The sequence below is a fragment of the Canis lupus genome, chromosome 1 (assembly GCF_048164855.1).
Source record: "Canis lupus baileyi chromosome 1, mCanLup2.hap1, whole genome shotgun sequence".
In the NCBI taxonomy this organism is placed as follows: Eukaryota; Metazoa; Chordata; class Mammalia; order Carnivora; family Canidae; genus Canis; species Canis lupus.
The window spans coordinates 3946244-4234601 of NC_132838.1; the positions used below are offsets into that span (position 1 = coordinate 3946244).

The 288358-nt window shown below is 46.5% G+C and overlaps 1 protein-coding gene and 3 long non-coding RNA genes across 16 annotated transcripts; 3 read left to right on the forward strand and 1 right to left on the reverse strand.

Annotated features, from left to right (window-relative positions):
- The first annotated feature begins 1777 nt into the window (after nucleotides 1-1777).
- Nucleotides 1778-126168, forward strand: ZNF516 (zinc finger protein 516). 10 transcript variants are annotated; one of them, XM_072819510.1, is made up of 7 exons: nucleotides 1793-1923; nucleotides 35269-35453; nucleotides 49679-49781; nucleotides 51315-53247; nucleotides 99702-101159; nucleotides 106461-106565; nucleotides 114259-118551. In XM_072819510.1, the coding sequence occupies exons 4-7, from the start codon at nucleotides 51489-51491 to the stop codon at nucleotides 114273-114275; spliced, it is 3339 nt and encodes a 1112-aa protein (XP_072675611.1). In that variant the 5' UTR covers nucleotides 1793-1923; nucleotides 35269-35453; nucleotides 49679-49781; nucleotides 51315-51488; the 3' UTR covers nucleotides 114276-118551. The 10 variants fall into 10 exon arrangements, with proteins under 10 accessions (XP_072675616.1, XP_072675631.1, XP_072675611.1 ...); XM_072819530.1 differs by lacking the exons at nucleotides 49679-49781; nucleotides 106461-106565; nucleotides 114259-118551 and adding exons at nucleotides 125557-125634; nucleotides 125728-126168 and having other exon boundaries at nucleotides 1792-1923; XM_072819494.1 differs by lacking the exon at nucleotides 49679-49781.
- On the reverse strand, nucleotides 124278-132515 carry LOC140630038 (uncharacterized). Its single transcript, XR_012027843.1, has 3 exons — nucleotides 131984-132515; nucleotides 129834-130058; nucleotides 124278-127566 (listed from the first exon to the last, which is right to left on the reverse strand). It is a non-coding gene; the product is annotated as an uncharacterized lncRNA (long non-coding RNA).
- Nucleotides 132516-134512: 1997 nt separating this feature from the next.
- LOC140610682 (uncharacterized) lies at nucleotides 134513-139919 on the forward strand. 3 transcript variants are annotated; one of them, XR_012012269.1, is made up of 4 exons: nucleotides 134513-135017; nucleotides 137405-137498; nucleotides 138179-138252; nucleotides 138517-139919. It is a non-coding gene; the product is annotated as an uncharacterized lncRNA (long non-coding RNA). The 3 variants fall into 3 exon arrangements; XR_012012253.1 differs by having other exon boundaries at nucleotides 139542-139919; XR_012012282.1 differs by lacking the exon at nucleotides 137405-137498 and having other exon boundaries at nucleotides 139542-139919.
- A 58695-nt stretch (nucleotides 139920-198614) lies between these two features.
- On the forward strand, nucleotides 198615-243928 carry LOC140630042 (uncharacterized). 2 transcript variants are annotated; one of them, XR_012027850.1, is made up of 5 exons: nucleotides 198615-199850; nucleotides 216303-216392; nucleotides 220176-220238; nucleotides 240429-240522; nucleotides 243758-243928. It is a non-coding gene; the product is annotated as an uncharacterized lncRNA (long non-coding RNA). The 2 variants fall into 2 exon arrangements; XR_012027848.1 differs by having other exon boundaries at nucleotides 216322-216392.
- The last annotated feature ends 44430 nt before the right edge of the window (nucleotides 243929-288358 follow it).

The following is a 288358-nucleotide window of genomic DNA, read 5'->3' on the forward strand; positions in this document are numbered from 1 at the left end:
TTAAATAGACCCAAGAATGCAGATAATTATAGATTTTTAGCATTGACTCAAATCCTGTCCAAAATATGACAAAAACTACTATTAAAATTCCAAGTATGCATAGTTTAATCTCTGTGGGTGCACAAACATTAATATGCCACTATTTATCTACGTCTGTATATGCCATGCCATTCATATCTGTGTCATTAGTTCAATTGGGGGCATATTTTCATTTGTGTATTTTTACCGGGTACTGTCAGGCATTTCGGGCAGTCCAATACTTTTCTGTGAATCAGACTTAAATTTGGTGAGGAATACATCCCATTTAAGCATTCATACCCAAACCTGCAACAATTGTCAACGACTTTTTACCATGCCTTGCTATCCAAATTAGTGCAGACCATTAATCCCGAGAAGCTTACATTTTAGTGTTCAAGGATCCTTCCTGCAAAGGTTCTCCGCCCTCTAGCTGCCCCCTTCCTCCACCAACACACACACACACACACACACACACACCCCACACGTGCAGAATGGCCTCTGTGTCTGAGAGGCCAGCTCGCAGGCACAAGCTCCTCCCTTTGGAGCTCTTCCCTAGTAGTTTCTGTTGTAAATGCCCTAAGTTGGAGGGCCCGAGCTGCCTCGGCAGGGAGTGTTAGCGAGCCTGGGGCACCCGGAGAAATCGCCGGGGCGGAAGGTAGCGCGGGCCTGCGGCGCTGATGGCGAAGCCGAACTACGTCGGTGTCTTGGACAGAATCCATCTCCACTGCGGAGTTATCACGAGGAGAGCAGAACAATATGGCCAGGAGCCTGGTGGGAGAAGACAGTGCCCCCCTCCGCAGGCCAGCTCCCTCGGCCTGCGTCATCGCTGATTCAGGGGCGCGCCCCTTCTCTTTCTCCTTCCCTCCTCCTCCCCGCCCCTCCCCGCCGCACCCCCTCCCCCCGCCCCGTGGACCGTGGTTGTTTCTTGGAGTCACAGTGGGATTTCTATTCCCAGACTTAACTTGCTGCCACTAACTACGGCCCCGCGGAGAGCAGCTGGGGGTGTGTGTGTGTGGGGGGGAGACATGGTTGGAAACAGAAAAATTAGAGTTGAATTTCCCAAGGATAAAAATAAAAATAAAAGCCCACAGTCCTTTTTAAATTGCCACAGAGCAGAATCCTCCTTCTGAGGTCTCTCCAGACTTTGATCTTGAGTCGGGACTTCATCTACCGAGGATCCTCAACACGTTTTACCAGGAAGTTCGGGGACACGCAGCCGTGAGGCGGGTGCAGTGCACACGCGTCTGGGACCACCCGCAGGATACCCACGCGGAGACGTGGCCTCGCGGCTCGTGCTCAGGTGCCCGAGCCGGCCGCAAACGCATCCCAGCACGTCTGCACGTATGGATGCGTGCGTGTGTGTCCGTGTGCGCGCGTGAACAGCTTCCCGGCACTGGGTCTGCGGCAGCCGGAGCCCCGGCGAGGAAGGGGCGACCACTAGCCGCTGGGGCCGTGATTCAGTGCTATTAGGGGAAGAATTATCTGTGTCTGAGTCATCGCGAGCCTCCAGACTTTGCCCGCAGTGTGGTAGAACTTTGTGCTGATGAGACAATAGTGGAGCGTGTGCGTTTCCTACAGGGCAGACCATTCCGTGGCTGGGGGAAGCCTCGGGCCTGCGCCCGGCCGCGGGGGCCCGGCCCCCTCCCCCCGCCGCGCAGCCCCCAGAGCCCGGACGGCGCCGGGGTCCCCGCGGGGCGGGCGCGTCCCGGGCGAGCCCGGGCGGCGCGGGGAGGGGGCCGGGCGCGTGGCGGGCCCCGCGCGCCCTCGCGCGTCCCCCGCGCCCGGGCGCAGCTGGCGCGGTCGGTCTAGTGCAGCGCTCGGCTCCGCGCCTCGGGCGCTAGGCTTCACCTTCAGAGGCGCGGGGCGTGCGCGTCCTCCTTCCCGGGCCCGCCGCCTCCCGCCAAGGTAGGGGCCGGGAGGGTGGGGGGGGGGCGCCGCGGGGCCCGCAGGGGGCGCGGGCGCGGGGCCCCTGGCCTGGCAGTGCGGAAGGGGGGACCCCGGGGTGCGCCGCGGGGGCGGGGGGCGGGGAGGGGCCCCGGGGCGCCGGGAGGGCGGCTCGGCTGCCCTGTGGGTAGTTGCTCGGCTCGGCAATTCCAGGAGAGGGAAGATGCAACTTCGGGCGGCGAGGCGAGCGCCGGGAGGTGGTTTTTACCGCAGTGGAGGGGCGGGGTGGGGGCCGGGTGGGAGCGCGGAAGAGGCTCAGGCTTTGTACACTTCGTCAAAGGCGACGCGGGAGGAGGGGAGCTCGGATGCGCTCTCCATCCATTAGGAGACAAAGAGCAAATTGCCTTACTTTAAAGTAAAACGCTCCAGCTAATGAAGGTGGGTGATGGGGCTGCGGGCCCCGAGGAGCCGCTTCAATTATTAAGGGTTTGGCTGATGGGATCGATGCCCGTGGGCACGGAGCGCTGCTGCCCCGGGTACGTGTCGGCGTGTGTGTGTGTGTGTGTGTGTGGGGGGGGGTGTTGGGCCTCCCCCTCCCCTGGCCGCATGCCCATTAGCTGGGAGCGTCTAAGTGACCCTAACATTACAGAAGTGAGTGCGCCCGGGAGGGAAGTTAGAGCCGGGTGGGGGCAGGGGGCGATGGTCCCCTCTGTGACCGGGAGGGGTGGGGAGAGGGGTCGGGGTGGCAGGGACTCCTCGCAGACGCACCCAGCCTGGCGGGGGTCGGAGTGGGGGTGAGGGGGGGAGGGCTCCATCGCGGTACACACCCGGGTGTCTACGAGAAAGGAAGAATGCTGTGGGGCGTGTGTGATGGGGAGGGGGGGTTGGAAATGCGCCTGGTCTGCCATTTCCAGGGAGAACTAACAGACGGAATAGTTACCATCAGTATTTAGAATAAACCGCCTCGTCAAGTTTTAAAGAAACTTTGTATGAATAAGTTCGTTAAACGCCAGCCGAGTTGGGTATTTAAAACAGCGGTTTATGCAGGAGGTTGGTGTGCGGTGACAATCGGTGGTGGTGGGCAGGGAAGCCAGTGGAGGCTTGCCATTAGGGACCAGGGAGACCCAGCCTTTTACCCGAAAATGTGGGTCTGTAAGTCAGCCTCATTTATTATCCGCCTTAATAAGCTCCCCGCAGCAGACCGGGATCAGACCAGGAGCTTCAGGGGTTTATGTGTCTGCATCTTACTCATGCTGCTGGCTGACTGATAAAGAATTACTTGGTCTCCGGGTGTGCAAAGATCAACTTGCTCAGCCCTCTTTTTAAATATATTCATTCTGTGCCTCATTTAATCCAGATGCACAAAAAGCCATTTGCTGCTTCATTGTTGGTTTACATTTTTTGAAAAGGCGACTGGTGTAACCTGTGGAATTTGAAATGCAAATAGAAGCCTGTGGGAGTTGAGGCAGAACAAATCAGCATTTATAAAGTGAAAAAGATTTAATGTCTTTGAAATCATTGCAGAGGAAAAAAACTGGAGGGGGGGGTGATTTTTCAGGGAGTGAATTGTGACGTCAGGTCTTTTTGGAAAAGATGTTATTTTTAAGGTCTGAATCCCGGGTATGTAAAGTGCTTACAGGAAAAACAGATTACAAGATTAACATCTGTTAACATGATCGTTTATCTCCAGCCAAAAATAGGTCAGTTCTTTCTTAAGGAAACACAATTGCTGGCGCATGCTTAAATAAAAAAATTAAAATCATGAGTTCATAAATGAGGACCAGCGTTTGTTATAATCTGATCCGTGAAAAACATTTTTTAATTTCGAGATCAATAAAGGTCAAAGTCTTTTTTGGGCGTTGAGAACAACTCTTCCCACTGCGTCCACCCCTCCGGATGACCCCCTCCTCCTCACCCCTCGCTCCCTCTCCGCCCCCACCAGGGATTGCTAATTTCCCTTTTCATCCATTGTGGAAGTACAAAATATATTTAAATGGATATTGTCTGACGCCCCCGTCGTTAAAGAAAGCAAACTCTCCGCGCAGATGGCTAACTTTCAGGGCTCTGCTGTTGTTTTACCATTAAATGAAACAGTAGGGAGGGAAGGAGGAAAAAAAAAAAAAAAAAAAAAAAAAAAAAAAAAAAAAAAAAGGAAACAGCCTCGCAAAGTCTCCCTGCCCCTGGGCGTGAGTGATGGCTCTGCCGGCCAATCCGCAGCGGCTTTCTCCATCCCGGAGGTAATTTGGAGCGTGAGTGTGCGCGCGCGCGTGCACGCGCCCATGTGTGTGCACACTGTTGAGTGCGACCAGCCCCGCGCATCCGCGGGGTTCCTGATGTGCACAGCTCTGCGCCCCAGACGCGGGCAAGCGGTTCCCTGCGTCTGGGCAGCTAGAGGGGTGCTCGGCAGTCCCCATGGAGATCCTGCCTCCCCCGAGTGTTCTCCTGCAAAGATTGGGCGCTTGGAGGTGCTTTCGGATTCAAGTCGAAACCTGCAGAAGGGGAAGAAAAGAGGAGTGATATGATTATGCTTCTCAGCAGCCGGGGAATCGAAACGTGCAGTTCCCTCCGTGTCTTTCCCACGCGACAGGCGCGCCCTCTCGCGCGTGGGGTCCGGGTGGCGGGGAGCCCACCCGCCAGGCGCACAGCGTACAAAGAACGGGGACTGCTGAAATGGGCGTGAATTCCGCAGAAAAGTGAAGGACAGCACGAACCTTACAACTTCGTATTTTATTGTCTCGCCGAAAGTTCATACTTAGTCCATGGCAAATTCTAGAATGTGAGCCGCTCAGGGTCAGTGGAAGTTCTGGGCCGCCCGAGCCCGGAGTGCGGAGCGCCTGCCTGGTGTCCACCGCACAATGGGCGCATTCAGGGGCGGAGGCGCCACGGGCCGCCCCGCGGCTCGCCCCGGCCTCCTCCGGCCCCCGCTTCCCCGGGAATCCCGGTAGAGCTGTGTGGACGCGTGGGGACCGGACCTGGCCCCGGAGCATCTCCCTTGCGGTGTCGTAGATGCCGGGATGGATGCTGCCGCCGCCCCGGACGGGTTAAGAACCCACGTGGGACGGCCCCTTCCCCGCAGAACCCTCCGGGGAGACCCCTGGGAGGGACGCCGCGCCCCGCCCTAGTCCACGCGGCGTGTGTCCGGGCGCCCCGGGGTCACGCCGAGGGTCCGTGGGCGACCCCCCGTCGTACCCCTGCAAGAACCTCGCTCAGTCACGAAGTAGCGCCCGAACCCGGTCGTCCCGCTGCGGCCGTGTTCGGCCCCCAGCCCGGAGTTCGACCGGGTTCTGCGCCCCCCGCCCCCACCTCCGTGGACTCGCGGATTGAGGATGGGCAGCAGGGGGGTGTCGCGGATTAAATCATTCCTATTTCCGTACCTCGGAGAGGGCGGCGCGGGGCCCCGGGCGCCGCGGGGGGCGGGGCGGGGGCGGGGGCGGGGGCGGGGGGATTTACCTGCCCGCCCCGGGGCGGGGGCGGGGGCGGGGGCCGCGGGCTGCCGGGCTGCCGGGGGGCGGGCCGTGGGCGGGGCGGGCAGGGCCGGCGGTGGGGGAGGGCCCGGCCCGCCCCCCGCCCCCCGCCCCCCGCCCCCCGCCCCCGTCATGTGGAGCGGACGTCACTCGCCTGCACTGTAACCCAAGAAGTGAAAGAGACGGGGACCCACGGCCCAACTTCGCACCGTAACAAAGGCGGGGGTCCGTGCGGGCCGGGGGACTGGCCGCAGAGGGGGCGGGCGGGGTGGGGGGGCCGGGCCGGGGCGGGGGTCTGCGCGGGGCGGGGGCGGGGAGGGGGGGCCTGGCCCGGGCGGGGGTCTCGGCGGGGCGGGGGCGGGGAGGGGGCGCCTGGCCTGGGTGTGTGTGTGTGGGGGGGGGGTCTGGGGGGTCTGGCCGGGGCGGGGGTCTCCGCGGGGCGGGGGGCGGGGGGCGGGGGCTCGGGCGCGGGCCGCGCTCCGGGGGCCGAGGCGCGGCGGCGGCCAGGTAATTGGTTTCTATTTTAAACTTCACTTTGTTCTGGCGGAGGTGGGGCGGTGGGAAAGGCGTGGCCCACGAGGACGATTACATAAGTATTCGCACCTGATCCGGCCCCGGCCGGGCCCCGCGCGGCGGCGGGTGGGTGGCGCTGGGCGCCCTGGGGCGGTCCCCGCGAGGGGCTGCCGCGCGTGGGTGTGGCGCCCTGCCTGCGTGGCCTCTTTCCGTGCCGGCGGCTAGCGGCCCGCGTGGACGCGGGGGCCGGTCCTGGGAGCCCAGAGGTGCCCGAGGGCGTGGGGCCCGGCCTGCCGGCGGGGTCCACCACGCAACAAAGGGCGGGGGCAGCGGGACCCAAGGCAAGCCACAAAAGGAACTTTAGACGGGGGTCTTAATTAAACACGCCTCGGAAACGCATTTGCCTCCTGAACCTGCCACGGAGCCTGCAGTCCTGGGTACAGATGGTTTAGAAACCGGTGGCCCTCCGTCCTGTGCCCGAGCGCTGAGATGCCTTGGGAGTACTAACCCGAGTGGAAGCGAGGCTGGATGTTCCCCCAGCAGGATCCTCTCCAGATTATTTTTTAAGCCTCCCTATTAATATGATTGGAGTATTTTGGTTTAGGAATGTAAGTGCTACTTTAAGGAGCCAGGCATGCCTGCTATTTGATAGGATACTTTCTGCTGCCGCGTAGAAAAGCTCACTTTATCATTTGTTTGTTCCTCCTTCAATTTCTCTTACATTCTTCGATTGTGGCGTCAAAATAGCTGTGCTATTTATGTTGACACAGACCCGCTAGAATTAAATATACCGCATGCCTCTGCTGTGCATGATTGGGAGCTTGCTTCCCCCTCTTGGTGAAATTGGGGAGCCCTAGTGGAGCTCGCTGGCCTGCATCCTGGGTCTGAGAGCTGGTTATCCGAGCCGGACGTCTTTGGTTTCAGCGGGCTCCCAAGCCATCTTGGACGGGCCCAGCGAGCTGCAGCCCTGAGCAAGCCTCAAGGACTTTGCTCATGAAATGAGAATTTTCATGGGCTCAGACACAAGCGAATCAGTCTCGTATTTTTCTTAGTTCATTAGTAGGACCTTGTTTTCTTCAATTAGCTCATTTGAATATACTGAAACATGGAGGGCACATTAACATTCTAAAAAAAATAACAGTCCCAAGGGATGTGTAATAAAACTAACCCAGAGGAGTGGGAATGCCTCTCTAAAATGAAACAAAGCGGCAAAGCAGGGCATTTGGTAGGTACAGTATTCAGCAGTGGGGGGGTGGGGGGAGAGAAGCTTTGCTTATTTTTATTTCTGAAAGCTTTTGTTGGTCAGAATCGTCTTTCTAAATACCAAGACACACCAGATGAAGAACTTTTAACTTTGTTGTGTAACTGGTGTTAATCACCGGTGAGTATAGCTTACATGATTGGTGTTAATCCCATTGTCATTGGTAAACAACCTTTAAAGGTGACTGGCCAATTTAGAGATTAAAGTTTTCCTGGGACTTTGAAGTCCTACCTGTCTAACTTTGTAAAATGTTGTCCCAGAGACCCTCATGGAGGGAGGAGAGTAAGAGCCAGTCCATGGGAAAAGCCTATTGTTTCCATTTCTGTAGATCAAACGTCACCTTCATTTACTTTAGTTGCTTCTCTGTGGAGATATTTGAGTTTTATAGGTGACACATTCGATGTGGATGTTGTGCAGCGAAAGTCATGTGAAGAAGGAAAGAGACTTCTTTAGAGAATACTTTAGAATGAGGTATGCTCTCCCAGACGGTTTCAGTCTTACCAAATAGGGAAAAGTGGTAATGTGACCTAGGAAGTTGAATAGAGTTTTAGTCATGGGCTGTTCTTGAAAAACCAGCACTCAGTTTAATGGGTTGTTGTGGATTTTTATGTATTCGTTTTCCAGGGTAACTATTGGTCCTCTTTGTAATTTACCAGAAGGAATCTTTTAAACAGGCGTTATGTGGGAGTGGCTTTAAGTCTGGCTGGAGATGGTGTGTAGAGTTTCAAGTGCATTATACCTTAATGTCCTAGGAATAGGACACTGGGGTAGAGTACTGCTTTCCTTGAGCTCGAAGGAGCTTTGTCCAAATGCCTGCGTTTTCTTTTTATAATCTGTGTGTTTTCAGTGTTCAACACATGACATTATTTTATTCTTTTTTCAACCTTGGAGAAGAGGGCAAGTGTTAATTATATCATTAAAAGTGGTGTTTTGCTTGCAACCAGATTTCTAACTGAATAAAGCATCTGTATGAAAGGTGAAGGAAACCGAACTTTTTCTTCGGTGTTTGAAGGCCAGATTTAGCTGGAGACATCCAGACTTTCTCAAGGGCATGGACTGAGGCTGAAGTAAGAGAAATAATGTAAGAAAGCAAAAGAAAGTTACATTCATTTGATTACATATCTGCATTATAAATATTTGAATATAGACGTAACATTCCTCCCTCAAAAGCAGACATCTCACTTGCTGTAAATGTTTATGTGTTTTAGAGCTTGGATGGAGCTCTTCTGACAAGATCAAGTAGTTCTTTCAGAAATGCATCTCTTTGCTGCCCTACCCCCTCCCCCTCAAAAGTTCTAGAGGCTGTGGGAAAAGTTTAATTAGCTCTTCTCTTAGTGGCTGTGGTCCAGAGAAAGCTAGGGGTGTGTGCCACCCTCGCTGAGCTGAGTGCTCGACCCCCCAGTGGACTGTTTTGTACTTGAACTGACTGCTGAACTGGCACCTGGGACTTAGACCTTCTGTGGGTTGCTTACCACTTGGCACCTTTGACCCTTGCTTCCCGAGTCACTGATGTCCAAACGTGCAGGGTGATTGTGTTACTGTCTTTGGCTCCCAGACCGTGACTCTCTGCATGGGGAACTATGTGCCTTTTGGGTTTGTGTTTTCAGCTGAAGTGCACAGTTGGGATGTGGGTGGTTCTCAGGTCTGATCAGGTGGTGGTTGGACGGCATCTCCACGTGTGTTACAGGGATCGATAGCAGGGTGGAGCGTCTACAAAGGTGTGGGTGTAAAGCAGGTGTCAGTGTAGACCACCGATAGGCATCCATGGGCTGCCATTCAGTTTGCCCAGGAGTTTGGATACTAGCGATTATTCAGCTCTTGCTCTGTGTTTGGCTTGGCTCTAACTGGTGGTAGGGGCCAACCGGTGTGACTGTGACCCTCTTCTTCCTCCTATCCTAGCCTCCCTCTGGGGCTGTCACCACCAACCTTTCTACCCGATGGACAACAGCCAACAGTGTATTGGCAGCGGCCTGTTATGGGTCTGAGTGTGTCTCAGGGCCACGAGGGTGACAACATTTTTCTGATTCAAGCTTTGTTCTCACTTCTCACTGGTCCCTAGAAACAAGTGAGTTTGGGGTGGTGGTGGTGGGGGGACCTTCCCTTGCCTTTCTCACTAGAGCAGTGAGAGTGAGCTATGAGCAAGGGGGGTAGGGGTGATACCCTCTTTATCATCAGACTCTAGCTGGGACTATCTTAGAGTTTTCAGGAATATTGGTGACGTGTCACAAACCCATTTTAAGAAAGGACTCATATCAAATGTTTATTTATAGAAAATTTATTAATAAGATTAACCATATGAGAAGAATAAAGAAAAACTTTCACCATGGATTTAAAATGTCTCCTCTAGTTCTTTAAAATGCATGTTTATTTTAAAGCTAATTTTCTTTGACAGGGGACTATTTTAGGGGTATGACTTTAATAGCTACGGGAGAGTGCGTATACAGGCCCTATGAATGCATGGCTTGTATTTAAAATGTGTACCCCCCACTAAGGTATATCAAGTATATTTTAGATGGACTGGTAAAAATTAGCAGTTGCAACTGTCTGTTTTGTGTATTTCTTATCCCTTGCATCTGGCTACGTGTGATTTGAACAGCTGAAGCTTTTCTTTCCAAAGCTGGAACTGGCTGTCATATTTATGTCCAGAATGAGATGTTTTCCAGTGGCATACATTCGAATTGTAAAGAAGTGTAATTTTGTGGCTCTCAACATTCCTTAAAAGTAGTTTTCCAAGAAGATCTGGCATTTATTCTTCAATTCCACTGGTACTGAAAAATCACAAAGCAGGAGTAATTAGAAATGCAACTACTCTGAGAACGTAAACATGTAAATATATGTAAAGTAAGGAATAAAATCCCACACAGGAGAGTAAAAAAAATAAATCCTTTAGAAACTCTATTGGGTTTAGATACATTTTACTGTTTATTTCAAATATGAGTTCATTCTGGTAGATTTTTTTCTTTGTGTGTGTGTGCGTGTATTTGGTCAAGAATTTAATCAAGTTGTTTAATCGAAATTTCAGGCGTAGGTATTCTATGTGATTATGAATTTCAGACAGTTCCTCAGTGGAGTGCTGAACACAGGTTAGATTTTTAATATATTTTATTTTAAGACAAAATTAATCTGGCGTGTTATTCCTCCAGAAGCAGGTAGGCTGGTCTCTGGCGGATCTGGCACCCCGGGGAGTTGCTGATGTCAGCTCAGACTTTGGATACAGCTGTCCTGTTATTTTCTTGCTCATTTAGGGGATGGTGAGCTTAGGCTAACATGTGGTGTTAGCTTTTAGGACGTAGTTAAAGAGAGACTATGAAAAATTGAGGTTCTCTGTTAAAATTCTATAGTTTTTCCCCAACGGCTAAGAATTAAAGTAGGATTTTCAGCATTATTTAGGAACACTTGGAAACCCCTGTCTTCAGCTTTTCCTGTATTAAAGATAAAGGATATTTGTTTAGGAATTTTTTTCTTTGTTTCAGGAAAGGGCAACATGTGTCTGTCTTTGCCATATGGCACTATTTAACCTATATTACTTGAGCTGACTTGGCACGGTGTTAGGCATTGATTGATTTCAGCATTCGAGAACGTTCTTTGAAATTTGGTACAGTGAAGGCTGCATCCAGAGTGGTGCAGAGAGACTGCTCGTGGCTTAAGCAGCTTCCTGTTCGATTGATGAGTAGGGGTAGTGAGCAAGTGTCACTTGTTTCTTTCTGAAATCGTTTTTGTGGGAAATAGTTTGATGTTAAATGTTGACTGTGTTAATTCAGGGAAATCCAGAGCCCAGGGGGAGTAGTTAAAACTTCTGTGGGTTGCAAAAGGTCTGCTACTCCCTGTTTAGTTCCTGATTATTTCAGTGATTTTAAGCTAGACCTAAAAAATGTCCCCCCCCCCTTTTTTTTTTTTTTTTTTTTTTTTTAGTGGATGGTCTAATCAATGAACAGATGGACAATCTGGTTTCACAGTTTAAACTTTTGTGGTGCTATTCTGGAATTATCCAGAGGCAGAGCGGGATGCTTTCACTTAGTGATTTGTTTTGTTTACAGATACTGCTTTTGAATTTTTGGAGAGTCTTGTGTTTAATTCACCAGAGTGGCTGCTAAGGCGACATCCCGGGAATTTATGAAGAGGGAACAGCATGGAAGATTATGCTTCCATTGTTAACATCCTGTACGGCTGTGGCCTTGCCACCAGAGCTCACGCGTCTTTCGGTGCCCTTCTCGTTCAATCTGTCTCATTAGCTTTAATCAGACTGTTTTTCCTGTTTTAAGGGAAGAAGTAAACACATTTATACTCATTCGTGTGTGTGTGTGTGTGTGTGTGTGTGCCTTCAGAGCAGGGCATCTGTGGATAGGAAGGTGGGCCTGGGTGTCGCTTCATAGCATGTCAGCGGCGTGCACGAACGCTGCTTTTGGTGATGCATAATTTATATTGACATTATCAGTGACATGGAGAGAACATTTTTATGCCAGTTTGAGAAAATATCATCATTCACATTTGATAATCATATTCCCACCAGATTGAGATTCATCACACCAAAGCTTTTCATGTCTTTAGCGTGACCATTAGCATAATGACGATAATTTGTCCCTTTGAGTAACACCATGCGTAATTTACATTAGTGTTATTGTGATGAGTACAGCGCAGCCCAGGTGTTCGAGGGGTGTCCTTATTCCAAAAATGGCTTTTTACTTTTTAAAGTAAGAGGCGAGGAAGATGATCTTATTCCTAGAGCCAACTTAAAAAACATGACTGGTGGTAAATAAGTGAATTCCTCATGTAAAAGTACTTGCCATAGCAACGTAAACTTGGGGACTGTAGAGTCATGGGATTAGTGGTTTAGTGGCAGGATTAAAATTGGCCTCAGTAAATTACCCTGGTGACAGAAAAGCAGAATCTGTTAATGGTTTCACAGAAAGATTGGCTTCTCAGTTGTGTTCTAGATTGATGACAGATCACATGGGCTGCTTGGATTCTGAACTTTAGGAGGGAAGGTTAATTTTTATAATAGCTGCGCATATTTAAGTATCTGTAGGAATTGATTAAAAACGGAAGTGACTGCAGTTAGGATTTGGGATTCTGTTTGCCCACGGGAGATGATTTACAGTCCGTGTGTGGTGTTTGGCTGCAAACGGTAGAGGGGCAGTTGTCAGCGTGCATTTGAAGCAGTCATTACATGAGGTCTCCAACTGTCCGTGGGAGTAATAGACCATTTTGGAGAGTGTGTCAGCTCTTCTGAGCCACAAGGGCAGCTTTTAGAAGCGAGCAGGGCGGTGGTTTCCGAAGCTGGACCTTCCTGGCTGGGGCAGAGCCGGTGTGGCTTGTTACTCCAGGGTATGAGTTTCCTATCAGTGAAGAGCGTTAAATCAGTTCCATAGAATGACCGTGAAGGACAACATTTATTTTTGTGACAATTTGCCTTTCTTTGTAAATATATGTTATTTTTCTTTGAACTTGGTTTTAGAAGGTTCATGTTGAGGGTTCTCTTTGTGTTATAGCTGGTAGGAAACTTAGAGATGGTTTGGGGTGAATCCTGACGGTTTACAGGACCTGAAACACAGATGGATTTAGTGATTCAGCCAGGGCCACGGCTACAGAGCAGAGCTCAAACAGGTTTCTGGATTCCCAGTCTCGACACATGCCGGAGGCTACCCAGCGAGGGGAGGTGGGTGAAAGCCCACCGTCAAGGTGACTTTGTCGGCGGTTCATTTAGCACTGCAGAGTGTAGACCTGGCAAGTGACGGGGTGTTTAGGACTGTGGGTAGTATAATGCTCCACTTTAGTTTTACCTTCTGATGCTCAGCACGAGCTCCAGAGAGAAGAAAAAAATGTGGGCTAAATGTTTGCCTCTCTCAGTGGGGATATCGTGTTAGTGTGAGAACCGGACGGGTCATCCCATTCCAAGGTCCCTGCAGCATTGCGGAGCTCAGACAAGGAGGGAAGCCCAGATCACCAAACACCTAGCAGCTGTTTGCACAGATTTCCAGCTCAGCACGGGGCCAGGATATAGATTTTCTTGGGAAACCCAATGGTAGCACCAATAATAACATCCCTTTTTAATCAGATAGTAACCATAGAAAGTAAATGACTAGCACGAGATAGAAAACCCATAAAAGAAAAAAAAAGCCACCAAAAATTTCAGGGAAAGGGATCAGAGAAGATGAATGGTAATTGTGGCTTCTTGTGGGCATGTGGTCCTAAACGGCAGTGGACGATGGTGTGTAAGGGTGTTGATGGAGAATATGCTAGGTGCTCTGAGAGGTAGGACAGAGGAGGACCCAGACCCAGGAAGGGAGCTGTTGGCTGGAACAGGGTAGGGGGTGGTGGGCACCTTTCCTGCAGCGGCATCCTTGGTGCATGTGGACAGCATGGCAGCTGAGAGGAAGGAAGGTGGGCACAGGAGCGAGCCAAGCACAGGGACACATTCGTTCCCCTGTTCTTTCTCCCATGGCACTGAGGCGTGAGGCCACAGAGCAGCCCATTGCACTGGCTGGTTGCTGGAGGGACTCTGGCAGCCTGACCAGTATGTGAACAGGGCTCCAGCCCTCTGCCTGCCTTGGTTAAATTGGGAGCCGGGCCAGAACACAATGAATTTTGCTTCATTATGCAAGAGCTGCTCAGAAAGCCTACCCCCTTTTGCATCCTCCAGGTGAGCAAAAAGGGCTGACATTCTAGGTTTTCACTTCAGAGGGAAAAAAAAAAAAATCAGTAAATTGAGACCTCAGTTTAGAATCTGTTTTTCCTTTTCTGAAGAAGATAATACTGAGTACTTTTTCATTGGTTATCAAAAACTATATACATCCTAGGTAGTTTGCTGCCTTTCTAGAAATAAAAACAAAAACAAAAACAAAAAACTATATTATGTCCAGCATAAACTCAGAATTGCATAGATTTGTTTGATCAGTGTTCTACCTTATCGACAATCCTCCATAAAGAGAATATAGGCTCATTTGAGTATCTGGTAATTGAAGTTTTGTTATTTGTATGTTAGTAGTAAGAGTTTGCTGGTTTGTACCCATCTCATTCCATAAATAGGATGAGGTGTACCTGAGGTCACACGTTAAATATATAGTGAAACATTAATAGAAATCAAGAACAAGGAAATGAAATAATAGACTGTGTGACAAGGAGAAAATAGGATTATATATCCAGATCACAGTGGTCATTTCCAGTGGGTATACTTCAACCAAAATTTAGAATTGGAGCTTTTTTGGTAGCTCTTTAAAACAAAGAGTGAAACATACCATTGATTTGTTGAATTGATGACAGGGGCAAAACTCACCAGTTCTGTGGAAGGAAAGCCTCTTTTAGTGTTGACACTAAAGGAAACTTTTTACATAGATTCTCATATTGGCTGTTTTTATACAGATAACTTTTTTTTAAAGGTAGGCAGTGCCTTCATTGATATTCTTATGGCCAATGCATAGTGACTTTGGAAAGGTTATTCTCATAGTGACCATTTTACAAAGAACCAATGGCCTAATAACAAAGTCCAAAGCACCGAGAGCTGGGTTTTGAATCACCATGAGAATATATCCAAAAAAAAAAAAAAAAAAAAGAAAAGAAGAAAATATGATCCAAGTTACTGAGCATTACAGTTTCCCATTATATTAGAGAAGTTTAATTTTTATTACTAATGTCTTCTTAGAGACTTGAATCAAATTTGGTGAATGCCTAAATAGGCAGCCCCCAAATAAATAGCTCATAAGTGCTCTGTTAAGGCTCATTTCCTTTCTACAAACATTGATCACATGACCACGATGAGCAAGGTGGTGGCCCACGTTCCTTATGGGTATCATTTGGTATTTGTAGCAGGAGCTAAGGAGTCCTTTTGGCTCCCCGTTCCCCCAGGAGCATTCTGAGATCCACACAGATGACTTGGTCCAAGCCCATAGCTGGACTATCATCTTGGTGTATCATCTTGAGTTTATGACTTTCCTCATGCTTGCTAAAGGGTATGTTATTTATTTGAGAGTTGATCTGAGCCATCTGGAGTTGTATCAGTGTGGAGATCACCTTATGGAGGACCCATCCCTCCACCCTCCAAGCTCCTTCACCTTCAGGATGGCAGGGCTTACCCAGGAACCCCTGGAGAGGAGCGGGGAGCCAGTGTGTAGGCCCCATGAGAGGGAACCAGCTGCCTGAGCCCTTGGGGACTCAGAACGTGGTGGACTCAATATGTGGTCCTATCTGCTCTGGACAAAGATTTTGAGTAATCTGTCAGGGAACAGAGATTTAGAGGGTGGTCAGAGGATTTGAAGCAGGGAAGCTCCTGCATCAGCCCCCAGTGGTTCCAGTCAGTCTTTGCCCATTCTCCAGGTAGACTGAGGAAGGCGAGGTGCTGCCAAAGACCACCTGTGGGGGCTTGAGCTTTGGAAACTAGGGGTCTGTATTTATAAGACTCCAGGGCAGGGGGGTTGGTGGGCTTTTTCGGTAAAGGGCCAGATATTAAATATTTTGGGCTTTGTAGGCCAGCCCTTCTGTGTTGCAGCTGCTGTGCCTTGGAGCGCAGAAGCAGCCATAGACGGCAAGTCAGCAAATAAAGAAGCTTTATTTATGGACACTGAAACTTGAAATTCATATGATTTTATGTGTCACAAAATGTTATTCTTCTTTTGGTTTTTTCCCAACCACTTAAGAATGTAAAACACATTCTTAGCTCAGAAGCCGGACAAAACAGGTGGTGGGCAGGACAGGACTTGGCCTAGAGGCCGCAGTGTGCTGACATGGCCAGGACGGTGCTGCCTCATAGAATTCTGATGCATCTGTCATTTTAGAGTTTCTCGTAACCACATGGAAAAGGTTAGAGAAACAGATAAATAATGTTAATACGTCTTACACAACCCAAGAGAGGCAAAATGTTAGTTGAATATTTAAATGACATAAAAATTATTACTGAGATTTTTTTTTTGTTCTGTTTTTACACTAAGTCTTCGAAATCTGGCATGTACTTAACACTTAGGGCTTATCCCAATTTGGACTAGCCCCATTTGGCTGCTGTATAGGATGGTGCAGCTGTAGGGGGTGAGATGACACGCCCCGCCCTCCGCCACGGCCAGTCGCTGAGGTGAGTCAGAGATCTTCACTCTGAAAGCTCAGCTGTTTTTCCACAAGGACACATCGCGGGGAGATGCTTTGGGAATGTCTGTTGAATCCTAGCAGTTTAATTAAAAGGAAGAAAGCTTGTTTGTCATCCCTCTCAAGACCTGTGCCAGGAGCTGGCAGTGGCGGGGTGCTGGGGGGTCGGGAGGCTGGGGGGGCCAAGTGGCCGGGGCCTGACCCTCGGAGCATCCCTGTGTCTTTCCCTGGCGTCTGCCCAGGTGGGCTTCTGGGAGGATGACCTCCTATGTGGCTTGTCTCCCTGCTCCTGTGGCGAGGCCCCTGGCTGGGACCCAGCATGTCAAGGGGCAGGTCAGTCCTGGACCTGCCCCTGAGCAGCAGGGACCATAGACTGGGGCCCCGTGGTCTCCAGCCCAGCATCCATGGTGACTTGGGGCTGGTGTGCCCTCACTTCTTCATCTGGGGGGTGGGACGGGATGGTGGCCTTTCCTGAGGGCCGGCGAGGGAGGGCGTGTGGTGCTTGGCAGGTGTGACAGAAAGGGAGCTGGCTCCCCGTGCATCGAACTAGTTACAGGGTCGGCTGACTAGCAGGTGAAGCCTGCCGGCCCTGAGACTGGCAGCAAATGGAAGGAGAATCGGATGCTAGGAGTTCATTTTCTGTCTCATCTTGTGATAATTTTATATCCAGCATATAAACCCCGTGAGTGACTTGGTTATTCTTCCTTTTTGTACATTAAAAAATATCTTTTTTTTTTTTTTTTAAGAAAAGAGGTAAGAATTGTTTTATTCAGTTAGGTAGATAGTGTTTATATTGCCTAGTAAGACTTAAACCTGTTTTATTAGAATCTGAGTTTTGCTAACCACACGGGATGAAATGCAGATGGACAAAACGTGGGGTGGATTCACTGCTAGGGCTCAGGGTATATCTGGAGTGGAAACCCGGGCAGAGCTGATTCATTGTTTTGTGGGATTTTTTTTTGGGCATCACCGTAGCCGTGGCTTAGTGACGAAATGCTCTTTCTGTTGAGGGCCAGAATGGTGCACTAAGATGCTGGTTCTGCATACCGTCCCCTGTTGTTGGAGGAGGAGCTCATGGCCCCCGCCCCCCCTCATGGAAGAGCTCACGGGTTTCCCCAGGGTCCCCCCTCCTCCAGTTGGAGTAGGGGTCACTCTACGTGCTGCCTTGAGAAAATGCTGATGCTGTGCTTTTCTCGTATTAGGAGACCTCTTGGAAAGGCTACACTCTTTCTTCAGAATGGATCTGGAACAAGTATATGTGATTAGTCCTTTTTTCAGTAGGTCATTTCAATATAATAATGTTAGTAATCATGAAAATGCATATTTCCCACTCCCCCAAATGGGTAGCCAGAATGGTTCAGAAAAGCTGTTTTTCAGAAGGAAGAGCAAAGTCCTTCACTCAGAAGCGAAAGCGAAGTAATCTCCTTTAAGAGGATGCTTCTTTTTAAGGGGGTAAGGGGAAGACATCCCTCATTCCAGCAGTGTGTGGTATGATGGGTGCTTCCCAGGTGCCAGCAGGAGCTCTGTGAGTGCAGAGAGGGCTGTGAGGTCCCAGCCCCCAGGGACTTCAGAGCAGGCCATTCTGTGAGGGTTGGCGGGTGTTTTTTTTTTGGGGGGGGGCAGCAGGGGCACAGGTAGAGGCTGGCAGGTGTAAAGGTGCAGGGGGAGCCCACTGTGTTGGTGAACTGGCGATGGGCCGCACACAGACACAGAACCCGGCCTTGTTTTCAGGAGGCAGGACTAGGCTGCAGTTGATCCCAGGTGTCCTAACACGGCTGTTCCTTTGCTTATTCAGTTTTGTCACATTTTCAAGGTGAGGCACAGTTAAATTGCTTCGTCATTGTGGGGCTGGGCCTGTTTTTTTGTGGCTTCCCTATTATCCCCGCCTGTAAATCCAGACATTCAGGTCAGCAAGTTTATTATTTTGACTGAGGGTCAAGTTCCATTTCTTGTCCTATCAATCACAGAAGTGCTTCTTTTGAGAGTTAAATGCTGTTGAGACACACTGGGGTTCTATTTACTGTCTCGTGTGTGAGTAGCAGTATCAGTGTTAAGAAAACTCAATACTTAAAAAAAAAAAATTAAGATCGACTAGCATTCAGGTGGAATAACACAGCCCGAGTCTGCTTTGTTCCGCTGTGATAAAAAGTGCTATTTATCTGTTTCTGTTTCAGCATAAGGGTGCTTTGGGCGGGTGCACCTTCAGGTGAAGGGGCATTTCTGCCTAACAGAGAAACGTTAGCCTTCACTGTTAGGATTGCCAGGTGCTGGTGTGCTGACCTAAAATTCTTGGAGATCTTTTGCAAATCCGCATGCATCTCATTGAGTTAGATTTCATCAGTGGGCCCTTATCTCGAAAATGATTAAAGCCTCCATAGCTGGTCACCCCCTCTTGGCTGTGCCTCTGGGGTCTCAGGAGCTTAGACCATTTCTACCCAGGCCTGTGAACCAAGATCTGCTGGTTGATGGGACTTCAGTATCACGATAAAGCCTTCTGATTAAAATACCCTTTCTTGGCTAGATTTGGGGGTTAGTGGAGAACAGAAACAGAACTGCAGGCTTACGTTAATCTCGAGGGCATAGTTTCTTTTATATTTATGTGAAAGTCAGTTTGTTTAATTCACTTTAAAGTCTGAGATTGGACTAAGAATATGGACGAGATCCTACATTTCAGGTGTCAGGAATGGTGGCGGCTGGAAGCAGGCATGCTTCCTTTCCCAGAACCCTGCGGTGTTGATTTTGTTTCTTCCGCAGAAGTCCCCTTGTTGGCAGTGCCTTGATCTAAATGTCATTATTCCAGGGAATTAATATGAAGCTACATGTGTTAATTATTTAATTACACAGAATTAAATTTTGACAACTGGTACCCAGTATCTTACACTGTCTCTTTGTCTCGCGTTAGGGGAGGAAGGGAGACATGAGCACTTTGCTTTTAAGATAGATACAGAGATTTGAAAAAATAAGTTACTCAGAAGTCCACAAAGTGGTAGAAAGAGGCATACTTTTGCGTTAGTACCGTGGAGGGGGCGTGGGGTGGGTGGTGTGCGATTCACAGCAGGTAACACATTACTTGATTTCCCAGCAACGTATTTGAGCAATTTAGTTAGAGCCAAATATGTAGGGTAGTGTTCTCCTTGCCCAAATTAAACTGTGTCTTTGAGGATAATTATACAAAATGCCTAGTTTGGAGACTATGAAGTTTTCATCATTTTTGCCTAGAGGATATTTACAACTTAAAGAGGAAATTGCATTTTGAGAAAAAAAGAACATGTTAGACATTTCACAATGCAGATACCATTTTACTGTATGCCTGTTACTATTTGTTGAGCGCCTTCTGTATGTCCATCGCTGTCTTTGGCGTTGAAATACGTAAGCTTAATAAACGTATTAAGATTTTTAATGTATAAACTTTAATTCAGAACATTACAATGGGGCCACATGTGAGTTTTTCTGCAACTCATTTTTTTTTAAGATTTATTTATTTATTTTAGAGAGAGTGTGTGCACAAGTGTGCCCATGAGCAGAGGGGGAGAGAGAGAGAATCCTCAAGCGTATTCTCTGCTGAGCACAGAGCCCGACCTGGGGCTCCATCCCAAGACCCTGAGATTATGACCTGAGCTGAAATCAAAAGAGTATGGTATTTAACCAACTGAACCCCCCCCCCCCCAGCACCTCTGCAACTCATTTTTTAAATATATACAATTATAATAATAATTGTTCTCTTCAAGAGGTGTGTAGAGTGCAGCTTTTTGCACACATTGCACTGATTTCCAAATGCCCAATGCTCAGTGTGGCCCAGCTCTCCCCCATCTGAGCAACCAGTAGAGGCAGCCAGCACCCACCCTCCAGCGGGACGTCTGCCCCTCCTCTCTCCTCTGCCCTGTGTTTGCGCTGCTCCCCTTCCTTCATAGGATGCAGCAAACCTCTCTGATACATAGGTCTTTGTGCTTGTGGGAGTATTTTTTTAGGATGAGTTCCCTGGAGTGGAATTTTGGTCAAGAAGGAACCTTTCATTTTACTTATTTATTTTAAGTAAGGTCTATGCGATTAAGGAAGGCATGTGACATGATGAGCACCGGGTGTTGTACTATATGTTGGCAAATTGAATTTAAATATTAAAAAAAAAATAGGATAAATAAGGTCTCTGCCCAACATGGGGCTTGAACTCATGACCCCAGGATCAAGGGTTGCATGTTCTACTGAATGAGCCCAGCAGGTGCCCCAAGAAGGGGCATTTTAATTGTTGAGGTATTGTCAGATATCTCAACAAAGATACTGATATGCTATGTTACATCCAGGGGAGTGATGGCTTTCTCTCTGTCGGCACTCCGTGTCATCCTTTAGGTCTTGGCCTTGTTGATCAGGTAAATATCTCGTTGTGTTAAAAATTTAAATATGTTGAGCATTTCCTTAATATTTCTAGATCATTTGGTTTCTGGTATGAATCGCCTGCTTATTTTCTTGGTCAGTTTTCCACCCAGTTATCCAGACTTTGTTGTTTTCTTAGGACAGTGGTCCTTGTGCTTTGTGCTCCAAGTGTCTGCTTATCTCTTTCATCTCTTACACTCTGAAAATTCCTTCTGCTGCAGCAGCATCAAAATAACCTGTGTCTTCCATGTTTCTCAAAAGATGTGTGAATTTGACCAGTTTCTTTCGCATGTGAGTCCTAGAGGAATCTAACATCTTTTGATTTCTTACATGATTGTTGGTCTGGTTACTTTTTCTGTCGATTGCTGAGTAAATGTTGATCACTTATATTTTACTAAAAAATCAATCATTTCTTTCGTTCATCTCATCAATATCTTCACCCAGAGTTTTGAAAACATTGTATTATTTCAGTTTTATTCTTTTGTTGGTCATTACACCTAATACCCTCCCCTATCCTGACTTTTTAAAAGTATTCAAATTAGCGGCACCCGGGTGGCTCAGTGGTCAAGCATCTGCCTTCAGCGCAGGCATGACCCCTGGGTCCTGGGATCGAGTCCCGCATCGGACTCCCTACAGGGAGCCTGCTTCTCCCTCTGCCTGTGTCTCTGCCTCTCTCTCTGTGTGTCTCTCATGAATAAATACATAAAATCTTTTTTTTTTTTTTAAAGGAAGTGTTTAAATTAGGCTGGCTAGTCCTTTAACTCCTTTGCTAGAGTTACCAAAGGGATAGTTACTGATTTATCAGTTTGACTGTTTTTTTTCTTATGTATTGCTACTTTTTATTTATTTATTTATTTATTTTATTTTTATTTTTGGAGAGTGAACCATGTATTGCTACTTTTTAAAATTCAAATTTAAGACGTTTGTTTCGTTGTTACTTTTTGAATTGAGGGTTTCATTTATATGTCTTCCTTATTTTTTAATCTCTGTAGCTAAAGGTTTAGCTTTCTTTGTGTCCCAGTGGGTTTGGACCTGGGTTGGTTGCAGGAGAGGTTTTGGGTGTGAGCTCTGCCCTGGGAGTTGTCGCGGAGAATTTCAGATTTTCCAAGTGGCTGAAGTGTTGTTAGTTTTGGTCTTGCTCTTACTTGCTCCTGTTGGTGCCGTCGTACCGGGTCGTCGCAGGCTCCTGAGCAGCGGAGCCCGGAGGGGCCTTGTCCGTCTTGGCGGTGGGGTTGCCGCTCGTCTGGCACGTGTGGAGGAGGCTGAGCCTGTGGGTCCTGCATGCCTTCCCCTTTGCTGCAAGCAAGTCCTTTATTATTTTTCCTTTTTAATCTTTGTTTTGGAGAGTTTCGTCATTTCTCCCAGATCTATTTTCTCTTGTTGGTCTTTCCATATACTCACTGGGATTTATGTATTTTATTCTGTTATTCGACTTACAGCTTTAAGGACAACTATATTCTTGTGATTTTTTTTTTCCCCTTTAGTAGATGTGACTTCTGTGCAGTGAGTGCCTTTTTATACTGTGAATTAAACTTTTAATGGTATTTTCATTTTCACTGTTGCTCTTGTTTTTTTCTTTTTCTGGTGTATTTCGTCTCTGGGCCCAACTTTTGTGTGTTCCTTAGTTTTCTGTGTCTCTTGGAGAGAGCACATAGTTAGATTTTTGTTTTTCCCCAATCATGGAGTCTTCCTTAATAAATTTGTTCCGTTTATAATTTTATTGAAACAGATGTCCTCTTTCCTAAGTAAAAAAAAAAAAATAGTCTTCTCTATGCTTTCTTCCTTTTTTCCTTTATTTTCTAAAAGTCTGTTGGTCTGTGGATTATATTTCTTCTTTAATTCTTGAAGTCAGAAGGAAGCCTGCAGAAAGTCTGATGTTTTTAGTTATGCTGGTAGTTATATTTATAACTTTTGCTTAAACCTGTGTTTCTCAATTTATCAAGTTCAGTAACCATATAATTTGACTTCCTCTTTGGGAAAGATGAAGAAATGGGCTACTTCGGTTACCTTCTGCTCTTTCTCCATCTCCTCCCCCTCCACACATCGCTCTTGCAATTCCTTTTCAGGGGATTGAGTCTACTGTTGTCAATTTATGATTTTTTACCTTACATTTTAGTTCAGGAAACATAATTACGTGTTTATTTTCTGTGTAGATCAGTTATTTAGACTCGATTATATTTATGCTGCTGTGCTTACTGGATGTAGTGATAATGATCAGATGTCTTTCATTTTCATTTTTTCTGAGTTCTTTGAGTCATCCTTTATTAGGCGTTGTTACCTTTATAAGTAGATTGTAAAGGACGTGCTGGTGAGGACGCTAGATCCCTGCTTAGGGAGGGGTGCCAGAGCCTTGAGTGGGGTGTGTGTGTAAGCATATGTGATGCATGGCAGGTAGCCGGTGATGTTGGAGAGGTCATTGCAGGCAGAATCATGGCTCTGGATCATCGGGAGGACTTGGGGCTCCGTCCAAGAGGCTGTTGTCGCCAGCGGCAGGGTTTGTTCTGCATGACTCCTTGGTGGCCTGCTGCAGGGCGCTCCCCAGTGGGAAGGTGAAGAAGGGGTGTGTTCTGGGCAGATGATCCAAGGAAGATGGTGCTTGGGGCTAGTCTAGAGCCCGTGAGGCCAGGGAAGGGGAGCCGGGAGTGAGTGGTTCCCATTGGAAGGTGAAGTCCTGGTGAGCTGGCAATGTACCTGCTATCGTGAGGGCGGGGGAGGCCCAGTGGACCCCAGTGGACCCCAGGTGCCAGCGGCGCCTGGCGTGCGCCCCCACGGAACCAGCTGTCCAGCTGGAAGAGCCTTACACCCTGCGGGTTACCAGCTCTCACTCTCCTGTGGGAATAGGAGGAGCCACAGATTCAGATGACAAGGCCAAGGACACACATCCATCCTGGGATGTGGGCGTAAGGCCCGGGGAGAGCTCCCGCTGTGGGGTCGCCTCTGTCTCTTGCCAGGTGCCAGACGTGGCCGGAGACGCACAGCTCAGCCCTGCCGTGTGTCCCGATGGTGGCAGAGGATGCCTTCCTTGCGAGTTCTCAGGGTAGAGGGTTTGGTGACCGTAATAGTATCTGGGCTGATGATACGTCATGTGTTCTGCTAAATTTTTCTTTAGTAAGAGTTTTTTTTTTTTTTTTTTTCTTTTTTTTTTTAAGATTTTATTTATTCTTGAGAGAGACCAGGAGAGAGGCAGAGACTTAGGCAGTGAGAGAAGCAGGCTCCCTGTGGGCAGCCCGAAGCGGGACTGGATCCCAGGACAACAGGATCACAACCTGAGCCAAAGGCAGATGCTCACCCACTGAGCCACCCAGGTGCCCCTTTAATAAGAGTTTTTAATAGTATCTTTTTCCTGTTTCTTATTTCTTTTGGCCAATAGATTGATGAGGAATAATGTAAATCATCATCTTTGATGTGGGTAGGATGCAGCTTCAGAAATGTGTCTTTTAATCAGTCAGCTTACAAAAATACTTTTAAAGAAGAACACTGCTCAGAAAAGTAAGGGAAATAGAAGGAATTTCTGAAATCAGGTTTATTGAGCTTTGTGGAAACATTTTCCAGGGCAGGATGGGCCTCACAGTACATAAGGTTTATCGAAAATCATAGGTAAGACCTTCTTAATGTGAATTAAGTCAGAACTTGAGCACTTTTGGCCAAGGCTGCCTGTGAAATATTTGTAACAAAAAATGAAATGGATTAAAATTCTCAGAATAAACCAGAGAGCACAGAATAGGATTCGTATGGAATTTCCAGGCAGGAAGAAGTGGGACATTCCAAAGCTGATTTTTCCTCAGATCCAGAAGCCACAGTGTCAGTTAAATAAATGCTGGATCTAAAGTAATTTGAACTTGGGGTTTCTCAAGCAGCGAGTGCAGAGAGTGGCTGTGGGAAGGCGTGTCGACGTGGGATGGAGATGCACCCTCTGTGGAACTCTTCTTCATGTTCTTTATGTATATGACTTACAGTTTGTGTCCTGAAACTTTCGACATGTTCCTGAGCTCAGTGAAAAGTTGAGGGAGGGAAAAAAAAATGCTTTTTTAAAGTTTGTTGGCACAGAGAACTCCCAGCAGAGCATGCAAAGTGCAGCAGGGTGATCCTCAGACAGACCGTTCCAAATCTGGCGCGTGAAAATTGGCGGCCTTGTCTAGGGAGGAAAAAAAACCAAAACCCAACACTTTTTTAAACAGTTTGTGGATTCTGGTGATGAACTCGGACATCTACAAATCTCATCATCATTTGGGACAGTGCTGTTTCAAGATTAGCATGTTGTCCATAAGTGGGACAATAGTTTAGATGCCTAAAAATGGCATTTATATTTTGTGTTATGATTTTTTTTCTGGGAATAGAATACGAAGGCATTTTAAGTGACTTCGAGCATTTATAATCTCTACTTTTTAATTTAGCATTTTGTATTGTGGCAAAGTAGATGTAATGTAAAAATTGGCATTTCATGATTACTGAGTATACAATTCAGTGCCCACATTGGTTTTTTATAATTAATGAATATCAGTTGAAAGGAACCTAAGTCAACCATGTCTGGTTTTCTGAGGACAGCGGGACTTAACCTGTCAGACTCCAGAGCTTTCTAGGATAAAAATAGGAACTGAAGTTTCTGTGTCATCCCAACATTAAATTATGTTTTTAAAAATATTAAAGTTTCTGGTCAGAGGACTCCCATCACCACCATTCCTTTTATCTAAAGAGTGAATGTCTTCCCTTGGCTCAACCCAGTAATTTTATTTAATTTCTTGTTACACTGAAAGAAAACACTTTTACCCTAAATGCAGTAGTGGAAAGTATTACTAGGTCTTTGGTTATTTCAATGTAGAAGGGAAAATATGTAACTAAAATCATGAGTACTTTCTTGTAACTGTCCCCCGGGTACAATACATACATTCATAGATCTTTGCTGAAACTTATTTTTAGAGAGCCCTCTAAATATAAAGGTATGATGAGGGTCGCTTTTTTGGTAATATAAAAAAAACAGGACAGCAAATCCCTCATAATAATAAGTTTGGGTGTAATTTTGGGCTGGTGACCTCACTGCTCTGCACGCTTTGCTCATTTTATGTTGTGCTGGGAGGAGGCTTTCCCCCAGTTGGGGCCACTGAGGCGCTGCCCATTCTGAGCACAGAGCTGAACGTGGGAGTGTTGGAGGGGGGACCTGCAGCGCCTTTCCTCACGTCCTGGGCAGTGGGGGGTCCTGGTGGGGACCTCGGGCCTGTTATGGCTGCAGAGGCCCCGATCGTGTGGCGGGGCGCTTGACACAGTCCGGACGCCCAGGGCTGCCCTTTGAGGACTCGTCCCCCACCCCCCCTCCGATTCGGAGCCCCTGCTGTACCCGCAGCTCATGAGACAGCTTTCTGAGCCACTGTGGGCCACCCCACATCACACACGTCGAAGGCCATCGCCGATCTTAATTTTGGTGTCTTTCATTTCAGATAAACTAAACATATTTCTGTGGCAGCTGAAGAAGAGCTTCTGCTTTCTATCCCGTCGGGGTGGGCTCCAGCCAGCCTTGTGGTCCTATGGCCCCAGGGGTCCCCAGACGTGGAGCCCGCCCTGTGGGGCCCAGTGCGGGTCTCACAGGCCCCCCGAGGGGCAGTCTGTCTAGGCCAAAGTTTGGGATACGCTGCCCGCCCCCTCTCGGGAGGGCGGTCCAGGGCCAGGGGGTGCTTGGGGATCCGTGGGCCGCCTCGGGAGGCTGGGATGCGTGTGGTTACTTTCTATGTGGAAATGAATTCTTTTGGTGACAGAAAAATCAGGAATTGAATGTACTTACGGTTTGAACGTGTCTGCCAGTGCAGGAAGTTACCAAACTTCTGCTTCAAACCTGAGGCCGCCCAGGCGCATTGCAAAAGTGGGCATCGGACTCTCTCAATGGATTCGATGAGGCATGTCTGGGGGGGTCACGGCGAGAGCACCCCTGGACGGGGCTGCGGCGCGCTGCCGGCAGGCGTGCTCTGAGTTCTGAGTCGTGTTGTCACCTGCGGCCGCCGGGGAGACCTGGCTCTTTCTGCCCCCAGGTACTTGCCATCTGGGGGGGCCAGGGAGGCCGGCCAAGGCGGGTGCCCCGCCACTTGTTCTCTGAGGCCAGCGGAGTGGCCAACCATTCTCCATCGGTCCCGGCCCCCAGCTTCTAGGAGCGGGTCATCCCCAGGCCCGACCCACGTCCCAGGGCCCTGTTCCCTGTCTGCCCGTCACCCTCTGGCGGGCCCCACACGTAGCCTCTGCCCTCACCATCCCCTGGTGTCTGTGGCCCCTCCTCTCTGGGGACAAGCTCTCCAGCTCTTTGTCACCTACTCGTGCCAGGACTTGGATGGCTTCCTGTGGCCTTTGAGTCTGATGTGAGGTGGTCTGGAGGGCGAGGGCCTTCCTCACGCTCAATTGCTTCACTGCCTGTCCCCTGGCCTGTCTCCCTGGCCCTTCACGACCCCTGTCCTCGCCGCCTGCTGGGGTGGGGGCTGTTGTGTGTCCCTCCAGGGACGTCTTCACGGCACCATCCCCCCGATTCAGAGTCCCCTCTGCCCTCTGCATGCTCTCCCTCTAGGCCAGCCCCTCCCTGACCCTGGATCTCTCGCACCCCTCTCCTGCTGGATGGACCTGGACCTCTGCCTGGTGTCTGTGGCTCCCACATTGGTGCTCCCAGGGTCCTGGGTGTCGGTGTCTGGCCCTCTGAACTGTCCCACACTGGCTTCTCCCCCTGGATGCCAGGCAGGGCCTTGTTGAACACCTCCTGTGCAGAGGAAACGGCCTGCAGTGCAGACCCCAGAGTCACAGAGGGCAGCCCGGCCGGTGCGTGGTGCCGACACGGGGTGCATGGCCCCTTGAGGAGCTCACCGGAGCCCCAGGGGGACAAAAGGCTCTGGCCACAGCATCTCCGTCCTGTGCTTCTACAGCCTCCTAGGGTAGTCGCGGGGCAGCAGGGCCGGCGGTGGGTGGTGGTGGGTGGAGGGCCCTTGGGGTGGAGCCAGGGCCGCCTCACAGGGTTCTGGGAGAGAGACAGGTGATCCTGGTGGTGGACGCCCTAAATGAGATACCTCACAGGAGCTTGGGTTGGTATTTGCACCCACAGGACCCTGGGAGTTTCATGAGGGACCTGGAAAGTCAGAAGGGGCGTCGGTGGTTGGCGTGGCCCAGGAGCGCGGCTGGTGTTTCGTGGAGTTAGTGCCTGTGCTCCTCCAGGGTGGGAGCTGAGGGATGTGGACAGCCTCTCTTCTTCCCCCATCAGGACTCTGTTTCTGGCTCTAGAAGTTTCTGCCCTTGGGTCCTCCGGCAGTCTTTGCCTGCTGCCCACTCCGTTCCAGCCGCTGTTGTGCAAGGTGGCATCTTGGCCGTGCAGGTGTGGAGCTGTGCTCTGCTGCTCCCCCGGACCAAGGACGCACCCACAAGCCACCCAAACCTCCCATGACTGCCAGAGGGGTCCAGCACTGAAACTCCCTGTCCGGCTACCTCCGCGCCATGTGGCATTCAGCAGCGTGCTTACCCTCTCTGGGTTCAGGTTTCCTTGTCCATTATGGGGAGAGCGTGGCCATGGTTACCGCACAGGGCCTGGTGGACAGGCACCGATGTGTTTGGCATAGCACCTGGCACGCGGGAGGCGCTGTTACCTGTGCATCTGAGCAGTGGCTTGCACGGGGCCTCAGGTGAGTGCATGGAGATTCCGGAGGATGCCACGAGGGCCCGCGGTCCCTGGACCAGGGGGCAGCTTTGTCTCCTGGGTTGGCCGGATGGCTCCACAGCATCGTGCACCTTCCCTTGCTTGGGGATTGGTGTCCGCCCCTCACAGATTGGTTTTGTTTTTTTCTGTTATTTTGTTTTATTGATGTATTCCTAACAGGCAAAGGATACTTTATTTAAATAGGGCAACAGCCTTTTTTTTTTTTTTTTTTTTTTTTTATAGAACACAAAAGTGATTTTTAATTAGGAAAAAAATGCCCTATTTTAACACAAGCTCACTATGTATGAGAACACATACTAAAAGAACAGTAACAAACTGGTCTTAGGAAAAAAACAGTGTGATGACAGAAAACTTGATATACTACATCTCCGAAGTGCCTGCAAGCAGGCCCACTGGAAATAAACACACAACTCCCATCACCCCCACACACAAATCTGCACAGGTTCTATCTGCAAACATTTAGAAAACACATTGGAAGATAAGGATGAACTCACCCCCCATATGTACATCCACATGTGTATATGTGTGCATGATTTTCCAGATGCTCACGTTTTATTATTTTGAATGACCATTTTGAATGACGTGATGTGTGTTGGCCCAGCGTACAGGGCAGTGCCGTTTCACCACCATTTCACAGTAATTCTGGGTGGACGGAGTTGTCTGGCGTTCCTGACGTCCCTGCGCTGACACCTGCTGTAACTACAGTGTGTGTGTGCGCCCCGGGCCTTGTCGGCGTCCTTCCTCGTCTCCTGCCAGGGCCTCTCCTGCCCTCCCGGGACCCCGGGCTGCCTCTGGCTGTGTGCCCCGCCAACGTCCCTGCACCTGGACATGTGGAGGCCTCAGGGCAGCTGATCTGTGGACTGTTGTCCATCCAGTGGGGAGGCCACGGACCCGCCAAGTGTGCCTTGCAGGTTGTCTTCTGACCTCCTTGTATCTGCTGGTCATTCCAGCACCACTTCCTCTATCTGTGCTGGCTGTGCTGGTCTGAGCAAGGAGGCTGTACCTGAGTCTGTGTCCTCCTCCTGCACATCACAGTTGATTCTGGAGCTTTCCTCCTTTGTGCCGTCTGCAAAGGGGCAGCATCCACGCGTTTCTGGGATGTGCATGGACTCCTTGGCCCCTGGGAGATGATGGGTCGAGTTTTTAAAAGACTCCTTCCTCTGAGTTTCTTGGACTAAAGTATTCCTGCCCGAGAATAAAGGCTTTCATGTTCCTTCCTCCTTAGTGCATCCGAAGTGTCCAGGGACGGCACATGGTCTCTCAGCACTCGTAGCTCTGAAATGCTTGTTCTAGTCAGGGACATAGTCGGAAAAAAGCCAGTGCTTTGGTCAAAGGACCCACACATAGAAGAGCCACCACCCAACGTGTGGTCTATGAGATTGCCCACTGCATGTGTCGGGCTCCAGCGTCTGGCACAGGGCCTTTGGGTGCCCAGAGAACTTGGGGGCCTGTCCTGTCCTGAGGTAGCCAGCACATGTGGGGGTGGCTGTTGCCTTCCTGGGACGCAGCTGGGGTTACATCCCCCTCACATTTCCCCCTCTGTCACTGGGATGCTGGGCCCACCCACACCTGGCCCTGCCTGTGTCCCAAGGGAGCCATGATGAATCTCAGGTCTCAAAAGACATGTCATTAAATCATTTTTTTAAAATGGGAAAAATAAATGGAAACCTGTGAACTTCTTTGTAAGTGAAGTGACCAAGCATGGGGAGCAGAAGAGGCCTTGCCAGGCTCTGGAGGCTGGCACATCTCCTTCCCCACCCTGTATCCCACATTGCCACTGAGGCTTTGCACTCCTGCCCCTGGTGACCTGGCACCTGTCAGCAGGCCTCCCGAGGTCCCCAGCTACCAGCCTGAGACACGGCCAGAGGCTCCAGGAACGCTCCGCGACCCTGCCATGAATTCTGGTTCCTGAGCCTGGACACGAGGACACGTTGCATAATCACAGAAAGATGGAGTGCATGAGATCTGATTTAGGAGGATCTCTACCTGTCTTCCTGTTTTTAGAAAAGTATGTGCAACTTCAGGTTGCGAGGAAAGACTTCCATGCGCTGCTTATGGTTCATACAGCAGAAATATTTTCTTTTAGATGGTAAGAGATGTTTGCAAGTGTCTTTTTTTTTTTTTTTGAAGATTTTATCTATTTATTCATGAGAGACACACAGGAAGAGGCAGAGACATAGGCAGAGGGACAAGCAGGCTCCCTGCAGGGAGTCCAATGTGGGACTTGATCCCAGGACCCTGGGATCATGCCCTGAGCCAAAGGCAGATGCTCCACCACTGAGCCACCCAGGCGCCCTGCAAGTGTCCATCTTAAAGCTCATTGTCAAGTATACATGGAATGCTTTTCCAGTTGGGTGAGAGCAGTGGCATGCACTGTAACACTTGCAAACCAAGCAAACTGAGATGTCAATGAAATGCTTCTTTTGATTGGCACAGCAGCTTAGTGGATAGGTCAGCATTGGTAGGCACACTCAGCCCTGATCTGAGGGTCGGCTTTGTAAATGCAGGCAGTGTGGGATGAGGTGCAGGGCTGCCCTTCAGATCCATGGTCCAGCAAAGACCAAGCCACCCACGGGGCATGGCATCTCTGGTGGCCAGAGGCATGACCTGTGTGTGGAGCATAGCACGCCAGGAGAAAACCACCACAGCTGTTTTCAGTGGTGATGAGTTGGTGGCCAGTCTAGGCGATCACAGCAGAGGCAGTTAGACACTCTGACCTGCTGTTCCCACTGGCCACTGTGCATAGAGGGGGCAAGAAGCCTCCTGTCTGCAGCGGCGGCTCCTGCCATGTTCTACAGGCCTCTGCTCGAGAGTGCTTGCATGTCTCCTGAAAACATCCATGTCTGTGCATTTACAGTAGTTCATTTTTTTCTTAAAAGCAGTAGCAGGGGCACCTGGTGGCCTAGTCGGTTAAGCAGCTGCCTTTGGCTCAGGTCATGATCCTGGGGTCCTGGGATGGAGCTCAGTGGTAAGTCTGCTTCTCCCTCTTCTCCCCCTGCTTGTGTTCTCTTTCTCTGTCAAATGGATAAATCTTTTTAAAAAATAGCAAACTTTTCTTAAAAGTATAGTCCCTTAATAGAGGAAAAAAAAACAAAAATAAATTGGGAAGAAACTAAAAATATATAACATCTCAAAAAAAAAAAAGTATTATCACTTGAAAAATGAAGTTGGGACGAGCTCAGGCTGTCGGAGAGGTCCAGGGGTGGAGGCGTTTCAGCTCCTTTCCTGAGAGCAGCAGCCTTGGTCAGGGTGCATCAGGACAGTTTTGTTACTCTCTTGACTTGGTCACAGGAAAGTCAAATTTGGGTTGATTAGGGTGCCTTCCTGTTTAATCTGTTGGATGTGTGTTTTGCAGACCTGGGACTGAGAGTATTTAAGCTAAGACAATAGTTTTCACTTTGACCTTGGCGTGGGGTCACTTTTCCTGACATGGCAGGAAAAATGTTAGAAGGAGTTTGGTGGGAAATGGGGAAATAGCTCGACAAGACCACCTGCCTGAAGCTTACAGGAGCGTCCTGTTTATCAGCTCATGGGGATCAGAGTAGAGTGGACCAAAAGCTCAAGAATTTTTCCTGAGCGCCAGTCATGTGAGCAAATCCTCAAGCCCGGTGTTCGTGTGTGTGTGTGTGTGTGTGTGTGTGTGTGTGTGTTGAGGCAGTTTCATTTTGTTATCTGGGCAAGTGTGGCCTGAGGGACATTGTTTACATGGGAGCAGCACGTTTGCACAGCGTCTGCTGCGGGGTGTGCGGGGCAGAGAGCATGGGGACGGCTGGCAGCTGCCCGTCCCTCCTGGGAGGCGTCCCCTTGTGTGGACCCATTAATGCTGAACTCCTGGATGTCAGTCCTTCCATCGCTTGTGGAGGGACTGTCCATTGGTGTCCATGGGGGGAGAGGTTTTGTGTTCACTGGGCGGGTCTGTACCCAGCAGATCCCAGTCTTTGCCTGCCTGCCTGCTGTGTGCTGGGATGTGCATGGGCTCAGGCCCCCATGCTGTGTTTCACCTAAAGGGACATTCTAGAAGCTGAAGTGCGGTAAGCTTGCATTCCTTATAAGGAGATGTACTGGAGCACCAACTCTTCTTTCTTTTTTTCTGGTAATTGTGTGTGTTGTTGTCCTTTGGTGAAAGTGGTGCCATGGTGTGATTCAAATTTGCTGGAAGGAGTCTCCCAAATTTGGAGAACTGAAGCCCCACATGGAGTCCCCTCCAGCGGGGACCCCAGGCTTACCACTGATCCCTGGAGAGCACTTTGGGAGCGAAAACACTTTGAGAATAAGTTTACGAGCCCAAAGGAGAACACTAATGAGTTTGATTTTAATCTAAAAGATATTTTGATGTCAAATAGGGTGGAAAGGAGAGCTCATAGGTTTTATCTCTGTACTTGGGGGGTAATCATTTGGCTATAGTGCCAGAGGAGGAGAGAGAGGGAGTTTTCTTAGCATCTCCACCTGGACAGATGAGCCTAGGACCTTCCCTCTGCAGGTGTGGATGCCCAGATGTGCTCACACCAGGTGTGAGCAGCACCTGGTGGCTGCCCCGGCCTGCGGTGGGCACTCCGGGTATCTGTTGACCCCAAGTAAGCAGACCTAGGATGCGGGCCTCGGGACTCCCGTAGCAGGAGCTGCTCCTGTGTGGGGTGGTGAGCGGGTACTGGGTCCCAGGTGCTTCTGTGTGATCATTCACACTGCTACTGAACCTCGGAATTGGGGCCTCAGGGGAGGGGCACCTCCCCTTGCCAAGTGCCCCTTATGGCCCGGGCACTGTTCTAAGGACTTTATGTACATTTTCTTACTCTACGTTTGGAATACAAGTCTGCAAACGTCCTTTGAGTACATTTCTGGCAACTGTGGGACCGTATGTGGCGAATGACTCCACCTAAATCTCCTTTAAATGCCGTAAGACATAGGGTGGTCTCAAACAGTTGGTTCCCAGGCACCCTGGGTCCCCTGGCTGGTGAGGAGGCCGCAGGTGGCTTTGTGCACACGTTGCCGCATGCCGGACCAGCGCTCCTGTTTCTGGTTTGCGGCGGCACAGAGAGCTGGACATGCCACGGCCGATCCCCGGAGGATGCCGGCAGTTACCTGCTGCATAGAAAGACGGGGCCTGCTGTGGTGGGGACAGCTACCTCTTAGAAGAGCTGTCTCTCCCTGGTTCTGTGGCCGCTGTGAACCATCGCTGGCCACTGGAGTCCAGTGGGCCTGAAAAATCCTTTCTGCCCCTTCCAGAAAAACCAAGCAAGAGAACCGGTGTCCTCTGCAGGCGTCGGGCAGGAACTGCTCATGTGCGCCCAGCCACCCCCTCGGTGTGCTCAGGCCCCTCCTCGGGGTGCCCCTCTGTGACAAGAGGCGTGCGTGGGGTGAGGGTCTGTGCCCGGTGGGTGGGTGTGCTGCCAGTGCGCGTGCTGCCAAGAAAACCGGGAACCTCTAGAACAATGCGACTGAGATTCTGTTCTGGAGGCTTCTCTGTAGGAGCGTGGCCCCTGCAGAGACAGGGCCACACATCCAGCTTGGCCAAAGTGAGTTATTGCTACTGTGTGCATCCTGAGGAAGCCAGTGTGGGCACACAGGCGGCCGCGGAGCTCGCAGCACGCTGGCTAGGCGTTTCCTAGGCGCAGATTTCATTTCAAACAAGCTGTGAGGCCCGTAGAGGCTTGACAGCAGGTGAGCGGCTCCCCCCCTGCAAAGCAGAGTGCTATTTTCCATGTGTTTCCTAGGGAAGCTGTGCTTTCAGAGTGTGACCCTGGTGGGAATTACTCCATTAGAAGGCAAGACTGGATCGGCATCTCCCGAAAGGAGCAGATCTGTGTTTGAAATCAAGGAAAAAGTTTGCTTTTTCCAGAACCTTCTACCCTCGGCTCTACATCAGAGCCTGCGGATCTCCCCTGAAAGCAGAGTTTGACTCTTGTCCTAATGTGGAAAGGTCCCCTGATGCTTATGCAGGGCCTCTCTTTAGTACAGTTTCCCTTGGGAGACTTTAGCATGCCCGGAGAAGGTGGTCATTACCCAAGAGAGCACGTGTTGTGTGTTCACGTAAAACACCAGGAGGTTCCGCCTGAGAAGCAGCTTGACGATCCCGGACGGGTCCTGCAGCCACTTTCCGAGAGCCTACGAAGAAGGAGGTGGACATGCGAGGATCTTAGGCAGATGTTTGTTCTTTGCCACATGTACGTGGTTGGACGTGTGCGCGCCTATAAATGTGTGAGAGTCTGTGTCTCTTTGCTGTGTGTGGTGTCCTACCGGCCGGGCTGGGGGGCCTTCCCATGAGCCCTGTCAGCTTCCCTGGGTGGCACGACGCGTCGAGTGCGCCTGGTGCTCCTCTCCCTTTCCGTGGCTTGCACTGTTGCACAATTAACAGCCAGCACCGTGCGCCTGACCCGCCAAGCCTCCGGTGCTCCGTGCCCAGGCACGGTGAGCGCAACAGACTGATTTCAGGAAAAAAAAAAAATCAAGAAACAGAACTTGGTGTAAGTTAGACATGGAAGGTGATTTGCAGTGTACGTGTATGTGAACGGCCCGTCCTGATGTTAAGGGAAGAGCCGAGAAATTTGTATTTCCGTATTTGTCATCCACCCCCCCCCCCCACCCCACCCGTGAATCAGTGGATGGAGCCTGTGCATTGCATCAAATGGGTAAAAATATGCGGTGGCGCCATTTAAACCAGGTCTGGAGCCCTGAGGGTCAGCTTTGATGGCTTGCGGAGGCGAGGTGCTGCCTGCTCACTCTGGGGCGGGGTGGGGGCCTGGCCGCGGGCGGTGACCCGAACTGTGATGTGTGCTGCCCACGGGGTGAGAGGCCGGAGGCCGTGGGGCGGGGGCGGTGCTGCCCACGGAGGCTCCAGGGGCCGACCTGCCCGGAGCTCACGCCTGGGTGTGGACGCAGCCCCAGGAGTGGGGTTTGGTTCTGTGCATGACCCGGTTGCTCTTCGTTATTTATGAGTCAGAGAGGGACAATTTTTTGAGGGGGGCCCTTAGTCGAGGAAGGTCTCAGCTATACTTAGCTCTTTGCCTGCATTTCTCAAACAGTAATCCACACTTCCCCTAAGAGGCACGGGTGCCCGGGACCCCTCCGGAAAGGTGGGAGAAGTGGCGCGTGGACGGGGTCAGCACCCCGGGAGTCTGGCGAGGAGCAGAGCCAACGTGAGCCTCTCTTGTCCCCGTGAGAGGAGGGAGGAGTCACCCTGTCCTTACCTGCCTTGACAGCATCTCAGGTGGGTGGGCCCTGCCCTTCCCCCCCGGGGCAGGAGGCCGTTGTTGTGGGGGAGCTGGGCACCGGAAGGGGCTCCGCTCCTTCATCGTGACTGTGAAGTAACGGAAAGGAGTTCATTCAGATAATTGAGTTGGAAACACACTTTAAAGCAATTCTATTTTATTTTTCCAGTACTTGGCTATTTGGCGGGTGAACTGCACACCTTCCACTGTTTGCTCTCCCCCTTGGGGAGGTCTTGCTCACGAGGGATCCGCTCCTGCAGCACAGGTGTGCTGTGACGTGGCATCTCCGTGCCACCGACTCCTGTTGACGTGTGTGTCGCGTGTGTCGTGTGTGTCATGTGCATCGTGCGTGTCGAAACAGGATGTTTACGAGGAGCTGCCCCTTCCACCAAGTTGGCATTTCCAGAGTTTGTCTCCATAAACTTGAATTCTGGAGTCATTTTCAGGAGCCAGGGTCCCCAGTGTGGATGGCACTGTCCCTAGACGCAGGAGCAGGGCCCCCGGCCCCGTCCCGGGTCCACACCCAGCTGTGCGCTCGGCTCCCTCGCTGGGCCCGCACACCCCTAGAACCTTGGTCTGTCCCTTGGCAGTGCCTGCCGTCCCCCCGAGGCACTGGACCCCTGGCTGGGGGACCTGGTGCGTGCCGTGCTGCTGGGTGTTGGAGTGGTGGAGTGGCGGGGTGGGGGCCGAAGGGACAGAGAAGGAGGACCCTGCTGCAGTGAGCCACAGAGACACTACTGTGCCCCTTAAATAAAGCACTGCGCTCTATCCCCTGATGGTCCTGCCCGGGGCCCAGGGCAGAGATGCCTGCGGCCACCCCGAATCTCCCTCCCCAGGGGGCCCCCGGGCTCTGAGATCCGAAAGCGAGCTGGGTTGTATCTTTATCTACCTTCACTTTTCCCCCAAAGCTGTTGGTGGATAAGATGTTCTGGCTTCGAAAGCATCCCGCCCCCATTTCTTGGAGTTCCTCCACGATCGCTTCACACATGGCCTTTCCTTCAATTCTGTAGCCGAATAACACAATACCATTCTTATGGGGAGTTAACGTGGTATTTTGCGTGTTTATCCTTTTTTTTTTTTGTTCCTTGCAAGAAAGGTAGACATGGTCTGAAGATATCAGAAGTTAGAACTTGCAGGGATGTGTCATTAAGTGTGCTTGAAAATATATTTTTAGACAAGCGATGCAGGATAAATCCTAGGGCGATGTGACATCATGTTCTTGTCAAGAATTGCTCTTTGTAAACATTCTCTGACAGATCGCTCTCCTTAAGAGGCTGAAATATCCAGCTGCTCTCAAAGGTGCGTTGTGTGTTGGAGATAAACTAGGTCATGTTACAGTAGTTATTGGCAGTAATGGATCTGGAAAATTTAAGCTGGTTACCCTGTATGTGCTTTAGATTCTAACGCATTTGGGGAAGATCTGTCCGTTTCTAATTTTGATCCTCCTAAAGTATCGATTGGTGTCCGCACAAGGGCAAACAGGGTCTTAAATAATTTCTTGCGCGGGCGGCATGCCTTTCTGCCGTCCTACCAAAAGCAGCTCAGTCCAGGGTATCTTTACAGAAAACGTTTGGTGTGCTGTTGCTTAGAATTCAGTAAAATTGATCACGGAATGTTTATTTCTCAGTGTGTGCTCTTAAAGAAGGGATTTTTTTGGTGGGCTGGCTTCTCTGCTAAACAGCACTACCTCGGAAGGTAATGTTTAACAGAATGTTTTATGGTTTACTGCACATAATTATCTCTCTTTGTATTCTTGGGCACAGTTCTTTATTTGACGGCTGTTCACAAAAAGCAGAGAGGAAGGCGATAATGTTCGATAGGTATTCATTGCAGACTGTGTTCTTAGGCTGGGAGAAAAATGTTGGTTTTAGGTAAAAGTCTGGAAAAATAGGTCAATGTGAATGTGTTGGGGGGCAAGTACTGTCTTTTGTTCTTGGTTTCCATGGAGTAAAATACAGTTCATTTATAGGAACTTACTTCTGTTAAAATATGGTTTACAGTCCACTGACACAGATTTCAGAAAGCTACGTCCAGTAGACCAGGAAGTGTCACCTACTGAGAAAACATGGCAAGTTTCTACACGGGATTATTTTATTTTCACAGTTGACAATTTCTGTTAAAAAAAATTTCTGCCAGGCACTGACTAGGTTATCGTTTCTACACTTTGGGGTTTACGCTCAGTAAAAACTTATCCTCTGCTTGTAAATGGGATATATTTTTTTTCCCTTGCAGTTTACTAAAGCCTTCTTGTCTTCCAGGTTTGTTTTAAAACCAGAAATTTATGAGTCTTGATTTTTCTCTGGTATCCCCCATGTTTTCAGCACTTCTGAATTGATCAGAACTTAGGCTTTCATCCCCTTGATGCAGCATGGAAAAAAAGTCAACATAAAAACTTGACGGCTTTTGTGGTTCATGTAGTGAAGCGAATGATTTACTCTCTATTTTTGTAAAATGCTGAGCAGCCTCTGGTGGCTGCAGACTTCACCCGCGCGCCCAGTTTGGGGGATGTGAGCTCTTGATGGAAAGGTTGACTGGATCAGTAGCTGTACTGGCAGTGGCTGTGGGGTTCCAGGACTGCATGTGCCCTCAGGGCCCCGATATTCGCGGCCAGCCAGGGGTCCAGCCGGACATTGATCAGAACCTTACAGAGCAAGCTCTGGCTCCTGTTATTTTTCATTTTTTTCCTCCTTTTTCTTTCCTTTTTCCTTTTTTTTGTTTTTCCAGTTTAGAGAAGTTCACTTTTTTAGGGACAAATAGATTGATAAAGTCACTACATCCTATGAGACTTGGACATAGTAAATAGCCAGCGACAGGGATGTGTTGATTTTGGAGAGCAAAGGAAAAAGAACTAGGAAAAGCATGCTTCTTTCTTTTTGGTATTAAAACATCCAGCCCCTGCTTATTTTCACATGGATGCCTCTTATTAAAGTCTCCATGACTACTTTGGATTTTTCTGGATATGTTATTAATGACTGGGGAGGGAAGACCCCCATATCCTCCCCCATCTATTCTTGGGCTTTCCTGCATGTAATCAATAATTAGATTGTGTTCATCTGCTTTTTTCATCCCCCCATAAGGTAAGATTTGACTGCCGGTCTTTCTAGTTTAGTAAAAGGACCTATGGGCAGCGTTTATACTGATGTTAACTCATATTTTCTTTTGGAACTTTCTGGGCATACCGTTGTGAACGGTGTGCTTCTATTTCCACCTTCTCTTGGGAGGTGATGATGGAATCTCTCTTTTCAGGACCAGGAGTTTATTTGGGTGTTTGACAGATTGTGGTAAACAACTTCATAAAAGGGAGCCTCCTCGCAGTCACAGTGAGGTGGGAGCAGTCGTTTGTGCTGTGCATGGAGCCGGTGGCTGCAGCCTGGGCCTGAGCTACAGGGTTGCAGTGAGTCTGGCCACAAGGCCTCGGAGTTTGCGTAGTAAAGCCTTATCAGAGACAGTTAACTACATTTGGGGACTACCGAGTATGTGGGCTCTTGCTTGCTGTGTTGGGTGCTAGAGAATTCACAGGAAACCTTTGTTTGTTTGAGAAAATGGGATTTCGTCCTCGTGGCCCTGAGGGTCTGGTCTCCTGCCTTCCGTGCTGAACAAAGCATGTTTGAGACTCACCTTGAAAACAAGGGCCTTTGGCAGAAACGTCCGGCACATTGTTCTTGGGACACAGACTTGCCGTACCCGTGGGCGGTTGTGTGTTCCTTAGGCCCCAGGATAGTGGGTTTGTGTCCTCCTTCCCCTTGTGGGGGAGGTGGGGTGGGGCTCCTTGTGAATGCCGCTGATTCTGGTGGCCCTTTATTCATTTCTTCTTATTAGAGTGGAAATGTAGTTTGCTCATAATGGATTATTGATTGGCCTGAGCCAGGCAGCCTCAAGGCCTTGTCAGCGACGGTCCTTACTCGGAGCAGTGAATGCATCACTTCATGCAGTGGCTCGGACTGGGCTGCGGACTATAAGCCTGGGATTGTTCATGTGGGCCAGATTGGTGTATGCAGAGAGGAACTCCTCATTGTTGTGGGACTTCACCCCATTTGTTCAAAGAATGGGCGTTTTGTCTCTGCAGTAGATAAGCCTGTGCACGATGTTAATGATGTATTTGAATTCCTGCCCATAATACTACAGTGTAAGGAGTAGAGCCCCTGTCATTGTCTTCGGGCGAACAGACGGGCAGTGTACCGAGCCAAGGGGCCCAGCACCCACTGGGGCCCATGTGCTGGGCTTGCCCTGCAGCGAGTCCTGCCCGCCAGGGGCCTCGCCTTCAGACGTGCACCGCCAGGCCAGGCCAGGCCGGAGACTCATTCTTTTTATTTTATGACTTGCCTCTTGGAGCCATAATACTCCCGTAAATATCCTGAGCTGTGTGCTGAGAACTGTTTTCTTTGTAAGGGCATCCTCCCGGCCTCCCTGAGACTTTTCAGATTTCACCAACTCTTCCCTTACCCAGGCCAATCCTGCCTCCCTCCCCGGAACCCAGCCCCCACCCTGAAGGTGACCAGGGAGGCAAGACGAGTGACCCCTGGGTGCCCAGGAGAGCAGACCTACTTCTTACTAGCATGATACGGTTAACTGATGAACCAGAACTGAACAAGTACCCAACTGGAGACTTCTTTGAAAAACAGGACAGGCTTCAGGTTCTGCTTCCCTAAACTGAAAACTCTCAGCTCAGAGTAGGAGAGGCCTCTTCCAGTTCTCCAGGAGCCCCTTGGACCCTCTGTATGCCTCCTGTCCAGCTTGGGTGGGTTTAAAGAAACTTGCAGAGTTGTTTTGTTATGCAAATTACTCAAAATATTAGACGTTACTTGAAAATCAGCCTTTGGGTTGTTTGTGCTGCATAAGATGTTGATAGAATTATCTGTGATAGTTTTAGGGAAATCAGTTAAGTACAGAATCCATTGGTGGATTTATTTCACAGAGCAGAATGGCAAGATTTCCTGTAGAGTTAGAGCTGTGCTTACTGTTTAAAAATACAGGGAATTTTACCTTTTTCCCCTGGCGATGCCATATTTAACTGGTTAGAAAATGATTGGTTAAAATGTGGGAAAGAAAACTCAGCTGTATGACTGTTTTTTTTTTTTTTTTTGCCCTGGGAAGCGGTGGAAAGGGTCACTGTGAGTCCCAGGAACCAGCTGGGGTTAGTTCATGTGGCTGGAAAGCCACTGTGCTGTCTGCAGGAAGGCTGTGACCCAGCTTGGCGTGGATTCCTGAGTGTCTCTGGGCAAGCCTCTGAAGCATCAGCAAGCAGTCTCTTAAAATACTACTTTTCATCCAAACAGTTTACTACTCAGATGATCGATCTTTTCTTCTTTCTTTCTTCCTTTCCTTTCCTTTCCTTTCCTTTCCTTTCCTTTCCTTTCCTTTCCTTTCCTTTCCTTTCCTTTCCTTTCTTCCTTTCTTCCTTTCTTCCTTTCTTCCTTTCTCTCTCTCTTTTCTCCTTCCTTCCTTCCTTCCTTCCTTCCTTCCTTCCTTCCTTCCTTCCTTCCTTCCTTCCTTCTTTTTCTTTCTTCCTTTCTTCCTTTCTTCCTTTCTCCCTTCCCTTCCCTTCCCTTCCCTTCCCTTCCCTTCCCTTCCCTTCCCTTCCCTTCCCTTCCCTTCCCTTCCCTTCCCTTCCCTTCCCTTCCCTTCCCTTCCCTTCCCTTCCTTTCCTTTTTTCTTTTCTTTTCTTTTCTTTTCTTTTTTCTTTTCTTTTCTTTTCTTTTCTTTTCTTTTCTTTTCTTTTCTTTTCTTTTTTCTTTTCTTTTTTCTTTTTTTTCTTTTCTTTTCTTTTCTTTTTTTTCTTTTTCTCTTTCAATTCTAGAATCAACAAAAGGTAGTGTTCTCAAACTGTATTCCTCAGAGCTCTCTGATCTTCCTCCAGGACCTGAATGGGGGGAGGAGTGCGGGGGAGGGGAGGGAAAGAAAAGGCAGGAGGGGGAAGGCCCACCAGGCTTCCCCAGAGCCACTCTTTGAATTGTGTTCTTTACTGGGGTTGCAAGTGGGAGTAAATCTTTTTAAACTTCTTTTGTGAAAAACTTCCAAAAACCCATGAAAACAGGAAGACAAAGAAACATACATAGAGTCTCCAGCAATTAACAGTAAAAAACAAAATGATGTAGAGGTGCTTCATTTACATTTGTTTACTTTTGACTGAATAATATTCCAACATTCTGTTTTTTTATGAGGTGCGATTGGGATATAACACGATGCACACATAAGGTGTACAACATTATAATTTGACATCTGCGTACACTGCACTGTGATTGCTACCAAAAGACGAGTCGCCATCTGTCCGCGCACAGTGACCCCCATTTCGCTCACCCTGGAGTCACTACTGATCTCTTCTCTGTATCTATGAGTTTGTTTTAATACTGTCTTATTTTTTTCAGATTCTGTATGTGAGTGGAATCCTATGGTATTTGTCTTTGTTCGCCTGACTTACTTCACTTGGCCTCATCTCTGAAGGTCCACCTGTGTTAGTGCATGCGGCGAGATTCCATCCTTCACGGCCGAGTTGTATTCCATTGTGTGTGTGTATATGCACCACACATCCTCTTGACCCATTCATCCCTCGATGGGTGCTGAGGTTGCTTCCAAATGTTGGTTACTGTCAATAGTGCTGCGTGAACATGGAGGGGGCGGTGCACGTATCTTTTTGAATTAGTTTTTTTGTTTTCTTCATGTAGGGTAGACACCTAGCAATGGAATAGCTGGATCATATCATAGTTCTAATTTTTTTCAGAACTCTCCATATGGTTTGACATTCCCACTGACAGTGTACAAGGGTTCCCTTTTCTCCAACACTTGTTATTTCTTGTCTTTTTGATAATTGCCATTCTAACAGGTATGAGGTGATATCTCGTTGTGGTTTTGATTTGTAATTTTCTAATAATTAGTGATGTTGAACACCGTTTCCTGTGCCTGTTGACCATCTGTGTATGTCTTTGGAAAAATGCCTCTTCAGCTCTTCTTCCCATTTTTTCCTTTTTTTTTTTTTCCTTATTCTTCTTATTTTTCTTCTTCCCATTTTTAAATCAGGTTGTTTTTTAAATTGTTGAGTTGTAGGAATTCTTTATATATTTTGAATATTAACCCCTTGTTGGATATATGATTTGCAAATATCTTTTCTTAATAGGTTGCCTTTTTGTTTCGGTGATTGTTTCCTTCTCTGTGCAGAAGCTTCTTCATTCATTGTGCTCCCACATGTTTATTTTTGCTTTTATTTCCCTTGCCTTTGGAGTCAGATTCACAAGCACACTGCTAACACCAATGTCATGGAGCTTTCTATGTTTTCTTCTAGGAGTTTCATGGTTTCAAGTCTTACATTCAAGTCTTTAATCCGTTTTGAGTTAATCTTTGTGTATGGTAAGATAGCGGACTAGTTGCATTCTCTTGCGTGTGGCTTCCCACTCTTCCCGACACCATTTATTGAAGACACTGCTTTCACCATTGTATGTCCTTGGCGCCTTTGTTGTAAATTAATGGTCTGTATACATGTGGGCTTATTTCTGGGTTCTCAAGTCTGTTCCTTTGGTCGGTGTATCTGTTTTTATGCCAATACCATATTGTTTTGATTATTATAGCTTTGTAGTATAGGGAGAATGATGCCACCAGCTTTATTCTTTCTCAGGATTGCTTTGGCTATTTGGGGTCTTTTGGATTCCATACAAATTTTAGAGTTATTTGTTCTAGTTCTTTGAAAAATGCCATTGGAATTTTGATAGGGATTACATTGAATGTGTAGATTGCTATGGGTGATATTGATGCTTTAGCAATATTCTTGTGATCAATGAGTATAGGATATTTTTAAATTTGTATCTAACCATTTGTAATTTTCAGTGTACATGTCTTTATTCCTAGGTATTTTACTCTTTTTGATGCAATTGTAAATGGGATTGCTTTCTTCTTCTTCTTTTAAAGATTTATTTATTTATTTATTTTAAAGATTCATTTATTTGAAAGAGAGAGAGTGTGTGCACGCATGCATGAATTGGGGGAGGGACAGAGGGAGGGAATCTTAAAGAGATTGCACTGAGTGTGGAACCTGACATGGGGCTAGATCTCACGACTCTTGAGATCATGACCTGAGTCGAAACCAAGAGTCGGCCGTCCAACCAACCAAGCTACCCAGGCGCCCCTGGGATTTCTTAATTTATCTTTCTGATAGTTTGTAATTAACATATAGAGATGCCACAGATTTCTGTATATTGGTTTTGTATCCTTTAACTCTAATGCGTTCGTTTAAGAGTTTTTTGATGAGTCTTTAGAGTTTTCTGTATTTATATCATGTCATCTACAAATAGTGACAGTTTTGTTTCTTCCTTTCTGATTCGGATGCCTTTTATTCCTTTTTATTGCCTTACTGCTCTAGCTAGGACTTTCAATACTAGGTTGAATAATGGTGGAGAGAGTGGAAATCTTTGTCTTGTTCTTGATCTTAGAAGAAAAGCTCTTAGCTTTTCCCCATTGATTATGATGTTGATTGTGGGTTTGTCATATATGGCCTTTATTATGTTGAAATCTGTTCTCTCTATACCTGCTTTGTTGAATTTTTATTATAAATGGATGCTGAATTTTGTCAAGTGCTTTTTCTACGTGTATTGAGATGATCATGTGATTTTTATCCTTCATTTTGTCAATGCAGTATATGTATCACATTGACTTATTTGTGGATGTGGAACCATCCTTATATCCCTGGAATAAATCCTACTTGATCATGGTGAATGAACCTTTTAAAGTATTGTTGAATTCCATTTGCTAATATTTTGATGAGGACTTTTGGATCTCTGTTCATCAAGGATATTGGTTGATAATTTTCATTTTTTTTGTGGTGTTTTTGTCTGGTTTTAGTATCAGACAAATAAAAATACCCACACTTACTATCTAGATCCAGCAGTTGTTAACATTTTGATGTATTAGCCTTTCTCTTTTTTTGTAAACCACTTCTAAAATATTTAATAATGTTTCCAAAAAAAACCTAAGAATTTATTAGTTTATTAGAATTAGAATATTATCTATATTACCAACCTAACAAAATAGTAATCCTCAAATCTTACTTAATATTTAGTCTTTATTGAAGTTTAGTTTTTATAAAGAGTTTGGGAGCTAGAATGTGTTTGAGCATGTCTGCTGTGGGTAGTTATAGCTGGTGGAAGTCTTTAGAGTTGTGTTGAGTAACCTTTTGTAGTGGACCCATCAGACCCCACTGAACACATAGGGGTCACTAGTGATTTCTAACTCAGTTTCCTAAGCTTCTATTATTTTGTCCTTTTGAATTTATTAAACTGAATATTGTCACTGTCAGTGAGTAGGTATCTTTGGGTCCCGCACTGACATTTCATTTACTTATCTAACAGTTATTAATAATAATATGTAACATGTTAGCCATTTACCATGTGTTAAATATTGTACCTAGAATGCATCAATTTAAAGCTCACAAAATTACTATTATATAGTTTATCATTACCATCATTTACATTTAAAAAGTGAAGTGGACTGAGGATCAGAGAGATTAAGACAGGGGTCATACGGCTCATCTGAGTGAGTGGCATAACTGAGTTTGGAGCTTGGGTAGTCTGATCTGAAACTCACGGGCTACAGCACCTCGGTGACCAGGGTGTGCTTGGCTCTGTGCTTGCACGGGGCATTCCGTGGGGGGAAAACTTGTCCTCTAACATACAGGTGACCAATCGAAGAAGCAGTAACAGTAACACGTACAGATGTGGGCTAGGGTAGTGCTGGGGCCATGCAGAGACCTCGGGGAGGGTCCTGATGGAGTCGCATGGGTACCAGGGGTCAGGTGAGATGTCACGTGGGTAGGTGGGCTGAGAACCATGGTAGGCCCAGAGGTGAGAGGGAGTGTGCATCTGCCTGGGCATGTAGGAGCTCACGGTCATTGAGGGGGTCTGGGGGACACACACCCAGCAGCACAGGGGCTCAGGCCCTTGTAAGTCCCGTCGGGGAGTTGGGGCCTCATCTTCAGGGCATGAGTGCTGTGAAGGGCAGATGTGTCAGGCCGGCCCAGGTCTGCACCTGGAATGTCTTTAGGCTTGAGATGCAGGGTGCGTGGATTCAGCAGTGCATTGAATGGCCTGCCAGCAGGCCGTCGACGGTGTTTACTGGGTGTTGGTGGGAAGGAGGAGAGAGGCAAGGTCACATGGGACCATCGGGATTCTTGGTTGGGTCCCTGCCTCGGGAGAGTTGGTCTCTCCGCTCAGTTCTGCTGCATTCCGCATTCTGGAAGGAGCCTCAACTTCTCTGAAATACCGAGCCAACTCTGTCAATTCAGGTCATCATGTCCCTCCCTGCCCTCCTGGAAACATCTACCTGTCCTGCTGGTGCTTGGGCAGTACTGCCAGTACATTGTTTTCTGCGTGTTGACATGTTTCCCTTTCTGACTTCGGATTTTCTCGAGCTGAAGGTGGTTTCTTACCTTTGAACTGTTAAGTTCCTGTAAGTGGCCCGGGGCCCTGTAGGCTCTCAGGAACTGGGATGAAACTTTTGTTAAACAGGCCCTGCTGCTGACCTGTGGGGCTGACCATGAGGCGCTCACCCAGGAGGGGGCTTGGGCCGTTAGCAGAGACAGCAGGGGTGCACATGGGTTCTTTCTAGGTCCTTCGGCTGTCCGGCTGTCCCTGTCTGTCCGGGATGTTAGGTGTGCAGGGCTTGCTCGTGCAGGCATCCCTGGAGGGCAGGGGGCTGGGGCCCTGCCTGGGGCCAGGATCCTCACTCAGAGAAGTGATTTACTAGTTGGAACATTTACCCACAGAGTAAATTGATCCCAAATCCAGTGAGTGCAAACAGTCTTGAGAAAGTCCCTTCATTTCAGTTGTGCTCTGCAGGCCTGTGGAGAGAGGATCTGTGGAAGGTGTGACAGCGACCTTGCGTCTGTGGATTTAGACCTAGTAACTTATTTATGTGTTCACACAATTGCTCGGTAAAGTTTAGCTGCATGTCTTACTTTCACAGCTTTTCCATATTGCCTCTTAACACCTGTCTCCATCTCCACTGGATTGCTTTTTTTTATGTTATGAATACATAATTTTATTTTCTTAAAAACTTTACCTATTTTTTTTAATAAATGTGATGAAATTACGTTTTATAAAATGACATTTCAAAAACTGTAGAAGATATTTTTAAAGAGTGGCTTCAGACCATTCTCAGTAGAGAAGCACACACAGGGAGTGATCCATTGGAAATCTATTTTAAAACCCTAATCAGCAAGCCATTTTTATGCATAAACAATTAAATTATAGTCTTGCCTGGCAAGTTTCCAATTACAGCCCCGGAAAAAGTTTGTAATACGCGACGACAAGACTGGTTCATTATGAGCAAGCAGTGTGTTCCGATGGGGTTGTGTGGTTTGTGTATGTGTGTGGGTGCTGTGTTGTCCTGTGTCAGCTAAAATGCGTACGTGTTTGCTCCTCCCCTCCTTGTATTCATGCCTCTGGAAGATGGATCACTCTGGTTCTGCATCAAGAGCTCACATTTATTCATACATTTTATAATACAAGTTATCTTTAGGTTAATGTGTTATTGTGGGAGAAGTTGGAACGGTAAATCCTGTTTGGTATGTGCTTGTCCATCTGGGAGAGTCAAAGACAGGCGGCTCCATACGGCCATGTACCTGACTTGGACGGAGCAGGATGACACTGCCTCTCGTGGAGGTGTTGGGACATGACCCGCACCCCACCAGGGAACCAGATGAGCGTGGAGAGACCATCTGAGACCCCATAGGCCCAGCCCACAGCCATGGCCGGGGTGGTGTTTTCCAAAGGCCGGCAGAGCAGAGCCAGCAGCCCTGGAGGGCTGGTTGCCTCCCCGTGAGCCTCCTAACTGGGGCGGCTGCCTGGGGTGCATTTTTAAGTTGAGAGCTCTGATGCCAGCATTCTTGTTCTTTTTTGGAAAAGAAGCGATGACCCTGTCTTAAATAGCAGTTTTTGCTTGTAGCTAAAAAGAATATCAAAGATCTGTTGATTTGGCCGCTGATGAAGGAGGGCCAGTTGCTGGGAAATCACTTTCTGACTGTTGCTCTAAAGGTTCTCAAGGAACTTTGTTAGTGGACTGTGGGTGTCAGGAAGGGGGCCATTTAGGGACCTTTTTCAAGAGGAGCTAGTTTTGTTGATGTTACAATTTCCTTAAGATAGTGGCGTTTGGGGCTTAAGTTATTACTTCTGTTACAGTGTTTTTTTTTCCCCCCATTTCCACATTGATATATTTTCACCTTGGTAATATCTCTTAGTTCTTTCACACTGTGCCCGAGCAGCTCTCCCAGGGATTTATAGTGAAGCTTAGTTTTGAAAGGTGGGGGTGGGTGAGAAGAGGAAAACAAAAGAAAGAAGAGCTTGTTTTGCTGATGGCAGGGGCACTGCTCATGTCCTTCCTTGAGGATCCTCCTGGAACTCACAGGCCCCGTTGGCTTGGGGCTAACGCTTCTCAGCTGGTCTTGGAGGGCGCCCATGAGAACCGACCCTCTGCCGTGTTTGGGCCCCGAGGGAGGGTACCCAGGCCTGGGCGGATCAGGCTGTTGGGAATCAGACACCTCAGGAGGCCAGGCCTGGGGAGGAACCGGCCCTGTCAGGCAGCGAAGATGGCAGCCGTGTGTGGACAGCGGGGGACGAGGACCCCCCTGGGAGGGAAGGGAAGTGCAGTCACTTCCCTTGGACTGGCAGCCCAGCTGCCCAGGCTCTTGGGGGCCTGAGACCACCTGGCAGGTCCTGCGCCTGCGCCCTGGTGGCCTGGTGCACACACCCCTGCGCCTCCCCTCTGCGGCTCACAGGGCCTGGGGAGGCAGGGCATCAGGGTGGCCGGATGCATGTATCCCTGTGCCTCCCCTGTGTGGTTCACCAGGGCCTGGGGCGGCTACGCAGGATGCCGTCAGATGTCCCATGGGAGGTCTGGCCCCAGTAGGTGCTTGCTGCCTACGGATGGGTGCAGGGATCTGGGGGGCGTCCTGAGGAGGGGCTCCCTGGGGCTTCCCTCTCAGCCTGGGCTGTGAGGGCTGCCCCCCAAGAGCCAGCCGGCTGGTTAATGGGGGGCCAGGGCCCCTGGGTCTGCTCTGCCGCACTCCATGCTGGTGCTGGGACTCCCGGCCTGCCGCACCCCATCCCTGGAGCTGCCCGGCAGCCTGGGGAGCCTTTCCCGGTCACAGCCCCTGGGCTCCTGAACTTGGGGTGGCAAAGAAGGCAGGAAATCAGCCCACCACAGAGCATCGGCATTTGTGATGATTGGAACATGTCTTCTTGCTAGAAAAATACAATTTTATTTCCAGGTGCGTTTGTGAGTTGAGCACAGCACTCCGTGAACCTTGTCTTTGTGGCTGGTGTTTGGCTGTTTGATCCCCTTGAATTGAGACCTGTCTGCCTCTGATAGTCGGTCAACCAGCGAGAGGTCCAGTGAGGTCTGTAGGATCATTTCAGAGCCACCAGTTTCCAGTGGTGTTTTCCTCTGTATAATTATTTCTGTGTACTTCTTTAAACTCCGAAATCTTTATGCCCAGATTAGATCATTGAGCTAAGTGTGAATAGTGTGTTTCTTCGTTCATATATTAGTATATCACAGTCAGCATCTCGAGGGGATGAAATAAATCTTGGGGTAGGATGCAGGAGGATCATTTGCCATGTAACCCATACATAACACACAACCATCCAGAACTGGTGCCAGGACCAAAACAGCTTGAAAAAAGTACTTAAGTTTGCTGAAATTATCACTGAGAGGTGTTCTCTTTAACCTCATTTGTCCAATTTTATGGGGAATTTTTCTTTATTTCTCTTATTGGAGTTGTTGATTTCGGGGAGGCTCTCTCTTGGCTGCAGGAACTCCATGCACCTGTTAGCGTAAGGAGTAAGCCTTACTCCTCTCTTGTGTGCCTCTCTGCTTCCCACCTCTTCCCACACTTTGCTGCTCTGGCTGCACTGGTTTCCTTAGGTGCCTGGGAAACCCGCGCATGGCGCTTTGTCAAGACCTGTCTTAGAGTACATAATTTAAAATTTAAAATTTTAATAATTAGAAATTTAGGTTTTAAATTTAATTTAGAAATTTAAGTTTCTACTAAATAAGATTTCTTCTAAGGGTCTCTGGGAGGCGGGGTTTGAAGGAAGCAGGAGGGGTGTGGTCTGTTGGGGGGGGGGGCGTCTGCCAGCTGTGGCAGCTGCACCCTCGTGGCCAAGTGGACAGGAGGTGTCGTGCGCTCAGATCCCTGCTGGTGGGCAGGTTCCCCATACTCATCATTTCCCTGCTCTACTCTCAGGATTCTTTCCTGCATCTACTCTGCAGAAGACAGGTCAGGCTGGACAACCCAGAGCAGACAAGGAGTCGCCACCCAGGGTCTTCTGGGACAGAACCTTTCCTTTGTGAGCAAAAAAATGTGTATTAGTACATTGGTTTAAAACGAGAAACCTTTAACTTCTTCATGCTTTGTAAATTTTACAGAAGAGTTCTTAGTGTGTATGAGGTTGTGAGTTTATACAAAACATGACTTCCTTTTTATATATGTCATGGCTAGTTTTAAAGAAAATCTGCCCATCTGGGTGCCTCTCTGCAAGTCTAGGGTCCCACCCCTGCCCCCATAGGGAGACCCTATGAGAATCCTCTCATTTCTGCTTAGAGGTAAGAAGGATAAACAGACCACGTCCCAGGGGAGCTGTGGTGTAGCTCTGCCTCTCTTTCTAACCCCTCAGAATACTATTCGGAAAGATGCCCTGTCTCTCTCCCATCCTTTCTAATTGGCTCACTGTTTTGTTTATTCTACTGATCACACATCAGATGGAAGTTCTCTTTTACTGCAGATAATTGCTTTTTTGGTGTGTACTGTCTTGGGTCCATTTGGCAGCTTACAGGCACTCAGGTTGGCTTTCCTGCGGCGTGGGTGGTTGCCCGCTGTGTGCCAGGCACGGCACTCGGCCACCTCCCTTGTCTGCTTTGTCTCTGCTTGTGCACAGGGTGCTAGAAACACCTAGACACCTGGAGGAGTGGCCCCTCATTCTCTGGAAGGTGGGATGGGCATGCACATGACAGTGATGGCACAGTGTGACTCCTGCTGTGTCCAGGGAGAGGCATACCCTGCTTCCCTGGGAAGGTACTATGGGAACCTATGCAGAAATTGGGGGTTCGGGGGGGTGACTGCAAGACTCCTGGGGTCCAGAGGGTGTTCTGTGCTGGGGCCCACACTTAGCCCTACAGCAAGAGCCTAGGGTGCCTTTGGGGGACTGGGGTGGTGGTGCAGGATAAAAAGAATAGGATGGGAATGGGAAGGGCCCACAGGTTGGGGCTTTAGGAGGCCATAGCGGTTTCATGGCCATAGGCAGCTAGAGTGGTGTCAGTTGTGGCCTCCGTGCCGAGCAGCCGCTTCCAGGTGGAGACCTTGCATGAGCTCAGGGTAAATCACTTGTGCTCTCAGCTGAAGTCTTGTTTCCCTGACGTCTAAACACAGCAGTAGGTTTGTGAACTGCCTTTGCGGCTCACTTGTCCTGGCCACGAGCTGTGCCTCTGTGTCCTTGGCCGCCCTTCTCCCTGGTCCTGTCTCCTTGGTTCTTATCCCCACACTCTCTCCTTGGTCAGTGGCCTGTGTTTCTCACCCTCTCCCTGCCAATGTTACTCATTCTGTCTCTCCTTAAAGACTTGATATCTTTTTTCAGAAATACTATTTTAGGGTGCAATCATGTACAATTATTTAATGATTTAGCGCACACTTATCAATAACTGTTTAATTATTGATCTTGTAGAGGAAAGCAGCTGCGTGCACATCTATTTGAATTTGTGTTGATGTCTTCTTTGGACTGGATCGCTATCTTTCAGGAGCCCCCATCACTCCCTGTGGATGTTACTGGGTCCCTGTTTCGGGGGGAAACCTTGTTCCTAAGATCTCTGTGTCTTTTCTGTTTTAGGTGCTCTCTGCTGCTTGCCATGCTTTCAAGGTAGGATACACGGGCTGTCCTGGCAGGTGCGTCTCTGCAGCTGGGAAGCAGGAGCCTCATCTGAAGATGGAGAGATAAGACGTTGTCTGGCAGGCTCGCGTGACAGAAAGTGCCCACCCCGGCCGGGGAGCCCGTGTCCTGGAGATGGATCGCAACCGAGAGGCCGAGGTGGAGCTGAGAAGGGGCCCGAGCCCCAGCAGGGCCAGCAGGAGCCCCGAGGTGGACGGAGACAAGGCCATGAGCCACAGCTGCTGCATCTGTGGCAAGAGCTTCCCCTTCCAGAGCTCTCTGTCTCAGCACATGCGCAAGCACACCGGGGAAAAGCCCTACAAGTGTCCCTACTGCGACCACAGGGCTTCCCAGAAGGGCAACCTGAAGATCCATATCCGCAGCCACCGCACGGGCACTCTGATCCAGGGCCACGAGCCAGAGGCTGGTGAGATGCGCGTGTCTGAGGGCCTGGACGGCTGCACCAGCCCTACCAAGAGCAGTTCAGCCTGCAACAAGATCCTGAACGGGGCCACCCAGCTGGATGACAGCAAGATCCTGCTGAGGAGCAGCAAGAAGGAGGCTGAGGGGGCTGTCTGTGTCCCAGAGGAGGGCAAGGTGGCAGCCCAGTGCTCCTTCTGCAAGTGCAAGTTTGAGCGGAAGAAGGACCTGGAGCAGCACGTGCACCAGGCTCACAAGCCATTCAGGTGCAGGCTGTGCAGCTACATGACCCTGAGGGAGGAGTCCCTGCTGAGCCACATCGACAGGGACCACATCACAGCGCAGGGGCCCAGCGGCACTGAGGCCTACGTGGAGAACGGCAAGCCCGAGCTCACCCCCGGCGAGTTTCCTTGTGAGGTGTGTGGCCAGGCCTTCAGCCAGACCTGGTTCCTCAAGGCCCACATGAAGAAGCACAGAGGCTCCTTCGACCATGGCTGCCACATCTGTGGCCGGAGATTCAAAGAGCCGTGGTTCCTCAAGAACCACATGAAGGCACACGGCCCCAAGACAGGCAGCAAGAACAAGCCCAAGAGCGAGCTGGACCCCATAGCCACCATCAACAACGTGGTGCAGGAAGAGATGATTGTGGCCGGCCTGTCCCTTTACGAAGTCTGCACCAAGTGTGGGAACCTGTTTACAAACCTGGACAGCTTGAACGCGCACAACGCCATCCACCGCCGGGTGGAGGCCGGCCGGATGCGGGCCCCGGCCGGGGAGGGCGCGGCCCAGGGTGGCCCCCCGGACTCCCAGCAGCTGTTCCTCCAGTGCCTGAACCTGCGGCCCGCCGTGGCCAGTGTGCCTGCCCGCGGGCAGGCGGGGCGGCGTGTGGCCGAGCTGGACCCAGTCAACAGCTACCAGGCCTGGCAGCTGGCCACGCGGGGCAAGGTGGCCGAGCCGGCCGAGTACCTCAAGTACGGGGCGTGGGACGAGGCGTTGGCCGGGGACGTGGCCTTCGACAAGGAGCGGCGCGAGTACATCTTGGTGAGCCAGGAGAAGCGCAAGCGCGAGCCCGAGCCTGGCGCACCGGGGCCCCCGCGCAAGCGAGCGGGTGCGCCCGGGGACCCCACGCCTGGGCCCCTGGACCCCAGGCCTGCCGCGCGCCCCAGCCGCCGCGCCGCCGCCCCCGCAGGCCACGGCAAGTCGTCCGAGTGCTTCGAGTGCGGCAAGATCTTCCGCACCTACCACCAGATGGTGCTGCACTCCCGGGTGCACCGGCGCGCGCGCCGAGACCGCGATGGCCCTGGGGACCGCGCACCCCGTGCGCGCTGCGGCTCGCTCAGCGAGGGCGACTCGGCCTCGCAGCCCAGCAGCCCGGGCTCGGCCTGTGGTGCTGCCGCCGACTCCCCGGGCTCGGGCCTGGCCGACGAGGCTGCGGATGAGAGCGGAGAGGAGGGTGCAGCCGACCCCGCACCAGGTGAGCGTGGGCGCCTGGGTGGCTGGCTGGGTTCAGGGAGCTCTGCACCCAGGCGACCCCATGTCGGGATGGCCCAGAGCCCGGGCATCCCAGGCCCAGGAGCCCGGCATTCAGGCAGCACAGGTCCAGGGAGCCCTGTGCCCTGGTCCCCCTTCCCAAAGTGTCCCCAAACCCAGGGAGGTCAGGTGCCCAGGTAACACGTGCCTAAGTTATGCAGGCTCGGTGGCTCTCTGACCCGGTAGTCCTGGCACTCGCATAACCCAGGCCCAGGTAGTGGGGGCTCAGTCCTGCACCCTCGGGGCCTGGTTTCCCATAGCAGTCTCATATCTGGGTAGACTCTGCACCCAGGTAACGCTGTGCTTGGATAACCCTTGCCTGGGTTTCCCAGGCCCAGGTGGCCCCACAACCCAGCCATTACGTAGCTAGTGTATTCTTAGAGTTAGGCTGGTGGGTACAGACACAGGTGCCTGTCAGCTCCACTTCAGGCTCCTTTCTTGCTAATTTGCCCGTATGTGTTCACATTAATTAGCACCTTTGGCCTGTTGAATTAATGGTTTCTCTGGGGCATCAGCCATTTCTGAGCAAAGAACAGGTGATGGGACACCTCCATGCATAGTCCAGAGCCTGCTCCCTCACCATGTGGCATGTGCATGCATGTACACATACACACTTTGCTCTTCTCTTTTGCACCAGACAGCTGAGTAAAAGAGTAACTTCAGATTGGTGTGCAGTTATAATTAATCTCCTTGGATTCAACTAGCCCTGTGGGTTTAGAGATGGCTCATTGGAACAGATGACTTTCCAAAGAGTAGCTATGTAAATATTTAAAGATGCTTGGCTGACTTTGTTTTCATCATTTTCCTAGTTTTTATAAATCTTAAGCGTTTTGATATTTTATTCATTATTTTTTAGGAGAAGGTGATGTTCCAGTTAGAGAACTTAGACCTTTCTCTGCATAACTGAGACTGTTCCTCTCTTCTCCCTGGAAACTGGTTCATGGATGTTGCTTTTACCTGAAAGGCCAGGGATGTAGAAAGTCAAGTGCTTCAGAAGGGCTATTTTATATTCTCTAGTGAGGAACATGACCCTAGTGCATTTCTCCAAGACAAAACACAAATCTGCGTCATTTTTTCCTTATTAGATTTAGCCATTTTTCTGGAACAGAGTTTACTGTGGGTTTATACAGTGTATTATGTGAGAGTCTATTACACTCAAATTATATTGAGTCAATAAAAGTGTACAAGAAAGTTGTTTGTCTAATCCCGTAGAGAAGCCTCTGCTGAACCCGCACCTCCATCTTATCAGCATCCGTATAGATAACTGAACAGTAACACATTATGCCCTGACCCTTGTTTCCCATTTCCTTTCTTACTCATTAACCGTGGGAAGGAGCAGGAGAATACACTACTCTCTGAAAATGCAGTGCTCATTCTGTGATTCTTGGAACAGTTTGTCACGTAAAGTCTGGCAAACCCAATCGCGACCTTTCGTTCGCATTTTTGAAGAGTAATTCTTGGTTTTTCTCTTTAAAAATTTTGATAATGATAGATTTTACTGATGATATTCCAATAATACTATGTTTTTTTGGAGCACACTAAACCTTTTTTTTTCCCGGAAGATAAATATTTTTAATATTTGGAAAAGCTCTTGAGCCTTTCCCTCATCTGTCATGGTGGTGGTCAAATAATTAATAATCTGATTCCGTAGTGCTTTGAAAATCATGATGCTGGAAAGATCAAATGATTTTCTTTCACTCTACGTTGGAATTTACTTTTTTTCATTTCAGCTTCATTGAGATAATCATTTACCTCTTAACGAGATTGTATGTCTTTTCTCTGTGTGATCTGCTTTTTGAGAAACTTGATACATCACGTTTCTGTAATAAGTGCCTGTATCCTAGTGGAGTTCAACAAGTTGACAGTAGAATCAGCAGACTACTGTAGATCATCCAGCGGCTAGAGAAGGAAGTTTATGTCATGACAATGGCGTAAAGTGTTGAAGAACATGTGAGTCCACATTGGGTACCTTTCGTGACTCTGAAGGATAGAATCTTACTGTCTAAAACCACCGACTTTCCAAGCTCAGCAGGCCCTTAACTGGTCTAGCGTGGGCATTAACCGCTGCTTCCTAGACGTTTTTAAGGAGAGAGATGCACTTTGCATGTATGTAACACCCCACAGACACTCCCATTTGCAGGGTTTGGCTAAGGACTTTGGGAAAGTAAATGAGTATTTTGAATCCTCTGTTGCAATCTGCGGCGTGCCTTTGCTATTACTAAACGATGCCTTAGATCTTTACACATGGAGGCAAAACTTAAAATTCTTAGGGAATTTTGATGGGATAGCTAGTGAAAACTGGTAGATGAAATACGTGGAAGTTGAGAACAAAACACCACTCATTCCCATAAGAATCATCAGGCTTCTGGGGGAAGCAAGGTTGACATTAGAATTCTATCTTTGTGACCCTTTTTAGCAATTCCCCATCATGCCCTAATTTTACCCAAAGGTTTCATGACATCTAGGAATGGATTCAAATGCTGCTTTTGGCTCTAGAGAAGCTTTGCATTATCAGATTAATTAAAGATACCTTTTTTTTTTTTTTTCCATGAAACATTCTTTGTCGAGTATTACCGTGTGCTTGTTTGGAAAGCTCCAATTGTTACATGCTTTTATTTCCACAGAAAACCGGGTCCCAGCAGCCCCCTTTACGGACCAAAAATGGTAGAAGAACAAACTTATGAATAAAATTACATCAGATATAAAATTATTGAGTTAGATTTCAATCCTCCACCAAGAAAGTGACGTGGCACTGATGGAAAGGACACTTTTTGGAGCTCATGAAAAAAATAAAACCTTTCAATTAGGGAAGAAGAGCTTTAGAAGGGTGTGTAATTCTGTGTAATTCAAGTTTATAAAAATGAACATTTCCAAACACAAAACAGAGTCAGGGTGCTTTGAGGTCATCATGAGGACCAGGAGTGTTACTTTATAAGTAAATAAGCCACAGCAGAATTCTGCTCAGGAAGCAGGTGGGTAACTTAGGAATGATGGACTCTTGTGGGCTTGTCAAGAGGTCGGTTCACCACCTGTGCCATCGTAAGAAGCACCTTTGCGTGGCCTGGCTAGTCTCGGCCATCACAGGTGTTTCAACCTGCCTTTGGGCAAAATGCTGAGGACTTCTTTCCTATCGTCTATCTGCATATTGTTTCTACAAAAGTCACTTATGGGACTACCCAGGTTTTGCCCATTTCTTGTTATTCTGAACTCTGCTATCACATCAAATCCATGTTCTGTTGCGCCTGCTTACTACATTTTTGGATGCTCAGGGCAACATAATCGATAGTAAAACCACAAGTTTTAGATAAAGTCCTATGAAAGCGCAAATACTTGTTTCTGACCCATAAAAATGTCAAGCCCTGCTCAGCCTGATAGAGCAACAAGTTCTTAGAGCAAGTGCCACAATGTTATATGCAGTTTGAAGAATTAGGGAGAGAGTTTCCAGAATGAAGCCACATCATCAGGGAATGGAAAGACAGAGGAAGAAATGGATTTGCTTCAGAAAGCCCCCATCTGCCTGGCTTTCTCTGCTTGTTGCCCCCTCAGGCCAACAGCCTTGTATGTCAGGGCTCATCTTCTTCCCATCCCACAATTGAAGGAAGACCGCCATCTTTTAACCATGAAATAGTAGTTAAGTACAGGCCTTGAGACTGACTAGTGGTCCAAGGAGTGCCCAGCACGATTATGCAGCTGGTACACAGGGTAACAACCATCCTGCTATTCAGAGCAAGAGCAGTCATTAGAACAGCTCAGGGAGAGAGTGTTCCCATCCTGTTCATCCATCAGAGCAGGATTTAGGGTGAATCTCGCTAACAGAGGCCGACATGGATATGGGGTGTGCCAGTGAGGGGTGTCTGTGCATGGCCACGGGGTCTGCTGACCTGGGAAGTGTTCATTAATACCTACTCTTTGAGTTTGCTTCAGTGTCGAGCAGAAGGAGCTCTGCAGGATGCTCTGTCCCCACTGTGCTTCTGGCCAGTGCACCTTGGATGTGTGTCCTGAGTGGCAGAGTCAGCCCTGCGTGGCGGCTCCATGCAGAGGGGGTGAGTGCGTGGGCCCCTCACAGAGGCTAACCATGGTACAGTAAGTCCAGGGCTTGTGGAGGGAGGGGACAAAGCCAGTGGGGTGGGATGGGGCAGCCCCAGGTGCAGGCAGGAGGCCACAGGTTGTGGTTGACCTGGGGAAGGAGAGCATGCACATTGGGGGACAGGTCCAGCCACGCACCAAAGCGCTGCTGGACGGGGCGATGGCAGGTGGTACTTCTGATGAGGGGCCTGGGTGGTTGGGCGCATTGGTTACAGATGAGCTCGTGGAACTGGGAGCAGCAAACCTCTAAGGGCCAGCTCTCCAGTTACCAGGCGGGTCACCTAGCCTCCCTTTGTCCAGTGTCTCCCTTGTGCTGGCCACATGGAGGCCATTGCCTGCAACATCTGATAAATGTCCCCCCCACAGACTGCTGACGGCTCAGGAAGTGCCCTCGTGGCACGCTGTGACACTGGCGGCAGGTGCCAGACTGTCATGTGCAAGGTGCTCTCCGCTGTGTGGCTCGAGCCAGGCCTGCCGCGGCTCCTCCTGAGGCCTTGTTCCCCACCCCCCCACAGTGCCATGTAAGCTAGAGAGCAGCACCACAGTGGGGTCTGCTGAGAGTTGATTCCAGTGTCCTGGGAGCCGGAGGTGACAGATAAGCAGGTCTGGTCCCAGTTACAGGAGAGCCGTGCAAGGAAGCAGTTCTTATCAGTTTTAGGCCATCATGAACACTGAGTTGGAAACCCTCATATTAATGTCTTATTTAGTATAAAAATGCAGTGAAGGGCTTTAAGAAAGCTGTTCAGATGTACATGGCAGTGGGAAGCAGAAGGCCTTGTGGTTTTAGCCTGTGTCTTAGCAACCAGAAACCACTGTGTGTCTGCGCTGCATGCGTGTACCTGTGAGGGTAATTGTTCACATGGCACCCAGCACCCTGGCTCGCTTTCTGAGTTATCGGAGGATGATTGAATTACAATGAGAATAGTGTCTTTTGAGTATGTTTTCTTCTGTTTTGATTCATCTTCAGACATTGGTATCTATGCATGGCATGCATGCTAATATTTGCTGGAGCAGAATGCTGCATTCCCTGACCTTCCAGAATGAATTTATTATAGTGTGAAAGGCATCAGACTCTAGAGATTATACTCTGGGGTTTTCTTCCTATCGCTGAGAGACAGCGTAACTGGATAGACATACCCGGTATCATGAAACAAACACCGCACAAACATTTGGATTTGCTAGCATAATTCAAACACTTGACTCTCTCTCTCTCTCTTACTTTTTGACACAAGACAGATTACAGGATTTTAGAGCTGAAAGGGAACAAGAGGTGTTTCGTCTGTCCCCATTTTATCAGGGTGGGAACTGAGCTACAAGGCAGTACCCTGATTTGCCGGGAGCTGTGAGGTGTCGTTGCAGAAGACAGCACGGTGGCAGATGCCGGGTAGGAATTCACCGTTTGCACAGAGGAGTGGTGTGCGGTCGTGGTCTGCTCTTGAGCATCCAATCTCCTGGCAGTGGTGTGGGGTGTGTGGTCCAGCCCCCCGCCCTTGGGCTGTCCCTGCCATGTCCTCTGCTGCCTGGCTTGTTGTGGGCATCCTGTGGACACATCTCATGTTGGGACTTGAGTCAGACCAGAGTCAGGGGCCACAGCACCAGCTTCCAGCCTGGGAAGTCCCTGTCCTGCTCGTTTGTTGCTGAGGCATGGGAGGGCTTGGACCCCGTGCAGGCCCCAGATCTCCAGTCTACACTGAGGCTGGCTCGGATCCCTGTGTGGGGCTTTGGATCCCAGTCTACACTGAGGCTGGCTCAGACCTTGTGCATATATGGATCCCCAGTCTACACTGAGGCTGGCTCAGACCCCCTGCAGTTCTGGATCTCCAGTCTCCACTGGGGCGGGACATGGTGGAGGCTGCCGTGCTGCATTGTGCGGAAGCCGAGCTGCTTGGAGGCAGGGAGCTGGTTCCATCTGTCCCCTGGGAGCCTGCCGGCGCCCTGCGTGGGTGTCCTCTAAGGGCACAATGAACGATGTTCCCATGTTCTGGTGAAAACACATGCCATGTCTACAGAGAGTCTCATTTGACATGTGACCACTTTCCAGCCTTTGCGCCTCTGCTTCTGTCCTCTGTTGTGTGATCCTTGCCCTACCAGGTGTAGCTTCTCTCATTTTGCCGTGGGGACGATGCTGGCTCTGGTTTTCGGCTCCGTCCGGGTTCTAGTGTCACTGGTGCCGTTTTGTCACCAAGAGGAGCTGTTGGTCTTTTCCGGTTCACACTTGAGATATCAGAGCTCCTGTTTGTGGGTCTTATCCAGCAGCAGGTTGGTTCTTCTGCCCTGGTCCTGGGAGATGCAGTGGGGCATGCGAAGGCATGGATTGCACCCGGTCTGGAGGTGTCTGCAGAATAGGTTCCATTGATTCGGCTTCTGGAAAATCAGCCTTTGCTAGTTGGGGTGGGGGTGATTCCTGGTCAGCTCTGCAGGAGGGTGGCCCGTTCACCAGGTGGGGGGAGGGCACAGCACCTGCTGAAGATGTGGCCTGTCTCAGCGCTGTCCTAGACACGGCCAGGCCTTCCTGTGTCTGCACACCTGCTGTGTGTGCGATGATGGCAGTTCCCCTGCAGCAGTGATGTGGCACCTGTACCTGTGTCCACTTCTTCACACTGCTACCAGGTACTTGCTGGAAGCACAGGTGAGGTGGAAGACTCCGCTCCTTACGCGGCCCTTCTGGGACCACAGCCATAGCCTTGACTAGCTGCCACTGTTGCATCTTTGCTGCACCCCGAATGCCTTGTCCAGAACCCCCCACCTGCCCTGTGCGGCCTGAGCATGCCCTGGATCTGGAAACCCATCCCTGCCACGTTGGCCAGTCCCAAGGTCCCTGCTGGATCACCTTGTTGCTGCACGCATCATTTCCGGCAGGGTGACTGCTCCCGCTCTGTCCCTAGAACTTCTGTTTCAGTTCCACGGGTGTTTGTCCTGTGCCACACAGTGTCCTCGTGTCCCGTGTCTGTCATTGAGTGGTGATCTCACAGAGGACAAAGCTTCACCTTGTTGGCCCTGCCAGCCCCGTGTGGCTTGTGCTGTGGCTGGCGCTGCACTGGGACAGCTTGTCTTTGGTTTGCATCGAGCCACGCTGAGACACGTCTCCCTCAGGGAGAGTTTGCGTGGGAGCAGTGCGCTCACTGGCTTCTAGGTGCCACAGGGTCACTGATAGCGGCTGGACTGCCGACTGGAAGGCTCAGGTGAGAGCAAATATTCACACGAATGAGTATGTGCCTCCAAGATTTTTAGCTGTGTGGATGTGGACTGGCAGTGTGGCCTCTTGGGGTGGCAGGAGCGCGCTACGTCTGGCCTTTCCCGCCAGCATCAGACTTGGGGTCGGGACTTGGGAATTTGCCTGCCTCAGAGCTCTGGCCCTCCTGTCCCAGGTGGTGGCTGGTGTCCGGGGCATCGCTGCTGCGCTCGGGGAGCAGAAGCGGGCAGGGCCTGTCCGGTCCCTAGCACCCGAGGACACACAGCCTGTGCTCCCCCAGTCCTGGCACAGCTCGTGGCTGGTGTGTCGGGAAGCAGTGACCAAGGTCACTGTGCGGTCCCCACCTCCCTGCCTTGAGTCCCCAGCGGTTGCTACTCAGCACAGGTGGAGGGCATGGCGCCCTTGGCCTCGCCCCTCCCAGAGCCATGCTGCGTGTGCAGGTGGCAGGCGGTCAGAATGTCATTCAGGTGGATGGCCCGGGACCAGCAGGACCCTCCTGATCTGGACGGCCCAGAGCACCCCACCCTGGTGGTGGCCCTCCCTGTGGGCCACATTCCTCCCCACCCCGCAGCGGCGGCTTGGTGGGCCTTCTCCTCGGCGGGCCTGTGCGTGGCGGGCACACTGAATTATTCAGTGAGTTTAGACTCTTTTTTTCAAGCATTTAGCCTTTATTTGGTCAGTGTTTTTGCTGTGTGCCCATCTCTGGCGCAGATTCTTAATGTTTCATTTATAAGTTTTTTTTTTTTCTTTTTGACGTTTCTTAATGTGCATGTGCTAGACCTAATCCTAATCTGAGGCCAGTTCTTGGTGAAACCTTCATAGGCTGCTGATAGGATCAGTATTTGCATACACGATTTGCATAAGCCTTTGCGTGTTCAGACAGATTGTGGTTTTAGATCTGTATTTTACTAGAATTGAAAGGTGAGGCGTGGTCTTCTCCAGAGAAAGGTTAGAAGGTCACAGTTTCCTTTTCTTTTTAGAGTCTTGCCTGATTCTGTGAGAGGCCAGTGCAGCCCTCTCCCATTTTGCAGGATGTCTCACCTTCTGTTTTATTTACAAAGGCAGACGTTGATTTGAGACAAGTATTTTCACAGATTCGTAAAGACATTTGGGCTGATTGCAAGCTGCCAAATACATTCTTGTAAAAGTGTGCCAGAGCGGAGTCTTACTCCGAGTCTTCCTTCTGACTACAGAATAATTACTTTCAGCACCGTGAGTAACCTGTTCCAAATTTACCATGATTGTCGTTATCATTGGTGACCTCACAGGTTATTGAGATCTCTCCTCTAAAATGATCACTGAGCGGTCCCCTCTGGTTTGGCAGCTGTCCCGTAGAGAATCTGCTGTGTGCTCAGATGTGGCTCTTGACACCTGCCGAAGGGCATCAGCATCCTTCCAGGTAGTCAAATCGTGTTGTTCCTGTGCATGAGCATCCTGCAGTAGATTCCTGGGTGAGCATCATTGGAATAGTTCGTTAATTGGGTTGGACACCTGGAGGACGTTGTTTGTGATGTTGAAATGATGATCATTTCTAGTTTTCACTTTTAGTTACCGTAGTTCGTTGATATGAGACTCATCTATAATATTGCTGGTTTTTAACACGATGACTGCACGACTTATGGGATATAATCTACTACAAGCGGGTTTGGTATCAGATTAGAAATTGGTAGTAGTGGGGTGGATGGAACATCTCCATTTTAAAGAAATATCAGGTACTGTGTTTTCGAAAATGACAAAGTATGGTTGAAGAGATCCATGAGGTTGAAAAGGAGGCATAACCTTTTATCATAAACCTCCTGTATTGGTGGGGAGGATTCGATGAGAATCTCAGAAAGCAGTTCAATGTGTCACCAAAATATGACTTGCCAAATTCCTGCTTTTTAAGCGTTAAAGGCATTGCAAAGTTCTGACAGGAGATTTTTGGGATATATGAACATGAAGGTTCTGGACAGGTTGTATGCACAGTGTCTGCAGTTTCCATGGTGATAAGCCTACACACCACTTAGAAACAAATTCTTGATATTGTTTTGAAACCCAGTTACAAAAGGGCATCGTGCTTGCAAGTTAGTTGTGAATAGATAAAATTGCTTCCGCAGAACTGCCTTGCAAGCTGGACAGCACTTGGCAGACATTAGAGTCTTGTACCTTCTAAATCGCCCCTGTTCTGAATATATCTTTCCATTCTAGATCAGAATTCCTTCCTGCCTTCCTGCCTTCCTTCATCTCTCTCTTCCTCTTTCTCTCTCCTTTTTCTCTTTTCATTTATTTTCTCCTCACATTTTGAGTTAAAGATCTTTACCTTTGAATTTTAAGATCTAATGAGGGGGGTTTCTGTGGATATTCATAAGAGTTTTCAGAGCTATGCCATGCCTGGGAGCTGGGTGGAGATGAGGCCCTGGTGGTGACTTCCTGTCACCCCCTGGTCCAGCACCACCCACCCACCTCACAGCTGGCCCCTGGTCACTGTCTCCCCTTCCCGTTCAGCCTCTGTGCCCCTCCTTTCCCTCCTCTTCCATTCAGAATGATCAAAGGCAGTGTGGAAACAGGGCATCATGTAACAGCAAATGCCTAGCACACATGGTAGGTTATGATGTTGGGGAGCAGTAGGTCTGATCTCGGAGGACACCCGTGCTTGCCTTCTTTGTTCTGCCCTGAGGCCAGACACAGAATCCCAGATGGTGGTCATCCTAGGAAAACCAGGAATGGAGCGCCCTGTGAGCCTCCTCCTGGGAAAGCCCAGTCCCTCTATACCGGCTGCAGCGTGAACCTGTCGTATCTCAGCTCCTGCTGCTGCCTTGGTGCGGACAGGGCAAGGCTAGGGGCCCTGGACCTGGTTTTCTTGCCTTAGGACTGCACACCCCCCTGCTGCCCAGGCTGCCTCCCTGGGACAGTGCTGGGAGGTGGAGGAGAAGGAGCCAGGCCGTACTGGGCCCATGCTGCTGATTTGAGTTCTGTTCCTTCTTCAGGAAACCGACAGGTTTGTTGGTTGCAAATAACCCACGTTGTCTGGGAGTGCACAGATGAGACATCCTCCTCCTCCACTGCTCCCCCTCACCTTCCAGAGAGACTTGGGTTTTGCCCTCTCTTGTCTTTCTAAATGTGCTTAAGTGTGTTAGTATATATGTGTATGTAGATTTTTCTTGTTTTGATACCTAAGAAGATTATCCTGTGTGTTTCATTCTAAAGCTTGCTCTTTCTGCATAGTCATGACTTGGAAATCATTCATGTCCATAAAGGTGTCTGCTTCACTTTTGAACTGCCTAAAAGTGGACCATGGTCATAATCTGTTTGCCTTTTGGTGGACATTCAAGTTCTTGCATTACACATAGTCCTGCAGTAAACCTGCTGGCAATGTGGATCCTTGAGCACGCTTAGGAGTTTCTCGAGACCGATTTCTTCATGAAATTGCTGGTTTGGGGGTTTTCATATTTTATATTTCAGTAGCTCCTGCCAGCTAGGTCATAGTAATCCTCACATCCACCAGCAGCTCACGAGCCTGGCCATTGTCCCCACCTTCCATAATGCCAGGTATTATAGATTTTCTACAGCTCCCTCTGTGAAAGATGGAAAATGTTAATTATTTTTTTATTGCTTTAATTTCCATCTTTCTGGCTTCTGGGGGGAGAGAGCGTGTTTTCATGTTTGCTGGCCATTTGCATTTCTTGTGTGATTTACCTGTTCATGCACTTTGTCCATTTTTATAATGTGATGTTTGCCCTTGTCTTATTAACAGGAACTCTGTACATCATGGAAATGAATCTTTCATTGTTAGCTTTACTTTCTGCTTACCTTGTTTGACTATATGAAGTCTTCTATCGTACAAGTTCTCAAAAGTCAGAACTGTTCATTTTTTCCTTGATGGTTTTTACACATGACTAGAAAGACATTCCCTGGCCTACTGTTAAAATATTTTCACTGAATAAAGTGAGTTTGCTTGATTCTATGTGCTTATTGCACATCACATGGATCCATGTGGAACTTTTGGTTGGTCCTGGGAGGCGTTTTAATTTTTTCCCTTATTGCTATTCTGTGTTTCCAATATAATTTATTCAGTCATCAGTCTTTATTTCTACTGATTTGAAATAGCGGCCTTAGCCTATGCAGATGTCCATGGGCCAGCAGCTTCACCCAAGCATTTGAAGGCTTGGTAAACCCAGCAGGTATAGGTGCTCGTCTTAAGATATGGATGCAGTAGCTGAGGTGTAGAGGTTCAGAGAGACTTTCTTAAGGTTGTACCAATAATACTCTTGAGGCCAGCCTGCAAGTCCCAGGTTGGTGCTCTGGCAGTGAGGGAAGGCGGGGAAGGGGTTTCCAGGAGGAGAGGATGGAGACATGTCCTGTGCGTCCTTGAGCTCTTCCTGGCCTGTCTTCGGCTCCTGGGCAGTCCCGACTTGTCCTGACCTTCGTCTTATAGCCATGCTCTCCTCCAGAGCCACCCAGCTGCAGCTGGGCCTTAAGCAGGGCCCAGGGGTGACATCTCAGCAGCCTGCTCAAGGAAGACGCAGGAGGGCCGCCGGGTCCTGCAGGTGGACCCTTGCACGTGCATACGGGACCTTCAGAGTCGCAGGGCATCCCAGAGGCCCCATTGCACTACAGCCTGTCACTGAGCACCTGTGGGTTGGGGCTCTGAAAGGTAATGGTCTCTCCTCCATTACCTGCGAATAGACTATTCTTATCAGTGAGAGAATGAGACTGTTCATAAATGACAAGTAATGTTTCTCTTCGTATGCAATGCTCAGATGTTTCCGTCAGCATTTACACATTTTGGACCGTGTGTCTTAACTCACACTGCGCTTCCTTGGAAGTAATTCATTCAGATGACATGTTTCCAATAAGAACAAGTCGGAGTTGCCAGGTTTAGTAGTAAACATAGAGGACACCTGTTAAATATGGGTTTGAGATAAGCAGCGAATGTTATTTTTTCAGTTTATGTGTGTCCCATGGAATATTTGAGACCTGCTTGTGCTAAAAATGACTCGTGTATCTGATATTCAGGCTACTTGGCTGGCCTGTGTTTCTTCTGCAGAGTGTCTCTGTGAGCCATCTCTTCTTCAGGCAGGATGCTATTTTCATGCATACAGGAAATGTCTAGTCTTGTTGCCCGGCCTACTTGTTGGTTGGTTCAAGCTTGTTGAGCAGCTCTCTGTTTGTTTACTACTAGACAGGGATGCTGGTTGCCACACACCAGTCAGTGTTCCAGGAATAATTAGCTGAGGAGAAGGAGAGGACCCCGTGGTAGGGCTTGCTCTCTTTCAGCAGTTTACACTTGTTGATGAATTAAGCACACGTTAGCGCTTGGGAGGGTCAGAACAGTGCTTGAAGAAATAAGGGATTCAGGAGCAAATAAAAATGAACCTCAGTCCATTGGCTTGATTCAGAAAAAAAAAAAGACAAACACGGTTGTGTCAAGTTTCTGGAATCAGGATGATCTGCCGTAGTTGAGTATGTGGTGTGGCGGGAAGGAGCATGGATGGCTGGAGTTTCCTCCTGGTGGCCAATGCCCTGAGGGATCATGCTGCAGGTGCCACTTCTCTGGTACAGGTGTCTGTCATCAGACTGGAAAGTTCTGTCGTGTTCGGAGTTTTGTAGGTGAGGTTTCGGTGCTGAGGCCCTGCTGGCACCCTCGTGTGGGTGCTGTTCATGGGCATGTCAGGGTCCCCGGGGTTGCCCAGGGGCTGTAGCCTTTCCCTGATTGTGGGAGGGTGTGTGTGTGTTGGCCAAGCTGCTGAAGGTCACAGGTGTTAACAAAAGACCCGAGCCCTCAACACAGAAACTCAGGGCCTCTCTCACTAATTCAAAATAAAGAGAGATCCTGAATCCTTTGTGTAGAGCATACTTGAGATGTGGAGGGATGCTTTGTGATCATGCTGGTACACGATCTCTGGGCTGTGACTTTCAGAAGAAATAGCTAGCGAGTGGTCCCAGATGGACTCTCTCCTCCACAGAAGAAGAGGCAGTCCGTGTGCTGTGGTTTATTGGGCACATCTCTCTTCTGGTTCTAAATGGATTTTGTCTGCATATGTATGATCTATTTCTTTTTTTCTTTTAAAGATTTTTATTTATTTATTCATGGAAGACAGAGAGAGAGAGAGAGAGAGAGAGAGGCAGAGACATAGGCAGAGGGAGAAGCAGGCTCCATGCAGAGAGCCCGATGCGGGACTCGATCCCGGGTTTCCAGGATCATGCCCCGGGCTGCAGGCGGCGCTAAACCGCTGCGCCACCGGGGCTGCCCTGTATGATCTATTTCTATTTAGCTTTGGTTTAAACAAATACTAAGTAAATATGCATGGAAAAACAAATCCACGGCAAGCCAGTCTCCCCTCGGGATTTCTTTGTTCCGTGTCCAGCCGTGGAGAGTCACTGACCTATTAGCCGTAGATTCCACGGCACAGATGATGACATTGCAAAAACCATAGGCTTCCTTTGTTCCTCTGGCCTCACAGAATATGCAGAGATCTTAGGTTCGTTTTAAAAGACGGGTCTGGGGATCCCTGGGTGGCGCAGCAGTTTGGCGCCTGCCTTTGGCCCAGGGCGCGATCCTGGAGACCCTGGATCGAGTCCCACGTCGGGCTCCTGGTGCATGGAGCCTGCTTCTCCCTCTGCCTGTGTCTCTGCCTCTCTCGCTCTCTCTCTCTCTCTGTGACTATCATAAATAAATAAAATTAAAAAAAATAAAATAAAAGACGGGTCTGTAATTGAGATAGAAGGTGCGGGAACCTGGTGTTCCTTGGAGATGAGGCCTCACCTGAGTGCTGTCCAGGTGCCCTGTTGCCTGGACAGGTGTCCATGGTGGGGAGTGCCTGGCACTGTGTTCCCTCCCAGCCCTTGGTCCAGGAGCCTTTTCCCTTGGAACTTGTCAGGAAGCTCCCTGCGGTGGTTTCCTGGGGACTCATATGCCTCTCCTCTCATGGGAAGACGGTGTGGAGATGCTGTCGTGGGGTTGTGCTGCGAGCCACTGGTGTGAGGGCCCACTGTCCCTGAGCCTCCCTGGGGTCCTCTTGGGCATGTGGATGGCATGATAGTCGGAGAAGTCAGCAGGGTCTTGAGAGGTCATCTGGTCTACTCCATGAACCAATCCCAGAAATGAATTATCTGCACTATTTTTTTTTTTTTAAGACTCATGCAGAAGAGCATCGCTCTAGTTGGTGGTTCTTCTCTGTTCTAGTTCATCACTTGTCATGTGTCACAGGCTAGGATTTCCTTCTCGTCTTTACTGCCTGCAGTGGGACCTGTTGTGGCCGGTCCCTTCAGTGGCAGAACTGGGAACAGGTGTCCCGCCTGCACCCCTGAGGTTGTCCCGCTTGTCCTTCTCGGCCCCCTGATCCTGCACCTTCTGCATCTCTGGTCTATCTGCCAAGTGTCCCCGGTCCCGTGTCTTTGCAATGCTCGGTGGCCTGTGCTCTTGCAGCCTCAGAACTGCCCCCACCTTAGTTATTTTAATTCGAGCTTGTGGGTGGTGTCACCATTGCCTTGACCAACATTTCTGAATCCCAGGCGACCAAGCAGAGCTGCTCCAGTCACGTGCTCTCAGGTTGGGCCCGCTTCTGTGTGTCCCCCACAGTCTGATGGCATGGACGGATAGTAGGGTCCTTCGGGCTGAGCCAGGTGGAGCCCCCCAGGCAGACAACACTGTCAAGGTGGTGGGGACGGGCTGTCTCCTGCTTCCCTTGGGGGACAGCACCGCCCCTGCCTTGGTGCGGGCACACTCTCCGTGTCTGCACCTGATGCTAAGTTAGCCTCCCCAAGTTCTAGGCAATGCCACCCAAAGCCGATTGGGCTTTATTAGCATCTATGGTAACTTGGCAGAGATTTGCCGGGGTTTACTTTAAATTGCTCACGTCCTCTTAGCTTGACTTAAAACGACCATAGTAATCATTAGTAGTCTGGTGTATTAATTGATTTTCAAGATTAAAAAGAAAAACCTTTGTCTTAAAATGGCCAACGTTCTGCAGTTTGGTGCACGCCTGGCACAGAGAAGCCTGTGGTGAGTTGGACGCTAGGCCCTTTGTGTAACTAAGATCTATGGAAATGTCTTCCCTGTGGAAAACTCTTCTTTTCTTTGAAACTATAACTTCTGTGGCACCATATATGCATTTTTAGTGTGAGTAAAATCACAGATATGTGAAGTGTTGCCAAAGTATAAACAATACCTGGTGCAACTTCAAGTACTTTCCATACCAGTGAGCAAGTGTCCTTGTTCCCGACGGTCCTGCACCATCTGGCTTGGCTGCTTCCAAGATACCAGCAGTTAGTGGTGTGGACCTGTGTGTCCCTGAGCCAGCTCTCGAGCAGTCCAGCAGGTTCTTCCTCTGGCATAGAGAGGGAACTCAGCCGGGGCACAGCTGGATCTGGTGGCCTGGAGTATGTTCAGGAACACACATCTGCTTCTTACACCCCCAAAGCCCTGACCCAGGATAGGCCGGCTTCGTGTCCACCACCCGCAGGTGCCTCTGACTTCCTGCTTGGACATGGGGACAGGTTGTCTGCATGGGGTGGCCAGGAGGGCAGCAACTGGATCTGGGGCCCCTCCTGTGTCTTTCAGTCTTGAGGATGACCTGAATGTCACCTGAAGCTGTGACTCCAGCTTCCTTTCCTGAACATTTTTTTTTTTTTTAAGATTTATTTATTTATGACAGACATAGAGGCAGAGACACAGGGAGAGGGAGAAGCAGGCTCTCTACAGGGAGCTGGATGTGGGACTCGCTCCTGGGATCTGGGATCACTCCCTGAGCCAAAGGCAGGTGCTCAACCACTGAGCCACCCAGGGGTCCCAGATTGTGTTTAATTTTAGAGTGTGAGAGCAGATATGCAGAGGGAGGAGCAGAGGGGCAGGGAGAGAGAGGAGTAGGAAGGAATCTCCAGCAGACTCCTCAACGAGTGTGGAGCCCGACACAGGGCTCCATCCCATGACCCCAAGACCTTAACCTGAGCTGAGACCATGACCTGAGTAAAACCAAGAGCCAGATGTTGGACGGACTAGGCCACCCAGGCACTCGTTTCTGGAACTCCTTCCCAGTTGTCTTTCCTAAGACATTTCTGAGTCTTGGGCGGCCGTGCACGTGGTGGTGTTCGTGAGCAGAGCGTGGCTGACACGTGCTGTGCTGTGAGTGGGGAGCTGAGACCTCGTCCCTGTGAAAGGGGCTTTGGGCTGCCACGGGTGTCCACAGAATCCCGCCCTCTGTTCTCTGCTCTGTATCTCCCCTTGGGAATCACCTGAATTCAGGACTGTGTTTTGACTGTTAGTCATGTTTTCAAAGTGTTTCCAGGCTGTGGAAGCTCCCTTAATCTTTGGTGCTCTTGTGGCGTGAGAACCTGTCTACAGCTTCGTTGGGAACTTAACTACGAGATATAACATTTTCTGATAAAGAACCACATTTTTGGTTTTGGGTAACTAGCTTATAAATGCTTTCTTAAGAAAACAACGTAACACGTTCAGGAGGGGTAGCCACCCAGACATCTGAAGGCACAGTAAGGCACAGGAAGCTCAGACTTTAGGCACCAAAATGGACTCTGTGGCTGAGTTCTTTTGAGCATCTGTCAGGTTTAGAATACTTTTGTGGGTATCCCCAGTTTTCTGTGAGCTAACAGGACCCTCGTGTCCTGCCTGCCGTCAGTGAGGTCGCACAACAGTGTGTCTGCACTTAAACTGGGAAACATGCCCGACCATGACTTTGCAGGGGCTCTCCCTCCTGTGTCTGGCACATTCCCGCTGTTGGCAGCCCCGCTGGCCACCGTCCTGGACTCAGGTGTGTGGCTTATGCCCTGCAGTGGCGGGCGGGCCGTGGCAGGAGGCCCCCGGGGAGCACCGTGGCTGGGTGGGGTGTCCCTGCCACGAGCATGCAGCCCCAGCTTGCTTGCATCAGCCTCAGCCCACTGAGGGGGAAGGACTGGGAGCCGACATGAGCGCCTGCTGGGAAGGGGAGCTGAGAAAGGCAGAGGTTGAACAGATGCCAGAAAGACCCTTGCAGCCCCCGGAGCTGTGTTGTGCCCCTGCATCCCTGGCTGGGTTGACTTTCACTGACGACTCGCTTGTGCACTGGGCCTTGCACACAGTAGCAGTGTCCTGGCATCAGGTAAGGAACGGGGGTGGACAGGTCACGGTTTATGAGATGATTGATTGGTATTCTTATTGTGCATGTTCTCATGGGTATTACGTATAAGTTAGTCGTTGTGGAAGATGCAGATAAGGAAGGAAGGAAGGGATCCCGTACTCAGAGATGATTGGGTGGGATGTTTTGGTCTAGCTGTTCCTTTCTAGGCATATCCTTTGTGTTCTTCACGTACATTTAGCAGGTACGTATCTTGTGTGTAGTGTGTGTACACAAACACTGGCGTGCATCTGGAGAAGAGTTGTTTTACCAACTTTTTTTTTAAGATTTTATTTATTCGTGAGACACACACAGAGAGGGGCAGAGACGTAGGCAGAAGGAGAAGGAGGCTCCCTGCAGGGAGCCTGATGTGGGACTTGATCCCAGGACTCTGAGATCATGACCTAAGCCGAAGGCAGATGCTCAATTACTGAGCCACCCAGGTGCCCCTTTACTGACTTTTTAAAAACTTACCCCATTTGGAACTTCTGTGTCCAGTCTCAAGGGCAGTTCTGGACACTTGACACCCACAGGGTCTCAGAAAGCCAAGACCTAGTTCATCTCTGGCAGTCGGAGGGTGAGGTTTTCGGGGTCGGACGGTTGTGACTTAGTGGCAACTTCTCCCAGAAGATGGGCTTTATTGGTGGGGCTATGTGGGTGCTGGCTCCAGTGGGACTTCATCATGGGCTGGGGCACCGGGTCCCCTTGGTACCCCCCCTCCCCGCCTCAGTAGCACCCATGTGCTTCCAGCATGCATTTCCGTGTTCATCTCTAGAAGGAAGCATTTCTGTCCTCACTTACTGGCAAACTGGGTCTACCATTATTTTTTCAATTTTCGCTTCACAGGTCAATTCTGTATATACTGTAAAGCAATTGTTCATTTTTCTCTTGCATAGTGTTGCATTCTGTTTCCAATAGGAAAGGAGAAAGTAGAGATCGATTACGTTTCAAATGAAGCTATTGATAAAAGATTTTTGTTTCTACCTTAATTTCTTTTTTCACATGTAGAGTAAATCCAGGAAAGACAGTCTTCCTTTTTCTATTTTTCTTTTCCTATCTTAGTTTGTTTTAATCCACAATCTGAGTGAGTCACTGTTATTGAAAGATGCCATGCCCAGTGGTGAAACATTGGGGACAAACCCCCAAAAGCACTGTGAAAGAGAAATTTAAAAATCCCCGTACCTTACACATTTATTTTGCCAACAAATTATTTATAATTTGATGTTAAGAATTCACAGTCATTTTTGATTTACAGCTTGATAATTAGCTGAACTGTAGGATTTCATGCTTATGGGTGACCAGGCTTTTGTCTTTTGTATATTTATAGATCACTCCTCAGAGGTTGAGATGATGTCAATTCTGATCATGGAATTTCTGACACCTCTGCAGAAAATCAGTGACGTCAGTAATTCCATAAAAGGAACTGTGAATTTTTTTTGGAATAATAAGATGTTTAATGTGGGATTCTAATTGAAGGCTACCAAGTTAATATAATTGATGACATCAAAATAGGAAGAAAAAAAATCCTTTCCAGTTTTATCGCTTCGTGGCTGTGAGTGGCAAAGAAATACTAAGAGATAACTCTTGAGATGACAGGATGCAGGATGACTTAAGGTGACAGCTGAAGATAATGAAATTGTGGTCGGGTTATGCACGTATTTAAATATTTTAACAAAACACGTGCTAGAGAAACTGATGCATTTGGCTTGCAGATACACTTGGGAGAGACAAAAAGTCACCGATGTTTTCAAATCGGGTGAAGACAGAAGAGTTTTCGGATCTTAAAAATTTCTTGAGGTTCTTGGCGTCGTCTGTATGGCTCTGGTGTCCACATTGTCACGGGTTAGTAAAATGTTGAAAGAACTGGGAGGTTTTGGGCCAAAATTGCGCCCCTGGATGGGTGCCCCTTGCGGGGACGAGGGAGAGCCCGCTCTTTGAAGTCGGGAACGGGGACCAGACGAACCACTCAGTGTTTGTTCCAGGGTGGAAGCACTCGGAGTTCAAAGGCGCCTCGCGGAGGGCCTTTGCCAAGTCCCATCGAATGGCTGCAAGCTGAGGAGTGTCGTGAAAATCTGTTTATTTCTCCGTATCACAGACCGTCCTGACCTTGTATTCTTTGAGTTATTTATGGAGGTCTTTCAGGCTGTGTTTGCCAAGCCTGGGAACGGCTCAAGATTTCCTTTTCCTCTTTGAGTGCTGATTCACAGCAGCGGTAATTGGAGATGAAAGCCCCCCTCCTCCCCCCAATTTAATTTGGAGGAGGGAGAGTGGAGAAATGAAATATGTATATATTTGTCTGGAATCCACCCAGGAAAGAGGCCGTATTTAAGAAAAGGAGGGAAATGTGTATTTTCAGAGATTCATGTATCTACTTCTGCCAGGGATAAGGTTTGAGTTTGTACGAGACTTTAAACCCTAGTCTCTGTTAGAGGAGAGGTCGGGCGTGTGGTTATTGCCTGTTGAAGATGGCCTTCCGTTTACTCTTCAGATATTGAGATGTTTCAGGTGACGTCTGAGTAGTAGATATTCGGGAACTCTTGGTTTGTGTTTCATGAGGTCTGCGGGAAAATCTAAATTGTGGTGTTCTAAACTGGCGTTTGGGCTTGGGTTGTTTTAGGATTTGAAACGGGATTAAATATTTGACTAAAAACCAAAAATCCCCAAACAGTAAGTTTGGGCAACTTACACGTCTTGTCCATGGTCATCATCAGGGAAATCTGTGGCCCCTGACATTGTGCAAAGCCCACACGCCATTCCATGTTGTCTGTGCCCATGGGCAGACACATGGAGACGTGACCATGGATCTGGGGAGCCTCACCAGCTTTGCCCAAACGGAGAGAGACTGCTGTGGTTCTTTCCTAGTGTGTGATGCCTGAAAACACATTATTCCTATGGAATTGGCCGCTTCCGGGACGGCTCAAGTGTGACTTCCAACTCTGACGTTCCTAGTACTTCCATAAAATGTCTTCCTGCAGAGTGCATTTCATCCCTGAGTTAGCAGTTGTGTTTTTTGGAAGTCTCTCCTTCCCTTTCTATAAGATACAGCAATTCTGTATGCGATGCCGGGTGACCTTTTATTCAAAATAATGCCTCATTTAATGTGGAAGGCTGTAATGTTGGAAACAGTTTATTCTGTTCCTGTTTATCAGTGAACTTAATTTCTAGTCCCTGAAGGAGGTTGCTACCATTATATATAACTCATTTGCAAACAGACCTGGTTGGTAGTTGGAACTGAAGCACTTAAAACCATACCCTTTTCAGTCATTGGGATGCTAGCTTTCCTAGAAGTGCTTTGGGGAAAGGATTTGGGTTTCATTGACAGGCATGGATGCTGAGCCCAGAGAGTCTGTGCTGAGTCAGAGACTCGAAAGTGAACTTGGTCTTTAGGACGTAGAACTGACGTTCCTGATGCTCTTTAAGCCAGTTTCTCTGTGCAGTTGAAATGAGAGAAATAGACTTTCTGATAAGCTATACAGAAGCAGTCTTTCCTGGGCAGGTGGAGGTCTGGCCGTTGGTTCCAAGGGCCCAACAGACTCTGTTCCTATCATAGTGACTTTTCTTGAAAAAGCCCACTCCTGTCCTGGAAGCCCTCGTCTGAGTCTGAACCATCAGGCATGGCCTCTGCAGGAGCCACCGCCCAGAAACCACAGGGCCTGTGCCTCTGGAGATGTGGCCTCTGCCTGGCACACCACCCCCCCCCGCCCCCGGGACATCGGCTGCACCCTCTCTGTGGTCCTTGCCACTGCAGCACCGGTTCGGAGAGCTGCTCTTGGCGGTGAGGACCCTGACACTGAGTGGTGTTAGCTAGGTGTCCCAGCAGGGCGGGTTTGTTCTGTCGTCAAGAGAAGTGGTGAGCACAGGGATAGGTCGGCTATGTCCTTGCATCTCCAAGTCCTGCCTTCATGTTTCTGGATCAGTTTTCAGTTTTGTAGTGTCAGAGTTCCACTTTGCCAGCTCCAGAGGATGTGGTCTTAGTAGGTCACAAAGTTGACCCACCACAGTGAAGCGTTTCACTTAAGAGTTTGTGTGTGGGAGTACGTGTGTACCTGTGTGCTGGGTGTGAGCCTGTGTGGGTCTGTGGGGTGTTAATACGACTGTGATTATTTGTGTGTGTACATGTAGGTGTGTGTCATTTCTTTTGAAAAATAGATCAAGAGCCAGATTCACTGTGGGTTTCAATACAGAATGTGTAGTGGGAACATGAATAGTAGTATATATGCTTCATTAGCATCCTTCTCATGACATGTCATTGAAGAAAAATTAACACTGTGATTTAAGAACAGAAGTAGAATTTACCAACTCACTTTACCTTTCTCTTAATTCAGTTATTCTAAGTAGGCCAATTTGGCAAGATGGACGTCCTTAGAAAAGCTCCAGTGCTGTGAAGTAAGTAACCCGTTTTAGGTGAAGAAAAATCTAAGAAACCCTAAAAAGAGGGTTTTGGTGGGCGGTTCTACTACATCAATTTTGGCAGTAGGTTGTGGCTTCAACATTGAGCTCTTTTGAGGGTCACCAGATCCACGAAGGCTGGCTTTTTGTGTATGTTCCCGTCCCTCCGCCATCTGGTGGTGTATACGGCAGAGACTATTTGTCCTGTGATCAGCTAACTTTTAAAACCTTACTTAAACTTTCGAAAAAATTCCACAAATGAGGAAAATCATCGCTAGCTAGTATGCCAACCTCAAATAAGATCATTTTTCAGTGAAATCTCACTTAAGTACGTGCTAGTCTGCTTCTCCAGAAAACACGATGACTTGTTTCAGAATAAATAGGATTTTGCACAGCAGGATTGTAAGCAATCAATTAATAATGCTGGAAGCCAAACAATGAAGAATGATCTAGTTTATTTAACTTAAATATAGAGCAATATGTGTTATATATACACACAAGTCTTTAAAACCCTGTGAGAAATGACTTGACAGTGAATTTGTTCAGAGCAAGGGCAAGAGATAATGTGATTTTTGAAGGTGTTGGAGTTTCTAAAAAAAAAAAAAAAAAAAAAAAAAACCCTCTCTGCTTCAATGTTTCATTTTTTAGAAATAAAATTTATATGAAATCCTTTAAGCAATTTGGTAGTTCTATAAACTTATATATTGTATCAATTTGAGAAACCATGTAATGAGACCTTATATAAATAGGCTGATTTCACTCGTTCCAAAGACATCATGATTGTGTTGGAACAGTTTTGTTCCCAGAGATTCATGAAGAGTTTTTACTTGTTCACTAATATTATGTGCTTATGTCATTCTTTAAAGACCTGCTTCGGTTTTAGTTTTATCCGGTCATCGTTAACTTATGCCAGAAGTGGGTTTAGATTAAGGAAGCGTTTTCTGTCTTGGCATAAAATTGGTTTCTGGGGGCGGCAGGGTGGGGATGTGAGAGGGTGGAGTACTTGAGAGGATAAAAACCTGACCCAAGTCTCATTTTTATGGATAAATAACTCAAGAATGCCTCAAAAATGTTAGGAAATATTAGGAAACAGGCAAGTAGAAATCCTAGTCATCCTGCATTTTTTTTTTTTTTTTTTTTTTTTAGAAACTTGCTCTTTATCTTGTCCACGCAATCCTGACAAGTGATTTTAGTTCACTGGTGTGCATGTGGTTGTATAGAGAACATGGGTTTTTTTTTTCCCTCCGTTCATCCTAGGATGTGCCTATCCATCAATCGATTGGTTCAGCAGCCCCTCATTGGCCTTCGTGCTGCAGGGAATCAGAGGCAAATGAGGTTCCATGTGGATGTTAAGGAGGTTTTGAGGAGAATTGAGGGGTGTGTCAATATTTATCCACAAATTATCTGCCTCTCTCACACAGATGTAAATACATGGTTATGTTCTATGTGTGTGTATGTGTATAGAACTTTAAAGTCATATAGTAGCAAGATTTAGTTACTTAATTCTACTTCAAAGAGTTAAGAAACAACTTTTTAATTTTGGGGGGCAAGGTTGCGATTGTGATGGGGGAGCTGAAGGGAAACCCTGTGCATCTCGAATCTTTGGGCCGTGTAAACAGCATGCCATGTTTCTACAGCATCATGCTTTCTCAGTCCTTCTCGGAGGACCTGGGTTTCAACACGCTTGTCTTCTAGATGTGGTCAGAGGACCACAGTCCTCCGTGGGCCTCTGTGTAGGGGGCACGTTGGGGCCGCAGGTGTGCCTGACCCCTGCTTGACCACCGTGTCACTGTTGGGGACTGAAACACAGGGCTGTGTGCAGTGCAGATAAGGGAGATGTTGGACTCCATTGTGGCTTTTCACCACAACCAAGCTGAGTTCTTAGGGACACAAGTGATCTGAATGCAGCCCAGGCCTTTGTGGCCACCCAGAAATTGTGTCCAGAAGGGTCAAGTTGCCCACAGTGTCCTGGTGCCCTGGTTGCTGTGTCACTAGAGCCACACTTGCACTGCAGGCCTGGCCTCCCGCCTTTTCCAGCCACAGGCCTCCTTGTCTCCGTCTGCTGTCCTCTTTCTTCCCCAGTTAATCCAGTGTTCTGCAGCCCCTTGGAGCAAGACGGCTGTAACATCTGTAGCCAGTGTCTCCCCAGGGCTGACCCACCAGTCACCAAGCCAGTTCGTCTGGTGTGTGCAGACCTGTTCTGGTTCCCCTGCAGCTGGAGGTGGTGTGCGGGGCGTGACAGGGGCAGTCCGGGAACATAGATGTGGGCTGGGTGGGGGTGTCCCTGGGGGTTCCCTGCCCCCCCCCATCCCAGCAGGGAGCTCAGCCTCCCCACCCTGGAAGCTCTAGGAGCAGTGGGCAGGATGATGTCTGCGGCCAATGACACGGCTGCTGCCGTGCCTCTCTTTACCTCTGTGTGTGGTGGCCTCTGGGCTGCTGGCACATTCTGTCCCCTCAGAAACTCTTAGGTTTGATGGCCTCAGGTTCAGACATTTTCAATTTAAGCTTATTGGTTTTTTTTAAGACTTTATTTATCCATCACCAACATCTCACTTCTCCTATTCTTTCCTTTCTGTGAATTGACAGCCCATGATCATGATTTTGTAATTTTTTTGTAATTTTGCTTTACCTCCTTCCTTCCCCTGCTGCTTCCCAGTGTCAGGGAACACTGTCTTGTACGTGAACTCTGATATCTGTGGTCCCAAATGAGGAGCGCGAGCTTACAGTTACCCTTTGGGTTAACATGTATTTAACTAAAGCAACACCCTGCTTGCTTAATCGTTGGGAAGTTTCCTTGTCTCACCTATGGGGTGTTGGGGACGTCTGTTAATATTTGTATTTTGGAAGATGCTTACTAGAATCAGGAGGAAGAGAAATCCTGTCCATAGCTGATGCACTGGCAGATGTTTATCTTGGGGGCATTAGAAGGTGGTAGAGCAGGTGTGTTTGTCCAGGACGACATGCATGACACCTAAGGCCGCTCTGTCCCCTGCACTGGTCCTCAGCCACTTGAGGTCACGGTTTGGACCAGGGAGATGACAGGGCCTGTCCGTCACTGGGGCACATTTACCAGATGGTGCTGACCATGGATGGCTTCAAGGTGCTTGTTGAGCATCTCAAGAACACAGCTTCTCCGACTATGATGTGTCCCAGAGGAGAAGCTGTTGTAGGATTCCAGTTGTTCTTCCCTTTCTTTTGGCACCTGCAAGTTGGTGTTCCATGTAGGACACACTCGTTCCTCTGGTTGAGGAACAGAGAGGGACTGGAGGATGTGCTGTGCATGTGCTGGAGTGCGGGCAGGTGTTCACGCTGTACAGTATTTAGTTGCCTGGACCTGAAACCTTAAAAAAAATTCTCGTGGGAGACTTCTTGCTGGCTGGGTGTGAGTCATGCAGGGTGCCTGCCCGATGGACTTTGGGGAGTGAGCAAGCCTGTCCCAGGGGACAGGAGCCACCCGGGGATCCTGAGTGGAGCCCCCCCCCCTTTCCCGACCCACGCAGCACCATCGGATGTTTGATCCAGCAGCAAATGGAGGGCAGGAGAGAAGTTTCTGTTCCAGCTGAATAATTTGAGGTTTTCAGTGGCATTGGGCTGCTTCTCCCTTGCAGGGGCAAGGCAGTGTTACCTGTCGGGGCTCAGTGCAGGCGACAGGAACCGCTGTCTGTGTCCTCAAGCAGAGGCACATGTAGGACAGGGCTTTACAGAATCGTGGGGCGGGCTGAGAGGGCCTGGCGTGGGCTGGGCCTCCCGGGGTGGCTCCTGGAACATTCCAGAATTGTCTCCCTGCTGAAATAAAGAAGCCACTGTTCACAGTCTTAAAACTGCTTTGGAAACCCAGGGCTCAGGAGAATGGATGCCTAGATCTGGGACCCAGAGTGGGAGGCTCTGTCCAGCTGCCATTGTGGCCACTCCTGGGACAGCCTGTGGGGGGTATGGGGCCCACGGGTCCCCTATGCTCCACATCCTCCTTCCCAAGCCTGCCTGCAGTGCCAGCTGCACCCCACCCCTGCAGGGCGGTGCAAAGCCTGTGGCCCGAGGACGAGGGGCTCACAGTGGGCCCGCCTCATGACAGCTCGGGGGTGGCTCTCTTTTGGCTCTGGGAGGCCACCAACTCCACAGAGGCGGTGGGAGGCTGGCCCATGCACCCTGTGCCCCTGTACCCCACATCCCTGCACCCCTGTGCCCCTGTACCCCACATTGCTGTATCCCCATGCCCCTGTACCCCTGCACCCCATGGCCCTGTACCTCACATTGCTGTATCTCTATGCCCTACTGTACTCCTGCACCCCATACCCCTGTACCCCACATTGCTATATCCCTATACCCCTGCACCCTGTGCCCCTGTACCCCACATTGCTGTATCCCCATGCCTCTGTACCCCTTGCACCCTGTACCCCACATTGCTGTACTCCCATGCCCCTGTACCCCATGCCCCTGCACCCCTGTGCCCCTGTACCCCACATTGTAGTACCCCATGTCCCTGCACCCCTGTGCCCTTCTACCCCCATGCCCCTGTACCCCACATCCTTGCACCCATGCCCCTGTACCCTGCATCCCTGTGCACCTGCATCACTGTACCCCGTGTCCCTGCACTGTGTATCCCTGTACCAGCATCCTGCACACAGACACCAGCAAGTGTCTCAGGCTGGCTGGGGAACAGAGTTTTGTCATCTTGTCCATATAGTTAATTTTGGTGCATGAATGCTTGGTGTTCCCACTGGCACAGTGACCTCTCCTGAGGTGAAATTCAAGTGCCTAGTTTTTTGTTTTATTTTTCAAAATTAAGTTTTACTGTTAACTTCAAGATAATCTTCATAGTTTTTCTCTTTTAAATTTCATTTGGCAGAAGTATTGTGCGGGTGGTAGGATTTCCTGTCGTCTTGTGGCATGAGGTGAAGGCCGTAGGATTTGATTAATTTTTGTAATGAAACTTTCATCGTAAAATTTGACAGTGGAACATGGGTCATCCAAGAGTTTTTCTCTGGGTCCCCGATCTTACAGAAATAGGGTTTTCATTGATTTATGGTACGAACCCCCGCAGGGGAATGAATGCTATAAGGGCGGTGTTAACTTAGTTCTCGGGGCCCCCTCTGCTGGCTTGGGGTTTGTGTGTCTGCGAATGTTGGGGGGTACGTGTGTATGGGTTCTACTCAGGCCCCGGCTGTGAACGCGTCTGGAATGATCACTGCTGTGAGCTTCGTGTTCCACAGCCCTCCTTCGTCCCTGAAGGTGAGTGGATCCGGTTAATGTTCCCGTGTTGGGCTCTGGGTGCCGACTGCGCCACGGGGCCTCCGCTTAGGGAGCTTTGTTCGGTGTCGGTGTCTGCACCCGCCGTGGGGCTTGAGCTCGTGACCCCGAGGTGGAGTCACCCGCCCGCCCGCGGAGCCAGCCGGCTGCCCCTCGAGGCCCAGGGCTGCCCTGGCCGTGCTTCCCAGGGTCGGGGCTGCCCGTGACCACGCTGGCCCGAACCTCCCCAGGAAACCTGTGCCTGGAGCTGGGCCTCCCTGGACACGGGACAGCTCCGTGCAGGTGGGTTCCGGCGAGGAGTGAGAACACGCGCAGGTTTCCCAGTTTCGAGCCCCCCGGCCCCTGGCCCCGCTGCCTCGGTCCCCGGTCCCCTGCCGGCGGGCACGTCCCTCCCCGAGCCTGGCTGCTGCCTGTTCCTAGTGGCCATTGCGAACGTGTCAGAATTCCCACGTGTGAGTGATGCCAGAGCCCTTGGCTATCTCCAGTGGCTGGTGGCGCGCAGAGCGGACGGGTCCCGGGAAGTGTGTGGTTGGGGGGCCCGAGGGGACACGACTTGGCTCCTGGGCTGGCCAGCCCTGTCAGTAGCAGCTCAGCATTGTGACAGTGGTGCGGGGCTGTTGCCAAGGACTGAACTGCGTCTGTTTCGAGGGTGTGTCCTGCTCGGGCCGCTTCTGTGCCCCGAAGGGCCACGTCCCCCTCTCCCTCCAGTCACAGCAGCCCCATCTTCCTCCATGCTCACCCAGAAACCCATGGGAAAAGGCATCCAGGCCTTTCTAAAACAGTGAGGCCATCCTGCCAGACACGTGCTGTGGCGTGTGGGTGACCCTGATAGGCAGGCCAGCTCAGAGGTGACAGGGGAGTGTCCTGCATCAGGTAGGCTTGAACAAGCCAGGACTCCGACCAGGTTCTTCTCAAGGGACGCAGCCTGGAAGCAGATTTCAGTGTGCCTCTTGTGTGGTGCTTTGTGGGGACAGAAGTGACAGTGGCGTCACTTACTGGGTCAGTGCACAGTGTGTCCAGGTGGAGTGGAAGCCGCTCGTCCAGATGGATCTCCAGCCCATCAGACTGGACACGGCCGCCACGTGCCTGTCCCCCACTGGGATTACGGGGTGGGGGAGCCCAGAGCACAAGCCGTTGTCTTCTGACCCCAGTTGAGTCAGGGAGGACCGGCCGTCGCCCCTGCATGTGTGGCACAACACCTGCACGCGTCATGTGCTTTACACCTGAGTCACAAACTAACATGGGATGTTTTGTAAAAACACAAAAGGGTTTATGACTGGTTGTTGTCTGTGGAACTGGTGAATCCTTCATTGTGCTTTTCACGTGAACTGTGAGCAGACCTGCTGCTGGATCACAGACACTGGAGTGTCTGGAAGATAAAGGGGGGGGAGAGACTCTACGGAGCCCTCCCCTCGCGTTTGGACACCTCCGTGGGGGCCCTCTGTCAGTCCGGTGCCAGCCTCCTGGTCTGCACACCCCCTCCCTACTGGTCTGCCGCCATCCCCCCAGCCATCTGACTGTTTTGAGTGTGCCTCCTCACTCTTGGAGGCCTCAGGGTCCCCCCATCACCAGGCAGCCTGCTGGTACTGCTTGAGCCCTTGCAGGGGTTCCTGTCCTGCCCATAGTGCCAGGGCTGTCCCGGCGGGGGGCAGGGGCATACCTGGGAAATCTGGGCCCTAGCCTGGGGCTTCTCCTCCTCGTGCTGCTGACTTTCGAGCTGGTGGCTTTGTGGTGGGGGCTGTCCTGGGCTCCAAGGGGTGTCTCACAGCGTCTCTAGTTTCCAGCCCTCGGTGCCAGCAGCCCCCAACACCAGAAACAACCCAGGCGGTCTGCAGACTTTGCCAGGATGCCACCAAGACCCACCGTGTTAAGTGTGTGTGTATGATAGCTCAGGACGGATGGAGTAGGTGGGGTGTGGCAGAGGGGGTGCTCACGTTTGCCAGGTGTGTCACTTCTAGGGGCAGAGTTGGGCCGATTCTGGCATTGAGAGGGTTCATCCTGGCAGGGCCTGGTCGCACCGTGAGGCCACACTGTGAGCGTCTGATGCATGCCCAGAGTCCTGTATGCAGCTGGCTGAATTGTGTCCCCTGCTTGATGTGGCAGCGGGTGCAGGGGGCCCTGGCTCGGGGCCCCAGAGAGGACACTGATGCAGGCCTGACCCCAGGCCTTTGCTCTTGTGTTCTGGCTGCAGGTGCATGGGGCAGAGGGCAGGGCCCAGGCAGCTCTCAAGTCCTACCTGGGAGGGGCTGAGGGGCCGCCCCCACCCTAGATGGAGAGCGGACTCAGCCGTTCTGCCCCCATAGCCAACGTTCTGGCGGGGGCACAGTGGTGAGTCCTGTCCGTGGCTTCCATCTGTTCAGAAACTGTGTGCTTTGTTCACTTGGAAGGTATTTCATTTGCCATTTTGTAGACTTCCTGAGCATGTTTTAGTTTCTACCCAAATCCGAAAGTTTGTACAAAGATTAGGTAACACACGCACTCCTTGAATGGTAGTCAGCCTCCTTTCACAGTTAAACTATGCTGAGACCCTGTTGGAATGTGCTGGAAGTGTGTCTGGCAAGGGGGGTCGGGCGTAGAGGTGTCTTTTGACCCGTGGTGCTTTGCGGACCCTGTTCTGGGGGACCCGTGTCCCCTGTGAGCTGCTGGGTGGTGCCATTGCCTTGGTTTCAAGGGGGGATGCTGCTTCATCAGGCACTTTTCAAGGAAAGATCTGTCGATCCTGTTTCCTGCCCTGCACGCCTAAGCCATGGGTTTGGAGTCTTTTTTTTTTTTTTTTTTTAATTTAAATTTTTTTATTTATTTATGATAGTCACAGAGAGAGAGAGAGAGAGAGAGAGAGAGAGAGGCAGAGACACAGGCAGAGGGAGAAGCAGGCTCCATGCACCGGGAGCCCAACGTGGGATTCGATCCCGGGTCTCCAGGATCGCGCCCTGGGCCAAAGGCAGGCGCCAAACCGCTGCGCCACCCAGGGATCCCAGGGTTTGGAGTCTTTACAGATCTTTTCATTGGTACATTTGCTTAGCTGCTTTCCTGTAACCTCCAGTACCTATAATTGGTTCCCGCCCACTAGGTGCTTTGCAGGAGGCCCTGGGGAGGAGCGGAAGGCCAAGGTCCTCGTTCTTGCACCTGACCAGTAGAGTGGACGTGTCGTGATTTCTGTCCCAGGGCTGGCGAGCTGCAGGTGCTTTCAGACACTGCTGCATGGGAGTGGGTGAGCCTGTGGCACATCAGCCCACGTGGCATGGGAACTCTCTGGGGGTGGAGAGAGCTGCCTGTGACCCATCTGGATGCGGGGTGGTCAGAGCTGTGGTTATGAAGACATTAGGACTGTTGCATGTGACTAATAGGGGTTTTAACCAGATTCTAAAAATAACACGCATTTCATTGTTTGCATTATGTGTTTTAGTTTTGGTGTGGGAATGTCGTGTGAATCACCAAGTGGACGGAGGTCTGTGAATGGAGGCAGGAAGATGGGGCCTCGGATTTTGGCCCCTTAGCTCCTGGTGGCACTGAAGATCCTACTCTAGAGGCTCTTTTTCTTTTTTCTTTTCTTTTCTTTTCTTTTCTTTTCTTTTCTTTTCTTTTCTTTTCTTTTCTTTTCTTTTCTTTTCTTTTCTTTTCTTTTCTTTTCTTTTTTTTAAAGATTTTATTTATTTATTCACAAGAGGTATTATGCCCTGAGCCAAAGGCAGATGCTCAACTGCTGGGCCACCCAGGTGCCCCTCTCTTGAGTATGGATTGATGCTCTCAGTTTTTTTTTTTTTTTTTTTTTTTTTACGAATAGCTTCAACACACAGTTTCTCCTTGGAAAGAATGGTCTGCTTATCGGGATTTTAAATTTCGGACTTTGTAATCATCTGGCTGTGGGAAAAGGAGCAAGTTCTCAGGACTTGGTCCTGTGTGTAATGACCTGGTTGGATCCCTGTGGTCTGCCCCACCCCAACACACCATGGTTCTCTTGTGGGAGATTGTGTGTGCACGTGGTCACATGTGGTGGGCCATCGCGCACACCGTGAGTGCACACGTGTGGCATGAGTGCCCCTGTGACCATGTGTGCTAGGTGTGCAGGGTGGAGACAGGCAGACTCAGACACACGGTAGAGAGTGCCGTAATCTGGCCTCGAGCCTGGTGATTTCCAGGGCGGTGATAGGATGACTCAGCAGCACTGTAGATAATTAACATACATGAACACAGTCTGTTTTTCAATGTGGTTTATGGCTCTCAACCCCATGGCTTCAGCTCTGTCACCAGGACCAGTACACCTTGGTGGCCCTGTATGAAACTGTGAGCTGCCCACTTTCTGACAGATAAGGAGGTTATACGTTGGGGGCAGTAGGAACGTAGTAGCCAGACGAAGTTTTTTTTTTTTTTTTAAGATTTTTATTTATTTATTCATGGAAGACAGAGAGAGAGAGAGAGAGAGAGGCAGAGACATAGGCAGAGGGAGAAGCAGGCTCCATGCAGGGAGCCCGATGTGGGACTCAATCCTGGGTCTCCAGGATCACATCCTGAGCTGAAGACGGTGCTAAACTGCTGAGCCACCTAGGCTGTTACGAAGGTGTTTTGAGGTCAGAGGGAAGATGTAGTATGAGATGCAGAGCCAGTGAGGCCACCGCTGTTCTCCAGTGACTTTAGGTGACGGGATTTGGACACCGGGATTGGTCCTGTTCTGCAGCCACCAGTCACACTCACTGCCTGAGCACCGCTCACCGAGCCCTTGGGGAGGGTTGGCTTCTGCTGCGTTTCTAGCGCCTGTGGGGGCCTTGGGGGAGAGGGTACAGAGGGAGAAGGCGGATCACACAAGGCCCCCAGAACAGCTCACAGACTTAGTACAACAGGTAAGGCCCCAGGAGCTAGCAGAACCTTCCGGGCCTCTGGCACGCAGCTCAGGGAGGCCACGGGCCGATTCGGGGCAGTACTGCTTCCACGCTGGTGGAAGTACTGGTTCACGTTTGTTCCTGGTTATCCGATAGCTCCTGCCTTCCATGTAGGTAGGTGAGCTTTGTTCGTATGGTGGTGTGTACTCGGCTCACTTGTGAATGAACGAGAGGAACTGGCGACTCCTGAGGTTCTTATAAGGGCAAATAGTATTGACTTCAGTGACACCTCTAGCAAATCGGAAGCTCAAGGCTAAGGTGTGACTTGTGCACGCAAAGTATGTTCTCGGAGCCCTCCCACGTGCACACATGCACACATGTGCAGCAGCATCGCTATCTGGAAATAGCCTGCACAGAGTCCATGTTCAGAAATGCTGGCTTCCTGGGTCACCCTGCAGAGCTGACCATGTTCCTATGAGTGGGAGAAACACAGTAGAGGTGTGAGTCACTGGCCGGGAAGCCGGGGGCAGTTCTGTTTCTTGGCCTATTGGCTGTTCACCTTTGCCCCAGGTAGCTGGTGACCGTGGTGGGCCGAGGTCCGGGCTGGGCCCCGGTGTGATCTCCGTGCAGGGGGATGCGGGGGGTGGGGGGGTGGGGGGGGCAGACAGGCAGAGCCACGGGGCCCTTCCTTTTGGGTTCAGCTAACAGAATTTGATGGAAACACTTCCCTTAGTGGTAAAGTTTCAATTCATAGATGCAGGCCTCTGGCTCAGTCATGCAGCTCCTGGTAAACAATCTCAGAAATCCTATTTTGCAACTCCTTCTCAAAATAGCATTATGACTGAAATGATTGAGAAAATAAATGAAGTAATCGGGGCTTTTCCAAGGTCCTCTGAGGAGCATTGTTCCATCAGGCTTGTGATTCTCTCCGTCTTGACTTTCTAAAAACTGGGTAGGCTGACGTGAGCCGTCATTCAGGAGCAAAGCTGAAAGTCCACAGGCAGGGGAGCATAGTTACTGCCTGTTTATCAAAAGAGGAGGAAAAATGAAAAGTAAGGGATGGAGAAGTTCACGAAGGAGGAACGTACATGAGCTCCTTTCTCCTTTTGCGTTTTAACGAAGAATGTTCTAATTACAACCCATGGCCACAACTCCTACTAATGTGGTTTAGGGCAGCCTGCCTGAGATTCCAGAAAAAATTCAGTGATGTGATTCAGGAAGAGTTGTTTAAATTATTAAGTGAAATATAAAACAGTTTTTTCCACTAAGTATCTCTGGTGGAGTGGAACTGTTGAGACTTAATAGTTCTATCATGGTTGAAACTCTTTGTATGAGATAGAAAGTCTACGTGTTTTATACTCATTTATTCATTTATAGCCATAAAAGGCTGTACAGTCACCGGCTCAGTGTCCCGGTGGATGAGACCACCCGCTACACAGACTCTGGCCAGCTTAGTTAATGTCTCTGCCACCGCTTCTCTGCTCATGGCTTTGAGGTTCATGCTACATCCTAAGCCAGGACCATCCCTGTCTGGAATCTGCTAGAGCCATGGGGGAAGGAACACTTGATGTTTATTTTATATATTTAGTTTCATGAGTAGTTTTAACTTTGTGGACACTTAGATGGCGAATCTTGGTGGGTGCTCAGAAAAATCGGTCCCCAGAACTAATCAGTGCATCTCGTCAGAAGATACACAGGACACAACCCAAAGAATGGAAGTGATTTTAATTTTGACAGATGCAAGTTTCTGTTTGTGGAAGGATGTAGAAAACCAGGCCACACCGTGCATGCAGTGGGCCATGCTCCCCTCTGAGGCAGTCTGTCTTGGGGCAGTTGCCCATGGCGGCTGTCTGCCATCCCCCACCCCTGCACCCCCAGCAGGGCCAGTCCCCCGAACCCGGCCTTGCATGCAGCTGCCCTACGCGGCCCTGGGTGGGTGAGCCCTCCTGCTGTTCTAGAGTAAGTGTGCATGGGGAAGGGCCTGTCCACACTGAGCACACTCATGATTCTCCTGGGGTGCTCAGTGGTCTGTCACCTGGGTAAGTGCAGCAGGGCCCCATCCGGGGGACCAGCTACACTGAAGAGCCAGCTGTAGAGACGTTTTCAGGTTATCACCTCCATCCTGCATACAGTCTTCAATTACTCCTGTTCCTGGTTTTCCAGCTCAAAGCCCAGAGGGCTGGTAACTCATCCATTGCAGGGCGGAATGTGAGACACAGGCCAGATGTGCAGACCTTACTTGTTGAATGAGGTGCCATTACCCAAGCTGGGTTATCCTGGGTGAGGGGCTTCCCACATTAGACATTGGTGGCCCTGCAACTAGAACTTGGGCCTTCAAACTTGAGTTGGAGGAAACAAGGCCAACAGACCCACCATCCTAGGCCGGCTACGGCGCTTGCACCCCTAGAACGTGCCTCTGTCTTAACCTTGAAAGGAACTGCTTTGAAGCCACAGTAGAAATACCTGCTGATAAAACTTTTCAAGGCATTTAGTGAATTGCTAGAGTCTTTCAGATCAATCCCTAGATTACTAAGTTAAGTTTCAGCACGTTGGACACTCGTGGGTACTGGCTGGGATCCCCGAAGGCTTGTCTTCTAACCTCATGTTTGCCATGAGATTCAAGGGCTTCATTGGTTTAAAGCCTTCTGCCTTTTACCCCTCTAAAAGTATCGATGAGCAAACACACACAAATGTTAGGTGCTTGGAGACCTTTTGATGGACGACCTGATGAGGCCTTTTCAGAAGAAAAGTGCAGGATTATGTTGACCAGTGTTTAAGGCATGTTCCTGGTGTGCATCTGTTGCTAATAAATCGTGTTTAAAAGTAGATACTTCTCTACTCCCATTTCTGAGCTCCAGGGACCACACAGGTAGCCGAGTGGGAGTGTTGGGGTTTTAGATTGTGAGCAGCTGCCATCTAGTGGTCGGTGGCCCGCACGGCGCGGCGCCTGGCAGCCCGAAGCTGCTGCTGCTGCGGGGAAAGCCGGTCTTCCCCGCCACCGTCCCTGGGAGCGCACGCCCTGACCTGGAAGTCAGACACATGTCCTGATTTTAGATCTGAAAACTATTCCAATAAATAACTTGAGTTTTTTTTAAAGATTATAATTTCTTCGCAAATACTCAGAATTAGGTGTTTGTTTTGTTTTTGTTTTTTTTGGATAATGAGCAGCAAAGAAGTTTTAAACCCCGTAAATGCTAGCTTGCGTGTATGAGTCTTATTCTTCTTGTGTTAGAGATTCACAGTGCTACTTCTCGTCTCAAATCTTACCCATTCCCGATCTCTGAAAAACACTTCTTGTGAAACAGAAAGCAGGCGGTTTTAGTTATGTGTTTTTCACCTGAAAGCAGCTCGAGGCTCTGTCCTGTGAGCAGGGAGGGCCCTGGAGGGTGAGGGGAAGAGGCGTCGAGCTGAGCTGTCCCACACTTTTCCTTTCTCTGTGCTAACGTGGTGACGTTTTAGAATCCAAAAGTCGTAGAAGTGCTTTCTTTCCAGCAGTTCCTTTGGCCGTTCTTGGAGGTTTGATTTTCTTTCCTTCTGTTTGTGTCAAATGGAGATGTTTGTTCTGTCCAGAGCCTGGAGCCTGGTTTGTCTAGTTTTATTTCATGATTTCTTTTTGCTTTTGTCTGCATTTTTTTCAGACGAGTTGTAGTTGGCGGCTGGATTTTGAGGGTGAAGGAGGGCATGTAGAGGATGGAAGCTATGAAAATAGACTTGAATTCTGTTCACTTTAGCAAGGATAGGATTTAAAAAAACAAAAACCAAAAAACACAGCAACCACCCCAGTGATGGGTTTTCACAGTTGAGTCAGGAAGCAGTTAGTGAGTTCTAGATTTCTAGGATATGACTGTGCTGATGGTGGGATGGACTGCTGGTTCATAGCTGAAGCTCCGTGGAGACTCTAGGTGTCTTTTTGACCTTTAAAACCTCGTTTTGTACGTAATGGATAGTAAAGTTTTTGAAAAAGTTCTCTTCCAGATTTTTTAAAAATTTATTTATTCATGAGAGACACACACACACACAGAGGCAGAGACACAGGCAGAGGGAGAAGCAGGCTCCATGCAGGGAGCGCGATGTGGGACTTGATCCTGGGTCTCCAGGATCACACCGTGCGCTGAAGGCAGGTGCTAAACCATGATCCACCCAGGCTTCCATATCTTCCATATTTTAAGCTTGAGACTTTCTTGTGTAACCTGGTGAATTTGTTCAGACAGAAATCCTGTATTTGACTTGTAATAACCCTTTTTTCTTCAGCAATCAAAATATGGTTTCCAAAGTGCAAAGATGCTTCCTCTTTTTCTATTAATGCAAACAAGTTACCATTTTGCAAGTTGTTCTTGTTATTGCATTGATTCTTTAACATGAAAACTTGGACACTGTGCTCACCAGAAAAGTAGCAGGTGCATGTCAGGATAAATACATGTTCATTTATATAAGGACTTGAAAATATCATTATTTAGCTGTCACCCCATTATTTTAGTTACTGGCACTTTCCTTATCTTCCAGGCTTTCTTCTTCTTTTTGACATTCATGTGGTGTGCACGCATGATGATGTAAAAGAGCTTTAACAAACGTAGGAGAAATTTTCCTGGCTGTGGCACGGACCAGCCCTTGATGGGCACCGGCCCGTCCGAGCCACTGTGTGTTGTCGTTATCGGTGGACGAGGGCTTGTCGCTGTGCTACTGCTCCGCTCTCGGCGCTTCTAATCTCATGGCAAACATGAGGTTAGAAGACAGCTCCTGGCCTGTCCCGGAGGGGGGGGGGGTTGCATTCTCTGTGCTGTGGCCCCTCCTTGGTCATGCAGCCTCTGGCATGTGCTCTGCTCACCTGCTTTCCTGGCTCCCTCCGTTCCTGCTCTGACTTTGGCTCTTGGTTATTTTTCCTCCTTTTCCCAGAAGGAGAATTTCAGGGTTAAACCAGCCTGTGGCAGTGTTTTTCTGTGTTTCCTTTGCTTCACTTGCACGGAACGCCTGAGTTATGTTTTTTAATTGAAAGGCCCTGTGGTTTTTACCACTAAAACGTTTCATAAGCATTTTCTACATCATACCCCAAACATCTTATGGTGATAATGCTCCACATCTCCTTTCATGCCGAGTGCTAGATCTTCATCACATTTCATTGAAAATCGGTGTTCCTGTTACTGAGATTTTTCTCACTGAAGGATCTTTCCAGGGGCTCTTTTTTTAAATTTATTTTTTATTTTTTTATTTTTTAAATGTAGACATGTGTGCTGTTCTCTCTTTGCTAACATGTTGCATGTCGATCATCTGAGTAACTCCAGGCTTCAGTTAAACCTTGATGCCTTATTGCTCCCCAGACATCTTACCTTGACTCTGGCCTGTATTTGGTTACTGGTTATCCCTTTGTCAGGCAGGTGCAACAGTTATAAGAGAAGAATCTGCTGAGAAACATTCAAAAACTGTAATGTTCTTGCTGTCACATCAAGGTGTTTGTAACTGGTAATATAATAAAAGTTACTAGAAAGTCACAAATATTAACTGTGGAAATATGAGACTTATTTTTTTCCCCTCTTCTGCTTCTGGCAAAGCCTGGTGCACCCCTGGGAGGTGCTGGGGAGGCGCTGGCTGTTGCGGGGCATCAGCAGGAGGAAGTAGCCCTGTCTCTTCAGCTTTTGGACCCCGGGAGGTGGGCCGGGTGGTCCTCACCATTTGCTGCTGCTGCCCAGGGTAGACCAGTCGCTGGTGATGGGCTTTAACGTGCAGTCTTTTTTTTTTTTTTTTTTTAAAGATTGTATTTATTTATTCATGAGAGACACAGAGAGAGACGCAGAGACATAGGCAGAGGGAGAAGCAGGCTCCATGTGGGAGACTGAGGCAGGATTTGATCCCAGAACTCCAGGATCATGACCTGAGTCAAAGGCAGACACTCAACTGCTTGAGAGCCACCCAGGCATCTCATGTCATTTTAAATTTTACTCATCACTGTGTACTCCCGCTTCCTATCTTGGACAGAAAGTCCTCTTCTAGACTTGCATGACTTGAGGCCATTTGGGTTCCATGTGGACAGTTCTGGAAATTGGCTGCTTCTGTGAGGCCCAACGCTTTACCCTAAGTGCACCCAATCTAAATATAGTCATGTCCCAGGAGAAGCCGAACCGAGCCTTGCTGCCATGGCATCGGATTCTCCCCCAGCAGGTGCTCAGTGCCACACAGCCAGGAGGCGGCTGGCTGACACCCTTCCGAGGTAGAGCTTATCAGACCTTTCCCCTCTGAGATCGCTTCCATCCTGTGGGTCATTCTGCAGGGCTGTATATCGGCACAGTGCTCCTGTCTTAACTGGGAAATTTTTTAAAAAGTCATTTTTTTTGTCCTTTGCATATTTCGCTCACATTCATCACAAAAATCCTATTTATTTTTCAAGAGGAGAGGATGCAGTCTTTGGGAACAAAGGTGGAGCCGTGGGTTGGTTCAGGTGTTAGCCCTCACAGCCAGAGTACTGATGGATTGGCCCCCACGGGGCTGGCTCGCAGCCTGATCGATGACACTGGCGGAGCTCATGGGGGATCAGAGCTGGAGTTAGGTCATGGCCGGTGATGAAAACCGAAGTTCTGTTCTCAGGTCTGTGGGAACTTGGCGGTGGAAAGACGGTCTTAATAATAGGAAGTCCTTATGTTTTAGTGAGAGCAAGACAAAGGTTATTGCCCCGGCCAGACCATTGTGCGTAATGTCCGAGCAGGTGTCTCATTTCATTGGTGGACCAAGGAATTCCAGAGGGTGGGGTCACTTTAGGACTTTCCAGTTCTGAGCAGTGCGGGGATCCAGTCGCCACAAACCACAAAAACCGCCATGCGTGCCCCTGTTCCCGTAATGGGGTTGTCATATTTCTAGGACATGCACCCCAATGCATGCATTAGGTTGGTAACTAGGTTAGTGGTTTTGCGGCATGTTGCTAGGACCCCAAGGCCTCGCGACTACCCATGCCCGCTTTACTTTTCATCTCTGCAAGCTCTTGAGAAATATTTACTGCATTAACTCATTCATATTCCACTTCATACTTTTCAGGGTGCTTTCCTGCGCACAGGAATCAAGTACGTTAAATGGTTTGTTTTATTCACTCATTAATTCAGTGTGCATTTGTGGAACATCTACTCCCAACCAGGTGCACTAGATGCTGGCAATCAGTGTTTGAGTAACACGGGGTTTGTGTTTTTGGAGCTCAGATCCTTTTGGGGAGAGGTGGAGAGGACACACACACGTACAACACTGAGGAAGACAATGCCAGGGAAACAGAACAAGTGGTGGGAGTGGGTGTGCTGGGGGGTGTGATTTTAGGTAGGGGGTCTGGGAGATGCTCCTCAGGGAGGAAGCAGAGTCTGGTGCAGTCCTGGGGCCTCAGTGGTGGCTGTTGGCTGTGGGAGGCCCCCTGCACTCTTAGCAGACATCCTGGATTAGGTGAGAACGCCTTTCTCAAACGTTCTCTCCTTGTGGCCTAAGGAGGCATTCTGCAGACCACGGCCGTGACTTTGTTCTGTACCTTAAAGAACATCCCTGCTGTGCCTTTTGTGACCAGACACTCATCCCCGTGTTTCTCTGAAGCGGCAGGGTGTGAAAGAAACCTTGAGACACACAGAACCTGGCTAGAGCCTCGGTTCCCACCACTTGTCCGTAGCTGCATTAGGGGGACAGCGTGGCACTTGGACCTGATCTGGCGTGGGCGAGCCCTTCCTCCTGGCGCCGGGGCTCCCTGCCCTGGAGCCTTCGCCCCCCTCTCCCCCCGCCGTTCCGTCCCCATGACCCCCTAGGGGAACTTTATTATCCTGTTTTCCCCGGAGCCCGTTTTTAACCTGGTGAACGCGGGCGGTGTGGCCGCCGAGAGCCTGGTTGACCCAGGGATTCCAAACCTGTTCCTGGGCCTGTGGTTCCGGCGCCTCTGGCCCCTAGCGCGCCTTCCCCTCCGCTTCTCAGTCCAGCTGCTCACATTTGTGGGGACAGAGAGCAGAGAGTCCAGTGCACGCTGGGCGCCAGGTGCGTGGCTGTAGAAGTGTCCTCTCTGGTCATCAGCTGGTGCTGTGTCCGGGTCGGATTCCTTCTGGGGACAGATGGGCTGCGCGGTCACTGCCGCAGGACAGTGAGTGGCAGGAGGGGACCCTGTGCTGCTTATTTGCACAGTCACCACCCTTTTGCATTTCTGTCGGGCCTCACTGGACTTTGGCCTCATGCTCCTGTGATGTTGGTGTGTGTGGCTGTCTGGCTGTCCGCCTCCTCCCTCTGGCCTGTCCCGCGAATCCGGCTGCGGACCCAGCCCAGCACCTACCCCAGGGCCGAGGCCAAGCAGATGTGGTGACACCTGAGCACCCAGCCACCTACGGAAATCTTGCTCTGTTTCTCATCTTTCATCTTGGGGGCTGTGGGCTGCATCCCACCGCAGTCAAGTTTCCCTAGGGGTCCTGGTGGGAGATGTGTGGCCTTCAGTCCCCAGAACCTGCTGTGGGGGCTAGAGGAGGCGACTGTGAGCCATGGAGAGCAGCCAGGAGCCCTGGCAGCCGTGCCTCCAGCTCCTTTCCTGAGATGTGGGGTCGGCTCCCCCACAGGCAGCCCTTGTATCGCATGGACCCAGTGCCCTGCCTGTGGCCAGGGGTCCGTGACTCCCCCGGGTTTGTCCTGTGTCACCCCACAGCTCTCAGTCTTGGCCACGGTGTGAATCACCTCGAGGTTTTTGTAGGAAAGGCAGGTGGCATGGCTCCCTTCCACCCCCGGGTCTGGGCTTGGGTGTTTCCCACCTGAATACTTCATGTTTTTCTGGATGGTTCCAGCATGCAGACAGATTGCTGCCCTGGACAAATCATTCCTTCGTTCATCCCACACCGAGTGAGCGTCAGGTTGAAGCAGTGCAACCGCCAGCCCCATTTTCTAGGTGGGAGCATCTGAGACCTCACAAGCCTTGTCCCTCTTGCTCAGTTTCCAGAAACCTCCCCCGAGGAGGCCTTCTCTGGACATGCTCCCATCCATCCCGTGCTGAGGTGGCTCAGCACCAGGGCTGGGCTCCTCCAGAGCGATGTCAGCCTGCGGAGGCTTTCCTGATCACACACGCTGGGCTTGTGGTCGTCTAGGGCCCTGGAGTCTTTTTCACAGCACAACTCTTAAGCCAGACCTTTTGCTTCTTGTGCTTTCTTTTTTTTCCTATGAGCTTTCGTGTTCTTTTCCAGCCTTTATTCCATCTTGTTGAAAACTTTCAAGTCTTTCTTCTGTTGCTGAAGCTTTTGGCTGCCTCTCCCAGTGGAGTGTCAGTCTCAGATATGATAAACTTGTCTAGTCCCACTTCTTCATCGAGGTCACTGGTAATAATGATGTCATGAGCACAGACACTATAGCATCCATCAGAGTCCTTCACCCAGCCTCCCTTCGCCTAGTCCCCACACCATCAGGAGAGGCCAGGCCCAAACCCCACGCTATCCCCCGAATGACTGGCATGGTATGTCTCCCTACAGGGGATCGTGCCATACAGTCCACGGGCTTTTACGGTGCTGGGTGTCTTATTGCCAAACCCAGGATAAAATATTTTGAAACTCATCCTATTTTATAAACGAAAACACCAAGGCATGCAGAATTGACCTACTCTTGCTCAGCAGGTCAGTTTCAAAGTATGTTTTGATGGTGTCACCGTTCCACAAGGTGCCTCCGGTGCTGTTCCCTGGGATTCAGGTCCCGCGGGTGTGTATGGGGCAGCGCAGAGGTATTCAGAGTCATCATGCAGGTGTGCTGCAGGACCTGATGCGCCTGCCTGCCTCTGTGGCCTGTCCTCGCAGGGCAGGGCTGCGGAAACATGGGTTTATTTAGATGTGGCTGAGCTGAGTGCATGGCGTGGAGGTGAAGGCCCTGTGGTATGTGCTCCTTGCTGCATAGCCCGCCTGGGAGCACAGCTGCACCTGCGCAGGCGCTGCTTCCCTCACAGGAACCAGGCCGTGTAGGCAGGGGCTGTGTCCTCATGGAGGATGAGTCCGCTCCTGGCACATGGCCCAGAAGGGATGGGAGGGAGCCCTGTGGCACGGGACGACCATGGGTGATGCGCTCGGGCTCCTGGAAGGCTGTGAGCAGCCGTAAAGGTGTTCGGCTGTGAAGATAAGATGTTACATGTGGACAATGGCATCTGTTTGTAGGGACCCACAGTGGGAGATATGAAGAAGTCAAACTTCTCATTTATCTGTTGAGAAAAGAAATCATAGTGATCAAGGGCTGGAAAGAACTAGATTAAGTCCTTATGAGAGACTGTAGTACGGTTGTCAAAGGAGCCCTTGTTGGCCGTTCCTGTAAAGCCGTTTTGGGTTTGGGTAAAGACAGTTGTTTCCAAGACTCCTTAGAACTAGGGCAGTGTCACCAGCTTTTTTTTTTTTTTTTTTTAAAGCATCCCAGCAATGGGGCTCAGACTTTGTTCCTTGTGTAATTTTAATAGCTTTGAAGTTTTACCCTTTCTTAACCTTGAAGGCAGCCCCCCTCATTTTCCTTGTCAGCTGGAAGCATGGTGAGGCCAACTTTGTATGTGGCCCTGGCAGTCGCCCGTGTCATCATCCATGTCCTGCTCCATTGCCGCGGGGAGCCCGGCATGAGAGATGGTGGATGTGGCCGCTCATGGGTCTCCTGGCAGCCCTGCAGACTTGAGCACTGGGAGGCTGGGCAACAAGAGAAGCCGTGATGTGTATGGAGTCATGGACATCATAGTTGTCACAGAGATCAGCGAGGACCGTGATGCAGCCAAGTGCAGGGGGAGGTGGGTGCATCCCCTGCAAAGCACCTCTGAGCAGGCAGCTCAGAAACGCAGCTCGCTCGGGGAGGGCGGGCAACCCACGTGGGAGTCTTTCTTAGGGGAAGGGGGAGCCCGCGGGCGGACAGGGAGTGTGCGGTGGCCTGTGTGTCCCCTGCCCTGGTGAGGACCCACCTGGCCCCGCCCCGCGGCCCTGCTGCTGTCGGCGCAGTGAGGACACACTTGCCGGCTCCATGCTGTGGGTCTGTGCCTAAGGGGGGAAGAAAGGAGGCAGCTACAGCCACTCAGAAGTAAGTGCCTTAACATGGGTGTGAAAACAAAAACAGGCCGTGCAGTGAAACCCAGGTCAGTCACAGAGGTGAGAGGGGACGCAGAGGAGGGTTAAATGGAGGATTTTTTGTTACACAGGTCTCACTGCAATAAAAATAAATCAAAAAAGAAAAAGTCAACAGGGAGTAATCTTTCTTACACCAAGGAAACAAGATTACTCTTGTTTCAGGGGTAGTTGTGTGTGTGCACGTGTGTATGCATGTGAGTGTCAGGTGTTGCTGCAGGGATTTCAAACAACAAAGTTTCCACCTTCTCAAACTTCCAGGGCTGGTGGGCATCTCCAAAGGATCTGCGCACATGTGCATGTGAGTACCTGTGTGTGCACATGCAAGTGTGTGTGTATGCGTGTGCACATGCACAGTAAGCACCAGGTATCTCCAGATGTGAGGTACATGTCACGGCTGCAGAAACCTAATCAGTGCTGCACTTTGCAAACCATTCCCAGAAGGGGCCTGTTTAGAAAGAAATCAAGAAATTTAAGGCGTGTGTAGTTCACACACTATCATCTAGGCTGAGGTGAGAGCAGACCCTGGAAAAACGACTCTGTGCATGTGCAGGCAGCCGTACATGTGTTACCGTGTGTGCCTGTATGCACGCGTGGACCCGGTCACCCTGCACAAGAATGGTGCACTGCAGCTGGATGTGCTGGCTCTGGCTTCCTGCAGGGGTGCTGAGGGCTGTGCCGCTCGGAGCCAGTGTCTTTCTCAGCCTCGTGGTCGAGGTTACCCGCAGCCGTTGATGGGCAGGATGTGGAATCCACACTGTGGGCGTCCTGCCCTTCGTTGAAGCCTAAGAAAGTCCGTGGTGTGGGCTGCCCCGAGACAGGTGTGGCTCATGGAGCAGTGGGTGGGGAAGTGTGGGTGCCCCATGGGCCGGGCAGGTGTGGCCCATGGGAGGTCTACCCCGTGGGTGACTTGGCCTTGTGAACAAAGTCAGAGATGGCATTCAGGAACCCGGGGGCAGGGGCCTGTGGTGGGTGCACCGAAGCCCGGCAGCCACAAGTGACCTTGCTGGTTCATGGAGTGTGCCAGGGTGCCAGCCTGCGGTGGTGACCTGGGGTTCATCAGACCTGGAGCCAGGGAACCTCACAATGGAAAGGGCTCCAGGTCCAGCAGGGGTTGAGGGGGGACGGGGAAGAGCCACAGACGGCTCCTGGTTTGAAGAAGCACCTGGTTGCTCAGCTGCCCACCTTCCCTCCGTGGACGTCAGATCATCGGCGTCCCCGTTCTGAACTGCCCTCCAGGAGTTAGAGGCCATTGGGAAGGACCAGGTTCCTTTTTTCACGACTGGTTTCCTGTGACAACAGCTTTGCTCCACCCCCACCAGTGGCTCCATGGACCCCGTGTGGTATCCCGTGCTTCTCGTGTTTTAGTGTCTTGGTCAGAGGCCCTGGAAGTTCTGTCGTGATGTATATAATCCTTTCTGGGAGTATAAAACGTGGGGACTTGGGCAGGTGTGCTCTGAAACCCTCACAGATGTGCAGTGTTGGGTTACGCTGGCCTCCCTTTCAACTCAGGAATTTGACTCACAGTCTCTGGTGTGTGTTTTCATAAATCTGTGTTCTTATAAAACAGGAGACACGAGGGCCCCCAGCCCCCGGCATTTCTCTCTTTGAAAATGTAAAAGTGACTTTGACATTGCGAGCATCGGTCACAATGAGCGAAGGCCATGAGGTTTCTGTAGGTTTAATTCCAGGTTAAGTGGAGAGTCCCAGGGCCGCACCAGCCACCTTCCGAGGAGCAGGGTGTGATCCTCAGGACAGGTGGGCACTCCCGAAGCGGCTTACCTGTTAGCATCCCGGAGCCAACAGGAGCCTGAGTGCTCATCCCTCCTGTGTCTTATCTCCTCATCCCTCTGCTCATCACTACCTGCTGCTCATGTTTTACGTGGACAGAATCCTTTAAAATTGCTGAGGGTGGTTTGCTAACTACCTCTGCATTGAAACTGCGCATTTGTTACTGTGCTCATCCTGACCTGTGTCAAAGTGCGTTCTCTTCATGCTGCCATGAAGATCCTTCAGCATACATTTTTAAAAAAATACCAATTTGATGGGATTCCTGAGTCTTAACTCCAAAAAATATACTTAGAAAATGTTTAAAGAACCTTTTTTTTTTTTTTTGTAAATAGATACATATGTTCTACTGCAAATGTTTAAGTCTCTAAATACTCTTACATTAAGACCATCAAGGGGCACCTGGGAGCTCAGTGGTTTAGTGCCTGCCTTCAGCCCAGGGAATGATCCCAGGGTCCTGGGATCGAGTCCCATGTCGGGCTCCCTGCATGGAGCCTGCTTCTCCTGTCTGTGTCTCTGCTTCTCTCTCTCTGTGTCTCTCATGAATAAATAAATAAAATCTTTAAAAAATAATAAAAAAAATACCATGAATATTGGGCCTCGCTGTAAGTAGGCACCTGACATTTTAACCCACCCATTCCAGAGGTGACAGGGTTTTATCTAAGGAGATAAAATATGCCCAGTGGCGTGTCCATGATGAAGAACTCGTGTTCTGTAGTCGGGAAAGTTTTAAGCTATCCAGAAGCATATGCACACCTTCCAGGCATTGATCTCATAACACCCGAAGTCATCAGACCCCAAATGTCAAATGGGGTTTTTCCCATGTTGTCTTGAATCCCTTTGGGGTGTGGTGGGGTCCAGCACGATGGTGTGAAGGGCATGGAGCCCTGCTTCCACCTGGTGCCGATGCCCACCTGCAGCCTGGTTGAGGAGGAGGTGGGCCTCCTCGTGGCAAGGCATCCAGGTGCACCAGGCTATGTGTCTTGCATGAACACTGCAGGTGGAAACTGCAGGCACAGAGAGTCCAGGGTCCCTGACCTGGGCATGCTCTTTCTCTTGGGCATCCCTCCTGGGAGGAGAGGGGAGGAGTAGCTTCACTTAGCCTTCCTGCTCAGGCCTCTGAAGGAAAACTTCGGGTATCACGGTTTTGGACTTTAAGGGAGAGAGTCACGGGGGCCCTTTCTGGATCTGTCTACAGTCAACCCGTAGCCCAGAAACTCCTGAGGCAGCCACGGGATCCCCTGGGCAGAAGAAGCTGTTTTGGGGCCCAGCCTCTGTGTGACCATGGGCTGCACATCAACCTCTCTGGGTTTTCTTGCCTTAAGTCCACGGGATCCCTAACCATGACTACATTTAGGGAATTGTCTGAATGTCACAGTGGGGGCAGAGGGGGCCCTGTGCTGTTATAGAGCAGGTGTTTCTTGGTTCTTGAGGTAACTAGTTAGCCTCTGTTAACTAGTAGCTGTGTCATTATAGGCAACTAGATTTTATATTTCCTGACAGTCTGCTGAGTTACTTAATCTTCTGAAAAAAAAAAAGAAGCCCCACCCCAAATACCATCCTTTTGCCCTTAAATCTGGTCAGCTCTTGACAGTGCTTTGGGGAGTGGCCACATTGTGTCCCCGAGGACCAGTGCGCCCTCTGTGCGGGGGCCACAAGACCTCTGGATGTGCTGCTCTGTGTCTCCTTCTGTTCTGACAAGAAATGGTAACTTCACGTTTTACATTTTGATCCTCCAGGGGGAAAGCCACACCGCTTCTGCTTTTCTGAAGAAGTAGCACCGACTGTGCTCTCCAATGGAGACCAGAGCCATGCGCCTGGAAATAACGCGCCGGAAACAGACACTGGTGAGCCCAGAGCCGGGAATGCATCGTCATTGTCCACCCTTGAAAACAGGAGCAGGGATGCTTCCAAGAGATCCGAGCAGCCCAGGTTTTCTGTGGACTTGAAGACGCCAGGGTTTCACCTGAAGCAGGAGGTCTCCGTCTCGAGGGATGCTGCAAACTTCCCTTTGCATTTGGGTCAGACTTTTCCAGAAGGAGCCAATCTGCAGCTCTTGTCTGAGAGCCCAGCCAACCACCTGAAGGAGAAGCTGTCCGACCTGCTCATGAAGGGACACACAGGCGGTGGAAGAAAGGGGCTGGCCCCAGACTTGATCCCGCTGGACCTCAGCGAGAGGTCAAGTCGGGATGACCCCAGCCGTAAGGAACTGGCCTCGTCGCTGCAAGCCGCGCTGGCTGTTCACCCGTGTCCTTACTGCAATCACAAGACCTACTACCCCGAGGTCCTGTGGATGCACAAGCGCGTCTGGCACAGGGTCAGCTGCAACTCCATGGCCCCCCAGTGGATTCAGCCCAATGGTTACAAAAGCATCAGAAACAACTTGGTCTTCCTAGCCCGGAGTGGACGCACGGGCCCCCCACCTGCTCTGGGGGGCAAGGAGTGCCAGCCTCTGCCCATCGCTCGGTTCACCCGCACCCAGGTGCCGGGAGGGGCGCCAGGGCCCAAAAGCAGTTCCTCGCCGCTGGGTGTGACCACAAAAGCCGCTAGCATGCCTAAGAGCAAGGAGAGCCACCCCGGGGGCCCCTGCGCACTTTGGGTGGCCAGCCCTGAGGGGCACCGGCAGGCCAAGCCTGGCCATGGCCCCGAGCAGCACGGAGCCCCTGCGCAGCCGCCCCTGCCCAAGCCCAGGCAGGAGGCCAGCCCTAGACCCGGGCCCACGGGGGGCAGCGGCTTCAGCCGGAGTGCCACCCCCACACCCTCTGTTATTGCTCGGGCGGGCAGCCAGCCCCCGGCTGGTGGGAGGCCAGGGGACAAGTACATCATCCCTCCCGCGGGGGCCAGCCTCGGCCCCCCAAATAAGCACAGTGCCCCGGACCCCCTGAAAGCCAAATTCAGCCCTCAGCCTCAGGGTCAGCCACACGTGAAAGGTGATGGGGGCCCTTCTCTACCTCCCCGCGAGCCCCCCTCCAAGGCCGGCCAGGAGCTGCGGCCACCGGCCAGTGGTGGGGCGGGCCCCAGGGGGAACGCAGCCTTGCCTGGCCCGCCCGCCCTGCACGCCAGCAAGCAGGAGCCCATGTCTGACGGCCACGAGAAGCGCCTGGACATCCTCAATATTTTTAAGACGTACATTCCAAAGGACTTTGCTTCTCTGTACCAGAGCTGGGGTGCCAATGGTCCTGCACTAGAGCACAGAGGTAAGACGAGCGGGCCCCCTCCCTGCCTGCCTGCGGGAGCGCTGTCACCATGATCCTCATCCGGTCCTCAGGCCTCATAGACGAGCCCCTCCTTAGGAGGTTGGGATGCTGCCTGTTGGCGGGTATCTAAAACAGGACAGAGAGGAAGGAGCACGTGCACCCCTCTCCTGCCCCTGCTGCTCTGCCTGCTAGGGTGCAGATGCCTGGTGCCGTGACCATTAACCTGACGGTCCCTGTAGGGCTTCCCTCCTGGTGATGTTCACTTGGAAATGCTGCAGGTTGACAGCAGCAGGCAGCCTTGATGCCCTTTGTCGTTTTATTTTTATTTTTATTTTTTAAGTGAGCTCTGTGCACAACATGGGGCTTAAACTCATGACCCTGAGATCAAGAGTCCTGTGCTCCACCGACTGAGCCAGGCCACTTCACTGGCATCAGGGAGCAAAGCCCTCCAGTACAAATGTACCATACAAAGTTTAGGGGACAACTGAGCTAAAATTCCAGAAAAGATACACATTTAGTGGCCTTTTTCCTTTCCTGCCAGTGTCTAAGTATTGACCTCTCACTTAACAGAGCGCTGGGAAATCTAAGGATTTGCTATTAAAAACTGAAAAGCAGGTCCGCAGAAACCCCTATGAGCTCATCAGGCACCGTCATTAAAATAGGTCACCATCAAAAATGGCCTGAGAGCCTCAAATTCCAGGAAGCTGGAAGGACTTTTGGGGAATGTGGCTCAGGCTTTGGTGGAAGCTGGGTGACCAGTGAGGTATCCCAAATCTGTGTGGGATGCACGGGTGGCCTGGGTGCCTGGCACAGAAAGGCGGGTCTCTCACAAAGTTCCAGGTTTTCTCCGGGGACTTCGGAACCTGCCCGGATCCCCACGTGCACTGGAGCCGTCCTGGCTCCGTTAGCCATGCCTCTGGCTCAAGAAGAAAGCCAAGGTGTTTATCAACTAGGAGAACACTCGGAGGTTCCTCAGCCTTAGAGGTTTGCCCGCAGGGCCTTTGTTCGAGGCTGGTGTCTGTTCCTGGTTGCTCAGAGCCAGCACTTCCTGTGAGCTTTCTGGAACAAAGCTAAAGGCCTGGAGGCCCAGAGATCATTGAGACATGGTGTTTGCTGAGAAGCTTGTAGGCACAGCGAGCACCCTTGTGTCTAAGAGTGTGGTCCCTTCAGGCAGAGGGGCTCCGTGCGTGGGCGTAGCCAGGCACGCGCCCCTTAGCAGGTGGCATGGCACGGCTGCCATGTGGCTTAGAGTTTCCACATTTTCAGATTTCAGTTAAATTAAGTGAGCTTTTCATAGTCTGGGGGTGTTTTCCAATCGTGCAAATTATTTGCTATGAAATGAGATAATATATCTATTGAACTTCAGACCTGATGGCAACCTCATCCCTTTAGGCTTGGGTTTTCTTGGATCTGAAAGCTGAGACGATGTAGGCACCCGAAGGTGGGCAAGTTTCAGTGAATACCTGTGTTTCTGGCAACTGGACCCTCTGCCTGGTCCTTCCTGGTGACTGCGGCCCCCAGCACCCTGAGCTCTAGGCTCGCGCCACGGTGTCGATGACTTCCATTTAGTGCCCAGACTTGTGACATGTCATGCAGATGTGCACCTGCCAGTTGACGCCCAGTGAGTGCATTCCTGCTTCTGTAAAGGCCCTTTGTGCTGCTTGTGGGTCTGTGTTGCTCCCTCCTCAAAAAAAAAAAAAAAAGTGATTTTAAAGGTAAGGTTTGGAGAGTTTCAGATGACAGATTTGAAGTACATGGTAGCCTGAAATGTCTTTCTCATTCTTTAAAAATTTTTAAATAACTGGTTCACAGGGTTTTATGGGTTTGTTTGTTTTAAGAGAGGTTACATAGTCATCTTTTGCATGTGAAAGATGCGAAGTTGTTCATAATGCAGGTGTGCTCCTCTAGGGTTATTTGCTCTTCCAGCAGGCGCACCGAAATACAGCAAGGTGTGAGTCAGCAGTTGAGGGTGTTTACGTTCATGCTGCCTTGGGTTTCTAAAGGGGAGTGTTCTGAAGTTTTTGGCTGTAATATACTAATCAGTGTGTTTTTAGAACTGTGGCTTCCCGGGTTTAGGGAAGAACGGAGATCGGTTCGTCTGGACTGGTGTCTGAGTGGGGGGCTGTGCAGCTTGATGGGATGCCCCGGGGAGGGAGTGGTGCTCCCCTGTGCAGCCCTTCCTTCTGAGGCTCCCCCAGGGCTACAGTCTCGACTTTGGGGCCAGGCCTGCACTCCTGGAGGAAGTCCTACTGACTCTCCATCACCCTAGTGGGTCTGCCCCCTTCTCAGGTGTCCCACCTGTAGCGGCTCCTCTAGGGCCTTGGCCGGTGCCTTTCTCCTGTTTGAATGTTTATGTGTGGCTCTCAAAGTGCTGTAGGGGAAGGAAATCTGAGGGGTGGACAGAGAATGTTTCCTGTTATGGAGGCTCTGTTCCCCTTACTGCAGCCTGGGAAGTGTGGACGGCTCCCCCAAATCACACTATTGACGCATTACTGAATATGCCAGGGACTCAGATTTTTAAGGTTTTTGCCTCCCACTTGGCAGCTGTGGGCCTGTTCCATGTGGACTGGGCCTGTTCCATTGGTTTGTGCGTCGCAAATCTAGAAAGTTCAGTGCATCTCTATTCAAAGCCGTCTCGTTGGCCTGTCTGACCCTACAAGTCTGTCCATACGACTCATTCTGTGGTCTGAGGCATTTGCCGCATGCTCGATCTGCAGAAGAGGTCCCAGCTCCTTGTGGAGGCCTCCGGGTGAGCACATGTCCAGCGTCACTGTGTAGTGGGAGAGGCAGACACACACGGGAGAAAATCTTCCAAGTAGAGCCATCGTCCGTGTATCCGCGAAGTGTTTGTGAGTGGCTGTGCAACTCTGATTTCTCAGTGCCTGCCTCTTGTTGGCACGGCAAGCACTGCCGTCGGGAGGTGCCTCTGAGACATCGGGTCCTCTTGGAAGTCAAGGAGGATGCGTCTCGGAGGCCTTACCCCGCCTGTCCGTGGACGGGGTGATGTTTGTGCAGAGGGCCTGGCAGAAGAGGCAGGGTGATCCAAGGGATGACCATCGTCGCGTCCTGGGGGGAATCAGGCTACAGCCATTGAAGTCAGAGACGCGCTGCTTTCCTGTGACCGTTCCGCAGCATGGCCTTCAGGTCAGGTTCGCAAACATTGATCAGTGTAGGAGAGGTTTTTTGTTGGGATAGTAATAAAATGATACACAATCTGCGTTTCATACTTTGTGGTCAACCAATGTGGGATGATAATATGGATTTTAGAACAAAAACTTGAGGATAATAGAGCGAGGTTATTCTTTTTATTTTTTTTAACAGATTTTATTTATTCATGAGTGACACAGAGACAGGCACAGACACGGGCAGAGGGAGAAGCAGGCTCCATGCAGGGAGCCTGATGTGGGACTCAATCCCGGGACTCCAGGATCACACCCTGGGCCGAAGGCAGATGCTCAACTGCTGAGCCACCCAGGCATCCCTAGAGGGAGATGATTCTAGATAGAATAAGACCTCAGGACCCTGTTACTGGGGCTCAAAATCTTCTACCAAGGACATGTTGCTGTGAGGATGGTGGAGGTCTGTGCGTCCTTCGTTTGGCTCTGGGCAGGGTCCCAACACAGCGTGTCCAGGCTCCTCCTCCTTCTTGCAGACGGGCACGTGTGTGGCAGCCTAAGCGGGTTGAGCTAATCCTCCTTTCTCACACACCCCAAGTTTCTGGGTCACAGTGTTAGAGCTGTTGCTCACCAGACAGTCTTCGATTCAGATGAAGTTTATGACCTTTTTGATGAGCTCAGAATTGTGGAGTAGCTTGGGTGCAGTATTATTGACCACTAAGGGCAAAGGGGTCTTTTAAGACTTAAAATCGAAAAGAAGACGATAAGGCAAAGTGCACTGTAGGGCCGTGTGTAGGCGCGCGCACACCGACGCATCCTTGATGCAGGGAAGTGTGGTCAGCCAAGCAGAAGAGCTGCAGCCTGGGTAGGAAATAGGCTGCTGAAGGGTCATGTCCAAGAAAGTACTGTGATGACTTAGCGTGTGAAGACGAAGATGGTGGGAGAAGAATCCATGGGTCTGGAGGGATTGGCCAGTGAACGTTCTCGTAGGATGATGCACCTCAGTCATGCTGCTAAGGGGTAGGGTTGGGCAGCAGAATCGCCTTAGAAGTTGAGCTCTTTGCGGATCAAATGCCGGGCGAGGAGAGAGCTAGTCCTAGAAGATGTTCGAGTTCCGTTGGTGAAGCTTCCACGTCAGGAAGGTGTGCTCAGGACCGGGTGTGTGCGGATGTCTGGATGCAGGCCTGTGGTCCCCGTAGTGCTTGGGGTCAAACACGGCGGCCACCCCGGGCACCAAGGATACTGGCCAGTGATGCTTCCCTGTGTGAGGGCCGGCGAGGCCTGTGTACCGTGGTCCCTGTGCTGTTGCGTTGGTGACTGTGGTGTGAGTGCGGGTTAAAGTGTTCTGGTCCCCTAATGAGGCAGTGGGAGGTGGAGGACGCTGTGGGCAAGCTCTGCAGGGTCTCCAAGGCCCATGTCCACGACTCGCCCGGTGAGAAACCCCACACGGGTGGCCTGACAGCGCCTGCACGTTTGGGTTCTGATGTCTGCACATCGTCTGCGGCCTAACAGCAATTTCGTATGATGCTGTCAACGCGCTCTGAGTTGGGGCGAGAATTTGGTTTCAGCTGATTTGACAGAGATCATTTGTCATCCTTTCCATTTGCCTTTCACATTTTTGACACTCAGGTGTTAGGGACAGACGCGCTTGGTGCAGTGAGCATCGTTTATTTCTATAGCTGTTGCTCAAGGCAGAACTTTTCCCAGTTGGGGTTTTTGTGTTCCCATCGAGTGAGAATGGGGCTGGCGGGAAGCCCCCGGGGAGCTCCCCCGTAGGCGGACCCGTGAGGGCCGTGTGCACCCCATCCTCGCAGAAGGGACTTACACCCGGCCCGATTCCCGGGGGTCCTGGCTGTGCCCCAGAGGGCGCAGGCACACAGGTAAGGGGCCAGGTGGGCGGTCGGTGCGGGGGGCCCGGCGCGGTGGAGACAGGTGAGCAGGAGGCCGCCTCCCCGTGCCCGCACATGGCTGTCCCTGCAGCGCCACCCTGACCCGCCGGCGGTGGATGGCGGGAGGGCGTCCTGGTGCCCTGAGGCCCCGCACTCCACGGGCCGCCGTGCCTCATGCTGCCCCGGCCATGCCTCAGGCCCTCAGGCGCCCCTGTCACCATTGGACTAATGGTGTTTTCCTCTCCCCCTCCCCTGCCGCCGCCCCTCCTGCGCCACCCATGGCCACCACCGCCCAGGGATGCTCCGGACGCAGGCCCGCCAAGGAGACTTCGTGTGCGTGGAGTGTGGGAAGCGCTTCCACCAGCCCAGCCACCTCAGGGCGCACACGCAGGCGCACACAGGTACCTGCCCGCCGCTGGGCCTGGGCCTCCGCGGACCCCGGGAGGGCACTGGGGGCGGAGCCGCCGCTGCCGTGGTGCTGTCCCCAGCCACTGGCCCGAGGCGGGCGGCCTTCTCCCCGACCCCGCGCCCGCTTGTCCCATCGGCCCCCCAGTCGGTCTTCCTTTGGCATCGGGGTGCCCTGTGCTTTAATTGGACATTAGCCTGTTTGCAGATGTCCCACTTTAATCAGAGAGTCGAGTCCTGGGTGGTGACTATGCTGATGACACCTGCTGCCCCCAGCAGCACGGGAGTCGCCGTGGCCCTGTCATCCCAACATGCAGCTCAGGGTCCCTGCCCGCTGGCGTGGGCAGTCACGGCACCGGGTCCCTGAGCCCCTTGTGCTGGTCTGGGGTGGTGGCACAAGCCCTTGGCCTGTCCGCATGAGCTGGCCCGTCACTGCCCAGGCAAGAGATGCACACTGGGACCCCCACCCCGGGAGGAGGGGGCTGGAGGGCTTGGGGTCGGAAGCCCGTGTGACGTGAGCTGACTGAGGCCAAGGGGTAAGTAGTGCAGGAGGAGGGCCCGTGTGCCGGCGCCGATGATGAATGTCGTCACAAGGGCGAGGTCTGCGTGGGCGAGTGCGCCCCGGCTCTCAGTCTCTGACACTGAGTGTCCAAGGAAGTGGGTGTTTCCGGCCACAGGCTGGGCGCCGGTATGTGTCTGCTGCCCGTGCTTTCTGTTGATGGCCTCGCCTCCCATGGCGGCGCGTCATCACTGGCACACTCCTGCTAATGCGCCCCTTGTGCCCACGGTGGCGTGTGAGTCTCGGGACCTCCGAGGTGCTGGAGACCACGCCGCCTCCGCAGAGGGCCCCGGGCCAGTAGGTCTTCGATTCATCAGCTGTTGGGGTTTCTCGTGGCAGCTGGGAAGAGGCGTGTGTGAGGCCCGCGTCACCAGGGCACCGACGGGCTTGTACCACAAGCGTGAATACCTGTGCGTTGCTTTGGTGCCGAACCTGGCCCTTGGGGACCACCCTGGACCCTTGCCAGACACTGTTGGCCATTGTGGCCACGAGTTACAAGGACACAGCAGGTCCTCACAGCCACCTTGGGTCCTGTGGGGGGTGAGGCTTTGCCACACTAGACGGCCCTACCTTTCTCCCCACGAGGTTTCTGTGCCAGTTTGTTCCAGAGCACTCTGCCGTCTTCTTCCTTCAGCGTGGGGCTTTTGTATTTCCCATGAGAAGTGCCCTGCTAGCGGCCAGGGCGCCGTGGCCACATCCCCTCCTTGATCTGCTTCCTGCCAGCACAGCCACCGTGCACAAGTACCCGTGTGCACACACCCCTGATGTGCGTGTTACCCCCGTACACTTGCAGCTCGGCGTCCGCAAGATGTGCCCGTGCTTGGGCACGCGCTGCTGGAAGACTCAACTTGTGCCCCCCAGGAACTGGGTGCACATATCCTCGTGGCCACCTCACAGGTTGTCCCGGGCTACGAGCCCCCCGCCTTGGTCCCCTCACAGAATGTCACTGCACCCTCTCCTGCTACCTGCATCCTCTGAGGACCTTCTCACTTTCTAACAGGCCTCCGAGTCCACACACGGTCCCCCTTGTCAGGGCAGAGGTGTTTCTGTGCTGCCAGACAGGCATCCAGGCCCTGTCTCGGGGTCAGACCAAGCTCGCGCACATCCTGTCCCGACAGACGTGACCATCTGGGGGACTCTGGGCTGTTGAGGATGGCGATAGTGATGGAGGCGCCCCGGGAACCGCTAGAGCGTTCCTGGACTGGAAGGTTAGCAGTGATGCAACCGGTAAGGCCGGGCCGCTCCCAGGTACAGGTGGACCTTGGAATGGCCGTGTCCACATCGGGGCCTCTGTTCTTGTTTTATTGCAGTTTTAGAATTCCCGTTTGTTGCTAAAAAGCCTTTTCTTCATATGAACTCGATTCAATGCCCTGTTGTGTGTTACGGTTTTTCAGTCCTGATTGTCCACATTTGAGATGGTGACCCTTGCTAGTAATTTTGTCCGTTGTTACGATTGCCTTTTTTTTTAAATAAAGATTTTATTTATTCATCTATTTATTTACTTATTTGTTTATTTATTTATTTGAGAGAAAGTGTGCACAAATGAGGGAAGGGCAGAGGCAGAGGGAGAAGCAGGCCCCCTGCTAGTAGGAATGCGGGATGTGGGAAGCCCGATGCGGGACTCAGTCCCAGAACCCCAAGTTCACGACCTGAGCCAAAGGCAGACGCTCAACCGCTGAGCCCCACAGGCGTCCCACAGTACTGTTACTGATGAATCATTGAATGTTCTGATTCTCCACGAAAATTCCATTTCTTTAGCTTAAACCTTCAGAATTCTCAAAGAGGTGTGTCTGTTGAGACGACTGGAAACCATATCAGTCACAGGTAGAGGTTTACATCTTGGTATTTCCCTCATCCTATAGTTCTCAATGTTTAAAAAAAAAAAAAAAAACCCACAGCTGCTGTGTTAGGTTTAGGGTACCACAGATCCAGGGAGCTATTCTGTGGTTACTTGTCCAGAGCAGGACTCATGCTACTTACCAGCCATGTTCTGTCTCATGTGTGGCATGCTTTCCTAATATTAAATAATGGAATATGTAAGTCAGATTCCTTTCTTGACAGCTTGAGAAGCTGTGCATTGTGGGCTTTTTTTTTTTTGTGATCATATAACATCTTGTATTCATGCAGAAATCATTTGATGTTACACTTAAAGTTAATGGACTTTTACAAATATTCATAATTGATGCAAATTCAGTTTTAAAATCATTTACTCACCCATTAACGATATTTATTGAGCACCTACCACGTGCCAGGCTCCGTAATACTAGGGAGACAACCAGAATATTGGGGACACACGGCAAATACTTTTCCTGCTCTGTTGTGTGTTCAGGGCTGGGGGGCGGTTTAGACAAGGAAACAGGGCAAAGCAGCACAGCAGCAATGGTGCAGGTAAGGGTCCTGGACCTGGACTTGGGCATTTGGAAGACCATGTGGGGGCAAGGGTGGTGTTGCCCTTGGGATCCTGCCCAAGGGTGGAACAGCACATTCCCTTGGAAGAGCCACACCGAGTTCAGCGGTGCTGGAGGATGGAAGCTTCTTAAGGGCAGTGGAGAGCCCTGAGCCGGGGGGTAGCATGATCAGTGTTGTGTCCTTAGAGGGGGTGTCAGGGTTCAGATGGGTTACGGCATCCACACAGGTGGCTGAGCACCACTTTGGTGGTGCATGGGGTCGTCTGCATGGGACACGGGGGCCCAAGTTAGGGTGGAACTGGGCATGCAGGTGTTTGGGCACAGGAGCTGAGATATGGGGGAAGGAAGGGAAAGGGGTGGAGGTGACCCCGATTCTGGCTGCAGGTACCAGCTCACGTGAGGAGTCTGGCCCCTAGCATGGAACTTGGAGGAGGTGCAGGAGGAAACCCGGGTCATGGGCACATGTGAGCCTGGGTTGGGGTGCTTCCTGGGGATCCATCTCAGAATGTCCAACAGGAACGCGAATATGTGGGTTTGAAGTGGAGGAGGATGAGGGGATCCTGGTGGTGGTGGCGATGTGTGTGGCTTCCAGCGTTAAAACTCTGTCACGAGGAATGAATTCTGTGTTCAGAGACCTAGATGATACAAACTGATACAAACTGTTGAGATCTTGGGCTTCTGAGTGGGAAGCTCTAAATCTGAGCCACCCCAGGCGTGTGACTCCACGCAGTTCCTGCATCTATAAAGTGACTGCGACAGTGACAGCGACAGCAGCGCTCGGCACCCTTTCTGGACCAGTAACACGGAAGCACCAGCTGAGCACTGGCAGCCGCGGTTACCCCGGGCCCAGCCCCTGCCCTCCGTGACCAGAGGAGCCTTGGTGCAGCGTCTACACGGCGCGTGCTTGTGGGCAAGGGGAATAGGGTTCATGCTGCCGTGCAGGTGCCGGTGGGCAGGATGCTGACTCACGAACGGGGCTAAGAAACCAACATTCAGGGCCATTGCCCTTCCTCTGGGTCTCCGGGCTTTGCCAGAACCCAGCAGCATGCTTCCGGAGGCTCTTCTTCTGTCTTGTTTCGTTTTACAGACTAGTTGTTCCATGAAGGGCGGAGGTATGGCTTGAGAACAGTGTTCTCACCCAGACGTCGGGCCCTAGGGGGCTGCCCTGTGCTCCCCAGGGTAGGCAGGCATCATTGTACACTTGCTGCCGTCTGGCCAGCGGCCCTACTCTGCCGTCTTACAGCAGGATGTTCAGTGTTGGCTGATTCTGACAAATCATCATATACTGCGTATCTGCGTGAAAGTCCGTCAGGCACGAGGTCCGGGTCCACGTGTCAGAATTGATCTGATTCCATTAGGTCAGAATGAATGAACACTTTGAGATGTGAATTAATGTTCTTTTGATGTGGTTTCGGGAGCAGTGCCCCTTTACATACCCTGGTCAGCAGGCATTCCTCCGTAGGTGGAGTGGAGACAATCTCCGAGCCCCTAGACGTTGCGTTGTGGATTCAATAATAGGACATCCAGACCGAGGCTCAGGGTCACAGTGCCTGCTCCCCAGGCATTCACGGTACCTCCTGTACCGTGCTGGGGTGCTGGAGGTGAGGAACCAACCTCCTGAGTGGGGCACGACCTGGCTGTGGGCTAATTGTCCCTAACCTCAGGAATACAGGGCCCAGTGTTTGTGCTTCTAGTAATATACATTGAATTCCGATCATGAGGGTGCTAATATTTGGAGCAAACTTCTAAATGAGAGAAGGGCTTCATACATATTGTCATTTTCAAGGTGCTTTTTCATAGATTTAGCATGACTGAGTAAATGTTTAATTTCTAGTAATCACCAATATTCATCATTAGGAAGAACGTGTTTTGAAAATAATAGGCTGAAATATTGTTATCATGTCATATGGATGTTGGGGGTGAGGGGAACAAACCTAGGAGGCTTCTTTCGGTGTGTATCGTGAAGAAATTGTCTTTTTCTGTTATGTTGTTAAACATTAGAAATTAAAATATTTAGCACCAAGAAAAATAGCCCTCTCTCCCTGCAAATCCCCCGCCCCCCCCTGGTTTTTGGATTTAAAAGACCAGACTGACTTTTGCTGGAATAATGAAGTCTGGTGTTTTCAGTTTGTTTGGATTCCTTGCCAAAATTTAAAGGCAAGGCTATGATTAATAGTTTATTTCTTATTATTCTAAATATTATTTAAAAATAGTTAAGCTCAGAGAAATAATCCTATTAATCAAAATAAGAGGAAATGAGAAAATAAATGGGACGCTAATCTATCTCGTGTTTAGCCATGGGTATTATAATGCAGATGATGGAGAAGGCACGTAGCAGTTGTACCTGAATGCACGTACGGTCTGGTTTCCCATCACTTTCACATTCTCGGCGTCAGAGATCAAATTCAAAATCCAGCTCGTGTCTAAGCAGCTTTTGTAATCATAAAACCAAGCAAACACTTAAAAACACTTTATCCATTTTTCTCTTAAGTTCAACAAAACTATGAAAAGTTGTGGATGTGATGAGTGATTTGTCTAAAGTGATACGTGTGTCAGATGTGTGAAGACTGAGGGGTTTTGTGTGTATCCTGGGAGGGTCCAGGCTTTTTTCATGTTTATGTCATCGACCCCCAACGCATGAGTACATATACATCCCCTTAACCTTTTAAAGATGAAAAGAGTAGGCCTCATAAAGTTCCAGAAGTCAGTATCCATCCCTAGAACATTGAAATGCATTAAAGAAAGATATTTGTTTCCTTCCGCATTAGCTGAAAAGCCCACAGTTCACACGGCAGCAAAAAAGAAAGTCAAATTTTCTAAAAACATGTTTCTCATTTTCTGAGTACCCTGTCTCATAGGACTGAGAAAGCAACCTGCATGTGTCAAGATACTATGTGTGCACTTAATTTAAGTATTTCTGTGACTCCTTTCTTCTGTAGCTGTATTTCTTCTTTGCCTGATTTCTTGGATGAATTTCTTTCATTTCCTAAAAGGCCTGTAGGACAGCCGTATGGAGTAATAATAAACTGTTGGTCCCAGTGAATCAGTAAGTGAAAATGACTTCCTTAAAAAAAAAAAAATGAGATGCTATTTGAACACATCCCTTCAGTTTTAAAGCAAAAAATAGACCTCTCTGTGTCTAGATTTATGGACTGACTTTAACAACCCAGTTATTAGGGTTTTCCAGATTACACAGTCCTTCGAAAATAAACATTTTTTTTTTAAACTTTCTGACCTTTGCAATTTAAAACTTCTGTCCTTTATGGAGGTGGGCTCCTCCCCCTGTTACTGCTCTAATGGCGTGTTTTCATTGGCCTCGTGCAGGAGTGTGTACGGTGGTCCCACGGAAGAGAAGTCCAGGCAGCTGTTGGGGGGGGCGCGCAGTCCCTCTTGTATGGAATGCACACTGCTGGGGATCGCCAGCAAGTCTGTTTGCTACACACAGTTAACTTTGTAGAGACTTCAATGACTAACAGTAGCTCCCATTTCTCTCCTGGCAAACACGAAGGCCACCTCTCTTCCTTGAAGGTATCTAGACGCAGTTCTCAAAGTGCCTGGTTGACGATCTCTCTGTGATGGGATGTCACCGTGCAAAAACACGAAACCTCATTTTCAGCTTTCCTGCAGGAAATTCACCTTCTACTTGAGGACGCTGAGTTCCTGTGACGTGTCACATACACCTCTGTCCGTGCCACCACACCCACCCCCTGAACCCCGGAAAAATTTTCATTGGGTCTCTTACCAGATGTCCTTTGGTGTTGACTGCTGGATGTCAGCAATGTAGGGCTTGTTTTAAGTGGGAGCTTTCGGAAGTTATTAACTGAAGAGAAGCGCTTAATTCATTATGTCACCCAGACGCCCCCCTCCAACCCCGCCCCGCACACATGGCTTCCCAGGGTTCCTGGAGGCATTGCTGGAAACCAGTTAGAACCCAGGGAGTGCTCTGGTTTAGGGATGCATGTTCATTTCCGGCGGTTGGTTTCACTTCATTGAGACTTTAGCTGAAGGTTAATGCGGTTGAGTGAGATTAATCGTGCTCTGTTGTTTTTGTCCTCGGATTGTAAAACCCATTGTTCAAATAGCGATGCTTCCGACGTCGTTGGAGAGCCTTCTCTAAAGGCGGCAGGCTCACGTTTATAGTCCCATTTTTACCTCGCAGTGCACTTGACTTGAGAACACTCCTTCTGTGTTTCCGCCGTGGTGATTTTTTATGGAAATTAGCGGGAGCACCGTGGCTTCTCCCAGGCCCCCGTGAGAGCTGTACGTCTCTTACCATGTTCGTACAGCCTCTGAATCTGGCCCTGTTTGGCACTGTTGCTCACCTGTACATGTGCTGTGGACTACAGAATTCTGCTTTTTGGGGCATCTCCCCCCCCCACCTCCCCTGGTTCTGTCTTGCCACCTTTGAACCTCTGGAGCTGGTTTAGATGGTATTATGTGCCATTCCTGGATGCGAAACACAGGTTTGATGATCCTCTCTGAATCCCTGGAAATGATGGTGCAAAGCTGCCTCTGTAGGCCAGGAAGGCACATTTAAAATCATCATGCTTGAGCAAAATGAGTTGCCGCTAAAACCAGGGGTGTTGGCCGACCTGGCGGTGTTGCCGTGTGAAGGTCATGGTCAGCGTTCTGGGGTGTTGATACAGGAATCGATAGGAAAAATGCACTTAGATGCCAAGAGGCAGAAATGAGCTTTTCTGTTGTGTGCTTTCTCTCATCCAGGGGAGAGACCGTTCTAACACAGATCCCGTCCCGACAGTGCCTCTCAGAAAGGGAACCTGAAGACACGTTTCCAGCGTACCCCGGTGCCCCTGACAGCCGTCAGCAGCCCCCTTGCGGATGTCCCCACAGCGACACTGACCACCTCGTGGAAGATCAGCCGCAGGACTCCCGCCCGGACACCTTGAATCCTGGAGCCGCTGAGCCGGAGTAGAGACCGAAGGGAAATGCTTCTCCTCCTTGTTAAACATTTAAGAATAAATGAAGATGGTGTGTCTACTCTAGAGTCACCCGTAGATATTCTCTATGCATATATGTGCTCATCGACCAGGCCCCGTGCTTTCTTACCATAAACAGTGGTGTCGGCAGGCACAGGCGTCTGTGCTGTTCAAGACAAGTTTGAGACACTGGAGAGAGGTTCGTGTGTGTGCAGAAGACACTGAGGAAGCCCTGAGCAGGAGCCGCCGCCGCCACCCAGGAGGACTGTAGGGTAATGTCCAGACACAGTGGTGGTGGAGCTGAGGTCGGCCAGGTGTTAACACCACGGCCTCTCTGTGTCCTAGGGGCTACGTAGAGTGGTCCGTAAGAGAGCAGAAGGTGGTGGCGCAGGGCCGTGACGGGGCCCCACCGTGCGGCAGCCCTCGGGGGTCCGTGTGCATTTCCTGCGGGCACCCCTGCCCGCCCACCCCACCCCCCGCCCCGTCCTTCCCATCATTTGCTCTCAGTGAGCCCGCAGAGGAGACGCAGCTCTGGGAGTGCTTCTGTTCTGCTTTGGAAAAGAGCTAGTTGAACACTAAGAAAAGCAGGCTTCTTTGTTTATTCTCAGGACCTTTTTGTAACAGGGCTACATTCTACAAACTGCTCATCAAGGAAGACTGCCCGTCTTAACAAATTCTCTAGCCACTGAACCCTCCTGGTCCAGACCCGTTTTACTGATCGCGGGAGAATCCCTGAGCAGATTTGGGAGCCCTGGTGCTCTGGAAACTTCTGCTCCCCCTCCCTCCCTCCCTGCCTACCCGCCCTCCCCACCTCACCCCCATCTGTCCCTCCACCAGCCCAGCAAGTAGGTGTCTTTTCTTCTCGGGCCTGGGGACCCCCGCAGGATGAGTACCTTCATCATCCCCAGAGCGTGGAGGTCCCCAGGCCCCTGGGTGGGGGCGGCTTTATATACCTCTTCCTCAGTCCCGCAAATGCAAGTTTTTGTGGTGGGGGTTAAGGCCCGTAACAAAGGATCTTAAACCGTGCAGTGTACGCCGTTAAAATTGTATTCCACAGATATAAATATTTTCTTTTCCTGTTACCGTGACACTATGTGTGATGGTAATATTTCTGAGAGTTTCAGATTTTTGCACATATGATTTTATGCATTATCAAAAGTTACTGCTGCCTTGAATGAAAATGTTCTGTGAAATTTTTTGCAAAAGCTTTACTAGGTTTTTTTTAATTGTGAAATTTTGTAAAGGCAGGAAATGGATTAAAATGAGCATGCTAAATATATTTTTCAAAAAAGCAATAATTTTACATGTACAGAAATTATCCTAACCTTTAATACTGGTGAGAGCGACAGTTTACTTAATACGGTAATGGATTAGTGCAGTTTTTTGTAGAAAATGGGCTTCTGATACAAAGATTTGTTTAAACACGTGCGTGCACACGCACACACATACACACACACACACACACACACAAACCCCGAAGTGTGGTTTTCCTGTTCTAATGATTTGTTGAATTATTATTATATTATTATTGTTGATGTTGTTATTAGTTAATGTTTGATTCTGAATTCTACTTGTTACTGAATTTAAATTACTTGAGGTTCAGGTTACTTTGCAACACTTGCAAACAATGCAATGTAACTGGCTAGCTTCTCTATACATACGTATGTATACACACGTATGTATGTGCACATGTATATGTATGTGTGTATATGTAACGTTTCTACTTATTTTTTTCCTGATACTTATACACCAGATATGTACCAGAATGATCTGTTGTGTTGGTGTAATTAGGAATATCCATGCAGATTCTATCGAGCAGCTGTAATTGACTGTTTTCTGTAAAGTTATTTTGAGCAAAGTTGCAGAGACACATTCCTCTGTCCACCTTAGAAATCAGAATGCCGCCTTTCTGTTGACTTATGTTTGATCATTTTGATAGTTTCCCCAAAGTGATAATTTCTGCATTTCATTTTCTTGGCTGAAAGTGAATAGTGACAGTTCAGGAATGCACAGGGGTTAGTGATTCAGTCCTGTCTGTTTCTCTGTGTTCTAGTTATTAAAAGCAATTCTGTACCCAAAGTGACACGGAGGTGTCGTGTACATTCTTACTGTTTCAGAAGCAGCACCCGGGAGCCCCACTGGCAGTTGGAGCTGCCTGGTGGAGACAGGGGTGCGTGCCTGGGGTCCCGCTGGTGGAGTGTGCAGCCGAGTCATTTTACGTAACTGTGTGTGCTGTGCCGAGTGCAGAAATAGGTTTCCACGTAACTAATCAGACGGAGGAGGACCCTCCGAGGATGCCACCCTCCAAGACACGCTGTTCTCGGGCCTGACTGTGGTTTCTTTCTTCCACTGGTCATCAGTATTGTATTGGTTTGTTAATGCGTTTATGTCAGTTTGACCATAGTATTTAATATGATTTGTGTTTTCTTATTTATTTAGCCAATATGTTTTGATTCGCTTTTTTTTCGAATGGTAATTTCCGCATGATCTCTCCTGTAAGTCACCTTCTGACTGTTACAGACTTTCTACTACCTCTACCGATCTGCTGTTTCCTTGTTTCTTAACAGGATTTTTACAGTGTTGGCGTCTAATGTAACTTAGACAATAAAGGGTTTGGTTGTCTACACTACAGCTTCTCCGTGTATCTCCCCGCCCCGCCTGCGCTCTCGCTGTTCCTGGCGCGGCTCTGTTGGCCTGGCTCTCCTCCTCGCCTCGCCCTCTCCGCCTCCCCGCTCAAGTCTCTTACTTGTTGTCGAAGTCAAATAACACGTAAATAATGAGCTTATAGGAGTCTTTCAGGTTATTCACTCATATTCCTTAATTTTGAAGAATGAACATTTACATTCTCTGAAAAATCGTCTGGTATGCCTCTTCTCTGGGAGACACTTAGCTGTTTTGCCACTTTCCTGCCTGCTTTTGGAAGGTCTCTTGGCACTCCCAGACGGAGACTTTTCATTGTTGGTCAAAACACAAGTAGATTTTCAAGGCAAGCGGATTTTGCCTTCCCAGTTTTGAAAAGTATTCAGTGCTTTTAGAGGTCCCTCCAATACTTACTTGTTTTCGAAACCAAGAAAGACCCTGGTTTCCTGATAAAAACATGCTCCAGGAAATCACTCTAGTTAATAATTACACACGGCCACTGGGTTAGGTGAAGGGCTGTTCATTTTGCCCAGGGTGTCAAGAGCCGTCTTCAGACTTGGCGACTCTGGCACAGGCTACGTACGTTTATAGGAGCATCTGTGTCAGGGCACAAGCGTCCGTGTCAGGGCATAACACACGCACAGATTTAGTAATCTAGCACTGCCTTCCGATGGATGTAGTGTTGAATGCAGCCAGTAACCGGTGCCGTCTCTCTGACGCCTTCCAGGGCGCTGGCTCAGGGAGCTGCTCAGTCTTCCCACTGGAGAGAGAGGCACGAGAGAGAGCGAGAGAGTGAGCACTCCTGGCTCACAGGATGCATGTCCCCTGGATCGCGGACAGCAACTGCACCTGTCAATCTATGCCCAAAGGACACTGCACCTCTTGGACGCTTGTGGCCATATTTCACTTTATCAATAGTCCTGCTTTAAAGCAAAATAAACGATGACTCCCCAAACATCGATGATGTACAAACAAGAGGGACTGTATGTGTTTGACTTTCCCACTTTCCAGACAAAGTAGCATATGCTGTTTTACTGCTTTAACTTTGGTGAGTTCTGAGTGCAGAGCATTTTGTTCACTGAGTAAAAGAAAAATCACAGGCCAGGACTTCAAGAGGTGGTGTAAGTGCACTGCAGAGCCCTAGCACACCTGTGTGAGGGGACCCATGGAGAACGTTCATTCTTCATCAACTTTGCTAATGATACTTTGAGGCAGTAAAATGCAAAAGACCATAGAATTTGTATTTCTTTTTTTTTAAATACAATTTATAACATTATATTTTGTACTCTTTATATTAGAATTTGTAACTAGATTGATGTATTTAACTCTATTTCTGAAAGAATAAATCAATGTTTCAGTTATGTGATAAAAATATTTAGATAAAACATATTCATTCTATTGGAATTTGAAATCAATAAAAAGATCTTGGAGTTCTTGAGATTTGTAAGAGCTTTTTCCCCCGCTTTCAGGAGGTGGCCTAAATCCTTTGTCTTGATCTGTGGTTTTCTATTTTTCTTGGTAGAACACAAAGCAAAGTGTTGGCGCTCTTCATATGAGCAGGAGAGCTTTAGTGTGATTCACAAGATCATTCATCTAAAACTATGTCAAGATGGCCAAAGTAGTTTTTAAGGTTTTTTTGTAGACTCCAGGGCATACACACTGTTTGTTTTTGAAGACAACAATACCTCAATTTCTCCCCCTGCTTATCTCTTCTTTCCTGCCCCATGTACACACACCATTCTTACCCTTGCTGTGTGAGCCATACAGGATGTACGATATGGACATGAAGGGAACCCCGAGTCAGATGAAATCATTGTATCAAGGGCTTGGGTTCAGAGGCACTGATGGAATTTTAATTTAAAAAGATAAAAAGCGTTTTAAAGGTAGAAGGTATAACTATGTCTCAGCTGGTGGAAAGGAGAAGGGGTGTGTGGGCACTTGCACATGGCCTTCTTGCTTAGACAGTAGAGGGCCACACTTTCCAGAGCCGCAGGCCGGAGCAGCTATCGAGCAGCTGGCATCTGTCCGTGGGGGCAAGGACCACACACCGAGTTCAGCCCCTCTGCACTCTAGGGGAAGAGCACCAATTTGAGGACTTTGTAGGCTGTGGAACCAGACCTCGTCAGAGGGGGTTTATGGCTCAAACTTCAGAGAACCTCTGCCTGCTGGGTAGCTGGTTCTATGAGAAGGGTCTTGATTCTAAATGAGGACTTGGCATCACCAGTGACTTGAGAAGGCAGCTGACATTAACTGAAAAGCAGACGGCACTGTGCTGTGATCAAGGAGAAATCCCCTGCCTAGATCTCTGTGTTTCCCTTGATTCGGGGAACTCTTTCCAGATGACATGGGGATGTGAGTTCATTGGTTTAAACCCACATAGACACACCTTCCCCAGGCCTGGGATTTCTACAGGAAGCCATACTCCTTTCTCCAAGAAGGTGGCTTTCCTTTTGTCTATCTGCTGGTTGCTGAATAGCTCATGGCACCGCACCCTGCCATGAGTTTAGGGGCTCATTGGCCATTGGGAGTTGGGCAGAAGGTGGCCATTGAACGTTTGCTGGGCTGTAATTTGCCACATATCATGCTGAATGTGGGCACTGGGCTTGGCCATGCTGTGCACACACACACACGCACACGCACACTTGAAAAAGATCCCGCTATTTATGACAGCACCTTCTTTCCCCTGCTGTCTTGCTGTTTGAAAACAATGGTGTGCATTTCTAACCTATGCTGTTCATGTTCTCAACCTTACCTTTTCAAAGGTGAGTTCTCATTCAAAAGATTAGCAGAATTTTTGAAAGAAAATGTAAAATGCTTTGGTCTGGGCCCGTGTGACAGGTTCTTAAGGTGTCTCTCCCCATGGATGTGCAGGGCCGTGGCTGGGGTCCGTGGCAGGGGAAGCACTGTGGGGACCTCGCAGCATGTGACCATCATGTCACACACCTTTCCAGGTTCCTTTATGGGAAGAGTGAAGTGAAGATTGTAATGAGAACACTCTTTTTTTCCAACCAAAGAAGGTACTATGGAGTGTCTCATTCCAAGCCCTCTCCTGACAGGCTTCTGAGGAAGCCCCAAATTCGGTGGCCAATAGTCCCAACTTTAAGAGGGCAAGAAAAATCTCGCCTTTTTCTGTTTCTGGGTTTGTCAGTAGAGGAGCAGGGTTCAGGGTACAAGGAATGTCATCCCCACTTGACCTGGTGCTTCACCGTGTCTCCTTATGTCACGTTCTCTTTGGTTCTGGAAATTAAAGGGTGGTGAACTAGAATATGTCCAGGACAGGGTAACAGGAATCGAAAGAGGAGGTGTCTTTTAAAGAAGAAAAACTTCACACAACGCAGGTGAGTGGTTGTGAGATCTCAGATGTCTACCAAGAGAAATAGCAAGTCGAAACTTGTGGAAATTTTGCACTGCAGAGCTGTGCCTAGTCAGTGGAAGGGACAGATGGGCTTGGGCTCGACATATGGAATTACCTGAGGGTCAGGCCATGTAACCATAAGACCATCTGCCCTTTAACCTGATAAACTCCCTGACCCTGGAGAGGTCAAGCAGAAGCTTGATGGATGGGCATGTGCATTTTTAAGGAAATAAAGATCAAGGTTCCTGCACAGAGAGGCAAATTGGAACCAGATGAATGTGTAAGTCTCATCAAAAGATTTTAGACTTCTTTAAAAATGTAGAAATTGTACAGGAAGTTTTTGACATTATAGATTCTTCCAACGAATCTTGGGCGCCTGCCACAGCAACGCAAAGCCCTAGGTGCTGGGTGAGAAATATGAGTGAAATGGAACCTGCTCTGACATTCTCTCACCGGGGGAAGGAGGCAGACATCCAAGGAGTTCCACATCAGATGGATGAAGGCTGCAAGGAGTAGGTGGAGGAGGCACAAGCCCACTTGAGGAGAGAGGATGAGGATCTCATAAAACCAACCAAATGCTTCTGTGTCACCGAGACCCAGTGGCACCAGCCTGAAACTTTTGAAATGATTTTATAAAATGATTGAGGTGATTACATAGAATTAAAATTTGCATCTGATCTCAAACCTCCGTGGACTTGGGTAATCTACGGGAAGACTTTGATGTGGGCGAGAAAAGTGACACGTGAATTTCAGTGAGGGAAAGTATTTGGATAACTACCCCACAGTACCTTTAGAACATATTTTGAGTTGTCAAGTTTGAGAGAGGAAAGGGACCGATATCATCAATTATTCCCTGAAGACCGTAACTCAAAGTGAGGTGTCAAAGAGATAGGCAGTGTGCCTCAGCCTCCACTCCTCGGAGGTCATGTGCATCTGTTCTAAGTACTGTGACCTGCCGTGTTTCAAGTTCGAGGAAGCAGAGAAGCCAGAGGTGGGCGATCCAGTGGTTGGTTAACGAAGGGGAAGCTTGAACATGAGATAGAACAGGGTTGAGAAAGACATGGGTCGAACAGTTTTGTACAGTGACTTGTCACTCTAGATCTGGTTCAGTCCAGAGAGAGAAAATCAGAACCCAGTCACAGGGAGCTGACGTCTACAAGGACAGCCTCTGTGCTGGGAACTGTCAATCCTATGTCAAGTCTCACAGCAGCCTTCAAAGTTGGCATTATTAATTGTGGTTTATGGGTGAAAATGTAGAAGGTCTAAGAAGGGCACGTTACTCAAAGTGACACAACCAATAACTTCTGGACAGGCCTATTGGGCATGCTCATCCTCTACTCCTGCCTCGATGCTGTGTGTGCAGGTGAGTAATGGCGATAATCTCTACATGATGGGTTACCACCTTCCAAAGCACCGAGACATCCATTACCCCATGGACCATGGCAGCGATCCCGCCAGGTAAGGGGTGTAGACGATATCCTCTGTGTTCCAGAGATGGGCAGGTGACCCATCTGGTTCTGAATCAGAACCAGATGTTTCAGATTTCTGAGCCCTTGTTTCAGGATCAGAGTATCCCTTGGTTAGGCTTTATGTAAGTTCAGAACTAACATGTAGAGATGAAAACACGGATTGGGATTTCTGAGACCCTGGGTGTGAGTTCCAGGTGTGTCCCATGCTGAACACGTGCATCTGTCAGCCAGTTTGTCCCAGATTTGGTCTTTCCTTCTCTGTTGATTCTTTCCTTCATGCTTGAGACATCCTGTTCCCCTAAACACCACCTTTGGTCCTTTGGTCCTCTGTTCCCTCTCCATTTGGTGCCTGTTCTGGCTTTTTTTTTTTTTAATTTTTATTTATTTATGATAGTCACAGAGAGAGAGAGAGAGAGAGAGAGAGAGAGAGAGGCAGAGACATAGGCAGAGGGAGAAGCAGGCTCCATGCACCGAGAGCCCGATGTGGGATTCGATCCCGGGTCTCCAGGATCGCGCCCTGGGCCAAAAGCAGGCGCTAAACCGCTGCGCCACCCAGGGATCCCTGTTCTGGCTTTTTAAGGTGAATCTTCCACAAAAAGTAGTTTCTGACCATTTTACCATTCCCCACACTAGCTTTGAAGACCATCACCTACTTCACTGAGTTGTTTCATGTTTAGGTTATGAAAGACCTATTAGTTGAGTATTGTGATTTTTTTTCTCTTTCATTCTACATGTCATTCAAACTCCTTTGGAGAGCACACACGTGCACATGCCCATACATTCTTTATAAAATATTTACAACATTTTGCCAAGTTTTGTTGCTGCCTTTCACTTTGTTGTTATGGCTGGGCTTCTTTTTTTTTTTTTTTTTTAATAAGTAATTCCCAAACATGACGCTTCCACTGTAAATACTTCATCTCTGAGTGATGTTTTTTTAAAAAACATAATTCATGTCATAATCCTTGCACTCCATGATGCTTGCATGAGATTTCTTCTCCCTCCCCACTTGGTTTCTCTCACCCACTCCTTTGGTCTTCCTGGCCAGTGTCATGCTCTTCTGTGTGTCTCTTATGCTGGATCCACTGAGGGCTGGGCACAGACCGCCTGCCTCTGCAGTGAATGTGACTCCTGCACTCTGGGAGTCTTACCCACATGGGGCTTAGCAGGAAATTGTGTACGGGGACCACACATGCTACCTCTCCTCTCAGGCCTTCCTCCCCCAAATCCGTCTCAGTAAATGGCACAACCACCTGCTCACTGGTCACCCGTGCTAAAAATCAGTGGGTGGTCCTGAATTTTTCTCTCTCTCGGTCACACCCCTGTCCATTCTGCAGACCAGAATTGGCCTCTCCCCTGCACTCACTGCTCCAGCCCTGGTCTCTCTCTCTCCTCTGAGCCCTGAGGACCACCTCCTTGGTCTTTCTGCCATGGACTGACTTGCCTTCAATTCACTCTCCCTCTATGGCCACCACAAGAATCTTCTGGAATGCATGTTAGATCTTTCTATTCTCCTGATTGAATTCATCAATAATTTTCTGTTACCTTTAGAAAAATGCTGAATTCCTTTGTGTGCCATGCAAAGCATCAAACAATATCAAGTAACTGGTGTTTTGTGAGGGTGCCTTGCTCTTGTATACATTCTTTATCTTCTTTCCTCCAAGCCTTGGGTCATGCAGATCCCCCCGCCCCCCGCCCCCCGCCAGGAAGCCTCTGCTGGGGCTACCTTCTTTCCTTGTACCTCCCATCTCTAGGTGGTAGCTACCTCTCCTCTGGGCTCCCTGCAGTACACTGGGATCCCCTCATTTGAAAGTAAGTAGACCTTTTCTACCTCTCCCACTGAGCCCTGAGCTGTTGGAAGGCAGAGAAGGTGAGCTGCTTGAAAGTCCCTAGTAGGACCCTAGTGTTTGTTTCTTCAGTCAGTATCCAACCTTCAGTGCCTGCCTCAGTTTCCACAGCCATACAGGGATGACCCCTCTCAATTCCATCTCTCTTCCACTGTTGCTGTGCCAAATGGTGTTATGCGCTGCCTTTTATAACCTTTAATGTGATACATAAATGCAAGTTGGAATTACTTTCAAGAAATTTCTTAAGAATGATTTTTGCAGTTCCATAAAATCATCATTAAGTAACATGGTCTCTATGTACCAGCCTTTTAAAAAATTGGTATTGCACTTAGGAATCAAGAATTTTCCATTACTTACTTGAGATACTAAAAATGGATCATTTTCCTTTGCTCGCAAAGCTTTTGGACCAGCCAAAGATAGTTGGGTTCCTTGTATCCACAAGGTTAAAACTAATAAAAGCAAGCCTATCACACACTTAATGAAATAAACTGTGCTTTATTAGTAGTATTATTGGACAATAATTGAAGAAGAGCTGATTGTACTCTCTGTAGACAGAACTCACTTCATGAAGACCAAGCGAACAGTCTTGGAGTGTTAGATCTGCGTTTTAGGTCTGCGGCGTGCCTTTGGATTTGTCTGCTGGGGTGTGTTCTGTCGTCTGGCTCTTAATAGTGCTGTTCAAGGGAGAAGCCTAACTAATTTCTTCACATTTCATGTAGTGAGTGCGACAGCTCCCGCAAGGGCCTGTAAGTCAACCAGACCACTCCACATGTGTCCTGGTCATTCAATGGTGGCACACTCTGAAAACAGGCTTTTTTTGTTAATTCTCATGGGCAGGGAAGATCAGGCCATTCCAAAGGAGATAGGGTGCAGTTCCTGGAAGCTCTGTGATCATCACTGTGGAGCATCAGGGGTGGAAGTTTGCTGGCTGTGCAGCTGCCTGGTGGGGGGCCGTGGAGAAGGTGATGAATCTGGGGCCTGATGGGCAGTGAGAGCTGGCACGGGCTGGCTGAGGATGTCAGGGTGCCAGGGTGCCCCAGTGACCTTGAGGGGCTCTTTTCACGCCCACTGAGGGTTTCTGTGCCGGCCTGGATGTGCCATACGAGCATTCGGTAGGCGATGGCTCTGCTCTGTGGTTCTAGCACAAGGACATATGTGAGCAATTACCAGCTTTGAGAGTGTGGGCGGAGGGTGGGGTGGGAAGCGTGGGAGGGGGCGCAGCTCAGAAACCCACTCCTTCCTGCTAATTTCCCAAAGAATCAAACTGGCTCCTGTCCCACAGTTGTCTTTGTGGCCTGAAGTCAAGGAGATGCCTGGGATTTATTAATGCACAGGCTGAGAGATCATCATGGAAAGCATTTCTCAGTGCCTACGTGACATGTGATTGTCCCTGCAACGCAGCCTGCCCGCCTTTGTGCCCAAGGCCTTGCCACCCGTCATGTACCATGCTCTTAGACACTCGTTGCCTGGATCCCCGTGTGTCTTCAGCTTTGTTGAACTTCTGCAGGTCTTCACAGAAGCTGGGTGCAGGCCAGCGTGGTGGTGAATCACATAATGTTTTGTCCCCATTGCCACCTTCGGTTTGGGATGAACCCCCATAGGAAGAAAGCAGTGATTCAAGGACATAGCGAAAGGCTGTGTCCTTGTTAGGAAGAAGATACATTAAGGTTTGGGATAGGGATTTGCCTTAAGTTAATTTAAAATTAGACAGTTAAAGAACTTGAAGGTGGAAAAATCTGTTTGAACCATGTTGTCCAAACTTTTTGTTCTTACAGATGGAGATGGGTCTGGAGGGGTTACTGACTGCCACACCTGACGGCCTGCAGGTTTACTGTATTTTGTGATCTTAGGCAGTAAGTGTGGTGTTAGTCTTTTGACTTTATGCTTGGGGGTGGGGGTGGGGGCTTTGTCATTTCTACTGCATTTTATCCTGTTCTTCCCCTCAGGTTTGCATTCCTCACAAAACATTAGTTTATTTTAAATTTCCCCAAGTTCTCTCAAGCCTTCTTCTTCAACTGAGGAAGCTGGAAACAGCATTCCAGCATTCTTCAGCTAAAGCTTCTCTATGGATCTGATCTCTGACACATCAGAAGCAAAGCACAAGTCTCAGGACTGTCGCTCTGAGGTATCAGGTGTAACTCGGAACACAACCTCCCCATGGATCCCCTGGGAAGCTCACATCTGCATTTCCTGCTGGGCCTTCTTATCCTCCTCAGCCATCCCTTTACTTCCCCCAGGAACGTGCACAATCCCTAGCACTTGCACTAAGGCAGCGACAGGGCCCTCCCACGGGTGCTGACCTGCCCCCGCCTCCTCCCTGGTTCTTGTCCAGAAGCAAACCACCCTGAAGTTGCCTTCTCCCACCACTAGATGGTAGATGGTGGTCACACATGAATGTAAAGTAGCCCTGATTTCAAATACATGGCCTCTTCATTATTGTTTCCAGCAACCACGTACTGAGCACCCACTGTGTGCCAGAGAGCAGGCTGCTGCCGGCCAAGGGGCTCCCAAGGTGAAGACAGGTGAAGGGGCTCAGGCTGCACAGCCCTTGGCAGGCGAGTGGCGAGGGTAGTCCTTCCTCCCTTCCTCTGGTGTGAGCACCTGCTGCATGTCTCCCTGGGTCTAGGCACCTGGAACGCTGAGGCACATCAGGTGCTGAGCTCCCGTCTCTCAAGAGCCTTTACCTTCTTCTGGGTATACACGATGGCCAAATACACAAATCCCCAAATGAGAGAAGGAGGACGAGAACACAGGATGGCCGTTAGGGCCTCTGGGGGACATTTTCCCAGTCTGGAAGGATGACCTCCATGAGAAGAGGGTCCAGGCTGAGGGAGAGAAGGACCAAGGGCTGAAGGGGAAGCCACTCTGGGTGCACAGACCAGGAGGCCAGAGAGGCTGAGCCCCGCTGGCAGGGGAGCAGGTCCAAGAGGGCTCAGGCAGGGGAAGGCCCCAGGTACAGCCACAGTTGGGGTTAGGGCTCCCACCTATGGGTTTTGGGAGACAAAGTCCATGATTATGAACATCTCCCCAAGAAAAGGCTGGGGAGGAAGGGAGAGGGCAGACTTGGGAGGGTTGCTGGTCATGTAGAGACATGACCCAGGGACAGTGGGGAATGGAGGGAGGCAGAAGCAGCTGCCCTTGCTTAGCCTGGCACCGGCCTTCTGAGGACCAGCTCTGCCACAGCTGAACGTAGCAGGAGCAGGCCATGAGCTGAGGCCTCAGGGCCTCACCATCTGGGTATGTAAGGGCCCACAGGGAGCCAGACAAGTGCACCCTCAGCTGATTGCAGAGTTGACATGGGCTTAACAGAGGCCAGGCAGTTCATATGTTTGTCACAGGCCCTGGGGGGTGTTTACTCCTAAATGTTTCATGAAGAATGTGCAAGTTAGTGAGTTGTCTTAAAGGTGAGAATTGACCGTTAAAAATAAGTGATGGCAAAGAAGCACAAGTGCCAGGCTGGGTATTGGGGCCCCACGTTGTCTGCTCTTTCTGCCAGGCAAGTGTGTGTGATGCTCACCCTGCCAGCTCTGTCCACTTGGCTCCACCAACATCCAGGATCCTGGCCAGGGCAGTCTGGTGACAGGAGTAGAGGTCCCCTGGGATTTCACTAAGGAGAGGCAGAAAGACGGCTACTGTTCTAGGGCCACAATCCTGGGACATGGGGTGGAAGGTCCAGGGACAGGACACAGGCCCCTCCTTCGAATCAGGAATTGGTCTGTGATGAGTGACTCCAGACAACTGCGGTTTTCCTCACTTTTTTAAATGACAAAAATCACAGGAAGATTCTGGAAAGCAGATATTAATGAATAAGTCAAATGTAGGTGTTTAAACTTATAAGGTCTTCCTAGATTTTCAAACTTAAGTATGTTTCTAGATGAAAGCTTGACAGTAAATCTACCCATAATCATAATTAATTCCACTAATGCTAGAAATATTTCTGGTTTGGAGAAAGACTCGTATCTAATGTTTTTGGTCATCATTTTACAATATTGCTGAAGCCCAATATAAACCCTGTATTTTTCTATATTCTAGTCAACAAACATGCAACATCCTGGGGAGTATGCAACCTGTTTGTGGTACATAAAACATTATCCTTGGCAAGACATTTGTGTTTCGGGAAACTTCTTTCCTTAGATCTTTCTCACTGTGTGTCCTCACTTCAGTCAGCTCCTGGCTTGATGCCCCTTTCAGAGGCACCATCGTCACCACTACCATCAACACTATCACCACCACCATCATCATCACTAACACCATCATTACTATCACCACCATGATTATCACCACCAACATCACCACTTTCAACACCATCACCACTATAACCACATCATCATCACTATCACTATCACCATCATCACCACTATCACCACTGCCATCATTATCACCATCATCGTCACCACCACCATCACCACTATCACCACCATCATCACCAACACCACCATCAACCCACATCGCCATCACCACCACCATCACTATCATCATTCTCATCATTGCCATCATCCTCATATGTAAATGAGTGTCCTAAAAGAAAAGAAAATACCTGAAAACTTAGAACTCAGATTTAGGGAGGAGGTAAGATTAAAAATGAAGATTTGTGTGTGACTCATTACTCATGGCTAAAGCCAGGGAAATGTGTGAGCTTCCTAAGGAAAAAACAAAAATAAAAAAGAAATCAGAGTATCAATAGGAGATTATGCTCCTACAGGAGTGAAGGGATGTAGCCAGTTATAGGTTCAGAGAGAGCTGCCAGGGAGGGGAGCTTGAAATGTAGAGTGAGATCCAGGCACACACTAACTACAATGTGTTTTAAGGAGACCTTATGTTTTAAGGAGACCCGTCCTTGTTGAGGTGAGGATGAGGGTCTTGAGGAGCCATGGAGATGGATTCATTAGGTGGAGCACACCTACTGCAATAGCAGATATGGCAGGATGTCCACCATCCACCTGCCTGTGCGCCTCCATGTTGCCCATGGAAGTCAAGCCTTTTGCTTGCTGGGTATCTGCTGGCTTGTAATCAACCAAAGTAAGGAGCCCCTTCTGAGAGGTTTGCTTGGAGAAGTAGAATTCAAACCTGCACTGTTAAAGGAAAGCATTTGGGAGCCACTTAAATCAGTGATGTAATTGGCAAATGGTCTCTTGGCAGAGGGTTGTCATCGGGGATGTCCAGATTCTTTTCTCATAGCACTACTTCAGGAGATGATAAAGAAGGATCTGTTAAGGGTGAGATTGCAGGGGGAACGTAGTGACCTTATTGCAGGAATGATAGGCATACCTGAGAGATTCTGTGGGTTCGGTTGCAGACTGCTGCAATAAAGTGAGTATTGCAGTACAGTGAGTTAAATGAACTTATTGGTTTCCCAGTGCCTATAAAAGTTATGTTTACGCTATACTAGTCTATTAGGTGTTCCATAGCACTGAGTCTAAAAAAATAATGTGTGTACCTTAATTAAAAATATTTTATTACTAAAAAATGCTAACCATCATCATTGCTTTCAGTGGGTCATAATCATGGATCACACATCACCACAGCTAGTGTAATAGTAATGAAAAAGTTTGAAATATTGCAATAATTACCGAAATGTGACACAGAGACACGAAGTGAGCAAATAAATGCTGTTGGAAGAAATGGCGCTGATAGACTTGCTCAGTGCAGGATTGCACAAACCTCTAATTTGTAAAAAAAATGCACTACCCATCAAGTGCAATAAAGCAAAATTCAGTGTATCATGATGTATTGCAGTGAGTTTATCTTGTCACCTAAATATTTTATTAAAATAATTGCAAGGCAAATAGGTAAGTGATTGTCATATAAAATGGCTGAAATCGATAAGCTTGTTTATTATTTTGGGATAAATTATCGATTTTCTAACCATGAGCTGGTATGTTGGGAAAAGCCTCCCGACGGGAAGCAGAGCTGTGTGTATGTGTCTGGTACCTCACAGCAGATGGGCCCTCTGGCAAAGGTTGGTGGGGGCAGCATGCAGGGGCAAGAGGGAAGGAGAAGGAGGGAAAATGAAATTGTACAGTGTCTCCAAAATAATCTGAAATGTGCTTACATGTCCTAACACTGGATCGATTCCACCTGGAGACACAGAAACAAGTTGCAGATGAGAGCACCGTTGGTGACCTTAGTAGGGTTGGGAAAATCGAGGAAGTGCCAGGAAAGAGACTCATGTCGCTCTGATTTTCAAAAATAATAAGGTAGGTGATCCGCAGAGTGCCTACCGGTTTGCTGGAGTAGTCTTCTGGAAGACGTAATTAAGGAGATGGCCTGAGAGCACCTAGAACAGAAGGCAGTTCACTAGGAGCACATCATGGCACCCCCCCTTCACCTCCCAGTCCAGAGCTGAGGTATAATTGGCATTCTGGGGCTGTCTCTTGAATAAATGAAAATTGTCTAAACAAGTATTGTGAGTCTGACTGCATTTCCCTCTTTGAAAACTTAAAAAAAAATTTAGGCAAAGAAAAAAAATTGAGAGGAATTCTGTATTTGTCCAGGTATTCTCATAGAAAAATAAAAAAATATATAAGCTGGACTTCAGTTCAAATGAGACCTCTTTGTGGGTTATGTATTTGTTCACACACACTATATCTTTGTTTATTTGGTTTGAAAGTTTTTATTTTTTGAAAGCAATCTCTAGGGGCAGCCCAGGTGGCTTAGCAGTTTAGCACCACCTTAAGCCCAGAGCGTGATCCTAGAGCCCCGGGATCGAGTCCCACGTCGGGCTCCCTGCATGGAGCCTGCTTCTCCCTCTGCCTGTGTCTCTGCCTCTCTCTCTGTCTCTCATGAATAAATAAATAAAATCTTAAAAAAAAAAAAAAAGCAATCTCTACACCCAACCTTGGGCTTGAACCTACCACCTCAGATCAAGAGTTGCACGTGCTACTGGTTAAGGCAGCTGGGAGCCATTAATATACTTAATGAATATTTATGCAAATACATTTAAAAATGGGGGTTCTGAAGGAACCTTTATCCGAAGTAGTGTTGAAACTGAGCCCAGAAGGGTGAATAGGAGTTTGCCAAGGGAGGGTCAGGGAAGAGCGTCCCAGAGGGAGGAATTTGGCTTAGCAGGGGAAATGGGAGGCTGTGTGTGCAGGGGAAGAATGGGGAGGTAGAGTCACACGAGGAGCCATCAGAAACACAGCACGTAAGGGTGACAGTGGGGCAGGACTTCTGCTCCTAAGGCTCAGTGAAGACATGAGACACTGAAACGTTTTTAAAAGCAGGTTATGACACGAGCTGAATTATATTTTTTAAAAGCCCGTCATGCTGCTGGGTGAGGAGTGGGTTGGAAGGAGAGACTCTCAAGTACGGGGGCGGGGGGAGGACAGCCAGTTGCAGGCCAGGTGTTGAGGGGGCAACATGTGGCCGGTGCGGCCATGTGTTTGGGAGGCAGACGGGGTAAGACTCTGTGATGGATGGGACAGGGTGCGGACCCGGCTGAGGGAGGTGTAGGGCTGACTCCCCACATGTGCAGCGGGGTGGCATGGACACGGGCTCTGTGTTCTTCATATTCACCTGATGACCGATGAAGATGGAAAGACATGCAAGTCAGATTTTTTAGGTAACAGATGCAAATAGCTTGAGGACCCCTAGCTCCCTCCTGGCCATTGGCAGGCTGGGCCCCGACTGCAGGCTCCCCTGGGAATGTTAGCACATGGCTCCAAAGAGGAGAAGGAAAGAAAATACACCAAGAAAAAAGGCTTGATCCCTTGTAATCCTTACCCCAAAAGTCCCACAGCACATAGGGAGGACCCATTGCGTTGACTTGACGACCCAGGGGTCTATCATGTGCTCCTCTAAAGGGCTGGGGGTCGGGTGGGGGCTCCTGGAGGCTGCGAGCTACCTGAGACCTGCTGCTTCCGTGACGTAGGTCTCCAGAGCTTTCTAGCCTCTATCGTGGTACATGTGGGCCCTTGGGGACACATCGAATCAGAGCGAATGACCGCCTCTCGCAAGCAGCGGGAGAGTCCCCGGGGCTGGCAGGTTCCCAGGGTCCCTAGGCTCCCATGCTTTCTTCTCTACCACACTCATCTGCTTTCCTTGTTTGTCCATGGGCCACCTCCCTGGGGTTCCAGGATGGGCTGGCAGCTGAGTCCTCATCTGGGGACTCATGCGGGCCGGTGAGACACAGGGACCAGGGAGGGATGCCCATGGCCGGGGAGGCGGACACGCATGCACCTGTGGTCTAGCATTCGTACTCACCTCTGCCCCCAGAAACACTGCGCCCTGGGCCTGCAGAGAGGAAGATGGCTCGCCGGGTGAGGCCTGGAAGCCCCTGGATGACGTCGGCGATTCTTTGGAGATGGGGTGGCCCTCCCTGGGAGGCACTGACCTGCACACGATCTCGATAAGAAAAAAGTCAAAGGTAAAACAAGTTAGGTAACGCAGTTGATACCGCCCTTCTGCTCCTTGTCGGAACGATCCAGGCCCTTTACACAGTGTCCTACGTCGCTTGGTGTGTGTTTTCCCACGCAGAAGTGGCTTCGTGCTGTGTCGAGTAGGGAAACTCTCCGGCTTGGGGGTCAGGGCGAAGCTAGGCTAATTCTTTCAGGGATGTGGAGGACGTTAGCTAACACGCCTGAGAAGCCCCTCCCATGGGGCAGAGTGCTGCGGGCCCAGGCACGGGCCCCAGGGCTGGACTGGGACTGGCGTGGGAGGCAGGGCTGGCGTCTGGCACACTCCTTAGAGCTGGGGCTGGCTCCCGGGGACTTCACCCAGGAAGCAAACCCGAGTCCCTGTTACATTCATGCAAATCCTTTCTCTTTTGAAAAATGATCCTTTTATAGGTTTGTCTTGGCAGCAACACCAAAACCGTGCAAGGGATTTGGAAAAAAAAAAAAAAGTGGACATTTCCAGTAATGTGCTATGGAGAAAGCAGGCTTACACCAGCCCGCTTGATTTCACCATAGAAATGAGGTTAATGAAAGAAATACTTTTCACATAGGGAAATATCATGGCAATGGCCTTAATATTGATGAGGTAGAGAAGTGACGAGGGGAAGTGTGGCCGACATCCAGTGGCTGTCCCTAGGCCAGTGTGGCCGGAGCCTCTGCTTTGGCTCATGTGCCACCAGCAGCCTTTCTGGGAGGCGGGCGCCCGGTGCATTGGGACGGGGCCACCGTGTCCCTCCCCACCGTCGCCCTGTGCTGCCAGAGTTGCCCGGCGGCCCCGAGCCCCTAGGCTGTCTGGCGTCCCCTCCCGACTTCCCCGCTGGCCGCCAGCAACGGTCTGACCGTAGATCCGTGTGTGGCTGCTTCGTGCTCACCCCACCGTTATTTCAAGACGTGTCACTGTGGTAAGGGCCAGCCTGGCTAGTGAGTAACTATTGTCCAGGCATGTCACCTCCCCTTGTAGAGGGAGTAACAGTATTCTCTTAAATGAATTGGTAGAAAAAAAAATCAATGGCTGGGCTGTTCCGTGCGCTCTGTCTCCGGCTAATGATGAACCATGTAATCTTGCAATGCGCCTTCCAGAGCCCTGTAGAATCTCCCAGCTCCTGGCGGCTGGGACACAGGAAATTTCCTGTTACGCTCGGGGACGGAGGAGGCTGTGACCTGCACTCGGGTCACACTTCGGGAATCAGTGGCCAGGGCGATCACAGGCTGACAGCCCATCTGTAGCCACCGCAGCCGCATGCCTGCAGCTCTCCGCCTCTGCCCTGTGCTGGCGGCGGGTTTCTTCTGCGTCGGCTTCTTCTCTCCTTCTCTCTCTCTCTCTCTTTTTTAGCTTTCACTAGTATCCACCATTTTTTTCCTTTTCATTTTTTTTTTTTATTCCAAATGGCTTCCCTCTAATATCAGGTGAAATATGCTAATTTTATAAAAAATGAGAAAAGACAGGTAAACAAGAGAAAAGGTAACAGCCTGAAATCCTATAATGAGGAGACAACTGCGGTTAGCATTTTGGTAAATAGGACTCCAAACAGAGTTTATATATGATATGATAACTAATATGATAGGATATGATAGACTGTATTCTCCAAAATGAGCTATTTTACATACTGGTTGCAAACCTGTTTATTTCATCTATGATGTAAACATCTTCCATGCTTAAGGATTTTTATCTACGATATCATTTTAAGTGGTGGCAAAGCGATTTGTATTGTGGATATATTATTTGCACACTCACCTCTGTTTTGATGGGCCTATGGGTTATTTCCTATTTAAAATAATTAATATCAACAAAGCTCTGATAAGCACCTTTGCTCCCCCATCTATGGGCACTACTTCATTCTTTCTCTGGTAAGTTTCTTGGATACGAAGCTGCTACTCTTTTTTTTCAATGCTGCCCATACATCTTGTCAGGTGACCCTTAAGAAAGGCTCTTTCGCTCCATCTCCGCTCTGGTCGGGTATGGCAGGCCCATCCCGACACCTGTGCGGTCTCCCCCAAACGCCGTCATGCAGGTCCTTTGAAAGCAATCTCTTCTTTTACATTTGGTCTGTACTGACTGTATCAGTCACTGTCTAATTGCTACCCCAGTTTGGGGCCTGTTCTCTAATCTCTGGTTAAAACATCCAAGGTGCCAATTTGAATACTTACAGCAATCTCTGCATTCTAGTGACAATGAATGAATCCAGCCCAAAACCTGGAAATTGTCTCCTTTCCCTTCTTTTTAGCATACCAGGGCCTTGACCTCTCTTCTCAGACCCTGCACGGAGTCATTTGCAGTCCGAGTTGTAAATTGTATTGAGATGCTCCAAACCCCAGATATCTGAATGGTAGAGGAATGTGTTATCTTGGCTGCACTCTTGCCAAATCTTACATTCCTGATAGAGCTTTTCATTCGTGATCAATTCTTTTTTCAATCAAATTCCCGAAAGTTTCCACTATTTTTCTCCAGGTATTAGATGCTGATGGTGTAGACATTTGCCTCTACCCCATAATTTGTTTAGCTCTTTGTGCAATAGATTTCATTAAAAAAAAAAAAAAGGTTTATTTGTTTTGACAGGTCCATGTGCCACCATCGTGTCATGCCATGAACATGTCATAATATAAAATAGTCCCCGCAATTAGCTCGGTGGTACAATGACGTAGAAATGGCTGTCTTATAATTTCTGAGATTTTGAAACCCAATCCCAGTGCTCCCTATAAACACCCTCATTTATGAGATGGCTGTTTCTCTGGTTTCAGTAGGGACAGGAGCCAAGATAAACCGCCGGCCTCTATCGTCATCAGTGCTGTAGAGGTGGCCGACCTGCAGAAGGGACAGCGGGTCCAACAGGACAGTGCCCATGGTAAGTGAGTGCCCACGGGGTCACCACCTGTCTACAGTGGGTTGGGGGACGCATTCTCCCCCAGGCCACATCCAGGGAGAAAGGCCTTCAAGTTTCTGTATCCTCCTTAGCTTGGCCAAGACTTGGATTTATATCCACAGTATACACTTACTAGCACTTCTAGTAATTTCTTCCAGAATAGTAATTCTTTTTCCTATTTCTTGACATTTTGGGTTCTATTCTAGCTTTGGTTGGAATTTTTTTTTTAAGTTATGGGATAAAGATTCAGCCAACAGCAAGATTCAGCCTTTCTCCCTACCTCCCCCCCAACATTTCTCTGGGTTCTTTGGAGGAGGTGTGGTAACGTACTGACTCTGTGGATGTAAATCATGTGCTGTGCTAACAGCAGGAACTGGATTCTTCATTTGCTGTAAAGCACCAACGAAACATCTGACTGTGTCAGACCATCAGGAGGCTTGTTTTATGTCTTTGCAATTGTTAAGTAAAAATAGAGACCATATTATTGTCTGTGTTTGGTAAAATGTCTTACTCACTTAACATGGTTTATAAATAATAACATTAATAATAGTGCAGTTGGATCACTAAATGTCTTCTGATTTTTTTTTCTCACTGAGTTTGGAGCTGGCTTTTCATTCTGTCCTCTTCCCACTCACCCGTGCTTTTTGTGGCATTTTAATGAGTTATTTTAGTCTTAAGCATATTGTTGTGCTCTTCATATACTCATCTTGTTTTTACCTACCTCTTGAGGATGATTTTCGTTATTTGCACTTTGGAGATTCAGAGATACTAGCATCACCAGTCTAGGGTTCCACAGGGGTCAGCAAACTTTTCAAACTTTGCCAAATTAACAAGTGGCAGAAACAGGATTTGAGCTTGGGTCTGTGTGGCTCCAAAGTGTGATTGTTTTCACTATGGTGTGGTGATGCTCTGAATGGACCAGGCCAGACAGCATAGAGACTCCAGTCTCGTCAGCGTTGTAGGGTGCCCAGCTGCTCACAGGGAAACGATGTGAATATTGCTTTTTTGGAAATCAAAGGAATTGTTAATAAATGCAGCCAGCATAAGCTTGTCACTTTATCATTGGTTTTGCTGATGGGGTCTGGGAGTGCCTACCACATGCCACACACCCAGCATCATGGGGGCACAGGGTTCTGGCATATGCAGGTGGCCTCATCCATGCATTAAGATCCTGGCACGCAGACACAAGACAGATGTGGGTTCTGACTCTGGGAGCCCAGAGTCCAGGCAAGTAGGGACACGTGGATCTGTCCTTAGTCCACACTGTGATCTTGGAATGGACCAACGCTGGGTGTGAGTTGGCCATGGTAAAGTTGGGCAGTGCACCAAGAACCCTGTATGAGACATTCCAGCTCTTTCCAACTAGCTCTGTGGTTTAAGAAAACCACAAGAAGAAAGAGGAAAGGAAAAGGAAAGAAAAGAAAGCCAGGCCCACTTTGTAAAACCTACCCCTCTCAGAAGCTGGGGTGTTTTCTGAAAATCAGAGGCTGGTGCACAGATGCAAAATCCTTTACTATTACCTTTACGAAATGTGGCTATTTGAAAGCTTTAAATGGGTAAACTTTGAATAGACTTGTATAATTAACTGTAACTATTTGAGTCTTCAGAAAATATCAACTAAAGTATTTGAGCAAAATTTTTTTTTTTTTTTTTTTTTTTTTGTACCTTGAGACCTGATTTGTGGGCCAGCATGTGATCTGTGCTGGAGGATGTGCTGTGCGTGTGCATGAAGAATGTGTTTTCTGCTGCTTTAGGACGAAGCACTCGGAATATATGCGTGAAGTCCGTCTGGTCCAGCATGTCATTCAACACCCTCGTTTCCTTGTTGATCTTTGGCTTAAACCATCTGTCCATTGATGTGAGTGGGCTGTTAGAGCCCCCTACTATTATTGCAGTATTATCAATAGGGTATCTTCAATTTTGTTATGAACCGGTTTATATATTTGGCTGTTCCCAAGTCTGGGGGATAAATACACAACACTCTGACTCCTAATATCTCTTTGGCTTTGTTTGGTACATTGATTGGTTTTCCTTAACAAGGGAGAAATGTGAATGAACTCTTCATCGAGCCCGAGTACTGCTTGATGCTTTGGCCAAAACTCTGGTGTTAATATAGGGATCCTCAAGCTGGCTCCATGTTGATTACCCTCTCCCCATGTACATAAGAGAAGAAGTCTATGCCAGCAGAACTTTAGAACATAGAACACCAGACAAATGCCTTCCAAATAATTTTCAAATAAAGCCACTGTGCAAATATTTTGCTACCTTGCGTCAATTTTGAGCCCCCACTGACTGTCTTTCCTTCCTGATTGAGATTGTGGCAATCTCAAATGCCATGCCCTGAGTTCGTACTTCCTTCCCATCCTCAGCCCAACGATAAAAAGACGGCTATCTCGAAGGGTTATGTGAACCGCTCTGATTGACATGGTGCCTCATAAGAACAAAATATGACAGCAAAAAAAGGTGAGCTGGGCACATTACCATCTTTTTAATTCCAGTGTTGGATTTTTCTGAGGCCCTGGGCGTGAGTCCCGTGAGGCTGCCTGGATTTAAGTTCTGGTCAGGTGAATGAGGGAACGTTCAATTATTGAAGTGATAAATCACACTCAAAATCTATCATTTGGACCTGAAACGAGGGTCAATGTGTCCAGCCACTGATGTGAACTTTCTCACATAGGCTTGACCGTGCATGTACTTTGGTGCCATGCGTTACCACCAGAAGAGGGGGCACCAGGATAGGCCATCCCTGGGCAGGCGTTCCCTTCTCAGATGGTCCCAGAAAACCTCAGGGTGAACCAAGCCGACCCAGGGTGGATGTTCTTACTGTTGGAACAGTTAGCTAGATCATTGCTTTACCAGGCTTGCTCCATGGCCATAGATCTTTACATGTGAAGCTAATGGAAACATAAGCACACACGTCTGTGTAACCTGTGTCTGTATCTGTACCCGAGCTTGTACCTATGTCTGTAACTAAATCTGTATCCTATTAAATTCTATCCGTAGCAACATGACATAGATACAGGACATATGTTTGACAATAGGAGGAAGCTAGGAGGAGGAAAATAATTAGGATGGTTATGATGCAGTTGTGTTTTTTGCATTTCAAAGTGAAGGTCATTTTCACGTTTCCCCTCTGGGTTCAGAGACGATGAATGTGAATTCCGGGCGTGACGGAAGCCTCTGTGCAAAGAGTGGATTTGGGGAGAGTCACTAGCAGGTGAGCTGGTGTGGGAAACCTCTGCGGTTCTCTGTCTCTTCGCTTGGCACAGCCCTGCTGCTTCCTGAGGCAATGGCTAGCAGGACTTGTCAGTGCCTTTAACCAAGTAAACCAAGTGACCCCACCCTGTGCAAACATGGCTCGGTTTACTTCTGGCAGCCTATTGCTGTCAAACCCCCAAGCTCGCATAAGCCCATGTGAAACTAGGGCTAGCAAAGCCCTGTTTTATCTTCTATTTTAATTTCTGCATCCTCACCTTCTTAGGTTTCCAACCCTCTCTGTATGTAACTTCCCGCTCAACAAGCAGAGGGAGAGAAGAAGCCCCGCGTGCCTCCTTGCCTTGTCCGGGCTCAGTGAGCAGGATTCAGCCTTTGGTGTGGGGCTGGAGCAGAGGGTCAGAAGCACGTGTGCCAGGAAAGGAAGGGTTTCATGAATCCGCAAAGGAACAATGACTGAGCCTCCTATAAAACTATCATGGGATGAGTCGACATCTGCTCAAAATGCTGAACTCCCCACTGGTGGCACCGAGGGAAGGAGGCCTCACTGCTCGGCTATGGCTCCAGCCCTGCACGTACCTGGTGCTCACAGCCACCCTCATGGTTCCTCATGGCCTCCCCATTCCGTCTCCAGTGCTGGAACCTCCCCAGATCTGATCCCTCCCCATCTGCATTTCTGACTTATGCTGTCACCTCAGAGGTTTTAGTCGCATCCCTGCAGGGACACCCCAGCACGTGGTCCTATCGCCAAAGCCGGCCCTGGAGGGACTGTTCCGAGTGGTAGTTTCCAAGTTCCAGGTCACCTTGGAACCAAGCCCTTCCCTGCTGGGAATGGGGGTCTTGGGCTGGCAGGGTGGGGGCTGCCTGGGAATAAAACAGACATGGCGACAAATGGTTTGATATGTTCGATGGGCAGAAAATACAGTTCTCGGCTTTCACCCGGGCAGTGACAAGGCCTTGAGGCAGATCCTGGGTGGGCCGCAGCCTGAGCATAGGTCGGGGTGGAGCATCTGTCACGCAAGTGGAAGGCAGAACTTCCGTTGTGTTTATGGTAGTGTTTTTGTACTTAATATACAAGAATTTGACAAAGCACTACAGTCTAATCATCTAATAATATCTATTTTACCCCTTCAAATTATTATCTCTAGTCTTAAAATGTTAAATATGTCACTATCCTAAGAGAGTAACATAAAACTCAGTTTATAATATTAAAACTCTTGTGACACAATGGTATCAATCACATTCCCTATAACATTAAACTTTTCTTGTTTTTCTTTAATTCTGCATTTTTAGTGTAACAAATGGGGAGTAAAACAGCAGCTTTTGTTCATAATTTCTCGGCAGAAGAGTTACAAGCCGAACGACAACGATGACGACAACCGCAGAGTCACAAGGGTCCTGATGCCAGGAAGGTTCCAGGTGGATGATGGAGCTGGCGGTCGGGGCGGGAGTCGTTCGGACTCAGGTCGGCCCCAGGCTGCCTGCAGAGGACTGAGGGCGATTGGGAAAATTGCAGACCTTGGAAGAATATGAGCTGTTCCTCTAAGGTTTCATTTTTTTTCTCCGTCGATTTTTATGCGCTCTCTGCATATTTTACTTTAAAGGCAGAGTAACCTGTCCTAGACTTGGAATTATTTTTTTAATAAATGTGCTCATATAGCTTAACACTTAGCACGATGGCTGCTCTCTGTCCCTTTCCCTAGTATGTTTAAGGGGCAAAAAGGGTTTCCCTGCGCGAGTCGTTAAAAATGTCCTGGTGCGCTCACTCACGTTTCTTAGGGAAACGGATCTGTTAAAAGTTGCCTTCTTGAAAAAACAAAACCAAACCAAACCAGTGAGTTGGGGAACGAGTTTTAGAAATCTCTGTGGTCATTTCTGAGTTGAGGGCCACTAGACGAGAGAGTTTTAAGAAGAATGCCGTGTACGTTTGCCAGTCTTTCCGCTTGCCCATCACCACGCCGGCTCCTCTGCGGGGCGTCCCGGCCCCGGCTCGCTCTCCGCGGCCCAACTCACTGCGCGGGCTCAGCGGCGTCGGGCTCGGGCTCCGGGCTCCGGGCGCGCCTGCTCCCCCCGGGGTGCTCCTCCCCAGGGGCTCGGGTGGCCCTAGTGGAGCTGCTGTGCTCTTTGACCAGATTTGCTCACTTGCCAAAGGATGCGCTCTCTCCAGGCAGGAGGAGGACTCTCGAGCCGTGGTTTTTGTGTCGAGTGCCTCCTGCACGCGACCTGAGTGTATCCACGGTCCCCCAACGGCGCGTTCTTTAGTGCGTCTTAAAAATTTTTATTAGATGTTTGCAGTTGTCTGAGAACTGGTTTCACCAAGAAGTAGAGGAGTGGACGACAGTGTTGTGGGAGGGCCTACGGATTTCTCCTCGTTGTGTACCGGGAGCCACCTTTTTGTCGTTGCCAAAGAAAAGCCTCCGTCGGTCCACGGAAGAGTTAGTAGTGGTTGCACGTAGCTACATAGTGAGATTTACCAAAAAGCCTGATAACTACTAATCTGAATGGCCCAGGGCCCAGACAAGGTCTCTCATTGCCTTTCCAGAGAAGGCCGACCTTCTGTGCCTCTGGTGGTACGATTCCTCCCCATTTTCTTGCCCGAATGCTTTGTGACTCGTAACAACCAATGATAAGAAGGCTGCCTGGTATGAGGTGAGCTGTTTGTGGCCACAAGAGAATTCAAAGTTAATCGGTCGGCATGGAAGTAGACAACAGTCCCTCTTGGAGTCTGCTCGATATAACTAGTCCAGTCCACTGGGCAAAGGGACAAGCACTGCCTCGGCTACAGATTCACTTTGGGTGTAAAAGTTATATTCATGACTCTCGCTGTGCACGTTATGGGCTGCAGGAGCATAAAGTAGAACTCTCAAAGGTCTATTTCATATCTTCTATGCACAAAAAGCCATGAGAGAGGGACAGAAAGTATTCAGAGAACAGACAGTATTTATATAATAGTTTTGAACTTCCGCACCATGGTAACTTCCTTTCGGGTATGTGTGTTTTTTTAGAGGTGGGGAAAAGAAGACAGATGTTTGGGGGAAAGGGTACATTTGGGTACAATAATTGTTAGCACTGTGGTACATTTGCTCAGCAGACATCTGAGGGCGTCATCTGAGGGCGTCTGGAGCGGGAGCGAGGCTGCCCTTCCACCTGCTTGTTTAGCTCACTGCCACCACATACATAAAATAATGTTTATTTTCACTTAATCTTTAAAATCAGCTTGGCACACGTCTCCACGGCAAGGTTATTCCTGTGTAGGCATCTTTTTCCGAAGGATGTGGGGCCTGGTCTTTGATGGGAAATATTTTGAATGGGAAACAAAGTATCGGCACAAAATTTAAGTCTGTATACACAAGCTTTCTTCCAGAGCCTCAGCCAAAAGCAACATGGAGCCTCTGCTAAATCATGGTAATGAGTTAAGTGTTGCGTGTGGTTTTGTTTCCATAAGCAGATGCATTAGTATCTGTTTCTGAAACTGTCAGGTCAGTCAAGCAAATATTGCTGTGGAAGAGAAAAATATGTGTGCCCAAAACTCGACTGGACTGATTTCTCTCTGTGGTGAGAAGGGTTTGTTCAAGACAAGGCTGAGCCACCGGGTTCATCCCTGTGCAAAATAAATACATCCTTCCTTTCTACATCCGCACCCAGGCACTTTTATCAAATCCATATGCTGCACAGAATGAGCCACTTCTCCTCTGAAAGCAAGAGAACTCAACCGGCCAGATGAGAGAGGTGATTGGAAGGGGTCCTAGCTCCCTCCCTTGTCTCTGCCGTTAGAAGGAGAAAGGTGATGGCCACGTGGAATGGATGTAGCTGTTAAGGTGCCCGAGCACTGACACATCCGTAAGGGCAAGCTGGCCCTGTGTGCAGCTCCCAGCTTGTCTGCGGTGCCGCTTGCCCTGGGCCTGCCACCCACCCCAGCCTGGAGGGGGTCTGTACACACCTGCCTCTCCCTTCCTCTCTGCAAGCTCCCTTCAGAGAGACTTTCCTGGCCAAGGTGGAGGTAAAATCCTTCTCCAGAAGTGATAACAAACGCTCATTTTCTTTTCAACTTGATGCTAGAATTTCACTTTTATGAATAAGCAAACAAAATAGTAAAACTATTTCCATGTGTGCAGCCAGCAGGTTGTTGGGACGTGCAATCAACGTTCAAAGTTTGGTTTGTGCCTCTCGAAGTCCTGTTTAGACCCTTAACAGAGTGGGTGGCTCCTCTCGGACTCATGCTGCATGTGATCCGTGCACTTCTGCAAGTCCTCCTTTCCTTCTAGACGACATGCTTATTGCCTGTTTACTTTTGGGAAGTTCAAGTTGTGCTGGAAAGGTTTACAGATTGCTCAGCTGCTGCTGGTGTGTGTCATGAGGTCTACAGGTGGTGGGGGGAACAATGTCCAGTTTGCTGGATCTTGGTTTAGTCATGTGGTCAGATATTGTTTTCCTTTGCCTGAAAATTTTCGACTTTGGCAGATGCTGTGACTCCCCACAGTAATAAAAATGTGCCTTTGGGATAATCCCAAACACTGGATGATCCTGCAGCCATTCCATCTGCTTTGGGAATGCATGTTTGTACCTGCATTTTCAGAGGCCCATGAAGGGGACCAAACAAATAACAAAGCTTGGTAAGGCTAGTCTGTTTCTGAAAGCATTGTGGATAGAGCATTTTCGTTTTATTTTCTCATTCAGACATGATTTATTGCCCCCCTTCATGCCTAGGCAGCATCAAGCTCTTTTGGTTCAGATCTTTCTCAGAACAAGTGGTCCACCATGAGGCCATCCCCTCCTTGGCCAGGCCCATCACAGCTGAGCGCCAGGCGTGACAACAGATGGAGAGAGAGGAGGTGCACGTCTTGAATAAGCTCATGGTTAAGAGCTTGAGGTCAGACCCACATTCAAATTCCTTTCTTCCACCACCAACCTATCCATGATTGCAGACAAGTTGATTTCTCTCTCTGAAACTTGGGGTCTCCAGCTGAGAACAAAATCTCAGCCCCAGGGAGGTAAGCAGAGTGACTATTAATGATATGGTACACATACCTTGGGCAGCCCCAGGACTGACATCTAGTAAGTAAGAGCTTGCAGATGACAGCTGCTGAGGTTACTCTGCAAACCAGCTTCCTGACGTGACAAAGACATGTCGCAGAAGTTGGGAGAAAAAGTCTGAATGCTTCATATTCCAAAGTGAAGATTCATTGCCAAGGAAATTTGTATTATCTCAACCATACTTGTTTCTCTAACCAAGCTAAAAAAAATAGCACATTTTCCTAGATGCTAGGGTGAATGGGCTACATTTTATTTTAAAGATTTATTTATTCATGAGACACACATACACACACACATACACACACACACAGAGAGAGAGAGAGAGAGGCAGAGGGAGAAGCAGGCTCTTTGCAGGAGATCCCAGATCCCGGGATCACCACCTGAGCCAAAGGCAGCCGCCCAACTGCTGAGCCACCGAGGCATCCCTGGACTACTTTTTAAAATATTCTTTTAACTAATAAAATGCAGAGATGATATTCTTTCTGTTTTGATGGGTGGAAGTGTAATACTGTTATTTGCCGTCACAGATGTTTTGGAAATGTGGATATATTAGATACCTATAGTTTTTTTTTTTAATTTTTTATTTATTTATGATAGTCATAGAGAGAGAGAGAGGCAGAGACACAGGCAGAGGGAGAAGCAGGCTCCATGCACCGGGAGCCCGATGTGGGACTCGATCCCGGGTCTCCAGGATCGCGCCCTGGGCCAAAGGCAGGCGCCAAACCGCTGCGCCACCCAGGGATCCCGATACCTATAGTTTTTTACATGTTTTTGCGTGGACCATCAGTCAGAAAGATTTCCATCCATCTTTCTACATGGATTTCCATCATCTACATTTTTGAGGAAAGAGAAGAACAGGATTGGAAATGGTGCATAAGAAGGAATATCAGGTGAAAGAGTGGAAGCAGGTGTGGATGTGACCTGAAAGGGTGAGAGAAATCCCGAGAGTTGTTTTGAAGGGGGTGTGAATCGGGTCCAGCATCATAAATGCCCACAGGTCACACCCACTTTTGGTCTCCAGCCTCTTTCCTACTTCTTAGCGCTGCACACTCATGAGCCTGTCCTTTTACACACAGGAAGATAGAGTCAGGTCACGGCAGGCAGCTTAAAACCCTACAAGTGAAAAATACAACTCTTTCTTCATCGAACACCAACATATCTTAAATGATGCTCAAAGTTTCAGATGGGAGTTAGGATAAGTGAGAGAAAAATGTTTTCTGAAATTTGAACTTACACTAGGCAAGCACATGTGCAATGTCCTGGGGTGGAGGGGAAGCCATTTTGGGGAGAAAGTAACAATTACACTTCTGTCTTTTCAAAACCACAGTGCAGCTCTGAGTATCAGATTAAGGGAGGTTTGTAAACTCTGTTTCTGAAAAAGTACAGTATATTCCTTGCTCTAGAGGGTAGAGAAATGCTGGTAAGAAGGCTGAAGTCTGGTTCTTGATGGGCTTTGGCCATAGCTCTGGACAACTTTTCTAGGTTACATTTTATTTTTAAGATATCATTTTGCAGAGTAACATTGAGTCTATACAGCTTTGGGGGCCACTATTTTAATATGGGAGTTTAGCAGCCTTGAACTAATCTACCCATTGGCCAAGGCAACAAGCCAGGTGAAGGCTCAATATAGCCATCGCAGCCAGTGGAACAATGGAGTTTGGCAAATTAAAAAAAAAAAAAAAAAAAGAGGGGATATATTGATCATGCAAAGGGAACAGGAGGTGCTCCCTTTTTATGGGAGATCACAGAGTCATGATTGGTGATCTCTTTCTATAAGGTGATGATGCAGTAATTCAATGATGTTCTTAAAACTTCCAGTAAATTTCCACCATTTCAAATCCTATGGAGGCCATTAAATCAAGGCCTGATTTGGACAGGAATATTTCTCTTCTACAGAAACATATAAATGGGATCAGATGGTCAAGGTAGTTCGGGTAAGTGGCAACTATTAATTTTATTGAAGAGACCTCCCTCGATTGATGTTCTTGGTTTGAAAGGCTAGCCCCTCTCCTAAAGGGTTAACTGGTGTCCCATTAATGGAAACGCTATCACAAGACAAAGTAATATAGTTTAATGCACCCTGCTTTGAATTCAGAGTTCATGCATAGTCTAGACTAAAGGCCAAACAAATTTACAGCACTTCATGCGTTTCTATGGAGGAACATTTTTTCCTGAAGGATATGTAAATATTGCACTAATCAGAGGTTCTGGAATTCCAAATGCCATAAAAGGTTATGACCTGAAGCCCTGTTAATATATGAGTGAGGGCGTAGACCGAATCCTTTTGAATGACAGCTAACATGGGGTGTTTTGCATGAAAAATAACCTATAATAAATGACCTCTGCTTTTTTCTCTTCAAATCTATGACAGTAATGAACGGGAAGGGGGAGTTTCCTCCCCATCCCGTGTTATTTACACCTAAACAGATGAAAGTCTTGCCTGAGTGTTGGCGTCCACTCAGGAAGATGGAGGAGCAGAGGACTGATCGCAGAGAACCGTCTTTTCTTTTTCACATCTGGGCTTCCCAATGGACTCCAAGGAAGAGAGAGAGAGACAGACAGACAGACACGTGCAAAGTTGTTAAAAAGGAGTGTTTCATTTCCTAAAGAATCCATTCCGTGAGAGGGTGTGTGTGGAATCTCCTGGAATGCTGATAAAACCCTGCCCGCTCAGAGAGCCCGTGACCTTTAGCCTGTCAGAGCAAAGCTGTGTCTCTCGCGGGGCCTGGGGAGGTTTCAGCAGCTCAGCATCCCTGCCAAGAAGCTGTATTTTCTTTGGGGGCTGCATTCACACGCGCAGACAATGCTGTGATTTTCCCAGATTCCAGCTGGATCAAAAAAGCAATATATCGCCTTAAATATTGGAGGTCTCCCCCTCCTCCTATAGTGCGAGCAAGTCTTCCCCTACCGGGTTTTGGGTTTTGGAAGGCCAGGAGCCTTCCCTCGCTCCAAACCTCTGCTCAGGGCTCTGTTTGGTCTTGCGGGGTGTCGGGCTGTGACCCTGCCGGGTGGTTTCGCTCCCGGGGTGTGGAGGAAATACCTCCTGGTGGCTGGCCCGGTGTTCCCTTACAAAATTAAGATCGGACTCCTCCCAGTGACATCCCTTTGAATTTTATGTCAGGATTTGTCTCCAAACCTCGTGTTCCTATCGGGGTTAGTATTTTCGGATGTTGTTCTGGCTCCTGGTCCCCACGTTCCCTTGCAAGCTCTTCCCGTGGCTGCATGTGTGACGTCCTGAGCTCTGGCCCTGCCCGCACGCTGAGCTTGGGCTGCGCACGGTCCTCCTGCGGCCACTTGTTCTCTGTGAGCGGCCCTTGTACTTGTTAAAATGTTCCTGCTTAGAACTAAACGGCCTCCTTTCATGTGTTTAGAGAAACGCGGTGTAGGGCTTTCCTTGCCTGTTGCCTGAAACCTCCCCTCCAGGCACAGGATCTGTGAATCTGTTTGAAGGAGACTGTGCTGGAGTTGGCAGGGAGCGAGGACATCCCCCCCCACCCCCCCCAACCCCCCCACCCCACCCCCGCCCACCGCAGGGTGAGGTCCCACTCAGAACGCAAACCAGCAGGGCCCGGGCTCCCGCTTACTCTCTCGCCGAAGCTCCCTCTGCCCTGCCCAGTGCAATCTGGGGGCCAGCTGTGTCCCACTTGGTTGCACGCCCCCAGATGTCACCCCATTGGCCCAAACAGCCTTTTGTTTCATCCACTCACAGGAAACTCTCACTCATCTTCAATAGCCGAGACGAATACCACCATCTCGGTAGGAATCGTGGAGGCATGGTGACCTGCCCCCCCAGCCCCAGATCCCTAGCCCAGCTCTGAAGCCAACCCTGTCCTGCCCATCCATAGCATGTGGGTTATATATTTCCAGATCTCTTTGCAGGTTATCAATCTGGGGGATCAGGGATTCTATTTTTTCATATTTATATCTTTGATGACTGGCACAGGGCCGGGACCCCATCTGTGCCCCTCGGAGGAAGAAAAGCCTGCCTCAGGGGACAATGGGCTGCCAACGGTTCTCAATGGAGGCTTGGGAGGGGTCAGGAATATGCTCTTTCAAGTCTTGAGTTCACTTCGTGCCCAGTCTCCAGGACTGTGCCCTGGGCAGTCTTGCAAACAGTTTTCCATAGTTTCCAGAAATGCGCCTGCTCACAGACAATCTGCAGGTGCATTCTAGGTGGGCACAGCTGGTACTGAAGCAGTGGTATCACCGTGGAGCACTCAGGACCCCCAGAATCTCCCCATCTCCAGTGTCGGTCGGTTCCACATCCATCCCCAGCAGCAGCCCCACGCTTGCCATGATGCTGGACAACAATGCCCTCTCGGGAGGCTCAGCTGACGGCACTAATGGCGCTCTAGGCACCAGGCAACAGGGGTTGCACACAGGGCACTAGGCACCTAGGATTGCTGGGGGGCTGGAGATGCAGACGCGGCTGCCTTCTGGGACCATCTCTGGAACAGTGGAGCGAAGATGCTCAGCAAGGGAACCTTGGCTTCAGGCAGGAAGCCGCCACTCTGCTTCGATCTCTAGGACGGCACCTGCTTCACCACATTCTACAGCCCCGAGAGTCAGCGCCATGCCTCTGGTCTCCAGGGCCACAGTGTCCTCACTGTCACCAAGCACTGGAGAACCGCTCTCAGAACTTTTGGCCGTGGAGCCAGATGGACCTGCCAAAACTGCTGCGTGAAATAGCAGCTGACCAACCCGTGCAGAGTACGGGGGGGATGCTGGCATGCATGCAGTGCAGGATCTGTTGTGACATACGTCGTCCTGCCCTGCACCCCGCTCTGGATACCAGCCCCTTCTTGGGAGCTGCGCACGGCCTGGAACCATGTGCCCTAGAGATCTAAGCCCACTGCTAGAAGCCTGGCCATGCAGTGTGGCTGGGGCGTACAGCCAGCAGCTCATCCCAACAGAGGACTGAGGCTGGACTTGAGGCAGCCTCCTGGAAGGAACTGGAGCTCAATCCCACCTTGATCTTTAGTTGGGATAGACCTGAGCTAGAGGGGAATGCAGCTTTGTCATGCTGGCCTAGCGAAGTCTCAGGTGAATGGTGTGGGGCAGTTCCTGGCCGGGGGTGGGGAGGGCAGCTGGAGGATTTTAAGTGAGCATCTGTGGCCTTGGGCATGTAGAGGAAGGAGCCATCTATGCCACCTTACTGGGCGTGCCTGTTGCTGAGAATCACCTGCTTTCAGGTGCTTTATCACCGAAGACCTCCTGCTGGGAGATTCCTCTCATTCAGAGGTGGACAGTGATGATGTTCATCTTCAACCTGCCCTCTGGATGTTTTCTCCACCGATCACCCACCCACTCCAGCGGGCATGTCTTACTCCAGAACCCTTCTCTTCCCATTTGTCTGTGGCCCGACCTGGGCCATCTGACCGTGTCCTGAAATAAGAGACTCCAAGTTGCAAGTTTTTGGAGCAACACAGATCACCTGAAAATAAAACAAACGTGAGGCAATTATAACATCGAAGAGCAAAGTCACATTTCCTTGGGACTGACTGCCTGGTTTTATTGCTCTTTAGCCTTTTTTTTACCCCTTCAGCTTATCCCTTCTTCCTTTTGTGCCTTGGGCATTAGGTTACATTTTCAAGGCTCACAGGTTTGTGACACTCCCACCTCTCAAAACAATCTTGGTGGGTTTTCCTTCTGCTCAATTTTCTCAGCAACCGGATCCAAAAAAATGTAAACAAAAAATAAACAATTCCCAGCTTCCATTTATTTGAATTTTAGTTTTTGAGTCTGAGAACTCAGGGAAACTTCCCAGCACAAACTGGTAGAATGGGAAAGAAAGTAAATATCAAAATAAACACAATAATCTCAGGCTCTGTTATCATCTCGGTTTGCACAGAGCAAGCTATTGCAGCTTAAATATTTAACTAAACTTACTCCTCTTAAAGCCACAGCCAAAAATCTTATTTTCCTCTTTTTTTTTTTTGGGCCAACTGGTTTAAGTACAGATAAGGAAGGAGAGGGAAGGCATTTCCTTTGGTCAGACTGGGAGCCTGTAACAGAGGTACCTTTACATTGTCGCTTCCATATTCTTGTGACAGGGCTTCTCCGTTAGACATCTGCATAAAAATTTAATGACCGTGTTGGCTGCATTCATTCATGACCCATGTCCTCCAGGGGAAGTGAACATCTTGAGTCCCATGCAAGTTCCATATTCCCCATCTGGAACCGTGTTTAGATTCAGTGAGCGTTTAGAGAGTAACTCTAGCCTGGTTGGCACCAGACCAGGCACCGTGCAGCGGATGAGGAAAGAACTTCTTGTCCCTGTGAAGCCGGGTCATCGATTCTTGATACTTTAGTGGATGAAAATAGTTATCATCAAACTTAGGCTGAGAAAATGTTTACATTCTGATTTACCCTCCATCTTTCAGAGTGAACTAATCTGTGTATTTGTTCTAATTTTAAACTTACTTGGATTTGTTGGTGGAACATCATGATACATAATATTCCAACTGTACATATTTGTAACTGTTAAAAATTTCAACTCAAGATTCTGTTTTGAGAAAGTAAATAGCAATCAAATTCTATGTCTGCATGCAGATAATTTTTCTGTGGGCTCTACACTGTATAGTCTTTATCCCAGCCTGAGGTCTTGTCATCCGCGTGCTTTGTTTTGGAATAATGCAAGCCAACTTTACCATTAGCTTGAATAAAGCTTCATTTTGATGGTAAATATGCTACAAAATCAGTATAATACAATCTCAGGACAAATAATTTGGGATTATGCACATGGATCTTTTTAACTGTTTGAAGAATCTGTGAGCCGATCAAATATATTGGCTTGGTAAATTATTTTTGCATAAGAAATTTGGAATATTCTGTACAAATAATCCATTTATTCTCCAGTGCTCATATTTGTTTTATTATGTTTCCCTGTTCCTCCTTAATTCAAACATTCATATAGTTTATTTTCTTATAACTAAACAAGTAATGGAAGGCAATAGATGTTTCAGATTTGTATTTTCACTTCAACCTTTTTCCCTATAATCATATCTACTCGTGTGGTGATGCTGGAAGTCCTCAGTCATGTGAACAAGATACTAAGTGGTCAATTGGAGACAAATTTTATCTTGGTCATTAGGATTTGCTAAAGTTATCCTCCAGAACCAGAAGCAACCTATAATTTTATTCAGAGATGCAAAATGTCCTCCCTACACCTCTCTAGTCGAATTAGGATTTTGGTGACAAAATGACTTCTGATTGAGAATCTCTGTCTTAGATCAAGGGAAAAGACATGTCTGACATGACATGTCCCTGGGGGGCAAATCTTTTTAGCTGGGACACCAGAATAAAGAAGAGAGTTGAGCAGAGATCAGTAGAACTGCAGTAGAGCCACAGTGACATGTAGCATAAGCAAAAAATAAACCATTGTTGTTGTAAATGCACTGAGATCTTGGGGGTTGTTTGTTATGAAGAATGACCTGCAAGAGCTGATTGATACAAGGAGTCAGCACAGGCCCGAGGCACAGGCTCTTTCCATGAGTCAGAAGACGGTCAACTCTATAGAATTAAGTGGGTGTGAATGGGTATGAAGGCCTGCAAGGGGCAGGCCTTCTGAGATGACAGTGAGGAACTCCTTAAATTTGTTTGTGGTGGGCTGGACAACAGCTCCCCAAAGATGTTTGTCTCCCAGTCTCTAGAACCTGTAAATATGTTACCTATCCTGGTGAAATGGTGAAAGGGACTTTGAGGTATGATTGAGTAAAGGATCTTGAGGTGAGGAGATTATCCTGCTTCTTTGGGTGAACTCAGTGTAATCACAGGAGTTCTTTAAATGTGGAAGAGGGAGGCAGGGGAAACAGAGACAGAGGAAGAGATATGACGATGGAAGCAGAGGTCAGAGAGATGTGATTAATGGCTGTGAAGATGGAAGGGGCCACCATCCAAGGAGAGTGGGTACCCTCTAGGATCTGGAAAATGCAAGAAAACAGGTTCTTCCCTAGAGCCTCCAGAATAAATGCAGCCCTGCTAATATCTTGATTTTAGCCCTGTAGGACTCATTTCAGACTTTTGGTTTCCAGAACTGAGATATGATATATGCATGATTTTAAGCCACCACATTTGTGGTGAGTTGTTATAGTGGGAAAGTAATATACCAGTCCTCTATGTAAGTAAGGAAAAATACAGGCAAAATTGTTAAAATCAACTTTTCCAGAACTGCAGAAATTAACTAAAAGCTGCAACTAGATCTAAGAAGTATTTATTAAAGAAAAGCTACTGAGACTTCCAATGGCGAGGTTTGTGGTATTTTAATATGGTTGACTCCCAGAAGCTTCCCAAGTTCTGTTGCAGCCTTGAACACAAGTAGCCTTGCAACCATGATTGCTGTGGAAACCAACAGACTTGCAGCTACCAAATAAGGATGAACACATTTGGAATTCCAAAAGCTCCATTCCCAGAGTATTCCCACCAACTGAGCAGCTGCCTGGAGGAACTGCATTAATAGGTTATTATAGTTGGACTTAACTCAGACCTCACTCTGCTGGAAGAGCTCTGTCCCCAGGGCATTTGTTGAAAACAATCAGCTCTAACTGTTTAATGACATAGTTGCCTAAGACTGTGATATCAATTGGTGCAAACAAGAGTATGGCCAAAAATCTGAAAGGACAATCCAGAGAATGAATTGTCCATGAAAGATTGTGAAAAGCTCTGCTCTTTTCTTGGTAGGCTGCAAGACCACATGCATGAGCAGGCTGTATGCACAGCCAAGAAAGATAAGGACCTCATCTTTCAACTCCAAATGACCTATAGTCCATAGGGAAGTAGGGAGTGAAAGCTAATGCATGCTTATCTGCACCCTAAGTATTGAAGTCATGTCCCTACATAGGAGCCAACAAGGTGCCTGCTCCTGGTTCAGCTTTCCAGAACCTGCACACCATCTTATATTCCACAAATATTTGCATACAGATGTTGGAATTTCTGTGCACTAGAGCTCTTTGTCAAAAGGCCAAACACATACTGGATTAAAGCATTTAAAAAAAATCTCACCAATCATTAGCTCATGTCTAAACTAACCAAGTAGAGACTTAGTTGGTCACTCACTACAAAGAATACAGATTTTGAAGAATTAATCCATCCTGATGAACCATCCAGGTGCAGTTGAAAATACGCATAGATTATAGTTGTGTGGTTAATAGTGTTATCTAATTGTCCAGTAACTTACTAAGAGAGTACTGTCAGAATCTCCAACTCTGATTGTATGGGTGTCTATCTCTCTCTTTAGTTCTTCCAGTTTTTGCTTCAGGTATTTTGAAGCTCTTTTATTAAGTGCATGCATGTTTAGGGTTGTTTTGTCTTCCCGATAAGCTGATTCTTTTATCATAATGAACTATGTCCATCTTTATTTCTGATAATACTCCTTGCTTCAAAGTCTATTTTTCTGATATTAATATAGCCATTGAAGCTTATTTTGATAAATACATATACATATAATATTTTACTTTCAACTTGTATATATTTTATATTTCTTTTTATATTTACAGGTATCTCTGGTAGCTAGCACATAGCATCTTTAATAACATTATGTGTAGGGTTAGCATTGTATTATTTTATGTAATAGCTAAGAAATTTACAACAGTATAGTTCTCTTCTCATCCTTTGTGCTGTTGTGATTATATATATCACAACTACATATGTCTATAATATTTGCTATAATATTTGTTTTAAATAGTCATGTGTCTTAAATTAATTAAAAAATCATTATTTTAATAGTAGCCCTTATAATTACTATTTCTAGTGCTCTTCTTTCTTTGTTATAGGGTCATAGGGCCATCTAGTGTTATCTACCTTGAGCTTAAAAAAATTAGGATTTCTTGTTATGCAAGTATGTGGAACAAGAAATAAATGCATTTAAGTTCATTTTTGAAGAATATTTTTTGCTTGGTAAAGAATTTTCAATTTATATAGTCCCCCCCCAACACTTTAATGATGTTCTGTTGTTCTGTTGCCCTTGGCCTCCATGGTTTCTGATGAGAAGGTAAATATCATTTATATTGTTCTTTTCTTATATATAACATATCATTTTTCTCCAGTTACTGTATTTTCTTTTTCTTTTGCATTTTACTCTTAGGAGTTAACTGAAAGTCTTGAATGTTTAAGTTGATATTCTTTGCTTAATTGGGAAAATTTCACCCATCATTTCTTAACTTTTTTTTTTTTTTTTTTTTTGCTTTTCCCGTCTGACACTCCAATTATATGTATGTTAGACTTGATATTCTCCCTCAGGTTTTTGACTCATACGGCCCACCCTTCCTTCCTTTCTTCCTTCCTTTTTTTCTTTCTTTTTTTTCTCTGTTACTTAGATTGCATTATTTTATCAATTCATTTTCAGTTTTTGAAACTTCTGCTTTTGTTTTTTTACCATATTCAATATAATTTTTATTTCAGTTAGTATAGCTTTCAGTTTGATAATTTCCATTTGGTTGTTTAATAGTTTCACTTTCTCTGCTGTTTCCCCATTTTAAAAAATCATTATGACCATATTTTCCTTCAAGAGTTTGAACATACTTGTATTTGATTAGAAATTATTTCCTGCAAGTTTCAATATTGGTGGTCATCTTGGAGTTGGTTTTTATTGACTATTTTTTCTCTTGACCTTGGTCTTATTTTTGTTTATTTTTTATGCTTGTCTACTAATTTTTTATTGTGTACTGAGAGTGTAGATATTACATTGCAGGGACTCTGTACTTCATATTTTTTTTTTGAAGAGTTTTCCAGCAGTCAACTAACCCGACTAGACTCAAATTCCAAGCCCTATCTTCTCTATGATGGGCATCAGCTAAAATTGCCCCCCCCTTTTAAAATATTTTATTTATTTATTCATGGGAGACACATCCTCCTATCTGTGTTTCCTCCCTTAACTTTCTAACAATCTGACCACCCCAGAGTTTTTACTGACTTCTCATGCTAGTAATGCTTGGCTTTTTGTTTGAGTCTCAGCTGCCTCATTTGACTCAGTTGGGTGTGTGCTCTCAACTAAAAGTCACATCATCACATTTATCACTCTATGCAGTTCCCCTCCTTCAAGGGCCATCCTCACCTAGTTTATGCTTTTTTTGATCACTCCCTAATTAGATAATTTTTATATTTTTTTCAGACTTAAAATTTCTTACATGTAGGAGGTTGGTCTAATATAAGCTATTCTGTCATACTAAAGTAGAATTTATCGTCTTATTTTGTTTTCCATTTTTCTTATTATTGGTAATAATGATCATATTTTTCTGAATTTTGTGCCATTTGAATCCCTTGTAAGCTTATTTATATCCATTACCTTTTTGCCTAGCTTTTTCTCATAGATTTGAAAGAGCTCCTTGTATTTTATGAGTATTGACATTTTGGGTCTGTTTTAGCTACTGTATTTTCTATCTTTATTTATAATGTTTCTTAATAAAAAATATAGAAATTGAGAATATCTTTTAATCTTTCCTTTCATAGCTTCTGGTTAATATTTGTTTGATAAAAATATCTCCAGCTGGGATTATAAAAATATCATCATATTTCACATTAATATAAGATAGCCATCCTGAATTTACCACAGGAAATGAGACAGCTGTTCTAGTGAGTTTATTGAAGAGTTAATCTTTCCCCATTGATTTTGAACAATATTTATTTTATATTTAATTGCTTCAGAGAAAACTTCTATTTCTGGATTCTGTTTCTTCTATTGTCAGTTCTTTTTTTTTTTTTTTTCTATTGTCAGTTCTTTCCACAACATAATCTTTTTCAATTACTATGCTCTGTTATGCTTTTATTATCTGCTGAGGCAAGTTGTCTCTTATTGGTCACTTTAAATTCAATAGTTGTCTTGTGTATTCCCTCTGTTAGATGTACTTTGGAGTCAGCTAACCAGACTTAATTAAATTATCTTGGGATATCAATTAAGATTTTTCTTTTTTTTTTTTCTTTTTCTTTTTTTTTTTTACACATACACAGAGAGAGAGAGGGGGGGGGGCGGCAGAGACACAGGCAGAGGGAGAAGCAGGCTCCATGCACCGGGAGCCTGATGTGGGATTCGATCCCGGGTCTCCAGGATCGCGCCCTGGGCCAAAGGCAGGCGCCAAACCACTGCGCCACCCAGGGATCCCTCAATTAAGATTTTTATGGGATTCATTAATTTATTTTAGTAAAGATAACATATTTAAGCATTGAGTCATCACAGCAAAATGATTTTCCATTTATTTATATTTTTTATGTCTGTCAGTAAAGTTTATATTTTCTTTAATGTTGGTATTGCACATTACTACCATTCCTGGGAAAGTTTCTTTTGCATTAAGAAATTAATTTTCTTACCTTGGGGACCCTGGGTGGCTCAGTTGGCTAAGGGTCTGACTCTTGATTTTGGCTCATATCTTGATCTCAGAATCATGAGACAGAGAGCCCTGTGTTGGGCTCCACACTGGGTGTAGAACCTGCTTAAGATCCTCTCTATCCTTCTCTGCCCCTCCTCCTCCCTTTCTTGAAAATAAAAGTCAATCTTCTTCCTTTTATTGACATTTTTGGGTTTATTTTGCAAAATAAACCATATATATATATAAACTTTTATATTATCATGTAGTAGGATGAAGTCAATGACAATTTTGATTTATCATTTGGATTTACTAGGAAGGCAACTATGAGTTTCTCTTTCTCTGTATCTCTCTTTCTATTTCACTACATGGACTGAAAAAAGCAACATTGAATAATGGTAGCAATGGTACCTGTCTTGTTCTGATTTTAATGGGCAATGGTGTGTGTGTGTGTGTGTGTGTGTGTGTGGTTAAATAGAACTTTCACTTTTTTACTCTATATACTTATACATGGTTATATACGGAATAAAATTTCCAGGGTTGGTGCCCAGGAAATGAAATTTTCAGAAGCACCTTTAAGTGATTCTAATATATGGCTAGTTTTGGAATCAAAACAAAGAGATGTAAAATTAAAACTAATAGCAGCTTAGCTCCAGGATCCTTGGATTTCTGGTCTTAGGCAAACATTTGCTTTGAACAATTACAGAAAATAAGAGAAACATGCATACACAGACACACGCACACACACACACATTTTCTCTAGTAAAGGTCGAGGTAACTAAGTGGAAGGAGACATCTCATATTAGAAATGTTAAATACTTCATATTCATATACAGTATTCCACATGATTATCAATATGTGGCCCTCTCTGGGGTATAAATAACTGGGGCCTTCCCTATCAATCAAAGGGTCACCTATGTCCACAATTAGTCAAAGATAGGGTTACGAGTTGTGGCCTGGTGCTCAACCTCAAATTTTCTGTAAAATGGGATCAAAATGGACTAATTTATAGGATTATTGAGAATTAATGATGGAAGTAACTATGGGATAAGAATGTGAGAGACTTTGGGAATATTTTTTGCTATGTATAAACACTAGGAAGTGAATTGACTTTCCATCTGTATCTTGACCCCAAGTAGCACAGATGTTTTTCTGTAAATAACCTGTCACAGGTGCAATTATTTACATATATGTTTCTATTTAAAGGATGTGTACACAAACAGTTATTTGTAGAAAAAGGAAATCTACCATTCGTTAATACAGCCCTGATTTCCTAAAGTTGTTTTTTCAGAGTTAAGAAAATAATTTTAATTCTACCTACTTCAAAGGATCATGGGCTATTGGCATGAAAACTCTATAAATGACAACTGGGTAAATAGTTTTGAGAATAACCTAAGGTAACCTCTTTAGTTTGTGAACTGGCTGGAATAGTTGCAAAGTTTTCCTGTAATAATAAAAGATCTTGAGAAATGGAACAAATAAACAAATGAACAAAAACTATTAGTAAAAAAAAAAAAAAGAGGAGACACAGGAAAACAACCTTGAAATATTGAGTGTTATTAAGATTGGAACATGCTACCAAGGGAAATTATAGAACACTCCTCTCCAAAGATCCTTTGAAAATACAATAACTTCCCATATATTTGAGATAGTTGGTCTAGTTGTAGTATAGTCCTATTTGAAAACAGGGATAGGAGGCACAGAATATGTAGCTTAACCAATTCTGCAAGCACTAACTCATTCCAATCATTGTGGCTTTGTGCTGAAAGCCCTCAGAGAAGCTGAACCCCTGAGGGGTAAATGCTGAGCGCCAAGTCAGCCATACTCAGCCGTGTGCAGTCACTTCTTTCCCCTTTTTGATTCTTTGGTTGTCATCCTTGAGAGAAACCCCAAAATTTGTGCTAACGTTTGCTTTTGGTAATAAGCCCAACAAGCTTTTAGGCTCCTTCCAATGATCCTCAGGCTTCGGGGAGGGGCATGAAGGGTAGTACACTGGCCAAGTGCTGTACAAAAGCAGCAAGTTTGGTATGGAAACTATGTCTCCCAATTTATACCAGCCTGGGAGTAAAACCAGTCATACGCACAGGAGCAAACAATGGTGCTCAGTGCTTACCTATGCCTGAGACTCTTATGATTCTGGAAGGTCCTGGGAGTTGGTGGGGTAGATGGGGCAGACTGGCCTCTGCTTGAGGTCTTCACTCCTTGCCATGCAGTAGCTTTGCTTCCTTCTCTGTCCTCTGGGCCCCAATCTGATTTCTTTTTCAGACTGCCATTGCTTGCTGCTGAATGCCATGATGCTCATTGCTCAGCCTTGCCCGGCAGAGAGGGGATTGAAGTGCAGCCTGAGGGAAAGAGGACTCTATAAGAAATACAAGAAATGTGTTTACTGTCTCATCTGCTTCACTTTGACTTCCTCTCATTCTTTATGCACTGAGGTGTCTCTGGGTTTTTCTAACTTGAAGCTTTATTCTCCTTACCTCTGGGTATCAAGTTGTAGTGAGCAAAGTGACAATACAGGATCTGTGGGATATTCATTTTCTTTAAAAAAAAAAAACCTGTCCATTCCCAGAAATCATATAAACATTGGAATAAACTCACCATTTCTGAGAGAGAGAGAGAGAGAGAGAGAGTTTCAGTCTTTGAAACTGAAGAGATGGGAGATATATTAGGGAGATATCCCGTTCTGCTTTTGTTGAACTGCCTGCTAGCAAGTGGCCCCATCCCCCCATGCACAAGGTCTACCTTCCTTGGGTATTTCAGACTAGCATGTAGGGGAGCGTGGGGGAGAACTATCTTCTTCTGAGCATGTCCTCATCCAGCGATGCCTTTTTAAAAATAGAGGTCAACCTCATGTAACATAAAATTAACTATTTTAAAGTGAACAATTCACTGGAATTCAGTGACAATTTTGTGTAACCACTACCTCTCAGTAGTCTGAAAAGAATTTTATCACCTCAAAAGATTTTTCAAATCCATTAAGACATTTCTCTCTCTTCCTGCCCACCTCTAAACCGGAAACCACTAATCTATGTTTTTAATTCCATTGATTTATTTATTCTGGATATTTTGTATAAATGGAATCATAACATTTGTGGTATTTTGCCTCTGACATTTTAAATTTAGCATTGTTTTCAAGGATCATTCATATTTTAACATGAATAAGTGTTTCATCCTACTTTAAGGCTGAATATAATCCCATTGTATGGATTGTACTCAAATCCAAATTTGTTTATCCATTCATCTATTCGATGTACATTTGTGCTGTTGGCACCACTGACTGTTGTGAATAGTGATGCTATGTGTGTGCTATAGACTTGTTTGAGTACCTGCTTTCAGTTCTTTGGAACATATACCTAGGAGTGGATCAAGTGATACGTTTTGATTAATTCCTTGAGTGAGAATAGGTTGTCCAGATGCTTTTTATGTCTGTGATGAAAAGAAACCCCCTTCCCTCACTGTGAGTTTTTTGATGTGTCATTTAACCTTGGCTAAGTGAGGACAGATGGGAGGCACGAGCTGCCATTTTGTAGCATGCACACACACCTTGCCCACTTAGACAGGGGAGCACTAGGGTACACCTGCTGTGAAGGGACTTTACAGATGCAATTGAGCTCCCTCATCAGTTAATCAAGTAAAGGAGATTATCCTGGTAGGTTGGCTGAACCAGTACCAGGGGAGGTCATGTAAAAGAAGGCTCAGGCATTCCTTGAGCCAGACTCCAAAAGGCAGCTAGGTTTATACCTGCAATTCCTTTGTTGGATCATCCCTCCCTGACTACCTGCTCTACAGGTTTTGGATCTGTTTGGCTCACAATCATGTAGGTGGATTCTTGTCATAAACTTCTTACAGGTATCCATCTATCTATCTATCTATCTATCTATCATCTATCTATCTATCTCTCATCTATTTATCTATAATATCTCTATCTACCTATCTATCTCTCTAATAATCTATCATCTTTCTTTATCTCTCTCTAGGTTTCTATCAATCTACAAATCATCTCTCTCCCTATCATTTATCTATCTTCTATCATCTATTTATCAATTATTTATCTATAATCTCCATCTCTCCCTCTCTCTCTTTATAATTTATCAATCTATCCATATATCTTTTCTACTGGTTCTGTCTTTCTGGGTGGACCCTGACTGATACTGACAACAAATCAGACCCTCCCTTACTTGGCTGTGTCTCTTCCCACAGGACCAGGCAGGTAATGGAAATGGGTGAATGTATCATTGGCAACTGAAGGAAATGGAACAACACTGGACCAAATGTAGGTCTTACCAGCTGCTTCTCCCAGGGAAAAAACTTATGATTTTTCAAAAAAATTATAGAAGTAGACTTACAGATAATTTTGTAATGTTGACAACTAATTGGCACTCTTTAAAAACAGTAGACTTCTATATTTAGGTAAACCTACTTTTTTCTGTTGAATACAACTAAAACATTGCATGGAAAGCACACTTAAGAAGACAATGGTAGACAAAGAAGACAAAGGTAGACAGAGAAGACAGACTGGCTTGGGACTGTGGTCCCACGGAAGGACTCTGGTTTTCCTTTTGCCTCATGTACCCAAGACCTGGAGGCGAAGAAGCTTGTGACCTGGAATTGCCATGTCGCAGACAAAATCTCAGCTCCAAGGGAAGTGCTGTCCCTAGCCAAAGGGGCGGGGAAAGAGGCAGCTGGGTAAGACAGACAATTTTGAGCAATAACTGCTGGCCAAACACTGCAGCAAACTGCGTTGCTCACCCTTTTACCCTCCCAGGAGAAGCCTAGTTGGCTGTCTCCATGACTGCATTGGCTAGGCTATAGGGAAGGCCTCCCTAACCTTGCCAAGCAGGGTGACGTGTCAGTGGAGACCACATTAAAGCCTGGCCTTCCAGCCCAAATATAGCCTGAAATGGGTCCCCCAATTCATATGTTGGAATCTTTTAAGGAACTTTAGGAAGATGATAAAGATTAAACAAGTCATAGGTTGGAGTCTTGATCTGATAGGATTGGTGACCCTATATGACAAGGAAAAGGGACATTTCTCTCCCCCGCAAGTAGGTGCACCAAGGAAAGGCCACATGGGGACAGAGAGAGAAGCCACTATCTGCAACATGAGGAGAGAGTTCTCATTGAGTAATGACCCTGCTGGCCCCATGATCTTGGACTTTTGGCCTCCTGAACCAAGAGAAAATCATGTCTGATGTTTCAGCCCAGAGTGTGATACCTTGGCATGGCAGTCTGAGACAGGACAACCCCTATCATGGATCAGGTGGTAACAAGATGTCCCCAGAAATCTCCACTGGTTTGATGTCAGAGCCACTGAGTACAGAGACAAGACATTCATCACTGCCTAGGAGTAACAGGGCCAACCCCTCCCATGGTGTCAGCTGAGGCCATGTATTAAGTGGTCACCACACAAAGCACATCTCTGCCAGAAGGTGCGGGTCCAAGGGACCCAGAACTACCTCCCACTCCCTGCCAGCAGTAATGACAGCCCACCCTTGGGTGCCCATGGAGTACAGTTGAGGGACCCGCACTGCTGCCCCCTTCTGGCAGTGATGGGGTGGTGGAGCAGTGTAAAGGAAGCCCACTAAAACCCAAGTTTTAGATAAAATCCTGACCTAACATGTTACCCCAAATGTCCAAGCTTCAGTTGAAAGTCACTCGTCACACCAAGAATCAGGGAGTTGGGTGGGGGGAAGGGATAACTGGATGATGGGAATTAAGGAGAGCATTTGATGGGGCTCAGTGGGTGGCTCAGTGGTTAAGCATCAACTCAGGCTGTGATCCCAGGGTCCGGGGATTGAGCCCCACTTTGGGCTCTCCTCAGGGAGCCTGATTCTTCCTCTGCCTGTGTCTTTGCCTCTCTCTCTGTGTCTCTCATGAATAAATAAATAATATCTTTTAAAAAAAAAGAGGGCACTTGATGTAAGAGCACTGGGTGTTATATGCAAATGATGAATCACTAAATTCTACTCCTGAAACTAGTAATACTGTGTATGTTAACTAAATTGAATTTAAATAAAAAATTAAAAAAAGAATCAATGAGATCTCAAATGGAATGAAATGAGATAGTCCATAGATGCCAACACCAGATGACAGGGATGTTAGAATTACCTGAAAAGATTTTAAAGAAATATCCGGAAAATTGTGTCAATAAGCTATTATGAACATGCTGGAAACAAAGGAAAAAAGAGGAAGTATGAGAAAAAAAAATAGAGAATCTCAGCCAAGAGCTAGAAAGTCTTAGCAAAATACTAGAAGATATAAGGGAGCAGATGGAAGTTTTCAGATGAAGAATATCATCAATGAAATAAACAACTCGATGGATGGACGTAACGGATGAGGGGAAGGAGGCAGGATCTGTGAGCTGGATGTAAACTCAATGGTAAGGAAATAGACAATCCAATTAGAAAATAGGCAAAAGTCATGAACAGACAGTTCACCCAAGAGGATATACAGATGGCAGAAAAATGCCTGAAAAGATGTTTAGCATCATTAGCCATTAGAGAAGTACCAGTTAAAACCACAATGAAATATTCACATTCATCATAATGATCAAAGTAAAAAAATAGTGTCAACATCAAATTCTGGTGAAGATGTGAAGAAACTGGGTCTTCTGTACATTGCTGATGGGAATGTAAAATGTGGCAGCCCCTCTGGAAAAGGATTTGGCAGTTTCTTGAAAACCTGATGTATACTTGCCCTACAATCCAAACATTCCACTCCTTGCCTTTACCTCAGAGGACTGAAACTTATTTTCACATGAACATGGTACATGGATGCTCAAAGTAGCTTTATTCATAGGAATCCCCAACTAGGGACAATCCCAAATGTTCATCAATGGGTGGGTGGTGAAACAAGCCGTAGTCCATCCACCCAGGGAACACTCTTCTGAACAAAATGGACTTTCCTTGATACAACAACCTGGATGAATCTCCAGGGAACTATGCTGAGTCAAAAGAGCCAATCCTAAAAGTTGCGTACTCTTTGATTTCATTTATATGACATGGCTGATAGGATAAAACTATGTAAATGGAGAGGAAGTTGATGGGTATGGGGGAACGGACCTGGAAGGGTGAGAGACTGGCTGTACCCAGGCAGGCAGGGGCTGGCATGTTTTATGTTTGGCTGAATCCACGTCATCATCCTGCTTGTGCTATTGTGCTATGGTTTTATGAGACATTACCTTTGGGAAAACAGGGTAAATGGTCCAGGAGATCTCCGTTATTTCTTGCAACTACCTGCAAGTCTACAACTACCTCAAAAGAAGTTTAATTAAAAACAACAACAACAGAGATATTGGTATGTGAATTTGCAAGATTTGCTGCAGGATGTCTGGGGCCCCTTTTAACACACCGAGCTCCCAGTGCAGGGACAGTGGTCTCTGTCCTTTCTTGCTGCTGATGGACATCTAGAAAGCCCACCATCACTGCAGGCCCTCAGATGAACATTCAGCATCAGTAAGAAATGGGAGATACTGGCTGCAAAGACACCTCTGTTTCTCTAAACTGTTGAATCCATTTCTGGAAATTCTCTTTCCTTCATGAAACCAAAATTTGGCCCTTGCAGTGGAAGCACCACGTAGGGAGGTACAGCCATCATGGGGAGATTCTAAAATGCATCTGGTCACCCCAGGATCACCTCTGCTGGGCCACGTATGAAAGGCAGCAGGGGAAATTGTAAGCTGTCTTGACAGATGGACCCCATGTCATCAACACATCCACACAACAAAGCTTGTGAGCAGGGAGACTGGTGTCATTATTTCACAAGATCGAGAAACTTTCAGAGACTTTTGCTCAGTTACTGTTCCAGTGAGCTAATTATAGTATATCAAGTCACTTGGCAATATCTTCATGAGACTAAGAGACGCAGTGTGATTTAGCTGGTGACAGTTTTGGAAACACAAATTAACCGTAACTTGTATCTCAGCTTTTAAAGACAATATATTTCTCACATTATGGAACCATGTAATTTGTTTATGCCCATTGGTCATCTATTTATTTACTTATTCTGCAAATATTTGTCAGACACTTAATATGTGTTCTTCTGACCCAAGGCCTTGTATTTACACGTCTACACTTTTATGTAACACTTTAACTTTTGGGAAATAGTCATCCCAATGTATTGAAAGAAGTGAAAAAAGAAAGTATGTCTCGAAAACATATCCTTTATCTTCTACTCATGTTTTTGTGATATTTGGCACTAGGGGAAATGGCCTGTAGGTTCTGCGTGAGGGCCCTTTATAGGATAAAGGAAAAATTTCCTAAAGTCAGTGCTGTGCTCCCTGCATGGAAGAATGAGATATTTTTGCCTTTTTGTTTCAATGACTTCCCTATGCTGATTCCATATTTGCTGTGCCTACAGTTTTATTTTCAAATAAGTTATCCTGTACATGGCAGATCTCAGAAAAGTCTTCTTGTTTTCCTGGTTATTTTCATTACTTTTATTATTGCCTTTCTGTGGCTGTTGAATCGGTTAAATTGTCCTCAAATTCAGCTTAGACTGAAATGCTCATACTGAAAAATATATGCATTGAGGAAGTAACGCTTACTATGAACTGTTTCATTTGTGATCATGTCCTTTCTTTTTGTGTGTGTGCAAACATTTATATTCTGTGCAATAATTTTCTTTTTTTCAGATTTTAATGTTTAATTGATTTAATCCACTATCCAAAAATTTTCATCTGCAAATTTTGTCTCCTTCTTGAACCAAACTTATTGGAGTTGAAGTGCTATTTTCTCTCCCTCCCCCAGAACTCATCATGTCGAGAGATGCTAACGAGACATGACGGAAGAAGGGCACACAGGTGTATTATGTGGGCTCAGATTGGCAACTCTCTGAGACACACAACACAGGCGCACACACTCACGCACATGCATACACAGAGAGCCAGGCCTGATCAAAGACTTCCATTTGGTTGAACTTGGCAATGATTTTGAAATGTTGACAACTGTCAAATTAAGATCACCCAAGCCATTTCACAGGCTCAAATTTGGATGCAGGTCTCAGAACAGAAGGAGATAGCTACTGGCTACTGCCCAAGTGACTTCACCATCTATCATTCGGTTAGCTGTGCTTTATGAAACGAAGCCACAGAGAGATGGGGGAGGTCAGCATCCAACTTAGAAATCATTTCTTTCCACATTTGCCTTGATTTACAGGAAGAAAATACATTAGTCCTTTATTGAAATGTCCAAATAAGGAGCTTGGTTATGTTTGTTCAATGTTTCCTTTTCATTTTTCCCCTGGCTTCCCGATGCACCCTGGGAGAAGCATCGGTGTCCTGCAGTGAGTTGGGGGCTGCGACAGGGTGGGGCATGTTCATTCTTCAAATCTCCAAAGTGCCGCGTGCTCGGTTTGGTCATGGTGATGTGTTCTGTTGCTGTGCTCCAGGGCCTGTCTTCCCTGCCAGTCCTGGTTAAAATGTCCATGTTTTTATTGCCTTCCATTGGTTTTAAGCTATTTAGAAGCCATGACTGCATCGCCTCGATTTGGGCTCAGTGTTTTGGCACCCAGGACAGCACTCTGCGCACAGTAGGGGCTGCCTAATAAGTGGCACCAGTGCATTGAGAAGAGAGCATTTTGGTGCCTGAGAATTAAGTACCTTTTTTTCTGGTGTTACTGTATTTATTGGAATGGATAGCAGAACAGAGACAACGAAGTTATTCACTGAAAACTTTTTCTTTGTCAAGTTTGGTAAATCTTTCAGCAGGTTACTCAGCTAATGTTTGAATAGAATCCTTCTGAATGGTGTGGAAAGTCAATATTCTGAGCACTTGCAAGAGAGGTACTTCTCTGTCCAGTTGTCCCTGGGAGGTCAGTTTAAGGCCTGGGAAGTCCTCTGACCGAGTAATGGATGTCAGTGAGGGCGCGGCCGCCAGTGCAAAGGCTACAGCATGTGCTTCCCAAAGCCCTTCTATCCAAGGGAGTAGTTACAGTCTATTGGTAAGTTTATATCCAGGGAGAGGAAACAATCCAACCACCAACTAACTTCAGAGTCTGCTGTGAACCTACAAAGCAACTGAAGTCAAAGCTGGAAGCTAGTCTGATGACACCCGAATGAACATGCTGCCGCAGACCTCCTTCTGGGCTCCTGAACAAAAGGGCTGCAACCCCATTTGGGGCTGTTTGGGGTCCAGACCAGAGGCCAGTGGGCTGTCAGAACAAAATGTGTGGGTAGATCATCAACACATTTAATATTTTTGTGATTTCTTTTGTGGAATAGAATTGATTTGGGGACTGTGACAATAAAATGGCCCCAGATCAGTTAAAAGCAGACCCTTCAATTAAACAGTCAATTTTTCTTGCCCATAGTTTGCAAAATCACAACTGTGAGAACACTGCATGGCTATTTTGGGGTGACACTGGCCCACGTCTTGCCCGTGTGTAACACACAGGGGACTATGGCAGTGCTTCAACACATAATAGACTCCTGTATTGTGCAATTCTCAGGTTCTAGGACATTAATTGAATGTTTTTTAGTGGGGAAAAAAATCTCTGCCTTTTTGTTTCTCACTGTCTTTTGAAACTTGAATAGGAAAGGGAATTCCCTTGAGGCACCAGCCATCAAATTTTCTTTTATCCTCCATTTGGGAGCCAGCATCTAGGCCAGTAGTGAAGGTAGGAGTACAGAAAGAAGGCTCAACCTGACCCAACCCCTGCCGTGCCTCTCCCAGGCCATGAGGCTGAAGTACAGAGCATCGAACATACCCAGAAGCTGGTGTTGATAGCTGTGCAGGCTGTGTACTGCATCACATCGGGAGGGGCTATCTGTGTACACAGGTGCATTGTGCAAACTGAACATCCCATATGAAGGACACAAGGCCGGGTGGGCTCCTTCTCTAGGAGTTCTGAATTTCCTTTTCTTGGGAAGCACAAGCTTGGGCTTTTCTGCATCCAGCACTATTCTGCTACTGCCAAATAGTGGGGACACGGTTGTCCTGAGGTTGTTGAGAGAGAGGATTTGAATTTATGGAAGTGGTGCTAGGCCCAGCAATAAGGGAGGGGGGGGTCTACTAGTTCTTAATATATCATGAGTTGAATAATTTTAGAGAAAAACTCTATCTTTCCATTTACTCTACAGAAAAAAAAAACGAGTATGGCAATGTCTCCATATCCTACCTTGAAAGATTGTCCTGAAAGTAGATTATGCAATAGTTAGGAAAGCGCCTGGAATGGTAAAATTGGTGCAGTCAAGATGATGTGCTGTAATAATTATCTTTGCAAATAATGAGCACCAATGCAGTATGTTTCATAGATTAGATTTAAAAGATAGTATGTACTCAAAGTAAAACAAATTCATTTGTATTCGATATCTTGGTGGCCTCCAAACATGAAATGTGGTTTCTTTAAAAGAAATACATCATCCCATTTGCTTTGATTAAATAATGTTATGTTTTTCTGAGAGTCAATGCCTCAAAAATTATCCGAACTCGTAACTCACTGTTTATATAAAATGTCTCTTAATTCATTTGAATAAAATGTAAGTGCCGGGAAGAGCATGGGGGAAACACTAGGTGTCTCTCATATCTTAACCTTTCACCTTCCCTGTGTCACTCTGCATGGGAAGCACCCAACTCATGTTGCTCTGAGGACGGTCCTGCTGGTGTTTCCTGGAATGTTCTCATTGAGGGGCTCAGGGTTCTCAAGTATTGACTTCGGCGACACTAAAAAAAGAATATTTTTGAATGAATTTAACAAAGATTACAACTATGATGTGACAGCGACCAACTACTCTCCAATTCGAGGGCTTTGCGGGGAGAAAGAAACTGGCACATCTGGGAATCGAGAGGCTCATCAACAGGGAAGGAGAGAAGGTTCCAGCAGGTGCATGAGCGGATCCTGGCAGTGGCCTATCCACGCCCCGGGTGTCTCTCTGTGGATGTCTGAGTGATGACATGGGAGGGTGCTTGATGCCCCTGGATGGCTTGTGTCACCAGGGCAAGGTGTGAGGAGCGCTGTCGCAGGCTGCAGCCACAAGATGTCACTAGCACTGCTCCGTGTCCTTCGGTACCATGAGCACGTTGCTCACAGGATTAGCCCGGTTGCCTTCAATTGTTTAGACACTGTTCTACAGCATCTTTATTGAAGGTGACGACACAGGCTGCTGAGGGGCTCCGTTTCTTGTCTAAATGCATGCAAATCACAGGGCCGTGTAGGGATTGCTTGATGCCCTGGAAACACGGATAGGCAAGCAGAGACGAGCAGTGTGAAGGGGCTTAGCGAGCAGTGCCTCGCACCCAGACAGGGCAAACAAACACGCGCGTGTGTAGAGGTCACGGAGCGAGTGCCGACGTCTTGTGTCATACCTTGGTGGCTAAGACCAGTGCCAGCTTGCCCTCCCTGCCGGGTTTCAAGTGCTCTGGGTGCGTGAACAGTTTGCATGTTTCCCAGGACTGAGTGTCTGATCCCATCAGAGGGTCACGACTTTGGTGTCGCTGCCATACAGATACTAAGCCTCCATTGCAACAAAACTAAACTCCCTTGTAAGGGGTCTGGGTGCCAGAGAGAACCCACCCTCTGCTGAGATGCTGCTACCAACATCCAGGTGCTTTGTGTCTCCAACCTCTTCGAACCTCTTTCCCGCAGGATCTTCTGACACTGGACATTATTATGTATCCCGCCCAAGAGCCACAACTGTTCAAGCCCAGTTTTCCCAGGAGGCTGCAGAATGGTTTTGTGGTCTACCAGTTGCCTCAATCTTGAGGGATCTGTGTGGAAGTCTCGAGATCCAGGCCCGAGCTGGCGGCTGCCTCTGGGCACAGGGGAGGCCGCTGCGTGATGGAAGCACTGGGGGCCCAGGACACGTCTCCTCGTTATTCCCCTCTCTGCACTGTACATCAAACCCCCCTGAAGGGCAAGATCTTCCTTCACACTTAACACAGACCCATACTTTGAAGCACGTTTTTTAAATGGATCACCTTGACAGAACAGATAAACTTTTGGAAAAAATGGCTGCACACTTATCTGTATATCTCTGCAGGAAAAGGGGGTGTGAGCACTTACACATTTATATGGCAGGTGGGCCAGACATTGGACAGGGTGTCAGGGCACAGAGTAATGTCCTTCTGAATGGGGAGTGAATGGGGGAGGTGCGGGCAAGGGGGCTATATAAAATATCATATGTTGAAAATGTTAAATTACAAAAATGTTTATATTTTGTGGCTTAAATCTTTGAGCAGTGTATTCTTTCTTCACGGAGTGTGAACTCACATCCTGGAAATCAAGATCTGAGCTGAGATCAAGAGTTGGACGCTTAACTGACAGAGCCGCCCAGGTACCCCTGAGTGGTGTGTTCTTATTAAAATTTATCATCGGGGGTGTAAAATAAGTTTTGTGCAGTTACATGTTTTCTGAAGATTTTAATGCATCTCGAAGTGACAATTGCTCAGTGAGACATAAAGCCCCTACCTCAACAGTTATGAGTGGTTCAACCTTAAGTAGAAATTGGTTGGGATTCATTTTGCATGGAAGTTATACGGTTTTAAAAAACCCTAATAGATATTTTTAGGCCTAATGTACATGTACTTTGATGGAGGAACTGTCACCTAGTGACTATGCAGTAGGAGTGGAATGAAAACCTGAATATGTAATAGTGTGCGGGGCTTCGCTGTGGCATCTTTGGAGTTCGGCTGTCAGATGGGCTGTCAATATCTGACGAGAGCATGATGGGCATGGATCATGCCTCCTGCATTGTCTCGACAGGACTGCCGTTCTCCCCGTGGCCACCACGGAGTCATTCTCTGGTTTATCACCTCACAGGGTTACGCAGTGCTCTGTGGCCCAGAAGCTGTCCCTACAGCCCCTGAAGTACCATGGAGAGTGGTTAGCATTCCCGGGGAAGGTGATGGTTTGCGATGCTGCCCCTTCTCCAAGCCTGTCCCCTTTCCAAGGTGGAGGCTAATGTGAGTAAGGAGTGAGCTTCTCACAGTGGACTGGGGTGTTAGGATGGCCCAGGGGGTGTGAACAGGGACATCACTGCAAGCCAGCCCACAGCCCTCTGCTAGCACAGCCTTGCACAGCATGGCCCAAGCATCCTTTACATACCTGTTTCCTGTGTGTCCTTGCAGTGGGTTGAATTATGCGCCCCTTCTGCCCCGAGAGATTTATTGAAGCCTCAACTCCTGGTATCTATGAATGTGAGCTTGTTAGAAAAGATGGTCTTTGCAGATGTCATCAAGTTAAGATGCCATAATTGACAAGTAACGTTCCATTAGTATCATGTGCACGACAAAATGATCCAATATGTGGAGGTATTGTGAAACAATTTGTTAACTGTACAATTAAATACCTCAGGTACACACCAGTTAAAAAAGTAAGTTAAAAATTTTAAAAATCGTGAATATATTATATTATATTCCTTGATTATTGTAGCTCTTCTTATTTATTTGTTTGTTTAATATTTTAGAGACTGAGAGAGAAAGAGCATGAGCAGGGGTAAGGGGCAGAGAGAGGGGGAGAGAGAATCTCAAGCAAACTCCTTGTTGAGTGCAGAGCTCGACCTGGAACTCCATCTCATGACCCTGAGATCGTGATCTGAGCTGAAACCAAGAGTCAGACGCTGAACTGACTGAGCCACTCAGGTGCCCCTGGATCTTCTTTAAAATAAAATTAAAATAATGAAGACGAGGTCATCCTTGAGTAGGGTGGATCATAATCCAGTGACTGGTGTCCTTAGGAGAAGACAGACGCTCAGGGAGAAAGCCTGTGGAGACAGAGGCAGAGATTGGAGGGATGCAGCCAGCAGCCAAGGAGCTCTGAGGACTTCCTGAAACCACCTGAAACTGGGGAGGACCTCAAGGCGGGACCCTACCCCAGGCCTTTGGAGTGAGCATGGCCTCGGAAGCATGAGAGAGTGAACTTCTGCTGTTGTCTGCCGCCTGGTTTGTGCTTTTGTTTTAGAAGCTCTAGCAAACCAATATACTCCACTAGACATGCACATACTCTTATAAAACCCACATCTGTCCTGCCCTGGCCAGGCCTCCCAGGTTCCCATCCAGGCACCTTCCTCCTCTCTTCTCTCTGCCCACCACCACTCGTCCTGTAGGAATCCCACCCACCACCCATGTTCCCCCCGCACCGCCTCTGCTGCGGGGCCTCTTCTGACCTGAGATATGGCTGGTGAATTTCTCTCCTCTGAATTCTTGAAGGATCCTGAACTTTTCTTTTCTTTTCTTTTTTTTTTAAGAATTTTTTATTTATTTATTTATTTATTTATTTATTTATTTATTTATTTATGAGAGACGAGAGAGAGAGAGAGAGAGAGAGAGGCAGAGACACAGGCAGAGGGAGAAGCAGGCTCCTCACAGGGAGCCTGATGCAGGTCTCGATCCCAGGACCCCATGATCACACCCTGAGCCAAAGGCAGATGCTCAACCACTGAGCTGCCCAGGTGTCCCCTCCTGAACTTTTCTGATAGCATTTATATTTGTATTTTATTTCTTTGTTTATTTCTTTGCCTTTTCTCTACTAGATTTAAAGCTCTTTGAGGGCAGAGTTTGATATTCCCTGAAGCATGCAATTTAGCTGGCATGTAGGATGCTGTCAAAATATTATTAAATCAAAATAAATAGTTTAATTCTAGATTGACGGGCTATTTGGAAATTGTTGATGCCTAAGATTCTTCCAGTATTCCTTGAGCATCTGTCTAGTTCTGGGCTCCCTTGTACCTGGCTAGTACCATGCAGTATTAGAAATGGACCATCCAGCACAGTGCTGGGACGGGACAGATGCAGAATTTGTTGAATGCAGGAATGCATTTATGCCAATATGACTATCCCTCCTACCCACGAGGAGTTTATAGTCAAGCAGGGAGTGAGTAACCAGATGTTTTAGCCATCTGTAGAGCATGCCCCGAAACCGTGTGCACAGAGTGTGCGTAGTGCAGAGCCAGGCATTTGGTGTAGCTCCGTGAAAGGTCAGAAGGTTCCCAGAGGTGCAGAGTCTGGAGCGGAGTCCGAGAGACAAGACTCAGAATGAAATGAAGAGGCCTCGGGGGCAGGGAAGGAGGGGCAAATGCTCTGGACACATGCTTGAGCACTTTCCAGTGTGTTTCCTCCCTAAGACAATATTTTTCAATTTCTTGTCTATTTATTTGAGTCGATTGACGTTGAACATCATTGGGTTGTTGGAGATGAGACATGATCAGCAGTACTGGGGGCAGACTGCAGACTTTGATTATTCTGCTAAATACCCATGTAAGATAAGGGTGTGGTTCACAGGACATGGTTAGAAATGATTTCAAAATCATATTCTTGTTGATTGCTGTGTAAAATCTACACAGATTACTCTTTGGGCCAGAGGTATGAATCTGAGTGACCTATCCTGGCCCCGAGCAAAATAATCATGATAATGATGATAATGGTGATCGTGATAATGATACTTCTAGCCACGAGCATTTGAAAAGCACTTAAATGTTCCAGGCACTGTTTTAAGTGCTTTTCATAAATTATGCCCCTTAATTCACACACAGTTTTAGGTTGGTAGTATTTTAATTTTAGCTTAATTTTATTTTATTCCAATTTAATTAATCTGAATTAATTAAATCAAATTAAACTTTAATTTAATTTTATATTATATTAAAAAATTAAATTTTAACATTTTACTTTAACTCACATGCAGCTTCTGATGGGCAGCATTCATGCCCCCATTTCATAGATGAGGAATCTGGGGATGATTGCACCTTATCCGGGGCCGCACAGCTTGATTTCCTGCTCTCTAGCTTAGGGACGAGGCTCAGGTGTCCTCAAGGGTCATGGCAGCTCCAGGACAGAGTGAAGAGCCCATCTGAGGACCAGTAACCCTGCTTTTTAATTCTGGCTTGTGTCTGGTTGTATAATTCCAGCTTCTGTAAGAGGAGGACTGCTAGAGCATCTCCCAGGCTGGTGGGAAGGAGGGAGAGGAGAACACCTAATAGTCACCTGTAGGGGACGCTGTTTCCTAGCAGGTGCCCCGAGCATGTGTTTCACAAGTAACCACTCAGAACGTTGCATTATGTGAGCTCGTGGTCAAGTCTAGTTAGAAATGCTTTATTAAAAAAATGTAATAGGGGCACTTGGGTGGCTCAGTTGGTTGAGTGGCTGGCTGGCTCTTGGTTTCAGCTCAGGTCGTGATCTCAGGGTTCTGGGATTGAGTCCTTTGCGGGCTCCCTGCTCAGTGGGGGAGTCTGCTTCTCTGCCTCTCTCTCTTCCTCTGCCCCTTCCTCTGCATGTGTGTGCTCTCTTTCTCTCTATAAAATGGATAAGTAAATCTTACCCACCCCCAACCCCCCAAAAAAAGAAAGAATAGAGTGAAAAGAATGTAGGAATGTAGAGTCTGCAACACAGAGGCCAAATTCTAGTCCTTGGCTCACTGTAGCTGGGTGACCTTGAATAATTATCTACCTCAGTATAGTGAGTGCCCAGAGCCCTCACCACGCTGGGTTGTCTAGAGTAGCCCAGGTGGGTTCTCAGTAGAACTCAAAGGGACTCTAACTAAATGGCAACTGTTTGTTGCTTTATGTTTATATCACACCTCTCCATAGCATCCCTTTGGGGTAAGCAGGGAAGATGCTCTAATTTCCATGTAACTGATAACAGACTTTTTCCCCAAATCTCCTAAAAAGTAAGCATGTCTACCCTTTAACCGTGCTGAGTGGTTTTCCGAATTTATTTCTTCAGTGGGCCCCATATTTTCCTTGCTTCATGGTGCTGCAGGCCTTCGTATACACGAGTGTGGACAAATGTTCATTGAGGGTCTGGGACAGGACTGCCTGTTATATCAGGACCTTCTGATCACCAGAGATCCCCTTCTGTGGGTTCTCTTGCTAGTTCACCTTCATGGTCAGCACTCTAGTTGGCTTTCACTGGCTACCCTTTTTCATGGTCTGTACCACATTTTGGGCCATTTATTGCATAGCATTATTTCTTCCACTAATGGTTTGTGATGGTTGTTTGGCCTACTTTGAGTGTTCTTTTGCTTTGCTTTATGGACAGGGGCTATGCCTCATATTTCTATGCGCTTAACTCACTTTGACCTATATTAGGTTCTTATACTTTTCGATCATGACCCAGAACTTACACTGGAACTCTGACCTTGCCCAGCATGGGTGGAGGGTGGAGGTTTCAGGAGAGGTTTGGATGTTCAGTGAAGTAGGTAGATGAACAACCACACACCTAAGAGAAGACATTTCACTATGGAGCCACTTTCTCAATGATTAAGATCAAGTATGTCTTATGAGGCAACACAATCAGCAACGTTTGAAGAACTTAGATCCAAGTAAATTCTGGATCCTCCAAAGACAACTCATGGAAATGAGGGCCTTGCATTGTTCCAGGAAGAGGAACTTAGTGGGGGTGGTTTGAGGGTGTAGGGGGTGGCTCTGAAGTTCCCTCTAAGGCTATGAGACCACCTGACCCGGCCACAGACCCTTCTCATGAATTCCTACTCTCCCTAGCTGCTTCTTGCTCTTCCTCGGACCCTCCCGGCCTGAATGTCAACAGTACAAAGTGGAATTCCCTTTGTAGATACAGTTTTGTTTGTCCCTTGACAGATAAAAATGTAGACTAGAACTGGATGGAGAAATCCTAATAGTATGGGTATTTTCTTCCTCTCCCTGCCAGCCCGTCCTCTTCCCGTTTTGTGGCTGTTGTGTGGGGCCTAGATGAAGTACAGGGTACTAGGGGGCCTCAGAGCAACAGGGGTACATGGTGCCCCCCTGGCTGGCGGTGGAGGCTGGAGACTGTGGCTGCTGTCCCTGCGAGCCGGGTGCCCTCCTCTGTCCCAGACGCTGCGCCTGGGCAGTGGGATAGCTGGCCAGGGGCCCTTGCCAGCTCCTTCCAAGGGATTTCACGGGATTTTTGCTTTAAATGCAATCAGGAGGAAGTGCAAGCAGCTTTTCTTCTTGGAGAAGTCCCTTCCCCCCCTCCGCACCCCGCCCCCAGCCTTCGCCAGTCAGTCTCCCTAACGGAGCTTCAGAGAGAGATCAAAGTCAGCAGAGAAGTGCTTTTTTACACAATGTTCGTGACACTCCATTTTGTAAACAGATTTTTTTATTTTTTTGGTTTAAGGACGTATAAACATGCCGAGGGAGATGGATGGACCGCGGTGCTCTTTCATTTTCTCCTCCCTGACTCGGGAGGTGGCAGCGTATCCAGTTGCTGCGATACCCCCCCGCCCCCTCCCCGGGCCTGCCCCGAGCAGGAGGGGAGACTGGCCCACGAGGATGGGGATGTCAGGGGAGGCCACACGAGGTCACCCCACACACCCCGCCACCAAGGACCTGCCCCAAGCAGGATGGAAGACTGGCCCACGAGGATGGGGATGTCAGGGGAGGCCACACGAGGCCATCCGCATGCCCACCTCCTTTGGCACTTGAAGGCAGCCTTGCTTCCTTCCTCTGTCCGTGAATTTTGTAAGGTAAGGATCGCATGATGGACCAGGAACAGTGTCCCCACCGCTCAACTCTCTCTGAGAAAGGAAACACCAGACAAACAAAAACTCAGAACAACGGGGGACTGAAGGCTTTGCTGTTTTTTCTTAGTTTCTCCAGAAACATGGGCTAATCAGACACACAGACATAAAGCCAAAGAGCACCGGTGAACACCTCGGGGACAGCTCTTTCAGATCTTTCCCTCTTTCCCCACTAATTGCAAACAGGTTTTGATTACTTCTGGTGACCAAGGATTTTACCTGTAGGGATCTGGGCTCTGGCACCCGCGACCCTGTGGGCCGGGGCTGGGCACAAACTTCTATACTGCCCCCCGAGGGCAGGTTTTCAGGAGGGTTTCTTTCTTTCTTTCTTTTTTTTTTTTTTTTTTTTTTAGGAGGGTTTCTTTCTTTTATTTATTTTAAAATCTGTAAAATAGCAGGTAACTTCCTGGGGCTTGGGGGAGAGGGAATGCGTGGGGGACATGGGTCATCAGGCCTATGCCGCTTCCCGCCTCTGGTGCAGCTGGGCCTCACTGGAGCAGGTGTGGCCATGCCGCGACGGGAAGGGTTTCAGGAAGGGGACTGGCTGGCCCTGCTCTCCAGGACTCTGCAGGCTCCGTGTGTCCTGGGCCTTGCCGGGCCGGGCCATTTGCTCGGTATCAGTGAAGACTTGGGGGGAGCTCCCAGGTAGGGGGGAGGAAGTGCAGGTGGGGGGCTTACCGAACCCCCCATCGGTGGGCCCGCGCCATGTCCTCTGGGACCCCCCACGCCCCTTCTCTGCCCTGAGGGTTGCGGGTCTCTGCCATCAGAAGTTGCCGAGACGGGGTACAGCCCCCGGAGGGAGTCTCTCAGCCCCCTGCCTTCTGCGGGTTCCCCTGAGTCTCCTCCATTCTATCTTGATGGCTTGGAAAGAGATGCTTTTCCTGAGACGCCTACATCTTCTGGAGTCCGCTGACCGGTGAGAACCTGGGTATATCAGTGAGGCCTGCAAGCCTTTCTGAGGTGCTAAATCCCATTCCTTGTGAATTCCCAAATTCCTAAGTGAGACAAGTCCCCCTGCCTTGTTTTTATGGACGGCCTGTCCTTAGGCCCAGCCTTCCCACCTGGGACCAGGAGACCCGCTGCCTGCCTGCACCCAGATTCCCAAACACTTCAAAGTGGTTACTGCTTCCACAAGATCCAGGCCCTTGATGTGTGCAAGATCTGATCCAGTCACTCTGGCGTCAAAGACCTGGTTCTGCTATTTTGCATGAAAATTTTTCATTTAAAAAAAAATCCAAAGAGCAAAGTTGCTGAGTGAGCAAAGGACTGATCGGCCTCTCCGTGCTGGGGCTCCCTGCAGACCAGCTCGCGGCCCTAAGAAAAATGAGTCGATGGTCTCAGCTCAGTCCCTAATGAACAGTAGTAGATCACATCACAAAAACTGGACACGCATAATTTGGCACCATTGACAGCGGCCTCCCCACCAAAGCTCGGCGCTTTCATGTCTGAACTAATGTGAAGCTTGGAAGTATGTTTGACCTTAGTGTGTGAGGAGGGAGCTGGCGGGGGAGGAAGAGAAGGACACTGGCGCCCTCGGGGATGGGGCTGTCCTGGGCAAGGAGCCCTGGGGCCCCTCGCCCGCCTTCCCTCCCCCCGGGGAGGGCGGGCACTCCACCACCACCAGCACCCCAAAGGGCACGCTGCCCAGGGTCCCCTCCCCGCGGACTGGGCCATGGGGACAAACAATCATAAATCAGGGCCCTGGTGATGAAATCAGGCATGGATGGCAAGAAAGTTAATTGTGGCAGTGATACACTCATTTTTGCAATGTCTTTCAAACACCAGTTGTGATGGGAAACAGCTGTTAGATCCAGGAAAAAAAATGAAGGGAAGAAAAGAGGAGAGCTCGGGATTCAAAATCATAATCGTGTCTGTCTTCTCCATCCCCCTCCACAAAGGCTGGAGCTGCTCCCATTCTCCCCGAGACAATCGCTCGCGGCAGGGGGTCCGAGGCGGAGCGCACTACTGCGCTGCGAGTTCATCTGCCGGGACGAGATGGCAAGAGAAGAAAGAACCCCGTCTCCGAATGTGGGAGAAATGGCATGTTTAAAATAGGTTAGAGATTCAGGTTAAAAGCGGGAGAAGTCACAGGGAATAGGGGCAGAGACGGCGTCAGCGGTGCCGTTGCCTGCAGGCTTCAGGCAGACGAGAGAGAGGGAGAGAGCGAGGCTCCTTGGGGATCTTCACCTGAGGGAGACGGAAAGTGGATAATTCGGGTGTCCCGAACGTTTGGGGAGAACCCGTGGAGGGAGCGTTGGAACCGGCCAACGAGCCGGGGGTCCGGGTCGGGAGGTGGGTCGGGCCAGGGGTGCGTCTGCCCTCGTGGGGTGCAGCCTCCTGTCCTCTCCCCTGCTCCTGTCCCCTCTGGTGGTCACCGCCAGGCCTGGAAGGACGAAGCGGGGAGCCAGCCCCAGAATCAGCCCTCTCCCCGCGTTTCCTGGGCCCCAGTTGTTCTCCAGAAATGTTTATTTACAACATCTTGCAAGACGTTTCTTCAATTTATAAGGCCTGTGTCATTACATAATGGGTCGTAAATGATGTAGCCCGCGGTGGAGACACAGAGAGTCGTCTGCCAGCATGTGCCTGTGAATAGGCCCCCACTCCCGGGGGCCCTCGAAGCTCCTGCGGCCTCAGAACCGGTGGAGACCTCGGTCCCGCGTGGGCCGGGGTGGCTTACTCTAGCATGGGCCCCTTAGTTGTTCTGGCAGGCCACTAAATGAACTTGAAATGTGGAGGCCTGAGACTTGATCCTTTACTTTTCGGATCTAACACAAAGCGCACCAGAGTGTTAAAGATGTACAGGTAAGTAGAGGCCACGGATCAGCTCCCTTGGGGCTCCCTGTTTTGTCAGCCCTGGGATTCCTGTCCCACTCCCACTTGCCGACTAAGGAACCCGCCTCAGAGACCCCCACCACCCACTGCTGCTGTGCTGTGCTGTCTATGGGGTCAGGGTTCACCCAGGACTTCTAGAATTTTCTGTATCTGAGCTGTGGCAGGTGTGGGTGTGTGTGTGGGGGAGTGCCTTATGGTCCCACACAGCTGGCTCTGCCTCTCTCCATCCCCTTGCTCCAGCTGGCCCCTACAAAATGCCCAGAATTCCAGAAATGGGGCTGTTTCTCTCTCCTTTGGACCAAGGATACGCCCCCATGCACCCTGAGAGGTCTCTCTCCTTCCCACAAAGCAAGCAGCGAATGCTTCCCGGAGCGTCTCCCCTTCGGGCTGGAGAGCGGGCCATCCTGGTGACCCATTTGCTGGGTGGGCTTCTTCCCAAACAGGCGTCCTACAGAGTGTGAAGGAGGACCCTTGCTTCCACTTCCGCTTTTTTAGATCTTTCCCTACTCTGCACAAAGTTGCATCCCTCAGCAGGCCTGATAGCCTTTAATAGACTTTAATAGACTTATAGATATGAGTATGAGAGAAAAATCAAGATTCTCTATTCTACGATCTCGAGTGTTTCTCGATTCTTAAATTCCTGTTAAGGAAGCGTCCTGGTGCTCTGTGGCTGCCATTCGCACAGCGCCTTCTAACCCAGGCCCAGAGCCCAGGCCTGGAGCAGGTGGTGCCAGGCTTGCTGGGGCGGGCGGGGTGGTGGGGGGCTCTAGGACACCCTGCCCATCCTGCTGGGCTGGAGGGGTGCTCTCCTGCGCGACGAGGTGCTGGCTTTGCCCCGCTGGGCTGCAGTAACTGGGCCGCATGCACCTGCTGGCTGCCCCACGCGAGATGGTGCCGCAGAAACCACATGTTTCTGTGTGAGAAGCATCTCTGCTCCCCTGCTGCAGCCATGAAGGGCTGCCCCAAATGCAGTGCTCCTTTCAAGGTTCAGTTTCTCTGGCTTTCAAATCCACACGTTGGGCCTGAAATACAAGGACGAATAAAATTGAGGAAAACATAGTGGGATCCAACCAGAATTGATGGAAAGGATGCAGCCACTCTGACCCTTGCGAGCTGTGCCCATGCCTGAGATCAAAATCGAGGGCATATTAGGGGTGGATGTCTTCACACTCAGAAATCAGGGTGAGCCCCACACCCCAGAAGGCAGTCTGCTGAGTGGCTCCAGGCATACACTTTTTTTTATATACATTGTGGCCCTTGTAATTAGTAAGGTGTTAAAATTATGATGTATCAATGGCACAAACACATTTGTCACACTCCGAGGGTGGGCATGTGCTGCGGACACCGGAGCCACAGAATCCCCTTCAGATGTGGATCATGTGGAACTGCCTTTAGGATCTCCCTCATTCCTTCTGGGTCTGTAACCCTTTTATCCAGCTATTAGAGAAAGAACTCGCATCGCCACTTTGCCAAACGCTCAGACACTTGTTGGTGACAGAGGGTGCCGGTGTCCTTACACATGGGCTAGACCAGAATTTGGATAAAAAAACAGGGAAGAAGGGGGATCCTAAAAAAATATTAATTGTCCTGGAGTTTTTTCAAATAACGAACTTCGTGCTTCCACCCCCTTCTTTCAGAGTGAAAGAGCAGTGGAATTTTGTGTTCTGTTGGTAACGAGGTGAGTAGATGTTTGCCCTCTTGATTGTGAAACGCTGGTCGGGTGCTGCTCTGGCGAGCCCTCGTTTATGCAGCCGTGGGGGCCATGCAGGCAGCTTCGATGGGAGTTTCAGCTCTGGCCCCTCCATGACCTCAACCACACCAACCCTGACTGGCCAGCAGGACTTTCTCAACCAGGGGGTATTTGCTCGATTAGGACTGTGTCTACCCTTGGGGTTCCTTTGGCAGGAGACAGGATCATCAGCACCTGAGGCTGTCACACTTGGGGGGATGTGTGTGTGCAAATATTTTTTTTAAACAGGCAGCAACTTGGCATGCTGTACGGCGAAAATAGCCCTGTTAGCAAGCTCTGTGCTTGCAAATAGAACTCCCTATTCAAATCAGAGCAAGAGGCAAAGGGATCATGAGGCAAAATGAGCTGTGTGTGTGTGTATGTGTGTGTGTGTGTGTGTGTCCTGAATAAATGAATCAGAGATGCAGCAGGGCTGGCCGTCTGTCCTGGGTCTCTGGATCGTTTCCGAGGGTTAATGCGACAGAGGCGGAGGAGGCCGGGCGAGGGTTCCCAGCTGATCTGCTTCAGCTGGTCCCTGCCAGGCAGCTGCTGTGCATTAACCCCCTCCTGCCCAAGCTGCAAGCTGTGGACAGGCCCAGTGGGCACCAGCAAGCGCTGGGATTCCCTCCCAGGATGCACAGTCTTATACATTCAGCTCTGCGGTGGCCGCCAGCCTATATCAACACTCTGGTGACATGGCTCTTTTCTCCGGGTGGCCGCCAGACACCGCGGGTACAAAGCTAGCTCATTGGGATGAGTTCAGATGGATTCTCCCCCAGAGGAAGGCAGATGACCCATTGAGATCCGTCATGCCAGGGCTCTGTGAAGGATTTCCTCGTGCTTTATTCCACAGCATTGGGAAGCCGTGCCTTGCTCCTTCCTCCTGTGCATGTAGGGGATACAGTGCACTGGTTAGCAGATATTTGCAACATGAAGATAAATTCAATTTTCCCAAGAGAGTCTCCCTGGCCATTCCTTAGGAAGGCGCAGTTCTTACCTGTCTATATGTGACTTGATATAAACGAAAGAGCCAGCTCCTTCAGCTTGCTCTTGCTGTGTCCTCCACTTGGCACATCACCCCTGAACGTCAGGATCTTAAACTATCAATTACAAGTATAGAGCAAAATAACACAGTCTAGAAGGTACGTATTTACTATTTCTTAGGGCAGAGAATAAAGTTTTATAGTGCTAATTTCACTTTTTCTATTCTTGTTCTCTTCTATAACTTGAAAGAATATTGGCTTGTCTAACAGATCGGTTTTGCTGACTCTATGTTTTGAAACTATCATTCCATAAACACTTTCTCCTGAGCTTCAAAAATGTTCCAACCATTTGCTCCAAGCCAGAAAGTAAGGACATACACCTAATGACATCAAGTCTCCATCTCCCGCAGGTAACATCAGCCTGAACATTTGTTCGTAGCATGATTTCTAGGATAGATCCTGTCTCTGGTGATTGGGAATCCACGCTGACTTGCATGGTTTGGTCACTGCAGGAAGCAGAGTAGCATACAGCTTCACCGCTTGGAACACGTTGGCATTTGTGTGTGTGAGAGGATGGCCTAACTCAGACCCATTGCTGGCCCTGGAGAGCACTGAGAGCCCTGAACCTACAGCTGGCAGCCTCCAAGTATCTCATTTTATTTTTTATCAAATGTGCAGATAACTAAGAGGTTTTTCTGGCAAAATATTCTAGTGGCCATTTTTAATTTTATTAATTTTATTATTTTTATCTTTATTTTTTAAAGATTTTATTCATTTATTCATGAGAGACACACAGAGAGAGAGAGGCAGATACACAGGCAGAGGGAGAAGCAGGCTCCATGCAAGGAGCCTGAGGTGGGACTCGATGCCAGGAGTCCAGGATCACACCCTGAGCCCAAGGCAGACGCTTAATCGCTGAGCCACCTAGGCGTCCCCATTTTTTTTAATTTTTTTAAAATTTATTTATGATAGGCACACAGTGAGAGAGAGAGAGGCAGAGACACAGGCAGAGGGAGAAGCAGGCTCCATGCACCGGGAGCCTGACGTGGGATTTGATCCTGGGTCTCCAGGATCGCGCCCTGGGCCAAAGGCAGGCGCCAAACCGCTGCGCCACCCAGGGATCCCAGCCCCATTTTTTTTTTTTTAATGTGAGAAGAGGACAGGTAAGTGGAGAAACACAAAATAAGCATGTAGGCAGTTAAATAAAGATCTCATTTGGATTCCCAGAAGCCCAAACTAGAGAAATCTCACTGCGTCTTTGTCAACCTCCCGGAAACTGGTAAATTCACTCGGTCTTTGAGATGTCTTTTCATGCACAGACATTTTCTCCACACTTTCTTTTTTTTTTTAATTTTTAAATCAAGTAACCACTTTCTTATCCACATTTCAAATTTCCAACCTCCTTACAAATACAGTGAAATAGAATTCTGAAGATGGAAAAAGGACCTGCAGTAGAAATGTCCAATTTCACACTGTGGCTTCTTGGGCAGGAACAAGAGTCATTTGACTATAGCTTCAATTTCTGAGGCATTTTTAGCTGTGCATTTGGTACACATACATGGCAGCCAGACTGACAAGACAGGCCCTGATGGCTCCGAAGGGTCAATAAAATACACACCATGAAGGATTTACACAACAGACAGTAATGGCTTCTTTGGAACTGTTATGGTCTATTGGGTCAATAATAATCCACTTTTTAAAGAGTGCCAAAATATGAATTTACACAGCTGACTGTAATAGCTCCTGATCTATCAGGTAAATTATACGAATTCTCAGAATTTATATATGTGCCATGGCACATGGATGCCTATCGCAATGCACCGTTGCGTAAAACAAGCATGCTGTATAGACCAGTATGCAGATTCTTTCCCAATCGCTGGTAAAAATGATGCACTGTAGCTCAGGAAATGGAAATATTTGTTACCATTCAGAAGTTTAATGCCATGATTTGTATTTCATATTTAATTGACTATATTTTGATAAATATTCTGTATTGCTTGCATCAATGTAAACCCTGTTTTCCCTAAAATGAAGTTATTTTCAATCCAAACTATATTTAACATATCCTGACTACACATTTTCGGGGTAGGTTGACACATAATATTTAATTTACATGTGATGTTTATCAATAAACATCTATTCTACACATTTACAATTTCTATTTTCCCCTGTGATATGAAAATAGGCATCCCCGATGCACAGTGCCTCAGCTGCTCTTAACAAAGATGCTCACATCTTTCCAGCAGGTGGAGGCATTCTGCAAGAAGCTCTACAAGAAACAACTAAAAATATTTTTCCCCCAGCAAGCACTGACATTTAGGGGAAAACAAAATATCTACAAAAGAGGGAAATTAAATGAACAGTTTCCAACAGGAATGGTGGTGTGACATAGTTTTACCTAATAAAGAATCTAGAAGCAAAGATATTTCAGAGCCCCTCCTTGCCATAAACATTCTTCTCTCTTGGCTTTCTTTCTGTTATAGTTGGAAATTTTTCCAGGAGGAAAGGCTAGTGAATTATTTAATAAATAAAATCCTTTAAGACAACGATGTTCAAAGATATCTTCTCAAATGTCCTCCAGATAAGGGGAGCAGGAAGAGTGCCACCGGCAGCTGGCACACGCACATAGGTGTATGGGCTCACGAGCGCATGCACACACACACTTGTGCATGCATGCTGATGCACACGCCCGCTCACAATGAGAAACTCTAGGCTTGCTCTTACCTTGTTTCATGCGCTGCCAGTGTGGATATTCGATTCTTTTGGCTAACACAGTGATCGCTCTGATTCTTCTGTGTTGGTGTGCATGTACCTGTCTGTGCATTAAAGCCATAAAAAAGAATTTAAAGCAGAGACTAACTAGGAATTCTCTTCCTGAAAATTGGGCTTTCCTAGAGGTAGAGAGATTTCTTTCAAAGATCACGTTACATGGGTTGTCCATTATGGTGCAATGATATGACCCAAGAATGTCTGTGCACATGTTAGGATGGTCTACCTGGAAGGATCTGGATGTTTCTGGATTTGTGGTGTGATAACACTATACGACAAGTTGTAGGTCTGACCGTAGACCAGAGCTGAGAGCAGGTGCCAGCGTGAAATGCTTCCATCCCCACCCCCCGTTCTTTTCGCAGTGTCTATTTCCTGCTGGTATCTACCATCTGCAATATTGACTGGTTTATCAGGAAGCAGGTACCATTATCAGTTCCTCCTGAATTGTCATCCAACAGAAGATTAAAAGCTGCCTGCCTCCTTCTTGTGATTTTCAGTGTTCATGTCACAAAGTTTTCAATCAAATTTTAGCAGTGTGCATTTAGCTCACAGAACCCTGAGCACTTATCTTCCCAAAGCAGGGGATTTAGACCATGTTTACCTCGCACGGTTTCGAGATATCTCCCTGCAAACCTGTCCACATATAGGGTGTCAGATGGTTCCCAAATCTGGTGCGGGCTCACTCTCTTTCATCCCCACACAACTAGGCTCTTGGCTGAACAATGACCAATAAAAAATACGAATAACGGACGAGAGCCAATTTTCTGAGGAGTGATTCCAGTGCAGTGGCCCTGTGTTGTTAGTTTTCAAGATGAAAGAACCATAACTATGGACAGCATTGTTCTAAATGACTCTCTTATTACCAGTCTTCAGGAGGCCCCGATCACCATGGCTTTCTGCTTGTGCAGCAGCCAGAACAGACGGGGGATGTCAGCTGTGCACTTCTGGCCGCACCATCGGATGCCTGGGAGGAAGCTGTGGTCTGGGAGGGATCGAAGGCATAAACGTTGCTTCCATTTATGAGGAATTGGGCACAAACACGTTGACACCAAACCAGCATTTATCTGCCATTGAGCCTCTTTGATGCTTCAGATTCCCAATAAATAGATCAAGGCAATGTTGGATAAACAGCAGCCAGAGCAAAGGACACATGTGTTCTCCCCAGAACGGCTGTAGGCACGTGTTCACGGTAAAGGCAGATGGGAGCCGGGGAGGCCCAGCTCCTGTCCTGCACGGACACAGTCATGCTGACCAAGATCCATTGACAGTCATCCCACCCCTACTGATGTTTTTTCATTAAATATTGGAGGATGGAACCTGTCCAGTGGGGACAGGGATGGGTTTGCAGATGGTCAGGGGCATGTGCAGAAGAATCGAGATTCCTGAATGCAACACTTGGTTCAAGAAAGTGCTGGAAACACTCGCCCTGGGTGCTACTTTCCAGCTTCTTACTATCTCTCTCACACATATGATGCTCGTTCAGTGTCTCATAGACACGGGCAGAGGGGCTCATGCTGCTGAAAAGGCAGGTATCATCCCCCACCAACCCTTTGGCATTTTAAAAACCTATGCTATCGCTCAGACACGTAACGGTGGAATCCGGAGTTGAGGAGAACGGCCTAATGCCATCCCCCTGCCAGTGACTTGGAAATCGGGCTACAGTTTGCTCTGATGCCTGCAGCCTGTCATTAGTCTACTGCTGCTCTCGCCCTTGGAAATTGGCTCTATTATGTCACAGGGGCTGGGGCTGGGGCTGGGGCCTCACCAAGGAGGCTCACAGCCCACTCAGACATGTGGGTTATGGGTTGGAGACCAGGGTGGGCCTTTTACTCTCGAGCTGGGTTCCTTCTGGTGAAACCAGCCTTCAGGTTTTCCAGCAAAAGGGAATAAATCTTTGAAGAGAGGCTTTGCTGATGACTGGGGCCATCGGAGCAGGATTGTTATGCTTTGTTGAGTGCATGTTTGGGACCCCATTTCTGCTTCTGCAGCATCAGAATATAGGTGGAAGGTAGAGCCTATGATGGGGGAGAGTCCCATCCACGCACAGGCCTTGAGTACATGGGGCCAGAACTAGGACTTTCGTTGACAACATGATACACAAATGTCCCCAGAGCAAGGGTGATGTAGGCTAATTATCAACCTTCCCGCCACATATCCATGAAAACACAGGCCTTGCAAAAAGTTTCCAGGTGGTTTCTGAAACCCCAAACCCATTGCCTACACAAATAATCTCACTGGGATTAGGCTGCCTGACCCATGATACTGACTGAAACACTTTGTTTTTAATATCCACCGCCTAGCGCTTAAAGAAAAAAAAAACATCATCCATCTTTAGCTCCTTGCTGTTTATGGCAAACTTTGGAAAGGTTGAACCATATACAGTCACCACAAAAACGTCATTAATGCCATCAAGTTTACACCCATTAAAATGACCAGAGGTGTGAGGAATTAACAGCTCAGTAGAACAAATAGACCCAGATGAGGTTACAAGCAAGTGACGGAAAATTTCCTGTGCGCGTTCTCCTGTGTTAATGCCTTAAACTCCAGGAAGTGCCATTTCTGGAGCCAGGGGGAAGAAACTTATCTTAGAAGAATGGGTTCACCTCTCACTGCCAGGTTCTTTGCAGAATTCCTTGTGTCTAAATTGCAGATGCTTGCATATGAACTTGATTTCAAGGGGGAAGTATCTTAATATGGCCTCTAAATTGCATAAAAGCCATCCTATTACTAGGAAGAGGGTGGTGGGAAATGGCAGGTCTGTGCGTCACATTGCATCTCTAAACTAGATGCAGAAATCAATATTTGTTGAATTGATTTGAATATATATTGATTTAATAATTTTTCTACCTGCATGGTATATAGGTAGGGAGATCATTTGCAAAGGAAGGGGGTGGGTAATATTTTGTTTTGGAAGGCTGCTATAAAATTTGTTCACTTAATAAGCTTTCATGTGCTAATAACTGGAGATTTGTAAGCTATAGCGTCTGATTTGAAAGCTATAGCATCCCATCTCTGTCCTGTAGGATCGTACAGGCTAAATTTTGGGAGTGGAGAGGATGGGAAATTGGCATGAACACAGGAATGAGTTAATTGAATTAAGTGTCATAGTTTAATGTGTTTGGTGAAAATAGATGCATAAAAAAAGTTAATAATTATTAGTTTTATCTGGAAGAGCTAATAGAACAAACAGCGTTTGGCTAACATCTTGTAGGATGAGTTGAAGTGTTGGCGGTGGATGAGGAGAAAGTGGAAATTAGGCATTTTAGACAGAAGAGCACTTGTTTCAAATTTGTTAAATGTGCGTTTTTGCACTGGCAAACTCAAGAGCCATTCCTGCCATTTTACACTGATGAGAACAATTTTGTTATGTTTGCTCTACATTTTTCTCTATCAGCAAACCAGAGAGGTTTTCCTGGCCAACACACACAGGGCACCACAGTTGGGAGACTTTACTTAAAAAGCCTTCCCACCTCATCCTATTCCACAGCCACAGTATTTGACACAAAGCTCTCTGGTGTGGGCCTTTCCAAGCATTTGCTTAACTGCTCGTAGCCCACACGTGGAGGGTTTAGGTTAGCTATTTCTTGGATCAAAAAATAAAGCAAAAGCCTCAAGGATCTAGAAATTCACTTTATGCAACAATCACAAACAGTAGCATGCAAAGTCCCTAAAAACTGTGTTCTCCACAGTGTGCTTTGTGATATGATGGTTTTGAGGTAAAACAAAAACAAAAGCAAAAACAAAAACGTGGTTTCATCCCCTTCTCCCCATTAATCAGAGTTGGTGCCTTAAACATAACTTGTGATGTCTCTGAGTGTCAGTTTTCTGCTTGTAAATTTAAGCCAATAGTCAACAAATCATACTGCAGTTTATTGTACCATACGTGGTAGGAGGTATGTGAAAGGATTTCAAAAACGAAGAATATTATCATTAACCTTATTACATCAGTAATGATCACTATTATTTTAAATTTCGGTTATGTCAGTCCAGAAGTATTTCTTAATTAAACATGCCAAAACATGGGAGACTTCCTTTTCTATCAAAGTCCTGGATTGGATTTACTTTATAAAAGTTATCCATTTACCCAAGTATGGATGCAGCTACGCCTTTACACATTGTAAATAGAGAGACTGTAAAAATCAAATATGCATATTTTAGACTTTTAAATTTGCAGGGTGTTAGATTTTGAATTTATCTCTCCAAAGCGCCATATGGGGATGAGATATTTAGATATGAAAAATAACCTGCAGTCTTCAGAATGTTTGGTGTAACAACGCTAATTCCCTACTCAGTTGATCAGGATGCAATGATTTCATGAAAATGTCAGAGCAGGTGTATGGAAAAGACATTATGGTGTCAAAATGAGATGAAACGATGTTAATTTGTCTGCGGAAAGTCCATGCCTCTGCCAAGACGAAACCAAACCCAGTATTCAGCCATGTTGAATCTTGGCACTCCGATGCCCAGGGACATTGAGTGGAAGGCCCCAGCACGCCGGGCGATGTGACAACCCACAGGGAACAAGATTTATCTCCCTCTTCCTGCCTTGGGGCCAAACATAAAGTAGGCAACACGGTTGGAGGGATTAGAGTATTGTAGAAAGGAGTCCAGCCCTCCAGCAGTCTCTCATGCACAGCATAGCACAAGCACAAGGAATACCCATGCTGGGGGGGGGGGGGTGAGAAAGAGAGAGAGAGAGTGAGAGAGAGAGAGAGAGAGAGAGGAGGGAGGGGGATGGAAATCCCTTTCTAGCAGCCAATACAGATTAGGATTTAAGAGTTTGAGGGTCCCACCTCTTGGTAAATTGGTGTGTTTTTCTGGTGTGAAATGTTCTTAAGTGTTAAAATGTGTTCAACACCTCAGTAACATCTGGGAGTCTGAGTCTGCAGAACAAAGGTGAGCATTAATTCCAGTTTGGATGTTAATTTGGCCTCAATAAAGCATTCTAGTAAAACTAACATTTGAACAGGACCCAGAATTCAAGAAGCAGCCAAGGATATGAAAGGCAAATAATAATTCTAAGTACTTTGAAATGTATAGCAGTTTGGTTTTTTGTTTTGTTTTGTTTTTAAATGCCCCCTTCCCCTCAACCCTTAGCTTTTTTGCAGCCCTGTTCCCACGTCATCATTTAATATGGCTTGTCTGGAGTTGACCGGCACTCTTAAGAATGTCAAGTCTTCACTTTCCATTCAAGAAATAAGGGCCTCCCAGGACCTTCTAAACATTTCTGTTTTCCATCGAACGAGAATTACCATCTGCTGTAATGGAGCGAGGGCCTGGCTGGTTTCGGAGACCCTGGTTGATGGGCTGGCTTTGACAGGGGCTGACGTGAGAAGTCCTTTCTCTAGACTGTGGCTTTTCATCTGTAGGTGTGGGGCAGACTGGGTGTTGGTTTAGGTAACCCCTAAGGATGTCTGCTACGATGCTCCTCAGTTTTTTTTTTTTAAAGATTTTATTTATTTATTCATGAGACACAGGGAGAGAGAGAGAGAGAGAGAGACAGAGACACAGGCAGAGAGAGAAACAGTCTCCATGCAGGGAGCCCAACGTGGGACTCAATCCCTGGTCTCCAGGATCACACCCTGGGCTGAAAGCGGCGCTAAACCGCTGAGCCACCTGGGCTGCCCGATGCTCCTCAGTTCTGTGGGACTTTGCTAAGTGCAGGCATCCGCTAGTAACATGTAAATGGAAGGCTGTGTCATTAGTGAATTTGTGATAAGCAACACGGCCACACGATTAATGCAAACAACAAAAAAGAGCTTATTACTGAAAAAGTGGTTGTTGATGGGGTTTGATTCCAACTGTGAGGGTGCAGGCCAAATGTGCTTCTTGGTGCTGGGCTTCCATTTTGGAAGAGGGGGTTACTAAGTGGACTCCCAGATTTCCTGGTTTCATGCACCTTTGGAGGGGCCACTTGATGCTGGGTGTGCAAGGCCATGACATCCAGCTTCCCATCCAGCAGTGTGGGGATCTAACTTCCCTATTTACCTGGGGAGTGTTTTCTGGGGGAAGACAGTTCCCTTCCATGTTTCAAGATGTATTTATTCTGGTGCCCTACTACATCTCGTCTTCTTCCTCCAGTACTCCCAGGAGACTTTGGATCAAAGGTGTTTCCTTCTTATGGTCATGTTCTCTGCTCTGCAGGTGGAGAGAGTTGATGTGGTGGAGAAATGCCTTTCAATATTTTTAAGTGCAATATTAACTCACATCGGATATAACAAGTAACAGTGCAATGAAATGAAGTCAGGAACAGCAAAGCCATTAAGAAAATGTGCCATTAGGGAAAGGCTAGTGTTTTCTATGGAAGAGATTCACCAGGTACACACGGCACACATTCAAGGAAATGATTAAAATGTTTATGGCCCTTCTAATTTTGTTCCTTTTAAGAAGTAGAGACTTTTGGAGCCAGAAACATTTTCTTAATTCACTTTATTGGTAATGAGATCTAGTTTTTTCATTTTGATGTGATGGAATCTCAATTCAAATGTACATATGTAATATGTGGACATAAGTACAATCTGTACAAAGGGAAACCTTCTTTTATTTTTTTTTTAAAAGGGAAACCTTCTGAGGGAGCCATCGGCCAGATTAGAATGTTGGCTCTGTTTTACCCATTCTTTTTTTTTTTTTTTTGGGAAAGCTCAAACTTCAGGTTTTGTACAAACCTGAAAAGCACATATCAAATGTTTCCTTGTTTCTTTTTATGATATCATAGGACAGGCTGCTTTATCCTTTTTTCCTGAAATTTAACATAAAGAGAAATAGTCGACACTCAATAGTTGTTTGTTATGTTCAATGATGAAGTGCTTGCATTGTGGATCATCCACCAGTGTAAGCAATGTCTCTTGAGTGTCACAATAGCAAGAAAACCTGCTAAACTGTAATGAGAAATACAACAATCTGGAGGGTGTGGATAGGATGTGAAAGGCGTCTGGTGTTTGCTTATGAAATACACCCTCTGCCCCCAGACTCTGCCCCTCCTGCGGGAGTGCCCTGTGGTCTGAGGCATAGAGACCTGGGCACTGGTCCATGGGCCAGGATGATCCTCATGCATCCCTGGGCTAGGAGGTGGGGTTCCCTCTGCTTCTCTCTGTGTGTCTTTCATGAATAAATCAATAAAATCTTATAAAAAAAAAAGCTGCTGTCCCCAATTGTGTGTAGGTTTTATGTGGATACAAGTTTTCATTTCTCTGGGATGAGTGCCCAGGTGTGCAATGAATTATATGGTAGGTAAATGTCTAGTTTTTTAAGAAACTGCCAAACCATTGTCCAGAGTAATGCACATTTTACACTGCCCCCATGTATGAGAGGTCCAGTTTCGCCCCATCCTCCCCAGCATTTGGTGTTGTCACTGATTTTCACATTTGCTATTGTAACAGGTCTACAGTAATATCTAATTATGGTCTCAATTTGCACTGATTATTGGTTATTGATGTGGGACACCTTTTCATGGGCTGGTTGCTATCTGTATATCCTATTTGGGATCATGCCTCTTACTGTCTTCTTCCTGTTTTCAATTTCAATTTTTTTTCCAGTTTTGAGAGGTTTTTTTTTTTTTTTAATTTTAGATATGTGTCCCTTCTCAGATATGTGGTCCACAAGTATTTTCTCCCAGTATGTAGCTTGTCTTTGCATCCTTTTAACAGGGTCATTTGTAGAGAGTTTCTAATTTTGATCAAGTCCAACTCATAGAAAATTTTCTTTTATGGCGAGGGTATCATGTCTAAGAACTTGTTGTGAGATCCTAAATCCTGAAGATTTTGTCCTGGTTGCTTCCAAAAGTTTTATAGATTTACATTTACATTTCAATCAATTACTTACAAAAATTAATCCTTGTCTAAGATGTGAGGTTTAGGTTGCATTGCTTTTTCCTTTTGTTGCCTGTGCATATCAAATTGCTCCAACACCTTTTGCTGTAAAGACAATTCCTCCACTAAATTGCTTTTGAAAAAATCAGTTTGCATACTTGTGATGGGTAATTCTGGGTTCTCTATTCTGTTTTATTGATCTATGTGTCTGTCCCTCTACCAATACCATCCAGTCTTGATTATTGTAGCCAGATAGTAGCCAGATACATGATATCATGTAGTGTGATTTATCCTACTTTATTTTTCAAGATTGTTTTAGCTATTCTGTGGCCTTTTTACTTAAAAGCTAGATTTTAGAATAATCTTTAAATATTTGCAAAAAATCTTGTTGGGATTTGATATAAATTGTGTTAAATGTGTATATCAACAAGAGGGCAATTGATATCTTTACTTCTGAGTCTTCCAATCCATGAGTATGGTATATCTCTCTTTTATTTAGATGTTATTTGAATTCTTTCCTCAGCATTTCTTAGGTCTCAGCATACAAGTTCTGTGCATGTTTTGTTGTACTTACATCTCAGTATTTTTTGAAAGACTAAACTATTATTTCATTTTTAATTTGCTTCTCCTTGCTGATTTGTACTACATAGAAATACAGTTGATTTCTGTATACTGCTCTCCTATCTTGAGAATCTGCTGAACTTAATTGCTGGTTTCATCAGTTCTTTTTGTAAATTCCAGGAGATTTCTACATAGAAAAATCTGCAAATAGGGATTTCTTATTTTCCAGGCTGTGTGCCTGTTATTTATTTTTTTCTTGCCTTACTGTGCAGATAAAACTAAAAGTACTATGTTGAACAGCAGTGGTGTGAGCAGACATCCTTGCCCTGTTTCCAATTTTATGTAAACAGTCTTCAGTATTTCACCCTTAAGTATGAGGTTAGATGTGGAGATTCTTGTCGATGTTTTTTATTAATTTGAGGAAGTTCTCCCCTTTATTCCTAGTTTTATGATAATTTTATCATGAATAGATGCTGAATTTTGTCAGATGTCTTTCCTGCATTAATTCCTGTGGCCATATGATTTTTCTCCTTTAGTCTGTTAATATGGTGGGTTATATTAGTTGATTTTCAAATACTGAATCTATCTTGCATCCCTGAAATAAAATTTACTTGCTTATCATAAATACATAGGTTCATGTATATGAATCATAATAGTAAAATATAATAGTAAATAATAAAATTGCTGAGTTCTATTTGCTAATATTTTGTTAAAGATTTTTATGTCTATATTCATGAAAGATATCACTGTGTAATTGCCTTTTTCATACTGTCTTTGTCTGATTTTATTATCAAGGCAATACTGACATTATAAGATGAATCAGGAACCCCCTGAACTAAGGGGCTACTGGCCACATACAGGCATTATTCCCTTTAATTGTCTAGAAGAAGTATTCCTCTTCTTCAATATTCTGTAAGAAATTGTGTGGTTTGGTTTAAATTCTCCTTTAAAAGTTAGGCAGACTTCACTAGTGAAATGATCTGGGCCTGGAGGTATCTTTTCCAAGAGTTTTCAAATAAGAAACTCAACTCCTTTAATAGTTATTGGGCTGCTCAAATAATTACTTCATATTGGATGAGCTGTGGTTATTTTTACTTTTTGAAGAATTGGTTATTTCAGTTATCAAGTTTATGTTGTACGTTGTTTGTGATGTTCCCTTGTTCTTTTGGTGTCTGCAGAGTCTGTAATGATATCCGCTGTTCCATTCCTAATGTTAATGATTTAATATAAATATTTCTTTTTTTTTTCAATCTCACTAGAAGTTTGTTCTTTCAAGGAACTATCTCATTGTTTTATTGATTTTCACTATTGTTTTTCTGTTTTTATTTTTATTTATTTATTTGTAAAGATTTTATTTATTTATTCATGAGAGACACCACACAGAGAGAGTCAGAGACACAGGCAGAGGGAGAAGCATGCTTCCTGCAGGGAGCCTGGTATGGGACTTGATCCCAGGACCCTGGGATCATGACCTGAGTCAAAGGCAGATAGATGTTCAACCACTGAGCCACCCACGTGCCCCTGTTTTTCTCCTTTTAATCTTACTGATTTCTGTCCTTGTCTTTATGGTTTCCTTCCTTCTGCTTGATTTAGGTTATTTTGCTCTTTGATTTTCTAGTTTCGTGACATGGGCATTTAGATTATGGGTTTGAGAATTTTCTTCTTTTTTAAGCTAAGCATTTAGTGCTATGCATTTCCCTTACTGTGTTGCTTTAGCTACATCTCACGAATTTGGATATATTTCTGTTATTATTCATTCAATATATTTTTAAAAATTTCCCTTGAGACTTGCTCTTTGACACAGACTGTTTAGAAGTTTTGATTAGTTTCCAAATGTTCTGAGTCTTTCTTGTTCTTACTGTCACTTTACCAGCTTGAGTGAAGTATAAACACTATTTCCCTTTATGTCATCTGTTGTCCCTGATTTAGACTGTACCTGTCTTTTTAAAAAAGATTTTATTATTTATTTGAGAGAGAGGCAGAGACGTAGGCAGAGGGAGAAGCAGACTACCTACAGGGAGCCTGATGTGGAACTCAATCCCAGGACCCTGGGATCATGACCTGAGCCAAAGGCAGATGCTCAATCACTGAGCCAGCCAGGTGCTCCTAGACTTCAATTGTCACAAATATTTCCTCTACATACACAGAAACTACATTGTACAATACTATTATTTTTGTTTCAACTGTGATGTATAATTTAAATGAGAGGAGAAGGAAAGTCTATTGTATTTACTCTTATTTTTTGAATCTTTGTATTTCTTCCTTTCTAATGTTCCAGGATCCACCTTTTAGTATTTTATTTCTGAGAGCTCCTTCAGCCATCTTTTTTTGGGAAGGTTTGTTGTGTTTCTTCAGTCTCGTAGTGTTTCTTCATCTTAAAATACTTGGTTCCTCCTTTATTCCCAGCTATAGAATCACAGGTTGACAGTTCTGTTCTCTCAGAGCATGAAAAATGTGGTGGCAATTCCTCTGGCCTTCTGAGTTTCTTATCATAAATCTGCTAGCATTCTAATTGTTTTTTCCTTTAGGTAAGATGTCATTTCACTCTTTGCTGCTTCAAGATTTTTTTTAAAATTAGCTTTCAGAATTTGACTATGATGCATCTTGTCACGGATTTCTTCAAGGTTATCTTGTTTGGAGTTTTCTCTGCTTCCCAAATATGTATGTAGATTTATGCCTTTTTCCAAATATGGGACATTTTCAGTGATTAGTCTTTGACTACTTTTAATATCCTACCTTCTTCTCTCCTTTCAAGACTGACATCACGCATGTTAGATATTTTGTCACAGTCAACAGGCTCTGGCTACTATTATTGATTTTTATTTTCTTTTTAAATCTACATTCTTTCTGTTGTTCACACTGGATAATTTCTATTTTCCTGTCTTCAAGTTCATGGATTCTTTCCTCCTCTTCTAGTCTCCTGTTGAGCCTATACATTCAGTTTTTTTTTTTAATTTTAGTTGTTATTGTCTTTTAGTTTTAAAATTTTTATTTGGTTCTATTTTTATATGTTCCATTGCTTTTTTGAAACTTTCTATTCTTTTCATCTTTCTCAAGCATGTTTGTAACTTCTCATTGAAGTATTTTTTTGATGATTGCTTTCAAGTCCTTGCTAGATAATTCTAACATCTCTATCATTTCAGTGTAGGGGTCTATTATTGTATTTTCTCATTGAAATTGAGATTTTATTGGTTCTCATTATGATATATGATTATTGATCAAAAGCTGGGCTTTTTATTTTTTGTATTATGTCATGAGTCCTGGATCATATCTATCTCTTCTGTTTAGCAAGCCTTTTCTGACATTGCTTTGTTAGGGCGAGGAAGGGTAAGGATGAAAATCCATGCTTCTCACTTGGCCTCTGTTGACATGGGAAAATGGAGAGGTATGGGCCCCTTATTACTGTTGAATGGTATGGGGGGAACCTGGACTTGCCACTCAGCCTTTGCTAACACCACTTGGCTTGGAGGGGCTCCCCATGTGGTGACCATGGTGGGTGACTTTGCTCTTCCTGTTCATTCCTGGTACTACCCTGGTGGGGAGGGGGAGGGTTGCCTACTACTCTGCAGCAGGCTGGAAGTCTAGGCTCCCCAAGTGGCCTTCTTTGATGACACTGCGGGGGGAGGGGGGGAAGGTGGGATGCCTTGTTATAGTCCAGCGATGATGGAAATCTAAACTCTCCACTGACTGGCAGGGATGAAGTGGGCCACAGTTTTTTTCTGTAGTATTTGGCTGGAGTTGAATGAGTTTTGTCAAAACTTTTCACTCATATTAAACTGACCCTTTGTTTAGTGAGAACGCTCTTTCTGTCACTAGTTTTTTGTCTGTTCCAGTTAGTATTGCTGGGTTCCTGGCTTCTCTAGTCTAGTACCTAGTCTAGTAGATACAAGAAAAAAGATGCCGCTGCTGATGATGGTGATGATGCTGATGCTGATACCATACGGTGTTCCTTGGGTTCCAAGGTCCTGCTGGTATGGTTACACCTCTCTAGCCTTTACTCTCCTTGTGTACAGGTAATATGTAGTTTGTTTTATAAGTTATTAGCTGTTCTTCATGAGAGGGACAAGGAAAAGCATGTCTACTACATTTTTGGAAGTGTAAGTCTCTAGACTAATGTTTAAAAGACTGATATGAAGCATCATATTATTTGCTGAATATGTCAGTACTTCCAGGTCAACTCAATGCTATCCTTGCAGCTCTATAAGGAAACCCCTCCCTCCCTTCTGTGCTCCTCTTCATTACTTCTACCTCACTGTCTCTCAATTTCTTTTGAGCTTTTTCTTCCAAAAGAATTTAAAATAGGCAATAACATGGGACACCTACGGCTCAGGGAGTGAACCCAGATCTGGGGATTGAGTCTTCATCGGGCTCCCTATGGGAGCCTGCTTCTCCCTCTGCCTATATCTCTGTGTCTGTCATGAATAAATAAATAAAATCTTTAAAAAATAAGCAATAACAAAAGACCCTAATGTAACTGTTAAATTTTTTTTGGAAGTTAAAAATGTTTGCATTTTTCTAAATCCTGTGAATGTTCTCATCCCAGGTACTTCCCACATTTTGAAAGAAATCTGGATCTACAATATACTTTCTTGATGTGAGGCTGGAGAGCTTTAAATACAAGGAGAGAAAAAAGATGTGACAAAATGATCACCTTCTAACTCAGGGAGACTTTTATCACTGTTTTTGATGATGGTTGATGGCCTATGACTATTTTTGTGCTCGTAGTCCTGGCAGCTTTCCCATTCAGCATTTTCTCAATCATCTCATCCATGTGGCCCTTGGTAAAGTAGAAAGCCCCCTCTATGTCATGTTTTCCTTTCTATGAGGAAATGAGCTGCTCTTAGATGTAAAATTCATACTTGATTTGTCCCTGGGATAAGATCAGCTGAGTGCAAAAAGAAGTTACATCAGTACTGGGTTTACCCCTGGTCATAAGGAAGGTCATAGACAAGGAGGATTTTAAGAGGTGGCTTCTGCTTTCCCTTCTTCATCCCACCGATTTTCATTCCTTCAGTTGCTTGGTCACTTTATCATTGCTTTCTTGGGTTTGTGTTCAAGCTAACACCAGTGTATTCTCTCTGCCAAGAGTGTATATACCTCAGGAGGTATCTTAGCAAGCAGGTGGGGAGATGCCCATCATAAATCATAAATCCCTTCCTCACTCCAATCATGCCATGTCACAGCCATAACATGGGGATAGCTTGTCATTTGCCCATGTGTTGGACCTGTCCTGCACACACAGTGAAGGCCACATATTGAGGGACCATTATACATCATGAACTAACCTACACTCTGAAGGGAGCCCATTGTCACCTGCATCCCATTCCAAGGGACAGTGCTGCGGTAACACCGTGACCAAGGATAGAGAGCTTCGTGAAGGTGCTCATCCTCAGATAAACTGCCCTCAAATTCAAACCAAACAGCAGCACACATGTGGGATCGGTCTGTTTAGGAATGAAGTATCCTGTTGCCGGCGACCACTCATGGATTCATTATTTGTTCAGTTCACAACCTCAAACCACATGGAAGTGAGAGGGCCAGGAGAGACCCCGTTGTAGAAACTTTGGTCCAAACGAAGAGAACAACCCTTTTTCCAGGTTGCTTTCATATTCAGGCATGAGATGCATGATTCTTCATAAATAGAGAAAAAGGGGACACAATGTAGATAGACCTTGTCATCTGTCAAGCAGAACCTGACTCCTGCTGATGGGCTTCGGGTGTTAATGGTGAATGAGGTGCACATTATGGGTCTTGGGCATCCACAGGCCGGGAAGAGACCCTTCTGAAGAGGAAGGGGACATTGTGGGGATGTGACACTGGCCACCTGCGTGAGGCGAGCCTGGCACACAAAGCAGGCTCAGGGAAGACACATCATCCATGAAAGGAGCCAGCCATCAGGCGGAGAAAGCCGTGAGCAAAGGCAGATGCAACCCATCTCCTGTAAATAGCAAGGCCTCGGAAAAATAGTCAATGAGCCCGGTCCCTTTTTGTTTGGCTTTGCTGCCATTGACTGGTTGTCTCAAAGTAAGCGATTGTGCGGAGCGCGGTGGTGGGAAGCAGGCCAATGCCCCGAGCCAAGAGCTCCAGGCAACTTATCAAGAAAAGCTTTTCTTTTTTCCCCCCCCCCGCCCTCCCCCTTTGCTTTTTTTTTTCTTCTTTTTTAAATTCAAGAACATTTTATTTAAAATGAAATTCCCTGTTAAGTTGTACATTGCCTTTTATTTAAAGATGTAGTATCTCTGAGAATAAAGGAAGGAAAAGAGGAAATTAAAAAAGCAATGAGGGAAGACGTCTGGCGGCTTGGCCTCTCACCAAGTGACCCTTTGATAGACCACATGGGACGCAGAACTGTATGAGCCGACCAGGGAAGTGAGCGATTTATGGGCCTTGTTTGGGCATTTGATAAGTATCTCTGTAAAGCAATGCAAGGAAAAGCAACCCTGGGCCCACTATCATCGCAGGATTCCTGTAAATTATTTTAAGATGAGAGAGGCCATCAAGATTAGAGAGAAATAACCCCCAGGCTCAGGATATTTATGTGTGTTTCATTTTAAAAATCGGTGCCACAATGTCCCAATGATCATTAAGCAACCTGTCTGGGTGTCCTTCGAAAGCCAGAGGATTTTTTCCCTGGGGAGGATGAAACAGTTAGTCATAAGGCAGGAGGTGAGCACCATTGGGCCACGTCCCATGCATGAAACATGAGAAACCCTGGGACCATTGGGATCACCTGGATCATTTAGAAGTTCTCCTATTGGAAAATCTCTTGGAAGAATGTAAGGGATTACCCTCCCCATCCCCAAAGCTGAAGTGTCCTAGTGTAAATACGTTGGTTCATTTAGTTGGGAGACAGTCATAGACTGGTATCTGATGTCACAAATGAAAGAGACCTTGTTAACTTAGGGCAGGGGTTCCCAACAGAAGGCAGATTTTGTCACTCCCCCCCAAAGGACACTTGGCAATCGCGATGGACATTTTGGATTGTCATAACTAGAGGGTGCTACTTGTGTCTGGTGGGTAGAAGCCTGGGATGCCGATAAGCTTCCTACAATGCACAGGACAGCCACAACAACCAGGAATTATCCCCCTCAAAATGTCAATAGTGCCAAGGTTGAGAAATCCTGATTTAGGGGCTCTTTTGCGGGTCATTGATCTTACTGTCAAGGACTTAATCTTCCAGGACCACTGAGAACATTCTGTCTTCAGAATATCTAAGTTGGCTCTTTTGGAAGGTCCTGGTTAGCCCTGGTGGTTAAGGAGAACTCACATTGAGTTGTTTTAGCATAAAATTACTTTTGCTTCATGGCCAAAGCTTTTCCCCCAGAAAGCTACATCACAAGTTTATACTATTTTCCCTAAAAGGGCTTCAGAAAATCCAACACCATAGTTGAGAAGCATCATTTTATCCCAAGTACAATGGGCTATTACTACAATTGGCCACCTATTGTGATGCTGCATCATTGCTGGGATGAAAATCTCTTTCTATTTTAAAATATTAATGCTTCCAACTTCCTGAGATCATTATAAAATAACGACATCATAATCTGGGAAGACCCGCCAAAAATCCTCCCAAAATGAAGTTACGCATGAAGTGGCCCTTCTCCTGCTGTCATCCTGGAGCTCACCTGCATACTCTGCACCCTCTGCCTTTGCGGTGATGCTCTGTGGGCACCCCAGGCCCCCGAAGGCTCCATCCATTTTGTGCTGCAGCTTTACACATGACTTCTGGCTGCTTATGGAAAATATCAGCATCGGGTGTTTTTCTGCTAAAGCAGAACTGAGGTCGAGGGAAGCAGGAGCTGCCTGTTCTTGTTCAACTTTTATCGATGAAAAACTTTGGGCCTTGTCTTGTCAATCTCCACACGAGGCGCGGCTCATTAGAGGCCCTCTGTGGACGATTCCAGTGTTCCTGTGTGTTTGATCTTCGGAGATAAGTAGAACCAGCCCTGCTGACTGGCTCTGTGGTGCGGCGTTCTTCCTGGCAACGGGTGTCTTCTGAGACTGATGTAATTCTTTCAAGATTGATGTTTCCATTATGACACAGGAGCGCTGCGTGTTTGAGGTGTGTTGAACTCAGTGAACTACCACCACCCTTGCTCTCTGGTCTCTCTCCCTCTGTTTTACTTTCAGGCACACTGTCTGTTGAGGTGAGTCATTATGGGCAAACAATGCAGTATTCACTGATGACTGGTGGCAAACAGGAATATCATGCAGAATTTAAACCCTAAGATTCCCTAACTTTTTTAGCATTGCAAGTGGATTAAGCAGCCAAGGGGATCTCCCTACTCAGTTCCACTCTGCCGTGAGTGGTCCCCGGGAAAAGGATGTATCAAGGCCAATTCGACCTTTTGTGAAGTGGACTTCTTGGTCTCCAGAGCTGGCTGCCTCACAGCTTACCTGATATGCCCTCTTCTGGGCACACTGGGACACTCGGCCTTCCTCTGAGAGTTTCCAGTGTTTGTAACTCCAGCTGCTTGGTGGTAGACAAAGCGTCATGGACGGTACCATGGCACTTACAAAGAAATACAGCATGAGGTGCCCTTAGCAATCCAGTTAGAGGGACTGCATCACATCTTAACATAAGAATGCATAAATGGTATTTGAAGAGTGTACGTGTTTGTGTCTCAAACAAGAGTAACATTCAATTAAGGCTGTACATTCCCAAGCGAGAGAGATTATCATAGATCAAATTTGTGTGGAAGGCTTCCTGGTGGTGGTGGATATGGTCTGGTGTTTCAAGGAAGTAAAAGTAAGATAATCGTATGAACATTAAAGCTATCATTTATTGAGAATTTACTACAATCCATTAAATGCTCAATGTGAAGGGTTTTTGTTTGAACCTTGTTATTTTTCAAGGTGAGTGCTATTATGATACCCATTTCATAGGTGAAGAAATGAAGGCAGAGCAATTGGCAGGGGGACATTTAGGTGGGGACCACAGAGAAGCAGGGGCATGGTGTCAGGACCTGTAGCTTTGGAAAGGAAAGAGGTCCTAGAGAACATCTGGTCTAGATGGTACCAAGGCACATCAGGGATACACAATTGCCTGAAGCCACGAGGCATCCCCAGAGAGCCACAGAGGAGGCTTTTGTCAGCCCCTGGCTCTCTGTGTGAGAGGAGAGCATATTGACTGGTCAGGTTGGAGCAGAGAGTTTATGAAAGAACAGGAGAGGTATCTGCACAGAGAGCTTGATCTACCCGTGGTTGGGCAATCACGAGTGGCAGGATACAGGCAGTGACTTGGTTCCCAAGTTGACCACAAGAGCAGGTGGTACTGAGGTAGGGCTGGAACACAGGCCTGAGACAGTGGCCACCTCAGTTCCTCGGGCAGCACTGGGATGGGGGTGGATAGAGCTGCGGGAAGACCACTCACCGGTCCCTGATGCACCAATCAGAAGGAAACAAGTCTTCACTTTTGATCAATTCAATGCAGATAATTATCATTACAAGAGGAAATGAACAGCAAATGAACTTGAAGGATAGCAAACAAAATACAGCAACAACCAAATCAATCCAAATGCTCTGGCTTCATGATTTGTCTGAGTAATTTCCTAAAGAATGTACTGGTGAGGACCAGCGGCTCTAAGTTGGTTTTTGGCAGTGATTCTCTGGAGGTTTCCATTACCTCGTCCTTCCCCCCAGTGCTCAGGGGACACGTAATGTGCCACTTTAGGAAGGGAGGGCAAGAGGTTCTCCGCGTACAGATTAAGAGATCACACTGGCTTGGAGCTCCCAATCCCTACCTCGGGGTGGCCTCATCATCCATCACCCGGGAAGCACATCCTCAGGAAGGCTCTGCTTCCCAGCTGGAACAGAGTGGTGCATTTGGAGGAGAGAAAGAGCTGCCCTTTCTGGCTCCAAGAATTCTTGGCTTGGAAAGGAGATCTTTGGGAAGCTGTCCTTCCCCAGAGATCTCTCAGTGACATTGTTTAATTCTCCAGTTAAGTCCCAGAGGTAACTATTAATAAAACCATTTGTGAGGGGAAAATGAACACTAAAGAGGATTAAAGCAGGCCTCTGAGGGAAGCCAGTGTTCTGACACAGGTGTGACCCCTGCCCTCCACGTCTGCACTTCCTGCTCTGGTGACTCTCCCCACAATATACACAAGTAACAAATAAGTGGCTGTCAGTCTGGAGGTTAAAGAGTGTGGAACAGAACATTCTGGTCTGTGAGCATTGGCGCTGTCAGCCAAGGCATACTTTAATTTGGGGATTGTTGTGTCCAGAGATGAAAAGGTGAAGCTCATTTGTGACAGTGAGTTGATACCAGCTTTAATACTGTTGAATGTTATTTACAGGAGGTACAACTCTTGGTTCCCAAACTCTTGTGCAAGAAGTAGAAAAATCTTAAGTTTTTGGTAACCTGATTTAATTTTCGATTCAAGTTACCCTTCCTTTCAGAGTGGCAAAGACTTATTAAGAGTCAATCAGTCCTACGAATACCCCATCCCCTCACCCCCCAGGATTGCCGGGATGCTGAGGAAAGCCTGTGTCCTCACTCTTTGTCTAGGGCCACCTGCTAAGTCCAGAGAATCTGCTCTGGCCATGGTCCCATCTAATTGTCACACTGATCTCCAGTGTGGTGCTTGGAGTTGTCTTCTTCTCAGCATATGCTCCCTGCTGGCTCTGCTGATACTTCCATGCACTTTATGGTTTACTGTTGCCATATATGAGAGGATGGAAATCTCTGGAGGATCATCATGGGCTTGCTTACCCAGACTGCAGACCTACCTCTGAGGATGTCCCCTCCTTTTTTTTAAATTAAAAAAATTTTTTAAGATTGCTTTTGGATGTTCCCTCCTTGTCTTCTCCCCGGCACTCTATCTCAGGCATTGAAGAACTCTGCGTCTCACAAATCCCTTCCTGGTTGTGCAGGCTCCCAGGAACCTACCTGAAACTGGGCTCTCTCCACTTTTCTTCTCCACCTTTCTTTCTTCTCTTTTCCTGCAAACCATGAGATTTTTTACCTCGTCTGAGAATGTGTTGGGGCAGATGGCTGGGGAGAGTAGTCCACTTCTACATGTCTTGGCTTACTGATTTGTTCCTGCAAGGGACTAGAGTTCTGGAAAACATGAACAAGAAGACATTCACCGATTCTTTCTTTTCTCCTTTGCAAGTTCTTTCACTTGGAAGGCAATAAACACAGAACAGCATAGGTGCTTGAATGGAGTAAGAACAAAGGAAGAAAAGGGATTACCAGAAAAAAGAAATAGGGCAACATTTAAAAAAATACTATCTTGTCATTGCTAAATATGATATTTGGGCTTATGATGTATGAAGAAGTGAAGGATGCATGAAGGTTTTGCGGCAATGTGAAATCAAGCTCTTTGGACTTCTGGTCCATAGGAAATTGATGTAATGCATTGACTAGCTTGCTTCCAAAAGAAATAGTTTCAGAAAGTGCACCAAATGCAAATTTTTCCTGTACCTACAACACTTTTTTCAAAGCAATACCAACAGGGAGGGCCAGATTTTATTTTATATTTTTACTAAAATGTTTGGCTATCTGAAATCTTTTAGGTTTATGTATCCATGAAACTCTGGGTCTATAGTGATTTGCATGTGTTTCTATGTGGAAGGTGAGCTGAATCTTTGGTCAGGATTATAAATTAGATTTAATTTATATATATACATACATAATCATATATATTTATATATTTTAGATATATTTTACATTTGTTGTTTCTTTTATTTTAAGAAGAATAATCAAATACATGCCAAAGTCAGAGACAAAGTACAGAAGTCCTTCTGATGGGACAGAAAATCTCTATTTGGGTAGGCTTCCCTTAAAAAGATTTATGCACTCTTTTTAAGAAACTTGGTCATTTTCACAGAAAGGAAACTGAACTCTAGCCTAGCATCACTATAATAATTGACTCCAGAGGAACCACAAGCTGTTTTTTGAAAATCTTATGCATAAACCTATCAAAGCAGACCCAGATTTGGCAAAATCCTAACACAAATTTATCTTCCTTTTCAGGAAGTTGCTGTATTCCATTATTGTGGGTAAAATATACCCAACCTAAAATGTACCATTTTAACCATTTTAAAGTGAATAATTCAGTGGCATTTAGTTCCTCAGTTGTGCTAGACACATTTCAAGTGCTCAAGAGCCCCATGTAGTGAGTGGCAGCTGCACCTGGTGCTGCAGATAGGGGGCTCTGTTACACAGCACTGCGCTGCTGAGGGAAACCCGGAGCAGGTGGTTGATATTTGAGAGAGAGACAGGATGGAGTGTTTGAAAACACCCCTTCTAGTTTTCTAGGCTCATTGAGAAGCAAAGTCTCGAAGACAATATCTTTAATGAACTAAAACAAAATTCTGTCCTAGAAAAGAACTACATTCTATTTACTTTTGCAGTGTAAGAGTATTTTACAATAATGCATTAGTTTTGGAATTTACAAAAACAATGAAATTAGGCTTTTGATTTTATCTTAAAGGAGATGCTCAAATAACCAACATGTTCTCATGTTCTAAAAAAATGTTGTTAAAGACTATTAACAGCATTATTCAGTGTCTTTTATATTAAGTGTAGAACTTCATAGGGGGGAAAATGTTTGCTTTTTTGACAACTGTAATATCCTTAGAAAACAATAGGTTTCATTTTTTGACTCAACTGCCAGGAAGCTCAAATTCAGTTAAGTATCCAACCCCTGGCTGCTTTTATAATTAATTTACTTTCACATTTTTCATTTTGAATTTATTTTCACATTTTTTAGTTACCTGACTTCTTTCTTAAATGCTTTTTCCAAAAATGTTCATGTGTATATATATTTTGCAATTCTAAGCTCCCTGAAAATATTTAGGGAAGTAGACCATATATGTGTAATAATACTACATTAGTATTATTTCAGAATTATCCACGCAGTCTCAGAATTTTATCATCTTTGAGGTCTTCATGCATAAGCTTGTTGTCACTCAGTAAAAAGAAGTGTTTGCATAGTTTTTGTGGGAAGTATCATTTGGAAGCTCAAGAAGCATTGGATTCTAGGATATGACACAATCTTTGTTGAAGACGCAAATGCAGTTCCCCATCAACCTCTCCTACCCTTTGTCCCACCATGGGGGGCACTCATATTTATGCTACACGGCCATGATAGAGCCACCAGAGGCCATACTAAGCTTTTGGTCTGTATTTCTCCATAGGCCAAGGCTTCTTTTACCTTATGTGCTTCTATTATTTTGGTTATCATAAAATATTTTTCCTAAAAGTCTTTGAAGAGCCTCACAGAGCACTCTGAAAAACCAGGTTACCTGAGAATGTGTGTGTATGTGCTCCAGTGTGGGGACAAGCCTAGCAGTCAGCACCGGGTATAAAAAAACAACAGCAGTCGTTTCATAAAGCAGGAGATACATGAGCCAACGGCACATGTAACTGAAGTCCACACTTTCTTGGGTGTCTATTATGTGTCAAGAATTAAGACAAAAATGCTCATCAGTACAGCAAGATCCCTGTCCTCAAAAACTTTGTTTGCTGGAGGAAACAGCTGTTGTAATATAATGCAATCATTTATTTATGTGAACAATGTTTAGGGAACACTGTTTAGGTGCCAGGTGCCACGATGAACCCTGAGAAAAACAGAGTCTCTCTAAAACACCCTTTGACCCTCAGGGAGCCCAGAGGAAAATGAGGAAATGCGAAGAGTCCTGTCATATGCGGGGCGTGCACAGTGCCCTGCTGGGTAACCCAGGGACAGGCATCCTTGCTGTCACCTATTTGTTGATTGGGATATTGCCCCTTTTGGCACGTTTTCTTCCATTTCCTAGTCCCGATATTAGCTGTTTTCTGAAGATGTCCTTTGTGATGAGGTTTCCAGACAAACAGATGAGGGAAAGTTGGCTGCCACCACCGCTCTAGGGACCCCAGGTTGGAACACAGCTCCTCCTGTGGGCTGGGATTCTAGGAAATCTTCCCAGGTCGGGACTGTAGCAGCATTCCCACATGAACAGAAGATAAATCTGTTTGAAGAGAGGAAATCATTCATTCAGAGAACCCGCAAAGCCAACCTTGCTTCAGTGCCATGCCGGGCTGGGTTTGGATGGGGCCACGCCGACGCCCAGACTGGTTATGCTGAAGAAGTGGCAGGAACTTGTTTGCAGCCAACCCCTCGTGTCCACAGCCATGGCCTCCCCACTTTCCCCTGGGGCGCTCTCGGTGCCCTGGGCCCCTGGGGGACCGGTCGTCATCAGAGCCTGAATGTTTCTGCATGCTTTCCTCCTCTGATTTGAAGACAGGGTTGCCCTACTTGGTGGGGTGGGGACAGCATCCTTGGTGTTGCAGCCTGTACCCCGCCACCCCCTTCCCGGGACGTACCTGTCGGGAGGGCTGCTGGTCTGGGCCATGGCTCAAGCAGCTCGAGGACCGGTGTGTCAGGCCATTTCAGAAGCCCTGAAGGAGATATGAACCCCCACCTGCTGCTTCCATGAGTTCTGCTGTCGTTTGTATTTGGTGAAAATATTGCAATCATTTGGCTTTTTAGGCCACGTGTCCTGAGGCTTTTAAAATTATTTTGCAAGAATGCCTGTAGCTGCGGACACAACACAGATGTACCCAATCGGGCCGACCCCCTGAGTGCAGGCCAAGGCCTCCCCTCTGCGGCGGGCCCAGCACCGGGCGGAGGGCCTCTCCCGCAGCTGGCGGGAAGCACCTGGACACAGTAGTGCCCCTGTTCTCTGGTTCCTGAGGCTTCCGGCCACTTGGTTCTGGATTTTTTTATTGGTTGCATAGCAATTTTCTTAGCAGATGGAGTTAAAAGAAACAAAAAGTCTGTGGCAGCTCCCACTAGGAATGAATTCCCACTAGGAATGCTGGGGGGTGCTCACCGGGGAAAGTGGACCTGTGTTCCCACTGACTGGGTTGAAAACATCTCGTCGAAACCACTTCAGAGCCTGGCTTGATTCTGCTACCTGATTCTGTCTCCTTTCTTGGAAGGTCGGGATCCGGGTGAGTGGCCATACGTTTTCTTAAGTTGTGAACCTGTTGAGCTGTACCCAGCTTGGGCATGTGGAAGGGAACATTTGGGTTTTTTTCTATCTGCTCCTTTTCCAATGCTCAGCCTCCTAGAAGCTCTTGCCCACAAAAGAGCCGGGCGTCTGCCGCACACCATTCTGGGAATGGGACAATTGGCTCTGGAAATCCTGGCCTCTCAGGATGCTGTGGTGTTTGCTGTGGTGAGTGATTTGCACAGAGGTCCTGAAACGCCAAAGCCATACGTGGGCTACACTCTGCATTTGCACCAAACTGCAGAAATTGGGCTGCGTTGTGCAAGAGGTGTGGGTGACTCACATGCTTCCTGCCAAGGTTAGAACACTGACCTTGAGTCAGGTTGATTGGCTATTATTTCCAAAACTTTTCTGGTGAGAAGAATTGCCTGGGTGCCTGCTACAGGCAGACCTACAGAGCCCTACAGAGCACCTGATGTTCTGGGGCTTGATAAGCAGCCCAGCAGTTCCCGTCATCAGGGAAGTTTGGGAAGCCTGAGGCAAGCTTGTGTGGGACCCAAGCAGGTTTCCTAGACCCGTGTGCCTCAATTCCCGGGCTGAGGAGGGACAGCCAGGGACACTTTTCTAATGGCTTCTGCCTTGGAAATAGTTGAGCTGGGCTTCATGTGCTCTTGCTGGGAGACCCAGAACTCACTGAGCTGTCCATTGTGATATGAGGCTAAGGTATTGTAGACCTGGAGCACCTACTGATGTTGGCTTAGCCTGACCAGCAAAGAGAGTGCCTCCCTGTCTCCTTGGGAGTCTAGTTGTTCCGCTGTTTTAACAGGCTCAAGACAGGGTGAGGGCTACTGAAGGGCAGTTTAGCGCATGGGGTGAATGGGTGAATACTTGATGTCACCTATAGAACAGGTGACACTTTTTCTGATGACAGCTCTTGTGCTGATGTTTCAGGCCCTGGGCTGATGGGAGCAGTGTCTACACTACATAGACTTTTGGGCAAAGGTTGGATGGTGGGGAACACAACAAGGGATTATGAACCCTTCTCTCAGTCATGTGACCATTTGCCCATGATCTGGCCAGGCTTCCTGCTCCTTCTTGGTTTCTTCATTTGTAAAACGCCCACCTACCTCCAGGGTAGTTGAGAGGAGCCATTCAGAGAATGATGTTAGAGTACTTTTCAAGGAGAGACTGCTGGGGAATTGCTTCATAATAGTGAAAGTTTTCACTTGAGTGGGTATTGAAAACAAAGGATTGACCTTCCAGAAAAAGGAAAACACTCCTAATCTACTACAAATAGAAACAAATACATTGCTAGTTTGTAGCTGTCAGGTCACTGGCTTGCAGCGGCCAGAGATTGGCATCATGAAATAACCACAGATTCATCTTGCCAACTGTTTAAGTTGGAGCAAGTTTAGAAACACTCCGTCGGAATCTCTTGAGGCCATCACCCTACGTTCTGAACTGTGGACGTGGTTTAAAACAGGCACAGCTTTGAACATCCTTTGGTTAACCCCAGGGAGACAAGTTCTTTAGTGGCCATAGTTGGCCGTAGCCTTTCCTAGAGTTCTCACTATTGGATATTGTGGTTATTCCACCGTGTTGGGTAGATTTATATGAATACCATAGAAAAGCCGATGTTTTTTGTGTTGGAATTAATTAGTATGCTCATCTTCAGATAGAAAGGAGACCCATTCATTCCTTCCCTGTGAGGACTATTGCCTGATCAAGACTTCTTATAAACTCAATAAACTATGGGGGTATTGTCACCCTCATTTTATGGATGATAAAACTGAGGCCAGAATATCAAATAATCATGTAAGTGACACAGGATTATCAATATAGATGCATGACTAGTGGCTAAATCTGAGATGAAGTGTTCCCCATCAGATTCTGCTGCCTTAAGTAACTGATTCTTCAGGTATTTGGCCAAGTGTTCTTGTGGCCAACAAAATAAATTAAATTTAGTCCCTAAGAGAGAGGCTATGGGAAACAATCAAGTTGTCTTGTCTAGCTTTTTTGGGTTAAATCTTACCTTAGAAAGGAAATGCTTTCTTATTTGTTGGTGTCAACATGATAAATAAATGTACCCTATTGGCCACGAACATCAGCAAGTAAAACTGGAATTGACATTTTATAATTACGAAATTTAAAAATGTTCTGGTGTAAGAGTGACACTGATAATATTGATGTGTCATGGTCCAAAGGCACTCACTTTAATGTTTATGTATCCCTAATACATAATAATAAAGTAAGTGGGCAAGCATAGGGTTCTAAGCATTTTTCTAATTTATATGATTAATAAACAAGTACTTCATCAAATGGGATAAAGTACTGGTTTAGAATTATGATGTTGCAGAATTTTTTTCTGTAACCCCTTGCAAAGACCCCTTCAGTAAAATTTTAATCTTTGCTTCTAGAGGACTTTCGTTTTCCAGACAATGGTAATATACCTCTGGCCTACTGGGAAAAAAACGTCTACCTAACCCTTAGATATTTTAAAAGAAGTCTTGTGAATAGATGATACATCTATTGTGATTACTGACGTTTGTCATCCACACCTAATTCCGCCTTTGTCCCGGCTGGTTGAGGAACGTATTACCTTACCCAACACCTCGTCACAAAGGACCCTCTCTGTTTCTGCTGTAATCAACGATGTGTTTCTTAGTTCACACAGGTAATCCCTGGTCTGTTAGCACAGGGCTGCTGAAGAGGGAGTCCATGGAGTGTCATCCTGTATTTTTTAGTGATTATTATTATTAGTTTTTCAAAATATTGATGGAAATGTTTCTCCTCCTTTTTGGGGGTGGCCAGCATCCTTGATCTCTGGGTGTGCAGAGTAGAGCAGATCCCTGAATGGGGTTGATGAGCTCCATTCCTGGCCAGAGTTAATTTAGACACAGACTACCCCCACCCCCCCGCCTCGAACAGACCTGGGGCCCATATACAAGTCAAATCTGCTATTTTTCCTTGGGCAATGATTTATTCCCCTCTTAAATTGGCTGGACCAGTTAGTTTTTTATTTTTATTAAGTCACACTATTCTTAAATGAAACTATTGATTTAAAGTCAGCTTAGTGAGGATTTAATTTGTTTTCACGGGATTAGAGCAGGTAGCATGGGATAATTTTACAATAAAGTGGGACAGAAGCGCTCCTTCACACAACCCGCACCTTTTTATTCTTGCCAGGCTGCACAGACATTACAAATTTTCAAGTAAATTGTGGAAATACATTCATAAATCAGTCCTAATTCCTCTGCCTGCTTAAGAGTGATTCAGAAAAGTGTTTTCCCATGACCTTGTCCTGTTGTCCTTCAGTGATGGCCCCAGGCTTGGGGCGAAGGCCCCCTGTGTGCACCTGTGGACACACACGAGTCACCTCCCCCAGGGCCAGCAGACCGTTCCTTCTACCTGTACCTTCCTTACTGTGTACCATTCTCTCCATGAAGGGAGTAGAGGAAGAAGAGCTTGGTGGGGGCTCCCTAGTGCTCCCTCTTGTCCCCTCCATCCTTCTCCATCCCTCTGCTCTTGCTTCCCCAGCAGGGAGTCTGTGGGAGTCTGCTCAAGGCCAGTTCCAGTTCTGATGGTGGGAGGGCAAGTGGAGAAGGGGAATATGAGCAGCCCTCATGATGGCCTTAAAAACCAACTGACCGAAACTATCCAAACAGCTAGAAAGGTTTTCTGTTGTTTTTTTTTTAAAGAAGTACAGCCTTGTCACTGCCAGTCTGTTATCTCTGAACTTGGCTGTCACTATCCATTTCAAAAGGAGTCTTTTCTTTCTATCGAAATCAAATAGACTCAGAGCCATTTTCAGATTAATGGCCCTTAGTCTAGAGATTGCTAAACCATTTTGGTCAATCATTCTGAACATTTCCAGTTGTCCCCAGACCCCTCCCAATGGAGTAGCTGGGATGAGTTTGCCAAGCATGAAGTGACTAGGAGCATCTGCTGAACCCTCACCGCCATGTCGGGTTGCCCGAATTGCTCCCTGACCAGCCCCGTCTAGCAGCTGTGCATCCTTAATCCCCATTCGTTCACCGCAGTTTTGACTTCCCAGGGAAACAGAAAGCCAGGGTGGCTTTTCTCTGGAACCACAGGTGCTCAGTGGAGCATGGCATGCAGATTGGAGTTGTGGCTTTCAGTGATGGGATGAAGGGAGATGGCAGGCTTACACAGCAGACAGAGGCACCAGGGGTTTCTGGGCTTTTGACACACTGTGGCATTGTCTTGGACTGCAGGGAACAGAGGAGTGCCTGAGTTGTGAGACATGAGAAACTGAAGATGTGGTGAGGCCCAGGACCTGGGAGTGCAGCCATGGATACACGTGGCCCAGTCAGCCCATAGGACAAGAAGAGGGCCTATCCCTGCCAAGAACAGGCCACTGGAAGGCTGGCCCACAGAAATCTAGGGACCCAGCCACCAGAAGAAAAATACCAGGGCACACAGTACAGTAGTCTCTGTGGCAAGAGGAATCTGAGCTGAGCAAGGATTTGTGCGGGTGCTGAAGATGCAGAATCGCTAATGGATTAAAATAAAACTTCATTTGTTTTCTGAGTAGTCAGAGGAAAGTGTCTACTCAAAAGTGTCACAAAAGCAGAAAGAAACAGGAAATGCCAAGAGCTATAGCATGAGGATAGCAGCAGGAGTGGAGACGGAGATTGCAAAGTCACAAGGCCCAGGGCTCTTTCCACCAGCACGGTTCCAGAGAATTCCAGCATCAGAAGGGGAACTGAAGAAATGGAAGGTGCTCAAGAGAACATCCATGGGGGAAGTCTCACAAGGAAACTGGGGATCTGCTTGTCTGTGTTTCAGAGAGGATGCCAACATCTTACCAAGGAGAACCTTCCAACCCACACCTCCCTCTCCCCCAAAAGAATGGTTGGACAAATAAGAAAAATGCTTTTTATATACATATCAAGGAGTTGATGTGTATGTGAGCTAATGGTTCATTAAACTGTCTGTTGGTTATTTGTAGGGCTTTCCTTTTAATTCTTCATAATCAGTTGATTCATTTTTTTGAAGCCTATAAACAGAAATGAGTCAATAACTGAGAAAGTAGAGGGATACTTGGGTAGCTCAGTCAGTTAAGTGTCCAACTCTTGATTTCAGCTCAGGTCATGATCTCAGGGTCATGGGATCAAGCCCTGTGACAGGCTCCATGCTGGGTGTGGAACCTGCTTAAGATTCTCTCTCTCCCTCTGCTCCTTCCCTCCCCTCTAAAAAAAAAGGAACTGAGAAAGCAGAGCAACTAAATTGTCTACAGTAATCTTACCATTAAATTCACCAAATTCCAAACACTTGACTTAATAAGTAGGGAAGGATTACCCTCATCAGCCTTATTAATCTCAGGCCCTGAGCCACCAGTTACCTGACTGGGGCTAGAATAGGCCGTGTTCCTTGTAAGGACTTTGGAATTTCATATATTCATGAGAGGAAGGGAGAATGTTGTATTTAAGAATCCTTATGACCAATTATGTCTGTTGGAGCAGGCCCCTGCAACTGGCCAACAAATCTTTCTAAGTAATTTATACTCTAGAAAAATGATAGTACTCTTGAGTCAGAACAACAACAAAAAACCTATAGACTGAGCTTCAGAATTAAAAGCTTCTGCTCTTTAGAAGACACCATTGAGAGAAGGTGATGAGCCATCATCCTGGGAGAGGGTATTTTTAATACACATATCTGATAGAATATTGGTATCTAGACTAGATTAAAAATCTCTCATGGCTTGAAAATAAGAGAAACATCCCAGTAAAAAACATGAGCAGAAGATTTGAATGAGCCTTCCTCAAATAAGATAGACAGATAGCAAATCAGCATGTGACATCATCCATCATCAAGGAAATACACCTTAAAATCATAGTGAGATGCTAGTGCACACCTTAAGATGGTTAGCAAAACAATAGCATGGGGTGCTGGTGAGGATGTGGAGCAACTAGAATTCTCCTGCATTGCTTCTAGGGATGCAAAGTGGTGCTCCTCTAGAAAACAACTGAATAGATCTTTACAAAATCAGACATGTATTTATCACCTTACCCACCATCCCATCCCACTCCCACATATTTATCTAGGATAAATGAAAATATAATACGTCCACATAAAAATCTGTCTTATATTGAGTTTGAGAGGACGGAATACCCACCTTTGAGCAGTGGACGGTCAGGGATTTTATGAATGTGCATGTGGCTTTGTTCATAACTGCCCAAATCTAGAAACAAACCAAATATTCATCAACTGGTAAATAAACAACCAAGGAATAGCCCCAAAGATGAGAACGCACTTCGCGTGTGTACAATCCGTAGACGACTCTCAAATGGATTATGAAAGTGAAAGAAACCAAGTTCAAGAGGCAACACACTCTGTGATTCTGTTTATCTGAAGCCTTGGAAAAGACAGACCTATAGAGACAAGAGCAGGTCAGTAGTTGCTAGAAAAGGGTGTGGAGAGATTCGCTACAAAGGGGAGTAAGGGCGATGGAAATGTTTCATGTCTTGATTCTGGTGCATGCGCTCACTGAAATTGCCAATTGCCAAATGATACCTCAATCCATCTGACTTAAAACCTGAAACAAAAGGGAACAAAGGAACCTTTTAATTTACCTTAGGAATTTTGTTAGCTCCACTATTTTTGTGTGGTTAGGAAATGGCTGATTTTGTGATAAATTTATACAGTTTCTTCCAAAATACATTTCTTCTAGTCAGGAGTGTGTTTCCTATTACCAATAAAACAATAGCCAACTTATTGAATGACTTCCATTAGACAGTGCTCGCTGCTGTAAGTCTCAAGGGATATTTTCACCATTACTTTGCAAATTAAAAGAAGGAAGTCAATGTAATGGTTTTGACAAGACACAGCCTTAAATAACTGGGAATTTTATAGAATGTAGACTCGGTAAGGCCAGAAGCAGTATAATTTGTGGGTTTATTGGCTTTTCCCCCCTTTTTTCATCACTAAGTTTTTGAGAATTAACATGACTTCATTCTGTTATTATTTTTAAAATGTGCTTTTATCTGTATGAATGACTTTTAACACGTTTTTAAGAAGAAGGGAAACTGGATGTAGTGTTTGCAGTTTACAGAGTGTTTTCATACCCGCTTGATTTTCTCCAGCCCCTCATAAGCTAAGTCTAGAATCTTCCTATACTAATTTTATAGAAGAGGAAGCAGGAGCTCAAAGATATTAAGACTTTTCCCAGTTAATGAGCAGCAGGGCAAGTGCTTGAACCCAGGCCTCTTCAGACCAAATCCCATGCGTGTGTCCCTTATTCTCTGTCATCAGGGTTTTTTTTTTTTTCACTAAGTACAGATTCAAACAGCACGAGGTATGAGGGGAATGAGAAATGACCCTTACCCTAGATTATTTCACATGGAAATTACAGTTTAGAGTAGTCTTACTCGGATGTAAGCAAATGGAAGACCCATCCTATTTGAATGTAAAGGTTAACTGGAGTTTATATGTCCGAGAAGAGATATAATGAACGATTGGTAATTAGATGAGTGAACAAAAGCAAAACCTGTGTGTGTCTGGTTCTTGGGGAGGTCATCAGACCACAAAGTGCTCATTGTCATCACGCACACCACCAAAACTGTTACTGCCATCAGGGGAAGAAGAAAGAAATCAAATAACCCAAGGCACTTTGTCCAGCTCTTTCAACAGAAGAGCTTTATAATACAGAGTGGCTATTATACCCCTTTCAGCTTCTCCACACTGCTTTTATAAATAGGATGTGCTTCCCTATAAAGAGTATAAAGGCAATATACTGCATAGGCCTTTGTGAAGCCAGGTTTAGTGAGGGCAGCGCGGGATGCAAGGCAAACCCCCTCCCTCTGTTGCAGCGTCGTCCCAGCAGAGACACCAGCCAGGGGGACACCTGGGGATGGCTGCCTTGGCCGTCCCGAAGAAAGAAAATAGATGCAGGTTGACCAGACCCAGAAATCTGGCAGAGGAACACGAGGAAACCCACTTGCATATGATGAGCGATCAGAAACGATTCTCTGGCTTGTATTTGGGTCATGGGGGTTTCTGCATCTTCCAGTCTCGCTTTTTGCTGGCCTGCAGTCCTTTCTTTCTCTCTCTCTCTCTGTTTCTCTCTCTCTTTTTTTCCTTCTCTCTCTCTCTCCCACTCTCATTCTTAAGCAACAAAAGATGTTTTCTGTAAACCGAAGGAGCAAGTACAGTTGGCCTGCTCTCTGGCTGATGTACCCATGTGTAACTGTAGGGTTTAATTTTGCTTTACATTAATCAAACAACAATAAAAGCCATAAAAACCCCAGAATGAGGCATTTTAACTTAAGACTCAGTGCTACCCACCCAGGGACTTTACCTATTGTCTTCTCCAGGGCCCCTGTAAAAGCAAGTAGATAGCAACAGAAAAGAAAGAAAAATTGAGCCACATTCTTTCTTTCTTTATTTATTTTTGCATAGAAAGGGAGAAAATATGTAATAAATTAAGGGTAGTGGGAGTGAAATCGGGCCAGAGGTAAACGACGTTTAATTGTGTGAGCCGCTCTCCCTTCTGGTCCCTGCCAGCTGCTGCTGTTACTCCTACCTTCCTGTTTTAAGATGGAAGCAATGATGGTAGACACGTGCAGACACACAAAAGAACCTATTTGGACTGGCGTGTCAGCTCATCTTTATCAAATGTTGCACAGGTATATTTTGTTGCCATGCTTCATTACCCCAGAATGGCATGCCTGAAATGTTTGTCTCTTCTATAAACCCAATAGCTTTCCCAGCCAGGCACATCTGACAGAGCAATAGACGGCTGTTTCTTTCGCAGGCATGGGTTTGTAAAGGCCGGGCAATTAAGGAGAGAGAGGGAGAGAAGGAGAGAGGAGGGGGAGGAAGGGAGTGAGGAAGGGAGAGGGAGAGTGGGGGAGAGAGAGAGGGAGAGGTGGGGGGGGACAGAAAAGAGGGAGAAGAATTTATTTTAAAAATGAAATGTGTGCTATGTGTGCATTTTCCATGTGCTGAATAAATAAAAAACACACGAAGAGCTGCACGATGGGTCTGGAGTGTGTTGTAGAAAGGGTCATCTCCCCGTGGTCGGGAGAAATCTTACTCAGACACCCAGGTGGTTGATTTAAAATACAAAGTTTTGAAAATGATTTATGTGGGACGAAAGGAGATGGGGGCCAGTGTCAGGGAGAAGAGCCACGATGGTAAACACAACAGAAGTCACCAAGAGCAAAATGTGACTTCCCGCACATGTGAGATCCCACCTCGAAATCCACCTGCTGTCCTCCAGTAGCCTACTGGAAAATCAATATTTTAATCCTGTGTGATATAGATTAAGTTCTTGGAAATTAGACCTGGGTAGGCCTATATTTTATTTCGCCCCCCCTTAGAGGAACCGTGGTAATGGCTTTTGCAAATCAGAGAGGGAGGCATGAAGATGTGGTGGAGGGGGGTGCATTTGATTTCCAGCAGTTCCCCTGGGGATACCCTGCCCATCGCATCTGCAGGTTTCTGCATCGCCCCCTGGAAGGGCCCCAGGGCTGTGTCATTGGGAGCTCACTCAGTGCTCCTGGCACAACTATTGTTAACCAAGACTGTTACAGAATCTCCGGGAAAGAAAGGAGAACAGGAATGGATGGGCAATTTCAACACGGGGGTGGGGTCCCAGAAAAAATCGTAATGAACTCCGTGTTCCTTTGCAGTTTTTTTTGTCTTCCCCAGGAATGATGGGATGCCAGCTGATGTCTGAACAGAAATTCGCAGCACCCTTCATATCTGAGGAGGAAAGAAGGGTAAGCTCCATAAGGTCTGGTCCAAGACCGTCCAGCCAGGTGTATTTTAGAGTGCAGAATCTTTGTGATTTGAGAAAGATGCCACAGTGCGTGTGTATTTTATACTCCATAACTTCTCGAGGAGTCAGGGGCAGTGCTCCGGAATCAAATGCGTGAGTCACATGTAGGAATCTTCAGTTTAAATGGGATAAATAGATGCTATAAATAGGCTCATGCCAGTGAAGGTTAGGTCAGGTTTTGTCGCTAAAGGGGCTATAAAAGTATTTCCAGCTCTCAAACATCTTTGGATTTTGTAATTGCACAAAAGGGCTCATACACCTGCACTCTTTTAATAGAAAACACCTCTCTGACATTGTGGAAGTGATGTGGCCCTCTCACGGACCCACTAACCCCTGAGGAATGTGGCAGGCCCCCCACCGAGGGGACAATGCACCTCAGCAGAGCAAAGTTGTTCTATATGCAACATCTCCACCACCAGCACATGTGCAGTCATGAACGGCATCACAGTTACGCACAATGTGGGCATGTGGCATGGTGACGGGACCCTAAAATAATGTTTTCCGTGGTCTCTGAATATGGTAAGCTTGTTTCTATTGCTAATTTGATATGTCCTTGGCCTGCCCTTCCCCAGGAGGGAAACCTACACTGGTCCTCTGGCCTGGGTGTTCAGGGCTCCAGAGCATGGACACTCTTTTCCTCCTGGCACCCAAGGCCTGTCCTCCCCGTGCTTGTAAGAGACACAGCCCGAGCCCCTCACAACACCAGGTCCATATCCCACGTTTACCATCGACTTGCTTTTTCTCTCCCCATGCCCCATGGAGGGTTCCCTCCGTGGATCTTTTGCTCCATCCTGAGCAGTTCGCCCCCTAGGCTTGCTTTGCCACTGTCTGGGTTGCAAGGCCTTAGGTTGCATGGCCACTCTGGGCCTTAGCTCTTTCTGGCTATGAGCCCCCTCTGAGCTGTAGTGGCTCTTTGGCTACCTTCCACCCTGGAAAAAAAGGTATGTTATATTTTTCTTTTTCAAGAATTGAAAAAGGCCGACTGTGTGTGTGTGTGTGTGTGTGTGTGTGTGTGTTTCATCTCCCTACAGTGGAAGAGAAACATATTTTTGTAATTTATGAACAGTTCCGGATGGTGGCCTAAGTTTAAATTCTGGGCTTTCCATTAAAACTTTTAAAGGAGTCTATTTATGGCCCATCAAAGAAACACACATCCTAGACCCTGGGATTGCACAGGCCACGAAGATTCTATCACAACAAACGCTTGACAGTCTCCTTCTGGGAGCATAACTAAATATGGCTTCACAACAAAAGTTTCTCCAGAAGAACTCTCTTTGTTGCCAGGGTTTCAGGGTTTCCTTGGGCTGAGTTAATGAAATGTTCACCAGAGGCAGACACAGCATAAGGAAAAACGTGGGTCATTGGTGGAGATTCCTTGTGGGAGATTCCAAAGCTTCATATAACCCAACCATTGCTGGATTACTTCATTTTCAAGTTGTCTGCATTTACAGGAAATGAAGTGGAAAACCAATGTGAGATCTCAGACCCTGTCCCTGAGTGGGGACAGTGGGGCTAGCCATCCAGCTGCCCACGCACACTTCCCAGTCCTGGTTTGCGTGTGTGCAGCTTGGCTCTCAGGTTACCCATGGGCTTATCCCTGAGCATGAGCAGATCAAGATGTGTTCTTTGCACTCTGGGTGGCATCCTACCCTGCCCCATCCTGCCCAGCACCAACCACTTCTTCTTCCCTCTCCAAGGGAGCCAGCCGTGTGAACTCCAGGGGGAGAAGAGAGGAAATGGAGTGTCTGTTATTTCATCCAGTAGAAAAAAGCAACACCTCGGAGGTGAATGATCGATATTATTATAAGCGAGGTGTAGCTCAGGGCAGGTGAGCAGTGTGTTAATGAGGCGCCACCTCCTGCTTTCTGACAGATGACTGTCATTGTTCAAGCACGCGCCGGTGTGATTGATGGCTGGGTCATCCTGCCCTGCAGTTGGAGCATACTGTCTTCTTTCTTCTTTCTTCTGCTGGTGTCTCTAATCTGCTGACCTGAGAATGACCCAGCAGAGGTGGATCTCAAATTAACATGCCATTTTCTCTAGTTAAATTTAAAAAAAGGGGGCAGTGGGGGCAGAGGGAGGGAGGAAGAGAAAATCTGAAATGGAGAGAATGTGTATCACTCAACAGCAAACACACGAATCCTGCAGCAAGTCCCTATGGTGTTTTAGGCTAATACGTTCCTAATAAAGATTGAAAACATATGTTAATGCTCACTTATGTCATGTCAGTTTAGCCCATATGAAGAGACACTCAATGTCTTCTCTGAATACATAAGGGAAGGTGACACGGGAGCTCTTGAGCAGCTGTGCGCCTGCGTCAGCAGGGTCCCTATCAGGTCCACACTCTTCTTCGCTCAACAGTTTATGTACTGAGAACCCATCATTTGCCAGTCATTATTCTGTCTTCACCAAAATCTGTTTTAAAAAGTATTTTCACACTGCACATTAAATTCAAAACATAGCAAATCATAAAATATTGTAGCTAGGAAGTCCCAATAATTTCATTTCATGTGTAAGTCTAACGTCCTACACCCTCTGAGGTTGTCTGACCTACACGTCTAGTTAATAATGAGTTAGTGGGAAAGCCAGGTGAGACCAAATCCTTCTAAATGCTTCCTCTTGATTTTCTCTAGAAGGTGGGCTTGAAATGGTCTTGGCCGCCCCATCCCTTCTGTCCCCAGTTAGATGCTCTTTCTCTAATTTCCAGACAATAGTAACTGGTTTTTATTTTTATTTTTTGATATAGACCCTTTCTGGACAGCTAGTTTAACACTGTAATAATTGGCTGATTTGTGTACTTCAGAAGTAAGGAAAATGTCATGATTTCATTATTTCATTAAACATCCAGAGACTTTTTATGTCATCTTGATATAATCTTGATTTGGGTATCTATCTAACATCGTGAAGGTGTTATCTGGCCTTTATGTGTTCCTTCTCAGTATTAATAACAGAACACGACACTTGATTTTAGTAGGTGTGAAGGTGGCAGAGATGTCTACTGGAAAAACCACACAGTCTTTGTGCACACTTGCAGATTGCAAGATAAACACTCAGAATGGATCCACAGGCTAGGAACAATTAACAAGAACGGATGAAGCAATGTTACTACATTCCGAATGAGCTGGTTTCCCCCCACTTGTAAGAGAAAGATGATGTCAGTGGCAGGTTATGGTGGGTTTACCATAATCAATTAGATCATTGATCTTCCTCTAAACTGATCCATCTGGGGAGTTATACATTACATGGTAAATCTGGAGACAGTGCAATTTACCAAATCATATTCCTTTGAAGATGAGAATTACTCAAAATGAGCATCGTGAAGTCCAAGTTGTTTGGCTCTGTTTGTGATTGAATCTTTAGACCTTGCCATACAGTTATTTTGGATTTTTTGAGGCTGTTCTGAATTCAAGTAATTTAAAATTTTTCCAGTAAAGTGATTCACTAATGGTATAATGAAATGATGAATATTTATAAATTAGTTCATAAATCAGAAAAAAAGTCTGTTGTTAGACTTAGCATTCCAAGATTTGGCTCAGAAATGGTCATGCTAATTCTATAACAAATTGCCAAACTGTATTATCCCCAGTAGGGAAGTTGTCAAGGTCCTATTGGTATCTAAGAATCATTTATGATTGGGACTTCCAATGGGATTAAAGGGGGCTCTCGTTTGCCTCACTTTCAGGAAGAATTTAACACTTATTTTTTGGTATCTCTTGTACCTCAGGCACTGTTCATCCACATCTACGATTAGCTACGTGGGAAGTCTACCTGACCTGAGCAAAGACGAGTAAGTGCTGGCTAGATTGAGGGGCTCGCATTTCTGTGTGTAACAGCTACCAAGTGGTGGGACATGGGGCCCCAGTCTGGAAAACCCGATTGTGTAGGCTCCCTTTGTCGTGATCTGCCCGCACTCTATCCGTACTATCAGGGAGTGGATGAAGATGTGTCGATGAATCTTTTCTGATATGGATGTGGATCCAGATGGGGATGAATCTTTTCTGCTGCTAGGACAATGAACAAGCTTTGTTAGTAGACTATAGAAACATTGTAGGAATCTCTGCCCACGTCTGCTCAGCATGCATCATTCTGCCCTACATTAAAAGACCACAAGAAAGAATTCATAATTAATGAGTTGCTCAAGGATATTTTGTCCTTTCTGGATTAGAAATACAATAAAAAGTATGGACATTCAAATTTGGGGTGAATGTTGGGCACGACAGTGCAACTCACAGAGTAGGTAATGTATTTATGTTTGGGCTGGAAGCTGATTTTTTTATTCCTGGGACAAGCCACTTAATCACGTTTGGGTTAAAAAGCGTGGACCAGTGAGGAGAGGACCCACTCAGCAACAATGAGCTCACAGGCTGTCTTCCTGATGGCGTGGCCTTGCTTCTTCCCGCTGATCCTTGATGCATAGGCTCAGAGGAGAAACCTCGAGATATGAGAGAATGAATCTGTCAGATCCATTTTTCTTCTTTTTCTTGAGGGTGAATTTATTTTTCATGTTTTGAAAGGAGTGTGTGACCATGTTGCGACAAAGTCCTTTTTCCCCTGGAATCATATTTCCATTTTCATTTCTAACAAAGCACATATCTGGGTCTCAGTATCTCATTGGTTCATCTCTCTCTGTCCTAACAATCCTTTGCATTTCAGACCTGATGCCAAAGGAAGAAATGTTGTGAATGCAGCTCATAATGATGATGGATTACAACGTGAGGAATCGTGGCCAGCGAGTTGGCCAAATTACCCGAGCCTGCCGTGGTGCTGACTTGGGTCTGAATTATGGAGAAGATGAATTTTGGAATCTTTTCTGCTGCTAGGACAATGAATAAGCTTTGTTAGTAGACTATAGAAACATTGTAGGAAACAGTGGTTGTGAAGAGTCAGAATATAGCAAAGAGGGGGCCGGCAAGATTTGGGCCAGTGTCCAAGAGCCCAGAAGCATGTGCAGACACAGGAGGCAGTTGGAGGAGGCAGGCGGCTCTTGTGGGGCCCATCCTGCAGACTCTGCCACTCACTCAGCCCCCTCGTCCCCTGTGCAAGATCCTTGACCTCTGCCTGAGGGGATGCCGGGCCCTGCAGAGACTACAGACTGCCATCAGCTCAGCTCTCAGGGACACTAGAGGACTACTTTGTCCCTCCTGGATAACAACCTTCCTCATGACTTTCCTTGTTACCTTTAAACCCTGTCAATCTGCTGGAAGCCTGTGCTTCCCCTAGACTGGCTCTTTTAACAAACAGCTGCATACACAGAGTCAGGTACCCTGAAGTGTGCTTTGAATATTTGAGCCACATCCATCTTACCTCTGACAACTTTGCAGTGGAGGCCTCCCCTCTACAGGTGCCCTACACCAGCTCCCCTCATTCCTGGGGGTCCTTCCATGAGCAGTCCCCTCACACTGTGTTTCGGTTTTGTTTCTCTCCTTCCAGTGGTTTCTTCCTCTCAGCATGTCCTCAAATTCTTTCATCCTATCAAACCCTGTGTTGGTCACACCTTTGCCCTGTTCTCTCCTCCCATTCCTCACCTCACTCCCATTTCTCACACCCTTGCCACCGCCACCCCAACCCAAACCACCAGGGACATGACTTTCCAATGATGCTCTACTAACAAGACTACTCTGAAGAGCCTGCTACTGTTGACCGCCTCGGACAGGCTTCCTGGGGATCCAGCCAGTGTTCCAGGAGCTCGCTGGGCTAGGAGCGAGAAATTCACAGTCCCATCCTCAAGTGGTTTATTGTTTAGCAGCTGGATTCTTTTTTTTTTAAGATTTTATTTAATTATTCATGAGAAACCCAGAGACAGAGAGAGAGAGAGAGAGAGAGAGACAGAGACACAGGCAGAGGGAGAAGCAGGTTCCATGCAGGGAACCTCATGTGAGACTCGATCCCAGGATTCCAGGATCATGCCCGGGGCTGAAGGCAGGTGCTAAACTGCTGAGCCATCCAGGTCTCCCAAGCAGCTGGATTCTGACAAGAAGTCAAAAAATCATAATATATAGTCTGGTGAGGCCATGGTGGTGGTGATGACTGCATGTGATGGAAGAGCCATTTGTAATGGGGACTGTGCTGAGCCTGCCAATGCATGAGGTCTCCCTTGCTTGGGTCTTTACTGATTTCTTTCATCTGTGTTTTAAATTTGTTCAGTTTATGGCTCCTGTATATGTTTTCTTAAAGTTTATACCTAAGTATTTATTTTTTTGTGTGTGGGGAGGAGGTGATTGCAAGTGGTTCAAATGTGGTCAACTTCTGTGTGTTGGTCTCCCTCCAAACTTGCTGAACTCCACTTTTGGAGCATTTCTCATGAATTCTTTGGGATGCTGGAGAAATAATGAAGGAAATAATGTCATCTTCAAGTAGGGATAGTTTTATTTTTCCATTTATATTCTATGTGCTTTGTATTTATTGTTTTCTGGCCTTACTGAAGTTGCTAAAATTTCCAGTAGGGTGTGGTCATCCTTGCCTTGTCTCCAATTTTAAGGGAATATCACCAAATCTTTCATTATTAAGTATAATGTTAGACAGAGTTTTTGGAGATATGCTTTATCAAGTTGAGGAGGTTTTCTAGTATTTCTAGTTTTCCTATTTTTCTGAGAGGTTTCTTTTGTTTGTTTCATTTTGTTTTTTAAATCATGAATGGATTCCATGTGGTCAGAGAGCATACTATGTATTATTTCAATTTTTAAAGGTTGTTTTATGGCCCAGCATATCAACATATGCTCCTTTTTCTTGGTCTCATGGATGTTTGGAAAAAAGTCCTAAAGATGAATATTCTGTTGTTGGGTGGTGTGTTATTGGTAGGTTCTGTTGGTTGATTTTTTTTTTTTTTTGCTCAGAGCTAAATCCATGCTGACTTTCTGTCTAGAGTCCTATCATTTGTATAGAGTGTGGTGCTGAAGTCCTTAACTGTAATTGTGGATTTGTCTGTTTCTCCTTTAGCTCTCTCAGGCTTGGCTTCATATATTTTGAGGCTCTGTTGTTTGGTGCATTCACATATAAGATTATATATCTTCCTGACAGATGGATCCTTTTATCATTATGTAATGTCCTTCTTTCTTCTCTGATAATTTTCTTTGCTCCCATGTCTACTTCTTCTGATATTAATATTGCTACTCTTGCTCTTTGGGGAAAAATGTTTGTATGATATCTTTTCACATCCTTTTACTTTCAGTCTATGTGTTTGCATTTGGAATGAATTTCTTTTAAGCAGCATATGGTTGGATCCTTTTTTTAAAATCCACTGTGTCAATCCCTGCCCTTTACTTTGTGTATTTAGACCATTTACTCTTAAAGTAATTATTGATGTAGTAAGGGTTAAGTCTGCCATTTTATTATTTGTTTTCTGTTTCTGTCTTTTGCTTTTTGTTCCTCTATTCTTATTTTCTTGCCTGCCTGTGAGTTACTTAGGATCCCATCTTGATTTATTTATAGTGTTTTTAAATGTGTCTCTTTGTATAGTTTTCTTAGTGTTTGCTCTGAGTGTTACTAATATACATATGTGACTTATCACAGTCTATGATAGATGAGATTGATACCTCAACATTTTACCACTTTGAGTGAAGTGTGGACATCTTACTTCCATGTAGGTCCCTTCTACATTCTAAACACTTAAGTGAAATATTCTTGAGTGTCTGATTATCTTATCATCTTTGTTTTAATCATCACATGTTATTTAGAAAATTCACAAGGAAAAGGATAGTCTATTACTTGTTCTCATACTTTTGCTCTTTCCATTGTTCTCTTATTCCTTCTGATGCTCCAAAATTTCTTCTTGAAGGATTAACCTTAGTCATGCTTTCTGAGTAGATCTGCTAATGGGGAATTCCTTTTTTACCCCTTTCATCTAAGAATGTTTTTATATCTCCTTAATCCTGAAGAACAGTTTTACTGGTTCATAATTCTTTTAGCACTTGAAAAACACTGTGCTACTTCCTTCTGGCCTCCATGATTTCCACTGAGAAAATATGTTGTCACTTGAGCTCCTGTTCCCCACTAGGTAATATATCATTTCTTCTTAGTTTTCAGTGGTTTAATGATGCTGTAATTCAGTGTAAATTTCTTTGGGTTTTATACAGCTTTTTCAATCTGTAGGGTTAGGGCATTCACCAAATTTGAGAAGTTTTCATACATTATTTCCTCAAATATTCTTTAAGCCTTGCAGTTTTTCTCCCCACCTTCTGAAAGGATATGATGGTCTTTTATCAGCCCCACCTGTGGCATCAGTTCACTTATTCATCTTGTGTCTTTTCTCTGTTGTTCAGGCTGGGTATGTTTCATTGATCTGTCCTTCTGCTCACTGATTCTAGCCTCGGTCTTCTCCATTCTACTATTGAATACGTTACTATTTTAAAAATTTCTCTTATTGCATCTTTCAGTTCTATTATTTCCATTTGGTTCTTCTGTATGACTTCTGTTTCTCTGCTGACATTCCTCTGCTTTCTCATTAGTTTCAAGTTCTATTGTAGTTTCTTACTGGAGCATTTTTATGAGGGGTATTTTAAAATTCTCAAATAGTTCTAACATCTGATTCATCTGAGTGTTAGCATCAATTGATTGGCTTCTCATTCAACTTGTGATTTTCTGATTTTTGGTATGATGGGCAATTTTTTTTTATCTTGGGTATTTTCACTATTATGTTAGGAGTCTCTGAGTCTTTTTAAGTATTTTACATTAGAAGAGAGTCATCCTATTTAGGCTTTGCATGTAGGTCCTGACTTGTCTTTGTAGGCTGTCATTCCAATGACAGTCTAATTTTCATCTCTGTCATGTCATTTTGGTATTCTAGGTTTATTTTGTGTTGGTGGGGTTCAGGTTGGTTCCTATCAGTGCTGCCTGAGAGGGCAGAAGACAATTCCCCAGACTGGGCCACCTGGGAATTTTGGGTAGAGAGGGAGAGTCTGACCTGCAGGGATAAAGAGGTTTCCTAAGTCTGGCCACTTGTCATGGTAGGATGCCCCTTACTCATGCTGCCTGATGTCACAGTGAGGGGGAATGAGGTGAATGAGAGTGCCTAGCATAAAATAATTAAAGAAGTAAATAAATAAAGGCAATGTAGTTATGATGGAGAAGGTAGGTCAGTAGCCAGATAGATGAACAAGAACCCAGAGACAAAGAAAGAGGAAGTTAGGTGGACCATGACTGTTCATTAACTAAGATGATCTACCCTGAAGAAATACCAGAGGGTGGGGCAGCCAGGTATAAAATGGTCAGTCTTGTATTAGACAAATTAAGTTTAAAGATATTTAGAATATTTTTCTTGAATTTCTTGAAGTTAAGAATTCTAAGTAGCTACCTCAGGTTTGTGTGGACAAGGCCATATTGGCAACGGGTGAATGTAGAGATAGCACCACGGAGAAGAAGAAGTTGAGGATTCGAGATTGTGAATCCCAAGCCAGCCAAGTTCTGGGGAAGCCATTGCCGGAGAGACACACTAACTATAAACAGCATTGTATCATCAATAACAAATGAAGTCAATTCAATGTGATTGGCTTACTAAGTTATCTGAGTGAAAATATTGGAATAGAGGAAAATTTAAGGCATTTAGCTCTATTCAAGATTAAATATAGTTTTCATGTAATTAAATATTTGGTTGATTCTGTTCTCAGCAATTCCAGGATTATGTATTGTCTTTTCTATGAGCTTCATGAAAAGAACTCTACATTTAAACCATGAATATGAAGTACATAAAGCTGTTCAACTCTTTTAATGGTATGATTGCCTTGGATTGAGCTTAAAATCAATCCATTCTAGACCATATTTAATTTTAGCAAATCCTGTGTTCACTAAGATATCCATCATGAGACTGGGAATCATAACATTAATTCTCCTAGAAGTTCCTTTGGACTAATCTCACAAAATTCAGATCTTGAGGAAGAACAATGACTTTATGAAAAAAATTGCCTTTAAATATAATGACCTCAGGCCTCAAAATCTAAATACTGTTAATATCAGTATTGGCAAAGGTGAAACACAATGATGGGACAGTAACTAGGTACATTTCTGGAAGGAAATATACCTATATAAAATAACAGACTTAAAAGTGTTCATGTGCTGTTATAATACCTTAAGAGGTTATTCTAAGGCAAGATTTAGAGATTATTTTAGAAGAAAATCACTGGCATGTTATTTGTTAAAATTGGAAATTCTGTCCATAGTTTTTGTGGAAATTGCAAATTCAATAGAGAGGACCTATTCCTTACATTTATATTTATTTGAGTGTCCCTCACAATTTTGTTGAGTATGTGAGAACAGTGGAGGAGTCTTCAATGTACATGGTGCAAAGAGCAAGTGCTCAACATAGGGTTGTGCTGGGCAGCTTGCCGCCCTCAGTTTCAGGGCACCTCCAGCTATCTCTCCTTCCTTTTCTTTTCCCTCCATTCTCTTCCTCCACTCATTTCCTTTGTCTTTTAATTCCTTCTTCCTAAATGGTTTTAAGCCTAGGCACAGTAAAAATTTAATAATACTTCTTGATTTTGAGTAGAATACAGAGGTGAACTAGTGGTCATAAATTAATTAGGTCCTATTTTAAGGGCTCTAAATACAGTAACGTGCACATTTCTGCACTTCCAGGGATTTGAATTAAGGAGCACTTAAAGCTGGGTAAGCCTCTGCCTTCACGTGAAAAGTCTCTTAAGCTCACCATGCTGAATGACTCAGGGAGCAAGTACATGCTAGGTCTCGTGAGTCACACACCCAAGGAAATGTACTAGCTGTTCACATTTTTGCTAGATCAGAAGTGTCCCACAGACTGGCCAGCGATGTGCTTGAGCATATGATAACGGTCTCCAAGGTTGAGTTCTTCTGCAGAGACACTGAGGGCTTTGATGTCAGCACATGAAAATTGTTGCCTGAACAGGGTAGCATCATGTTTATGCTATTTGGTGGTAGGCAGGTGGGTAAAAATTTGGGCTGAGTCCATGGTTTAAGGAGGGAAGGCTCTTTCAGTCTCTCATTTTTTTGTGTTTGTTTTTTGTTCTTTTTCTGAAAGTAGGCTTCTCAATCCATTAAGTTGTGAGAAATTATTTTTAAGTAAAGAGCTGCAACATTTGAATTCAACTCCGAAAAAGCTTGGAAATTCTGGGGGAAGGCAGGATATCATGCTCACGTGAGCTTTGGCCTCTACTGGTAGAGCAGTACCAGGAAGAAATGGTACATATGGCATGTGGGCCAGAGCACTTCTTGGATTTTGTAAGGGTGGTTCTGATTTTGGTTGCTTTAGGAAACTGTAAGTTAAACCTCTCAAGGCAACATGGTGAGTGACTGTTGTGTTGTCTACACTGCAGGCACAGGTAACACTATGTGCGTGTAGACACAGAAGCTACCGTGTCTTCAGTTCTGGCTGTTGTACGGAGATGGTCAGGATGGGCCCACCATAGAACACTTTGTGTTCAGAGGCCACTTAGAGGAGTGTGGCTTGCCAGTCTTTTCTCACTTGGACATGGGGATATTAGAATGTCATGTGGGTCTATCTTGTAGCACCTGAGGTGCCACCTCTTCTGAACCTGCCAGAGGTGCCAGCACTTTTTTTCTGATGATAGACATAACAATATGGTCATTGTAGGAACTCTTAAATATATAGAAGTATACAGTAGAGAAAAGAAAGGCACTCGTGCCCCAGCTCGATAAATGAAAAATAGTATTTCATTATTTTTCTCTTTTCTGATAATTACTGAGGATTATTTTTTCATAAGTTTACTAGATATTTATCTTGCATAGATGTGTGAAAATTGTCTGTTAGCACACAGTTTTCTATTGCATTTTGTATTCATGTTTTTGTTGTTCTGTTACAACTTTAGATATTAGGACTATTCTCTTGGTTTGCCATACATGTCGCATAGGTGTGCACATACACATGCATAGATTCTTCTTTTTCCCAGAGAAGTTATTTTGCTTTTAGACTCATTCTTCAAAGAATGGAAGCATTAGTTTGAAATATATAAATCTGTAAATGGGTGTACATTACATACGATTCATCAGCCACAACAAGGATCACCGAATTTTGGGTCTGGGTGAACCTCCTTTCCTGTCTCTCTGGGATGTCAGGATTCCTCATCCAGGGATGCTGTTATCTTTTCCCAAAGCTTTTGGTGTCCTGCCTGGGGGTCCCTGATCTATATTTTCCACCTGACCCCACACAAATCTACCTCAGTCTCAACAGCCTTTGGAATTAGAACATAGGCTTTGACATCAAACAGGCATGGGCTTGAATGGCCTCACCACTTTCTAAGAGCAGTATATTCACCAGAGCCCTCAAAGTCACAACTGTGTGAAGGGAAAATGCCAACTTTACAGGAATGATGTCAGGATACGTGTATGTATACACATGTGCATGCACACATATGCACACCACACACATAGACATATGCATAAGCTTACACATATGTACATACACTACATACATAAACACAGGCATCTACACAGAGATGCACATGTGCTCACACAAACATTCATATACACATGTACACACATCCATATACACATAATATACATATATACATAAGCACATATACATGTAGGTGCACACACATGCACACACACATATACACATACATACCCTCATACGCATACACACTTATGTACAATTATATGCATGCATAGGCACACATGCACACACCAGAGAGAGGAAACACATAGGAGGCCTGCAAGTGGAGGATTTAGTATATCATCCTGCAATCTGAGAGAGCAAGTTAACGGCAAGCCTATGTAACCTTGTAATGTTATAACTTCTAATGTTCCATTACTGCTCTGTCACCCATAACAAAAGCATTGTGGGCTGAGGCAGAGGACTTAGGAACACACATCATGGTTCTGACTTCCTACTTCCTTGGCAGTTGGGTGTGGCCAGTGAAGCTGGTGAGGTAAAGTGAATTAGAACAACTGCTTGGCTTACTGCAGTTCTGGAGCGTGAGCAGGTGTCGTGAATGGGGAGTGTTTCAGAACAAGTGGCACACAGGAAGCACATGGTGGCCTGCTGGACGTCGCTGTCAGCTCTGACACAGGCTCATTTGCTTATAACAAAGCATGAGATCACATCAGGTTATTAACAGTCTTCATTAATGCTTCGGGGAATGTGGACAAGCAAAATTTCCACAGAATTTTTAAGCCTAGAAAATGCCTTTAGAAACCTTTAGGTGTGAGTTAAAGCACTTTCTGTCCCCACAAGACGAGCTTCTTGGCCTCCTTTGGCATGTTCTTGTGCCGGGTCCTCACCAGCTACTTACTCCCTGCCCTTCTGGGCTCTGGTGACTTTTCCAGAAGGATGTCATGGGACAGCAGACCCTTGGTTAGGGCCTTGGTGACTTGTCTAGGCTCAAGGTGATTCCACTCTTATCTTGAATGTTTATTTTATTTTATTTTATTTTATTTTATTTTATTTATTTATTTTATTTTTATTTTTTTATTTTTTTTTTATTGGTGTTCAATTTACTAACATACAGAATAACACCCAGTGCCCGTCACCCATTCACTCCCACCCCCCGCCCTCCTCCCCTTCTACCACCCCTAGTTCGTTTCCCAGAGTTAGCAGTCTTTACGTTCTGTCTCCCTTTCTGATATTTCCCACACATTTCTTCTCCCTTCCCTTGTTTTCCCTTTCACTATTATTTATATTCCCCAAATGAATGAGAACATATAATGTTTGTCCTTCTCCGACTGACTTACCTCACTCAGCATAATACCCTCCAGTTCCATCCACGTTGAAGCAAATGGTGGGTATTTGTCATTTCTAATAGCTGAGTAATATTCCATTGTATACATAAACCACATCTTCTTTATCCATTCATCTTTCGTTGGACACCGAGGCTCCTTCCACAGTTTGGCTATCGTGGCCATTGCTGCTAGAAACATCGGGGTGCAGGTGTCCCGGCGTTTCATTGCATTTGTATCTTTGGGGTAAATCCCCAACAGTGCAATTGCTGGGTCGTAGGGCAGGTATATTTTTAACTGTTTGAGGAACCTCCACACAGTTTTCCAGAGTGGCTGCACCAGTTCACATTCCCACCAACAGTGTAGGAGGGTTCCCTTTTCTCCGCATCCTCTCCAACATTTGTTGTTTCCTGCCTTGTTAATTTTCCCCATTCTCACTGGTGTGAGGTGGTATCTCATTGTAGTTTTGATTTGTATTTCCCTGATGGCAAGTGATGCAGAGCATTTTCTCATATGCATGTTGGCCATGTCTATGTCTTCCTCTGTGAGATTTCTGTTCATGTCTTTTGCCCATTTCATGATTGGATTGTTTGTTTCTTTGGTGTTGAGTTTAATAAGTTCTTTATAGATCTTGGAAACTAGCCCTTTATCTGATATGTCATTTGCAAATATCTTCTCCCATTCTGTAGGTTGTCTTTGAGTTTTGTTGACTGTATCCTTTGCTGTGCAAAAGCTTCTTATCTTGATGAAGTCCCAATAGTTCATTTTTGCTTTTGTTTCTTTTGCCTTTGTGGATGTATCTTGCAAGAAGTTACTATGGCCGAGTTCAAAAAGGGTGTTGCCTGTGTTCTTCTCTAGGATTTTGATGGAATCTTGTCTCACATTTAGATCTTTCATCCATTTTGAGTTTATCTTTGTGTATGGTGAAAGGGAGTGGTCTAGTTTCATTCTTCTGCATGTGGATGTCCAATTTTCCCAGCACCATTTATTGAAGAGACTGTCTTTCTTCCAATGGATAGAGGGAACATTCCTCGACATCTTAAAAGCCATCTATGAAAAGCCCACAGCAAATATCATTCTCAATGGGGAAGCACTGGGAGCCTTTCCCCTAAGATCAGGAACAAGACAGGGATGTCCACTCTCACCACTGCTATTCAACATAGTACTGGAAGTCCTAGCCTCAGCAATCAGACAACAAAAAGACATTAAAGGCATTCAAATTGGCAAAGAAGAAGTCAAACTCTCTCTCTTCGCCGATGACATGATACTCTACATAGAAAACCCAAAAGTCTCCACCCCAAGATTGCTAGAACTCATACAGCAATTCGGTAGCGTGGCAGGATACAAAATCAATGCCCAGAAGTCAGTGGCATTTCTATACACTAACAATGAGACAGAAGAAAGAGAAATTAAGGAGTCAATCCCATTTACAATTGCACCCAAAAGCATAAGATACCTAGGAATAAACCTCACCAAAGATGTAAAGGATCTATACCCTCAAAACTATAGAACACTTCTGAAAGAAATTGAGGAAGACACAAAGAGATGGAAAAATATTCCATGCTCATGGATTGGCATAATTAATATTGTGAAAATGTCAATGTTACCCAGGGCAATATACACGTTTAATGCAATCCCTATCAAAATACCATGGACTTTCTTCAGAGAGTTAGAACAAATTATTTTAAGATTTGTGTGGAATCAGAAAAGACCCCGAATAGCCAGGGGAATTTTAAAAAAGAAAACCATATCTGGGGGCATCACAATGCCAGATTTCAGGTTGTACTACAAAGCTGTGGTCATCAAGACAGTGTGGTACTGGCACAAAAACAGACACATAGATCAGTGGAACAGAATAGAGAATCCAGAAGTGGACCCTGAACTTTATGGGCAACTAATATTTGAATGTTTATTTTAGCATATGAATGCTTGCTTGGTTCTGGGGGCCACATACATGCATGTATGTACATCTTCCAGTACCTGCTCCAGCTGAAAGCCCTGTGCAGACACCTGCCCTGTGTCTTCCTTCTGTGTGAGCCTGCTCTCCTCATCGACCTTGGGGATTCCAGTTACCTCTGGAATGTTCCAACTGAGAAACCATCTGCTCAGTCCAGCCCTTGTCTTTGGGGACTTGTGTTGACTGCCTGCTGGGATTTCTAGACATCTCTTCCCACCAGTTAGAGATGAGCCCACTGCAGGGGTTTGCTTGGCTCTTGGCTGGTCCACTTGGATCACTCATCAGGCTTCCACCTCTCAGGTGCTGACTTTATTTATGGAGTGTGTGCACACGTGTGTGTGTGTGTGTGTGTGCGCTTGTGCACAGCTCTGCACCAAGGGGCCCAATTTGCTCATCAGTAAAATGAAGATAAGAGTAACTGTCTTATAAGAATTTGAGGAAGGGGATCCCTGGGTGGCGCAGCGGTTTGGCGCCTGCCTTTGGCCCAGGGCGCGATCCTGGAAACCCCGGATCGAATCCCACGTCAGGCTCCCGGTGCATGGAGCCTGCTTCTGCCTCTGCCTATGTCTCTGCCTCTCTCTCTCTCTCTCTCTATGTGACTATCATAAATAAATAAAATTAAAAAAAAAAAAAGAATTTGAGGAAGAAAAAAAAGAATTTGAGGAAGACTGAATGAATTCATCCATGAAAACTGCGTGGAGCAATTCCGGGTACCCAGTAGTGTTTAGTAACCGTTATTCTATTGCAAAGGAGATCCAACAGAATGGGCAAGCTGGGGATGAATGGAAGTGCACTGGGCTGGTGGGCGTGAGGTCCTTCTTTGCTCTCCATGTGTGAGTCTTTGAAATGGTTCATTACATGCACACACCCTACTCATCAGCACTTGGTTATTGCGAGAGCAACCTCTGCGTTAACAGGGACTGGAAGGAAAGGCAGTCCTCGCCTTCGCAAACTTCTAGTCTGATGTCAGCAGTTTCAGAGACACTTGCGCCAACAGATTTAGCTTGTATGGCATCTTTCTATATGCATTACAAGGTAAGAGGGAAAATATTAAAATATTTCACCCTACTTTTTTTTCTGCATCCCCCACCTCCCTGTAACCCAATAAATTGGCTTGTGGGATAAAATCACATTCTCCTGTCTGGGTTTTGCATTGACTCCCTGCCTATTTACACTGGAGCACTCATGGAGGACTCATGATTTAAGCCACCACGGACACCCTGCATTTGCCCATTTGTTCTCCCAGCATAAACATTTGCAAGTCTTTTTAATACCAAACCCAGGACCACAGAGGAACAGTTTTGTGAAATGAGGCACTCAATTCTTTGGCTCAATTTTAAAGGCTACCCTGTCAACTTATCTAGGCGTATGAGTGATTCATCTAAACCTGCTAGAAGACAGGGTTTAGGGAGAAGAGTTGTCGCAAAGTACTTATAACATTTACCAGGAAGTCACACTTAAGCCAATATGGGATAGAATATATTTTCTTTGTAGAATGCTCACTAGTCACAACTAAAACAATAGTTACCATTTATTGAGTGCTGCTCTATGCCAAATGCTTACATTCATTATCTCACTGTGTTCTTACCACAATCTGGGGAGATTACATTATTTCTTCCATTTAGCAATTGAGAAAAGCAAGGTTTCTAAAAAGTTAAATGACTTTCCCCAAATCAAAGAGGGAAGAAACAGTAGAACTGGGATAGATGGCATGTCCCATCAGAATTCAATGTTTGTGTTTGAAGAAAAAAAAGAATAGGCCTGCATCTGTGTGATGTTGAGTCTGAACTCTTCATCATTCATTGTAGTTTGTTATGTATGACAGGTACCGAGAAGAAATGGGGGCCAGCACACTTCCTTAAATGAAATCCAGGTAAACACACAGTGAAATCCAGCATAATTGTCATATTTCAAATAGTTTACAACTACCTCTTGCAACTACAGAAAGTCACCAAATTCAGGCAACTGGGACAAAAGTCATTGAGATTTTGTAATTCATTTGGATTGCATTTAGTTTCCCTACTTGCTAAAATACTGTGCTTGTGTCATGTCTGTTGAAAGTATTTAAGTAAGGCATTTGGTATTAACTTATGGTCATTGGCCAAGTAAGGAGATGCGATCCTTTCCTCTTTGTTGAAATTTCTCTAGAATTCATTCCTTACCTAGAAATAGTAAAGGAGCATGAACTTTCTAGCTGCTCACATTGTGAGGACTTTGCTGTGATAAGCACTGCAGGTAGAATTGGAAGTGTCCTGAATCCTGGAAGGGGGTCCTGGAGCCACAGTTGGGGGAAGCAAGGTGACACTGTGACACCAAGTGCAAATGAAACATTGGTGGTAGGAAAAGGTGAGTATATTTCCAAAATGACAAATCAGAGAACATTTCAAGATATCTCCAGGTGGTGAAAGAGTGAAGGAAAGTGACCATTTACTACCTTGGGGAACTGTATCCTCTCTTCTGTCAAGATGCTTCCCATAATTATTCATTCTTCTCTGACATGCAGATTGGGTACTTGGCATCAGTTTTTCTTAGACCTGGTAATGGAAGTCCATACATACCATGAACCTGAAGGGATGTTCTTTGGTCTCATTTATCTTGATATTTAAACTCATACAGGGCATGCTTGTGGATTGCTCATTATTAGCCAAAATGGCTAGTTATTTTGGGGGGAGCATGCAGCTTTTCAGATTAAAAATTTTGACTGGCACAAGGCCAAGTAAAGATACTATGGCCAAGTGCTCTGAGAGAGCATAAACATAGATTTCTGTGGCAAGTGTTTGCTCCATTGAACCAGATGAGGATGTCTGCTTCTATGAGAAGTAGCAAAATCTGCTGCATTTTAATTTTTTACTTTGGTATCTGGTTAGTTGCCTTCCTTAGGAAACCCTATAAAAATCTCCATATGATGAAATTTATTTCTTTTGGAAGAAGGGTTGCTGTTTCAAACCCAAGACAACAAATGGTTTATTTTGCAGGAATTTCAACAAAAAAATATTTTTTTCATAGTTACAAGTATAAAACCACAAAACAAATATCACCAAATAAGTAGATTCTAAGTAAAATCCTTGTGCAAAATGAAGGTGCTTATTTTTCCTAATTCTTAGTGACAATTGCTTTTTTTTTCACCCCTTTCCCTTGTTCGAGCTCTGCACTCAACACCCATGGTGTCTCTAACTCTGACAAATCCAGTTCCTCTTCATGCTTCAAACAAAGCTCTGCATAGGACTCTGTCTCATTCTCTCTGGGCTCTAGATCGGGTCCTTCCTAATCAATGAAGGTCTGCAGTAATTCAAATGGTATCCTCTCATTATTAGATCAATTATACCCAATTTGTGTGATGAAAGCCCGGGTTGCAAGAAGAATGGCTATATTCGGAGGCATAAACCTGACACTTGCACATTCTTAACATTCTTAACATTTTAATGTCACCCTAGAAATCTTACTAATAAATTTTGACTGTTGTCTTTTGATGCAGCTATAAATCTAGGAAAATCATATGACCTAACACAGAAAATGAAATGTCCATTTACAAAGGGAATGTAAAGTTTAAATCACTTTAGTCTATTCCTAGTAGAATTTAAAGTAGCCTGTTCAGAACATGCTTACCAAGCCATATGGGTTGACGCTTCTGGAGATCTTTATTATACACACATCCATCCCTGGGGAGAAGGAATGTTGACAACAAGCTTTCATTTATTTTTTAGGCATTGTTTGTATCTGTAAGCGGTTGCAGCCTCCTTTCTCTTTACTCTTCCTGATTTACTTGGTCTTAACATCTTGATTTCCGGGATTCATCTATTTTGTTCCACGTCTCAATGATGAGAAGCCAACACTTGCATCAGCAAGACTCTCTTTAGGGAGCAACCTCTGTGAGGCTGCAGGCTTTATTCCTGCCACTAGTCATGAAACCAAAATGTTCTAACCGATTCTTAAGCTGTGGAGGTGATGTGAGTTAATCCTTTCTGTACCGTGTCATTAATAATTATTTTACTTTCAAACATACTGGGGCACCTGTTGGAGCATTTGGAGAGATAGTGCTTTGAGTCTCTTGGAGAAAAATGATGCATCATTTAAAACAATAAGGCAGTCATTTTATTAGACCGTAATTTCTCTGCATCTGTATAGTTACCAAAGCTATTAAGTAGTATTTATTCATTTCCTTATTAGGAATCGATTTTATGTGATGCTTATTGGCTGAGTTAAGTGATTGAAGAAGTGAAGGATTGAAATTCAGAGGTTTTGTTTTTGAATCATAATGAAGTTGGTGTACTTTGAAATGGGATTCTTTGCTGGTGTTAGATGCTGGAGGCTCACGGTGATGGAGGAAGGAAAAGGATTCTGTTCATCGCCTGTGAGTTTTCCTACAAATCTGTCACAGTCCTTGGGCATATTTTTGGGAGGCCAGATTTTAGAAAGATAGACAAGGCTGAACGGCACAGAGGAAAGGGAATTACTGCATCCTTCCTTCCGATTACTTTGCTCCACAGAATGCACGTGATTTAAAATGTGGCTTAATCCAATTTGCCTTACTTTTACTGTTCTTTGTCGGTGAGGTCTCTGTGGTTTGCACTTTCGATTGGCAGATCCATAAGCCAGTATCTGTGCTCTCACAGCTGGAACAAAACACAAAACTAGAGGAAGATGAGTCTTGAGTTGGCATTTTCACTTTATCCAAGACATCCTGATGCCCCTATTTCAAGCAGTCAAGAAGTGGGACAGGAGCACACCAGTTTTCAACGTTGCTGCATGGTGAGGCTTTAAAAGACTTGAAAAAATGCAGACACCTGCACTCCCCCCAGATATTCTGCTTTAATTAGCATCCTCATTTGATTCTAACACGCAGTAGAACTTGAGAATCACTGGCGTAAAACAGGGTCTTGGCTTCAAGGAGCTCTTAATTTTAATGTCTTTTATTTGAAAGTATCCTTCATTTTTTTAAAACATAAATGGTTATTTTTTTAATGAAAATTATTTCTGTTTATATAAAGAGCCCGATGGATGTCTGCTATAGTCAATGCAATTGATCTAGGCCCACGTAGAAATTTAAAAATTTTGCAGAAATAAATGAAATCAAAATACCTAAGAACTTTAAAGTCAGTTTTGTATAATGCATATGTGCACAAATTAGAAAAACTTCCTGGGCCATGTCTAAACAACCTTCTTCTTCACCTGAGCTACCGGAGAGGTGGTCTGCTGGCATGTTCCATCCCTGCTTTGAGACAATAGCGTGTAGTGTGCCCCTGGCTTGTAAGCCTGTGTGGGAACTGGAACAGGGCTTCCTTCCTTCCTTCCTTCCTTTCTTTCTTTCTTTCTTTCTTTCTTTCTTTCTTTCTTTCTTTCTTTCTTTCTTTCTTTTTTTATTTATTCATGAGAGACACAGAGAGAAGCAGAGACAGGCAGAGGGAGAAGCAGGCTCCCTGGAGTCTGATGCGGGACTTGATCCCAGGACCCTGGGATCACAACCTGAGCTAAAGGCAGACGCTCCACTGCTGAGCCACCCAAGCGCCCTGGGTATCCTTTCATTGGGGCCCATGCAGCCTGCTGCCAGGCCCTGCTGTGTGCCTGGCCTATGAGGGTTGGGCACATGCAGCCCTCATGTTAGAGGGCTGGTTGCACCAGCCAGGTCTCCCCTGCTCAGCTAGAATGGCTTTGCCTGTGAGTCCCTTCAGTGTGTGGTTCTGGGTGAGCAGGGACCACAATAGGCATCTGCATGCTATTTGAGGGTGCAAGGGAGGTTGTGGCATCTTTGATGCTACTGTAGCTCATTGCAATTGCTGTGACCTGCTGGCTCGCTGTGGTCCTGAGGGAGCAACCAGGCTTCCAGGTCCCCAGCCCCAAGGGGCTTCTGCTGCAGCTTCTCCAACTGCTCAGCTGGGCACCTCTTTGGCCTGGGGGGAGGGGCCACCACCCCTGCAGACCACCACTCCACAGAGGCCCCGTCCATCCATGTGGGGGCCAACTGTCTTGGGCTTCCCAGCTGATGTCAGGACCAGCACAAACTGCACCTACACGTAGGCGGCTCACACCTGCCTTGAATCCTGACTCATTGGCAGGCTCCTGCTGACTCTCCCAGCAACTGAGGGAAGGGTGTGCTGCCCCCACCCCAAGCCCAATGCTGTCCAGCAGCGCCCTGGCTGTCTCAATGGCTCTAGCTTTCTGGGCCGGAGGCAGGAGCTGTTTGTTGTCTCTGCTCTTCAGTTGTTTTGTTTTGTTTTCAGGGAAAGAGGTCCTCTTATCCTCAATACCTAGAAATGACGACTAATGAATGTTTATCAAGTGAATGAATGTATGTTTATTTTGTAAGACTCAAGATTTACTGTGATTGATCTAATATCCTAATATTACCTTTTTCAAACAGTATTTTGCTCTTAGATGCTGGGTTCGGATTTGGGTAGGCTTTGAATGTGGAGCTCATTGACTCATTGACTCTTTCATCACCCAGCATGCCTAGATACAGCCTTTCTGTAAGCACTTCTCCCCATTCATCTGACCCGAGGGGGCATTGCGCAGGGCTGGCCCTTGTCATGGCTTCCCTCACAGTCACTGCAAAATATTTATTCCTGGACTGATGTCCTCTGAGCTTGGTCAGAAGGGCAAATAACACATAGGCACTTTCTGTTATCTGTTCTGAGCACAGGCATGTTATCTCATTTAACGTTCTCAATAATCATGTAAGTTGGGTTTTATCCACAATTTTGTATGAAGAGTTGTTACTCCAGATGTTTAGAGACTTGCCTAAGGACACACCCCTAATTAGGGCAGGGAACAGCATTCATTTCTCCTTGGCTCTAAAATGTGCATTGTCTCCACTGTTCTGTGTGTAAAACCTAATGTTATTTCAACAATTCCATCTCCAACAACTATGTATTTGCTGGTTTACAGATATCTGAATTTTTAAAAAGATTTTATTTATTTACTGGAAAGAGAAAGAGAGACAGGGTTGGAGAAGAGCAGAGGGAGAGGGACAAACAGACTCTGCACTGAGTGTGGAGCCTGATGCAGGGCTCCATCTCATGACCCTGAGATTATGACCTGAGCCAAAACTAAGAGTCAGATGCCCAACTGACTGAGCCACCCAGGTGCCCCTGAGCTTTCTTATTAATGACAAGGTCTTTCATCTCACAGAAATAAAGGCTACAGATACAAATACTGATTAAATTAAAATAGTGAATAAAACTAAAATTTATTTTAGCAAGAAGTATCGAGACTCCTAGAGATAAATGACTAATCTGGCAAATTTGTTGCTTTCCACTGGTAGTGGGTGCCTCTGTAGTGAAGGAGGAACATGGAATTTCAAAGGTGAAAAGGGCACAGGAAATGGATGATGGAACTTAGACTTTTTTGATGGCCTATGCTCTGTAGAAACTTTACTCCAGGTCATGTTTTCCTGCTAATTGTCCTAAATACCTCATAATACTTATGTGCCTGTATTATTATTAGTTAAATATGGGAGGCTCTTTCATGTTGGACTCATCAATGAGGTTGGATACCATCAGGCAGCTTTATGCCTTTTCTTTGTTCTTGTGGTATAACTGTTGATTGTGCTACTTACTCTTTGTAGATGATATGTTTTACCTACTTCACACTACGTCTGAAAAATCCAGTTGCAGACTTAAGATTATACTAGACCTAGGTATATAGAGTGTAGACTCAAGAGACAGGATATTGAAACCTTTCTCATTTAGGAGAAACCAAACTTTTTGACACTGGAGTCCAGTATGAGTACAAGTCAGGAAGATTGGGTGTATGGCTCACCCCAACTCTAAGTCAGGAAAGAGAGACTCAGGCACACAAATTTGGTCTATGTCATTGGATGGAAGAGACTGAGCATAGAAGAGTGTTTGCAACTTGCACTAATCTGTGATCTTCCACACACTTATTTCTGAGCTTGAAGTGGGAGCTCAGTTCCTCTAATAAAATCCTCTAATAAAGTGACTTATATTAGAACACTTTTTAGGTATATGAAAAATAACCCTAAGGAAAGAATTCTTTGATACCCTTATTACATATAGGGAGAGACATTCTTCTAACTCCTACAGGCACAATGGCCTGGCATTACCCATTGAGAGTCCTGGGAGACCCAGTGTCTTCTTGGCAGCTTAGATCCCTCAGGGTTCCTGTGGTGAGGGGCCCAAGTGGGCTCAGAGAGATCAGAGCTGCAGGAGGGCAAAGCTGTGTCTCCATGCACATTCCAGTGCCCCATGGGAAACATGTTCACAGCAGTGTTGGATGTCACAGCAAGATACCTCAACACCCTGTACAGCTATAGAACTCTTGGGATTGAGTGTTGAAAACACTTATTGAAAACACCCCAGCCTGGGACACTCTCAGAGAAAAATTGGATGAAATCTTACAGGGTCTGTCCTCTTATTCTTACAGAATGCCTATATTTGACCCTACAATTACATGGCCCATGAAGCAATACAACATGATTGGCTGAGGAACACCCCAAGATTGTGTTCCATCCCTAGAGGTGAGACTTCTGGAAAGCACATAACTGCCTTCTGGCTTCTTTCTAGCTTTCCTGTTGGTGGTTTGCTCCACTGACCTTCATGTATCTGGATGCACTAATGACTAAAGGTCAGCTGGAGGTGTGCTCATCTGCCAGTCACTCTCCCTTGTAAGGATGAGTCCTTTGACAGGAAAACAGCAGTCAGTGAAACTTACTCTCAGAACTTTGTGACACATACATGGATGCAGCTTTACTTGAGAGTTAAGTCAATGTTATCTTTAAATTGGCTGTTTGGGGGTGTTGTTAGTTAACCAATTTCCTGAATAGATATATGATAAGCAGTTCTTGTCATGTGTTGACACGTTGGCAGAAACACGCTGGGCTATTGCCTGACTGTGGAGCCCTGCATTTTGGTCTGACCAATGGGTGAGCTGGGACTCCTGAAGGCCCATTTGGTCTAGCAAAGCAAGCGTGCTGATATTTAACCTTTTCAGGTAAGAGAACTACATTGCTGAAGGCTTTGCTGGTGGCTTTGCAGAGTTGGGCCAAAGCTTTGTTTGAGGGCGAGGGGGGATGGCAATGTTCTTTCGGAGCACAAAGCACAGAAAGGAGAAGCTGTGGACACTGCTTTTATGTGAGCTCAGCTCCTCTCCTGGTCCCCACAGGGAACCCACACATAAGCCCCTTTAGAGTGGAATCAGAGCCCCAGGCAGGCATCTTGTCAGAGGAGGAAATTGTCCACAGGTTTTCCCAAAGTATTCCATGAGAAGCTTCAACATTTCATAAAAGAAGGGTGCTGTTGCGCTTGAAGCTGAAAATGGGCTTTTACTCTAAGGAAAACAAATGAAGAACTTCAGATCTAATTAAAGGAGGGAGCTTTGATCCAATTGTACATATGCAGTGCCTTCAGCAAATCTTCTGGCCCGGAAGCTTCACAAGTCTGTTTAAATGATGACTAGCTGCTGTCACTAGTGGCTCAAACACTAATAATGGCTCTAGCAGTAATTTGTCAGCCTCTCTGGTGCTGCTTTCTGCTCAAGCACACTGAGGTTTTCTCAGTCCTTTGTACAACCCAGCTTGTTCTCACTTCTGACCTGCTGTTCAAGACCTTTCTTCTCCTTAGAACAGCTTTCCTTCTCTCCTAGCCTTGCTAAACCCTCTTTATGTCTTGGGACTTCAAGTAGATATCTCTTCTTGCAGGAAGCCTTCCTGAACTCTCAGACTCTGGTATAACTGCCCCAAACACCAACCACCTTTCTCATAAGAGCTTTTATTATGCTTCCTGCTGCTGTTTGACTTCCCCGTAAATTAGAAACACTGGATGTGGGGACCATAACATTCCCAGTCACACTATAGTCAAACAGCAGACACTCATCGCAAGGATGAACTATATGCTTACCAATTATATATCCTCCTCCTGAGCACATGGCAAGGTCATATTTTTCTAGCTGTGTTTGGAGTAAGGTTGGGACTAAGTCTCTGTTTTTATTCAATGGAGTATGGGCAAAAGTTACAGAAGCCACTTCCAGACTGGGCACAAAGACATCTGCTCCTTTGTCCTCCTCCATTCACCATTCTGTAGTGATCACAGAGGCCAGGTATGTCAGATGCCAGCATTGCAGATAAAGGGGATGGGAGGTGAGCTGCCAGGGAGAGCTGTGTGATTCATGCTGGATTGTGACACAAGCAAAATCAAAGCTCTCTTTTTTTTTTTTTTTTTTTTTTTACACTGCTGAGGGTTAGGAGAGGCTTGCTTATCATTGCAGAATGTAGTCCATCCTGGCCAATATAGCACTTTGAGTGTTATCTGTTAATAGAGCAGTAAGTGTACACTTAGCCCTATTGCTCTTAACAGTGGGTCTGTTTGACCCTCAGGAACTGTATGTTGTGTCAGAATGGAGGACACCTCTTTAAGCCCTGGGCTGGTGGGTACAGGGCAACCAAGGAAAGTCCCTGGAAGGGCACACACAGATAGAGAAACCTCTACAAACAGTTGTGTTACATAACCCTGATATGTTCTGCAGGCCACCATCCAGACTTCTTCCTGGAGGAGTTCCAGTGTCTCTGTCTCAATGACTATACAAAATCTAGAAAGTATGTAAGGACCATAAATGGTGCCATTTTGAGAGTCGGGATTGTATTTAAAGAACACTGCTGCCTACCGGAGCGTGTTGTCCTGGGCAAGTTGCATAGCCTCCCCAAGGCTTGAGAAGGAAGAAAAATATTGAACAGAGGAACGTATGAATCTGTAAGATGGAGGTAGTATTGTCCCTGCAGGGCTGATGTGAAGACCAAATCAGAAAATACCTGTACAGACGCTTGACATGCAGCTGTATGGCCAACAGATACTCCATGTTTGTGCAAGCAAGGATCCATAATACTGTGCTTGTTATCTGGAGCTCCATGGTACTGATTTAGGACAGAACTTGCAGATTTGACCTTGTTAAATGTAATCTATGACCGGAGCATTCTCTGCCCATTATATTGGCCCTCTAACCCAATGCCCAATTCAGGAAGCCCAAGGATGCTTGTGATCTCTTCAGGGAAGCTTCAAGCATCTCTGGCTTATTATATGAGATCATATTAATTTTAATTCAGTATAAAAGTTCAGTGCCAAAGAAGGAAATCTTATAAATGTTTTGTTAAAATGCCACGCTCCCCCATTTCTGAATGTGTGATTATATTCCATTGGCCTGCCTACAAGTAATCCTGCCATTCATTCCTGTGTAACATCAGAAACTGATGAAACAAATCATTGCTACTCCAAAAAGGAAGCTTCTGAGTATATTACATTTAAAGTTCACTTAAAAAGGCTCTTATAAAAACAAAACTTATGTAATAAAAAGGAACAAAGGGGTATAGAGTCCTGATTGAGCTGCTACATATGTGAATTCTGACTTATTTTTTAATCTACTTACTGATTTAATTTACCAAATAGTTTTGTGAGGCTGAGTATATTATTAATTGATTTGTTGAGGGGGGAAGTCTTTGTCTGCCTTCCACTACCAGATGGGAGAATTTATTCTAAAGTACCTGATCTGGAGTCAGAAATAATTGAAATGAAGGCTGCTGGTGTATAGAGTTTAGCACAGGTGTGCAGACAATGACACCCCAGCTGAGATGGTTTCTGGCTGAACGTCATGAAGTGGTCAGAGGTGGGATATGGGATCAGATGGCCCAAGTTCAAATCCCTTCCCCATCACTTCCTTGCTGTGCAAGCTTAAGCAAGTCACATCTGTTCTGTTCCCTTTCCCAGCATCTGTATAATGGGAACAAGAAGGGCACTTACCTTGTGTGATTCTTCTGAAGATTTCATTTTGGACCTGTGCTTTCACAGTGTAAGGAGTGCAGAAGCATTGGGACTTGGTAGCTCTTCCTCCTCTTCTTTCAAGAGCATTGAAACAAACAGTCACTTTGTTCTGCTCATAACTTCCAATAAAAGAGCACTTGGATAAACTTAATGTAGTTCTACATTTTATTTTGAATTGTGTTTTAGCGGCATCCATAAAAATACCATCACAATATTATACCATAACACAAGACAGTCAAATGCCAATCAGGTTTCAACAGTTAGTGGACCGTAAAGTTTCTATTACTCATCTCTTTTTCTTCAAATAAACATATTTTTAATATTGCTTTATAATTAAACCTGAATAAAATACTTCGTTGACAATGAGAGCTCTGTTCTGCTTTTATGAAGCAGTAACTCCCACCCTGATTTGATAAACTTTAAAGACTTTTTCCATTTCCTTTTTTTTTTTCTCTTAGAGGGAGAGAGCGAGTGGGAGGAGGGGCAGCCAGAGAAGGGAGAGAGAGAGAATCCCAAGCTGACTCTCCACTCAGCACAGAGCCTGACATGGGGCTACATCCCATAACCCTGAGATCATGACCTGAGTCAAAATCAAGAGTCAGATGCTCAACTGACAAAGCCATTTGAGCACCCCTTTTTTTCTTCTTTAAAGACAATTTTTAGGACAGTTTTAGGTTCACAACAAAAATGAGAGGCAAGGTACAGAGGCTTCTTATAGACCTCCAGCCTCCGCACATGCACAGCCTCCCCCAGTATCAACAGTCTCCAGCAAAGTAGGACAGGTTTTCCAAGGATGAACCTAAACTGAAACATTGTGATCACCAAAAATCCATAGTTCACCTTATTAGTTCATTCTTGTACATTCAGTGGGTTTAGACAAATGTACAATGACATCTATTCATCATTATAATTTCATACAAAGTATTTTCCCTCTCTAAAAAAGTCTTAGTAATCTGCCTATTCCTTTCCCTACTCCTGGATTGTACTCTGGAAACCTGATCTTTTTACTGTCTCCGTAGTTCTACCTTTCTTGGAATGTTAGGTAGGTGGAATCATTTAAGATATGCAATTTCTCAGATTGGCTTCTTTCACTTAGTAACATGCATTTAAGGGCCCTCCATGTATTCCCATGGCTTGATGGCTCATTTTCTTTTAGCATTGAATAATAATCCATGGTCTGGATGGACCCTCATTTATTTATCTGGTTACCTTCCGAAGGACATCGTATTGCTTCCAAGTTTTGACATTATGAGAAAGCTGCTGTCAACATGGTGTGCATACAGGTTTTTGTGTGGCCATCCATCTTCAACTCCTTTGGGAAAATACCAAGAAGCACAATTAATAGGTGCTCCACATCCTCACCAGCATTTGGTGTGGTCAGCATTCTGGGTTTTGGCTGTTTTGATAGGTGTGCAGTGGTGTCTCATTGTGTTGATTTGCATTTCCCTGATGATATCGGACATGGAGCATCTGTTCATGTGCTTACTCACTGTCTGCATGTCTTCTTTGGTGAGGGGTCTGGTAAGATCTCCAGGCCTTTTAAATCAGATTGATCCTTATTGTTGAGTTTTAAGGGTTTATTTATTTATTTTTTTATAATAAATTTATTTTTTATTGGTGTTCAATTTACCAACATACAGAATAACACCCAGTGCTCATCCCGTCAAGTGCCCCCCTCAGTGCCCGTCACCCATTCACCCCCACCCCCGCCCTCCTCCCCTTCCACCACCCCTAGTTCGTTTCCCAGAGTTAGGAGTCTTTATGTTCTGTCTCCATTTCTGATATTTCCCACACATTTCTTCTCCCTTCCCTTATATTCCCTTTCACTATTATTTATATTCCCCAAATGAATGAGAACATACACTGTTTGTCCTTCTCCGATTGACATACTTCACTCAGCATAATACCCTCCAATTCCATCCACGTTGAAGCAAATGGTGGGTATTTTGGATGATGTTTCTTTATCTGATTTCTTTAACATATCTTTATTGTTGCAAATGTTTTTTCCCAGCCTGTGATCTGTCTTCTCATTTCCTTGACCTTGCCTTTCACAGATCAGAGTTCATAATCTCAAAGAACTCCAGTGGATTGGTTATTCCCTTCACCTATCCTATCTTTGGTGCTGTACCTAAAAAGGCATCACTACACCCAGGCTAGGTTTTCTCCTATGAGATCTCTAGGAGTTTCATAGTTTTGCATTGTACACTTAGGTCTATGCTGCATCCTGAGCCAGGTTTTGGGAGGCATGAAAGGCTCATGTCTAGTTCACGCACTCTGCATGCAGACGTCCAGTCGTCTGGCACCAGTCACTGATGATGCGTCCTCTCTCCAGTGTGCTGCCTTTGTTCCTTGGTCACAGGTCAGGTGAGTATACTCCTGGGGTCTACTTCTGGGCTCCCTGCTCTGTTCCATCGATATGCCTTGTCTGTTTGTTCACCAGTCATTAGTGCTTCTCAATCATCATTCCAAATGTTCCTCCACTTTCTTGCTTGCTTTCTTCTTTGGTGTTCCCAGACATTCCTGTTACAGCTGTGATGGTTATCCTCCAATCCTTGCACATGACGTTCCACTCTTTCAGTTTTGTTCTCTTTGCTTTTTGTTTTTGAAGGATTCTATTGGTACATCTCTAGCTGAGAGATTCCTTCCTTGGCCGGGTCCAGATAATAGGCCACTTGAAGGGGTTCCTCACTTCTGTCAAAGAATTTGTGATCTCTAGCACCTCTCTCAGGTCCTTCCTGAAGATTTCCATCTCCTTGATCACACTGCCCATCTGCCCTTGCATGCTGTCTGCTCCACCCACTAGGGCCCTCAACATGATAGTTATAAAGCTGCTTTAAATTTCCCATCTTGTTCCAGCATCCTGTCCATGTCAGTTCTGATGCTTATTCTGTCTCATCAGGATTGTTTTTTGCCTTTTGGTGTGCCTTGTAACCTCTTCTTGATAGCTGGCAATGATGTGCTGGTCAAGAAACTGCTGTAACTAAGCCTTCTGTAGTGTGGTGGTCAGTGAGTAGGGGGAGCTTCTCCTTAGTTCTAGAATCTAGGCCCGTCTTCAGTGAACCGGCGCCTCTGGACCATGGACTTCACACATGCTTCAGTTTTTCTTTCTCTGTAGGCTAGAGAGAGATGAAATTGGGTATTTTGCTTCTCCATGTCAGTTAGGCTCTGGGTTACTAGTTTTCTCTGTGATAAGGCCTGGTTAAGAAGAGAAGAGTTTTGTTCTTGCATTTTGGTTATTGAACGATTCTATTGGTACTTCAGCATTGGTTCCCTTCTCCCTCAACCCCTGCTGTAGGAAGCACAAAGAGACTTTTCTCTGATATTTAATGTGAGAACCAGGTCACAGTGACTTAGGGTCACAGTGCAGGTGTCCCTGACCTGGCACCTGTTCCTATAGTAGTTTCACCGTGAGTCTCCTCTCTTGATAAGCTGTCACTCCTTTTTGGTGTCTCCAGTCATGTGGGCAGTGGCCTGCTCTGTGTCCTCCCTTATTTACTTCTGTATGCTTAGCTCTTATTGTTAGGATGAAGTGACAACTGCAATGCTCCCTGCATGCAGGACCAAAAACAAAGGTTGATTTATTCCCTTTTGGAGTGAACAATGGCCACCAGAACTACACAATCTGGTGACAAGCCAGGGTGGCCCTTTAAAACCATGCATAGGGTTTAATACTTGTTGAGAATACTGGAGCCCATGTGGTTGGATATAGAGCAGATAGGACTTGAATTAAAGATGAGATACATGGCCAATGCGATCCAATTTAAAATAAAAATTAAGAGTCCAGTTAAAAAAAAAAAAAAGAGTCCACTCAGAGATTTGCATATTTTAAGGTGAATATCACCAAACATGTGTTTAATAAAAAAGATCTTTCTAATTATCCTTGGACCATTAGTAAATATGTATCATGTAAATCATTTATACAATATACCTTTATCCCACATATAAATATGTTTCATAAATACATATATATTTTATAATAATTATTTATATTTATACCTCATTGTGAAGAGTGAAGGTGGTAGAATAAGGGGCAGCATTATTTCGTTTTTAAAGTAAGCATGAGCAATTAGTTTGGCCCATTTGAATTTTTCTTCAGGAAGCCATAACTCATTATGTACACTAAATCTGCAAGATATTTCCATAGAGACATATAGTATGGGTGCAACAGTGAGTCCTGATGCCACGAGGATAAGATGTGGAGATTAGGTGCCCATTCCTCACCCAATTCCCTAACTTCAAGAGGCTCTTCCAGGATTTGGCAATTCCCATAAAAAATGGCTGAATTTATCCCACCATGAAAATTTGTCCATTTGTCATCAAGGCCTCTGTGGCAATGTACTGGGTGGAAGTAAAGTAAAAATACTGCTCTTTACCGTGTTTTATTTGGTATTCCTGCTGTCTCATAGGATGTTCTCCCCTCATGAGAGAACCTTCACCATACTCACATCGAAGGGCCAGTGAGCATAGCTCTGTCTCAGTAGGACCACGAATGTGGACAAATGGGGCCTCTGCCCTAATCAAGCCCGAGACACCCCGTCTGGAGGTGGGGTATGTCCAGCACCCTAGGGTGGTAGCCAGAAAACCACTATGGCTGCAGCACCATTGGAAGTCTGGCGCCGTGAAGAAACAAGCCCAGTGGACACAGATAAGTGGGTGGAAGGAGACGAGGATGTTACCCCATAATGAAATACATCTCTTATAAGGGACAGCATTTGTGCTCTGTGTATTGCAAATACATATATAGGGATGGAATTCTAAACTCCTGATGGTCAATGCAGTAGACAGCATGGTGGGCATCCCAGGCAACCTGTCAACTCCTGGTGTGGTCATCCTGGCTTGATGACTAAGCACTGCCCTGAAGATCCAACAGTGATGTACTAACAGCTCATGCACAGGTGTGTTGGCATACAAAACAGGAAACAAAGTTTCTTTGTAATTTGTAAGAAACATTTAATAGAAACTCCATTTTGTTCAAAAAATAAAAAAACTGTCAGAATCAAATTGCTTAAAAATGTAAACCCAAAAAAAAAAAATGTAAACCCATATGCTATTTTAACAAATGGGAGATATATTTTAGATAAGCTTAACAGAATATGGAATTGTGAAAATTTACCTTCCCTATTTGAATTCTTATGACACAGAGTAGGGCAACAGATCACTTGAAATCAATTGGTGCCCTTGAGCAGTGGAGCAAAGAGAAAAGTGCTATCATTTGGGCAGGTCTTTGACAGCATAGTTCTTAAACGGGGAAAAGTCTGCAGTGTTGGATTTCTTTGGAATTATTCTAGTTTTCTTATAACATTTAAGCCAAGCTCAATATGATTCTACACTTTCAGCTAACACTAATCAGGAGATGATTTATTAGGTTTTAAACATATTTGTAGATTGCCTTGACATTTAGTTAATATTGCTTCCTACATCATGTGCTTGCTAGCCAGGGAGACTGAAGATATTGGGCCTTTAAGGAGGTTTTGTAGGAAGCCTACCCCCAAAAGGCATAATTATTTATCTTTATTTTCCTTTAAGGAAAATTCCATCTCTCTCCCGTACTTTAGGACTCCAACAGCCAATCTTAACGTTGCACATTGGGTGTGATGCTATCTTTGCAATAAAAGCACATATGGGTTCTGAGGTTGTGCTACAAGTGGTCCTCAGCTGGATGCTCTGTGTGCAGGAGACATTTTTTGGTATGTCCCATAGAATTTTCTCTATTCTTAGAAAAAAGGCGAATAGCCAAGGAAGAATGATGAGTGATTTTCATGTGAAGAACAATACATCAAGAATATCTAAATTAATTTAACAATTACAAGGAATATTCTTGGCCACATCAATTTAAGATATGCTGGCAAGCGGGAAATGATTTCCAATTTATATATGTCATTTCTGATATTTCTTCAGTAGCTAGGAAAAAAAAGAGAGAGAGAATTTTGGATTTCTGTTAAATTGACCCATAATAATTTTTTTATGGCTTTTTGTGTTTGAATAGTTAGCAAGGGTCATATAAAGGTCAGAGATTTAACTCAAAATATGTCCCAGGCTTTTCTATGGAAATAAATAAGCAATGAAGGAAAGAATAAATAAATAAATGAAAATTAAATTTCAGAAGTCAGTACAGTGCAAAATGTTGTCTAATGATTAATTAATTATGATGAGAAATTGCCATTTATGATAAATTCATTTTATGGGAGAACAGATTATTGAAGCAAATGATCTGCTATAGGATGAAAATAGCAGCTGTGGTTGCTATTTTGATTTGGGTTTTGAATGAACAGATGTCTTATATCAGCATGGATTTGTCTCCTTCATGACAATTTCACCAAAAAGGTGAAGGAGAACCCCTTTGATTTCTGGACCATCAGGTAGATATTGGTGGTTTAATTTTAAAACCTCATGCTCTGGTGCTTAATGTGGTTATCCCTGTGGATTAGTTTGCTGGGGCTGCCATCACAGAGTACCACCGGCTGGGTGACTCAAATACTAGAGATTTGTTTTCTCACAATTCTGGAGTTTAGAAGTCTGAGACTAGAGTGCTGGCAGGGCTAGTTTCTCTGGCCTCTCTCCTTGGCTTGCAGATGGCCATCTCTCCCTGAGTCCTTGCAAGGTCTTTCTTCTCTGTGTGTCTGTGTCCTAACCCTCCTTTGATAAGGACATCAGTCATTGGAGGAGAGCCCATCCTAATAACCTCATTTTAACTTAACCACCTCCTTGAAGATCCTTTTTCCAAATACGGTCTAATTCTTAGATACTAGGGATTAGAACTTCAACATTTGAATTTTTGGGAGACGTATAATCCCCTAACATTCCAACCATCAAAAAGTAAGACCTATAGAACTCCACTGGATGTTCAGAACCTATTGAAAATATTGTATTCCAAAAAGTAAAGCATAGGAAATATAGTCAACAATATTGTAATAACTTTGCATGGAGACAGATGATAATTATACTTGTGGTAAAACTGAGTAGTGTACATAATTGCCAAATCACTAAGTTGTACACCTGAAACTAAAATAATATTGCATGTCATCTATCCTTCAATTAAAAATAAAATTTAAGAAATAATACGTTCCAGTCAATAGAAACGTGTGACTTCTGGTGTTCATTCTCAATAAGAGAATGGGAAGCAGAGCAGTTTCTCTGTCTGAAAGAAAAGAGGAGTGAGTGTCAATTCCAGGTGGACTGTATGCATGCTGGTTTCTTTGTTTATTTATCTCTTTGTTTCTCAAACATTTATGGACTGCCTGTTCTGAACCAGGCACCGTACCAAAGGCAGGGAACACAACATGATGGACTGAGGTAGAAGAAGAGGTTAGCACATGCAGAATGAAAGATATTAACTCATTCGACAAGTAGCTGTTGAGTACCTACTATGTGTCAAGCCTCTTAAGGTTGTTTGGGGTGTATCCATAAATCAAAGAACAAAGACCCTTGTCTCATGGGGCCACTTCAATTCTAGTGGAGGGATAGAGTCTGTGGATAATAAATGCAAGAAATAAGTATGTGATAGTGTGTTGGAAACGTTAAGCCTATGGAGAAGAGAAATAGAACAGGGTAAGGAGTTCAAGATTGTGAGATGGGGGACTTGCTCTTGTTCAAAGATCCCACGGAGCCTGAAGTGGGTGGAGCTCAGTGGGTGAGGCAGGGAGAAATGGAAGATGGGTTGGAAGATAACATGAATTCATATCAAGTAGGGCCATTGGAAGGATTTTTTTTTTAAATTTTTTTTATCAGAGGCACTGGAAGGTTTTGAGAAAAGTGGAGATAGGGTGTGACTTAGGTATTAAAAAGTCTTTTACCAGCTCTGCTGGGTGTAGATTAAGCAGGTGGCAAAAGTGCAAGCAGAGAAGCCAGGGAAGCAATTGAGGTGGTACAGGTGAGAAGTGGTGGGATGTCCAGGGCATTGATAGTGGACTTTGTAAGAATAGGTTGGGTGTCTGTTGAAGGCAGCAACCACGTGACTGCTTATGGATGGAAGGAGGGGCAAGAAAGAAGCCAAAAATGATGCACAGGTAATTCTTTTCTCCTGAGCAACCTGAGTAATTACATTTCCTTCAGCTCAGGTAGGAAAGCCTGTGTGAAGAGCAGGTTCAGGTTGGACTTGTTCACTTTGCAAAATCGATTGACATTCAGATGGTGAGTGGGCCACAGGGCCAATACTCTAGAATTAAGGAGAGATGTCAGGGCTGGAGATGTAGATGTGGGAACCACTGGCACTTGGAGGGCATTTAAAGCATTGAGGGGACAGATGGCCAAGGGTGTGGTGTAGATGTGGAGGAAGAGGAGCAGAGCTCCAGCGAATTTCAACACTAGGAATTCCAGGAGATGTGGGATCCGCCAAGGAGACCTGCAGGGAAGGGGCCATGAAGGAGGTGACTAAGTCTGGGAGAGGCTGAGAGAAGGCCAGTTAGTGAGGGGCCAGTGTACCCACTGCTGCCCACAGGTTGAGGGGGATGTGTATTGTTGGCTTCACCAATGGTCAGGCATTGGTGACCTGCACAAGCAGTTTTGGGGCATAATAAAGTGAAGGCCTGGTTGGAAGGACATAAAGACGGACCGGGAGAAAAGGAAGGGTAGTGCCAAATATGGACCATATGGGGTGGGAGTCCAGAGCACAAACAAGCCACTTCCCTGGTGATTGAGAGAACAGGTGGCCTTTGGTCCAGGTCCTTAAGAACAGGAAGCAGAATAGTGGGTAGATAAGATGAAAGGAGAACACTGGGTAGGACAAACCATGTCTGTGAACATGTGGCCTGGTGACAGCGTGTGCATGCACCTGCAAACAGAAGCATGTGTCTGGTGCATGTGCTGGAGGCGGGCATGAAGTGGTAGCCAAGCATGTAATGTGGGCAAGTGTTGCCTCCTTCACAGAGGACTTTGGACTTTGTGCTTCCCTTTCAATTCTCCTCTTGGATCTGTTACATTCAGAGTTCTGACATTGATTCCCAAATTCGAACTCTTGGAACTTTTCTAGAAGATTGAACACATCGTTTGCTATTTAATTAAATGATGTGAATAGCTCTCTGTCGAGCCCAGTGGGATCTGGATTGCAGAGGGGTTTGGAATTGCTTGCCGCCATCTTGAATTTCAGTCCTTAGAGGCAAAGAGAAACGTGTGGAAAGTATCCAGCTTGAGGAATAGCCTGTTGCCCTCGGGTGCCCACGGGGGGCCTTCACGTGCCACTGTGGCCCCAACGTAACCGAGATGTTTGAAGACAGAGACAATTAAGGGAGGTCAGGATCAGAGAGAAAACTTCACTCTGAAGGGCTGGTTTCACAAAATGATTCTCCCAAGGGGCTGTCACAGATGTCAAGGAAAGGGTCCTCTCCAGGGGAGGGAATGCATTAGGAAAAAGCCTCACTAGAAATGGTGTCAACATGCTGACAGGTGCACGCCTGGGTGAAATGCACGAAGGGGCTACTGGGGAGATACCTTGTTCTCCGTGACAAAGCCCTTTTGTTGTGATTGCCAAAGAATGGCACCAAGGTGGGGACGGAAACATCCAAAGGGGTTTCTTAAGTTTTATGGCCTCCTAAGAAGGTACCCACAGATTCTGGCCCTGCTTTGTGCTTGTCTCCCACAGAGAAGGCTCGCCCGCCAATTTTTAGATTCTCCGATTCCCCATGAAAGAAGTTATTTTTGTCGGATAGGGAATTGTAAGCTGGCCCTTGAAGTCAAACCCCATTGTCGGTTGCCTTGACCTGCCCCTGCCAGTAAACGTTACAAAGAGACACAATTGAGAAGGGCAGGAGATCCGAGAGCCGAAGCCTGCTTGTCTTAGAAGAAAGCTGTTGGTAATGATTTTCAATTAGAAAAGTTTTATTGGATGTACTTTGTCCTTCTTCACCTAGTTAAAAACTTCATGTGGAATGGGTAAAACCAAAACTAAGTGGGAATATGAAAAACTGCCTCCCCACTGCAAACAAAATAACTTGCAGTTTATTAACTTTCTGGGACTCAGAGTTCTCGTTCAGTTACTTTGGTGACTATTCTGTAGCCTTAAGACTTGAATAGCAATTTGTATTTTCTCTGATGGTCATCATTAGATTCTTAAAGACCCATTGACGGGAGTCATTTCTCTGTCACACAGAGTCTTACTCCAGAAATGGGGGATTGTTTGTGGCTGATTAAGCAGTGGCTTAGATGCCTGGATTAATCTGTGTGACGTCCACCACGGACGCAAGCTTTTACGTGTCTTTGTAAGCCTGAGTCCTGATGCCGGGGCCGTGGCGTGTAGCCCATATCCCGGTGATGGCCTGGGAGTGGGGACCCTAACGCCAGGGGAATGGCAGGTGGCCCCTGTCTGCGATTGGTGGTCAGACACTAGGCTGACCTTCTCCCTGAATTTCCTCCCACGCATCTTCGGAGCTGAGTCATGGGTCTCATCACTTGGTTCCTCTACAACTGGATTGGCCACGGTCTGGCCTTCTCTCCCTTGGTGCCTCATCTTCCATCCTGGTTCTGGGTCTCGAATTGCCTTGTCTGCCTCCATTTCTACCGCCCGGCCTCTCCTTCTCCCTGCCTGTGACAGCACCAAGCCCCCCACTGCCTCCCTAACCTGTGCGATGGCTCCAGCCAGAGTTACGTCATACGGCAGCACCTGGAGCCTCATGTAGGAGGCCTGTGGCCCACAACGGCCAGACAAGTAACACAGGTAAGTGATCTTGGCCGGATAGAAGGGGAGTGGGCACAATGAGTCTAAAGGAGGCAGAGTCTGTGGTTCTAAAACTCTTCCCCCAAGTAAGAATGAGGTCCGACTTGCCAGGAAAAAAAAAGTTAATGCAAAGATAACACAAAGACATAGAAGTGTTCTAGGCACAATCCTATGTACTTCATGTATATTCACTCATTTCATGCTCATGGTAACACTATAAGGTACATATTTTTATGATCTTCAATGCTATCCATAAAGAAAGCACAGAGAGGCTAAGGAACTCACCTGAAATCACACAGCAAGGGCAGGGCAGCAGTGGAGTTTGAATGCAGGCACTCTGGCTCTAGAGCGTGTGCTTCGAAGCCTGACACTCCCCCAAGCTTGCTTGCTTGCTTGCTTTTTTAAGATTTAGTTATTTATTTAAGAGAGAGAGAGAGTGCGTGAGCAAGCACACATGCACACTTGATGGGGAGGAGCAGAGGGAGAGAGAGAGAGAGAAAACTCAAGCAGACTCCATGCTGAGCGGGGCTCCATCTCACAATCTCGAGACCACAACCTGAGCCAAAACCAAGTCAGAAGCTCGACTGACTACGCTGCCCAGGTGTCCCTCCACTAAGCTTTCTAAAAGAAGTTAAGATAATTTGCTTTCTAACAGAATATGTTTGCATATTTATGAGAAATCTAACCAATTTTGAAAATTGTTCAGTAATTCAGATTAACAGGGGAAACAAAGCACGGTGGGCCGGGTTGAATCCCTAAGCCCTGGGCTGGCCACTTGGGCCTAAAGTATTAGCGTCGGTCCCTAAGAGCATTGTTGCAGCCGCCAGTCCCTAGCATCGCACTTACACGCAGAGGCTGGCCCCGAGCTCACAATTCTCCCGACTACGACTACTCTGTCTCTGCTCAGTAAGACAGGAACATGGAGAAGCCGGCGGCCTGTGTAAGCTTGAGGGTGATGGCAAGGGAAGGTTTTGTGGAGGGACAGGATGGGAGAGGTTTGTCTAACCCGGGGAGAAAGAGTACTGTGCCCCGAGAAGGGGCCGCAGGATCTTGTGTCAGCACTTCCTGCAACACAGCAAGGCATGCACGGTTGGCAAATGTTTTCTTCGAATCTCTGTTTCCTCAGTGGATTTACACGAGGCCACACGCAGAGTGAATCGCAAAGTCAAGAGGCATACCTAGGGTGACAGTGGTCTCAGCTTACAGCCGTGGCCCAAATGACCGACTGCACAGATAGGATTTCCTTTCTGTACTTGCCCTCCAGCCCTGGGGCTGGAGTGAGAGCCTGGGACCTTGGGTTGTGGGAGGTGGGGCCCAGGGGTTTGTTCCCAGGGCTAGAGGTGGCTCTTCCCTGGATGACACAACGTGGCCCTTCAAAGCGAAGGAAAGGGTTGGAAATGGGCCCTTGGGAGCTCAGGAGAGGATGGCAACAACGAGAAGACAGAGTGATTATTTACTGGGGCTCCTGAATGGACTGGGGGCTTTTTCAGCTCTTTTCTCCTAAGTCTTTCCGGCTGTCACCAAGAGCATCCTTAAAGTGACAAGGAGGCTCTAGGTCCAGCCATGCTGCTCTGGCCTCTCGCTCTGCATGGTAGACAGACACCTGTGTGTATAGCTAGAGCCCTGTGCACCTGCTCTAACCCTGGCCACTCCGCAGACCTGAGATGGCTCCAGCAGGCCCTGGGCTGGGCTCTTTCTCAAGCAGCCTGTGTGTTCCATTGTGTCCTGTGGGTGGATCTGGCCACTCATTAGAATGTCTCTGAGATGCTAAGATGAGAAGAGCTGACACAAGATTCTCTCTGTTCTTCCCATCCCCCTGGGCCAGGCCCCAGTGCTCTTCCCAGCTGTGTGTGAGCACGCGTGCGCAGTCACATCTGCTTCAGAAGCAGCCCTCATGTTTGTTTCACACACACACATGCACACACATGTGTGCACACACATGGATTTAACAGGAAGGTCGTGGTTGATGAGGAGTGGCCCTTTTGTGCTGGCCGGGGCAAGGTGCTGGAGAGCTCTCAGGGGTAAAGCACATCAGTCTTGAATGTGACATGGTTCAGCTTTAAAAACAAAATAAGACAAAATAAAGCAAAATAAATTCCTACCGACGCATTCTCCAAGCCTGTTCCTTCTGCAGTGGCCGGCAGCACCCCCTTGAAACCTCGGGTCTTTGAAGGAAATCACAGTCTCATTCTTCCGTGCAAGCAAGTCTTGTCCCTTAATGACAGGCATTACGTTTGCACAGGACCATAAATCAAATCTAGAGGCTGTTTTAAATAGGCTGCAGATGCTGAGGACACTGGCCTGCTAAGTGACACTTTGCAAGGGAAACAGAGGAAGGACAATGCACCCGCACCAGGTGGCCAGGAGGGAGGTGGCCGGATCGGCACCCCCAGGGCACACCTCCACTTTCCTGGGGGTAGTGTTTATGTGCAGAAGCCTCTGGATTGGAGGGTGCAGTGGGTGGGTTCTCCTGATGGCCTCTGAATGGCTTAATTAGGATCTAGCACCCCCCCCCCTTCAATTTCCCTAATTTCCCTCCCGTGTGGGTACTTGGGACCCAGTTTACAAGGTGAGCAGCTTCCCGGCACTACCCTCCCCGCAGCGACCCCACCCCTCCCACCGGAGGCGGCTCAGGCCAGATAAGCCGGGACGCTCTGCAGGGGAGTGTGCACCGTGAAGCCTCCAATTACCGCCCCTGATTTCACTGTGAAAACTTTACCACAGCGGCACTGAAAAATCTTCCTTTACCCTCCCACTCCTTCTAAGAGAAGGGAAAAATCCATCAAATTAACACATCAATGAGTTGATTGTAATCTCCTGGGCTCAGTGTAGCACTCTCCAGCCGCCCAGACAGGAGGCCAGCATGATTTATCAATGCAAACCTAATAGCATCAATATGAATCTAACTAAAAATCAATATTTCATTACCAAATTGTTAGTGAGAATGAAGAAAAATGGCCAGAGTCAGAGCATTCTCTAGGGTAGGAGCATCTGGAGTTCAATGTGACAACATGAGTGATGTGTGACTCGAGGCCTGGAGAAGGACACTGCGAGGACAGGCCACGCGGACGCCCAGGGCGCTCACAGGGAGTGCTCCTCGCCGCCGCTGCCTCCGCTGCTCTCTTTTTCTTCCCTTTCTTGCCTCTTGGAAGGCAGAAAACCGTGTGTGGGGGGAAAATGAGGAAGGCGAGACACCCAGCTAGCTCCCCAGCCCGGCCCCCCTCCCTGGTGTGGGACCTCCCTGGGGTCCGAGGGCGGAGGGAGGGCTCGGAGGGCTGCCCCTGTCCCCGAGCATCCCCCACGGGCCACAGTCGGGGCTGCCCCTCCCCGAGCCCTGCCCTGCGGTGGCGCCGTGCCCTTGCTTATGTAGAGGGTAGGCGGCCCAGTGAGCCCCACAGGTCGGTGGGATCCGCGGACGGCACCCCGGGAGCAGGCGAGAAAGGTGGTGACCCCCAGCTGCGGTGACAGGTACAAGTCCGGGAGTGATGAGGCTCGCCCTTGGTCAGAACACGCTTCCGACAAGGCTCATGAGCAATTTATCGCCACAGCTGCTCTGTTTCTGTTATCGCTCAAAGACCCAAGGTCATCTATCAAAGAGGCCAGTTATCAAATGGGAGGAAAAAAGGAACATTACAAAATGTTTGAATGAGCTAACGAACCATAATGCAGGATCGCACTGCGTGTGCCCCGCGGGCAGAACGGCATCCGGACTGTTGAGCCCTCCGGGCCTTCCCACCCAGGCCTCCCTCAATGCCCAGGGCCCTACTTCATCCCGGCTGCTCGATTTTGAGCTGGGAAAATGCCTGGTGACCCCTCCCTAGTGTCCTAGGAGGAGCCCCCCCCACCAGCAGTTGGCCTTAGCCCGCAGTCTGATCCCGGGGGACTGACTCCACCCCTGACTCCTGCCTTGTCTCCACCTCACCCTGATTCTGCTTCTGTAGGCCTTGCCACCCACAGCGGCTGAAGGAGGGAGGGTAGGAGAAGACACAGGTGGGTGTATCATCCTGGACCACCGGGCTTGCACAGATGACTTGGTGTAGACTTTGTTTTGACCCAAAAATTATTTAAATACCCAGAGGTGTAAAATAGTGACTAAGAGCTTGGGTGCTGGGGTTAGTCAGATCTTGATAAATACCACAGCTCTGTCCCCTACCAGCTGCTGGGACGGAATGACACATTTTTGCAAACTCTAGTGAGCCTCAGTTTCTCTACCCGTCCTAACTATGGTACCTCGTTGCAGGCTCACCCTGAGCATTAAGCACCCACACATGGGATTTGGGACCCTGGCCAAATATGGTCAATGTTCAGTGGATGTGACCGGACTGCGGTTCCTCTTCCCTGATGAGGGGGGCAAAATACAAAACCCCTCGGTGATGTCCCTTCGAAACGCTGTAGGTCTCAAGCCTTCCGCAGCTGTTTCTCCCGTTCCACTGTGGGCTCTGGCGCTCCCTGGAACATGAATGCTTTTCCCATCTTTGGACTGTTCTGTGTAGGGATGCATAGTGCGCCGAGCTCCTGCGGCCAAGTACGGCCTGGCGTGGCAGGGGTTACACTGAGTCAGATTCCCAGGGCGACTTGACAGACTTAGACACTCAGCTCATCCTCCAAAGCCTCAAAAGTGACCCTCCTAGGATCCCATTCAGTCTACCTCCTGTCCTTGGCCATCCGTACCTGACATGCACCTGGCACTTGTGCCGACGCGAACAACGGGCCCATCACCTCTCTGAGATTTCCTTCTGGCCTGTTTACCATGTTTCTCAGCCCGGCAGACTGTTTATGTTGATTTGTTTTGTAATAGTAGCTCAGTCTGACAAATGCGGACGTCACCAGCACATCCTTGACACATGTTTCTGGAGGGTGGCCCCTGGGAGGAGAGAGGGTGCAGAGCTGGACATTCTGAGTACATGTGTCGCACTGCTGTGCCGGGTAGCAGAGGTCTCTCCTGATTCCTCTTGTGGGGGTTGGGGGCCTCTGTCTCTCAGTACCTGGTTGTGCGATTCCTTTGTGTCGGCAGGTGTTGAGCCCCTGACCCCTACACTGACCTTATGAGACAGGCAGCTACTGTTGCCTTCTGGTTGATGATCCCTTGGAAGTTCAGAGGAAGCCTAAATGGTTTTGGAAGTAGCTGACTCTTCCATGGGGCTTTTCAACTCTCTGCGGCCTCATGTGCTTCGGAGCCCAGTGGCCTCCGCCTGCTGCTCCCGCTCACTGGGGTCCCTGGCAGGCACCAACAGGGACCTGGTCCCTCCTGCATAGGCCCCACTGTCACCTAAGAGGAGCGTCAGGCATGACTTCATTTCCCTTCCCTAATAGTAAAGGCCCTGCAATGCCGTGCGAGGATGTTGGCACCAAGGATCTTTACTGGAAATGGGGAGCACTGCTCCAGTCCAGGTGGGACGTAGAACCTAGTGCCGGCCACCTTCCCAACAGTCCTTGCACAACCTTGTCCTTCACTGCTGCCTTGGGAGGCCAGCACATTTTTCCTGGCGGTTAAACATTTTCCAGAGTCCCCCCTCCCCCTGCCCCTGCCAAGAGGCACCTGCAGTCACCACCTGCGCAGTCACCACCTGCAGTCACCACCTGCGCAGTCACCACCTGCACAGTCACCATTTTGCTTCTCTCTTTTCCTGTAACCATGGCACCTTGCCTTCCTTCACCATCCACAGATGGGGCACTACAAAAGACTGCTCGGGGAGCAGGGCCCTGGGACTCGGGGGACCCTCTCCCCTGCTGGCCCAGGCTCTGGGGGATTGAGGCACGCTCTGAGGCAGGACCCATCTCCTATGGCCTTCGGGGACAAATGGGAATCCACTGGCCACAGCCCAGCTCCATCTGTGTGGCCCAGGAGGTCCATGGGCACCGCGGACTTAGCAGAGGGGGCTGCATTGCCTCCTCCTACCTCCCTTCTTATCCCTAGTCCCCCTTTGATCTACCCACGCAGCCACAAACCCCCTACCTTGTAGCTGTGACCTTCAGGCTCCTGGGAAGATGTTGCTCAGAGGTGGATGCTGAGGGCATCTGAATTCTGGCCTTCCCTGTGGCCTGGAACCCTCTTTGCCGTCCCCCTCTGTCTGAGCTCTGTTTTCCTGCGCTGCCCCCACAAAACACCTCCCCTGCCATTCTCTGCCCTCTCCCTTCCTGCCCCTCCCCCCTCTGCTCCCAACTGCCCCGGGGGGGTCTGGACTCAGGACCCTCCAGGTGGTGGGTGCTCAGTTCCCCTGGGGCTGTCAGGAGGACTTAGCTCCCGGGACCCACTGCAGGAGGCTGGCGCACACCCAGAGAGCCCCTCCGCCCGCAGGTGCCCGCAGGTGCCTTGGGCTCCGCATTTGGAGGGCGTCCAGTTCTACAGGCCCCGCCACAATGATCCTCCCCGGGCCGGTGATTTTGTGCTTCGAGCTTCTTTGCGGCCCCAGGGTTGTTCCCACCTGAGCAGGTGTGTGGGCCCCGGAAGCAAAGCGGGGGCCTGCCCTTGCGGTGAGAGTCGCGTCTGCCTCAGACTCGCAGGGCTTGGCCGTTGGTTTCTGCGCGGCGGCCGGCACGTCCACACCCGCTGGCACGTCCACACCCGCGGCGCCTCGCTGGCGGCCCCGAGGGTCCCCGCGGCGACCCCCTGCGCGCCCAGGCTCTGTCCTCGCCACCCCTCCTCCTTCCTGCCCTCATCATTGCTCTGGCTTCTCCTCAGGGAAGAGCCCGCTGCGCCGGCGCCTGCGGACCCCGGGAGCGCCTTATCCCCTTGTCCCCGGTGACGGCGCAGCGCGGCTCTCGCTCGGGTCCGGTCCGTCGTGGCTCGCCCGACCCCATCCCGCACACCGGCCCCTGTGGCTTCATCTGGGGAAGATGATGGCCATCGCCGCGGCTGACCCCCAGGGGACGCACCGCAGCTTCTAAGGAGAACTTGGGGAAGGGACAGTTTTTCACTACATTGGCTGGTGCCTCCTCCAGAGGCTTCTCATGCTTGGAGCCTTGCTTCACATTTTTGGTGCATAATCCTATACCGCTTTGCCCCACAATAAGGAAATAATAAAAGCGGCAGGTTTCCTGGGGGTGCCCCCACCCTGCGGATGGAGGGACCGAGCACAGTGCGCGGGGGCTCAGGTGACCTCGCTCAGTGCCCTGGATGCGCTTCGGCCACACCTGCACTGGGTCAGGGGGGCCACAGACTGCGCCAGGTCCTTGCCCTGCGCACCCTGGACCCTCAGGAGGGAAATCCCACTGGTCTCTTGCAGCTCTAGGTTATTATGAAATAATGAAACATTCCAGCTCCCTGCCCTTAAATTTGAAACCCGAGGTCTCCAGAGAAAACTTATCTCAAAAATTTTGCCTTGAGACTTCACCGCAGGACTAACAAAATGATTGTTCCCAAGGACTTTTAAAAATATATCATTATTATAAAGTCAGCTTGTAATTCTGGGAGCTTGCTATCTTTTCATTTGCTTATCTGCACAGCTGGTAGGTAAAACAGACACTTTCTAATTGTAAAGCTATCACTAGTGTTAAAAAAGGATTTTTTTCACAGGTTTAGTCTTTACAGCTGAAAAATCTTTTAAGAAATTTTCCATTTCCATTCCACTGTATAAATTGTCTCACAGGAGGCCGACTTCACAACTTTATTTGTGGAAAACGACAGCACTCTTGTATGTCATTACTTTGTCTTTTGGGGATTTTTGTTAATAGAATTCAGAGTTCCTCCCCCTTAATCTACTTTATTTTTTAAAGTTTTCCTTTAAGTTTGGTAAAGAAAGCAGGATACCTGAGAAGGATTGGTTCGTGACACTGCTGATGAAGGAGAAGAAGTTTCTAGAATGTGACTGTCTAAGTCTTCATCTAACAAGGGCTGAGAGTAAATATCATGAGCCTTTGTGTTTCTACAGACTCTTTCCTGTAACAACTTCAACCTGTCATGTCTGTTTTCTTTTGGTCATGATAGCATCCCTGTAAATTTTAGGGATGTTGGCTAAAGAAATCACATTCACCAAGAGAACACCTGCTAGAGAGATGTGCAAAGTGAGCAGGCTTCTTACCCTGCAAAATGTGCAGAAGGAGTGTGCAAAGGGAAAAGGGAGGCGAGGCCCTGGAGTGTTATAAATTATACATGTGTTCTGGTGGATGAAGAATTAATCACATTGCATTAGGGACCTCAGAAGCAATTCTTATTTGGGATGCCACCTAAGTGTGCCCCGGTACCCGCTGACAAACTGCCAGGTGCAAGTGCAGCACCCAGAACAGCTCCAAGGACGGGGACATGCAGAGGGTCCTGGGGCTGCTATGGCAGGTGGCAAGAGTCTAGAGAGCTAGGCAAGGATGGAAACTCAGACTCTTCAGGCTCAGTGTTATCATCTTGGGAATGTCGAATCTAAGCTGCAGAGAATGAATTCCTTGCCCAAAGTCCTACATTAATTAGGAAGAAATGTGAGGACGTTGGGTCCTTCTATCCCTCACTGCATCGACACTGAGAGGGAGCGTCCCTTTGCAGAAGCCCTTCCTTTTTTTTTTTTTTTTTTGATTTTTTTTTATAATAAATTTATTTTTTATTGGTGTTCAATTTACCAACATACAGAATAACACCCAGTGCTCAGAAAAGACCCCGAATAGCCAGGGGAATTTTAAAAAAGAAAACCATATCTGGGGGCATCACAATGCCAGATTTCAGGTTGTACTACAAAGCTGTGGTCATCAAGACAGTGTGGTACTGGCACAAAAACAGACACATAGATCAATGGAACAGAATAGAGAACCCAGAAGTGGACCCTGAACTTTATGGTCAACTAATATTCGATAAAGGAGGAAAGACTATCCATTGGAAGAAAGACAGTCTCTTCAATAAAAGGTGCTGGGAAAATTGGACATCCACATGCAGAAAAATGAAACTAGACCACTCCCTTGCACCATACACAAAGATAAACTCAAAATGGATGAAAGATCTAAATGTGAGGCAAGATTCCATCAAAATCCTAGAGGATAACACAGGCAACACGGTAACTTCTTGCAAGATACATCCACGAAGGCAAAAGAAACAAATGCAGAAGCCCTTCCACAGCTGGGCATCCTCCTATCGTCCCGTGAGCTTGCATATCCATGCGTTTTTCTTCTCCCAAGATCAATTCACACTTTTACTTTGAGGTTGCTGTGCAAGGAAAAGGAAACGAATAAACCAAACCAAGCCAAGCCCCTCTAAACAGGTGAACAGCTGTCCGTGACTCTTATGTGAAGCATTTTGTTCAAGGATCAAGTAACTAGTAAGGGTTCAAGCAGAAATTCTTGAGATCGTTGTTGTCAGGACACCATGGAATTGCTTTCAGATGTGGGAATGAAATTTTTAAATGTCATTGAAAGTGCACCAGAGCTTTTGGCATAAAGAAAAGCATCCCATCTTTCAAGACTAAATATGTTTAAATTGATACATATGTGTTAGGGGTTGGGTTCTGTCCTGGAATTTGAACCTAGCCTCTGTTATGCCTGTAGAAGTTCACACCAGGACCGTTATCGTGAGCAGTCCAAAAGGCTAAGATTTTAGCATAACGCCCTCCATAGAGTTTTAACTTTTAAGAGTGAAATTGGCTTTTGCAAAGGCAATATAAAACATGGTGCTTTCTTCATGCTCAGTTATAGATCTGCGCCGCTAATAATCAATGTTCCACCTTAATTTTAGAACAATACTTGAGGGTAAAGCCACTGAGGGGACATTGTGCAAAGTTTTATCTTTAGGATAAGGAATTTTTTTTTAAAAAGGGTTTTCAGCCCAGATAAAAGACACATAAATTCTGAAATTTAAAATAGTCTATTCTTTTTTTTTTTGTTTTGTTTTCCTTTTCATTTTTCTCTCTGCTTCAAACATTCAGAGACACGGTCTAATTTAGGAAGATTGATTTCCAAAAGAAATCATTTTCCGCTTACATTTCTCAATTGATTTCAAAATTGCAAAAAAAGGAAAATAAACACCTCCTGGTTGCTCTTAATAAGATTACCAAGCTTCACTGGGTATCTATTTTTATTATCCTGTGTACTCACTTTAGCAGCCTAAATTAGCAGCCGGAGTGTTGGCACAAGAACATCCTCTGTGCTCAGGCTTCTTCTACCCTGCTTTGAATATTAGCTAGAAGAGCCCTGTATGGATTCATCTAAGGGGAGAAGAAGTTAGCTGAAGCCATAAAGATAATTAATCTTTGTTTGAAATGATATTTTCCTTTCTGCTGCCATTTGTCATGCAGAAGCATTTAATGCGGAAGCATTAAAAAACCCTTTCACTGCAGAGGAAGCCAAGGGGATGCCATTTGAAGCTGCTTGAAAATACTCCCTCCCCTTTACTTCCTCCTCACCCATCTCCTCCCAAGCCTGGGTGCATTTGCTCCCGTTTCAAAGGCCATCATCCACCTTCTTATAGGTGATTGAAACCCCACCGATGTCCACAACTATCCCCAAAGACAAGACGAGGACAGCCGACGGCTGGGCTGGTGAGCAGAGGGGCCGGCGACTCCCAGGCCCTTACACGTGGACATTGTCCGCTTTCCAACCTCCCGATGACAATTCTCTTCCCATCGCGGGGGCTGTGATGCGTTATGTTTCCTGCCTCTTCTCCCTCCGAGCGTTCTTTTATGTTTCCTTCTTGTCTTCTGATGAGTTCTTTATATCTAGCGAGGCTTGGGCTTAATTAGATATTCAAATGATTTTGAGCAATGCTGTTTCTTTAACTCGTAGCCGCGATGAACACACGTGAAACATACTGTTGGCGGCGTTTAATCAACAGCACTCAATTTATCATTTTCACAGTTTTAGTGAGCGGTTATGAATCACTAAAATCACAGGTATTGTGGGCGCAGCGCGGTGGCGCCGTCATTAACAAACCCGCGGCGCGCAGAGGGATGCCTCGGTAATGGAGTGGGACTAATAGGAACACATCGTTTAGCCGCGTGTGACAGACCGTGCCTCCAAACACAGGCATGCAAAATCCACGTTTTGCTTAATAAATAAATTACACAGCCGATGTATTATACATAATTTGTGTCCTCGTGGATTTGAGTGATATATAATGCATGGTCCAAGCCATTTATTTATTAAGACTAACTATATTAATTGTAGGAGGGGGACGGAAAGCACCGGGGTGAGCCCTGCTTGGGGATCCCCCGCCACTCGGTGAGGCCGGCCAGGCGGCAGGTGTGCTGTGGGGGGGGGGTGTTACAAAGCTGGGGCCCCAGCCCCCTCCCAGTTCTCATGCATTTACGAGCCTCACTGCTGTCTGTCCGTGTCAGAGGAGGAAAGGCAGAGGAAGTTTTGCAGCGATTTCTGAGATGAGAGAAATTTTAAAAAAAAAACCAAAAAACAAAACCCTTCAGAATATGGGGCATAAAAAAAGATATCCCTTTTTAAAAAAGATTTATTTATTCATGAGAAACACAGAGAGAGGCAGGACAGGCAGAGGGAGAAGCAGGGTCCCTGCAGGGAGCCCAGTGTGAGACTCAATCCCTGAGCCAAAGGCAGATGCTCAACTGCTGAGCCACCTAGGCTAGGCCTCCCTAAAAAAAAGGTGTCTTAAAGATCATTGCCTCAAGTGCATCTTGAGAAGGCCAGTTTGCAAACACGTGGCAATTCACTTTCCGGAGACTGGATCTCAGGGGGGGACCTTATCCTGTGGCACACCCAGGAGGAGGAGGAGGAGACCGGGCTGGAGGCAGCCCGCTCCCCTGGTCCGCAGAAGGCGGGAGCCAGAATTTGACTGGGATCCTGGGGTCAACCTGTGCCAGCATTCATGCTCGCCGCCCCCAGCTGGGCAGTGTGGCTTTAGGGCATTTTAGCTCGCCCCTCTCGTGTGGGGTATCGCCCGTCACTTCCGAACTTACACACGCGTGCAACACTGAAGAGTGAGGGGCGAGGGGCCTGACGGGTATTTCAGGTCCTTTTCACTCAGGAACGGACTGCAGAGAGCGACTTCTCTGGGTGGGCTCTTGCGAAGCTGAATCCCGGGGATCCACGTGGAGGCCCCCCCACCCCCCTCCTCCATTGAAACCGCTCTTTGCAAGATGACTGGAAATCTCCGTGTTGCTCCATCTGATGGCGGGTTCTTGGACTTCCTCCCCCTCAAGCCAGCAGCAGCTGGCTGGCTGACTGTCTCCTCTTTGTACTGATTCTGCATCGCTCCTTCTTGGTTCTCCTTCTGCCTCTGCTGTGCACGTTCCCCTCGTCTTCCCAGGCCCTGGCTGCCGCACTGCCCCAGGGCTTAGTTCTGGGTCCCCCGTGTAGCACGCTCATCCCACCCAGGCCGCTACTCCAGTCCACGACTGTGAACGTCATTTACAGGTGACGCCTCCCTGTTTACGGTCTCTGCCCTGACCTGAGTTTGCAGTGGCCACTTGCCGCTCCACCGGATTTGCACTTGATGTACAATATGCCCCCAAATCCATTCTCAATCACCCTCTAAAATCTGCTTTCTTCCCATTTATATCCACTTCAGGAAATGGCAACTTCAATATTACAGGTTTTTGGACCCAAGCCTTGAAATTATCTGCTTTTCTTTTTTTTTTTTAAAGATTTTATTTATTTATTTGACAGAGAAAGAGAGAGAGAGAAAGAGAGAGAGAGAGTGCTGGGGGAGCAGGTGAGGGAGAAGTCCCGATGCGAGGCTCCATCCCATCCCTGATCGATCAGGATCCTGGGATCACGACGTGCACCGAAGGCAGAGGCTTCACCAACTGAGCCACCCAGGCGCCTTCCTAACTCCTTTCTTTGTCTCATTTCCCCTCATCCAGACCTATGGGCAATCCCTTTGACTCTGCTTCAAATATATCCTTAAAATGGAATCACTTCTTGGGTGAGGCTTTCAAAATGCTGGTGTGAGGACTTCCCTAATCCACACGCCCATGAAACGAATGAAAATTTTGGCAAAATTATCACCAGCATCCTTTCCAGGCTCGAAGCCTTAGAACAGTCTGGAAAGCTTTTCCTCGAGAGAAAGTGCTGACGCTGGGTAAGAACAGTAGGGCTGTGGTGTCCCAGTGCCCCCCGCTGCCCTCTCTTCATCCTTCAGGAGCCTCAAAGACCAGCATTTTGCATTCTCAGCTTCTGCGGAAGGTGGCAGCTGTGGGGAGCCGGTGATCTTGGAGCTCCTGAGAATGGCCTTCCCCAAAGCACTATCACTATTCTTGAGTACCCAAGAGCTCACTGGAAAAGCCCCTTCCCACAGGGCATGGTGGTTATTTGACCTGACTCCCAGCTCTATGGAAAGATCTTATCTCCTGGACATTTGTCAAAAATAATTAGCTGCAGGGTGTTTTGTTTTGTTTTGTTTTTAGCATCACACCTGCTTAAAGTTGCAGTACCAGTTGGGGCAAAGAAGAGCCCAGCTAAAAAATTTAAAAGAAGTATCTGGAATATCTGGGAATTAAGATACCCATAGCAGTTTTTGAAGGCTGGCTTATTTCTGGGGGGTTGGAAGCCCGTCTACCCATACCCATACAGCCCTGAAGACAGGGCTGTCTTCATGCCTAGGAAAGGCCTGGAAGGGTCCTCAGATTGGCCTCTATACCCTGCACCAGGGCACAGGGAGTCTAAGGAAGACTAGCAAATGGCCTGAGTGCCAATGTGTCCCCTACACACATGGATGGTGAAAAGGGGTCCGGAGGACTTGCTGGGCCAGACATTCCCTGAAAGCTAACGGAGCAGTGACTTTAGCAGTTCCTGGTGACAGGGAGGTCAGATTTCACAGAATCCTACAAACAGACATCTGTAACCACAAACTCTGGGGAGGACCCAGGTTTCTGGGCTTGCTGCATTCTGTTATCTGAAATGTCTTGTTTTCAACAAAATGTTATGAGACAGAGAAAAACAGGAAAGTATGGCTCCCATGAAGGAGAAGAGGCAACCAGCAGAGAGTATCTCTGAGGGGACTCAGATGTTGGACTTGTCAGACCAGAGCTTTAAGTCATGTAACCTTAAATGCAGGGCAAGAGCTAAAATCCAGTTGCTTCTCATCATCTGTGTGGCTGCCCCTGTGCTTCATTTGCCCTGGACTGTTGCAGATGGCTTCCCACCAGCTCTCTTTCTGCAGCTTCTCCCACAGGGGTTCCTTCCAACATGCAAGGCATGGCCTGGCCTTCCTTCTTACTGGTCGCTGTCCCACGTGTGCTGGAAACCCGGGGTTCTGATCACAGCCCCACACGTCCCCAGATTCGTCTCTATTCCTGCCCTGGTGACTCTCCCCCTTCCTTCCTGTTTCCCAGGCACCCCGGCCTCCTGGTCTTCCTGGGTGCAAACTGCTTCTGCCCCAGGGCCTTGTGCTCCCCTCTGTTGGAATCATGTCCATCGATGGCCTCATGGGTAGCTCCTTCTCTTGAGCAAACATCTGTGACAACGGCCACGTGCTTCCCAGAGACCATGCTAGGAACCTGCCATCGTGGAGCTTGCAGATTGCTGGGTAAAGACACAGCCAAATCTCTGTAGAGATAAGTATATGATCAGAATGCTAAAACACTATAAAGCTGCCGAGGACTAGGACAGGGCCACAGGGGTTGCCATTCTTGCACCCATGGAGAGGGAGGGCTTCTGTGAAGGGGTAATAATTTCCGGAGACCTGAGGGAGGTGGGGATTAACCAGACATGGGAGGGGCAGGTGTTTCCATCAGAGAGAAGGGTGGACACAAAGCTGTCCAGGCGGGGTCAGAAATGGGAGAGGCTGGCGAGGTTGGGCCTTCTTGCAGGGCGGAGGTGAGGCAGGAGCTGCGGGCTGAGCTAAGGGTCTGAGGTTTATTGTCAGAGTGCGCAAACCACCCGTCTCCAGGAGAGTGATGTCATCTAGTTTGTGGCTTCTTGCAGGACACAGGGGTGTGGCAGTGGAGGGCGGGATGTGTCTAAAATGGAGAGGGTGGGACGTACATAAGCTCAGATGTGAGCCTGAGGGTGTCTGATGGCTGTAGGCAAGTACCACAAATTGGGTGCCTGAAAACAATAGAAATTTAATCCCTCATAATTCGGAAAGCCAGAAGGCTGGAGTCAAGCTTTGGGCAGGGTGACTGCTGCTAAGAGCTCTCGGGGCTTCTCTCCCGGCTTGTGGTGGCGCAGATGCCCTGGGGCTTGTGGCAGCCACTGCAGTCTCTGCCTCGTTGACACATGGCCTCTTACCTCATGTCTATGAGTCCTTCCCTCTTGTTAGAGGGCCACCCGTCATTACATTCAGGGCCCACCCTCATCCCCAATGCCCTCATCTTGGTTTTAACCAAGCACATCTGCAAAGACCCAATCTCCAAATAATATCACATCTTAAAGTTCTAGGAGGACACAGGGTTTTGGAGGATGTTATCCAACCCCACCCCCTGCCTGGAGCTGAGTGGCATTTCAAGGTTGAGCTCTGGGACTCCAGGGGACAGTGGTGCCATACATCGTGGATCTCATCCATGGGAGCAGGGTGGCCGGGCCTTGAAGGGAGTGCGTCAGGCGGGCCAGGGTGGACCCTGTGGAGCATGGAATATGGGTGCCTGGTGTCCCCCTGAATCTGCAAGGCTTCTGTTGTGATGAGACTTGGGCAGAAATGGTAGCCGGCGTTGTGCTCAGGCTGCAGAAGTGCATGAGTTTACTCAGGGGGAGAAAAGACAGTACAGAATTTCCAAAATCTTTAAGAATGTTTGTTTCTTTGAAGAGAATTAAAACAGGGCTGAGCATTTTCTCATAGTTTCCCAAATGTCATGAAGTCAATGTAATTTTCCAAGTTAATATATTTTTCTTTCTAAGCTTCCCTGGGGTTCTGAGAGCCGCACTAGTCCTGATGCTCGTCCGAGCTGCTCTGTGTATCAGGAATGAAAGTGCTGTGCGGGTCCCCACGGTGGCCCGTTCCCAGGGCTGGGCCTCTACAGCCGCACCCTGGGGCTCGGGCTCGGGTTGGGAGGGTGGTGGGCTGTTTGTCCAGGGAGCAGGTGGTTACCTGGACACGCACCGGGGTGGGGGCAGCCCCGGGTGGTACCCTGAAATTGTGGCACCCGGACAAGAGTCATCTCAGCTTTTCTGATCTGTGCAATTCACTGACCTTCGGCGCCTTGGTCTCTTCAGCTGCGAGGGCACTTTTAGAGCCAAACTCACAGGTAGATGTGAGGATGATGGGCCAGTGTGCATGAGGGCCACCTCCAGGGCCAGGACCATCACCAGAATCTCCATGAGCCTTTTGGAAAAACACGAGGACCAGTGTTGCATTTGAGCAAATCAACACTTCTCTGTTAGGATACAAGCGGCGAAGCTCCGTATTTTTGGAACTCAAGGTGGCCTCTGTGGGTGTAAAGAAGCAGTGGTTGGGGAGGTAGCTGGTGTGCACCTGGTAAGGGTATCTCCCTTGCTTCCAGGCCACATCCCGAGAGGGATCAACGGTGGAGGGAGGGGTGGGCCGGGGACTGTTCTTTCTCTGCAGGAGGCTTCCAGGTCACACCTTGTAAGCTCTCTGAATCCACTGCAATGTGGGCCCATGTTATTCCAGATTCCCTTGGCCCGGAGTAGCCCCCACTGGCTCGTCTTGGCTTCCTGCAGGAGTACCGACCTCTGGGGCTTCTGAGGACCAGTTGCTGGTGTTGCCTCAAGGACACACAGAAGCCTGCAATGGGTGCACACGGCAGTTTATGTTGCAAAGTGCCCGGGCAAGGGACCCGAGCCACTGGGACAGTGAAGGCTGCTACGCAGGGCCGTGCCCACCTCCACAGATGAGGTTGGGACCACCAAGGAGGCCCCTCAGATTGACCAGCATCTTGCTCATCCCTCACGTGCAGACTCCTCGTGGGCATCAACAACAGTCCATGTGTGTCCACGTCACACAAAAATAAAAGCACCTCATAAAGCTGTCTGGCAAGAAAATATTCTTGACACCACCCAGGTTGTTTCCTTATAACTCAATCATGAACCATCTCTGCAGCCCGAGCAGAAATTTGGATCTTCCTTAATTTCTCCCCACCCCTGCTGTCATTTCTGATCCCCTTTTGCTAAGCCCATTTTAACAGGACTGAAAGATAAAGAGCAAATACAAAAATATCTTGGCCCCTGCGGTCACTGAGATAAATTTAATAATTTAAATTGACCTAGGGGCCTCTGTGTGGAATAATCCTCCACTTAGATGACCCAGTGAGTCTTAACTCATTTTCGAGTCTGTACCCAGCCAGTGTGAAAGTGTTAATGTCCCTCTATCACACTATGCTGGGTACACTTATCTTCTCATACCCAATAACCAGAGACAATGATTATATTACTCATAAGATATTTTTACCTGAAGTGATAATGCATACTGGTTTAGTGATTATTTCCTAATCTTTTTTTCTTAAACTGGCACCTTTCTAAATAGCCCTGGGAATTGCCTTAATTTTTATATTAAAAATTGTCTTTTCCATACCTTTAGTTGTTGTTGATCTTTCAGAAAAATAATAGAATAAAATAAACAGTGGGAATTTAGAAACGAAAGCCTATATCCCTGTAGTAAATAACTAGAGGCGAAAAAATATAGAGGATTCTATGGGAAAATCTTTGGGTGATATCTGTGAGCTTTTTTTTTTTTTTTTTTTTTCCTGGTTATATATCCCTCTGAAAAACTGATGAGGGCTGCAGAGCCATACATAAGTAGTGGGCAAATTTGAGTGGAATTTGAGGTTGAAGTTAGCGGGGCTGAGAGTTAGGTTCCCTTTGCAACATGCCTGTTTTCTGTAGCGACAGAAGTGACATCCAGTTCTTTTGAGGTCAAAGGAGCAGCAAGTAGCCTCCGTGAGCTCCCCCAACGAAGCCCTCTCACTCAAGAATTTCCCTCGGGATCCTTCCCGAAAGCCTCTGAGTCTGTTGAATGACACACATGTCTTTCTTAAACTTTAAATACAATTGGACTATTAGAATGTTTCAATATTGAAAATATTGGAGCTGGAGTCATTACCGTGGGGTTAGATATCATCAATAGGTTATGTTTTAATATTTTTCTCCCTTTAAAATTTTTTTATTGAGATATGATTGACGTATAACATTGATATTAGTTGTTTTATTCGTTATGTTTACAGTAGGTCACCTTCCTGATAGACTGGAAGAGTCAAAATACCTGACTTATTGTCCCAATTTATTGGTTTCTCTGTGGCCAAGTCTTGTCACCTCTCTTGCAGGGTTTTCCCTGTAGAAGAGGGGGATGCCCTGATTTCTACTCCTTTCCGGTCTGCTGCTGTGTCATAATCTTCCCTTTTAGTTCCCCTTGAGAAGACCTATTTGATTGCTTCCACTAATTCCCTTCAACTTTCTCATTTCTGAGGTGTGTTTCTGCAGAATTTTGTGGTTCTAAGTGCAGCTTTTCAGTACCCTGGCACTCATAGTCACCTGCTCTTATGACAAATGGTGCCCAGGGACCCACATACCACATGGTCAGGCAGCCACAGCATATCCAGGATCCCCAGGGAATTGATCCAAAGGAGGTGACTTTGTCTTCAGCACTTGAGCAGAGAGAGAACTTGGGTTTGGAGTTCTTCCTCCTGCCACATAGTACCTGGATGCTGTGTGCCCTCCACTCCAAGTGAGGCTGGGCCTGGTGGCACAATGCCGCTGACCTACACCTGTGGGGACCGGTTCCCTGAAGGAGGATAGTTCCTCATTCTTGGGGCTGAGTTCAGCTCTGTGTGGGGGATCCTGATAGGACGCTCCTGATGTCCCTGCGGTTGGCATCTTCGCTGTCCTACACATACTCCAGGACACTAGGATACCCAAGGCAGCCAGGAGAGGAAAGGTTGTGTGCCACACTGTGGAGCCAGGTATCCACCTGCCATCCTTCCTTGAAAACCCCCAGGCAGAGGTCAGATATTTATTTTGGTGCCAAACTGCCCAAACACAATGTCCGAATCCACACCTTTTCTATAGAATCGAGGCACATTCTAAGGTGAGGGATCCCTTCATTCCTTCCAGGGACCCTGTTGCATCCTTCTGAGTGGGGAGCTCCAGGACATGAAGATCAGTTAACATCCAAGGGGACCCATCCCTGTGATTCAAGGGCTTTCATGCTTACTCTTCTGGGAGGGTTATTCCAAGGTGGTTTTCTTACTCCTCTCTTTCTAGAAGACTGTATTTAAACTCTTTAGGGTACCTTTCTCCCTCAATATTTGAAGTTTTGTCTTTTTGACAATGCATTGTGGCATCCTTCTGAGGGCAAGAGCATCATTTTTTGGGAAAGCTTGAAGTACAAACCCCGATGAGCATACAACATCTTTGAGATGGACAGATTATCACTGGCACCATCTAACTGAGCAAGAACTTACTGAGTGTCTGTCCCCTAGGTGTACTGTGAGGATTATCAAGGAAAATGTGTTTAGTGGTTAGCAGAGCCCCTGACATGCACCCGGGCCTTGATAAAAATAAGCAATTATTCTTCTTTGCTATTATTTTCCATTGTAAAAGACATCATTTTAGTTCTGGAGGGAGTAAAGTTGAGGTGATGAACACATTCGCATCAGGAAGATCTACTATGGCCAGTCGTGGTGTTGGAGAAATTCTGTCTCTTTATCAATGATTGTAAATTTGGTTGTCAAAACTACCAAAGTATAAAGACGCCAACTGGACAAATGATTTATGCCTGTCTAGCATTTTGAACCATATGAAGATCGGGAAACATAACAGATGATGGATTCCAAAATTACACGTGCAAGAAAAACCAACTAAAAACTTGGCAAATTAAAGCACAGTGGGCATAGCTGTAACCTTGTGCCACCTACACTGGGAGAACCAACGGAATATAACATGTGAAATTATTGTGCTGCACATGTGATTTCTAAAAAGAGCGTAAGATCACGGTATTCCAAAAGTTTAAAATTAAGCTTAAATATTGTTAAGAAGAAAGAAAGCTGTGACACTAACTTTTGTATATCAAGTTGCAACAGAGACTAAAAGAACCTTTGTTATCAGATTTCAGTGCTTACTTACAAGGCAGCTGTGGTTAGGTCATCTACGAGATTTTTCACAGGAGCCTAACTGGCCATGGAAAATAGGAAGGGAAGTGAGAGCCTATGACCTTGTCCTCAGACACTGAGAAGCAGCCATGAAAATGTCAATATTTAGCATGTATCAGACTTGGCTCTATACTCTGTATAATTTTTTAAAGCATCCCCAGATATACAAAAAAATGAAGCTGGAAAATATGGGAGCCAAAGAGTATATCCTGGAAATTTGTTTCTGTTTCTTGGTCACACAAAATCATTTTGTAACAACAACGACAACAACAACAAAATCAATGCTCTTTTGTCTGATGCTTATGAAAGGAGAAAAGCCCTCAGTTTTATCTAGAGCCAACTTTGCCCTTTGTGAGGCATCCTGTCATTTTCTTTCCCCAGGAGCCATAAATTCCCATCTCATCCTTGACCATATCATGTCCCATTCTCTATTTACTATTAATGCATATTTTAGAGTGGTGGTAAATATTGGCACATTTTATTATGCAGATGAATAATGTTAGATTGCTGGGTAAAATGTGCTGTCCACAGTGATTTTTTTTTTCTTTTCTTCAGCGTCTTTTAAATTTCCTTCTGGACTTCTAGAGATGAAGCTCCAGGATGTCGAATCATGCAGAAGCCTAATTCTTTTCCTATGCCTTCTAAGTTGATGTGTTAAGAAAGAAGGTAATGGAAGACATTATTCGTCACACAGAAACACAAATTACAGATGTCACAGAACACAGCCCTCTTCAAATACTTAAAGAACATATTCAACAGTCATTGACATTTAAAGCCAGCAAATATCCTTCTCTAAAGACATGTAATTTTGATCCTTGAACTATGAGGAGCAACAATCCGACAGTGAGTTTAATTGACTAAGATGTGTGGCCCCCAAGCACCCACCTATGATGCTGAAGAGTAAAAACCAACTGAATTATGGGAACTAAGTTTCTCCACCTGGCAGCCAACCACAGACACAGCTTTAAGGCTATCTCTACCTTGCGGGGACGTCACAATGCTACAACAATATGTGAGGCACATGGCAAATCCAGATAGAGTTTACAAATATCTATGAGGACACTTGGTTTAAATGCACTATCTTAAAAGACTAATTTCTGAGCCTTTAAATAAGCCATTGGTTTCAGCTATATCTAGGTATTTCAATATGACATTTTTTGTCGGTGATAAAATGGTGAGGAAAACATGATATGGCTTTCTGGTGTTCGGGGATAGTTTTCTGTTAGGATGTTTGTAATTCTATGTGGGTTGGGGGGTTAGGGGCAGTCTCAGCCTGAGAGGGAAAACTGTGATATATCTCATTATTTTTAAAATTCATTTATTTTTCTTTAAATGTTATTTAAAATCTAGTTAGTTAACATATAGTGTAATATTGGTTTCAGGAGTAAAATTTAGTGATTTATCACTTACACGTAACACCTAGAGCTCAACATAACAAGTACCCTCCTTAATACCCATCACCCATCTAGCCCATCTCCCACCCACATCCCTCCATCAACCCTGTTTGTTCTCTATTGTTAAGAGTCTCTTATGATTTGCTTCCCTCCCTCCCTCTCTTTTTTCCTTAGCATATGTTCATCTGTTTTGTTTCTTAAATTATACCTATGAGTGAAATCATATGGTATTTATCTTTCTCTGATTTATTTAGCTTAGCATAATACACTCTAGCTCTATCCACATTGTTGCAAGATTTCATTCTTTTTGATGGCTTAGTAACATTCCTGTGTGTGTGTGTGTGTGTGTGTGTGTGACATTTTCTTTATCCACTCATCATCAGTCAATGGACACTTGGGTTCTTTCCATAGTTTGGCTATTGTTAATAATATTGCTTGGTGCATGTATTTGAAACTGTATTATTTATCCTTTGGGTAAATACCTAGTAGTGCAATTGTTGGATTGTAGGGTAGATCTATTTCTAATTTTTTGAGGAAATTTCATATTGTTTTCGAGAGTGGCTGCACCAGTTTGCAGTCTCACCAACAATGTGAGAGGGGATCCCCTTTCTCCATAGCCTCACCAACACCTGTTGTTTCTTGTATTGTTAATTTTAGCCATTCTGACAGGTGTGAGGTGGTATCTCATTGTGGTTTTGATTTGTATTTCCCCGGTGATGAGTGATATCAAGAATTTTTTTTCATGTGTCTGTTCACCATCTGGATGTCTTCTTTGGAAAAATGTCTATTCATATCTTCTGCTTGTTGACCAGCTGGATTATTTGGTTTTTGGGTGTTGAGTTTGATAAATTCTTTGTAGATTTTGGAAAATACCCTTCATCAGATGTCATTGCAAGTATCTTCTCCCATTCTATAGGCTGGCTTTTAATTTTGTTGATTGTTTCCTTTGCTGTGCAGAAGCTTTTTATCTTGATGAAGCCCAATAGTTCATTTTTTTTTTTTTTTTGCTTTGGTTTCCCATGCCTTCTGCAAAGCGTCTACTAAGACGTTGCTACATCTGAAGTCAAAGAGGGTGCGGCCCATGTTCTCCTTTAGGATTTTGATGGTTTCCTGTCACATTTAGGTCTTTTGTCCATTTTGAATTTATTTTTGGTAATTTTATATTTTGGTGTATGGTATAAGAAAGTGGTCCAGTTTCGTTCTTCTGCATGTTGTTTTTCAGTTTTCCCAACAGTATTTCTTGATGACACTGTCTTTTTTCCATTGGATATTCTCTTCTGTTTTGTCAAAGATTAGTTGACCATGTAATTGTGGGTCCATTTCTGGGTTTCCTATTCTGTTCCATTGATCTATGTGACTGTTTCTGTGTCAGGACCACACTGTCTCGATCACCACAGCTCTGTAATAGAGGTTGAAGTCTGGAATTGTGATGCTTCCAGCTTTGCTTTTCTTTTTCAAGATGACTTTGGCTATTTGGGGTCTTTTGTGGTTCCATACAAATATTAGGATTGTTTGCTCTAGTTCTGTGAAAATTGCTGGTGGTATTTTGGTAGGGATTGCATTAAATGTATAGAATGCTTAAGCAAGTATAGATATTTTAACAATATTTGTTCTTTTCGTTCTTCCCATCCATGAGTTCTAAGTGTTCTATCATTTTCAGAGTATGGATCTTTACCTCTTTGGTTAGGATTATTCCTAAGCAACTTACTGGTTTTGGTACAGTTGTAGTTGTAAATGGGGTCAATTCCTTGATTTCTTTTTCTGCTGCTTCATTGTTGGTATATAGAAATGCAACAGATCTCTGGACATTGATTTTACATCCTGCAACTCTGTGGTATTCATGTATTCGTTCTAGCAATTTTTTGGTGGAATCTTGCAGGTTTTCTACATAGAGTATCTTGTCATCTGACAACAGTGAAAGCTTGACTTCTTACTTGATTATTTAGATGCATTTTATCTCTATCTGTTGTCTCATTGCTGAGGCTGACTTCCAGTACTATGGTAAATAGTAATCGTGAGACTGGACATCCTTATCTTATTTCTGACATAGGGGAAAGGCTCTCAGTTTTTCCCCAGTGAGGATGGTATGATACCATAGGTATGGTAGCCCTACTTTGTTGAGGATTTGTATCCTTTCCTAGAAATGATGCTGTATTTTGTCAAATGCTTTTTCTGCATCTATTGAGAGGACCAAATGGTTCTTATCCTATCTTTTATTAACATGGTGTATCACATGGATTGATTTGTGGATGTTGAACCACCAGGAATAAATCCCATTTGATCATGGTGAATAATCCTTTTAATGTACCATTAGATTTAAGTAGCTAGTATTCTCTTGAAATTTTTTACTTCCATATTCATCAAGGGTAGTGGCCTAAAATTCTCCTTTTAAGCAGGGTCATTAACTGGTTTTGGAATCAAGGTAATACTGGCCTCATAGGATGAGTTTGGAAATTTTCTTTCCAATTCTATTTTTTTTTGAACAGTTTGAGAAGAATAGGTATTAACTCAACTTTTGTTTGTTGAGAGATTTTTGATTACTGATTCAATGTATTTGCTGGTGTTGAGTCTGTTCAAATTTTCTAATTCTTCCTGTTTCAGTTTTGGTAATTTGTATATTTCTAGGAATTTGTCCATTTCTTCCAGATTGCCCAGTTTGGTGACATAAAATTTTTCATAGTATTCTCTTATAATTATTTGTATTTTTGTGGTGTTGGTTGTGATCTCTCCTCTTTCATTTGTGATTTTATTAATTTGAATACTTTCTCTTTTCTTTTTGATAAGTCTGGCAAGGGAGTTTATCAATTTTTATTAATTCTTTCAAAGAACCAGTTCTTAGTTTTATTGATCTGTTCTACTTTTTTGTTTGTTTGTTTCTACATCATTTATTTCTGCTCTAAACCTTTTTATTTTCCTTCTGCTGGCTTTAGACTTTATTTGTTATTCCTTTCCTAGCTCCTTAAGGTGCAAAGTTAGGTTGTGTATTTGAGACTTTTCTTGCTTCTTGAGGTAGGCCTGTATTGGAATGTACTTCCCTCTTAGGATGGTTTTTGCTATTTCCTGAAGGTTTTGAATGGTTTCATTTTTGTTTGTCTCCATGAATTTTTAAATTTCTTCTTTAATTTCCTGGTTAACTCATTCATTCTTTAGTAAGATGTTCTTTAATCTCCATGTATTTGTGGTCTTTCCAAATTTTTTCTTATGGTTGACTTCAAGCTTCATAGCATTGTGGTCTGAAAATATGCATAGTATGATCTCAATCTTTTTATACTTGTTGAGGGCTAATTTGTGACCCAGTATGTGATCTATTCTGGAGAATGTTCCATGTGCACTTGAAAAGAATGTGTAGTCCTCTGCTTTAGGATAAAATGTTCTGAATACCTCTGTGAAGTTATTCTGGTCAAGTGTGTCATTCAAAGCACTTGTTTCTTTGTTTATTTTCTGCTTAGATAATCTGTCCATTGCTGTAAGTGGGTTATTAAAGTCACCTACTATTACTGTATTATTATCACTGAGTTTCTTTATGTTTGTTATTAATTGATTTATATATTTGGGTGCTCCCAAGTTGGGGGCGTAAATGTTTACAATTGTTAGGTCTTTTTGGTGAGTAGACCCCTTAAATGCCTTTCTTCATCTCTTGTTATAGTCTCTGGTTTAAAGTCTAGTTTGTCTGATATAAGCATGGCTACTCCAGCTTTCTTTTGCATTCCATTAGCATGATAGATGGTTCTGCATCCCCTCACTTTCAATGTGTAGATATCTTTAGGCCTAAAATGAGTCTCTGGTAGGCAGCATATAGATGGATCTTGATTTTTTTAATCCATTCTGTTACTTTATGTCTTTTGATTGGAGTATTTAGTCCATTTACATTCAGAGTGATTATTGAAAGATATGAATTTAGCGTCTATAGTACCTGTAAGGTTGATGTTTCTGGTAATGTTCTCTGTTCTTTTCTAGACTTTGTTGCCTTTGGTCTTTTTTCTCACTCAAAGATCCCCCAAAGATTTAATATTTCTTGCAGGCCTGGCTTAGTTCACAAACTCCTTTAGTTTCTGTTTGTCTGGGAAACTCCTTATCTCTCCTTCTATTGTGAATGACAACTTTGCTGGATAAAGTATACTTGGGTGCATATTTTTCCCACTCAACATGTTGAATATATCATGCCACTCTTTCTGACCTGCTAAATTTCTGTGGACAGATCTACTTTGAACCTGATCTGTTTTCCCTTGTAGGTTAAGGACTTTTTTCCTCTTGCTGCTTTCAGGATTCTTTCCTTGACTGTGTATTTTGTGAATTTGATTATGACAAAGTCTTGGTGATGGCAAGCTTTTGTTGAATTTAATGACTGTTCTCTGTGCTTCTTGGGTTTTAATGTCTGTTTCCTTCTCTAGATTAGGGAGTTTTTAAACTACCATTTGTTAAAAAAACAAACAAAAAACAAAAAACAAAAAAACCTTCTCCTTTTCCTTTCTCTTCTTCTGGGTCTTCTATGATATGAATGTTATTATGCTTTAAGAAGTCACTGAGTTCCTTAAGTCTACATCTGTGATCCAGGACCTTTCTTTCACTCTTTTTTTCAGCTTCATTATTGTCTATAATTTTATCTTCTATATCACTGATTCATTCCTCTACTTCATCCATCCTCATTGTCAATGCATCCAGTCACTTTTGCCTATTGGTTACAGCATTTAAAAAAAATTTAGGCCTCTCTAGTTTTTAGTTTTCTTATCTCCATTGTAAGGGATTCTCTAGTGTCTTCTATGCTTTTCTCAAGCCAAGCTAGTATCCTTATGATTATTTTTAAAATTATGTTCAGAAATCTTACTTATATCTGTATTGATTAGATCCCTGGCCGTGACTTCTTTCTCTTCTTTCTTCTGGGGTGAATTCCTCCATCTTGTCACTGGGTCATTGTTTTTGTGTGTGTGTGATTGTTAGGAAAGCCTATTGTATTCCTGCTCCTGTGGGTAATGACTATGCTAAAAGGGGTCTAAAAGAAAAAAAAAAGGAAACTAGATTTTAGGTGTGTTTTGGTCTGCCTGTTAAAAGAAGCTAGATTTAAATAAATAAGTAATAAATTTTTAAAAAGTCAAAAAAAGAAAAAAAGCTAGATCCCATTTCTTTAAGAGCTGAAGCTTTGTAGCACTCTACGATCAGTAGACTTCGTGAGTGGGAGGGATTTGTGCTGGTTTTTTTGGGGAGGGTCCTGGTGCCCTGATTTTCAGGTGGACTTGCACCTGCAGGGCAGTATGGAGGTGGCATTTGGTGTAAGCAGCTCCACTTGCACTAGGCAGCGCTGTTTTGCTGACTGAAGGTCAGTGCTGATGGTGGTGGGTGGGAAATGGTGTCACCCCACTCCCTCTTCCCCAGAATGAGTTCACACCCACTTCTCTTCAAGAAGCTTTCACAGAGGAACAGATATCCCCCCTCTTGTGTTTCTAGCTTCCACCAGATCCCAGCCTTTACCCTGTCTGTGTCCAAGCTGTGTGCCTTCCAGGTGGCACAGTGCTCCTTCATTTTATCTCAGGCACGTGGCTGGGTTTCAGAGCTCCAAATTTTAGAGATCTGCCCTACAGGACCTGCACTGATCGAAGGTCTTGGTGTGCTTTTGTCATTTGCCAGTTTGTCCCAGAATCAGGTTGTGTGACCATACAGTGGTTTGGACTTTATGGTAAAGTTCAGCAAAAAGCTGGCACAAAGATTTGCTACCCTCAGCCAGTGTCTTTCTTCCTATGCTAGGGAAAAGGGCAGCTCAATGCCATTCACTAAGTCCTTTGTTCCCACAAAGGCTGTGCTGCCATTTCCAAATGCACTCCAACAAGGTGGACATTTCTCCCTATGCAACCCAGGGGATCCTCAAATCATACTATCCACTCCCTGGTCTCTGCCCTCCTTTCCCACCAGAGCACTGATAAGCCCACCAGGCATATGATCTTGGTGATGACATTGACCTCCAAAACTTCAGACTTTGCATTCTGCTGCTTGTAAAAAAACTTGTGGTATTTAGTTCCTATTCTTTTCCAAGTCAGTGCTTTGGGGGAAGTGTTTTTCTTGTGCAGTCCCCTTTGCTTTGATTCTCTCTCTCTCTTTCTCTCTCACTCTTTTCTCTGTGATCAGGGCTTCCTCCCCTTTGCAGCACCCTGTTCTTTTCTCCCCCAAATCTATGCTCCACAGCTCCTACCTTCCACGATGTGGCCACTTTTCCAACTGTAGTTATACAGTCCTCTCTCAGTCCTCAGATCGATTTCTTTGGTATTCACAATAATTTGATATTTACCTAGAGGAGTTGAAGGGACTAGGCAAGCTTAGGGTCCTGCTACTCTTCTGCCATCTTAACCTATCTCTTTACTATTTATTTTTAATGGCTGCAACCCAGTGTTATTTTGGATCTATCTTTGCAACTGGCTGGGTGCCTGTGACACCTCACAGCCCTTATTTTAATTTTTTGTTAATATTCTGTAAGATGACACTGATACACATATATGTACACGAATATACATACTTTGATACATACATCCACACATACGTAAGTTGGAAGGGAACTCTACGTTATAGGAATTGCCATCCAATAGATGTGGAAAGAATAAGGGAGTTAGAAAATTATCAGTGGTTGCTAAACTAGTGGGTTAAAGTTTGATGAGAAACATGCTGTGCACATAACAAAATAGCTCCCTACAAATTACTTATAAATTACAAAGGAAAAATAATACCATTATAGTGCTGAAGCCTGGCAGACAGCAAGTGATCAAACTGACATCATTTATGTTGAGACAAAGCAAGGTCATGGTGTCTGATGTGATATACAGAACTTCCTCGATTTGTGATGGAATTATGTCCTGATAAACCCATCATAGGTTGAAAATATTGGAAGTTGAAAATGCACTTACTACACCTATCCTACAAAACACACAGTTTAGCCTGACCTACCTTAAAAGTGCTCAGAACACTCGTGTTAGCCATACAGTTGAACAGAATCATCTAACACAAAGCCTCTTTGATAATAAAGTGCTGAATATCTCATGTAATGCTTTGAATACTGTACTGAAAGTGAAAAACAGATGGTTGTGTGGATGCAGATGGCTGTCAGTGGGCTGTTGACCCTCAAGATCACTGGCTGATTGGAAGCTGTGGCCACCCAGCATCGTGAGAAAGGCTCAACTGTGTGTTGCTGGCAGAAAAGGATCCAAATTCAAAATTCCAAGTATGATTTCTACTGAGGCTTTTTGCACCATTGTGAATTGAAAATCTCCAAGTCAAACCATGGTAGATTGGGGGCCATCTGTCCTTAGAGGGACACAATGTTCCTTCTGTATCTTCCTGCTAATAATGCATAACCTGAACTTCATCTTGAGGAAATACCAGATAAGCACAAATTGAGAGACTTCATACAAAATAACCAGCCTGTAATCTTCAAAAATGTGAAGGTCAAGAAATACAAAGAAACTCTTCCAGTTTAAGGGACACTGAACAGACATGCTAACAAAGTACATGACTCTGGGATGGAGTCTGCACTGGGAAGGGAACGGCAGGGTGATTAGCAAAATCTGATGTGCGCTGTAGATAGGTTATAGTGTATGCCCATATCAAGTGTCATAATTCTAATAATTTTGCTGTGTTTATGTAATACATATCTTTGTTAGAAACTCTACACTGAATTAAAGAAGCAAAGTGTCTCTAATTTACTCTCAGTTGGTACAGAAGAAAAGTAAAATTATCTATCATCTATCTATTGATCGATCGATTGATTTATATATAATCTATCTACCTATGGAAATAATGGTAAATAACCAATTGTAAATAATCGATGATTCAGGCTAAATGGTATGTGGGGAGTCCCCCGCATTACTTCTGAAATATTTTGTAACTTTCAAGTTATATCAAAATAATAAAAACCAATGTAATTATTTTACACTTTTATAGTTATTTTAACATTAAAAAATTATGTTCTGCTTGAGCACTGTCTTTCCCACCTAAGTCAGCAATGAACACTTACATTTACTTTGCATCCTGACACATCTGTTCTTTCATTTACTCATCCTGACAGTACAAATAGGGTTGAATTTGAGCTTTTATTTTCAAAAATCAAACTGGGGTTACTCAAAGCCATGAGGATAGGATCAAATGACTTTTTTAATCATAAAGTTCTTGCCACAAAACCTTTCTGTAAGAGTTTCGTTTTCCAGCCCTTTATTGTATTATGATGGCATTATTGTTTTAACTGCTCAGCTGCGTATTGTCTGTCACATCTTAAAAAAAGTATTTTGCAGATATTTCACTCTGTCCAAGTCCTGCTAAATCTAAGCTTCCTTTAATTTCCCTGCAGGATATTGGGAAGCTGGAAGGGTGTTAGAAGACTAACCTTTCAGCAGGACCAATTTGAAATATTAATGCTACATTTATCATTATTCCTTGAGAAGAATTTGGCCAATATGTTAGCACAGCTGTTCTTAAATGAAGGGCTTTCTTGTTTCCTCAAACTTAAGACTATCCTAGTTGTGAAGGTTATAAGATAATAAAAACATTACTATTACATATGTAAAAACTCATGTAACTTTCAAGATGGGTTTAGTTTGAAGAGTTTTGAAGAGTAAAGCTGTGGATTGAGTGCCCTCAGACAAATGGTGAAACAGATGTATCAGTCAGTTTTTGCTGCAATGATGCTGCATAAGAATCCCCACCCCCATTTTAGTGACTTGTAACAAGATGTGTTTGCTGCTCCTGTTACATAGCTGCTCACAGCTGACTCTAAAGCTGTCTATCTGCTTCTGCTGCTGTGGTCCAGGCTACTGGTAGATTATGGGTATGCTTTTACTATAGAAAGCACACTGAAGGAGTAGCCTGCATCTCTCAAATCTTACTTTGTCATGGCAAAGTTTAGAAACAAGAGAATGAGTCATAAAATGCAATCAGACTTAAAGTTTCTTTCTGCACATTCTCAGAAGACATATTTGATCACACCTGTGGTTTGATCACCCCCAAACCCAAAATCAATGGGAGAGGGAAGGACTATGAGAAATGCTACCTATCATCCCGGTCCAGACTTCAATGTGCCTCCAAACCCACCTTTCCTATAGAACATCCTTTGCCACTCCCTGACACATCACCATCTAGGACTTAGACCCCAGTGCCTCTTGTCAACTTAGATCTATCTTGAGGATTGCCTTCCAAATTCTCTTTTCCATCATGTCACCTATGGCTAGTTTCTGTGATGACTAACTGTGTCTCCAACTAGGTCCTGCTGTTCTAGCCATCCCAGCTGACATGCCAGACATATGGATGAAGACACCATCTGGACATCTTGCTCAGCTGAGACTTCAAATGACTTATGCCAACCCACTCTCACCACACCCATGTGAGGGACCCCAAATGATAAGCTCCCAGCAAAGCCCAGTCAACAGGTAAGAAATAACAACAAATTAGTGTTTTAGGCTATGGAGTGGTTTGTTAAGCCTCAAGAGATAAACTTAAAAAGTGCTTTAACTGATATGCTCTGATTTGTCCTTTACAACATCCTGAAAGCTATGACAGTGATACCAAAGTTCCTTGTTTATGCAGGTGGAAGGTAAGTTTCAGAGATCTGCTCAGGAACACACAGAATGTCATTTATTATTCTAGAGAATCTTCAACATAAGCATAGTACCAGAGCATCTATAATGGTATAGGCCATATTCTAGGGAACATTCTGGAATCTAATATTTAGGTTTGAACAAATACCAAATAAAATACAGTCTGTTTTGTTAACCAAGAATAAACAGTGATCTGTATAAGAAATGCCTGTCATGTCAACTGCCAGGACATACCAACAGATGGCTAAGTATTTTACTTACCATTACTTCCTGGGCCATCAAAATTTTGAGTTCTTTTATGTGTGCCTTGCAGCAGTGAGGTTAATTTTCCTTGACCTTGTCTACTTTTCAGCCCCTGAGTGATTTGATTGCAGAAGTTTTATGTCCTGCAGACAAATTTTCCTATAAAGTTTTGATCATAGAATCATAGGAGTAGGGAACTATTTCTTCATAACAGGTTTGCCTGGTTTACATGACTTTCAAAATGCTTCTTATTCATTGCTGTGAAGCTTTCATTGATCACCCCATTTACAGGTAATCACCCACATTTAAAACCTCTGATTCTCTTCTCCACCTGTTGTGTTTTTTCTTCTTGACACAGAAAGAATATGTCAGTTAAAAAACACTAGTGCCCATCATTTAGAAAGCCTTTAACCATCTCATTTAAGAATGAAAAATATGATATTCTCTAACTCTGCCAACTTTGGTAAATAAATTATACTACCTAATATTTTATTTTTAAAAATCCCCTTATTATTGTTATAAGATTGACACTTCAATTAATTTGAATCAAGCAAATAAAAGTCCTGAAATAACTGGATTTTGTATCTAAAATATAGCATAAAATTTATCAAAAGAAAAGAAACCAGGCTGATGAGTTTATATAGAAAAATAGCAAACTACCAGGGATGTTTTGAAACTGTATTTAGGTGCTTCCTATATCTCAACTTTTTCTTGAAGAATTGTTTAAATGTAAATGATGTTAACTGTGCAGAATTCTTAGTAATCACAGGATTCAGTTATGTTCACTTATTTAAAAAGGTATGAAGGTACATTTACATTTTAGAAAGATGTTTCAGCAATGTACATTAAAAAATTTTCTTCATCATAAAACTGAAGTCAAATGGTGCATTCATTTAATTAGAATTGTTGATTTTCCTAACCTCAGTTAATTGAAGTTCTGAGATATATTGGTGGTTGTCAATCTCTGCTGCAGATGAGGATCCCTTAGTGTAAGCCACAACTAGACAATTCATTAAAACCTCTTAGCATTTACTAAAAGATTTCCAGATCCAGAAAAATGGAGTAGATACACTTTTTCCTATTCCTCTCACTAAGTACAGCTGAAGACTTTGGACACTATATATAGAACAAGCAAGCAAAGAGTGAACCCTAAACAGAATAAACTAAAAGACCAACACAAAGTATAGATCAACTTCTGAAAACTGGACAAAGAAATCTCAAAGAAGCAAGAATGAAGTGACACCTTACCTGGTGGGGAAAACAATTTGTGTGACAATATATTTCTCATCAGAAACCAATATGACCAGGATAGTACACCTTCTCTCAATCCTGCAAAAACAGTAAAATGTACAGAAGTAGAAAATAGATTTGGCTGCCAGGGGCTGAGGGAGGGAAAGTTGGGGAGTCATTGTTCAAGGAGTATGAAGTTTCAGTTATATAAGATGAATAAGTTTCAGGGATATGCTGAACAACATAGTGCCCTCAGTTAACAATACTGCATTATATGCTTAAACATTTGTTAAGAGAGTAGATCATGTTAAGAATGATATTAAAACAAAGGGACATGATGAAATTTTTGGAGGTGATAGATATGTTTATTATGTGCTTGTGAGGACAGTATCACAGGTATATGCAAATGTCCAAACTTATCAAACTGTATGCATTAAAAATGTACAACTTTCAAAAATATCAATTGTAGTTCAATAAAGTTGTAAAAAAAAAAGAAACAGAAAAAAAGGAAAGGAAGCATGGAGGCCAGAAGGTAACAGCACAGCATTTTAAATCCTGAGAGAAAAGAACACTAAACACAGAATTCTATATCCAGCAAAAATATCCTTCAGGAATGAAGAAGAAAACAAAACACTTTAAGATAAAGGAAAGCTAAAGGAATTTGTTACCATCATACCTTCCCTAAAATAATTGCTAAATAAAATTCTTGGAATAGAAAGAAAATAAAAAAAAGGAATCTTAGGCTGTCAGGAAGAAGAAAGAACAATAGGAAAAAGAAAAATATGGGTAAATACAACAGACTTTCCTCTTGAGTTAGATTTCAACGATTTGAGTAAGGCAAAAATTGTAACACTGTCTGATGTGATTCTCAAGGTATATAGAGGAAATATTTGAGATAATTATATTATAAAGGAGAGAGTGTAAAAGAACAAAATGGGAGGTACATTTCCATGCTTCACTCAAATGGGTAAAATAAAGCCAGTGGGCTGTGATGAGTCATGCTGTATAATGCAATACTAGACCAATCACTAAAAGGGTTATACGAACAGATACATTCAAAACAATATGAATAAATAAAAATGGAATTCTAAAAAATACATTTAAGTAACCCACAGGAAGGCAGGGAAAATAAAACAAACAAACCCTACATGAAACAGAGGAAATAAACAGAAAACAAAAAGAAAAATAGTAGATGTAAGCCCTAACATATCAATAATTACATTAAATGTAAAGGGTCTACACATACCAATGAAAAGACATACTGGCAGAGTAGATAAAAAAAATCAGTGACCCAACTATATGCAAGGGTATTATGCTGAGCAAAAAAAGCCAATCTCAAAGGTTTGCATAGAGAATAATTTCATTTATGTAACATCTAAAAACAGCACAATTATGGAAATAGGTAACAAATCAGTGACTTTCAGGAGTTAAGGATGGGATTGACTCTAAAGAGGTAGCATGACAGAGAGCTTTGTGCTAATAGAATAGTTCTGTATCTCAATCATGATGTTGGTTGCAGGAATGTACACACATAAAATGACATAGAA

What these genes read in the sequence shown, in the direction of transcription:
- ZNF516 (XM_072819515.1), top strand. Translation starts at nt 51,489, where the DNA reads ATGGATCGCAACCGAGAGGCCGAGGTGGAGCTGAGAAGGGGCCCGAGC. An exon ending in TGCAGCCGACCCCGCACCAG is followed by an intron (nt 53,248 to 99,701) that starts GTGAGCGTGGGC and finishes TTGATCCTCCAG; the next exon opens with GGGGAAAGCCACACCGCTTC. An exon ending in TCCTGCACTAGAGCACAGAG is followed by an intron (nt 101,160 to 106,460) that starts GTAAGACGAGCG and finishes ACCACCGCCCAG; the next exon opens with GGATGCTCCGGACGCAGGCC.